The sequence below is a fragment of the Fusarium tjaetaba genome, assembly GCF_013396195.1.
Source record: "Fusarium tjaetaba strain NRRL 66243 chromosome Unknown NRRL66243_c0000130, whole genome shotgun sequence".
NCBI classification, from domain to species: domain Eukaryota; kingdom Fungi; phylum Ascomycota; class Sordariomycetes; order Hypocreales; family Nectriaceae; genus Fusarium; species Fusarium tjaetaba.
Window position 1 is genome coordinate 1 of NW_023501326.1, and position 210,845 is coordinate 210,845.

Below are 210,845 nucleotides of genomic sequence, written 5' to 3' on the forward strand. Positions count from 1 at the left end.
GAGGGTTTGGGTTTATCAAGCCCAGCCGTTGTCAAAAGCCTTGGGCTGGTACTACTCACTCTGTAGTTAGGTGTTGAGTGGCAGGTTGCAGGTGGCAGGGCAGTTAAGTTAGGTAGAGGTGGTAGGTTAGGTAGGTTGGGATGGAGGTCAAAGGTGAGAAATGTCGTCAGTGATCCAATAAATTCCTAGAGTTGGTTGGTACCTCAGGGAATCGCATCGACACTTGGTGGAGGAGGGGGTAAAATTGGCGGGGTTTTTATCGGGCGTTTTCCAAGGATTCAATGCGCGAGCAGAAGCACAGCAGAGCACAGCGCAGTAACACTGAGCTACCTAATAACTCTGGCGACTTTAGCGGTAAGCTAAAAGACCAAGGAAATTGATAGATTCAAAGATACAGGTAGGTCCTTTTTAGGAGACACAAGGAGGAGACCAGCGCAAAAAAGAATTTGACAAACACGAAAAAAGAGAGGGTCGAAAGACAAAGCACAGCCCAATACCTTTCCCTAGGTACCTAGTGCTGGGTGATGAATGCCCAAGGCAAGGCCTCAGGGTACGGATAACACCTAGGCACAGGCCAGGCAGAAGCAGACCAAGACCAAGACCACCACGAGGAGCTAAGACCACCGCCCGCTCTGCTGTTGGTGGGGGAGATCCAGGGTTTGGCTGGCGGGGAGCTTCCAATTTGTAGCGGCGTAGGTGTAGCTCTCTGTCCGGTTAATAAGTAAGTCGAGTTGGGTTGGGTTGTGTTTATGGTGGGTGACGACGTGCACTGTTTGCAGCAGAATCGTTCAACAGATCCTTGTTTGTTCAGTTCTTCAGGGAAAGACACAATATGATCTACTGGGTATACGTAGTAGTATATCCTTTTGTCAAGAGGTAACTTCGGTAGGACTAGAATGATGATATGATAACGTGGACAAAGAGGCTGAGCTCCAATGAGACAACCATACCTGAGACTAAGAGAGAGTCTCCAAAGTTACTTGAAAGGAATGGATGGATGTCTGTTTGGCACTTTTGTATATCATATTCACAAGCATGTGTCCTACTCGAATTGCGTTTCAGGACCCATCACCAGATAGTTTCGCATGAATATGGAAACTTGGTTTGATGCTTGTGAAACCATTCTCTGAAACGACAAACTCTTGAGCCTTTCTTATCATGCATAAGGTAAGGTAAGTAATAATACCACAAAGTTCCAAACCCGTCCGTCAACAACAATCAGGAGATAACAAACTCTAATATGTGCATTTCCCTTATTCCCACCGTGTAGCTGCAGTTACACTGGAAAAGCATCTGCATCTGCTGTAAGTCACCCTTCATAGTCCTACGAGTCCTAGACTACCTTAGAGCCCCACCATCAAATCACCTCTGTCCTCCGATTAAAACCGCATATCGGAAAGCGGTCAATGTCTGCAACGTCGAGACCCTTAACAATTAGTTGCCGTTAATCTCAGTGTCTGGCAAATCATGTTGCTGATGTGCACCTTCAAGCTCAAATTAATGGTCAGGGTCACCCTTGAGGGTGGAATGACAAGGGGTCTGTCTAGGGGCCGTTAAAGGTTGAAGTGTCATGATGAACTTGTTCTTGGCGGACACAGTTCATGTTATGATGATATATCAACAAGTCAGCAAACAGTCTCGGATTTCACGCATATTTATATCAAAATATGACATGTTGGAAATATTAACTTCATTAAGCTCCGAAGGTTTAGTCCCACTCCATCTTTCTTCGGTATTGCCTTTCTGGCTACCAGCCCTACCGGTCATGCAAAACACCAACATCCGATTGGCTCGCCAACGGCGTGAAGCATCGTGAATCAACATCACGCAACAAACTCTATAACGAGAAATCGTACGTACAATATTCTTCCTCGACGAGAATGTACAGTTTTATTATAGTAGTATACAATGATAAGCTTTATATCTATGTTACATCTTGTCATGATCTTCGAACCAAAAGCAGCGCAATACTTCCTGTAAACACAGCGCCTGCTAATGCGCCCTCCAGTACCAATAATGAAACGTCCCGCATGCGAAGATCTATCCGTCGCTCGCTGTACATGTCTTGTGATTTGGCTTTCCACCATTCTGGATCCATAAGAGCTTCTTGCCACGTCCGCGTGGGCAGAGGTTCTGAGAAAGGCACTTCAGCCACTGATTCAAAGGCGGCAATTGGTTCCTGACTGGATTTTGTTTCCTCCACCATGAGGCTCTCACCCGGCAACACGTTCTCTGACGCCACGGCTTCAGCAATTGCCTCAGCCTCAGCCTCTGGGGTTTCCTCAACCGTTGACAGGGTCTTTTGGTTCTCGATGGCCAGCTTGACCTGTTCAAGCTCACCGCGAACCTCCTCCAGAACAGCCTTCTCCTCAGCCACAACGCCCCTGACCAGTCTCCTTCTCTTCCAGGGCTCTGCCACGAATTGTAGAATAACAAACAAAAGGAAGTTCATGCCCATCAGGCCCCAGGTACCCCAGGTACTCGCCCGTCGGATACGATCACTCCAAATTTGTTCTTCGTGGTAACGTTTCAGGATTCCGGCATTTAGTTGCTGGCTAAGGCGCTGCTCTTCCATCTCAGCCTCCGTTAGGGCCTCTTGGGACGATGCGACCTTGCCCTCCAAAGTATGATCGGCTCGGTATAACTCAGTAAAGCGCTCAAGATCGATAGGGGACCAGCTATCCTTCCGCGCCAATAGTGTTGTGACCTCACGTTGTGTCGTCGCACGACTGGCGTTCGATGTCTTGTATTCCTGACGAGCCTCGCGGACTCGCTCATGGGCTGCTGCAAGGTCTGCTTCTAGCTTGGCATTTTGATGCTTGATGGCCTCGATGTCTGTGTATCCGGTAATATCGTTCAGCGTTTGTGAGGCATTCATTGCTCGGGATTGCAGTCTATCCATAGCACCGCTAAACCTCTCCTTCAATTCATTCATATGGTTCAGGGTAAGGTGTCGCAGGTTTTGAAGACCTGATGGTGCTTGCGATTGAGAGGTTTCATCGCTAGGCTTTGTATCTGTCTCGGCCTTGGGTGGCTCGGGTTCTGGGTCTTTAGGGGCAGCGCTTTCGGAGGTGGCATTGGTAGATTTGACATCTTCTAACTTGGGTATATCGGCAGGCGGTTGAAGCTCTTTGAAAACGTTTGGCCGAGGTTTAAGTATAGATTCAAGCTCATCCTCGACATCTTTATTCGTCCTCGAACTCTTCTCGGAATCTCTAGGTGGCCGCTCCGTCGAATAGAGTCTTGCTCGGAGACCAATGGCTTGAAAATTGCATCGCACACATATTGTTGAGCTCTGCACTATCGAGGGGCCCCAGCAAGACCTCCCGGGCCTCGCGGACCGATCAAGCCCAAATCGCGCATGGTTCCAGACAAGCCGAACCGCAGGACGAGCAAGCGGCTGCATTGCGACCAAAGGAAGCGTGTATCGCAGCGGCGACGTCGAGGGTGAACGATTGGACTTGAAGCTCGGCAACAATTGTTGAGATGATGGGATGAACGCATGGGCCGAGCCGATAAAGCTACAGCCGGCTCCGTAGCCGGGGTATTTTCTGCCACCGGAGCAAGGCCGAATATAGTCACCGCCCTGCTCACCTTGGCCAGGGTCCTTCACCGGGAGCGCTATTGAGTGCGACTCAGGCCAGTCAGGGCCCTTAGGGGCTTTATTCCAGTGCAATTGCAGGGAGAAGAGGGTGTTGAGGGGCACTATTCAATGTCCTGCAGTTCCTGAGAGTCATGACAATGACGACAGTCGAACCTTGGCCAAGGCGGAACAACTGATAACGAAATATGCGGTGTTTTCTGTTATGTACAGTACATGATTTATATTGCTACTCATTTTACTAGTAAGGATCCTTCAGTATCAACCTCCAATCAGCTCAGCCAGTTTATAGCAGGTGTTTCTAATTTCCTGTCGATCACTATTGTCGCGATTATTTGTTTGTCTCTCATGAAAACTTGTGCCCCTCCCCCGCCATTTTCTTTGCTCGGTCATATCTTCTCTCAACAACATCGTCACTTGTAGACTACAGTTCTAGAGACATCCAATTCACTCACTCTTTTCATTGAACTCGAATAGACTTCAATAAGGATCTCACTGAATCATAAAAACACGCAATAATACACTGCAGACCGTCATCATGGCTTCCTCCGATACCCCAGCTCTCAAGAACGATCCCAAGTTCATCTTCTTTACCGACTTTGACGGAACAGTCACCACCGCCGATTCTAATGACTACATGACCGACAACCTTGGTTTCGGTGTTGAGCGCCGTCGCCAGCTTAACAAGGACGTTCTTTATGGAAACATGCATTTCCGTGACAGCTTCGTTGAGATGCTGGACAGCGTCAAGACTCCTTTTGATGAGTGTATCCAGATTCTCCTCAAGAACATTAAGCTCGACCCTGGCTTCAAGGAGTTCTATGACTGGGCTCAGGAGAACAATATTCCCATTGTCATTCTCAGTGGCGGCATGACCCCTGTCATTCGAGCTCTTCTAGACACTCTTCTGGGTCCTGGTTGGGATATTCAGATTGTCAGCAACGATGTCAAGGCACGAGAGGGCAAGACTCTTAAGGATGAGGGAGGCTGGCAAATTGAGTTCCATGATGACAGGTAAACCTGAATTATGCGTTGATGTGGTGAGGAAATGCTGACTTTTCTAGTATTCATGGTCATGACAAGTCTATCGAGATCCGAAAGTACTCTTCGCTTCCTAACCGACCTACCATGTTCTATGCTGGCGATGGTGTCTCTGATCTCTCAGCCGCTAAGGAGACCGATCTTCTGTTTGCCAAGGCCGACAAGGGTGAGTAAATATCGATTCACAGTATTGTTCGCAATTAACAACACTTCATAGACCTTGTTACCTGGTGTGAGAACGAGAACGTTCCCTTCGTCACATTCCGTGACTGGTCTAGCATCACTCAGACTGTCAAGGACATTGCGGCTGGTACCGTCTCTGTCAAGGATGCTGCCCGTGGCCGTGTCTAATCTGGTATGAATTAATGACATGAAAATGGAGGATAGGAAATGGTATACTTGGTCATTTAAAATATAAAGGATAGACTAGGTGGGAGCCATCTACGGAGATCACATAGATTCATTATAGATTTGTGAATAGACTTGGTCAGCCTGGATCGAATCGATTTCCTATATAATTTTCGACCTTGATGTCACTTCATCTGTTCATACATTATTCAATTCCCTATTCCCTCCCTCTTTTGATACTGCCATATCACTCTGTTCTCTTTTCCTCAGCTGGAATAAAATACCAGCACAGCAACATGACAGCAAACAAGAAAATCACTATCGGATGAAGGACAAAGGTGCCAAACGCCTGGGCCAGAAGACCCGTGACGAAGGGCGCAATAGCTCCGCCTGCGCTATCGCAAGCATTAATCATGCCAATACCGGTCAAAGCCTCCCGTCTAGTCATGCTTCGAAGGAAAACAGCTGAAGCGCATGGGTAGATAGGACCAAGGAGAAGACCGACGACAGATACGGCGATAGTGTTACCCACAATGTTAGGAATGAGCCAGACGAGAAGCTGAAAAGCAACGGCTCCTATTATGAGACCATACACAAGTGTCTTCTCGCCGATTCGCTGCGCAGGAGCAGAAAGGAGGAATCGACCGATAGTGATACCGGCCCAGAAACCTGCTGTTGCATAACCAACTGAAGAAGGGTCACCATCGCGGTCGTTGATGAGGAAAGAAATGACCCAGCCAGAGATAGAGACCTCGGCTCCCTGGTAGGCAAAGATAAAGAGTGAGCCAAGAAACACAATTCGCAGATTCATAGCAAGAAAGATGCTGTTCGACATGGAGTCTCCAACTCGAGCTGTCTCTCTCTCTTGCGCCGCAGGACTCAACTCTTGCTCGTATCTCCAGAACGACCATATTCCTAATGCGACAGTTAAAGCTCCGAGCACACAGGTTATTATATAGTATCTATTCCATAGGGTGTTTGCAGCGGTAACGAGCGCGGTTGCTACGACAGGGCCGATAGTTGCCCCTATTCCGTAAGTCCCATGCTGTACACCCAGCATGAACGTTCCGTTCTGCAGACCACCACAGAAGAGATTTCCGATGGCCACATTTATCGAGATACTGAAGCCGATAAAGAGGAATGATATAACAACAACGATGAAAGGGGCCCCGCAGATGATGGGGATGTATGCCAGAGTGACAAGGGCTTGGCCAAAGCCAAGAAGTTTGGCTCGACCGAGTTTGGCTCTAAGCATATCGATGAATACGGCGGCGGCAATGAACCCAACGGCTTTACCCACGAATATAAGAGATACAGTGGCATAGCCAATGCCATAGTACCTATAAATATTAGCTCATGTCCTTGAGGGGAAAGATTATCAACATACTTCTCCATATAGGGGATCAAAGCACCAGTAGCACCATCGCTTAGAGCATTATTTATCTGGGATAGACAGGTCGAGAGGAGTCTGAAGCGGTTCATGAAAGGGTCCCAGATAGTTGGTGCAACTTCGACAGTCTCTGTATTCGAATCTGGACGATCCGGTTGACTCATTTCTAAGTCATCGGCAGGTTCGGAAGATGTATTTTCTGGTTTTGGATCATCTCGGACTGGTAGTATCTCGAGGCCAATAGATTCTCCGTGGCCTGAACCAATATGGGTTCTCGAGGTAGTTGTTGGCAGGGCTGTCAATGGACGAGATATATGTTGCTTTGCCGGAGTTGTAGGTACTGGCTGAACTACTGAGAGACCTGAAAGAATCGATGACTCCATGGTGTATGAGCACTGGGTCACCAAGAACTAATGACTAGATATATAGTAATAGATCTTCAGGAGAATATTCGATGTCATTGTGTAAGAGAGAAGTGTGCTTGAACCAGGCTGTCTATGGCGACAAGTATGTAGTCTTAGTTAATCGATTCAGTATCAAATTATCATGAATCTCTGCAAGGTCAACTTGAGTCACCCGGCCAGTGAGATCTTGATATCCCCACGGGACATCCTAGCGAGTGGAATGCCTCTATTTGGTAGTTTTTGGAACCCTGCCATGCCAGGAGGGACAGCCAAGAGGGTAATCAAGCCGAGTCCACTTATACAATACTATACTCTGTGATTTCTTAAGCACGGACTAGTACTGAATTGCACCGAATAATTTATCCAGGTGTCACGGGGAGTATACGATAGCGTACTTGTATGATCATGTTGTAACTCAAGGTATTCTCTGAATAAAGATGAGACATCGGTAGACGTAGTTCTCAAGCAGTATACATAAGCTTTCATATTGGGGCACTCACAACATGGATATCATATTGACTGCTATGTTACTGGTCACTCAACTTCATGATAATGAGGTTGGCTCTAATACCACTTTTGGTAACACCCCCAGCGTCCCACCACTAGCAGCCGAGCAGTATCCTACTTAATGTGCAATCACGATATGAGTGTATCGCCCGATATGGTAATTTCACGAGATCATGGTGGGAACAAACGAGGTGAGGCAAGCTTGGGACTATCTTGACCCCACGTGACGAAAATAAACAAGTCATCAAGCCCGAAATTATGAGGACTCTTAGCCATGTTGATTTTGTCATCTTGTTCTAATCTTTTCAGTTTTCTTACTCCTCGAGGATAGCTAGGACCGGACGATCCGAATCGAGTAAGTCCGCTCTCACTTAAAAATGATTATGGATAGAGTAATACATAGAGCTATTCTGTCTATCAAGGTATATCGCTCTATCGGTATCTGCCCCTCCAAACACCCCCTCCATATTCTTCATGTCTAGAAAATTCCAAGACAGACTTTTATATAATAGCAATCGACATAAAACTTCACGATGGGACGTCCGAAGCGAAACGTTCTGGCGGCCGCAGAGGCTGCCCTGACACCCCCCGACACTCTCGAGCCCAACCAATCTCTCGTCCGCGTTGTCAAGCCTGAAGGAAATAACCTGTACACCTGTGAGCTTCCAAACGGCAAAACCCTTGTGCTGGAACTGGCCCAGCGATTCCGAAACACCATTTGGATCAAGCGTGGCGGGTTTGTCTTGGCTGAACGATACGAAGATGGCAAGGAGGATACTCGAGCAGAGGGAGAAATCGTCAACGTTGTCCGTGATGAGAAGGCCTGGCGTAAACAGTCTTATTGGTTAGTTCTGTGGTATCTATTCGTCTGAAATGAACTAGGCTAATCAAGTCTATCGCAGGCCCAAAGAATTCGTCAAAAACACATACGAAATGAGTGACTCCGAGGACGAATCCAATGTCGGGAAAATGCCCCCCAGTGACTCCGAAGATGAGTGAAAAGGAAAATGCACTTCTAGATCCAGATCTATTTGTTCTTATCATCAACATTCCCGACTCTGGCAGCGGGAGCAGGAACGGCAAGTCTGGCTGTTCCCAGATACACCAACACAACTGTCGCCAGCATTGTGTTGACAGCGATGGTTGAGCTGAGGTCGGTGCTTGGATACACGTTCCAAGCCCATTCCTGCGCGGCCCAGATAATTGTCACGATGACGGGGTCTTCGGTGGCTCGCCAGAGGAGATAGGGAGTCGCCCAGGCGAGATAGGCATAGAATTGGTAGTGCAGTGACCGAGCGAACAGCAGACCAATGAGGTTGGCGGTGAGCATGGTAGTCATGACGTACTCAGGGGTGACGTAGTGAGAGATACGAGGCTGTTCCTGCATGGTAAATGGGGACTTGAGTCTCAAAAATGAGGGAATCAGGTCGTAGAGCGATCGTCCAGTCGGTTGGATCCATCTCTTGGAGATGAAGATAAGGAGCACCAGAGCGTGGCAGGCCAGAAGAGAGATAGCAAAATACTTGCTGAGGAAAACTTCCTCGCCCAACATGCGCCAATTGACCGTCCACTTGAATTGGAACTGTCGTGACAGCTCAAAGGCCCGAGCCGTATACCCACGAGGGTTCTTGGTGATAAACGGAATTCCAATGGCGAACTGAACCTGTGCCATGAGCCATGCGAGACGAAGGCTAGGCCATAATCCTCTACCTAGGAAAAGGATAACGCCAATGGCAGGTAAAGGCAGCAGTAATGACATTTTGATTCCAAGCCCCCAGGAATACACCAGACTTCCAACGGTCCATTGTCGGCGTTGGAAAAGGAAGATAGTGAGCCATAGGAAGAAAACGGCGAAGCAGTCGTTGAAGCATCGTAGGACGAAGAGGCTATGCAGTCGTTTAGATGCGATCAGGAAGATGAACATGTACGGAGGGACCTAGAATTATCAGCAAACTGACTCAACTACTTGGGGATATTACTAACTTTGGCTTTCCAATAGCAGAGCATCACCAATGCCAACGTAGCCATATACAACACGGCAAATATTTGTTGCGCCAGAAGAATGTTCGTTCCCTTGTCCGTGATATAGTAAAGTCCCGTGTAAGTGTAGACATGCGCCGCTGGATATACCAAGGGTCCAGTATCGCCCACCATCTTGGTATAGTCTCTCTCGCCCGATACAAACTGCGAAATCTGCTGCATGTACGCAACCCAGTCGATTTCGGTATCTGTTCCACAAGATTAGTCTCATCATGAGGCTTTGGGAACTGGACGCCACGCACATGGGATCTTCCATATGATCAAGCCACAACCAAGCGCGTCGACCAGCCAGAGCGCGACGGGGATGAGCTTGGAGAGTGCATGGCGGCCATTGAGGACGTTACTTAGGAAGCGAACGCCCTGGCTCAGGGAGCCAGATGCAGATTCTGGCATTTTGATAATGGAGAATGCGCTGGCTTGTGAAAGGAGGAAAGAAAAGCTTCATCCAGTTAAAACAGGGGTTCAAGAGCTTGGAGAGAGCTACGTGTGGGAAATGCGGGGCCCCGCGATATGCATATTCTCATATGCTTCACATCAACTTCAATTCATATTAAGCTGAGGACAATCATAAGAATGAAAGAATCAAATATTCATTGATTAATGTCAATTTATAAACGTGGTCAATCTACAGCTTAGACTTGGCAGCTTTTCCAACCTTGTCCACAATCTCAACTACACCCTCAGCACAACCATATGAGCCTTGATATCCCCAGCCAGAGTGGCCATAGTTGTGCACGATCCACGTCTCATTGTCCAACTTCTCCTCCTCAAGTCGAAGTCCATCTCGTCTCCAAGGGCGCAGTCCCACAGCGTGTCGAATCACACTCAGTCCCTTAACGCCCTTACCACCAGCGACCTCAGGACGTGCTTCAACGATGCGTTGCATGATACGTTGGGCGATGTTGGGGTCTGGCTGAGACTCCCAGTTGCCGATATCGTAAGTTCCACCCAAGATTGTGCCACCACCAGCTGCTCGCTGCATGAGATACATGACATCGGCACCGCCATCCTCAACTCCAGATGTGATAAGCATTGGTGTGCTCTCGTTGCGCACCAGCACAATCTGTCCGCGTGCAGGCGCCATAGTCTCATCCTTGACACCACCCAGCTTCAAGGATCCTAGGCCTGTGGCGTTGACGATGATGTTGGGAACATTGCCCGTGTGGCTCAGTTTCTTGGCCTCGCTGATATCGGTCAGGACGCCTCTCTTGAAAACCACGCCGTTTTTCAGACATTGACCGACAAGCCAGGGAAGGTAGATAGCGGTGTTGATGCAGACAGATGTGAATTCGCAGCCTGAGTCGTAACCACGAGTGACTTCATCAGGGTTCTGTTCTCGGAAATCCTCAAAGATCTCCTTATACCAGGGCTCCTCCATGAAGAGTGCATCGGGAAATGTTTGGTTCTTTGCTGCTTCTGCGTCCTTCTTTCGTCTTTGAATGTGGCACTCTGCTAGATATTAGCCTGTCATTTTTCATGAGAGAAAATATGGTGACGCACTTTGGAAGTGAATGCCTGCTTCGGGGACTTGTTCGCACAGTTTCTTGAACTCTACCCAAGTTCGACGTTCCCATCTGCTGCTCTCTCGTGTGGCCATACTGGAAATCGTGAGTAGGATGATACAAAATGGACCGGGTCACATACGGGCAGACGTTGGCACCAGCAAATGGCGAGGCATATTCAATATCATAGTCACCGGGCATATGCTTGCCCACAACAGTGATCTTGTTCCCCTTGTTCTTGGAAAGAAGATAGGCGGACGTCAAGCCAGAAACACCAGCACTTTCACAGGATCAGCTTCGTTCAGAATAGATAACCTCTCCATCGAGACTCACCCAACGACGACGATTGTGTTTGCCATTTTGATATGTCACGTTTTGCTTTATAATTGGGTATTTAGTATAAATCTTCTCGAAATGGAAAAGCACTTGATTGAACTCAAGACTGACTAGACTACCTTAACAGAGTAGAGGTTGTCACATTAACTTATACGCCCTCTCATCGGTTCCCAGTTGAAGCCCCGATCTCTAAGCCGGGGGATTGACTCTTGTGATTGGCTTATCAACGCGGGGCCGCCGAAACCGGGATCGGCTCTATCATGATAGTAGTGTAAGAAGCAACGTTCAAGATAAGCCTGTCACAATGCAATGGCTCGAAATTGCATATTCATCAGCCAATCGATTTGTTTTGGAAGCTATTGCCGACCTGTCAAACGCTTCTTGGGCGTGAATGACACTCGCCGAATGGTCATATGCAATACGACGGCCTTCCACCTCCGTGACAGCCCATACTGGAAATAGAAGGCCGCGAGAGAACTTGACTAAGTAGCCTATGGCATTTGAACCATTTCTAGCCGAAATCATAGAGGTGTGGTGTAACTGCCAATCAGTATAGACACAAGAACTCAGACAGCTCTCCAGAGTGATATAGGATAAGATATCATAAACAGACATCAATGACCCATTGTACAAGTCTAACTATGCTAATACTACACAGCTGTTTTTACTTTCTTCGGTAATATAAACAGATTGAGTCTATTGCCATGACCTTCCTTCACAGTCCAACCAAGTGATATGAGATGTTACAATATTTACACAATTTATGCAGCATGCTTCGCCAGCATCGACTGGAGGGCTTCAGGGTTAGCACCGACCAACTGATCAACCTTGCTTCCATTCTTGAAGACAAAGAAAGTTGGCATAGCGCGGACGCCGAGCTCAGCGGTCAGGTCCGGGAGCTCATCGACATCAAACTTGACGAATTGGATGCTGTCTGACAGAGCCTTCTCTTCCGAGAGCCTGAGTTTCTATTGTTAGTTGCCCATTTGAAGTGATAATGTATATTTGGAGCCACTTACTTATTGAGGATGGGAGAGATGGCCTTGCAAGGACCGCACCATGTAGCGAAGCAGTCAATAAGAACAGCCTTGTCGGTTGTAGAAACAAGGTCCTTAAACTCTTTTGTTCTATCAAATCAAGCTAGTAAAACTATGGCCATAGCCTTTATAATTGCGCTTAAACTCACGTCTTGATATCCTGCACAGCAAATCGAGCAGCCGTGCTATGGAATGGCCGAGCGGTGAAAGTCACAGCGCCAAGTCGAACAGCCTGGGCGACAGGCCGCATAAGACGGAAGGGAGAAGACATTGTGCAAGTGTTATAAAATGTGTCGTTTATATGAGTCGTAAACTTGGTTTAGTATGAGAGGTCTGGGTTTCTAATTGTTAGCTCTGATGGCTCTTCATTGGGTGGAGTATGATGACTTGATCATTTGGCCAATCATATTCTGATGACACAAAGTTCATGACTGGTCTTGGACGTTTCATGATAGAAACACAAAAGTTTCATGATAATGTTTTAGGGCCGATATCACGCTTTGACGATGTATAATATGTTGATAGAGGGTGACTGCGTATATGCCATTGACCTGATGGAATCATAACAAAACATGAAACAACTACCTCAGCTCTAAAGGCTCTCAAGAGCCATGTTCAACGATGCCTCATTCTAATCAAGTTACAGATTAAACAACAAACAAATAATCTACATGCTTTACACGGACTTCAATAACTCACACTCTCTTATCCAGTCTTCACCTACTTGAACCACGACCATATCATCTCATACTTGTGGATATGCCACACCCAAATGCACGCATAGCATGCAAGGGGGTGCAATAAAACTTAGGACCTCCAAGGTAGGTGACAAAAAGCTTTAGGTAAACTTAGGTAAGTTTAGTAAAGTTTTAGAGGATCTTAGATTAAGTATTTTTAGTACCTCAGTTTAATGTCAGAAGTCTTCTTACACCCCGAGGGCATGATAATTTCCACATACACAGCAACTACGCTAGTTCCCGAGATCTACGACGATCATCTCATAATTAATTACTGCTTCAACTGCCGAGACCACGGACATAACTTATTTCATGCGCCTACGGCTGTGGATCAGACCTAATCTTAATATAACCATCACTTGACGTATGGTGAAACAGCTTTTAATCTCAAGATATTGTTCGATCTGGTCAATTAACCTATCAGCTTACAAACATTTACATCTTCCTCCTCTGAGGTGGACAGACACACGTCCATCGTCTTGTGATCTTGTCCACCCTCATTTCCCAGCCGATGTCCATTGCGATATCGCATCGCAAGATCTATTGTTTCATGCAGCCAACCACTCTCGCGCCAAGCTCGATCTCAGGCTTCCAGTTTATGTTTCTGGACGCCCAAGTGCAAAAGCAAATCCCAGTTGCTCAAATCAAACCCGTTTTTCCCGCCTCCCATAAACCCCGGCTAGTAGAAATCAAAATGCTCCCCTCATCTCACAGACAAGATAAGGAAAACCACACCGGCTTCCCAAGGAATGACAGCGCCCAAGGGGCAGGAAGAGGGACCGGCCAAGGAGACTAGCTCCCTCACCAATAGTTGGTAAATCAAACGCGTCGAGTCTCCCAGTACTCTGTAATTGGCGGTCGACGCGGGGTATCAAAAGGTGCGGTATATGTAGTCGAGAAAAGAAATCCTAGCAGTGAACTTGGAATGCGCCGTAGTCATCAAGGTCGTGTCATACATCAGGAGCAAGTCACTTCCTAGTACCATCCATGTGATAAGCCTATTTGAGTCTTGAGTCGTCATAAGAAGAGTCTTCGCTGATTTTGTTGTTTTCCTCTTTTTTTTTGGTTGATTTTCCATTGTTGATAAGATAGTGATAAGGAAATGTGAAATGAGTGACTTAGGTTAGTTGAGACGGCAAGGAAATAAAAGGAGTGGCAGGTGTCGTTTGGTCGACATTCGTTAAGTTGCGAGACTCTTCTTCTGAACGATCAAGATTACTTTAGCTTTTCACATGGCTGGTTGGACGTGACTTCGTCGCCTCTCTGAGTTCCCTGTGGCATCAACGGATGGTCGGGGAGTGAGATCGAGTAGTTTAGCACTTCCAGCGCTAAAATTGCGAACGTGACCTTTGCCCAGGTTGACGCTTCTAGCGCTCTGAACATTGGCAAGCTCTTGCGATGGAGATACGGGTGATGTCGGGCTCTCTTCATCCTCAGATTCAAGCTCCAAGAGTCCCTCGTGGCTCTTCATGGTGAATCTGTGCACAACTTGGGGCTGAGAACCAACAGCGCCCCATTTCATCTCTCCATCATTAGCAAACTCTTCCTCATCGCTGCTGGGACGTCCTTCACCGGAACGACGACCCATGAACTCAGAATTCGAGTTTCTTCGGGGAGTGAGCTTCGTTAAATATTCGTCCTCAACGATCTCCAAGTTTTCTTCCGTGCTGTTCGTTGGGGAATCCGTGTGCGCGTCGTTTTGCTCACGCTGATTAGCCCTTCGAATGCTATCTCGTATGGCGGCTCGACGGCCACTGGCATTACCGGAAAGCCAGGAACCTTCGGAGTCAATCGAGGCGAGTGACATGGACATGCCAGCTTCTGGTGACGGTGAAACATATGCACGTTCTACTGTCGAAGGCGTACGGCGAATGGCCTCAGCGGATCGGTGTCCCGATGTTGGTGTGTCATAACGCACGCCCAAGGACCTCAATTCCTCCATTTCACGGATCTTTTGTTCGGTGAGAATGGGCATGGGGGGCTCCGCTTCGGGCGACTGAACGCGTGAAGCTGGCGGTGAGAGAGGCAACTCAGGTAAGTCTTCCCGGAACCGAGAGCGCGTCCTCTTCGGGGCGCCAGTGCTTGGTTTACGGGATAGATAGTTACCGCTTGAAGAGTTGGGCGAGTCCTCACCCTCGAGCTTAGCGAGGGCGTAGGCTTGCGCCTGTGCTCTTGACTGAGCTGCGGCTGCCTGCATTTCCTCCCGAGAGGTATTGGCAAAGGACGATGGTCCTTCACGTCGTTGCCGTTTGCTTCCAATTCGCAGGAATGCTTTGATAGAAGCAAACCCATTCTTACTACCGTCAGAATCATGAGAGTTTTGTCTGGGCATGTGAACATCCTCCTCGTTGATGGTCTCAGGTGGCGGAGAAACCATCCTATCTCGATCCGATCGAATCGTCGACCTAGATCGCGACTTAGCCGATCTTAATAGATCAGAAAACCTTGTTCCAGGAGAAACGCTTCCCATATCTTCAGAGGGCTGACGCATCGATGAGGTATCCTTTGTAATGACCTCTTCCATAGGTGTTGGCTGCTCAGAGGCGGCTGTGTCTGTGCGATGAATGACCTCCTCGGCCTTCTTTGGAGACTCGATTTGCCTTTCGTCTTCAGTAATGTCCATGGGCTCTGGATCTTCAGGTTTGGTTTCAGTGACCACAGTGGAAGCAGGGTCGATCCCCAGCCCTACAAGTTCACGGCCCATGACACCTCTCTCAAGATTCTCTGGCGGAGGGGTGCCTGTGTTCCTGGCCTGTATTTGTTCCGCTTGTTGCTTCTCTGCCCTTTGTGTGATCCGTCTCTCCATTCTTTGTCTCTCCTTCTGCTTTTTCAGTTCTCGTCGTCGATTATCTAATTCCATGAGTTCCCTAAGATCGCGGGCGTCGAGGTCGTCAGCAAGGGAATCGATGCGCCTGTGCGATCTCATCGTCTCTTCCGGAATCGGCTCCTGCTCAAGAAGCTTCCTCCTTAGTGATCCAGACCGATGAGGTGTAGGCACATGGGGAGTCGTCCATCGGGCGTTCGGGGTATAGCGAAGTGTAGGTCGAGGTGCAAGAGCTGCAAGGGCAGAGACTCTATATGAGCCAAACTCCGAGTCGGACGAAAGACTAGAGTGTATTGATCCGGGTACTGGAAGTGAGACATCCGAATTGCGACCAGCTCGATGCCTTCCAAATCCCCCAGTTTTTGATCTTTTGGAATCTTTCTTCATGGGCCGGCCTGAATTCCATTGTTCCGTAGCAGGCCGAACGGGAGCAAAGCTACTCATTGCTTTAATTTCGGCTTCTCTGTTGCGTTCTTCTTTCCTCCTCTTACTTCTCTGCTTTCTTGTTGCTTGGTGGGTCGGACGAAGCGTGGGTGTGCGATCCCAGAGTTCGGGACGTTCTTCAAGAGTGCCAGTAGTTCTTGTTCGGCCTGTTCGTTCACGGACTGGCGAGCCAGCGCGGTCTCGATCGGTACGAATGTCATCTTGGCGTCCCGGAGAGAAACTGTAGGTTCGACCGGCTCGCTGAAGTCTGGGCGGTTCGGTACGTCGTTTCTTCAAACCAAGTTTGGGTTCCTCGTTGTGAGGCAGCGGCGCGCCCTCTGCATCTGAGAAAGCAGCGCCGCTGCGGGAGCGCTTGCGGCTACTCCGGCGCCGGAATGGCCAAAGGGCCATGGTTCCTAATTCGTCGCCAAATGCTGGAGCTAATAATGAGCAACCAATATCGTCGCCGATGTACAGTCGAAATCGTCTAGATTATATCGGGTATGCGAGGGCATCGTGGAGTCGTCAAAACGTTCGTACCAAGCTGGTCATCAGGAGAAGCGAGTGAGAGCTGCAGGGTCGTGTCGAACAACTCGCTGCGCTGGTGGGCTTGATGGCCGCAACAAAACGATGTAGGATCAAAGAGGGCGCGTAGGTTGTAAGTACTAATGTATTGCAAGACAAGTACAGCTACTGCGGTGACAGTAAAAATAAGCGGTGATTGTGTATGTATGTCTGTGGATGTAAAAGAATGCAAGTACGCGAGCGAGGTCGTGGTTGTCGTAGGTGTTTGGTGCGTGGCGAAACGTGTGTGGTGGTAAAGAGTATTGAGGAAGCAGCAGGTGCTAGGTAATTAAGGTAAGTGCAAGGAACGGCAGGTGCTGGGTGTGTGGACTCCGGGGGGGGATCATGGGTGTTGGAAAGAAAGACCAATTTTTCAGGGCACCGGGGGCCGGCAGGACAGGGAAGGAAGGGAAGGAATGGGTCAATGGAACAAGCCAATGGCTGGGAGGTAGCTTCCCAGTTGCGGCCAACGAGATGCTGCAGGTTGAGTGGGAAAATCGACGTCAGGCTTCGGCGGAAGCAGAGACAGACAGGGAAGGGCGGGAAAGGCCCACAATCACTGAATTGTGCTTTGCTTTTGGTCTGGTCCCTTGCGACTTGGAAAGTGCTAACGGGAGTTAAGGGCTTCAGTGTGTACCAGGTACGTACCTCCTTTTTTTTTTAGACCTTAGCGCATCAGAAGGACATCAAAGGCCCCCAGATACCCCCTGGTCGACGTGGCAAGGGTCCCGTCTCTCTGGTCTCTGGAGCCCTTTTCAACGGGGTCCTTTTTAGAGCAAATGGAAGTGGATCACTGTAAAAAAGGTCTCACGAGGTAGCGGTACGAGAATCGTTAGTGGATGTAGGCACTCAATAAGCGATGCCCAGTACCAGTACTTGCTGGCGTCGAGGGGCAGGCACCTCACACTTAGGCTGCTGATGAGGTGGCGCTCAACCCGCTGGAGGGGCCGCTGAGTTTGCTGCTGTTGGCGTTGGCTAAGTGCTGGGAGTTAGGCGGCGGGGCAGCCTCGTAATTGAACGGGTAGAGCAAAAAGCATCCGACAAGACTAGACGGTCAACAACGCAATACTCGGTGAAACTAGAACTGGAGCAAGGGAACTCGGATAGAGCAAGCGAGAGGAAAGGTGAAGAGGTACATAAGATAGTGTACGATAAGATAAGTACAGTATGGACATCAATCCAATGGTTAAGCAAGCAATCCGCTCCAAGTCCTCGTGATCTAGGTAGTGGATAGCCCGGATCAAATGAATCGTGTTTAGTTATATGCAAGTCAAAGTGTTTTGAGCAGATGGTGGTCATCGATTGAACAAGAGGGCAGCAATGAGAGGTCAAGCTGACTCGTCTAAACTGAGAGGGGCAGAAGATCTAGCGAGGAAAGCTCCGTAAGGTATTGGTGATTGATCAGGTTGGTTTGTTTTCATGTGGCAGGACCTCACTAAGCTAAGCAAACCATCACCAGAGTGAATTGCCAATTGGCATGAAGATGATGTAAAAGGCGGGGAGTACAAGTAATGGTAGGCACGATTCGTGGCAAGAGGGAGCCAACTTTAGGACTTACCTATCTCTCTAAACCATCTACAGATACCACAGCAGCTGATGATAACGACTGATTCATGGCAAATGCTTAGGCGGTCCGAATTGTGCTCTCGCATTCCTACAATCATGCTCTGAATTCTTCTCACCACCGCCCCTGTCGGTACTTGTGTTCCAAGCAGAGGCTGGGCGGTCTTGGCCCTCGACTAACACTCAGCAGCTGCTAGGTTTTAACTCTGAAAGGCGTAGCGGATGCTATTTTGGCCGCTTTTGAAGGAATTGCATGAAACAAACAGCATGGAAGATGTTGTCTTTGTGTCACGAGCTCAGTATATGCTATTCGTGTCTACGTCAAGGATTACAAGATACTGACAAAAGAACACAACTCCATTTGAGCTTTGATACTTGGCAGTCATCACAGCTGAAGATGGAGCAAAGACGGGCCCTCCGGATCTTCACTCCGCTACGAGCCGTCGATGATCGTCGGTATAGCTCCGTGTATGTCCTCTCCTCGCATTGGCGTTGGCATTGGCTTGGACATTAGATGTCGAATCTCATCTTACCTCAGGGCACCTCAACCAATGCATGAGGTCAAGTTCGTGCCCTTCTGCAATGGCCACTTCCTTAGATTGGCCAATCTCAGTAACGAGAGGGTGTGTATAACCACGAGTTGATGGCTTTGCCGTCACTCCTACTCTATAATTCAGTATGCCACGGGGACACTTTCTCGGTGCTCAGCTCCTCTTTCGTCTGTGATCTTCTACAACGCAACTGTTCGCCACACTTGTCGTCGCCGTTGCAGCCACAAATTAGCTTGGCTCAACTTTGGAAAGTTCCCTGCCATCGACAAGATCGAGTCAAACGCCTTTTCCGTCTCCTCGCGGGACATCATTGAATAGTAGCCATGGATCAAGCAGCCATGTGCACATGTCAGAAAATGTTGTTCTCGTCGCTTATTCTCGTCGGCTTCTCTCTCCACCCGTGGCCGTGAATCGCGATAGCTGGTCTCGTGGTTCACGACACCCGCCACACGATTGAGTGCAGTATGTACTATCAACAGACATTGGGTTGGACGCTACCAGTAGTTCGACACAGGCCACAGGGGACATCGTTTCGCCCTGTCCGAAGATCTCGTTCGCCGCCATGCGATCGAGGCTGTCACGCCAAAATCCCCCGCCCCTTGCTATTAGGTGACTACTGCAGCTGTTCAGTCATGTCTCACAACCGTCCGGCGCATGCAGAGACTACAGAGAGTGTGTCGAGAGACCACAGTGCTTGCTCCCTCCCTCTTCCGCCTCCTTTAGCTTGAGCACTTGACTTGGACAAAGCAATGTTTCGAAACTACCTTATAGCGCAGTGCTACAGCTGCGAATTGATTTGCTAGCACGTTGCAGAGGTTAGGTTGGGTTGGCAGACGACATCAGGTATCTTGTACCTGAGCCTTTTTGCCAAGCCTCTCTCGTCCGTTTTCCAGGTACCGATACCTATGTACCTCGCATCAGGACCCATGCGACTTGCGCCTGTCTACGCCGTCCCTGCGTGTTTCTTCGTATTTACTTTGGAGAGTACGAAGTCACTTCTTTTGAACCCCGACGCTTGATTTCTCGTTGCCTTCGGGGCCTTCGTATCCGCCAGCCGATGCTTAGAAAGTGCTGACTGAATCTTAGCATCTTGTTTGTTGTTAGCCGTTGGATCTTGTACGGGCTTTTGGAATGTGATGATCGATCCATCCCCTGTCTATCACCAGAAGCTTAACGAAGCCACAATGCTATCAACTACTGTAGTTAGGATAGCCGCAAAGGCCGGCTTTTTAGATATGACAGGGTAACAAATACGGCCAGTTACCGTATTCTGATCCCTGGGATCTTTCTGCTTCTTTCTTTCAATCTTGAAGTCCCCAGAAGCACTGTTTACATACAACAATCCTTGACTTCATCAAGAACATGGCATGCATGGGTAGGGTTATTTCCGAACCAAGTTTTCGTCTCCTCCTACCGTCGATCCAACCTCGACATGGAAATGAGCGTCATGATTACACGAGCAGTTCAGGTCAACAATTACCAAATTGAAGCTCCATGTCGATCAATTGCATTTCAGGATTTCTTTCCATCACACAAGCAGACAGGTCAGGCCGGCTCAGCTTAGCCTTGATGAGAGTTGAAGTTACATATTCGACGTCACACAATGAACTTGTCATACATCCCCGTGGCATGGTCGGCAAGTTTGCCCAGTCCATCGCGGAACATGCCTTGGTACGTACACTGTACTATAGCACTCCCGCAGCACGACCGTTGCAACGTGGAGCTTGGGCCTGATGAACGTTGCGAATCAGGGACCAGAGGGTTCTTTTTGACTTCACCCGAACTTCAGATTGGCCAATGACTTTACAGTTGGGTCAGTGACCCTGAATCGTGTGGCATCTCTACATCCTAACGGCTGAGAAACCACACGATGATCACCGAGAGATCGTCTTTCGAGCTTGCGACACCCCAATAGTCCCATCTTGCAATGTCAACGACACTCTCACTCATGCAGTAGAGGATGGGATCCTTGTCTAACAGTGGTGATTCTTAGCGCTCCCGGCGCCCGCCACGGAAACAAAGGGCGGCCCATCCCTCCGTAACCTTAGCAAGTTCCTCGGGGTTTCCTTGCCCAAGAAAGGTTTCCGCAAGGCACCATGCATGTCAAGTCATGCATGAAGAGGATTTCTGAAGGCTTCTTTTCTGGTTGTCGCCAATAGCCAGAGGATGATTGTGTCGCACAATAAGATATATGTCGCTTCCCGTTGCCTATTCCAATCGGTTCCTGACCAATTTCCGAGCCAAGGACTATTTGCGGTCAATACCAGCGAGTCAATCAGTTCCTGAATCAGTACGCAGCAAATGGGCTTGATCTCTTCGGCAAAAGCGAAGATTAGGTTTGCTCCTTTGTCAGAGTCGATCGGAGCAGATTTGTCCCAGCGTTTCGATGCCCCTGAGCCCATGTTTCATTGGGGAGCATTGGTTCTGGGGACTAGGCTTTGAGCCAACCGATCTCATGTCTCATGTTTCAATGTCGAAGAGCTTTTGCTTTTTTACTCAGACTTCGGGCTTTCCTACCCCCTGGACAAGCAGACAGGCTAGAGTAAGAAGGATGGTGGTTTCGTTTCAGGGGCGCCACTTTGATTGATCAAAAAGTAATGAAACGTCCTGGGGCTGGCTCGGGCGTGCTGGCGTACCGCCACGTGGATGAGATACCGTACGCAGAAGTCGTGGTTGGAGCTGGCAACGTGGGACGAAGACTTTTGAGGAACTGGCTTACAAACACATTCCCTTGGAAGAGTTTTGACCAACGGCCGATAGCCCAAGTTGAGTTTCTTTCACTGAGTCGCTGTATAAGGTAGTATTAGCCATGCTTAGCGACTGTTCACTGCGTGCCGCAGAGACTAGATGTCACGGCAATTTGCTTCACTGTGCTTGCATCTGCTGCATTACCAAGCCACGCGATTGAGTGATTAATTCACAGGTTACAAATGCATAGAGACGAGTTGACGGCTGCAAGTGAGACGAACAAGTGCAGAATAGTCAAGGATCACCAGTCGATTCTCGCCAATGATATGCTGGTGACCATCTGGACTATATTTAGTGATACGAGCGAACGTCACTGATAGCAGTTATGTGGGACATGTCAGTGCTTCTTCCTGCAGCATTCTTTGGGTTTTCGAAAGTGTTATTTCGAGATCAGATGATGGTTCGAAGTTTAGAGTTATCATTCATAGTATTAGAAACTCGATATGGCATCCCTTGAGTACCTCTTGAGTTGTCAGGGTTATCATATATCGTTCGAGATCAGTCGCAGGATTTAGAGATGAAGATGCTCTCTTCTTATAACTAGGGACTAAATTAAACATGGCCAATAGTAAAGTCATCGTTTATCAAAGACATCTGTCGTATTTGTCTGAAGCCACTTTTTAAGATCTGCACAAATCTCCATTTGCTGAAACAATACTGACACAATGGAGTTGGGCGCGATATGCCGTCACGTGATGCCACTTCTCCATGTTTCCACGGCAACACGTATATGGTGTTTATGATTTTCAGTAATCGTGACAAACTAATTAAGCCAAAAGCGCAACCAAAGGAGAGAAGACGATTTTGACAAGATAAAACACAACCGCAACCATGGCGTACAATCCGCGAATGAGTATTATTCCAACCTCGCAGCAGCAATCGCGGACACGAAAAAAGGAGGACGAGGCAGATGCTTTTATGCGTCTCCCTGACCGCGAAATCGTTGGCTGCATCACTGACATCGGCATCAACTTCACCGTCGCAGATCTTCAAAAGCCAAATGCAGCACATGTTCAGCAAATCTTTGAGTGGTTCGCCGAACTCCTCCTTAATGCGACGCGTGAGACTGTTGAGCCGGCCATGCGAGCTGCCGCCGAGGATATTGTTGGAGAATACTCGGATGTCATCCCTCCCGACACTCGCAACCTGATGGGCTTTTATGTGTCGCTGCGCAGGCTGTTGTTTGAGTGTGGCATCACCGACTTCAGCTTCAACGACCTGTATAAGCCGACATATGATCGCCTCGTCAAGATCTTCAGTTACCTAATCAATTTTGTTCGATTCCGCGAGTCACAAACGGCTGTTATCGACCAGTACTATAACAAGGCAGAGTCGACAAAGACACGCATTGAGACGCTCTATGCCGAGAACCAAGAGAACGAGGGTCGTCTGGAAGATATGAAACACAACCGCAAGGCCATGGAGGCCCAAGTCCGAGAAAAGACGATGAGGAACGAGGAGCTCAAGAAGAGACTGCTAGAGCTTCGACGGAACCAAGAAAGGGTTGCTGCCCGTCTGGAAGAGGCCAAACAGAAGAAGGGCGAGCTCACTGCAGTGTTGGAACAAAAGACCCACGAAAAGGTTACCTTGAAACAGGAAAGCACAAAGCTGCGACCTTATGTGCTCCAGAGCGCCTCAGATCTTCAGGAGAACTTGGCCGAACTGCGTGAAATTCTCAACAACGATAAATCACACATCGACGCATTGGACCGAAGAGCACGAGCCCTGCAGACCTCGACAGATTCATTCTCAGTCGTCTCGACAGATGTTGCATCATGCATAAAGATCCTCGATGAGATCGCTGCGGAGCTGGCCAAGGAAGAAGAAGAACTAGCACGTAATGCAAAGCAGCGTGATGCCCTCTCAGAGCGCGGTAACAACGCGCGCGAAGTCGAGCGCACCGAGACTATGCTGAAACGTCAGCTGAGCAAGTGGACAGAGAGGACAGAGAAACTCCGCGAGCAGAGCAACCAGAAGGCGAGGGAGGCCAAGGAGAAGATGCATGAGCTTCGGGCAGTACATAAGCAGCTCACTGAGGAGCAGACTGAGAAGGGCAAGGAGATGGAGGTTCGACGTGTCAGAATCGAGCAGACTGAGAAAAAGGTAGGCTGTCCCGCAACGTTTTCTCTGAGTGGCAAATTACTAACATGTGCATAGATGCTTGACTTGAAGGAGAACATTGAGAATGAGGTTCATAGTGCACATGAAGAGTACCGCAAGATGGAGGCACATATCAAGTTGTACATTGCTGAGATGGAGCAGGCTATTGCCTAAGTCTGTCCAGGGGTAGTTTTTGTGTTTGTCATGCTTTATGTTATGGTTGGCGGTAATATTTGGGATAGATACCATGGGTTGGCGTTGAAGGCTGTAATGATGATATGTTAATGTTGACGCCTAGTATGACTATTTTTATCGTGGAAACGACGATATGATGTTCATTGAGTACTGATACATGCTCGAGTATATTGTGCACTTCATAAGATAGAAGCTTGGCTAGATTTCTCGTAGGAGCGCTCCAACCAATTCAATATTCTTGCTCACGAGTATCGAATTCAAACCATCGACTCAGGACTTGCTTAGCACTGACAGTCCGTCCACTCCATGATCCATCGTCTCTTCTTGAAGTGCCATTCAACAGAGGAATCATCTCTCCTCCAAGGTGATCCAGGGTATCGTGTCCTCCTATCCCTTTGGGCTCAATGATGGCAGCTCTAAACTCGTTTCGTGAGGCAGCATCGACTAAAAGAGCGGCTGAATTACCGATACCTTGCGCAGACCATTCACTTGCGTCCCTGTGAAGAGCTAGGAGTCCGTAAACTAGAAGCAATGGTGGTCGAGATGTAGGCGTGTAGTTTGGTGGTGCTGGTATTGGTGAATCCTTTTGTGTAAAGACGGAGAGAAAGGCGCGTAGATGTGTGACGGTTGGCACAAATAGAAATCTTATGTGGCGGGATATCGCTATTTGGTAGAGAGGTGCCTTCAGTAGATGATGAGAAGGTTGTGTTTCTGAGTTTCCTGAGTCTTCGAGTTGGAGTTGCTCCTCTTGAAGAGTTAAGTGGTGTGTTATTCCTTCAATGAGTGAGCTCTGAAACTCTTCCTTTGACGAGCCGACTATTATTGTCGAAGGATATCTATGGTAGGATATGATGTATGATAGAAGCTCGGAAGGGGTTTGTGGTGAGACGACGATGGGATGAGAGGATTCCATGGTTGTGATGTTGCCATTGAATTTATCCAGGGTAGCTCATATCAAGAAGGTTAAGCAAAGAGAGTTGAGTTTCGAGGTTTAATATTGCATGTTTAGACCCTGATGACATAGTCTGTGGAATGACTGTCATAATTTCATTTTAGAAAACTTGAGTATTGTTCTCAATCTTCAACTCAATCTGTTGATATAAAGATGAAGCTGTAATGTCCAAGGGCAGGTAGTTGAGCTCCCCACCAGGTGTCACGCCCCTCCACCTCCACAGTCCGCAGCAACCATCTCTCAACGTCATCTCAAACACCTACACTAAAACCCGCCCTCAAAAGCCCTCCCTCCTCTCAAACGCGGCGTAAGCTCGACAAAGGCTCACTCGCGCAATGGAGTCCATAGCGAGAATCTCGAGTCTCATGGAGACCGGTACGTCTCCTTATTAATAGACCGCTTCATCTGTCGCTAGAACTGACTGATGATCCAGCGAGGGAGCTCACCCTCGATGCTGCCCAGGCGACGCGCGGTGCGCGCACGAGCTCAAGACCTTTGGATCGGAACCAGATGAGGAAGTTGTTGGATAGTAGGAACGAGCGTGAGGTCCTCGAGGGTCTACGGCGTGTTATGGCGGTGCGTGGTGTTGTTCTCTTGACTACGTATCTTGACGCTAATGGTGACGAGGCAGATGATGTATCGAAACCACAAGACGCTACCGTTCTTCTCCTCTGTCGTCAAGAATGTCGCCTCGCCGAATATCGAAATCAAGAAGCTTGTCTACATATACCTCATCCATCATGCCGAACAGGAGCCCGATCTCGCACTCCTCTCCATCAACACTATCCAGAAGTCCTTATCCGATCAGAACCCCCAAGTCCGAGCTCTCGCCCTCAAGACCATGTCTGGAATTCGAGTCCCCGTCATCAGCCAGATTGTATCTCTCGCTATCAAGAAGGGTGTGGCCGACATGAGCCCCTACGTGCGGAAAGCAGCTGCCCTTGCGATTCCGAAATGTCATCGATTAGACCCGAGTCAAGCGCCGCAGTTGATCGATTACTTGACGACTTTGCTGGGTGACAAGCAATATTATGTTGCTGGAGCTGCCGTGTCAGCTTTCCTCGAGATATGCCCCGATCGGATAGACCTTATTCACAAGCATTATCGCACGCTGATCAAGCAAGTGGTGGATATGGACGAATGGAGTCAACTGGCAACACTCCGATTGATGATGTATTATGCGCGAAAGTGTTTCCCTCGAAGGACAGAGTCACCAGACGAATCAACCGAAAATTCCCAGGACCAGCGAGTGGACGACTTCTACGGTGAATCGCGACAAGGTAGTCAAAATCAGGGATCTTCAGTACTTGACCCGGATCTGGCATTGTTGCTAAATGGCATCAGACCTTTACTGCAGAGTAGGAATGCCGGTGTTGTTGTCGCTGTCACCCGGTGCTATGTCGATATCGGAACACCCGAGTACGTGAAGCAGGCTATTGGGCCCCTGATCGCCTTACTTCGTGGAGCTCAGGATATCCAGGAGACTGCTCTTTTCAACATCGTCTCCGTCTGTCTTCTTCGGCCCACTGATTTCGTCAAATATGCCAGCCATTTCCTGGTTCGGGCCACCGATACTGCCCCTGTGTGGGAATTGAAGCTGGAGATCTTGACAATCATCTTCCCTCACAGCCCCTCACACGTTAAAAGTCTTATTCTGAAGGAACTTGAACACTTCTCACAAGGAACGAACAAAGCACTAGTTCGAGAGGCGGTGCGTGCTATTGGCCGCTGCGCCCAGACTGATACCTCTGCAGCTCCTCGATGCTTGAAGTTACTCCTAGGTCAAATTACTAGCTTGGACGGCACCCTCGCTGCTGAGTCGCTGACAGTCATTCGTCACCTGATACAACAGGACGTCCAGGGACATGTTGGGACGGTTGTTCGCCTAGCAAAGAATCTCGACTCTGCAACTGACCCCCAGGCTCGTGCTACAATCATCTGGCTTGTGGGTGAATTCTCAGGTCTGAATGGAGAGGATAACATTGCGCCAGATGTTCTTCGTATCTTGCTCAAGGAGTTTTCAAATGAATCGCCAGTTGCTAAGCAACAGATTTTGCTCTTGGGGGCCAAGGTTTACCTCCACCATCTCAATCGCAGGACTGAAGCTGAAAAGGAGAGGGACGCCGAGGAGGACCCGCCTATGGATACAGATACTCATCCTATTGTGAGGCTATGGGAGTACGTCCTGCTACTTGTGAGATATGATACATCATTCGATCTCCGTGATCGCGCGAGAATGTATCGATCACTTCTTGCAGTTCCCCAGCTGGCGACGCTGATGCTCCTTGCTGAGAAGCCAGCACCACATGCCCCGAGTCCATCAGAATCTCGAAAAGGATTCCTCTTGGGTTCTTCCACATTGGTACTTGCAGGTGGTGGTGGTATTCATGGTCTTCGGGGCTACGAACCCTTGCCTGACTGGGTCGAGGAAGGAAAACAGCCTGATCGCCGACTTCGAGAACCTGAAGGCAGTCAAAGTTCTAGGTACGACGTAGAAAGAAGTACACTTCCTGCCAGTGAGAGGCTCGATGAGGCGGCCAAGACAGTCATGCCTAGCAAGTCAAACGGCACAGGGACAGGCACGGGTGAAGCAGTGGGTGCCAAGACTCTTGATGACTGGCTTGCAGAAGAAGAGCAAGAAAGCGAGGAGACGGAGGAAGAGACAGAAGAGGAATCATCGGAGGAGGAGGAAGACGACGAGGAAGAAGAAGATGACGAGGAAGAAGAGACGGATAGCGATGACGATGGAGAAGCCGATAGACTGGTCAAATCCTAATATCGATAGAAAGCATTATCAAGACACGCTCAACTTGGACTCATCTGAGTCTACAAGATCTGATCTAATATCGTCCCACTACCTGGCGCCCTAGTTCAAACAAGACCAAACAATAAGTCCCCCTTCATATATCCTATTATAATCTATTCCATATCCCTCTAAGCAGTCTGGGAGTTTTCAACTTTTCGTTCCTCGCTGGAAGATTCGGCGGGTGTCTCGGCCTCAGTCTTCTTGGTGCGCTGCATAGTGACAGCCATCTGAGGGAAGAAGATTCCAGGATGGAAGGCCGTCAGTAGGAAGCCAGTGACGAGAACAAGGGAGCTATCGAGGACGAGGAAGCTAGGCTCATCCTGCATAATATGATTACCCCAACCACCGGCCATTTCGGCAATTCTATGATCTCTCGCGTCAGCTGATGTAAGAAGATAGGATAAATGAGGATTCTGCACTAACCGGTAAATGCAACGAGTGAGAATGGCAAAATAGGCGCCCGAAACAGCAAAGCCAAACATGCGGAACTTTTTGTCCTGCCAGACTCGCAGCGACTCAGGGGCAGCCTCTGAGCTATTGAGATACTTCTTCACACGCAGGTAGTAATCAGTGCCCATGGCTCCAAAGGCGAGAAGCACGATGACCTGGAGGACGACACCGGCAATGATGGTCCTGTTACCGTTCCTAGCGAGGTCGGGCTGGTTGCGCTTTGCTGCTGCTGCGACACCACCACCGATGGCTTGGATGATGAGACATGAGAGGTCGGCGGGGAGGAAGATGCGAGGATACCATCGAGGGTGAATTCGTGAGAGATCTGGGCTGAGAGCGAGGGCGACGTGCTTGAGGGTGAGGTAGATGGCAGCGCAGATGAAGGTCGGGGCGATGATGATACAGCAGATTTGGGTCTGGAAGGCTGAAGAGTTCCAAGGGTTAGGGTCCATCTGAATACGGCCGATATATCCTGAGCTTGTTAGCATTTCATCATCCTTTCTCTTCCTTTTAGTGAGTTCCTGTCATACCAATCGTCTCTAGCAGTAAACCAGCTCCAAGAGTCGCAGCATATGTCCATGTCTTTTTCCAAACACCCAGTCCTACAGAGGATAGGAACAGAATCGCAAAACAGATGGTAAAGAAGTAACTGGATCCTTTGTTGGGAACATAACCAAGGACAGTTGCGCTGACGGGACAGAGGGCGGTGATGTCGGTACAGTCGTCGAAACTTGCCGGTCGACGAGCGTATAATTCGTACATTTTGAAGATATGTCGGTGTATTGCTAGATATGTGAAAGGTGAAGAAATGCCAAGTAAATGAAGAGAGGGCAGTGATTGTCACTGGTATTTGCCTCTTGGTCTGTGTATGATGATGATGACTTATGGACTCGTTTCAAGCGACCCGCTTGTATGAGAGGATCCTTGTTTCATGAAGAAGCAGAAACAGAAGAGAAGACGAGAAGAGAGGGAGAAGAAGAAGGGCAAAGAAAGAAAGAGAGGAAGAAGGTGTAAAGATAGGCCGAATATGATTACGGTATGTACATACAAGATCCATCGTTGCTGACTCGATCCATCCACTTCATTTTTCTCATTACGACCTGACCCAATTCCTCCGGGTTTTACGGGACCAGCACCCGGAGTTCGGGACATCAACCACTGTAAATACAGTAACAGCAACTAATTCGTAGGTTAAATTCGAGTGAACTAGCTCGTCAACAGTTGGTGATGCGAGTGCCAAGGCCCGGTTATGTCTATTCCCGGGTGCAGATCCGCTTATTTCAACGTTGGAAATGCTTGTTTGGCTCGTAAATCTCGCTTTTCTCGCGTCGGGCCTCGCATTCTGGTGCTCGCTTACAGGGCATTTCCGCTTCTGGAACGTGTCCGTGTAGCGTTTATGCAGGTGTATTACACTTGGCGGCCGCCCTCCTTTGCTGCAGTTTTTTAGTTGCTGAGGACTTCGGATCGTTTTATGCTGCCGACCCGATTCTCACGGTGTAATTCAATGTTTCATGATGAGATCTACGGATACCTAGATCTGATGATACCTTACAAGCTTTATCTCTACTGTAACACTAACATTGCCCTTTTAGTGTGACTATCACATGTCATGGATTTATTTATTCTTTCTTGGTCTATTCTTTTATTCAAGAGCGAGCATGGACGAGTTGACAACACCAACTCAACTTGTACGAGCCATGCGTCATCACCCCTTTCTTCTTCCAAGGTCACTGTTTCATGACTGCTCCTCTTTACCGCCCAAATATCGGTATACGACAGAAAAGTCCCGTCCCTTGCACTTTTCCTCCTTTTCAGCAGCTTCATAAACTGCAAACGCCGTCTTTGCCAACTCCATCCTCGCGCCAGCCTCCTCAGCAGCCACCATAGCCAGTCTCAGATCCTTCTTCATCAGAGATATCCCAAATCCTCCTCGATAATCTCTGTTGGCTGGTGCTGTCTCTACAACGCCGGCAACAGGGTTGTTGACCTCACTGGGCCAGCACCGTCCTGTGCTGACATTGATCACACCAGCTAGCTTCTTAGGATCCAGACCCCATTGCATACCCAAGTTCATGGCTTCTGCGGTAGCGATGTTGTTCAGAGCCAGGAGGTAGTTGTTGGCCAACTTGGCGGATAGACCTGCCCCTTGGTCACCACAGTGAAGTACTTTCTTTCCCATGAGGAGAAGAACGGGCTCGAGACGAGGAATGAGGTTGGGTGAAGCACCGAGCATAAAGGTGAGCGTTCCAGCAGTTGCGCCAACAACACCTCCAGACATGGGCGCATCAACGAATGTGCCTTGCCCGGCAGAAGACACAGTCTTGGCGACCTGGCGTGAAGTGGAAGGGTCAATGGTTGAACAGTCGATAAAAACGCGGTCCTTTTTGGGGAGAGATGAAGTGATGATGGATTCATATACGCCCTTGACGTGCTGAGGCTCTGGTAGTACAGTGATGATTGTGTCCTAGATGTGTCAGTGAGACAGCTACAAACACGGTGAGTGGGATCACCTACAGCATCTTTAGAGGCGTCGAATGCGCTGGCGGCCAGTTCAACTTTAGCTCCCGTTGAAGCAGCCTTCATCTCTGTTTCTAGACCCTTCATTGATTCAGGGTTGATATCAAAGATGGAGACCTTGTCCGATGGTTTCAGCTTTGACTGGAGGTTCTTTGCCATTTGATAACCCTATTCTCTGTGTAAGTATTTGACAACCATTCTTTGAAAGGAGATTATTACCATTTGTCCTAGACCGATGAAGCCGTAATTGTCTAGTCGTCGTGCCGAACTTGCAAAGCCTCGACGAAGCATCAAGCTTCCAAGCCGTGTTGAAGGTCTCATGATAGCCGAGTATAGGACGATGAACAGTTCGAGTTTACTAGACAAGATCACAACCAATGTCTGACTTGGAACAAGGTATATAAGATTAAATAAGAAGCTTGACAAGATACAAAGAAATAAATCATTACAATAACAGACAAAATGCCCTGGGTCTCACTCGAGGTTGGCGTGTGGGGGAATGGTTACCCGAATCACAGCCGGCCATTACCGTACTTAGCCAGACCTACCGAGTTTATCTACGGGGGAGTCTCTCACTATGACACGCCACGATGACCGAGTTGGAGATCAAATGGGTAAAAAGGCGGAGGGACGATGCGGGGAAGCCTGTGCAGGCACCTGAGCTGCGGGGATATTCAGGGAGCAAATACACTAAAACCTGGGGCATGCTCACCACATGTTCATCATAACTGAGGACCTGTCCAATCTTTCATACTTGTTTCACTTAGATACGATTTATCATATTAAGTTTTCATTTTATTTTACTTCAACGTCTTCATACATAATCCTATAGAGTCAACACAGTCAACTCTACCATCCCCTCTCATATGGACATCCCTCATCATGCCCATCTCCATCTCTGTCGTTCCGAAATCTCCAGTTAAGCAAACAGAACCAATCAAGCAAAAGACCAAGTCTCTACCAACTCTTCTAGTATTGGTATCTCCCAGGTCAAAGGGGTATGTGCAAAGGGGGGGTGGAAGTAAGTTTTTGGTAATAAAAGTTGATAAAGAAAAAAAGAGGAAAGGTCAAAGTTGGTATGGTATGATAAGGTATGGTATAGTGATGTGGTATGGTATGGTAAGTAATAGCAGCAGTAAAGACATCGAAAGGGTGTCGTCTCAACGAGATGCCACTCTCGACATCTCATTACAGCAGCAGGGTGAGTGAGTATTGGGTAGTGATTCCGTTAAAACGAGACACAACGACAGAAGACGAAAATGAAGAAAAACAACCAAGAAATACAATTGCCGCGCCGATCCAATCCAGTCCGCCCGTCCCATATCTCAGCCATGGTCGTGGTGGGTTTTATTCAGGTCCCTGCTAAAAGACCGGGTTTATTTTCCGAAGACATGACATACAATTCATTGCTTAGATAAAGTTCATAAGCCAAGGAACAATCGCGCTGTCAAACGTTAGCATTGACTCTCCAGCAGAAGATAGATCTGTACTCACCCAACTGCAACCGTGGCACCCAGGCCAAGTAACGCCCGGTTCTTCACCTTCTCTTTCCTTAGTTCCGTCTCGGTCTTCACCTTTTTCGACCGAGGCGCCTCCTCTAAAGTCTTTTCTGTCTCCTTGTCACCAACAGAAATATCTGCAGCCTTTCGCTTGCTCTTCTTGGCTGAACCTGGGGCCTCATCGACCTCGTCGGCCTTGATTTCGACCTCCTTGGTCTTCTGGACCATCTCCTTGGCTGCTTCCATCATCTGGGCAATCTCTTCGGCAGTTGGAGGCTCGCCCGCTGTGGGCAGAGGAAGCTCCACTTCTGTGATAGTGCGCTTCATTTCCACGCCGTCCTCATCTTTCACGATATCCTCCTCAACGTGCACTTTGACCTTGGGGTCCTCTTCCCTAGGCTCCAGAACGATAGCTGGTTCGGACTCTGTCGATTGAAGGACAATGTCCTCCCGCTTGGTCTCCTCGAGCTTGGCCTCGGTCTCGGCCACACCATTTACGAGATCGGTCTTCTCAGTGATCGTCTCGATGGTCTCGGCCTTGGCGCGGGTGCTTCGCTTTCGAGGCGAGGCAGGGGCGCGCCTTGTGCTCTTTGTGGGGCTAGCAGAACGACGAGATCGAGTGCTTCGAGGAATAATCGAAGGGGTGGGGGGTGCCAGCACAGGATGCGAAGCCTTGGCAAGATCAAACTTGGGAGGGGCGGTAATGCTCTTCTTGGGCGAAGAAGAGTCTGGAGTTGTGGTCACGGTGATCTTGGCGGGATCGAGAAGCGCGCGAATCCAAGGAGCAATCTTGTACTCCTCGGCGAGGACAAGAGCCTGCTCCGGAGGGATCCAAATGTTGCCGGCAGTCTCTTCGGGGCTCGTAGTAGGAAGAGACTTGATGTACCTTCGCTCTGCCTCCTCATGGGATGCCTCAGCGTAAGGGAAGCTCGCTTTAAACATGCCGGTCGCCGAGACGTAACCGTCGAAGCTGCGTCGCATCAAGAAGTAGCTACTCGGGCTCGACTTGAAGATGCCCGAGACGATACCCTTGGGAAGGGGGGCTCGGAGATGCGCATAATCGAAAACGCCAAGAGCCGCCTGCTCAGTTTCACCAGTGCCGGCCATCTTAGGTGTCAGCTTGGTTTGTCCGAGACGTCTACGCGCGACCAAATCCGTGTCTAGAAACAATTGTAAGCTTGCGATCTCGCGACACTGAAATAGCTTGGGAGTGCTTACAATCCGGGACATCCTCTGTCATGAGAGGATTGTGCTTAGAAGGCAGGGTGCGCTCCTGATGAGAGGCCATTTTGTATGATGCTTATGCGCAAAACGACCAATTTGGAGATCGACAAATCGAACCGTAATCGCGACGGGCGTCTGTGTTTGCGCTCGTATACCGGGGCGCAAAAGATGATAAATTAGATAGTAGAGCCTGTGTAAGGATAAAAAGTCGCGTCAGTGATCGATTGCGATGAAAGGTGGTCGTTTCCAGACGCGGGCTCGACTTGGGCGGAAACGGGCCGTAGTAGATTTGGCTTTGGACGTACCGTCAATTGCAGGGCTTAATTCAATCAGCAGAATAAAGGAGCCGTGAAGAACGTCAATGGCGCTTCAGGCAGTAAAAATTGATAAGAGGTAGACAAATCTAACGGTGCCTATGCCGTAGAGATAAGGGGGGGGGGAGAAGAAAAGCAAGATGAGGTATGTGAGGGTGGAAAAAGGATCGCGACAAAGTCGACGAGCGAGACGAGGGAAGAGCTGAGACGAGACGGGAAACCAGTCGCGCAAATTAGATGCTCGATAGCGTCGAGGATTTGGCAGACGGCCCTGTTGGGCTAAAAGGAGATTAGCGTGATGTAAGAAAGTGGAGAGCTGCGAGATAGATTGGTACTGATATTTGGGTGGTGGAGCTAGGTAAGTTAGGAGTAGCCCGTTAATATTTGATCAAATTACCCCCATTTTACCGTGCACCTGACTTAGCGCTATTACCCGAAGAGTTCCTCCTGCCAGCGAAGCAACAAGTACGTACCAACGAAATAGGTTCCCTTCTTCACGTCCCTCTTTTATTTTTCTACCGGCAGATCTAGTCGCCGATGCTCGTTTAATTTGATTATTTCTTTATTTGTTGAGCCAAGTGACGGCGTCGAGAACTACGAGATTTGCAGTCTAGCTTATCAGTCGCGTATCATCGCTTCCACAGTCCATGATGTCGTCTTCAACTTCAACTTCTGCTACTAACTTAGCCAGGAGTGCACGTGGGGAAACTCTGTTCTAGAGCCAGCCAGCAATTCTTCTGCCGCCCCTAGCAACCAGCCCAACAGGTCCAGCGCCAACCAAAGTCGTCGATCTTCAGGGTGAACCACACCCCCAACAAGTCCCTAGGGTCCCCCTGGACCTCGCTGTGCCCGGCGCGCGCGAACAGGCGACTTTGTTCTTTTTCAGAACGCGGGGAAATGCGCATGGGTTCGGGTTGTGGTTTTCAGATTTGCGATTGCGGTTGCGCCATGAGACGGGATTCAGATGGAAGCGAGACACGACATGCATGGGGCTGGATGAGCTAACCTGCTGAGGTCACGGAGAAGACAATGTCTAATGGATGGGTGTGACCTCAGTTGGTACAGTAGTCTCACTCGTCTCTGCTGGGTTCGGTGACAGATGGGCTGCTAACATCTGCGACTCTGACGAATGGCGACGCACCATGTCACTTATCGCGCGTCAACAAGCACAGTAACGCTGTGCTCTGTGAACCAGTGTTTTTCTCGGCTGATCGCCCAGATCTGACAGCTAAAACAGACCTCAGAACGTTCAATAGAGTTTGACTGGGAATAAGGGATTCATCCAAAAGCAATTCAAGCTAATCAATGGCTCAGCTCAGGTAGTTCCGGTCACTGCTTCAGAGTCTCAACCCCAGGTTTGGCTTGCCAGGCTTGCTCATGTACTGTAGTGACAAGCGAGACTTACATGGAGTGCCCTGTGAGACTGGCTATAACTGAGTTACGTTATCATGTATTGCCACTCATGTCTCAAATCTGTCGACGTGCATTCACTTGCATGACAGCAACGCGGAGGTTTGTGGATTTATGGGTCCATTGCCGACTGGTCCACGCGTTCAGAGTTGGGTGACTTGCAGGTTATAAATCACTGTCTTATCTCGACTCTGAGCAAGTAGAGATCAATCTACCCTGGAGGAGGCTCAGATCATTAGGTACCATGATCTGGCCAGGAGGAGCTTCGTAAATCGGAATGAGCTATTGGAAGGTTTATCATTGTAGCAGAGATGGTAGTATGAATGTCGATATCTTTGTCACCCAATGTCAAGACGAATTCTATGCTTCTTCATCTGATGAACATCAAACTGTTGAAAACCTTGACCATGAAATCAAGTGACAAAAAACGCTAAATTTATAGTCGAAAGTTATATGTAATAACAAATTTAGGAGATTGTATAAAGGCCGCGTCAACAAGTAACATACTTCTTAACAGGAGGAGGGTGGTGGTCCAACAGAATACGAGCCTCATCTATTCACAGCCCAAATCGCGATGCCCTCGATCGATTTTGATCTGATATGATCACGAACCAAAGCCCAGTCACCACCGCCCATTCCTCAAGCTACATTAAGCAATGGATACGGCAACAGGCAATCTCATTTTATTTAATGTATCATTACTCGCCTTCTCAAACATTCCATTGAAGACTCCAGACACTCAGAGCCACAGCCGCCATTAACTATCACAAAATAAGCCTCATCTTCGGGTCCAGTCTCACATTGAACCCCTGAACGAAGCATTCTCCATAAGAATCGGCAACGTCCATTGGCGTTGTTCTCCGTATTTCTGACCTGAGATCCGTGATGAGCCAATCAGAGACCCCCATAAAGTGTCCCGACCCACCATAGCAACCTCGCTCAGTGACCGCCCTCCCCCTAGCCTAGCCCAAACCCAGCCCAGCTCTTGCGACCTGTTGCAACACCGCCTGCGGGAACGGGAAGCCCCTCTATCGTCACCGCCATAAGCCCCTCCAAAGCCCGCCCAGACCCAACCTAAGGACCAAGTCCAAGCCCAAGCAAGCCCGGGACAAAGCTCACCTCGACTCGACCTTGGCTGGGATTAACGAGTAAGCTTCCTTCTTTTTCCTCTTCCCTTCCTCTCCTCTTCCTCCCTTTTTTCTTACCTCCAACTTTCTTACCTAACCTGATATCTTCTTAGGTATCGAACCCTCGCTATAGCATCCTCCGTTTCTTCAGCACCCCGCCTCTTGCACATCAGCTTCGCCCCGCTCATCCACCATGGCTTCTCACGACGACGATACTATGCCTGAGGAGACTCAGGGCTACAAGCTCTCTCAGCCTAAGCAGAGTCTGGCCGAGTACCAGCAGATGGGTAGGTACAATCGCTTCCCTGGACGACCTGTACAGTAGGCTCGTTAGTGAGGCTCTGCGATATGCACAACACACGGCCCCTGAGCATGTGGCACCGTCTCGCAGCATGGCACCGACATGGCATGATCTTGAGATACTGCCCTGTCCTCTGCTGTGTGATGTGGTCGAAGCTATACTGTAGCTGCAGTTATTGCTATAGGACAATTCTGCCTATTCTATTTGAGCCAACACTTAGAATTGACTGTCTCCGCCTTGCCCACTTACCGCACCAGCCACTGCAATTGCTCTTCCTACTCAAAAGCTAACATGGATTTTTTTTCAGATGCCGGCGATGAGTCTCTCCAGCGATACAAGGAGTCACTCGGTCTCGGTGGTGGTACTGACATCTCCGACCCCAACGACCCCCGAGTCTGCATCATTCTCTCCCTGACCATGGACTCTCCTGGCCGTCCTCCCGTCACCATCGATCTCTCTACCCCCGGAAGCGAGACCACCCTCAAGGACAAGCCTTTCAACATCAAGGAGGGTGCCAAGTTCACCATGAGCGCCAAGTTCAAGGTGCAGCACGAGATTCTCAGCGGTCTTCACTACGTCCAGGTCGTCAAGCGAAAGGGTATCCGAGTCTCCAAGGACTCTGAGATGATTGGCAGCTATGCTCCCAACACTGATAAGCAGCCCACCTACGTCAAGAAGTGTAAGTTTCATGTTTAAAGTTTGGTCAAGATTTAGCTGCTGATTCGCCCCAGTCCAAGAGGAGGAGGCACCTAGTGGCATGCTTGCTCGTGGTCACTACAACGCCATCTCTAGCTTCGTGGACGACGATAAGAAGAAGCATCTCGAGTTTGAGTGGAGTTTCGACATCGCCAAGGACTGGTAGACACCAACACCTTGATAGCGCAACCCGACGACATAACTAACTCAAAAATACATATCACACACGTCATGAGATAATGAGATACCTGAACATTGGAGAAGAATTTTCACACAAAAAAAAAAAACTCACATAAAGCAAAAGAAACCCCCAATTTGGGCCGGAGAAAGGTGGTTGCTCTGTTTCGTATCATCTACTCGTCACTGACGAGACAGTACTTGAGCTCGGTTTGGAGCTTCAATGCTGAAGGAGAATAAAAATCCTTATATACATCAAAGTCTATGCTATGCAATGCAGGTCTATTGTCTGTTGCAATGCGTGAATGCTTGCTTTCAAGACATGGTATCATTGATGCGGAATATCGTGAAGCCCGAGCTTTGAAGCTCCAGGGCACTGTATGTGTGTATTCGTGACAAAATTCGTCTATAAGAAGTAGTCTGGCAATGCATTACCGTCGGCAGACTTTTCGTTTCCGGGTTGGAGGTCCTTGTGAACATCGTTCTCGGGCGCGGCCGCAAAAACGTTGAAGAAACGCTCGCCCGTGTCACTCACTTCAAGAACACTGGCCATGTTTCCGCAACGGTAGCAGTAGTTGGGCGCGCTCCAGACAGTGCTGAGACGGTCGTCGTAAAGCACCTGGAAGCCCTCCTGGCAGAGCTGGTGGGCGCGGAGGATATGCGACATATTGTTGACAGCCAGGAATTTCTTAACAACCTGTGCTCCAAAAGTGTACCCCGCGCCGCGGGGTGAAAGGGAGAACTCGTCGCGCTCAGGGTCAGGATCAGACCAGACGAGATCAGCCATGGGGCCTTCATGAGGGATCTCACGGAAACGGTCTATGATTTTGATCTGGTCGATTGAATGGATAGAAGGGGAAAGGCCTGATTTATCGCGTTAGTTTAGCCACGTTTGTAAGCTTAAAATCTGCCAACCTCCGTGGACGCAAAATATTTGGTCGTTGATCACAACGCTCAAAGTTAAGAAGTCGAACATGTCTGTAAAGTAGTGCCACACATTGGCATTGCCATACTTGCGCGAGCACTCTGTATAGAAGCCATACGACTGTGTCACACCGCGCGACTCATGATTTCCTCGAATAAGATGTACGCGATTAGGGTACCGTAGTTTCAAGCAAACGAGTAGCGATATCGTTTCGACACTGAACATACCACGATCAACGTAGTCTCCTATTGTACCCCGCCGAGGTCAGCAAATATTCCCATGGTCGATATCTGACTTGGCGAGCAATTACCAAGGAACAAATAGTTTGTGTCGGGGCAGTAGCCGCCGATGCGGAAAATCTCGATTAGGTCGAAGAACTGGCCGTGAATATCGCCTACGACGGTAATGGGCGCTTTAACATGGACGACGTTGGACTCGCGCATAAGAAGTTCTTTCGTCTTGGCGCAGACTGCTTCAATGACAGACTCGGCTAGCAACTCCTTGTTGTACAAGCGCGAGATGCACTCGTCGAGATCGACGGATGCTGGGGAGGATAGGTCAGACTGGGAAGCCTTTCGTTTCGGCGCGGCGCTTACAAGGTAGCCCAGGCATATTGGGATGTGGTCGTTGCTGCAGATGCCGACGGGACGGGGTGATGTGGCTGGTGGGTGGGTCACTGAATGTGTATTATCGTGGAAATTCGAGAATCGTAGGTGATCGTCGGTATCATTAAGGGTGAAGGTGTTGGGTTCGGCTCCTGTCAAGGATGGTGTCTGGAGGTGAACTCGGTGGTTGTACCAACATGATCGGGATCAAGGTGGTTCAGTTCAGTTCACATGGGCGCAGGGCGAAGACGTTGGTGATTAAGGGTGCGTGAGCGGTGAAAAGTTGAGGGCTCGCTATGCAATGAAACAGGACAAATTGCGTGTAGCACCGTGGCCGTGATTACATATACAGCGGGAGGATGGTGATGTTGAAGTGGTGGTGGGTGGTATGTGCTTTTTGGGCGGTGGGATGTTTTAGCTGTGCATCAGTAGTTGGTGGTGGTAAACGGTTTGCTTAGTCGTCGCTGATGACGGTGCGTCGGCGGGAAGAAAGCCCGGTCATCTCCCCACACTTTGACTACCTACTACAAAGATGGAGATACTCGACATTTGGACAATGCGTTTGTATAGAACGAGCCATGATGCTCTGATTGACTAGATATAATAAAGCTCATTAATATACAATATATGCTTTGTGAGGCTGGGCTGGACGACGGGTATAGTCAGCAAGGTTTGAGGATAGCAGTTTGCAGCGATCATCAATGATTATAGAAATCTATGGCTACTGATATTGGCAATGAAGCATTGTGCTTTGAGAAGATCAGTGGTTCTTACGAGCTAGGTATTGTATGTAATGTACCTAGCTTATAGTTCTCGCAGTAGCCATTCTTTTGACCATGGTATGAGAAATGCCTGAGAACTGGTTACTGTGTGCACACGAGTCTAGACAATTATTGAGATTGTAGTTTCATGAAACAATAAGCTTATAATATGATCCTGGGTAAGCGAAGCGAATGCAGTAACTACTAGTTTGGGTGAATAGGTCGTAAGTGGTCAACAATTAGGACAGACACAGTGAAGCTTGGTGGAAGAATGTACTAAATTGACCATAACGAGACAATACAACACTGCCATCCATTCCTTGATAGGGCTCTTCTCTAATAATGCATGCCAAGAAGGAGCCCTGATTCCATTTGTAGCGGCCGGGAATGCCCCCCAAAGTCTATTTCAGTTTCAACCTTCCTCTACTCAAAAGTGGCCCGTGCGCACGCGACATCACTTTCAGCATCGCCCATCCACCAATGGATCACTATCGTCGCCATTAATATCCTGTTACTTGAGCTTCAGCTCTCAACGTCAAGTCAATTTCGACTCCGTCATCAATCAACCGACTCGACATCGCCAGCCTCTCTCTCTAGGTCCTTCACACCAAATATTCTCTGGATGAAGCCCCTCTGACATTTTACCTGAGAAGGTCCAGGGAGGGGGCTTTCTTTTCGCTTTCGCATGTCGCGACCGCGCGCGGGCACTTGCACCAACGAGCTTGGGCTGTAACAGTAACATCCCCAAGCCATATTTTCAGTCTCACCAACACAGACTCTGTCGCCTCGCTCGCTTCGCCTCTCAGTCGCGCCGAGGCCCCTGCTGTGAGACGTATCACAGTGTTACTCAACCCAGCCTCAGGCCGCTTCATCAAACTTGTTTCCTTCCCTCGGGTCGTGTCCGCGCCTGAACTCGTTCACTTTCTGCTGATCAAGTCACTGTCGCTTTTCTTTAACTAGCATCACAAGTATTATATACACCACAGCGGTATTTGGTCTGTGTTTTTCTTGCCGTTGTTTGCCAACAGGATAGTGTCCTGTGCTGGTCAAAGCCATCTTTCACAAACTACGCTTTCCTACACCAGTCATGTCTAATACGGCTCCTGGCCAGTCGCGGCCAGACGACGCCAGATGCTACAACTGTGGTGATGCTGGCCATTGGACTGTTGCATGTCCAGAACCAACCAGGGAGACTCCTGCGTAAGTATCAAGCTCACTCAGTTTGCCTCCATAGTTTATGCTTTCACGTATTAACTCGACAATAGTGGTCTCGCAGCTTGGAGAAACGCCAACGCTCCTGGGCACGGAGGTAATAGAGACCATGGTGGTTCCAAAAAGTCCAAAGGTCCCATCATTACCAAATACGCACCTGCGCCTGTGCCAGCGTCAACACCAAGCGTGGCTCGATACGGTCCTCCTCCAGGATATGGTCCTCCTCCACCTACACACTACCCAGGAGGACCTCCCTCCTATCCTCCGCAGTACCCTCCTTACGGGTCCTCAGCATCCAACTACGCACCACCTGGCTACTCACCTCCAGGCTACTCTAACCCGTATCCTCCACCTTCTTATGGTGGTCCTCCACCAGGTCTTCCGGCACCACCTCCCAGGCCTCCTAGCACATATGCTTCTCCTCCGCCTCCTCCTCAACCCCCAGCGCATCCACCTCCATATCCACCACGCGCATATGGTCCTCCGCCTCGCCAAGACCACGTACCCTACCCTCCGCAGCCTCATTATCCCCATTATCCACCGCCAGCTTCAGCACCATATGCTCAGCATCCACCGCCACCATCATACCCGCCCCCTTATCCCTCTCACAGCGCGCCTCCGTCATACGGGCACCCTCCACCTTCGCGGCCCCCTATCCCGTCACCAGCACCGCCTTCTGCATCACGTCCACATCGACCAGCTTCGTCCTCAGTACCACGCCAGAATTCTGCATCGACATTACCCTTGCCAGCTTCTTTGCCCCCTAAACCCTCTCTACCCCCTAAACCACCACAGCCCAATCAGCCCAATCAGCATGGTCAACCTGGTAGGGGACGACGGGACTTTCCTGACCATTCTCGAGACCATCGTAACAAGCGGAAGAACGACCGACACTCTCGTAATCACGATAATCGACAAAAGAAGAACCAGCCTCATTCTCGGCCGGATCAGAGGCCACAAGACAACAACAACAACAACAACAGACGCCCTGATCCCAAGACGCCCAACCATCCTAAACCTGCGCCGTCTCCTAAACAGGGGGATCAAAAAGGCTCAACAACTGCCGTTAAATTAAAGTCAAGTCCACCTGCTGCTTCTCCTGAAACTAAAAAGGTTCAAGTTGAAACTCCTAAACCTGATTCATCACAGAGACCGGATACAGCACCCGAAAAGGCTGTCGACGATGAATTTGAATGGGACAAGAAAGCCATATTCGCAGAGCCAGAGCCACGTCATCCACCAGATGAGGTTGGTAAGCCATTGCCTGCAGAATATAATGATGAGGTGCTTCTTCCTAGAAAATGGGATGCAAAATGCATCGTGTCGGACTATGTTCAAGCTGACAATATTGAGGAATACGTGAAGCCGCTACACGAAACTCCGTATTGGTCAAAGATCGAACACGACCCCGCGTTCGTGCGATACGGCAAGCTCCCTAGCGGACATCCCATTGCCAGTCTCCCGCCAAGACCACCAACAAAACTTGAGGAGATCGTTCGGAGCGAAAGCTCCGAAAGTGGCGAGGTCAATGAGCGACTCGCAAAACGAGGTCACCCAGATGACGATACCCCTGGTGAGCGTCCAGTGAAGAGACAAAGATCCCGAAGCTCCTTCGACGCCGGCCGCAGAGGATCACGGGGCCGGCATTCGCGCTCGCGTGATTCGTACGTTCCGCAAGGACGCAGGTCACGTCCAGGTAGTCCCGAACGTCGACCTGCAGAATTCCGTAACGTCGACGACCAGCGACGATCGATAGACCGGTACCAACCCGATCGGGATCGAGATCATAGCCGTGGTCGTGGACGTCGCCGGAGTCGTACTCGAAGTCGCAGTCGAGACCGCAGTCGGAGCCGGAGTCGAAGTCGGAGTCGAAATCGCAGCCGCAGTCCTAGTCGCAGCCGTCGCCGCAATCGAACCCCAACGTCACGCGACTCATCAGTAGTATCTGCTGCATCTTCAGGATTGGATTCCTTGGAAGCCGAGTTGCTGGGAATAGATACTAAAGCAAAGACTCCCGAAGGATCTCCACGGCCGAAGTCGTCCATGTCAGGGCTCAAGCCAAAACGGCGACAAGCGAAGCTCGATTCAGCGTATAGGTATGTACTTGTGATGCCCCGTGTATGTATGTGTAGGCAGTCAAAGCTAATATCAGAATAGTCGTCGTTGGTAGGCTACACAGCGACAAATGGCTGTGTATTACAGCTTCTCAACGTTACTGGTACATCATGTTTTCTTTCTCTCGTTCTCCAACTTGGAACCGCAACTCACGTTGCAATGATTCCATGTATCTAGGCCAGGCACTATTCCCTCACTTCACTTCTCTTCCCTTCGCTCGTTTAAGCACCCTCCCTACCCATGGGCTGTGCTTGTGCTTCTCTTCATCTTAGACTTTATTAGAATGGCGCTGTGGTTTCGGAGTATTTTTAACGATCATCATGAACAAGCTACATGACTGGCTTATATTTCACGAGGTATGCGTGGGATCATTCTTAATCTTACAGCCTTTATACTCTATTTCACTATTCCCGCTTTTGCCACTTAGCTGGCTGTTCATGGTATCAACCATGACCTGTTGGTGCGCCATCGACCAACACTGTGTGCCTGGCCGTTTCTCTACACATTCCTCTACTACTCTATCCTTAAGTGAATGCTCTGATGTCCAGGTCCCTACGATCGAAGGTCAGTATCTTATCACCACTGCCAGTGAGCGGTAAGGTAGACGTCTGCATAGATATACTCATGGCTTTTACGAACAAAATCATGTCCAATTTTGATGGCATTGAAGAGAAATGAGTAGAATAGACTCGACAAGGTATTGATAGCTAGCAGACCACTATCGTGTATCAGTCTCTACTACGGCGGTATCAGGATCAGTAGGCCTGAGCCTGTTTTGCCCAGCCCCTGTCATTGGTAGCGAGGTTGATTTCACAACCGCTATCGGGTTTACAACCACGCGTTATCTGGTTTTAACGATTCGAGTTGTGAGTCTGTTTGGATTCAGCAAGCTCATATTGTTACATACTAGTTCACTGGTTCATATCAGGGAACGGCTGTCTACTGTCTTCTCAAGTGAGAAGCACCCAATCCGTTACATTACTTGGATAGAGTTACCTTGTCAGTGCCAACGAAAGTAAGCAATGCTCCTGGACCTGCCTTCATGCCGTATCATCACACATTACTATTAAAAGAGGATTCTCTACATGGGAAACATGCATTGTTAGTCTGTCTCAATGCTGGCTACCTACATACGGAGTATAGGATCCGCCAATGGGAACAGTTCTATTTGAGATCTTGTCCTCGCTCTTATCCATCCCCTTTGTACCTATTCATTATATGCAGAGTGAAAGTGAAGAAACGTGGTTGCACAACTTCTGGTTCCACTTTTACTATGTGATTCCGTTATCGCTGCTCAATGCTCATGCAAGTTCCAACATCTCTCCCCTGTATAAGCGGAAACTTTATACCTACCTACCAACCAACTTATACCTACAGCCAACAGAGTATACAATGCACACCCCTCATCCAATCTCAGCTTTAGGTTCGGTTCAGATCTGAGGGGTAAGGAGAGAAGAGGAATCTGACATGACAACTATGCCGTGTCACCCACGTTACGTTTTGCTTTGTAACACGAGAGTTCAAGAGTCGAGAGCCCATATCCTTCTACACGTGCGTTGTGTAGGTGTAACCGACGCCGTTATTTCGCTCAACGATGACCAGGACCAGGCTAGAATAGGCGACTCTCGCAGGCGCCAAAAAGAAGTCAGGTGTTCCGGCCGAGATTTCATGCTCAACCTACTTTGGACAAGCTGCATGCTTCTAGTTCTTCTACTCAGTGGGGACTGACTCTATAGGACCCTGACCCTGACCCTTAACCACGATGGACTTGCTTGTCAGATCCATCTGAGCGTTGGTCAAATCACAGTTGCAGGCTCGACTTACGCCGTAGACGAGAGAACGGGGCCGCCTCTGTAATCGAGACTCGAAACATAATGAGGACAAGCAACAAAGAATAATGAATGTGAAGTGACATCTTACGAAACCTACCATCATCCAACTCAGTGTCGTATGAATGGTGGGTCTGCTGTTAAATCCCGTGTCTTGAGGTAAGGTAGGTAGCTAGGCTAGCAAAGTACCTGGTAGAAATCGGTGAAGCCATCGTGAGATTCGATCAGTCTAGAACCGGCAATTGCGAAATGACCCTTCCCGACGCCCAAAAAACGCCCTCTATTCTCTCTCTAGCACTGCACCATGGACAGCTGGCCAAAAAGGACACGCGGCATTCCTCTAACCTATTAGCTACAACTTTAACTCCGAGCTTGCAACTGAACTGAAATGAACCCTAGAATCAAGCACAAGTCTCAACTCGACACAACTTTTCGCTCGACGCTAAATAAAACACACCACAGCAGTGACAGGCAGTATAGTACGTATGGACTGGATCCAGTAGACACACACTGTAGCCAAAAGCACAACAACATCATATCATATCAGACCAAATCAAATCAAATCAAACAATCAAGTTCTCAAATCCCATCCCCCGCAGATCATGTAGCCAGTTGACATTATCTGAGCCGCGCGAATCCTGCATCGCCCATGTCGCTTTGAGCATTTCAATTGCCGTGAAGAGATACCCCCATGGACATATTTGCCAAATCGACAACAGCCGTGCCAGGGTCCAAGTGCGTTTTTCAGGGTCTCGTGTCTCGGCCCCTGCAACAAAAGTCGGCCACGACGATGCCTTGAAGTATGGGTCATTTTCATCGATGGCGGCTAAATTTCTCAAAACGTCCTCCAGCAGGAAATCCGTATCGATGGACCGTACAGATCGAACTAGCGGTAGTGCTTGGAGGATGTACAGGCAAGCTGCTGACCGGTGTGCCGCAGCTAGACACACTCGACTCTCAAGATCCTGAACAAGGTTGTGTTGTCGTAAATAGTCTGCCCAAGCTGGAATGTCCACAGCAAGAGCTTCATCAATTAGAGCAATTGCCTTGTCTGCCGCACCTAGAGACTGGTCTGTCCAGGGCACTTCGTGGGACAGCTCGGATGCAGAAAGAATAATGTTCAGAATCTCCGGAGGGCAAGACAAGTAGCTTGTCAGTTCCACACGTTTCATAACGGGTAAGAACTGGAAAGCTTGCCGTGCAACACGAGCTGCAAGGCCACCAGATGTCAACGTCGAGCCCAGAATGTTGTAGCTTTCATAAGTCAGTATCCACAGCGAGTACACCAGTAGCTAGGACAGACTTACATGAAGCTGTCAGTAATGACGCGGTCCCGCAGCATTCTACTAGATGCGTCGGGATTACTGTCCGGGTTGAGCAATGCCATGATGCTTGTGGCGCCTTCCAAGTGGGCCCTCCAGCTCTGGTTGTCTGACTTATCCAGATCAATCAGATCAAACTTGATAAAAAAGTGCATAGCAGCTAATGCCACCTCACTGCCTGCCGGGTCAAGGGTATCGAGCACCTCCCTCATGTGGCTCATGGCCTTTTGCTTCGCCGTCAAGGCATCGATGAGAGCCTGTCGTGTCACAAGATCTTTTGAACGTAGGAGGGAAAGATAGCCCGCGGGATTGGTGAGGCCTGCCGGTATTTCGGTAACACGACGAAATATGTTGGACCAATGGATCGCTGAAGTGGCAACAAGAATCTGCAAGAGGAGCGGGTGCTTCCGCGTCAAGGGTATCAGCTCACGGAACGGGTTTTCAGGCGTGTCTCGGACCACAAGATCTTTGCAGACCCTCTCGCTGACTGGGGCATACATTAGCATCGGCCAAAGAAAAAAAAAAGAACCACAACTGGAGCCGCCAAGACTTACAATGCGCTAGGTAGTATCGTGATGTGCGGTCAAGGTCCTGGAACAACGGATCTGTAAGTGCAGCAGGAGAAGGCCAGGGTATACTAGGATCGTGCGAAGGGGAGTCCTCAGAATCTGGCGGGGTTGGCTGCTGCTGCTGGCTTTGCTGCTGTTGCTGCTGCTGCTGTTGATTCATCTCTTCTGCCTCTTGTGCGGCCTGCTGGGCCTGTTGAACCAGACGCGCCAGCGGGTGTTGGTCGCTATAGTCGGGTTGAGGCTGAGGTCGAGCGCGATCATGCTGACCCTGGCCCTGCTGGTGGCCAGTGGGTGATACAGAGGTGGAAGCATCAGATTCGTCGGGTAGTCGCCGGCCGGGAGGGGGGTTGACATTGCCGTGGGAGTCAATTCCTTGGGTCCAAACGAAGACCTTGCCATACCCGAGGCATTCCTGCCCTGAGACCGCACATTTGTGGCATGTCGGCCATGAGCGGTCGCAGCGCAGGCGTCGACGACGGCAGTTGTGACACGGTTTGGTGTTGCTTGGCGGCATGCGCCGGGTGCTGACAGAGCAGCTTGACAGCTACAGAGGGTGTCTTGTGTGCTGCGCTGGACTGGACTGGACTGGAAGATCAGTCGAGTCCTATGATTTCACAGGTAGGTCCAGGTCCAGGTCCAGGTCGTGCTCGAGCTCTTTGTGGCGGGCGAGACAGCGGTTTGGATGTAACGAGCGAGTCGTTACAGAAGGTTCATGGTGGACTCTTAATACAAAGAGAGGATATCGTTGCCGCGGGTGTAAGTGAGGGGTAGAGAGGAGTTTAAGTTTTGGTGACAGTGACAGCAGTAATAGTGATGAGGATGATGATGAGGATGATGAATAGAAAAAGATTGTGACGGAAAAGAAATGTAATGGAGTTATTATTATGGGAAACTACCTAGTACGGACGGAGTATTGTAGAAATGGAGGTAGGTGCTAACTGCCTTAATAACTAACTCGGCACCAGGAAGGCACGACGACGACCTAACGTTAGGATGGAATGGCACAATTGGATGGAACATGGAGGGGTAAATGGAGGGAAGGAAGGAAGGGTGCGGGTTGAGATGGAAATAAGAGCAGGAGGAAGGAACATTGATTGAGTCAATACGTCAGACTACTTTGGGAAAGACCATGTCAGGCTGCTCTTTCTTCGGTACCTTTTTTAGAAATTGGAGAAGAACATCCATGCCGTCCATACCTACCCAGATCAAAGATCAGCAGCTCGAGCCACCCACGTTATGGAACTTTCTTAGACGAACTAATTGAGAGAGAGTCTGTCTGTCATGATAATCACACGGCACGGAGTATGGATACTGTGCAAACATAGAGTCCGGTGTGCAAATCTACATAGTATCGGCAGGCATCCTATAGACCAACCCAGCTTTACATACTGTCCAACCGACATGAATAAAAACTGACAGGCCATCGACTAACTAACATATATAATCTAGTACTGATTCGACTAGTCTATGCTAAGAGCAGATCTCATGACTCGGCTCCAATAAGAGCTGACAATACTTAGCATCAAGCATCTGGGAATAGTTAGTATGAATTGTATAGCTGTCCCTCCCTCTACGATCCATATCATGATCCCCAATGGATACAATGCCCGCCTCACCTCGCTCTCCCTCTGGAAGGCAAAAAAAAAAAAAAAGAGAAGCCCCACGTTCGCTGTCAGATCTCCCGACTATGGCCGATGCTATTTCTCCCCAAAAAGGCAACCAAAATACATACCGTGCAGCCGAGCTCCGGGACCTGCATTACAAAGCTTCCACAAGAGTCCGCAGAAAGCTTGTCGTTGTGGATTCAGCGCAATCACGTCCAGCCAGAGGTGACAATGTTGCCCAATCTGGAAATCAGCTGCCCTTCGAAGCCTTGTTCCTTTTGTCTTCTTTTCTCTCTTTTCTCTCTCCCTTTCCTTTGTGAGGGGTAGACTAATCCTGGTGTGTCTGTTCTTTGTATGATGCGTTGGAGATCGTGATGTAGCCCCTGCTACGGAGCATATGAACCGCCCGTGGCACACTACCTTGCCTATGATCCGCATCCTACCTCGCTTTGCCTTGCCTTGCCTTAACATAAACTCCCTAATGCTCTGTAACAACGGCATGGATCTCTTTCGTGGCTTCTGACTAACGTAACTTCGATAATTCTATTCTCTCACAGCATTACATTAGTCAAGGACCTTAGTCAATACGAAATTTGGCTTCTCCGATTGAAACCCTCTCCAACCATCTGCAACCATAGTATAACTAACAAGGCCACTAAATAAAACAACTAACTAGCGATTACTCCCCTCCTCAGCCAAGCAAAACAGCACTGAATGCCAGCAAGGTTTTAGCAGCAGGGAAATCCTCTGACATGGGTCTATTTTGATGGAGAAACCTTGACTGTCTCCTCATGAGGCTCCTCCCACCTTTGCAACAACTCCACCAAAAATGCCAACTGACCTTCACGATACTTGGATTTCTTCACTTTGCTCACCGTACTTGTTCCACTGGGTTTACATCTTATGGGTCTGAGTTGCAAAATTGGTGATGATGGGTACAGTGGAGTGATTCAGCTCTAGACTCTCGTGACCCCGGAACAGGAAACCAGATAACACATTATGCGTTGTTCTGTTCCCTCTAGTTTCACCCATACCGAAGATATCCATTCCAATCCACTCGAGGTGAATACAGTCCCTTCGATTGCCGAAGTTTAGGAGTCGAGTTCACAATATGGGGGTGATTAGATGTCTATCAACAAATCACCCTCTTCGATATAGCAACAATTGGTCAAGCAATAGTTCGAGCAACGCTCATAAATTCAGCTTTTCGTAATCTCGTACCCATCTAGGCCTCGCGGCATCTCTAGTATGCTCATGCCTCGCAGGGCTGTCAGCCAAGACTGTGACTCTATGACCGTACTCTTGCCAACAGCTGGCTGGCAGCCCTGCCGGCTGTATTATTTTTCGTGGCATTATAGATCAAAGTCTGACACGCCATTCTATTTTTCGTCTTTAAATTCCAATTCCAAGCCCGTACTGAAACTCATTCGTCTTATCCAGCGCAATGCTCTGCTCCAAGGCGAGTATGATTCCATTATTCAAATACTCTTGTGCCTCATCCCCAGTACCTATGAGGTTGTGATTTGTTCACTCGCCATGTTGTGAAGACTGTAAAACGTATCAGCAGACGTTACTCACTAAGCCCTTCGTAGAGACTGACCTGATATCTTCACGCTCGTCAGCCTCGGGCCCATTTGTAGGCCCAGAGCTGACAACCACGTTTCCGCCCTCATCGCCACCAGCCTTGGTGTTCGTCAAGGTGGTCTTCGCCTTCCGCTTGCCGCTACGGAGATCACTGAGATGTTCGAAGTATCCTTCCGGCACTTCTGTGACATAACAGCCACTGAAGACACCGGTTTCAAAACTTGTGACCTTACTTGTGTCCTCAGCAGCCTCCATACACGCGGCCTTCAGTCCATCAGGTCCATCAAGATCTTGGAAGATGACCTGGTCGGCACCTATGTAGTCGGCAATTTGTTGGTTTGTTCGGCCATGAGCAACCAAATCTTCACAAAGGTTAGTAACAAGACAGCTAAGAACAGCACCGAATATCTTCATACCATCAGGGTCCGCAAGATCAATGCCATACTTGAATTATTATTAGTAATATGTTCAATATTTGATGCCGGGGGGAAAACTTACAATATGGGGATATATGCACTCTGGAGAGGCTGAAACAAAGATGACCTTGGCAGCACCAGCTTCTCTAGCCATTTGGACCTACATTCGCCCATTAGTTCTATCTCATAGACAAATTCATCATCATTTTACTCACGATTTGTCCAGATGTAGCTGATTTACAAATTAGTATTGATCCTCATATGTAAGGGGCTCAGTCTACTTACTGCCACGCACGACACTGTCGTCCACTAGGATGAGGTTCTTTCCTCGGAATTCTGAGTCGATGGGTGAAAGCTTGCGGCGAACACTCTTCATTCGAAGAGCTTGGTTGGGGAGAATAAAGGTTCGTTGAACATATCGGTTCTTAATTAGAGCTGTGACGTATGGCTTGCCAAGCTTCTCAGCAAGAGTAGCAGCGGCGATGTTACTTGTCTGTTGATAGTGAGTCAGCTTTCACGTTTTCACCAACATCATTACTCCTAAACTGGGCATACCTCTGGAACAGGGATGACTGGAAAACAATTAGTACCGCTCAAAGGCAGGAGACATATGGATATCTCATACCTGCATCAATCTCTTGAACTCCCTTCTCTCCGAGAACCGCGCGGACCTTCTTGGCCAGCTTCTCTCCCATGTTTTGTCGGCTGCGGTACACCGAGATTCCGTCCATGGTTGAGTCAGGACGAGCAACGTATACGAATTCAAAGCAATCGGGTGTGTAAGGTCGGTCGTTAACAATCTGACGGAACTTGGGACCACATCCCTTCTGCAAGAAACAGGCCTGACCAGGGAGGATGTCGACAATGTTTGAGAAGCCGAGCTGCTTCAGAACAACGGATTCGGAGGCAACGAGGTAGTCTTCAGTACCGGGGAGTGTGGCGGAAGGTCGAGAACCAATGCAGAGAGGTCGGATACCGTTGGCGTCACTGAATACTGTCAGTTTTTGATAAGAGGTCATTCAAAAGTTGCGACAACTCACCGGAAGGCAAGAATGCCGAAACCAGCGATCATGGCAGTGCATGCGAAAGCGCCCTGGCACTTGGCGTAGACATCGCCGAGAGCAGTGAAGATATCCTCTGAGTTGGCGCGAGTCTTGCCGAGCTGCTGGAGGCCGTGGGCGAAGATGTTGAGGCTATTGGTACAAATCAGTCATCGTGGTTCGAATAAGCGCGAGCTTCGATTACGCACAGGAGCTCCGAGTCGGAATCGGAGTTGACGTGTCGGTGGGCTTCCTCGTCGAGGAACTTGCGGAGGTATTCGGTATTGACGAGGTTACCGTTGACGCCCATGGAGATACCGAAAGGGGCGTTGACGTAGAAAGGTTGAGCTTCGGAGCTGTAGTCGTATTTTTGGTCAGTGGTGTACGAGATGGTGTGCCTAGTAACACATACGCAGAAGCAGTTCCCATGGTAGGGTAACGAACATGGCCCAGGCCTATGGAGAGTCAGCCTCCGTGTAATCTGTGCGTCGCATTGCCATACCCATGTAACCGGGGAGATGCTCAAGTCGTCGGCCATCAGAAAAGACCTTGCTGGCCATACCGAGACCCTTGCATTGAGAAACTCGTCCGCCCTGGCAAACAGCGATACCTGCAGCATCTTGTCCACGCTATAGCTGGTTAACATCTGAAGATATCGAATTTTCGGGATTCGGGATATTCGCGATGGGGGACTAACATGTTGGAGATAATACAATGTCTCGTGGAGGTCAATGGCGGCGGAGGTAGCCTCCTGGTCACCTAGCTATCGAAGAATGTCAGTACGTGATATGTGATATTATGTTGTGTTCTATTTCTTCAACTCTTTGGTAGCACTTCGGGCAAGGGTCTCTTTTTTTCTATGAGCGCGGGGGAGGGGCAATAAGAGAGAAGAGCAGAAGAGTGAAGACTCACCAAAATGGCCGAAACACCACACATGTTGAATATCGTGTCACGGAAATAGTTCGTGGAGAGGTTGAAGAGGAATCGAGTGTTCTTACACCCAAACAAGAGTTAGACTTGTATCAGTTTGTTTGTGAAACCTACGGGAAAATTTTTCTCTTCTGGTCACGACGATCTCGGTCATTTTTTTTGGGCGACCACAAATCTTTTGGCGGGGTATCGTATTGGCTGAGGCGGGCCGGTCAATGATCCGCAGTAGTGGGGTCCCCCAAAATATGCCGTTTCTCTACTCCGTGTTAGTGGCAGTTGAACTCAATATCAAATCACGATGTCAAGATATCTCTTCATTTCTTCGTCATTTTGTCGTTATTGAAGAAGATTAGACATAGTTCGTTGTGACACATAATCTGAAACACATAATAACGACTAAAGGATCGATAATCGGTTCAAGCTGCAATCTGACTTGATCCATCAAACATGCCCAAACCGTGTAAGTGGAAGCCAAGATACCGATAGCAACAGATAACAGACCATCGAAACTTCATGTGGAACATTAATCCCGCATTTCGAATTTCTCGTGTCAACTGACCACTTGAATGTAACATTGGCTCGTTTTACAACTAATAAGCTTCACCGCGGTTGGGTCTATTCATTGAGCATGTGGGGTATCTTTCTGAATACGATCAGTCTATGAGATCTGTGGTGCAATTCTGAAGCTCCCACCTCTGGAATATCTCCTTATTCCAGTTCTATGCAAAGCACAGTTTCAGCACGAAAGGTTCTCTAAGTGAATAAAGAACTCTAGTGCAAACAACTTTGATTTCTTTATACGCAATATGGAGACGGTGCAGAAACGAGAGGAGCCACATGACACGGGACTCTCGGAAGACGGCAACAAATACCAGTTTGGTCACCGGCTACAAGGAGTCATTTTCTGCAAACTGTCTGATTAATTTATATGCAATACTCTCAATTAATTTTCGTTAATTGATGAGCCAGTTTCCTCTACATTTCCACAATTAGGCACAAGTAACATCGGCACTTTGAATGATTACAAGACTAGACATGTGTATGCATATAAGTAGTACTTAGTATACATAACCCCAAGGTTTTGAGTATTAACAGCTCTTGATCTACCACGAGTAGTACTAAATGAACCAAGCATCTCAGTCGCCAGATAAATAGTCTAAGCTTTTAATATTTTTTGTTCTCCTTATTGCCGCCTGTCTTGCAATTTCTAAGTCATGGCGCATCTGTGACAAGTCAAGGTGAAAGCCATCCATGTCGATTTCATGTAATCAAGCTTATGTACACTGGACAAGGATTGATCTGTTTGTATGACGCAATCACCCAGCCAGTTTACCAATCATCCACAAACGATAAAGTTTTCCAGTTGTACAAAATATAAGCCCTGTTGCCTTAGGCCCCTAATGTAGTGTAGGGACCTTACATTTTATGGGTTTTTTGGCACAGTGGTTTAGTTTAACATTTCCACTTTACCAATCTTCTTCATATATTTTCGCAGTACCCCATCTTCTGGTCGCTCTAAACCCAAAACGAGAGTCTCCTAGTTATGTTCTTTTGATGGAATTGTCAGAAATATAAACTCCATCTCGGCCGCCATCTTCAACAAGCGAGGAATCACCTCACAAGCCCCGTTGGCTCAGTGGTAAAGCGTATCACTAGTAATGATAAGATCACTGGTTCGATTCCAGTACGGGGCACGTGATTCAACCAGTCTCATCTTTTGTCGATCTGATAAGTATCCTTTTTCGTGGTCGCGATGGCTTCTGTGGTGTCGAGGCAGCGGCTTCCATTTTTGGTAGTGGCCTTGCTTACTTACATGCACGTGGCACATCGGGAGCACCTGTCTTAGTGCTTCCTGAGTTTTGCATAGTTTTATAGTATTTCTTTTGCCGACAGGATCTTATCGACAGGGAATGCACTCTAAAGCGACAGCGAATAGAAAATCATTGCATGATACTAATTGAAAATGTAGACAGAGCCCCATGTCTGCGTACATTAATACTATTTCTGCAGGAGATTGCATAAGGTGCTTCTGCTGGAAATTGCCTTAATCTTAGAAGTACCACTCCTGTCAGGCGACAACATGTTGAAGCGCAAACGCTTTTGAATTATCTTCTGCGTCAAGTCGTTGGATTATATTCTGCAATCAGATCGATATACTGAGTAACAAGTGCTTGCATATGTGACATCATCCCGCATAAACCTTAAATCAAATAAGCACGCGTGCCGTCCCGCTGTTATCACACAACGCCAAAAAGTCGAAGTACCTCAGTCAAGCTCCCAAGATCAACTAAGCAACAAGATTGAAGAAAAATTGAGGCGCATGAACGCGCCTGGTGATTGTTTGTTGCCCCGTACTGGAATCGAACCAGTGATCTTATCATTACTAGTGATACGCTTTACCACTGAGCCAACGGGGCTTGTGTAACGAGCTCTAGAGTGAAGTCTAAGAAGCTCCCCGGCGAACAGGATCGGGGAATACTCATAGGTGCTTAAGTCCACTGAACTCCGCATAGTACGGAGTAGTCTTTAAGTTATTGAACCAGGTAGAAGACTCTGGCCTGGCAGTCCCTGCGGAGTTCAGTATGCTATAACAAAACCATTTTAGTAAATCCAGAGGGTAGGAAAGCCAATTAGCTCGAAACCATATATTCATTCGTCACATAGCTGGTGCTGCTATGTTTCAAATATCTCGGAATCAACAATCGGTATAATAAATCTATCCCCATAAATAAACCCACAATTTTATATGCCCAAATCAAAAATGTTTCGTCTCGTCTGCTGCCTTTGGTGCTTCGCTCCTTGCAATCTCTTCGTCATATGATGGAGTTCTCGAGTTATAAGCGACTCGGATATCATCGATCTCATCACCAACCTCCATCCATCGATCGCTAGTTGCTGGCACTGGTGAGATCTTGCATAGGGCCCAGTACATCGTCGATGCGACGATGAAACCACAGAAGTAGTTGAGCTGATAGATATAGATCGCGCCCTGTGGAACGTTCTTGGCACCAACGGCATCGGCGAAACCAACTACGTTGATGACAATTCCGGCGATGTAAGCAACGTAGCCACGCCAGTTGAAACCACCTGTGAAGTAGTACGGTCCTTCTTTGCGAGCATCGTAGAGTTCCTTCGTATCAACGTAACCCTTACGCACGATGTAGTAATCGGAAACCATAACACCAGCAATTGAGCTCAGGAACACGCTGTAGGCTGAAAGGTAGGTCGTAAACTGGTTGCTGTCCTTGAGAAGCTGCCAGGGACAGATACACAGGCCAACGATGGCGCAAAAGTAGCTTCCACGACGAATATTGAGCCAGCGAGGAAGAAGAGCAGTCAAATCAGTGCCAGCTGAAACACTATTCGCTGAGATGTTCGTTCCAAGCTGAGCTAGGGCAAAGGATGTAGCAAGGAAGAAGACACCAAAGCGCTCGGCCGAGCTTCCATCGTCAATAAATCTATCCAGAAGATCAAGGGGGTTCCAGATGGCCTCCTCGTACAGGACGGAAGAAGCTGAAGAGACCATGATGCCGATAAATGAAGTGATGGCGAAACCGAAGGGGATCGTGATCATCTGGGGCCAGAGGGCGTCTTTGGGCTTCTGCGCAAATCGAGAAAAGTCACTGGCATTGACAATGAGTGTCGCAAAGTTGGAGATAGAAGACATGATGCCCTTGACCATTTCCCAGGCCAAGTCGCTGCCGTGGACCTTGTTACCAGCCTTTACAATGGGGCCAATACCACCTGCGCGCGAGATGGTCCAGGCTAAGAAGGTAATTCCAGCCACGGGAACAACGTATGCCTTAACAGTGAAGAGATGTCGGACCTTGTGGACAGGGAACCAGAGTGCTGGAAGCGATACAAGCCAAAAGATGAAGAAGGAAGCGAAGTGTGCGGTATCGGTGCCCGAGTCGTCGCTGAAAGTGTTGGGAACATTGGCCCATGACTTCCAGATGGCGCGGATCATGAGATAGATACAGTCACCACCAATGTAAGCCTGCACTCCGTACCATACACAGGCTGTCATGCGTTAGTAATGAATCCTGATTGTGTTTGGAAGGATAGAGCATACCCATAGCAGCACGGTTCAGTACAGGCCACAAGCTACCCCAGATACCGAAGGAGGTTCTGTTGGCAACAGGGAAACCAATGTGATACATAGCACCGAAACGAGCATTGATTGCGACAAAGATACCAGTGATACTGTATCCGATCCAGACACAGAGCCAGGCTTGCCACCATGACAGACCATTGACAATCATGGATGATGAAATCATCCAAGTGTTGATGTTGAAAGAATCGGCGATCCAGAAACCAACAAAGTTCCATGGGCCCCATTGTCGGCGCTCCGACTCGACAGGTTTGAGATCATGGTTCGTAAGCTGCATAAAAGTTCAGTACAACTCGGTCTCATTCATCGCACTGCATAATGCACTCCAATGATGAAAAGCTAAAGCTTGCGAGGGCTTCATACCATAAGCTGGGTCTTGGTCAAGCCAGGTTCAGACTCAACGGCGAGTTTGTCAGCCCAGACCTTAAATCGTGATCTGGTCTCCATGGCTGAGGTGTATGACGAGGTGAAAGGTGGAAGTGTAAGCCAGGAACGAGTATCAAAAAGGCCTCGAATGCTTGATCTAGAAGAAACTCAAAAAGCAAGATAGACTTTCTGTATTGTGATAGGTAGACCTTGTCCGAGGTGCTTATGACGTGTAGGTGGCACCAAGTAGGGCTGGCAGACTGGGGTTAAATCCAACGACACAAGAAATGATGGAAGAACGTGAGATGGTAGTCTTGCCGAAGGATGAGAGGGGACCAATTGGAACTTCTCCACCGTCTTCTTGTCTTGGAAGGTCTCGTCGTATGTAGTGGGTGGCAGGCAGTATTTATATTTTGTGGTTTGAGACGGACATGCCGCGTTGGTTGCGTTAAGGTTGCGTTGACAAGAGGAACTAGATCGACCCCATCTTGGCTCGAGGTTATCAGCGCTCAGCAGCCACTCCCACTATCAGTCTGATCGTCATCCCCAGACCCAGCCGTTGCAGATAACTAGCCGACAAGGAACATACCACGCAAGGACCCTCGCCGGCGGCCACTTTTGCCGTAGAAGGTCAAGCTGAGAAAGGTTATTCTTCCCCGTGCTGGCACCGAGAGGACTTTGCATCTCCGGTCGGTAGTTGCTTGTTGTTTCATGGAGCACACGAGCAATTTGTGACGGTTTGTAGATCCAGATGTCCAGACCTCGAAAAGCAGAAGGATCTGCATGGTTAGACCATCACGCAACGACAAAATCGAAGCGTTCATAGGTATCCATTCGAATATGATCAAAGTACAATGGTACGTATGTTATTCGGCATAGAATAGAACGATGTGGAGAGATGATTCGAGTGACATGGATACGAAAATGGGGCCCGAGAAGCCAAGTCGTGTTTTAGTGGGTGCCCCCACAGAAGACCCTAAATCCATGGAGCAACACTTGTATGAGTGGTTGTTGAATGTGGTTTCCGGATAATGTTGACGTATGTAGCTACACGTTGGGAGGATTCCGTTATCGGTTTATGTAGGAGAGATGTACGGGGTACTAAGGTTGACCTTGAATGTTGGTTTGTTGCGAGAGAGAAAGAAAACAAACCGTGGAAACAGAGGTTTGCAGTGCAGACGGACGGTACGTACTCCTCTTGAAATTCTGGGCCTACCTTAAGAAGATGCTCTGCAGAAAAATGCAACTGCAGGCCAGGGCCGCCGCCGCTATCAGCACCATGTGAGCAGGAGCCAACCCATCAGAGGGTAGGTAGTTTACCCCAGGCGGCGGATATAAACGAAGAAATATCATTGGTCAACTCGGTTTCCTTATCACCGCAAAGATGCGTCTAAGATACGGGTGCCGTACCGCCTTTCCCAAACCGAGTTAGTCCGGAACTGCAGAACAATTCTGTTACTCGATCTCATCGAGTCAACCATCTCTTTTATAGTAAAATTGCCCAGGCCTGCAGTTATCTGCCCTATCAGGACTATCTTGAACTTCATCAATGTAGTAGTCACTGAAATGCGATCTTGTTGTCAACAGCTTAGGTCATTTCGGGTTTCAACCGAAACTCTCGCCTGATCTCTCTCTCTCTCTCTCCCTCTCTGTCCAACCCCTCTTAATCTGGAGTTCGACGTGCTGGTCCTCCATCTGGTTGATATCGGCATAAGAACCCTTGTTCCCGTTTCTGGCAGCATCTCGCGATGTCCCTTTCCAACTTCATATTGCCCCGAAAGTTCGCCGTTTCCACTTCGCATGGTTAGATTCATAACGACCTCGTCACAGATAACACGCCACCTTGCAAGTGAAATTATGTACTTTGAGACTGCTTTCAGTTCTCCTGTATGGTATGGTTGATCTATTTTGGTATATTATGGCCGAATCGATGGCAGAGTCATGCCGGTACCTCTAGAACCCAAGTAACACCGAGGCAAAGGAGCAATAAGACTAACTTGAATAAGTCTTCGGCCCATGCATATGTAGTATGATTCAACTCCTCAGGAGCTGCCTTCTCCAAAAAGTAAGCCAGTGGTTGCATTTCTTCGGTTTTGGATCGGCATTCTTGTGTCAAGGAACATTGACAGTCAATGCGTCTGATATGCAAAGTATTACTTGATGGAAATCACAGACGCGACTTCAACTCCGTCAGCGCCTCGGAATCACATCAGAGAGAACGAAACCGGCATTAGTTACTTGTACAGGTCTGGTCATCGGCCCGCAAACTTTGTAAACTCGCTCATTTGATGGGGCAGAGTAAACGAACTCAACTCATACGATCTGATGGGGTTTCTTTTTCCCTCTCAAATAATGGAAATAAACACCAGAAAATGATATGTTTTATTGGCCAAGTTTGGCTGTTTTGCAATTATAGAAGAGACCAACATAGAACTTGCACAAAGCATCTCGAGATCTGTCAAGTGTATAGGCCCAGTGTCCGTAGTGTAACGTTGATCAGACATTTCCAGTAATATAACTCATAGACAACTGTAAATATTTTAAAGCCTGGTTGTCGAAATCTAGGCCAGCCACTATGCTATCAGGAGTGTCTAGATCTTATGATAAATACTTAAAAACCGACAATCTTTATTATGGAGCTCCTGCTATAGGGTAAGTCTTCTTAAGCACAATTGGATTTTGGTATAACATTCCGGGCATTCGTATCCTAAAGGACATCGTGAAGGTCGCTAGTGGATTCTTCAGATTATGAGTATCTTCATAAGATCGTAGAAAATATAGACTATGATTGGACTCGACTTATGCTGCGTCACCATCCACAACAGGAGCAAGCTTCAGGGGCACTATATCCCAGCAAACAGGATACCCTACATCAAAGAGAAGTTATACATATGAGGAATTGATATCTACCTATTTAGACTATAGAGCTAAGGTAGCTCGCTGCCCTTCAACAATGACGACTGCCGATATCCCGAGACTCTGCTAGTGCCTTGATCCAGCAGCCAAGGCTACAGTTCAGACATGACAGGGTCCATACACGTGAATGGACGGACCAATAGCTTCTGCCCCGCGATTTGAGTAGTATTGACATGAGAGTGCCGAAGAGTTGCGAGAATTCATTCCTGTATCACAAGTGAGGTAGGTAAGGTAGGTAATCTGTTAGATATAAACTTAGTTTAGGTACAGAAAGAAGATGGCGCCGAGAATGCTTGAAGTAAACCGATGGCTATGAATTTAATAATAGGTACTTCCTTCCGAGAAGCACGAGCTGGGCTCTTTCTGCCTCAAGCTCTAGACCCACACTTTGTTTCTCCCCCACCATCGTCGTCAATTCCGCTTCTTTTCTCCCCGCCAACCTCAGCTTTTTTTTTCTTTACCCATTTCATCCAAACCTCTTTAGGTAGTATTTACCAAAGTCCTTGATATACAATCATGGAGGACCAGTTGGTACAGCTTCTTTCCAGCACTCAGCTGTCTGAACAGGGTCCCAGAGTACAGGCCGAACTCGAGTTGAAGCGCGCCCGAACGAATCCCGCCTTTCCCCTGTCTCTCGCCAATATCGCCGCCCACTCCTCGATTGATACCAACATCCGTCAGGCCGCGCTGAGCAACCTGCGGCTTTTTATCGAGAACAACTGGAGCAACGACGAGCCTGATGATGGACCTGTAATTCCTATCTCTGATGAGGCGAGAGGCCAGCTCAAGCAGGTCTTGCTCGACCTTGTGTTGAGCCCGGAGGACGATCGGAAAGTCAAGATCTCAGCCAGTTACGCTGTTGGTAAAATCGCTGTGCACGACTTCCCGGAGCAATGGCCAAACCTCCTTCCCACAGTTATCTCCGTCGTCCCGGCCGGCACCGATTCACAGCTTCACGGTGCCCTGCGATTACTCAATGACATAATCGAAGAGAGTTTGAGCGAGGACCAGTTCTTTTCAATGGCCCAAGATATCGCCAAGGCCCTTGCTGAAGTCGCCCTCAATGAAAACCGAAAGCCCATGCACCGAGCGCTCGCTATTTCCATCTTTCGAGGATGCTTCGATCTCCTCAATATGATCAAGGAGGACCACGCTAAGGAGGTTCGCGCTTTTGCGGACGGTCTTCTTCAACAATGGAACCCCTTCTTCATTACCGTTCTACAGAGCCCTCTTCCAGAGACTAACCTAGAGAGCGGATCTCAGCCTGACTCTTGGAGCCATATTATTGCGCTCAAACTTCAGGTTGTCAAGACACTCCTCCGAATTCGACGCGTCTTCCCTAATCTGCTCCTTCCCCAAAGTACCATCTTCTTCAGTGCAGTCTGGAAAGAGCTCTCTACTCTGCAGGGACCGCACGAGCAGCTCTATATCAAAGCCGATGCTCAAGGACGCCTTGAGGACTCGGACAACCTCCCATATACCTTGGACTTTCTCATTCTCGAGGAATTGGACTTTCTTAATCAATGTTTTAGAGCCCCTCCTGTGCAAGCCGAGCTGGACGGTCACCTCAATGCTCATGCCTCAGCTTCAGAAGTTCCCTGGATGAAGGAGATTATGAACATGCTTATTGGTTATTCGCGAGTGACTCGGGAAGAAGAGGACTTGTGGGATATCGACTGCTCCCTGTATCTTGCTGAGGAGACCTCCGTGACTGCCAACTATACCGCCCGAACTGCTGCAGGGGACCTGTTAATCAAGATGGGTGAGTGGTTCAACCAGAAGACGATCGACGGTCTGTTTGGTCAAACACAATCCCTATTTGGCGGCGAGGTTTCCGACTGGCGAAGCCAAGAGGCAGCGCTCTATCTTTTTGTCATGCTGGTCAGTGACTTCCAAGACATGCACAAGGAAATCCCCGAAGCAGTGGCCCGCGCCTATCTTTCCCTGGTTGACTACGCCATTAACCGGCGCGGAGAGCCTCTTCTCCGCGCCAGAGGTTATCTCGTTGCTGGTATGCTTTGCCGTTCTTTCCAGACCCCGGTTGAGCTGTTGGACCGAATTATCACTTCCATCACTCAAGAGGAGTCTGAGGTTGTGCAGGTCGCCTGTGTCAAGGCTGTCGAGGGGCTGATTAACGCTGGCCAGGTGTCGGCCGACAGACAGGTCCCTATTATCAACGCCATTCAAAACTACATGAACAACAAGGACCCTAGTGATATGGAAGATGCAGACGAACTTCTCGTTACGCTTGCTGAATCCCTCCGCGCTGCCATTACTCTCGACAAACGCATCGCCCTGTCTAACGATGTTAAGTCGGTTGATCTGCTTTTCACGCTAGCCAAGCTAGGCGCAAGCAACTTCCAAGTCACTATGCTGGTTTCCGAGGCATTTGACGATATCGTTGAAGATCTCTCTGACCCTGAATCTTACACTGCTCTCTGTGCAAAGATTCTGCCTACGCTTACCGGCGCCTTTGACGTCGCCAACCTCACTGAGGACAACCCTCTGGTCACTGTAAGTTTCAATGAACCAGTTTCCGTGCTTCACTGACAATAACTAGGTTGCCACCGAGCTGCTGGCCGTCTTGGCCGAGCACGGACCTGAGCCTCTCCCTGCAGGTTTTGTCGCAGCTACTTTCCCTAAGCTAAACCGTCTCCTTATGGAGTCTACCGAGGGAGAGGTCCTCCGACCTGGATCTGAAGTTGTCAAGTATATGCTTCAGCATGATCATCAGCAAGTTCTTGCTTGGCAAGATGCCAACGGTCGTTCTGGTCTGGAGGTCTGCTTGCACATCATCGACCGACTTCTGGGCCCTTCTATTGAGGACAACTCAGCCTCCGAGGTTGGCGGTTTGGCGGCCGAGCTCGTCGAGAAGGCTGGCCAGGAGCGCCTTGGTCCTTTCTTACCTCAGCTTCTGCAAGCTGTTGCTAACCGACTTGCTACTGCTCAAGCTGCAGCTTTCATACAGTCTCTTATTCTTGTCTTCGCCCGACTTACCCTCTCTGGCGCTCAAGATGTCGTTGAGTTCCTCAGCCAGGTGCAGATCAACGGCGAAAGTGGTCTGCAGGTTGTCATGGCCAAGTGGCTAGAAAACTCTGTCAACTTTGCTGGATACGATGAAATCCGACAAAAGTATGAAATCCAACTGCATCGGATGACTCCATCTGCTAACTGAATCACTAGCGTCATTGCTCTCTCGAAGCTCTACTCTCTAAATGATCCTCGACTGGCCCAGACACAAGTCAAGGGCGACCTGATCGTCAACAATGATGATGGGCTTATTAAGACACGCTCACGCGCAAAGCAGAGTATGTATCCAACCATCCACGACTTTTCAACTACCACCTCCACCCTAGACTCGATCTACGCCCTATACGCTGAAAGTCAGCAAGCTAATAAAACCAACCAACAATCAGACCCAGACCAATACATGATCGTCCCTGCTTCCCTCAAGATCATCAAGGTCCTCATCGAGGAGCTCCTATCAGCATCTGGGCAACGGGCTGCTGCGAACGCCGCCTCTGCTGCCGTGGCCTCTGCTAGCTTTGACGACGAGAACGACGAGGAGGGCTGGGAGGATGAAGACGATACTCTTGACCTCAGCCTAGGCACCACGAAAGCTGACCTGATGTCGTTCATGGAGTCAGGTGGCCAGCGGCAGCGAGATGATGAGACTCAAGCGTATCTGACCGACTTTTTCATCCGATGTGGCCGCGAGAACATTGCTAATTTCCAGGAGTGGTACAACATGCTTACAGAAGAAGAGAAGTCGAAGCTCAATGAGGTCGCCGCTAGCTCAGCAGGACAATAGACTGGAATTGCATACGCTTACGACGAGTCTTGGATGTTGAGGAAGAAGGAGCGCTCCTCTCGAAAGTTTGAGAGGAAGAGTGCTCTCAGAATGCAGGAAACAATCGCGGCTATTGAAGATCTGAATAGACGCATAAAGGAGGAGAATGGGCCACTGAAGCAGGATTAATGTATATCAGAAAGCCTAGGTATCGTATTAATGACCCGACATGAATTGCAGATAGAATTAGAGAAAAATGGACAAAGAAAAGAAAGGAAACCTTTGGACATTGATCATAAGTGAAGAAAAGACTTAGGTAACTTGAGATAACTTAAGGAAGCTTGATAGAAGTTTAACAATTTAGTATACCTAAGCTTATGCGACTTGATATAAATTAGATTAACTTAGCATAAGTTTAGGATTGATACTTAGTATAAGCTTAGGCAACTGAGCGTCAGTTAGGTACATACCTTCGATAACATGGCATACGTTTAGGATACTTTTGCTCAAGTACAATTTTGGCACACCATATCAAGGTAGGTATGGATTAATGAGATGAAACACATCACAGTGAAAAAAATCAAAATATGAAGTAGTTGAGTAGAAGGAAATTGATCATTAATCATTCTGCCAAAGCAAGCGTATGCAGTCAATAGTATTGCTTCTCTCCTGTCTAGATGATATCTCCGCCAAAGCCTCCTCCTCCAAATCCGCCACCGTAACCTCCACCAAAGGGATTGTTTCCCCTTCCGGTGCCAGGACCAGGGAATCTCGGGTTGCCACCAGGGCCGGTGGGATCCCATCGGGCTCCTGGGGGTGCTTGAGGATCGAAACCAGCGGAACCGTCACCTCCTTGCCCCCCGAATAAAGGATCATCGAAAGTAGGATGCATCCCTGAGCCACCACCAGCACGAGGTAGTCCTCCGCCAATGAACGAACCACGAAGAGGATCGTGCGGACCGAGACCAGGAGGATTCAAGTCATCGTGACCAATGTTGTAGGGTGATCTTCCTGGCATTTGAAGTCCGCCTCGTGGAGGCCGGTTCATCTCGTACTCATCCTCGAAGCCGGGAGGAGGAAAGTCGCCCACTGGTGCAGGCCGTGGACGAGGCATCTCAGGGAGTGGATTCACTGGGGGTTGAAGCGGGTGTGGGTGCGGTACAGGATCGCCACGGAACGGACGGTCTGGGTTCTGAGCTTCTTGAGCACGACGCTCGGAGCGTGCATTAGCTTCGGCTTCAGCCGTCTCGACATAGCCTTCGCTTTGGAGTTTTGGGATGAGCTTCTGAACGATGTTGACCTTGAGGTCATGTAAGATATCTGACCAGTGGATTAGTGTGTGCTACCTATCAAAGGGAAGCGTAAGTACATACCAGCAATAGCTTGCTCAGAGGCAAAGACACCGCGGAGCTTCTCGGGAAGATCACTTCGATCTTCCTGGCCGTCCTTGATAGTGATGCGAAGAGGGAGTTTCTTAGAATCCACAACGTCGCTGATCGACCTCTCAAACCGACGGATGTTGTCATCTCCAACAGCTACTCCTCGAACCTCTACCTTTTTACCCATGCGGTCAATACGGATGCTGAAGGTCATGGCCGACTGCTTGTGCTTATAGACAAAACTATAAGAACCGAAGCCCGAGTTCCATTGTGGCGGTAGACGAGGGGCGAGTGATTCGCATTCGGCTGTTTCATGTGAGCTAAGTAATGATGTTGATGGATGGTAAACTTACGTATGTTCTTGTCCTCCTCAAAGCCTAGCAGCTTGAAGCCTAGAGCAGCGAGATATGAGTGGATGAGGAGAGCGATGACTTCGTACGATGAAGCGAGGTCAGATGAATCGTCATTGGGGGGATGCGTTGGTAGAGCATCTGCCATGCCATTTAGAATGGCGGCAACACTGAGAGGTTCTGACATGATGAAGGGCGATGATTCTGATTTCTTTGGATGATGTAGTTGAAGAGTGGAGTCTTGTTAGATGTAGGTAGTGAGTAGTTATAGAAGGTAGGTCGCTAAAGATAGATACCAGATAGTGGAGAAGATGGAGAGTCAACGTCGAGGAAGTTTGGGAAGCGGCGTCATGAAATAGTTGCCTCTTCAGCCCTATATGTGGATCCTGTACTTTTGGGTATCGCGGGGCAGTGTCAATGATTCAAATGTCAAAAGCCAGGAATACTATTGGTGTAGAATTGGTTTCCTAGATAAGGCATTAATTAGGCATTAGAGATTAATAATCTCAGGTTTGAAACGTGTAACATTGAGTGACCTCATGTTGTAATCACCTACCTCACTGAGCATTCAGTACCTTTGGGAGACGTTCTCATGACGACACCCACGTGATATCGCGTTCCACTCAACGCGTCCCATCAAGTACCCTCTTCCAAACCACGAATTTCTATCCGTACCATCACCACTTCTCTTCTTTATGACCCTCACCTCACAATGGAAACGGGCCCTTTAATCCCCGCCTCTCACGCATCCCATCTCCTCTCATCGTTCGCAACCTTCCTAACACTAACCCTCCACACTCTCCTCTACCATCGCGCTCTCTACCCCAAGACAACCTTTCTAACGGCTCGAGCCCTGAACCTCCCCGTCCATCAATCTCGTCATCCCGGCCTCTGCACATGGATAAACGACGCAGTAGCTTCAGTAGCAGCACAGCTACGCAAAGGAACTGTCCGTCGTATAGCTATTGCGATGCACGCTGCAAAGACCTTTGATGTGCTGGAGAGATGGGTCTTTGATGTCGATCTGTTTCCTGCTGGGTGGGGTGATAGAGAAGAGGCGACTTACAATCCTGCGTTGGTAGAGGGTGATGATGATGATGATGGTGTGGTGAACTGGACCGATGTCAATGAGGCGCTGAGAGGTGCCCTGACGAGAATAGCACAAAAGGCTGAGATGATGCCTGATTTACCTCAAGGGAGCACTTTTACTGTTGCCGTTGAGCTCCGTGATGACGCAAATGCACCCATAGGTGTAAGTATATCTATCAGTAATAAGATCGACTTCGACTGACCGATCTAGCATCCTCAACATTGGATACCATCTCAGCCAAATCTTCAACCACCAAACGACACCTCATTAAAGCAAGGCTCCTCGCTTGGTGGCCAAAGTACAACAGCAATTCGGTCTGTCCAAGCCGGTCCTTTATTCTTCAATTGCTGGATCGAACAAAGCGAACTCATAACCTCATAAAATTCACATACATGATACCCAGCTCTTGAACAGATAGATTATCGTCATCATGACTCTTCATAACCTCTAATTCATATTGTATAAACATGACATCAATCCATTATTGATTATCCCGGTCACCCATTTCCAGACCTGTACCAGTCCGTGCCATGCGACCCTGATCCTACCCCCTATTCCGACAAAGCCCAGAACCCGCCGCGTTATGTACAGCCCGGCCGTGGAAACATGACAAATACCTTGACTCATTACCATCAAAATCATTTTCAAACGCCCAAACAGCCTCCCTGCCAGCCTCCCAGAGGACAGCAGCGCCTACTCCGTCGTCCCCTTCAGCGCCGCGCGGAGACTCACCATCTCGCGCTTCAGTCGCGCGTTCTCCTTCTTCATCCGCGCTGTCTCGTCGCTTTGGTCGCGGAGTCTCATCATGAGCTCTTCCTTTTCGTCCTTGCCTTTGCCCTTGAGAGCCTTGACTATCTTGCCAAGCTCTCCGTTGAACTTCTCATATAGTAACTCGTTCTCTGCCACTGCCTCCTTGTATAGCTGGTCAATCGCTCGCACCTTGGCCTCGGCTGCCTTGACCGTGGTTTCCATATCGCGCTGGATCGCATTTTGCTTGTCTTGCAGTTCCTGGATAGCAGTCGGAATGCGGTCTTCCAACTCCCGAACAGCAGCACTGACTCGTCTCATATCGACAGACTGGGAGCCCGGAGGTCGTGTATTGTTGACACGTGCCATTTCCTCACCGATTTTGGATAGCTCAGATCTGAGAGAAGCGTCCACCTCGTCGACAGCCTGCTTCTCAGTGTTGAGCCGCTCTCGAAGCTTTTGCGGTGACTGTAAGCGGAGTCTCTGCGTTCCTCGCCTGGTTGGACTTGAGCTTGGACGGGGCGGTGATTCAGATCCTGGGGGCGCTGAGCGGTAGGGGCGCAGTGTCGGGATATTAGTTGATGACAGGGTCCTTGAGTGCCTGTGGCCTTTGGCTGGTGACGTGCGTCGTGTTGGCTCTTCCGAAAGTTCCATGGGACTGGGCGCCAAAGTATTCGGCGACGTAATTTGCTGGAACGGATCTGGAACGTTCTCCTTCTGCTTGGAACCTCTCAACGTCGCCACACCGGGACTAACAGGTATTCTAGACGGAGATGTCGCCTTGGGGCTCGCGTTGACCTTTTCCGATGTTTCTTTTGCGTCTTGAAGTGGTTGCGGTGATTCAGCGTCGTCATCGAGTGTAGTCGCTGCCATGAGACTCTTGAGGTCTGATAATGAACTACGCCGCTTCCTCCTAGGCGATCGTGGGAGTGGCTTCTCCGTCTCCGGCTCACCAATTGTCTCCAATAGTCTATGGGAGCTGCCAGGTCTTTGCATTTCGTCAAACGCCCCTGCTATGGGCGGACGATCCTTGGAACCTGGGCGTCTCGACAGCTTTTTGGGCAGTGTGTTGTCATCGATAGACCTCGAGCGGCCTAATGATGCTTTAGATAAGCTGTTTACCTCGCCTGTGGCGGGATTTCTGTGCTTACTGAGTTGTCGCCATACTGAAGGTCTCTCGTCTCTGCTATTTTGCCGTAACAGATTGTCGAACCCAAATTTGCGGCGCAGCGATGAAGTGTTCGAGGCCAATGAGGGAGTGTACCCCTTGCCACGGATCGCCGAGTTGATCGACTCATATGTCGAGTTATCGAGATTGAAACTGTGATTTAAACCAGGTTCTTCGAAGATTCGATCGCAGTCCTCCACCAGACGATCGAGAAGATTGATATAATTAGGAGCTGTTCCATCGTAGACAAGCAGCTCTGCAAAAGCAAGTGTTAACGCTCCCCTGTCACCATCGTTGCCACACCCGTCCAGCAGATTGGCCAAAAGCTTGATGAGGGCAGTGAACGCGCGACGATTCTGTGGTGCCATGTCTCCAAACAAAAAGTTGACAAAGTCCGCAAAGTCTCCGGGCACTCTCTTATTCACCCGCGCCTGGAGAGTATCAAGGGAATGCATTGACATGACAGGGCCGATCTGATCAGTCCAAGCAATGCGCAGGAACTTTTCGAAAGCCACAAATATGACCTCGGTGCCTAGATCGGCGGCGGCATCGACGTCAAACGGGCTCTCAATCAGTCTGTTATATAGTTCGTTCACAGACAGCTCATCAACCACAGAACGTTGAAGCAATGTCCGACCAATAATAAGACCCTTGCGAGACTGGAGAGCAGCAACATATCCAGTAAACGTCTGCTCTAGGCGCACTAATGGGTTTTCGGTCCTTGTTTCCTCTTGAGTAACACTGTCCTTGCCTCCCCTTATTGAGCTGACGACAGATGCTTGGCTGTTGTTTCGGTGTATTGAAGGCACCTGCTTGTGTTTTGAGCCTAGACTTGCTGTATCGGAGATGTGAACTGAGCTGCCTCCCCAGAAACTAGAGAGAAGCTTGACAGGAGATGAAGCCAAGAACGATTTGGTCTTTTCTGCTCTTGTGTTGAGTAAGAGACCATGTAGTGTCTTGGAGTAATATGAAACGAGTGGTGCCGTCAACTGCATATTTGAGATACTATGTTGTGTGCTTAATAGTTGAATAACTGTTGCTGGTTAGCTTAGGGCTCTAGGGATTATCGGGCTGCTTCTCACCTCGTCTCGACATCGTGGGGAGGAAGTCTTCCAGAGCAACTTCGTCCTGGAACTGCCTCCCATTCAGCCCAACTGTGAGCATCGATACCTTCTTCATGTCGTTCGTGGCCACATTCACGACAATCTCGACGCCGTAGTGGCCTACAGGCGCTCCTTTAGTGCCCCTGTCATGATCGACAACCACTCGAATCGGGGCAGGCTCCTTGCGGCCCTCGATGAGTTGGTCGGCGCCCTCCTGGAAGATGGCAGCGTGAAGTCCCAGATTACTATCTGGCATTCGTGCTGATCGTAGAGTCCAGGTTGGGTCTTCTCGCTCTTTCTCCGAGAATCGAGCTTCGACTCTCGCTTTGACCACATCCTCTCCCCACTTGGAAGCTCTGGCTTCATACATCTCTTGTAAAAGGAAACATCGTGATGTCACGGCCTTGCTGATGCGGTGCTCGCCTGGATGAGCTCCCCTCATTTCTGACGTCGAAGTCATCCAGAATAATGTGCCATCTACCGCCTCAGTAAATCGCACGTCAGCCACGTCATGCCATCCTGTGAACACGAATTCATATGCCGCTGGACCTCCTGCTGCGTTGGTCATAGAAATAAGTAGACCGGCTGCTGAGGGTTTCTCGATCTCACGCAGAAGCTCTCGCCCTGTCATATTCCCGCTCATCTTCTTGAGGATAACCACACAATCTGAAAAGAGTAGGAAGATGCCAGATCTATCCGACTGGTTGAGCAATGGCTGGAAAGGTGGTGCCAACTCAGTGAAGTCGGCGGCTGCAATGAGACGTCCTTGTGGTTCAAGATTCAAAGGCCAGGCTTCAACCATATTTCGAAGTCTATTGGCGACGTGAGGCTTGTCGGGTAAGGGATCGTCCATCGAGCAGATATTTGTAATGATATCTCGCGCCTTCAACATGGGCTGTAAGGCGGGATGTGTCATAGGAATACAGCCAACGATCTGATCTATAAGTAAGCTATAGCGTGGAAGTCTCTGGACGGGCTCAATAAGAATAGAGCGTATCGTCTGCTCGCCAGCCTGAGCCACCCTCTGTTTGAAACTCGATTGCTGGTCGAGAAAAGAGTTGAGTAACGTGGGGAAATGTTGGCTGGCTTTGATATAATCCTGATAGCACTCTGTGAACTTTGGAAACCACTCCAGGAATAATCTGGCGATCTGTAGGGCACCACTTGGGTCTCTTGTTCTGCCCAGTTTGGATCCCATGAAACCCATCGTCGGTGTTTCCATGTCTTTCAAAGCTTCTTCCTCGGTGTCGTCTATGATCCTCCGCATCTCCTCCATAAAGGCAGAGTTGACCTCAAGGATGCCATCTGCAGAACTGGGGAATAGCTTCTCCAACTCTTCCTCGGAAGGGCTCAGACTACCGGGAGCTCGCGCTTGAGCGCTCTCTCGAAAATCGGCTGCGACGTGCTTCACCAGCTCCCTCACTTTACCCACATACCGCTCCTCGGTCTCCACCAATTCTGTCAGCTTCATGCGCAATTCGACCTTTTGATCTTTTAGAAACGACTTGCTTCGATTTAAGGCGGTCGGCTTGGAGGGCGCTCGTCGTAAGCGACTGGTCGGCAGGAAGACTGGCTCTCCGAATAGTTTTATCAGCGGTGTGTACCCTCCATACTGGCGCAAAGTTGGATCGAGGATATCGTCTTCGTCGTCGGGCACGTCCTCGAGGTCGGCGGCTTGGAGGGGCACGATAGCGCCTGGCGGGAGAACAAAGTCGAGGTCGACATTGCTGATATGTTGTGTCTGCAGAGCATCTTGTAATGTCTCGATGATGTCGGCTGTGTGGTCGCTCTGGACCATGTCCTTAACAATCTCGGCAGCATGTTGCTCGCTGAACAGAGTAGGTGCACTGCCTGGACGTCGACCTCGCGTAGGGTACAGGTTCTTGAGGTATGTTTTTACGCCGTCGGGCAGCTCTGTGAAGTACTTGAAGAGGGCGAAGGCGAGAGCGCGGTAGACCTCATCACCCTGAAACTCGCGGGGTAGATGGTGGACGACGCCGTAAAATGGAGAATTGGGCGAGATTGTGATTCGAGGGAAGCTCTGGAAGCCGGCGGGGGTGAAGACGTGGACTTGGACTCGAGAACTGTTGAGGGTGTAGTTTGCTGTAGTCGAGGGCCCATGGAAGAGTAGCAGAGGAAGATGGCCTAGCAACGGATCTGCGGCGTGGTATAGAGTGACATTGTCAGACGACAGCGCCAACTCCTCGGTAACGCGAACCATGGCGCAGAGTCAGGATTAAAATCCGTTGGTCAAGAAGGGACTCGATGTGTGTGTTGACGTCGATATTGACCTGATCTGACTTGACTTGACGGGCGGTGGTCTCCAAGTTGGGCCGCAGAAGGAGAGCGATTCGACGAGAAGCGATGAATCAATGGCCCAGCCCAAGATAGACTCTAGCCTAACTAAAGTACAGAGAGGAGAGAGACCTTTGGATATGAACGAGTCGCCTCCTCCCTCGTCACGGACACAGAGATTCGCGCATGCGGGCAAAGTCGATCTAGATTCCGTTGGGGGGGGGGGGGGTTCGTTGAGAGAAAAAATTAAAAAATTGGCTAGGATTAGAAAATGTGACAAGGCAAGGCAAGACAACTTAAGCAGAGACAAAGACGAGGGTTTGGTTTTGGAGGTTTGAGCTTTGGCCGTAGTCGGGAGTCAACAAAGGCCCAGGCCAGAATCGGGAGCGGGAACACAACCTAGCGAACAAGTGGGCCCCATCGGTTTCGAAAGTAAACACACTAACAAGTTACTAGGTAAGGTTAGCACACCAACTGCGCTGGGCCCGAACCCACTAAATTTTACAGGACAGGTCCCTACCTACAGCGGGCACGATACGATACGATCGTGCGTCACACAGATTCACTTTTGATGCGGGTAGCATTCAACCAACAGTTGATCAACAACAACACGTGATAAGGAACAACAAACAATTGCTACTCTGAATCAGATTATTGTTGTTGTTGTTGTTGTTGTTGTTCACAGCTGCAGCCAGCATGACACTAACAAGTGCCCAAGTTAGTAGTCTTTTACTGTTCTTACATGTTGTGTCCCAAATAAACTCGGTGGCCTGGACAACAAAAAACCTAATCTCGACAACAGCGGTCAAACACAAATTCAATGCTGACCATGCCCTGGGGGGGATCAGCGGGAGCTCCCTTGCTAAATTCCAAGGCATTGACCGCTAAACTTAGACAGACAGAGAGAGGACCCCGCCGATATAGAGTCTCCATAGACTGCGTCTGACGCGTTCAGCTATCTCCGACGACAGATAAGACCCTATATATGATTGCCAAGGAATATGAGTTCACTATAAATGAATTATAATAAACGAATATAGAATGCCATGTCTGGTTCTGCTTCTGAAACAAGAAACAGCTAATCTTTGGGTGCAGGCTGGATGGAGGTGGCTATTCTGCTGACTCTCCCTTAAAAGCCCGAATAACCTCTTCGGCTCCCCGTATCCCACTCCTCACCGCACCGTCCATATACCCCTTCCAGACCAACGAAGTCTCAGTACCTACAAAATGCAGTCTCCCAACCACCTCACGCAATGCCTTCCCACTATCACTCGTCAATGTTCCCGGCATCATCACCGGTGACGGACAACCCCAGATCCAGGGCTGCTTGATCCACTCCTGCAAGATGATATTGACAGGTTCAGGTGCCTTTACACCGACACCACTGAAGACTCCGTTGAACTGCTCATGTACGATTCTTCGTTTCTCTGTATATGACCATTTGGACCAGTCTCTGCCTCTGTCACCCACGACAAAGCAGGTGATGCTGTACTGTCGATCTTCTGGTGAGCATGTATCTCGTGAGAAGTGAATTGGACCTGTCTCGCATTCTATGATGCCGCTGAAACCAGCGTCGCGCCACCATGGCTTGTCAAAGACAAAGATGGCTTTAGACGTACAGCCTAGTGCCGTGCTCTCGCCTAGTGTCTTTTTACTCTCTGGTAGCGGCGGCTCGAAATTGATAGAAGGGTATAGACACGTGGGAACTGAGACAATGACCCTTTCGGCTCGCAAGTTCTGCTTTGGGTTGGCTGTTTCGATCAAGACACCGTCAGAGCCTTGTTTGATTGTCTTGACGGGGCTGCGAAGTCTCACAGCCGCCTCTGGGAGCTTCGCTGCTAGACGGACCGAAAAGGTCTGGTTGCCTGTTTCTTGTCAGCCAAAGGCTCACTCCATGGTAGACTTGAGGTACTGACCTTGTCTGTTGCGCAAATACTGCCCTCCATCCTTCTTGTCAGAAGCCATGTTATCCAAGCCCGTACCACTGCGGATGTAATCGACCATGAACAAGGCGCTGACTTCATCTGGCCCAACACCCAAGAGAGGACTCGTGGCCGAATCAGCAACAGCAGGACCGAGTTCAGGACCCAGAAACTTTACGCTGAGCTCATTGAACGTCATAGAGTCCAGCATCTCGGCTTCGGGATGAGCTGAAGGGTTCTCTGGGTAGATTTCGTCAACCCACTTGTTCAGCTTCTCAAGGAGTTTCTGAACAATATCAGCTGCATCTGGCGGCACAGGCATTCCAGAACCATGTTTTATCTTGGTAACGCCGCCATTTACATCCTGATGCAGATTGTCCCCAGTGGCTCGCTGCTCGATCAGGTCAAATCCAAACTCTTTCGCAAGCTTGTAAATCTCGCTTTGGTTCGTATCATTGAGCCAAGCGGCGCCGAGATCGACTTTACCCCCCAAGTGAGAGGCATCGACGCTCAGAGTCTTGCCGCCAACTCTGTCACCGGCTTCGAGAACGATAACAGAATGGCCAGCTTCATAGACATCGACAGCTGCGCGGAGACCAGAAAGGCCCGCGCCGACGACAACAACGTCGACTTTCTCAGGCTTGTGTGAATTAGTAATGGTCATTTTTAAGATGAGGAGAAGAGCAGGGAGGAAAAGACAAAGCTGCTACTCTTGACATATTTATATAAACGCTCACTACACAGCAAGGGTGGCTAAATCCTTCTTGAGGCTATAATCTGACATCCAATGACTGAAACAGATTGGCAGTTATACGCATTCCTTGTAAGTTGGGTCTGAGCATCTTACTCATTGTCGTACTGTTTGTGGGTGAGATTTGCTCATTGATCGACCATGATGAGGGGAAGAGGTCAGCAAAGGCATTTTAAGCTTCTTTATCTTTTGCTTGAAGCGATGGACCTGCGCTTTTGCAATATGTATTCCTAATTAGATTCATGATCAATTATATATTTTGATTCGTAGAAATCCTCTCAAATAGCGCTCAATTCCGTCTTTCGTCTGTCATGATAGACAGCTCAGCTAAGATGCTCTCACAGATTATCCTTCAATATGTAGGCAAGGTATGTAAGCCATGTCTGTACCTGGCAATCTGCTATATCCTGACTCATAATTATTCTGAGTCGTCATAAAATCAATTATTTATCGATATGCCAATCATTTCTATCAAGATTGTCTGTCCATCAGTATAACTCATTTCCTCTCAGCTCCAAACTCCAACGGGAGATCTTCACGTGGACCCAAATGCAATGCCCACTTCACTTTTAGCGCGTCATGATACGTCCCTCCTCTCTCTCCTACACCAAACACTCTCCCTTTCAACCTCCACAACCACCAGAAACAAACCATCATCACAATGTCAAGCCAGTCAGGCGGTATCACAGTCCAATACAACCCCTCCTCAACAAGCTATCGTCTCATCGAACTCCCTCCCGACCTATTATCTCTTCTAGAATCCGAAGATGCACCCGTGTAAGTCAATCTTTCTTTCACACCTCGCACCCCTCACAAGTACTATACTGATATTAGTCAGATTGACCATGGAGTCCTCTGATTCATCGGCTGTTATCAAAACGCCTACAAAGACATATGCTCTTCGTCAAAAGAACACTTCAAATGCTCTCATGCTCCTCTCACCTACGCCTCTGCCTACATCATCATCAGATGGACCCGTTGAGCAGGGCATCTCTATTATTTCGACCATCAAGGAAACTGTCGAGCTAGATACTGTTCCTGATGTGTCTTCTGGTGCTGCGAAAGGACTTGGTGGCGGCAAAGGGAAGTGGCATGAACGATTCGGTAGAAACAGGTAGTGCACTGGCTGTATATGAAAATTATGACACACTCTGATTGCTTGTTGAAAGAAATTAACGCCGTCTAATGACATGACGAATACGAATACCCCAGTCTCGCAGTTCATGAAGTCAATGAGACTATCCCACAAAATACATGTAATGCCCTCCTGGATCCATAACCTTTCTCCCATTTCCCTGGCCTTTACGCTTCTTGCACCACTTGCCAGAGAGTACAGAGTACGTGTCGTCAAGTTTCCACGTAGGCACCTCTCCGTGACCTGTCCTCTCAACCAAAGCCTTTCGCTCATCAAGGTCGCTCGCTACCCTGGGCCACGCCAGTTACCCATATGGTCAAAATAATCCATCCTAAACGGATGAAAATGATTGAAATTTACCGCGCCTTGAAGGTTCAACGGTAGCCCTGGGATCGCTTGACCCAGGTCTCCTGGTGCCACTGGGAACAGTCCGACCTGGGGTTGGGGTTGGGGTTGTTGTGCTTGGATCGGTATTCCCGCCATTTGGTTTGCTTGCGGTACTGGCGCAGGCGGTGCTAATCTATTACCAAGGCGATCAAATGCATTCTTAAGGTGATATCGGATTCCTCTATGTGCCTGCCCACGGGCTTCCCTCAGCAGATGATTTTCTTGACGAAGATGGTTTGCGCCGTGTGCCAGTGCCTGCAGTTCTGGTCGCATCTGATGGCGATGGTGATGGTGATGGTGCGGCTGTGGTTGAGCTTGAGGTTGAGCTTGCGGTTGAGCTTGCGGTTGAGCTTGCGGTTGAGCTTGCGGTTGAGCTTGCGGTTGAGCTTGCGGTTGAGCTTGCGGTTGAGCTTGCGGTTGTGGTTGTGGTTGAGCCTGAGCTTGTGGTTGTGCTTGAGGTTGTGCTTGAGGTTGCGCTTGCAGTTGAGCTCGCATTTGAGCTTGCATTTGAGCTTGTTGAGCTTGTAGTTGAGCTTGTAGTTGAGCTTGAGGTGGCAGCTCCAGCTGCGGAAGATCGAGAAATGCCCTTTGCCCTCCAACTGGCGGCATCGGCGGAACAGGTACGAAATTGACTCTATTCCTATTTCTGTGTCCGAACCTGCTTCTCCGCTTCATATCGTCAGTCTTAACCCTTTCAGACATATGGAAATTCAGGAGTTCGGGCGCTGCTGCAAGCTCTGGATTCTCCTCCAAGAGCTTCTGCTTAGCTGCCTTTTCAGCAGCATTGACTTCGTTTTCGTGGCGCTCTTCAGAACTCTCGAACAAGGGGCAGTTGCCTTGCTTGCCACCTCGACTCTCATCGTTGAAATGATTGTAGTCACAAGACTTGGAGCAGACGTAGCACTGAACGTTACCACAACCTTTGCGGGTGCAAGTCATCTTGTTGCAGCCTTCTTCTTTGATAAAGGGGGTACTGCACTTGTTGCATTTACGGATGAGTGCTTTCGACATAGCCTCTTCTACCTCCCGACGCAGGTCGACACCTCGCTCGATGGCCGCCTCCCGGCAGGTATTCGGTATGTGTGTTTTGTATTTACAAAGCCGGCAACTCGTGATTTGGCACTCGTCGTTTCGGCACCGGAATTCCCTGTCGACGTCGACTGGCGGGTAAACCTCTGCATAATGGCAAAAGGGGCAGTTGGCGAGGTCGGGCAGTTTGGCCATGCGCAGATTGGCCTCTTGTTCAATTCGATCGATTGCCGCAGTCAGTTTCTTATTCAAAAACTTCTGGCGCTCGCTATGAGAGAACCCAGCCGTACACCCAATCATGGACATGCATTCAAGTTCGTACTTTGAAAGGCCAATTTGTGTCTCTGCGTGTCGGCGGGCGCAGTTGATACAGAAAGCGTGACGATCATCGCCTTTACAATAGACGAGTCTGTTCCATGGTGTATCGGCAAAGCAACAACCGCACTCAGTCACTTCTCCTCTTGCATCGGCCTCCTCAAGGTTCATCCTTTCGGCCTCCTCGGCCAATGCTTCTGCTTGACGCTTTTCAGCTACGTCAGACTGGAGCAATCGAGCAGCCTCGAGTTCCTTCATCAATTCCTTCTCCCAGTCGTGAGGGCAGGTTTGTATGGACGCCTCGATCCGCTCTTTTTTGTATCGCGGTACAGGCACTGAGGGCGTCTTCTTCAATTTCCAAGGCAACGGGCGATGATCGCTTGCCTCATTGATGGCAGTACTGATGATATTGAATGTAGGGAAAAGACGATTTCCGTTTTCAGAGAGGGTTTGTTGAATGACCTTGACTGGCACCAGTGGGAATTCCCCTGCGATCATTTGCTTCCTGTGTAAAGGTTAACTGGACAGCCCTCAGCCCTAATCTCGCTCTTGCTGGTAGGAAGCTCTAACACCAAAAGCCACACACCTGATAACGGAATATCTGCGGTCGGCGGGGAGATAGACTTACATAGTGGACATTTGGGAACTCTTGGGGGCAATGACTTGTGGTTCGAGATTACTGTATTTGCGCTTTGCTTCGGAGAGTCTGTTCTGTAGTTTCCCGGCTTCGTCTTCGTCTTCGTCATCTTGTCCCTCGGAAGTGCGCTTCCTCTTGCCGATGGCCTGTTTTGGTCGCTGAGCCTTTTGATATACTTGACCAGACTCTTGGAGGTCGAGGAGATGATTGATCACATCATGGGGGACGAATGAGAGAGGCCCAGCAATCGTCTTGACATACTCAAGGCAGATATCAGGAAATAAGGCAGTTACCTCTTGTATGCAAGTGTCTTGTAGAGGCGGAGATGATTCTTCTGTCTCGCTTTCGGGATCCTCCATCCTCGTGATGGTCAAGTTCTTTGACTTCTTGCTTATGCTCAAAAGTTGAGGCCTAGACTTGATGACAACGGTTAGAAATGAGAAAAAGACAAGAGTTCATAGTATCGAAGAGCCCTGAGTTTTTTGTTTATGATCTGGAGGTGGATCGATCTGTATCACTTCCATCCCGAGAGCTTGTGGATAATGTGTTGCCGCCAGCTGACACTGCTTGAGCAGCCGCCCTTCACAATTGAATTCTCCGGTAGGCCAAAGCATATGTAATGAAGGTAAGATGTGGTGATAGGTAGTGGGGAACAGAAGGAGTTAATTGCGACAGTGATTCAGCCCATGCAACGACTGTCGCATAGGTATGGCTAGTAACCAAGATGTTGGCGTCGTACTTTCACACCAACCCTTGACTTTCACTTTCACTCCGAGACGATGACCTCTTCTACTTTCCGCGGCCCACCAGAAACAACTTGGTACGCAAAGCAAGTGAGAATCAAGGGCGGTGTCTGTGGTGGTGATAATGACGCCACGGCTAAACACGAAAGCTTATGTCCATGGCTGCAAGTGGCATTCTTCTCTGGCACGAAGCAAGGTATACGAGAAGCCAGCCCGCGACTTTGCGGCGTGAAGAGAGCTTTGACTTGTCGTTTATTTGTTCGTTTGTTCAAGAACGCGGGATGAGATAGGAGAACCTTGGTATTCTTACCTGCGACAAAGATGATGGTTCTGTAAGTATTTCGGTGATAACCCAGCACAGTGAAAGCTGTGCGCAAGTAATCGCTTGTGTCTCGTTTCGCTATGGGTGAATGATCGAGGCCGTATCGTGATGTTGAGGTTGATTAATTCGTCGTCGGGTGAAGATGGATGGATTTGGAGAATAGATGGAAGACGTGACGATGCAGAGAGAGGAGAAAAGAGAAGGTTGAAAGGCGTCTAGGTTCTCGCTCATAATAGATGGGAAGAGAGAGAGAGAGAGAATGAATGACCAGCTCCTTCTATCCCTTCTTTGTGCTCTGTTCAAGACTCCATCGGGAAATGGATAAATAAATAGCGATTGATTGATCAATTGTTCAGTGATCGCACTATCGCAGTTCGAAGCAGCCTCGTTTCAAACCCCCGCTCGCTTCAATAGAGAAGAGGTTCGCAAACAATGAAATGGAAGTTGGCAATACAAAAGAGAAGACTATGTTAGGGGAGAGACGAAGTGTAAGAATGGAGAGCCAGAGGGAGGTGCAATATGCCAGAGGTCGTGATATGTTTCGATAATTAATTCATCGACCATGGGGTCCAAGATTCATAATGTTGGTATAACTTCATGTGAAAGTAAAGTAGGTAGACGCTCACGAGATGCGGAGTAAAAGAGTCAGACGAGATGGGAGCTGAGTGAGTGAGTGAGCGAGCGAGTGACGACAAAAGCCAAGATATGTATAGAAATAGAATAGAGGCTGCAACACTCTTGAACTGGAGTTTATTACGAATTTCGACAGAGATATGCAGGAGAAGCAAGAGTCAGTCAGTCTTGGTGATGGAGTAAGTAATTCAAGGGATGAAGAAGCTCAAGTTCAAAAAAAGAGATGACGGAAGAAACCTTGGGTCTCGTGATGGATGGAGGGATGCAATGTGTTGGTTTGTAACTTGGGTAAGATTGGTAGATAAATAAGCTGTCGCACTTGGGTATGATACGATGCGACATGCAATTTGAATGAATGGTAGCATTAGGTGGTCGTCTAGTCTAGGTAGGTAGGTAGCCTGTACCTAAGGTATAGCTTGCTTTGCCTTGCCTTAGTACAACAGAGCAAAAGCTACGACCGACGGTGTTTGTGGCGTATAAGGTTTCTTCGGAAGGGGATCAAAGAGTCAGTCAATCAATCAATCAAATGAGACGGCTTCCTCGAAATGCATGTATGTATGTATGTGGATGAATGTGGATGGCCAGACCAGATGAGAGAGGGTGAGGGGTTGTCAGTTGGTCATTCATCAGCTGAATATACAACCCAACAACTCCTTGCCTGGTCGAATATCTGCCTATCATTTTAGCCTAGAAGGTCTATTCGCATAATCGATACACTCTAGGAGTAGATGCATAACACGATAATACTGAGGAAAGCATATGAACATGATATTGTATGAGATCCCTTCAACTGCCTGTCCTCTCCTAGCTAAGGCAAGATAGTTGAAACAAATCAGTTTCCAGTTACACAAAATTCATATCCCATCAAACCGCCAATGCACAGATCCGTGGTTTGTCGGCCCAAGAGCCAATACTCATCTCGTTAGCTTATAATCTTCGCAAACGGATACCTCCCGTCTCTGCAAACTGACAACTGATAGGTATTATCATTATTCGTACTATCACATTACTATCATCTATTATTACACTGAGCCGAGCCGCTCAGGGGCTGAGCCTAATCATCATCCTCAGATTCAGCATATGAATCTCAGACCTCATCTTCCTCTTCCATCGCATCTTCATCATATGAGACAACTTTCCTTCCGCTCCGTGTTGACCGTCTCGTTGCACGCCCAGCTGGAGGCTTTTCCTTGACCACTTTCGCTGGGCCTCGCCTCCTTTTCCTTGCACTCGTTTGTGGCGGCTCAGATTCTGCCTCGGATTGCGTATCCAGTTTTGGTTCCTCTTCCTCTTCATGCTTCAGCCCTGCATCAAACTTTGTGTTCACCGGCCCAGACTCCGGCCCTGCTTCGACCTGCGATCCCGGGGCCGGTTCTTGCTTGCTGTCGACCTCCATCTGCATTCTTTCACTTTGCTCATCTGCACCGTCGTGCTCCATCACTAATCCGTCATCGCCGTCGTCGTCCTCATCAACAGCAGGGAAGAAGCTCGAAGTGTGATGGGCCCGGGGTTCTTCTTCCTCCTCTTCTTCTACATACCCCTCTGGAAGAAATCCTCCCGCCATCTCTTCATCCTCAGCCTGTGGTTGCTTCTTGGTCTGGACCGAGTCTCTAGCATGCCCAAACACTGATATTTCATCAGTAATCTCACCATATTCTTGTCGAATGCGTTCTGCAATGCGCATGCCCATGAGGAAGCGGCGCCATTGAGCTAACGCCTTCTTTCGTCGCTTCTCATCTTCTTTTCGTGCACGTTCTGCCTCATCCTTCTCGAGCTCTACCATGACCATGTCGTGGTTCTCTTCAGCAATCACAACTCCCTGGATAACAGGTACAGCCATTCGGTGACCAAATTCAAAGTCCACAACTGCTTCCGCATAGTCGATTTGTAACTTTTTACAAACACGCATAGCCCCTCGGAAGGGTACATGCACAGCACCCTCAGGGCACATATGCTCAGCAAACAAATCGATATTCCTGCGGTTCGGTTAGTGGATTCGAGTTTGAAAAAGGAATCGCCCACATACCCGTATTCGTTCTTGGGGATAACGCCGTCCTTGATCGGTGGTGGAATGATCCAATCGGTTTGTTCCCAGCTGTAGAGCCCTTGCAGGACCTTTTGCCCCGTGGCAGCTTCTGCTTCCATAATTTCTCGCCGGCGATTTATCGTAGCCGCGCGGTAGGGTACCTTCTTCAATGGCTGCTCTCCTGCCAGTGGTGCGCGTCCTTGTTTATGCCAGGTCTCGGCACTCTTGACGTTCAGAACATCGCTGCGAAGGAACACATCCTCTTCCTCGACCTTGCCACCTTTGCCCTTGTTTTTGAACACTTTGACACCCTTGGCTCCAGGCCTGAGTGCCTCTTCACGCTTCAAGTGTCGCTCGAGGACAAACTCCTTGGACTGCTTGTAGTATTGTAATGTCTCCTGGCCCTCCTTGACCTCCTTCTTTTCGGGCTTGGCAGGCTTCAGATCTGTAGCTTCTTCCATCTCATCGACTTCGGTCACAGGGTGATCCTTGCTGCCTCTCAAATATCCAGATATTGCGGTTTTGAACCAGTCAAACTGGTCATATCTCTTAACCTTCCCATGACGGTTATAGACGGGGACTTTCTCTGGTGTCATCCTTAGTCCTTTGGTACGGCCAGGAAGCATATTCCGTTTCAAATATCTGACTGTGACATCTTTGCCGGTTCCATCTTGTGAATGAGCCACAATGTATGCCATGATTTGACGTGCTTTGTCGGCCTTGGCTCCACGGGGTTCCAACGATTCGATGAGATCTCGGTTTGTTCCAACTACGTTTTTGACAATAGCATCAATGGGCAAGTATTTGTTAGTGACTGGTGATAGGACTTCTGTCCAATAGTGCGGGAACTCCATGTCGGCGTCATATTTTTTGGTTGGTGTCTTGGCCGTTGTCTTCCGTGGCGTCACATCCATCTCAACGACAGATTCATCATCAGTGTCCTTGTACTCAAGCTCCAGATCATCTGGGTCGCTTTCAGCCTCAGTTTTAGGTCTTGTTTTCCGAGTCGAATTTCTCGTGGGCTCCTTTGTTTTCTTCGTTGACTTCTTGTTTGCGGTGGCCGCGCTCTTTGTCGCTGTTTTCGCCTTCTTCTCAGGCGTCTCGTTTCTCTGATCCTCGCTTCCACTCTTTTCAGGCTCGGCCTCCTCAAGTTTATTCCATCCAAAGCCTAGACAAGGCAAGTTTGCAACCATTCGTGCTTCGAGGCCCAGTCCACGAAGCAAAGCTGTAAATAACTGGGCACCTACATCTCTGCTCCCCTCACATACTCGCGCATGATGTCTGAAATCCTCCAGATTTGAGATCTTCTCACCAAATTGCTCTGGATCATGAGGTTCGGCTTTTTGCGCTTTCGTAAGACGGTCTAATCGCTCAAGAGACATATATCCCCATTTCCTCAGCCCTGGCGCTGTGACTCGAAAACGCTGTTTCCACCAAGCTGACAACGTTTGCATAAGTCGAAATAGGGGGTCTCCATGACTCATATCAACAGCGCCTTCTTCCAGTCTCTCAGCCTCTGCACCCCAGTCGCGCGACTTTCGATCTTGGGCCTTTTTGCCTTTGCCTTTCAGTTTTGCGTTTTCCTTCACTGGCTTCTTAGGTGTCGGCTTCTTTTCTAGACCACTGTTGCGCCTCCATCGATCCACCTCATCCCAGAGTCTTGGAGGAAGATGAGAGATCATGGTCGCCTGGACTTCGGGATCGCAAAGCCATGCATTTCGGATAGCATTGTGCCACAAAAGTAACATGACGTGAACGCAATGTGTGGCATGCCGGACTTTCCTCTCACGTTTTGAGGGCCCTTTTCTGTCAAATGTATTTGTGAGCGAGATTCTCGTGTCCCTTGTGAGTGTCAATTCCAAGTCCCCGGATGTTACCGGGGCGTCCGGTAGTGGTGCGACTGGTGCTTGGACATCCTCAAACTCAATATCATCATCATCCTCAGAGTCAACTTCATTGGCTTTCGGTTGATTTGGTGGCACAACATCCTCGAATTCATCTTCTGACAACGATGTCAAAGAGCTTTCATCATCGTCATCGTCTCCAAAGCCGTGGAGAATCGAGTTTGAGTTAGGTGTCGCAGATGCGTCCAAATCATCGTACAGTGTTGCTTTGCGCCGTGATGAATCGGGCTTCTCTTTGACTGCTTTTGATGATCTGCCTTCTCCAGGTGGTGGCGACTCACGCAAGCGTTTGCGTGGCACTAGAGGAGGCATCTTGGTATCGTAAACAAGATTGTCGCATCCTGCGAAGTAGGATGAATTAAAGCTTGATGAACGGCTTAGACTGGAGCGTGGTGGGTACTTCGTCATAGAAGACGGGAGCACGGGAGGGAGACGCGCGATCACGTGATTCGATTATGGAGGTAGCAACATGAACTTGGGCTTGAAGTCAATCGCAATGGTAAGCAAAATGTTAATTTGTTAAAAATCAAGTAATTCAATTAAGAGTTTATGCTCATCAACTAGAGTCTGCTGTGTTATTTTATTTATTTTACTTGAAGTCTTGGGATGTAGATTTACAAATCAACGTGATAATAGGCTTGAGGCATGATAGGCAAGACAATATTCTTCTATTGAAACACAGATGAAGCAATGGAAACCTCAAATATGCTAGGACACTATTTTCTCAGTAAACAAAAATATTGATATCATTCCTCCTGGTATCAAAATTGCCCAACGCCAGGCCATGCATCTCTATAGGGTAGTCTATCCATAAAACAGCGCTCACGCCTCAATCAGGTCTGGGGTAGCTGGTCCAACGCCACGCAACAAAACCACAGTATTTCCACTCTGCAACGCCGTTCCAACCTTTTCGTTATACTCCAAAATTCTGCCTCCTTCAACGTGGAAGACTCGAAGCTTGTCCTTTTCATCCGAGCTTTGGTTATTGATGTTTTGTACCTGCAGACTCCTTGCTGCAGCATCCAGAACTCGGCCTACAACCCAATCCTTGTTGTAGAAGAACTCCCCCTTGGGAAACTTGGCTTTTGCTGTTTCTGCCTCGGCCTCCACATAAATGTACACTCTCTTCTCAACAGGTGTCTTGTCATCGCCTTTGGCTGTCTTCTTCAGGTTGTTCACAGCAACGATACGTGCCGATGCAGAGCTTGGCTTTGGTTTGGGCAAAGCTCTGCCAGCCTGCTCTTTCTTTGCTGAACCCCATGCGCGCAGTTTGTCGAATGCCGTCTTTGTCTTCTGACCAACATCGAATTGCATAGGCCGAGCCCCTATTGGTACCAAGTTACTGCAATTGTGGTCCTCCTTTAGACGATGCTTCAGGCAGTAATCTCGGTTACACGTTTGACAGTGTACACCGGGCGTCAAAGATGTACCAATTGTGGTCTTGCATTCGGGGGATGCGCAAGGCTTCTGGGACACCTTGTCCCTTAGAATCTTTCCTTGCCCAATGCTTGGATGCGCAAGCTCTCTCTGGCGCTTTCGCTCCGCCCACGCACCGGGATTTGTACATTTATGTGACCCTTCGCTTCGGTGATCGAGACAAAACGTCTTTCGGCATGACTGACAGAAGAAAGGGAGAAAGTCGAGTTGGTTGCAGTAGTCATATTCGCAGTGCTTGCCGATCAGCGCGGCTTCGTTTTTGTCGTGCATTTCGACGTAGCTGGTATCTTGAGCTTCTTGTGTGTTTGATGACGCCATGGTGAAGATGTTTCGTATTTAAAAATGTTAAAGAGGCGGTGTTACCCGTAGGCAGAGCTGTTGTCGCAAGTGCTCGTGTGAAGATGACAGATCCAAAAGGCGGCGGCTAGGAAACGTCTGGAAGGGTCCGCGTATGACCAAGCGAACGAGGGTGCCACAAGCTTTGCCACGTAAAAAGACAAAATAAATGAGACGCGATTGCAGAGAGAAGAACAAGTAGACAAGGCAAGGATCCGTCGGGCTTTTGTGAATCATGCACATAAATCACGAGCAAGAATCACAGGCTTGTTAATAACTTATAAGCACCCCCAGCGCACAGCCACTTCCAAGGACCAGGTTGATCGCGGGGTCTCCCCACCACGGAGTTCATTGTTGCATAATTGGATTGGTATAAGTCAGTGACCGACTCTGTCGCAAACAATATTCCTATACATTGATCGAACATTAAAACATGAGTTGAGCGCCTTCCACCTGCCAGAACGCCAAGATTGTGGTTCAAAGCATTGGATTTACAGTTCCTTCTCCTTTGGCCTCTTGGCCAGCATATCCTCGCGACCCGTCGTGGGCGCATTGCCGACTGCGGCCTTACCTCCGAATGTCTCGAATCCTTTGTGGAATGCCCACTCGACAGCGTTCTCGACAGGCTCGTCGAACATAGCTGGGAGGAAGGGAACCACTGCGAGGCCCAGACCAATTGGAGCCCAAGTCCTGATGACCTGGTTCTCCATGTTCTTCATGGCGCGGCCAGAATACCTCACAACACTATGAATAGTGAAAGCAGGCAGTCCCATACTGGCGACACTCTGGAAGATTGCGCGCTGGACCATGACAGTGCGATAGTCTTCAAGCGGTGGCACCGTACCCGGCTCGATCAGGCGTGTCTCGGTGGCAGGAAGGCCAGTAACCTTCTCTTGTCGAGGAGAGAGTTGCACTTTGGGGTTCAACACACGCTGATTGTGCCAGTATGCTTTGTAACCTTCATACGAGACATCGCCAATAAGATACAGCCAAGATACACCGTAGGCGGCGCGAACGAGATTCGGGTGAGCTACGGGACGGAACGACTCTCCAATGTCCGAAGTGTAGGCGACATATCGATGCGCAGATAAAAGAATTGTCCTAATTCGCGTGGCATAGGCAGCATATCGAAAATTGGTGTCGGTTGAGTCGGGGCCACTATATTCGATTAGCTGGCGTTACACATTTTCAAAGACACACATACTAGCCATCGGTTATGTCGACGAAGACATTTCCGTCTCTTCCTGTCTTGTTGACGGCTTTCTGAACACTCTCTGGTAGCTGTTCCTTTGAGGGAAGCTTCTCAACAATAGTGTCTTTGATCTGAGTTGCTTCGTTCTTCTTCTCCTCCGGCTTGGGGTCTTTAGATTTACCCCACCAAGACATTTCAAGAATTGAACAGAGAATGAAAGGCAAATTAGTTAGGTTGTTTGGAGAAAAGAAAGATGCGATAGCAAGCTTTCAGAGCAGTAGAAGCTTCCATTTTGATGGCCCGCCGCTACCCTACCTTTACCCACTGAGATGGCTGCAGGCTTCTGCAAGAAAGTTGATAACCCTGGGTCAGTGACGTTGCTTCCGTAGATCCGATTGATCCCGATCAACGATATGATCCGGAGAATAACCGCACACGCTGGGGCAGCTCATCCACTTTAGGCCTGTAATTCCAGGCACAAGCTCCAAGTTGAATTTGAGAGCTCGGCAAACTATCTCAACCGCGACATTCGATCATCCACCCATTGCCCTTCGTCATCACCCAATTCGTCCTTTTCGGTCTTGTCTAATTATTCACAATGGCTGGTATCGCTTATTACACCATTGCTGGCAAGCAGGTCGCCGGTCACCACGTTCGTTCAACCTCAATTGCAGTCGACGCAGACTAGAGATCTCTAAAACTAACATGAATAACAGCTCGCCATCGCCTGGTTGGGAACTCTCGTCGTCGGTACCAAGCTGGCCCTCTCTGGCGGCTCTTCCAAGCCCACTGCTACCGCTACTCCTCCCATCAACGCCTCCAGCTCCGACGAGGCCGACTTCATCAAGTGCGCGAATTCACCCGACGATGCGGAGCTTTCATGGACTAACCCATTACCAGGAACTTCCTTGATCAGCAGGACAAGAAGAACTAGACGGTTGAATCGAGGACGATGGTTGTATGGTTGTTTGGATGCGGTGTACGTTTATAAGTCATGCAGACATGAGCTGTCCATCGAGCCGGACAGCCGAATTCAGATACCAACAAAAGCCGGTTTCGCCAATTGTGGCATAACGAAGTACTATCCACCATGTGATGCATCCGAGAATACCTTGCCGGTTTAAAGTGCGACTGTGATTGATGCGGAGGTGGCTGAACTCGATAAAGAACTCTGATCCAGAAAATGCCCTCCATATTTCTATGAACTGAGAATTCCTGGGGTTGCATAGCTGTCATGATATGAAGGAATGCTTACTGTCATATTGCCACGATTATTCGCAGCGAGTGCGATCCTGTTACTTGGAGACTTTGGCCTCACCTTTCACTTTCATCTACACCTGACGCACTGAACCTGGGTATCTATGGAATACCAACGGGAGGCTTAAACCAGTTCGAACTGATTCTCTTGGCAAGAGCATTGCGTTTCTCATTCAGCGCCCTATTGTCTATCATGTTCGTGTGCCGTATTTTAACCTGGGCCTCATCGATTGGTGCCAATCAACTGGATCTGTTGAGACTTCAGCATCGCTACATGAATGCTATTGGACCCGTATGACGACTTGGACATGAAAATCGTGTTGATACTATTTGGTGAACTGAATGGCAGACGGAAACCTAGCTGATTCTCTCCTATGAATCACATGTGGATTTAGACCTGAAAAAGAATATCCAGTTCGCCTTAGATTGATGATGTGAGTTTCTTTCCCTTTATTCGCCCTTTCCATAAATGGCAATGTCCTCGAAGCAAGGATATATGTAATAAAGCGTAAGTGTAAGACAATCTTATCGCTGTGTTCACAACCTTGCGCTACATGTGGTCATCATTAAATCTATATAATCTCTATTACGCACTTATGTGCGGTTCTCCTTTTGGTAAATACAACAACGCTAAGATACAAAGTAAAATGAGCAGTATCCAATTAGTTCGATACATACTCCAAAGATGCTTGTCCTGTTCGACCGAGCTGCCACATTCTCAAGGCAGACATCACCACCATTAGAGACCACCGATCTCCAAAGTTCTGCTGCATTGCTTTGTCAGAGAACTCAATCTTGCATGTCTTCCATGCTGCCTCCTTCCACGAGGCCATGGCGAGGTATTCCAATGGCGCCTTCATATCTCCAGTTCGGTAAAGCTTGAATTCGTGGCAGTATTTAGGATCCTTGGCCGCTTGGAGCGGTGTCATGGACCACTCGAATTCTTCCCGAACAAAGCTGCAGTCTTGGACTGTCTCTGCTTGCTTTGTTTCTATTGCCCAACGGAACACCACGCACTGCTCGGTTTCATCGTATAGTGCCTGTACGATTTCAGTGGCAACCCTAGTATCGATGTCTGACCCAGGGGCTGCGGATACATTGACAATACTCTCTACAACTCCTGGGTCAGATAACCCATCCCGCAGCGTCTCGCCAGCCGCTGCTAGTATTTCGTCCTTTCCGGTTGGTCCGTTGTGGAGGAGAAGACAAGGCGAACCTGAGTTTCGGCCAAAAAGTCCAGAGTGTTCTGATACAGCAAACATCTTTGAGCAGCCATCATTGCCGAGAAAGAAAGTTCGCAGTTTGTTCCATTGCCAAGATATCTTCAAGGTTTTTGGTATTTGACGATATGGTGTATCTACACACTCGCTGACCAGGGCTGTACTGGATGGAGTGAGGGAGTTGAAGAGGGCAATTCTGGTGGAGGAAGATGTCGTCGAAGCAGCCGTTGAAGATCTAGCGGTTCCTGGAACTCTATAATGTGGCATGGAGCCATCGTGGTCTCCCAATGTGCTGGCCATGATGGAGGATTCTTCTGGTTGCTCTGGAACAAGTCGACGACAAGGGTAGGGGAATGGTGTATAGTGGGTAGCGGTGGCAATGTTTGCGTGTTGACGACTCCCTACAGTACATATAAGTCGTTATCTCAATCAATGTCTGGCATGTTAAAAAGCAAGAAAGGGGACTGAAACGGCTGGAAAGGAACAGAAATATCACACAGTCAGCCAGTCAGGTACATATCGACTTATTAGTGTATCGGCAGATCGCCATGCAGACGAAACTAGTGCGCACATGTTCAAAGTTCTCGAACTCTCAGCCAAGTGGCGACATGGTTCATGCTCAGAGCGGGTATACCTGATCAGGAAGTTGACGGACATATCGAGAGCCGCTAGTCATGTAATCAAGTCTCTAGTTTGCTTTATCACAGTCTGACGAGTTCTTCTGGGGATAGCTTAAACGAGTCTTTATGATAGTCTGAGGTTAATGCTTGTAAGGAGTAGGCGAACGAGGAAACTATTAGAGCAACATCTCTGTTTTTCTTCATCCTGATGATCCGTTATCCGTTGCACTGCCTAATAAAGAGTCAGTGCGAGACCGGCCCGGAGGTTGTGTTCCTGTCAATCCCGTTTCTACCCACTCTCAACAGTTGGCCGAGTTATCCAACTGACACATGAGCTCCTGATTTATACCAAATTGGCATGAATCTCTGGTGACAGCTCACAAGGAGTTTGGATATGACTGTAACCATACGCCTTGGCGAATCGTCGTAGCGAGGAGTTTATCTTCTCATGAGGACCGATCATGACATGCATGCGGTTTTCTAATTAGGTAACATGGAAATTTGTGCCGAAACGGAGGAAACCCCATGTCCAATTATCCTGGCATGCTTAGGTATGGCCATGACCCTTGTGGACATCCATGCTTCTATCAAAGTTGCTGAAACAATCAGGACTAGCGATTCAGTCTAGTACGTTATCGAGGAGGCATATATCGAGGTCATTAAAGAGCATTCAATATCATGAATATTCCCGAGACAAGAATACAAGAGCACAGGCAAAGGTGATATAAAGACCAAAACAAAGGTCGTGGCTCAATTACAAGGGTATTGTGATCTCAATAATGCCATGATCATGAGTATTTTTGATATCGAATACGATTACCTAATCCTCCGTTTGACGCACCTGCCCTCTAATTCATTGACATGGCATCACGTGACGTCCATACAGAGCTTTCTCCTCCCCCGCCATCGACATTCTCTCGCCAAACTGCCATCAAACTATCTCCCTAATCGAAACATCCCACCTCCCCCAAGCGCACGTCCTTCGGTTACAACGATAGCCTCACCATCTCCAATTCAATACCCCCAAAATCGAGAACCCACACCTTAAGGAGATAGCCGTCCTGGGCATGTCGGCTGCTACCACCGACCCGGCCCTTGTCGCCGCTCCCGCCCCGGACCTCTCTCCTGTTGATGCCGTCGCTCAGGTAGGCCACGATGTCACCTCCGTTGACCATGTCGGCGATCACGTCGGCGCATCGCCAAAGGAGAGACATTCCCTGACACTCGACCAACGCCGTGCTCTGCGTCGATGGGCTAATAGCCAGCCTATCCGTCCCTCGCACAAGGCTTGTATCGAATGGTTCTTTTCCCAGTATGGCCAGCAGATAAGCCAGTCTACTGTGTCACACTCACTGTCACCCAAGTACTCGCGTCTAGATAGTGACAATCCTCAACTTTCGGGTTCCCGTCTGCGCTACGGAAACTGGCCTGATGTTGAGAAGCTCGTCCTTATATGGTATCAACAGGTCCAAGCATCTGGTCGCCAACCCACCAATGAAGAACTTGGTGACAAGGCAAAATCAATATTCGGACAGTTGCCTCGATATAAGGATGAAAACCCTCCCGAGTTTTCTCCAGGTTGGATCCATCGATTCAAGAAACGGTATGGACTTTTGATCAGACGACAACGCCGTCATGGGGATGGAGGGATCAATGCCGCCGAAGATATAGGATACCTGGCAGATTGTGTCCCTCGTTACATGAGCGTCGCCCCTGACACAAGTCCAGCTGCGGTCAAAGAAGAAATCATACGCGCTGTTGGTATCGAGCCCACCCTCAACACATGTGCCTTGGTGCGCGATGAAGTGGTCCGTAGAATGACAGGCCCTCCTCAACAGGTGCCTCCACCACCTCTCATGATGACGCATGATCCCCCCTCAATCCCGCCTCCTCAGCCTGACCAGCCCATCTACGCCGATGATGATCCTGAGGTCGTCTTACAGAATGCTTTGCGCCAGCTTCAGCAAGAAGAACAAGCTGCCGAAGAACAGGCAGCGGCTGTACGAGAAGAGCGTGAACGCGCTGAAAGAGCAGGACTTCAGCCCAACAGCATTCTGACCACACCGACCGTGCGTGCTACTTCCGTTCAGCGCTACACGACCACACCAGCGCACGAAATGACTACTAACCTCACCCTCACCCCTATCACTTCGGAACAGCCTATAGCCCAGGATGACCGGCCCGTGCGATGCCCATTCTGTGTTAATCAGCGAATGCTGCGATCCATCAAAGAGGCCGTGGAACATCTTTCTACTCACGTTGTTGTTTGAGAGTTTGTTGGAGTATCTAGAACCGCCAGGCTTGTGAGGGAGTACTGGTTGACGACTTGGTTTTTGGAGTTTCGGTAGACGAATAATGTGGAGTTCGGGTTATAAATGTTTGTCAAAACGCACCTCAGTTATCTTTATAGGAAGGCAATGCCAAATGGATCCTTACAATTTGCTCTTGTTTCGTTGATTTTCCGTGAATGGCTCACAAATATCTATGCTGTATAATCCACATGGTCGTTGCCTCGTTTATAGTAGTCCGCTTGCTTTCAATGCTTTCATAACCTCATCACTATCCTTCTGAGCTTGAGACTTGTGCTTCTTGTGCTCGCCCGGATCAATATAGTTCACCCAGAACTTAAGACCCTCCAATCCCTCCTCGCGACACAGCTCTCCTCGCTCTTCCGCCATCAACAACTCTTCCTCTGCAACACCAAGACTCCAGCCGAAGCGTTCTGCAGCTTCTTGGGCTGTAACTCCTCTGCCAAACTCTTGCCAGTCCCAAGGCACTTCGCGCTCAGGAGGAAACTCGTGAAGATCGCGGAGCCACGCAAGTATGGCCCTGACTGTGGTGCCGTCGGTACGATCACGAGCCTGGACAACCATGACGCCACTGCGGAAGGTGCGCAGACGAACGGGCAGTTTAAGCTTGCTCCAGAGCCTGGCAGCTTTCTCGAAGTCTGCTGGGCTGACGAGCTCGACACCGCCTCGAGCTCTGTTGAACATGGCCCATAGATCGACGAGCGTTATGATACCGCCTGCCTTCTTGAGGACTCCTCTTGAGTCATCAGTGAGAAACTCAGCCAAGTTCCTGGCGAGCTCTGACAAATACAGTGATTCGGAACTCCCGCCACCAACAATATCCTTTGTCGTGACCAGGCCAAGTTGGCTCGCCGATTCCGCCAGAATGGCGTTCTCTTCAGCTGATGCGTTGCCTTGCCCGTTATTTGTTTGCCGTGCGAATCGCTCTGCAAGTGCGATGACCTCCTTAGCAGATGACATAAGAGCCTCCAGATCCTCGAAAGCACTGCCTATTAGCAACTCATTGTTCTTGCGCATGTTCAAGCCAAGTTGCTCCAGGCCAGCGATACCGACCCCCTTCTGTCGTCCGGGAGTACCGGCTGGTGTGTCTTTGGACCCTTCATCTACAGCTCGGCTATTTGGAACAGGAGGTGCATCTTGGAGCAGCCATTTGCGTTGCGTCATAGAGCCCTTGAGTCGTTCATAGAATATCTTCTCACCACCTCTTCGGAAAGAAATTTTGACACTCTCAGGGGCATCGCCTCCATTCTTATTGATCTTGGAGGGGTCCAGTACAGGCCCCGGGGAGTCAGTCCTTATGGTATCAGCTGTGGAGCTTTGCTGGATAGATGATGGGACATTCTGTGAAATCAGAGGCCCACCGCACATCTCGCAGATCATCAAGGAAGGATGATTTGAGAAGGTACAACGAGGACATTGGAAAGATGCAGCCGAGTTTGAACCATTGGTAGCATCAGGTAAGCTTGAAGCTGGCTTTTGGTCCAGATTCTCGGATAGAGGTCTAGTGCCAGAGTGAGATGGTCGTAATGGGAGAGGTGCATTCAGAGCTGGCGAGGCTGCTGAGCGATTGCTCGCGCCGGAGATTGCAGCCTTGAGAACGTGAGATAAGGTAGGCTTGATCCCACAGGCTAAACAGGGCGGCAGAGGCGTATGAGCGTTTGCTGAAGTAGGATCAAAATTTGAGGGGACCGGATTTGAGAAACTGCATATAGTGCAGACCCATGTTGCGCTTGTCACAGCCGGAGGCTCAGGGGGTGCCCTATAAGCCGATTCAGAAATTCCTGGTGATCCAGATAGATTTCTTTGTGAGCTTGAGGCGTTCGACAGAGCACGGCTGTGATAGGATGATCGTTTTGGAGGCTTCGGTATCAAAGTCACCTTGGCCGATGACTTCAGAAAGCCAGCATAGAATTCGTAACGTTCTACATCTTTCAGATCCAGAGCAACGGAGTGGGTACGGGGCTCCTGCTTATCAACATAGCAAACTCGATGAGAGGTTAAGTAAACCTGACCATTTTGTTGATTGGGCAGCTTGAATTTACTAACATCGTGTTAATATCAGAGCCTCAACTTGAGTTGCCAAGAACAACCTACCCCTCATACAAGCCTACGTTGTCCTGAACAAATAGGAGCACCTCATCTGGAAGATACGAGGGCCGTAGTGCTGTAGTAAGGTCTATGTGTTTCAGAAACATCCGTCATGAGGGTGAGACTGAAGCAGAGAGAAGATATTGCTGTGGCTGTTGATGAATGGATGAGCAATGATGCAAATAGACGATGACTTGCAGCAAACAGAAGCAAGCTAGAAGACAAACGCTCGATGAATCTTCCAATCAGAGAACAGTAACCAAGAGTCGGTATAGCAAGGTATTTGTTTCGACTCCAAGTAGATTCAAAGGTTACAGTGAAGTACTTCAGTATCAAGTGAGTCTTCCAAGGCACGCGAGACGGGACTTGATCGGCCACTCCAGTTGACGGCCCCACTGTTGACGATAAGCTTCCACTCGGCGGATCCCAACCTAAACGTACACCACCCATACTCACTGAGATTCAGGCATCACTTCCACCGGAGCACGGTTTTTCCGTGAATAAGCAGGGACCACACCGCCACCGCCAGTCTCCTGCCTCTGACCACGAAAATACCTCCCAAAGAAACCTAACCTAACCTAACCTCCACTCCCACTCCAAACCCAGGAACCCATCATCATCTCGCCTTTCTGCCATTATCCGCCCGGCATCATCTTTTTTCTCCCCAACCCGTTTGTGAAACTAACCACTCGCACTGCTAGCATTCCCACGCCATGATGCCAACCTGGCCAGCGCAGCAAGCGCCGAGCGTAACTCAGCAAACCGTCCCGACATCTTACGCCTACCCAGCGAGTAAGTCTTCTCCCGGACTGCCCGCAGACGACATCTCTTTTTCTCGCCCGACAGCCCTGACACGAAATGCAGATCCAGCCTTCATTCCCGTAACCGTTCGTCAAGGATTCAGTCAGTACGCAGCGCCAGCTGCTCCTTATGCCGGCTACGTGCCTCCACAGCCCCCGGTGCAACATCAAATGTCTCCCGCTTCTCCCGTGAATGGTGTAACCCCGACACCTGAGCAAGCCAAGTCCAAAGTGGACTGGCCCGAATCTGTTCGGAGCTATGTTCAAAGATCTTTCCTTCCCCAAAATGACGAACCCACCGTGTCTCGCGCGGAAATCGAGGCTAAACTTAAGAGCACCATCGGTACCGCAAAGGAAAACGGCACGTTATACACGCTCGATTGGGATAACATGCCCCTCCCACAGGCTATAGTCAAAGCCGAACGTGATGCGGATACCAAGCAAAGTTTTAATGTCCCCATCAACTCCAAGAAGAGGAAATCTACCGATTTTGCCAGTAATGACAACTCCCAGCCTCCGTGGCGTACTAACTCGCGTTCTTCACTTGAGGACCGTATCTCCTATCCTTCCCCTGATAAGCGTGCTTCTATGGACGAGCCCCTGCCGAAATCAAGTAAGTTCCAGAAGGAAGCCAACAAGCGCAAGCGACGGTTCGAAAACGAATACAAGTCGCTCAGATCGCCTAGTCCGCCTCCGCCTTCATCTGGACCTATTATTGGCACATGCGAGGTACTTGAGAAGAAGTATCTTCGTCTTACCGCTCCTCCAGTTCCGTCCAAGGTTCGACCTGAGCACATTCTGCGTCAAACTCTAGAACTCTTGAAGAAGAAGTGGAAGCGGGAAAGCAACTATTCGTACATCTGTGATCAGTTCAAGTCTATGAGGCAAGATCTGACTGTGCAACATATCAAGAACGACTTTACTGTTTCCGTTTATGAAATTCATGCCCGAATTGCCTTGGAGAAAGGGGATATTGGTGAGTATAATCAGTGCCAGACCCAACTACGGTCATTGTATGGCATGGGCCTAAAAGGCAACCCCATTGAATTCAAGGCATATCGCATTCTGTATTTCATCCACACGGCCAACCGAACCGGATTGAACGACACTTTGGCAGATCTAACCACAGCAGAGAAAGGAGAGAAGCCGATTAAGCATGCTTTAGAAGTGCGATCATCATTGGCGTTGGGCAACTATCATAAGTTCTTCCAGCTTTACCTTGACACCCCTAACATGGGTGCATACCTGATGGACATGTTTGTTGTTCGAGAACGGCTTGCTGCGTTGTGCAATATTTGCAAAGCGTAAGTTGTATCCATTCCTCGTTGATTTTCTTGAACACGATTTGCTAACTATTTTACAGATACAAGCCAGATGTGAAACTTCGTTTCATCACTGAGGAACTCGGCTTCGAGTCTGATGCTGATGCAGCCCAGTTCATCATCGATCATCAAGGTCGACATTTGTTGGAAGACCGAACAGACTACATCGCGTTTATGACTGGGAAAGCCGGTCCCCTCTTTGAGGGCGCGCGCAGCACTGCGTTCCAAAAGGTTGATATCAAGGGCCAGATCTAAACCTTTACTGCTTCTTTCTCGGATTCTTTTCTTTTTTCCCTTTTGCGTTGCGACTTCTATCGACGTCTCGCGGCTTGAGACTTGACCGTCGTTATGTTTATCGACGAGACATGATGATGCTTTCACATTTGTGTTGCGTTTTCATTCATGTGGACGACTCGGCGTTTTATACCCCCATTTCTGCTTAAGTGGCAACGAAATGACTTCCATTCTACTACGCACCACCCGGGGCTAAGTCCATGCATAACATAAGTCTCTTATGCTGCTTTGCCTTGGGCTTTGATCAATTAACCGTAGCCTCGATACCAGCTTTCCATTCTATCGACCGAGGCGACACTATTTTTGTACGACAAATAAAAACATTGGATGTTGGGTGGGAACTTAGATGCAGTGGGTTTGATGGGAAAACTCGGACAGGAACTCAACGTCATCTCGTTCCTGGTACTGTTGGGGTCGGTAATTGGCTTGTGGAGCGTTGTTGGTCGGTCTTGTAACCGCCAGCTTTATCATTGCAAAGTGAATGGCGTACTGGCCTCAACAGGAATCAGGACGAGGTTGATGGAACGAGTTTTGGCGTTTCTGGGAGTTGTGGGTTAGTAATTTTTAACAAGTAAGAATTGATCGTATTCTAGTTTTTTTTTTTTTTTTGCACGAATGAACGAAGAAATGAAAAATCAATGTTCTTTATATCATTTTGACGCTGAGCTGTTACGTCGTTTTGAGGGTGAATGGCTTTGAAAGCTAGTGCCTATATAAGACAAATATTTAAAGACCCCTGTTGGGAATGTCCGGCTGGACTCGGGGCGCAGTTGGCAACTCTTTCAGAAGGGGGCCGTCCATGTGTCGGCTACACTGATCGATCGTTCGAATCCCAGGCATAACTACCGCTTCTGGCGTCGTCCCGACGTCAACTACCGTGTTTAAAAATTATAGTGTTTAAATTACTGAGATTCCCTTGTGCTGTCTGTGACAGTTACAGCTGATTGCGGCTATCCCTTCGGGTTGAATGCCGATCCGCCTATTGCAGGGCGTAAAACTCGCAATACAGTGTTAAGGCCTTTGGTAGTGCCTTCCAAGTACTGTGGAGATAAGAATGACTTGTGTTGCCCGCGTATGAGAGGCTGGCTTGGATGTTCCCCTTTTCTTTTTGGATTTTATATCGAACACCCAAGTTGTCTTTTCTTTTATAATAAAAGTTATTGTATGTATTTGTATATTTATTATTCAATTGCTGTCTTTTTTTCTGTCCCGAACCCATCTAGCGGGACAGTAATTGATGTTCAAAATGCCAGTATCTGTCGCGTTTACTTGAGGCCAAGTGAGTGGCATCAGCTACTGCATGGTGGTTGGGATGTCAATAGCGAAAATGACCTGCTGTGCTCCGAGACTCGGGAACAATGACGAACCCCCTGCTGAAAGAGAAACACTGGCCCAAGAGAAAATTTGACATAGAAGCAGGGAGTCCCGAAGTGTCGGGATGGACAGGATTTAGTTATAAGCATGTCTTGGCTCAAGGGAGGGAATAGTGCTTCCTTCTTACGGAGTACATATCCTGTTTTCCAAGACAAATACACTTAGATCCATATCTACATATATTTTGATAAGGGAGAAGGGTTTTCGTCAAATCCGTTGCAGCTGATCTTCACGAGTCATATTTCCCGGGTGATGCACAGAAACCGTCGTTTTTGAAGCGAACGGGAGATTGACACACGAGATTAGACCCAGGGCAACGGTATCCGCAGACGAGACAGCGGCGCCATGATCCATCATGGTTTTTCTGGCGGGGGACGCTTCCGGTGGATTCTCTGCTAAAAAGTGAGCAGGGGAGGGAGGGGTCAGTTGTTGGACTGGATCAAGGAATGAGTTAAAGGAATGAGGATGACTTGAAGACTGGAGATCAACATGTCGCGTAAAGAGCGAGAGCAAGAGAGTTTGGAGACACACGATGGTTGCGTGTATATTCACTTACATACATGCTGATACCTGTATAGTGGAGTGGTTCAGTATGATATCATGAGATCAGCCATCAATAACAAAGGTCTATAGACTGGAACGTAGTATATCACTGACTGGCATAGACAACTAACAAGGAGGGAGCATTATCCAGCCATGTTCCAACATTCTGGAAATGTGTGCGCGCGGCAGTTGTTTGCATAAACACAAGACAATGGGCTACCAACATCCGGCGTCAGGTGGATGTGTCTTTATGCGTAGTGAGGTATGTCACCGGTGGTTCTTTGTCTTGAATAGAGACTGGCATTAATGTTAAGATGTGGTATTATGCCGAATCTTGACCAGGGATATCTGAAAGTCAATGTCAGAAAGATGGACGAGATGCTGCACCAACATGGCATGCATAAACTGGCTCTGCTTCTCTCAAATCATTTCATCGCGATTTCTAGAATCGAGGTCGCAGTCCTAGTCTTTGATGCAATGCGATCGCTGCGTGGCCCCCCTGTTTGTTCCATCCATGGATGGATGGGACTGTGTGATGCATCCCTGCCACGCGACGATTTCCCCGTTTTCTCGAGTCACTTACTGACTGAAGCCTGTAGGTAAATCACTACGGAAATTTCCCTTGTATTAGCGTCACCGACGACGTGATGTGCCAACGCCAGAGCTAACGTCTGTGTCTGTGTCTGTGCTGTCTGTATGTGTATCGGGCATCACGAACGAACAAGAGAGGGGACTTTTCAGTTGGTACGCAAACCCACCCATGATCCCTGACCAATTTATCATTTGTCCGCACACCCATGCCCATGACCGTGGCCCGGGGATGAGCGAGAGAGGAATGAGACCAGACATGGGCATGGTTGAGCGGTTGGTCCGAGTCAACAGGCCAGGCCAAAAGTTGATGCCCTCTTTGCTGATTGTATGTATGTAACTATGAGGGGTAGGTAGGGTAGAGTACGATAGGGATTGGTCGTGTAAGCGTTTGCCTGTGGTTGTTTGCAGGTGGTAAATTGAATGGTAAAAAGTTATTTTGAGCGTGCAGGAGGATGTGTTTGTGTGGCAGATCTCATGCACAATTTTACCCACTGAGAATGCTGTCGTGTGCAGTTTGTGGTGTCTCGTAAGCGCTGGACTGACAGTTGACGCCGTTGACAGGGATTGGGGATGCTTTGATTGTCGAGTTGAGGGCTTCGAGATGAGCTTGGCAGCTTCTAATGGCTTTGGAGGGAGAGAGGTTACAGCTAAAGAAGAATAGCTCAGCTTTTAGGATTCATTTAGTTCAAACATGTCAGCTCCCACAAGTGATGCTCTAACTGTACTGTAGTAGCTGGGCTGGTACATGTACATAGCTGAAGCTCAGTCAAAGCTTGAAGCCTTTAATTGTTTGGGATTGGATATCAGTGTTGACCATTCATCACTGACCACCAACCAGAGCCATTCAGGTACTCGACTGTCATTGAGGTAATTTGCGATTTATCCTTTCGCATTTTGCTCATCTCTCTCTCCCTTCTCTCGACTCCATCTCCATTTTATGACATCTCTTGGTCAGATCCATCCACTAAAACCACTTACAAGACGTCTTCGGGTCGCTGGCAGGCGCCTATAGTTAGTTAGTTGTCAGAGGCGACCCCTCCATCCATCAATCACCCCACCTTGAGAGCCTGAGCCCAAGCCCAAGGGTAATTAATTTCACCCTCCATCTTTTCTTGTCTCGCTGAGGACCGCAGCCTTAGCCACTTTACGCTTTATCGTTGAAACTCAAAGGCGCCCACAGCTCGCGTCAATATCACGTTAAAGGGAACCCAAAGCGAAGGCCCTCTACTTCGTCTTGGATCACTGATTATCGTACGCGTCGAGGGTCACAGATCCACGGACGTTGGATTTCCGAGTATCTGATCAGTCACAGTTATACGGCCCTACCAACCAAAGTCATCAGGCCATCAATAAGAAGCAAAAGAGGCAAAGCAAAGCAAATCAAGCAAGCAAACACCAAAGTTTGTCCCTTATTATTTCCAGCCGCCAACTGCTATTTTTTCTCCCATCTCATCAGCCTCTCTCACAAACCAAAACTTACACAAATCGCTTCCACAACGTTCGATCCACTCGAGGGAACATTGTCCAAGCCCACTCTCAGGCTACTTACTGTACTTCGCCCCCCTGGCGTGTACTCCGTTCCTCACATTCGCGCTCGCTCGTTCGTTCGTTCTCTCGCTCGCTCGCAGCCCAATCTTTGTGTGTGTGCGTGTGCGTGTGTAACCCCAGGCATTCGCTGTAAGGTACCCTACCTTTGTCTCGGAGGGTCCAGGTCCAGCCAGGTTCAGGCCCCTCCCTACGGAGTACCTCTCTCTCCCTCTCTCCCTCTAGCCCCTCCACTTCAACGGCGCTGCTTCTGCAACCGCTACAACTTGACTTGGGGTCTGTCCATCCTGCACCTCGCTGCCTTGCCCGTGCCCGGTCTAGCGGTTAATAGAGGTACTGCCACTGCAAGGTGCTGGTAGCGTACTGTCTGTACCTGGCCTTGCCTTGCCTTACACCAAACATCGGATTGGATCGAAATAAGGTAGCCCAGCCCGCCGCTGTGTCCCGCCGGGTCGTGTCGTCGTCCCTCGTCTCGTACATACATACATACTTTTAGTACCGTACCTTGCTCAGGTCGTCTCGTCTTGCGATCCTTTTCCTAACAACCTCCACCTTCGAGCGATTCACAACTTCCCAACTTGCAACTGCCCAGGAGGCATTCAATTACACAAAAATGAAGGTTCGTCATCGCCCCTTTCCCTCCCGTCGCTCATGCCTCTCCATGCAGCTGCCTGAGGTGCCATCCCATCTCTCTATTGTATTGTATCATGCCGTGCTTTGCCTCCAACTTCTCGTGCCTCACAAGGCGTTATTCCCATCTTCTCAGCTGCCTGAGCCAAACCCCCTCCCCCGCCGCATTCAGCTCGTCTTGCTCATTACTTGCGCCGGCTTCGCTGGCTGCCCGAGAAATACTCGAGTCAAAAGCTAACAGTTATGCGCTTCGTGCAGGCTCTTCGACGTTCGATCAAAGGTGACAAGGACAAAGGATCCGTCGCTCCCAAATCGGCTGTCGCCATTGTTCCTCCAAAGAAGGTTGGTGGCCTCCCACTCCCAAGCCTCAAATCCTATTCAATTATGGTCTGCCACATTCGGTACAGCCATGGTTCCACGACAAACTTGACTTTAATCACTGAGAGCCCAGATGCTGATGCCCAATCTAATTTGCAGGTCATTCGAGCTCTTTACGATTACGAGGCACGATCGAGCCAAGAACTGAGCTTTTCGAGAGGCGACTTTTTCCACGTTATAGGCCGCGAAAACGATCAAGACTGGTACGAAGCATGTAATCCAGCTCTCCCTGACGCCCGGGGTCTCGTCCCTGTCACCTTCTTCCAAGCGCTTGGCCGAACCGAGAGAGATAGCGCACAGTCCGACGGCGGCCAACTCCCCACTCCGACAAAGAACCCCGACCACGATTCTGGTTACAGCGAATCTCCAGCAATGCAAACTGCGCCAGCCGTCATGTCACCCACTACAGCCGTGCCTCAGCAAGGCCACCAGCGTAATTCGAAGTCGGTTGGAAAGTCAGGCGCCATGGTCTACGGAATTGTCATGTACGACTTTGCCGCGGAGAGAGCCGACGAGTTGGAGGCCAAAGCTGGCGAGGCTATTATCGTCATCGCGCAATCGAACCCCGAGTGGTTCGTGGCCAAGCCCATCGGTCGATTGGGTGGCCCAGGGCTCATCCCCGTTTCCTTTGTCGAGATTCGTGATATGGCAAGCGATAAGGCGATTGCAAACCCGGGTGACGCCATAAAGCGTGCCGGTGTTCCAAAGGTGGAAGAATGGAAGAAGATGGCGGCGGAATACAAGAACAGCAGCATCACACTGGGCAAGTTTGAGGGAGGCGGTCCTCAGCAACCTGGGCAGGGTATCGAACAAGGCATGGAACGAATGAGCATTCAGCAACAGCAGCATTCACGACAACCTTCTCAGAATGGAGCGCAGGCCGGATACGCGTCTCAACCTCGAACGTCGCAACAACCTCAGCAAAATCATGTACAGAAACCGGCCTCACAACTCAACGCACCGCTACAAGCACGCATACCACGATACTGCTTTGCAGAGGATAAGTACTGGTTCGTGATCGAAGCATTGCTAGAAGACGGACGACAATGGGAGCTGTCCCGCTATTACGAGGACTTTTACGACTTCCAGATCGCTCTTCTGACCGAATTTCCAGCTGAGGCCGGTAACACAGGGACACAGAAGCGCACACTGCCATACATGCCTGGACCGGTCAACTATGTCACAGATGCAATCACCGAAGGACGCCTCCATAACTTGGACGCGTACGTGAAGAACATGCTGAACCAGCCCCATTACATTTCGAGGTGCAACCTGGTGAGACAGTTCTTTGCACCCCGTGAAGGAGATTACGAGATCGATCCGAACGACAACGAAGAGGAGTACCGCCTATCACAAGCATCACAGCTGTCGTCGGCCGAGTCCCCAGCTGGTGGATCACAGAACAATTCGAACGGCAGTGCATACGGCCTCTCAGCTGCACCAGCGCATCAGATGGGCCCAGGTTCCCCTGACATCCAAAGACAGCCATCTTCTTTGTCACAGCCCTCACAAACATCTCTGGGTAACGGTATGCAACCCCAGGCTCAGCCGGCATCAGCAATGAAGATCAAGATGTATTTCAACGGAGATCTCATTGCCATCCGAGTACCAACGGACATCTCATTCCAAGCACTCTACGAAAAGATTTGTGATCGTCTGAAGGTGCCGGCGGGCCAGGAGGTCCAACTGTTTTACAAGGACGAGCCCACTGGAGATAAGCCAAGTATGCTTAGTGACAACGACTTGGACTATGCTCTGCAGCGGAACGAGAAGCTTCTGCTCTATGTGGAGGCCGTGTGAACAGCCCTGCCCGCTCACTGGAGATGACGACTGCGGCGTTTCAGCTTGATTGTAACGCTGCATGGACGGAATTGGGTTGACAGCCAAAACCGAAAAGTCCACCAAAGACCGTTGGGTGTGCACTAACGTCGTATATTCTCGTTCCCGAACCCTTGCCTGTATAGTACAGTACAATACATACAGACTCTGGCCCTCCACTTCGAAAACGTGCGTTCTTCTCTTCCTTGATGGATCTACAATTTCTCATGAGTCCCCAATGGACGACACGCATACTCTCGACACTTCTTTTTTTCTTTACTTTTTCTTTGTCCCCCCTTTTTCTTGTCCATTTTATTCTACGCGGATTTTATGACGACACGTCGGCGAGGAACTTGATGCTTCTTTGATACCATTTTATTAGCTGGATGACGCATAAGTTTCATGACCAGTGTACCTGACGCTCGTTGTCTCTTCTTTGGGCATTTGTCATGCCCCCCTATTTGCTCCTCTTTTGAAAACTTTCTTCTTCACATCCATGTGTATTCAGGCGGGTATATGGCCTTTTGAATGCTCTTTTGATATCACACGACTGAGCTTAGTGCTTTTCTTCCCTTGACTTTTTATCTTCTTCTGTACTTCCTCACCGAAAGTGACAGGGCCTGGAGGGGTCATTCGGCATATGGGGTTGATAGTTGGTGGACGTGATATGCGTTGCAGTATAGGGGAAGGGGACGGTTGGGGAAGTTCAGTCAGGTGCCTCCAGTAAGCCGCATTAGAAGCCTATAGGTTCCAAATAGCGGACGTCACTGGTGTCGCGAAAGGCTTGCATTGCAAGGATCTCGAGGGTCAGAGGAGGCAAGATGCATATATCTTGGCCTCGGTGGTGGTGGAGGTGGAAAGCAAAGATGAGCGCTCATGAGCGTGATGAATGAAAGCGACAATTGTGTTATTTTGTGTAAGCGATGCATGTGAATATCAATGTCAATGTCAATGTCAATGTCAATGGTGTTTGTCTGTAATTAACAAATTGCATTTCTCTCACTTGCAGGTAAAGGTCGAATACCTTGGATCAGATCAGTTTCTCATTTTATCGAGTTGGCCGTATCAGTCTTGACTCTTCCCTTCGCTACCTAGTATCCTGTCTATCGTGTTCTAGAAGTCTATTATGAGTGATGGATCGTCATCGTATGCTCTTTTGTATTCCACCATCCGTAGAAAAACCATGAGATGTAACATTAACTCCCGATGCCGTGGATCTTAACAAGACCAAACAAGTAAATGCAACCATAGTTACGTAGCCTCGTAACTGTAAACGCCTGAAATCAAAAGAACCTGAAAAGAAAACCATCTCTTGCGGTATGAGATGATGTGTTGGATATGACTTCGTCTACTCCAGCTTGGTCATGAGGTTCTTGCGAACTTTCATGTTGACTACACCGCCGACTCCAAAAGCAGGGACAATTCGACATATTCTCGCGACAGAGCTGATGAACCAGTTGCGCCGCACAAGATCTAATCGATCACGCATCGTCACGACAGCTCCTCCAGGTCCAGTCGCTTGACGATTGTATAAGTCTAGACCGAACAAATGCATAGGCGTAGAAATGAACTGCACCATAGCAGGGGCCATGAACTGCGCTGCATAGAGTCCAGAGACTCTCTTCTTCATCTCCTCGGAAAACCGCTTATCCAGATACGGTCCCAGCAAAGGCGGCACATTGAACGAGGCAAAGATGGTCAAGCAATCGCGCAGCGCAAAGAGAGTGTATGAAGCGAGGGGGACAGGTCTAGGGACAACACCAGGCGGGCCAAACATGCGCACAAAGACCTGGTCCTTGTAGATACAGACTCCGATGTTTGTGGCGCTGGACGCAGCGAACTTTGTGGTTCCGGCTGTGACGCTCGAGGCGGGCTTGTTGTTGACTGTCGAGAACGAAGTGTCGACGGCGTTGGCGGTGAGATATGTCCCGCCGTAGAGGCAGAAGATGAGCGCTGTAGGCTTGGAGAAGAGGATTGTGTGAGGGCGGGTGAAGAGGGTTCGGAGGGAGGATTTGACAGAGTTTGCGAGGGTGTTTGCGCCGGAAGCGTTTTCCATGATGGAGCTGTCATGATGTCAGTTTTTTTGGAGTTTGGAGTTTGGCGATGTCGGCGTGTCTCAGAAATATGGCATAGCATATGAATGGTGGTGATTGTGTAGGTAATTAAATTACTGACCGGTCGATAATGGCAATGATGGGCGCTACCATTGAAGCAGCGCTCGCAGCAGAAAGAAAGTCAGTGCCGAGTCGTGATATCAAGTTCTTGGTATTCCATGTGTTTTTGGTGGTGATCTGCTCGGGCGTAGTTGTCCCGGCGAGAACCAGCGCCGGCGCATCAGAGTCTTTCATGATGATCCAAGATCTGATCTCTTCTTCTCTCTACTCTCGTAGCGATATCAGACTCGTCTGGTACGAAGAATGAGATGACGGAAACGAGGTATGACGAAAAGAAAACAGGTTCCGGTTCCTGGGGGAATAAAAGGAAACTAGAATAGAAAAAAAAACCACTAGATAAGTCAATGGGAGGTTGTAGACTAACTAGACCCCGAAGCAACCCTTTCGGTGGATAAACGTTGAAACTGCAAGAACTAGCGGTAGCAGTAGCTGCTAATTCCCATGCGCTGGTTGGGCACCGTCTGAGCTTTTGCTTCAACTTTGGGGGTTTTATTTAGCTTTAGGTACTAAACTTAGCTGAACCGAAGCTCTTCTGACTGACTTGAGTCCGGGGGTGCGCCGATCTCGGCGGGGACTTCGGAGCCGGTGCCGAGTTTATAAGGGACTTGAGATAGATATCAGCGGCTTGTCGCGGATACGAACGATTGATACCGGAAAACAGATAGATATTGTATGAGTATAAGGAATTTGAGATTGGCAAAAGTACATAGTTCATGAGATGTGTTCAAATTGCATGGTTGATTACTGTTTGCGCATTGTGTAACTAACAGCCAACAAAACTCACGCTCAAGCCCACGTTCAACACCTAGATCAATGCTCTTCCATCACGCATTAAACACCAAAAGTTATCTATAACGATATGCCTCCATAACCAAGGCGTTGATAACTTTACCGCCATATGATCAAAGCAGTCTCAGACTAACTAGACCATTCATCCCCCGCAATGCCCTCCATTCTCCTTGACTTACACGCAGGCCATCTTCCCCACGCCGACGTTTGCCGCTCACCGGGAGCTCTGTCTAGGCGTTCCTCGCCCAGTCTCATCGTACGTATGTCGGGTTTATCTTTGACAAAATCAAAGACTCTGTAGGTCACCCCGGTGAACTGATTCAGCCCATATATAAGCACCGCACTACAGGGTGATCACCGCTTGCCAGCTTCTCCAACGGCATAGGCCGGCTTTAACTTATACCCAAATTCTATAGCACCACAAACATACTGTTCAAGCAGTAGGGAAACCATGCATACCTTTCCCGATATTTGCATAGTTTCATCCATTGCCAATCGTAAAAACATTCTATTCATAGGGAATGTAAGAGTTCTCGATCTAATGCTACTCATAACTCCTGATAATCTCATAAACAATGCAACCTTGACGAATCCAATACAAGCTTCTTCGAGGGCTTCGAGCTGTGGGGTCGTTGCCGACTCGTATCCTATCCCATTCTTAAACGGCCTGATCCACAGGCACAGCACATGTCCAGAGCCGCTTCTCTCCGTCTCCCCACTACTACTCCCAACATCATGCCAATTCTTCTGGAACGCTTCGCTGCCGGCCCCTCTGCTGGAATACCCACTCTTGACCTCGACCGATGAGACCCGATCAGAGAAGAACCCGAACCCAGATATTCCAATGTTCAAAAGCTGTCAAGGACCGGCCCGATCACCAAAAGCCCGTAGCTAGGCGGGAGTGGTACCTGTACTTGAGCTTCCACTGCCGTTTCCACCTGCTTGCTTCTCCTGCATAATCGTTATAACTGCAGTGAGTTGGTCGATCTTCCGGTTCAGCTCGGTGAGCTGCACCTCCATGGCCGTTGGCGCATCCACATCATCCTCACGCACCTCGATGCTCCTACCGTTGGCTCGTCCCCTAGGAGAAAGCGTCTGGCCACCGACATTGGACTCGGATCGCTTCTGAGCAATTGCGTGCCTACCGTTGCGTCGAGAAGAGCGCGATGGACCCTTGAATCCAGCAAATTCATCTTCCAAGGCTCCTGGCTTTCGGTACATCTCGTACAGCTTGATGATGCCAACAATGGGCCAATGAGTCGCCTTGAGGAGCATGATACGCCCAGCACGGAACTTCTCATCGGCCGTAAAGAATAGACGCCAAGGTCGGAAGAGTACCAGGGCCAGGAGATTGAAAGGAGGATAGAAATGGGTGAGCCGGTTACTAGTCGACGCTTCCAAGACGTAGACGCTGTACACATACAGGTACTCCTCCTTAGCGTGGGTGATAACCCGCGAGAAGCTGTTGGACAGCATACCTGTCAGGGAGCCCATCAACAGGAAGCTAGAAAGTGTAATGAAGATGATCATCAGAGGAGGTCCAAAGAAGGGATCGATTTGGTTCATTATCTCGAATCCGATGGGCGCCGAGCCGTAAAAGATCTTTGTCAAGATCCAGGCCATGGACTTGAATGCAAAGACGTTACGACCCACGAGCGAAAATGTGGTCAGGAAACCACAATACACGACAACAACAAGTACCATGTATTTGAAGAAGTCCTTGCCCATTTCCTTCAAGCATGGAATAAGCGTACCCCAGGCAGGGCTGAGACTGAGAATCGAGAAGATACGGGGAATCATGAAGAGTGCCTCAAGTGCCAGGATATCAAATGCAAGGTCGTTCAGCTCGGGTTTGTCCTGAACAATGCCAATAATACCTGATTGTGTCAGCACATCACCTTGTCTAAAGGACCATAGTTCTTACGCAGAATTGCAAAGGTAAACCCGATGGCGATCATGATCATGTCGAATAGGTTCCATATGTCGGTAGCATAAAAGATAGAGCCCGCATCAAGCCACTCACTAAGCTCATCGTAGAAGAAAGCCGCGATCCACAAGAAAAGTATCACTTCAGGGATTGTAATACGGGACTCGTCTCGCACAATGAGCACAGCGTAGTACAGGGCGAGGAAAATGCAGAAGAACAGCACCTCCCAGCTCTTGAGATACTTGGGGACGCGCAGGCGAGAAAAGGGGTCTGCAGTCCTAGGGTTATAGAACCGGACCTTCTTTGTAGAGTGCACAGACAAGCTATCCCAAAAGACTATGTCACCACTCCAAATAGCAGTGATGATCTTTTGGACAATGTGCTGGCTGAGGAAGCGTTTGGCATCGGCAATGGCAGCAATCTCGAGAGCATTCAGATTCTTAAATGATGAAGTGGGATCACCCTCGTTCTCACTGTCATCATCATCCGAGGTCATAGTCAAGCGGGAGAGAGAACTCAGTAGTTGGTTACGCTTGAAGCTGCTACCGGCAGGGCCTGGTCCACGTCGGCGATTGTCAATGGAGCGGAGATGAGAAAGCAGAGGGGCGGTTTCGCCGGCTTCCTCGTCGCCCGTGTGACCATTACCAGCCGCTTGAGCCTGAGCTTGAGCTTCATCGTCATCGTTCACATCGGGGATCTCGTAAAGGCAGTAATTGACTGCCTCGCGTTCAGAAAGCCTAGTCAGGAATCGCCAAGCAACGATTTCACATGCATCTGCCCGAGATTCTCCCAGAGAGCGGTGTTCTGACGAAGATGCATAATGCCATTTGAGAGCTCTGTATGGATTGGATCAGTCAGCAAAGGTCCATCAGCAATGAGGATTGTGTTCCGAATCATCGTTGCACCGCATATGCTGTCAGATTGAGGATGGGCTGAGCAGATATGTGATTGGCTCCCCTGACAGCATGTCATCTGCAGGCACAGACATATGCCACAAAAGGGTGACAATTCAGTGACTGAGAGTGATGTTGATAGAGAACATATCACCGTAAATTATTTTTCGGTTTAGTACGTACAGAAGAGCATTGACGATTGCCGGGTTGGTGCAGGTTGCAGCGAGGTGATCCACCAAGATGCGTAGCGGAGCCCCCGCAGCTGTGGTCCTCAGCTGTTCAAACGTGCTCGGCAGTTCAACGACATCGACAAAGTATCTATAGAGCGTCAGTGAGCGTCAATTGATACAAACACACGGTCACTTGCAGCGAGAGCTTCTTGACGACATCTCTGAAGTTATCGTGAGCGCCAATGCTGGGAAGATCGCGCTCGTATTCGTCTGGATGGCGCATGGAGATAGGACTACCCTCGCGAGGGGCAGGAAGCTTCTTGGATTTGACCTTGATAGGCATGACGAGGATCTAATTCAGATAAAATATGATCGATCAATGGAGCACATCCCCCGTACGAGTCCTAGGTTTGTTGGAGTTGTCAGGAGCTGTCCCTCGGCCACGAGGTGGTTTTGAAGACGAGCGGCAAGGTTATTCCGTCTCCTTCCTCTGTTTTGACTTTATCACGATGGTACGTGAGGGGAGGAGATGCGGAGATGGATTGGATTGAGAAGGAGGGATGGATCTGGGGAAAGAAGCGCTCAAGCGGTCAACCAATTGCGGGCCTGTGCATCCTTAAAAGACGAGTCAAGATGCGCTATAGATCGGCTCCCGACCAGCAACAAATGGATGCCAATGGAACTGATGGTATCACGAGAATGAGTGGAAGGCGGGAGAAGGTGACTTTTTGGGGGCGTTTCAGGAGAAGGTCACCGCTGCCCAAATTAAACCGTCATTGCATCACGGCATCCAGACCAAAAGCTGTATGGTCTTTTTTGATCAACTACTGTCCTCCGAGCTTAGCGCGGACTGATGATCCTCTAACTACTTCGAATAGGCATCTTTCCTGGTGACAGCTGCAAAAAAGAGCTCCAACCAGAGGCTGGTGACAGTCTCAAGGGTTCATGGCAGAGTGGAGAAGAAGGGTCCCTGGACGGAGCTTGGCACCACTAAGAGATGCTTGTCAGTCTTTAGCAACTGGGGATTGGACGATCTAGACTCGAGAAATCAAGATTTCGTGGTTCAAGGTCAGGTTTGATGATACGAGGGATCTGGAAAATCCGAATGGCCTCATATAATAATAAGTATGGGAATTATTAACTGCAAGTACAGCAATTGGTGTCTGATATGTACTGGGAAGCGATTTGATGATATTGAAACTTGACTTTTGTAGACACTACATAACGTTGGTCCTGTAGAATCTGTTGAAGATCGTATATAAAATGATCTGTCGGGACTCACCATTGTGTAGGCTTGAGATAGGTTATCTTCGTAAGACCCACCGCAAGCTTCAAGGCCTTATGATAACTTGAGGATACCTACCTGTATTTTGATGAGTTTGGTGTTTCACCAAAGGATATTTTGAGTGCTGAGTTTGACACGGTGAGGGATCTGTTATTAGTGCCTATTCCGAGGACAACTTGACATCTGAAAGACTGGCAGAAAGCATTGCTATGATGTTAATGCCACATACAGCAGCTAGGAAATCTTCACACTGTTTGCTTGTCTGGATTGAAATCCTGTCTCGTCCTTGGTATTGTTGAACAAAGAGTTGTTGTTAGCAGAGGCTGAGCTGAAGAACGCGTCAACCAGCATCAAAAGTGCGTGCTTGGTGACGACTACAACAAAAACAAACGAACCAGCTAATGAAATATCGGCAATGGGAATGAGGTTGTATATCGAAGAATCAGGTCAAAGTAAGCAACGGACTATCTTTAAGAATCGCATCAACAAACTTCCCCACATCAGCTTCTCAATAGACGAACCAGCCAATAGCGACACATCTCAAAAATAAGCTGAGCCTTGAAGGAAGATGAAGCTTCCCAAAGCCACGCCGCTTTTCGAACGACAAAGTGGACCTCAACTTCAGCTTGAACAACTCTGACTGGCCCAGTCGTCAATTACAGATTTGACAGTCTCTTGAAACGTGGGAATGCAGAATGTGCTTGGGACTCACAGCCTCGAAATGGTCGCACCTCGTTGGCTGAGCAGTCGTTAGCTTTGGCGAGCCAGCGTGTCCCCGCCAGAGAGACCCCTGTAGCGGATCAAATCTGACATGGAGAGCTTCTAGGACTGGATCTGAGCCTCAGACATGAAGTGAGGCTCGCCAAATGCAGTAATTACGCCAAAACGATGTGATGGAGTTGTATATAAGGAATACATGAGAATGACCAGAATATCGTTTATCGGACAAGCTCAACAGCTCAATAGCCATTCTCACCTCTAGACTCACATTCAAATCCCTTCTCTACTGGACCTGGCTTACACGACTTACACCATGTCTACCACAACTTTTACCTCAACAGCCACAACGGCTTCTTCAGCAACGGCGACTTGTACAACTGCTGTGCCTGGGAAATATGGCCGTGTTCCTGTAGATGCGTGCAACGCCAACTATTTCTTCGATCCTAGCTTTGCTGCCAATCTTGCGTTTTGTGTGCTCTTTGGTATGACGACCATGGTCCATCTCATACAAGCAATTCTCTTCAAGAAGGTGAGTACTCCCTAGTAACAGTATCCTTCTAGTATCTAACAGTTAAAGAAATTCTGCTGGGTAGCCATCATGGGTGCAGCTTGGGAAACCATTGGATTTGCTTTCAAGACCCTCGGAAGCAGGGATCAGCAGAACACGACATATGTTATCTTGGGTCAACTGTTCTTTCTTCTTGCTCCTCTCTGTAAGTGCTTGAAGTACTCCGTATAAGGTGATCATTTGGGCCCAAAGGCTAACTGACTCAGGGGTCAATGCTTTCGTCTACATGGCCGTCGCACGCATGGTGTATTTCCGCATGCCTGACCGAAAGCTCCTAGGTATCAAGGCCATCCGCATGACACTCCTCTTCGTCTGGCTCGATATCATTCTTTTCCTGGTCCAGGGAGCTGGTGGAAGCATGCTCTCGAATAACGAAGATATGAACGTGATTCGCATTGGACAGAAGGTTTACATGGCTGGTGTTGGCCTGCAGCTTGCTGTCATTTTGATCTTCATTGGTATCACTGCCTTCTTCTACTTCAAGCTTCGACAGCTCGAGGGCCGTAGTATGGGACGCATGAAGTGGCTCATCTTGACTATGCTTGCTGTTCTCATTCTCATTGTGGTAAGTACTTTGTCTTTCTTGATTCGAATTGTCCAGCTGACAACTTCAAGATCCGAATCATATATCGTCTGATCGAATTTGGCCCTGGTGTCAATGAGCATAACCAACTTTTGATTCACGAAGAGTATCCACTGGGTCTCGATGCAACTCCGATCATGATCGCCCTCGTATTGCTCAACATCATGCATCCTGGCTTCGTTCTTCGGGGACCCGATAGTGAATTCCCCAAGCTCTCTCGCAAGGAGAAGAAGGCGATCAAGCAACAGAAGAAGATGGAGAAGAAGCAGGCTAAAGAGGCCAAGAAAGCCCGCAAGACGGGTACCCAGGAACTAAAGAATTTGCGTTATGAGGGGCAGTCTAACAGTAGTCGTGAGCTCGTCTAGGAAGACACGAGTATCTTTGTGCGCATTGTGGTGTTATTGGTTACATCATGGTTACTCGTGTTGGTTTTGTTTGAAAAGGATTAGTTATGTACGCTCGTGGCACAGAATGGCTTGGATCTTGAGGAGTTATGGCATGGTATAGGGTCTTGTCTTTCGCGGAATGGACGGATAGGAAGGAAATGTGCTGGCAGCAATAGAGTGGAGGAATAAATGATGTTCTATGCATATTCTTTTGTACCCTGGCCAAAATCATGCTAGATATGCATCTCGATACGAGTTCATAGTGCAGGATTCGTATGAGATCTGCGGTGAAGATGTGCAGTCTCCCGATTTAGAAGCAGAAATGGATGGTGAAACACCGCCACAGTTACCAAACGATGATGTGTGTCAGCTGATGCACTGACAGACAATTTAGGCGGCTAGAACACTTGTGGCAGGTGAGTTCAATATGAGATATAACAGAACAATTAAGACGATGGAGAATATTGGCGTTGGTGGACTGTAATATTGAAAACGGAACAAAAGGTCAAGAAGAAGGGATGTGGTCGCAAACAAAAGAAGAGACACTAGCGATCACTAATGCACAATGATCGACGCAAATTGAGGGCGTGAGATGAGACATTCTTTCGAAGCCGCATGCCAACGTGGCAGATATGGCCCCTCTAGGCCCCTTCAGGCCCCTTCTGAGGGTGTGCAACTGTCCAAGTGTCGTAGGAGGCTCTGGGCTCTGAAGATGAGATTGGTTGCTAGAATCCTTCCAAGCATTCCAGACATCGACAAATTGTTTCCGGTTGCTATGTAGTTACTCTATGTCGTCAGTTGTTTACTCAAATTCTCGTTTCTTCTTACTTCTTTTCATTTTCATTTTCATCCAACTTAATTGAACAAATCCGTCAAACTTTGCTTCTTCAAAGGCTTCCTTGGTTTTCCAACGACCGCCCCAGCCTCTCCCAAAGCCCACACCAGCCTCTCATAAAACGGCCTGTTTGCCATCCCTGATTGGATCCCGAGTTGCCGTGGGATACAGGGTTGCAGTATCGGAAGACGCCCCCCGGCTGCCAGCACTTTAAACGGCTCTATTCTGGTTCCTGGTTCGCTCATCGACGGGCTATAACTTACAGATCCTGGAGTCTTATCTGGCGAGAAAGTCGTAATCGAGAGAAATCAAAAAGGCTTGGTCAGAGGTGCCTTGACTACGAAATAGAGTGGCAGGGTAGCAAGGAAGCCCACACGCGACTCAGGCAGAGAGGATACATAGAAGCAGCAAAACCGTCTCGATTTTGAAACGTTCAGGGTCTTCCCTAGTTCATGTCCTCTATTTTCAACAGTTTGGAGACTCTACTTTACGCCGGCCAGCCACTTCTTAACTGTATAATTCGCTCCACTTGGCTTACAAGTCAGGCCAAGTCTTGGATAAGTTGGTTGACGAGGCACAGACTGAGTTCAGTGTCACAGGCCCCCCTTCTACTCAAGGGCTTTTCGAGTTCTTCCTCCTTTGACCTTTTCTAACCCCTTTGTTACATCATTAGTTTGGTTACTCATCGTATCATTTTTGCATCCTTTGTCCTTTTTACCCGTGCGCTGAGTTTCCTCTCTTCCGTTCCGTTCAAAGGGTGTCTGTCCTCTTTCCAAAGTCGTCTCTCTATCTTCTCTTAATACCGACGACTTGACCAAAAAGAAAACCCGCCCACGATCTTAATTACACTACAGATTTAACCGATCGACTATACCATGTTTGCTTGAGATTAGATTCACGAGATCGCAAATCATGACCCCGGCCCTTCTAATGGCGCGTCTGCCGCCGTTTCTCGTCATCTCTGGCGTTCTCAATCTCGCTACCGGCCACGTTCTGCCACAACCGACAAAGACCATTGACTTTTATGAACTCAATGTTTTGCCGTATCCTCTCGCCGCGACGCCTGCGCCCGACGATTCATTATTGCTGCGAAGGCAATTCAACACCGTCTGTGGTTACCTAGGGGGAGATCCTGGACTACCAGCAACTTGCTCTGCTGGGTCGCATTGTGTGGTAGATGTCGATCACGGCGCTGTGGGATGTTGTCCCGATGGCGGATCTTGTACATCGGGTGTATTTACAGGCTGTGTGGATGCAGACAGTGGACCACAAACAGAGGTGAATCCATATGTGTTCACCTGCAGAGGGAGCGACTCGTGCTACAGGAATAGCTATGAGGGTGGTTTCTTTCAATTTGGATGCGGTTCAACATCTGGTTTGGCGACAAAAGTTGTGGCCACGGCTTCAGGAAAGAGTGCGATCGACCTCACAAGCATAAATGTTCCTCTTACACAGCCAGTGAGTTCACTCTCTGAACCCACAACACTAGGGACAAGGAGAAGGACAACAACGACGGATACTTCCGCCACAAAATCATCAACGACAAGGAGCGCATCTACAAAATCCACAGAAACCTCCTCAGGTTCAACAACAGAGTCAACAGCATCGACAACAACTAATTCAGAAACTTCCTCAACGGAGTCGGAAACTTCAACAGCCTCGGAGACCGAATCCGACACCTCCACAGAGACCACAGCTTCAGAGACAGCAGACCCATCGTCCACAGAATCTGGCGACTCTGATGCCCCTGACACCGACAGCAACGACAATGGCTCCAAGAATACGGGCGCCATCATCGGCGGCACCATCAGCGGCGTAGCAGCCCTCGCAGCTCTCATAGTTCTCGGCATTTGGCTATGGAAGCGCAAGAAGGGAAATACGCGCCAGGGGCCAGGCGTGAAACACCAGGTGCAACACATTGGGTAAGCGTCCCCATGAAAGACCTCTTTTATACTTTTCGCGCAAAAAGCTAACTGATGAATTTTTTCTAGTCCGCCATTAGACAATAATCATAATTTTGCTCCGGTGCCCCTTATGCATGAGACCGACAAAATGGCACCGCCCCCACCAGTTCCAGTGAGGAACCAGCAGCGCACTATGAACTCGGCTGCTGGGCACGAGGAGCCATATTCCGAGCCGTGGGACCCTTCCTCTAATTATGGCTATGGAAACTCAGCGGGTGCTGTGGGTGGATCTTCGCACATGGAGCATGATGAGGTGCCTTTGACACGAGACGATGACTTCGACCACAGTTACAACTCTGGCTTAGGACGAATCAGCGAGGAACACCCACGACCTGGAACAGCGATCAGCACGCCTGGCCAAATGAGCCAAGTATATCCTGGACCCCGCGGCGGTGGTGGAGGACCATTGTGGCAGCAGAATCGTGGGCCTGGGTGGTTCTAATTGTACATGAGAATCTGATGAAAAGGGGAGACGGCACATAAACAGGCGGCGGGTGACACCACAGCTCGAGAATTGCTTTGGCGTTTGCTTTTGGGTCAGCATATGGAGTTGGTATCCAGAGTTGCATTACTATAAAGGAGGAGTTGCAAGTCGTGATGAAGCGGTTCCCAACAGTGCTGGAGTAGAAGAGCTTCAGCTTGGGTTAATCATGAGATATGATGGCCACACGGTCATGGGTATGGGTTTTCGGTAGATAGCTATGATATAAAGAAATTAACCAACATTAACTCAAAGCAATTTTCATCATTTTAGTTTATCGTGGCCTTATTCTTTGTGTCTTTATATCAAATGGGAATGTGGGTTAGACACTGAACTGAAGCCGATACTTACTCGTCTTGATATGCTTGACTGTGGGTTTCTCAGAGTGACATCTTACCAACCTGCATGATTATGTTCAGCCTACCGTGTTTTTCAACCCCCTATAGTCCAGATCTTGACACTAGACTCGTCGAACACTGTCTTCGTTTCTGACGAATTTTTAAACCCCCATCCTCCTGAGCACGTTGCGACTACAGAACCGCTCGAATGCAAAGCAGTGCTTCCTACCGGCGCATCATGGGGCTTCCATGTCCATGATGGGTCTACCACGCCAGTTTGAGAGCCAACGCCTTCCCACACTGCAACACCACCATCTTGCGTCCCTGCCCAGACCTCGAAAGATGGGAACTCAGCATAGGGATCGCCAGCAAAGACATCCACCATCATCTTCTGTTGTGTAGGTGCACTCCGACCTCGAAGGGTGCAGAGGAGTTCACCTGTTCCGCGGACGTCATACACAATCAGACCAGAGGCATGGCGCTCGTTGAGGATCATGTATCGGCCGCATGGACTCCAGCGGACTTGAACAATTCCCTGACCTCCTATTCCTCCTGGGATGTCCTCAGAGCGAGGGAGAGACCAATTTGCAATAACCTTGTCTGAGCGGTGCACATCATACAAGCCCATCCACCGTGTCCATGTCCCTGCAGCAATGATAGAGCTCCCATTACCATCCACTGGCGAGGAAGCGAGAGCAGCGACAGTGCCCTTCATACCAACTCCATTTCCCTTCCGTATATGACGTCTAGAAGGGATAGTGGGTATAGTAAGTATCGGACCATCTGATCCTGGTCGAGTCATGTCAAAGTAATCAAGCCGGTTCGTTGAGCCGACGAGGAAATGCGTCCCGGGTGCATCCCAGAGGATAGACGAGGGCGTGATATACTCTTCTGTTTCAAAACGTATTAATTTATACGAAGCAAGTGGGGCAGAACGCGACGCGAGGCCATCATCATCTGGAGGGAAGAGATGGTAGAGCTGAATAGGGTGGTCGCGACATCCTACGAGGACTGTTTGCGAGGTTGGCTCAGCTAGAGAGTAGAAGGGCGCCGGGATGATCGTTTGAGAGGGCTCAGGGAGTGATATTGAGGATTGACACTCGAGATGTCGCGGGCGTGAAGCTGATGGGTCGAGAAGATCTTCAGGGAGGACAAAGGTGGATATTGAGTTGATGGCAGATGACACGATGAGTGATGTTCCATCGGCAGTCCATTGTGCAGATGTGTAGTAATTTTGGTTGGTGGTGGAAGAGTCTTGGTTGTTTATGTCATTATCAGGCTGAATGATTTGATTTTCAGCGATGAGGTTTAATGATGGTGCTTTCTGCTGCTGATCACAGTCCCTGTCCTGATCCTGCAGATCATTCGGCTGCAACTCTGAGTGTGAGGGTGCTGATTCAATTGCCGATTCAGGATCATCCATGTCCATGGTGTAAGTTGAGTTGAAAGTTGCGAGATGGTAATGGACGAGAAAATGAGGTACATGAGTGGAGACCTTCACTTTGTTTGACTGTCACTTACACGCTTATCATGATCCTGGCCAATCTCTAATCTCGAGATATGTAACATCCAAGGGTTCCTTTTCAGTTGGACAATTCAAGGGTCCTGTGGCATTCACTCTATTGAAACAGATTCCGAAGGACCTCTCACTGTAGATCAAACAGCTGAGGCCATCGTTGACTGTCTCATATATCCTCATAGCAACGTCATATGGATTGGCGCCAAGCGCCCGGTAGACAAAGGATCTCCTCAGCGGCCTCCGACAAATCCAATGGCCGTACTGTACGACTCCGTGCGTTGGCCTAGTTAGTTCTCTTCTGCAGGGTCCAGCGGGTGACTTCACAAAAAGGGCAGCTCGAGATCGCCGTTTTCCGTCTTGGCAGTTATTGCGAGGAGTTGAAAAGAGGCGCTGATTACAGGTATATTCCAGGAGATATACCTATCGCTGCGTCCCAGTTTCCGGGTCACTATAATTTTAGGCTTTCAGCCCTGGCCAGGTCAGGTACTGCCGAAGTAGGGAAACACGCGAGGTGTGAATATCAGGCGGAAGTGTATTTCCTCTATTCGTTGCTGTAGTTGGACAAGCTTAGTACAAAGTTACAGTGGGAGATGGATCACCACTTGAAAACTTGGATGTTGCACCCCTAGTGAGGTACCTCTACTGTTGGAACACGGAATTCAGGGCAGGTGCTCGAAGGTTAGGTTTCCTTTTAGAGCCACCCGCTTTTCCTTTAACTTTTAGGTAAGGAAGACAGCAGGAACAGTCTCATATTCAGCTTGAGGTGGTCGTCATTTTGATTACATTAATTAATTCTCCGACTTCCTTCCTTTCTTCCCTCCCTCTCTTTTCTTCTTCCTCCATCTTATCTCATCCCAATCCATAAAAGACTTCTCCCTTTTTGACTTCCAACATAAGGTACCAAAAGATAAACATCGTCTTTGAAACTTTCTCTTCTCTTCTGTCTCACCAATCATGATCTCCTAGTTCAGCTGGCCAAAACAGGCAATTCATACCCTCGTATCGTCGACTATCGGTCAATGCCGACTCGCTCTCAGTTTTCCACTCCAGATCCAGCTCCAGCTGCGCTACGCTCTCTTGAGTCTCTTCTACAACGCTGCCCCTCCCCGCGAAACACAGACAGCCTCGCCCAGACAAGACACCGACTAAAATAACCCATCATACGTCACTCCCCAGCAACGCACGGCGCCCGACCTTCTATCATTTCTCTCCACACGAGCCCGTGCCCAAAACCAGTCCAAAGCTAAGCTGGGCAAACCTCTTTGACGAGAGACGACTGGACCCTGGGCGTTCCTTCGTCTGATCTCGTGATTACTTGTGATCATTTTCTCTTTTGTGCCTGCCAGGCTTCTCGCGAGCTTCTCTCTCACCCTCTCGCGACACCTGCTGGGACGAATCCTCAATCGTCTTCTCCCGAAGTTGCGCGGCCGTGTTGTTATACCTTCGCGCACTTCACCTTATATCCGCCATGGACGTTTTTGCCCCAAACGACGACCAATGCGACCGGCTCAAGACGCCCTCGTATCTTGAGCTTGTCGTTTCTATGTATGGCTGCGCAACCCCTCTCTAAATTTGATGGCGTGTGTCCTTGTTATTAACCTTGATGTTGTAGCGTCCTCTTACTCGGCATTCTCGTGTCCTACCTTCCTCAGCATTATCGCATTATCTCCAGAGGCACCTCCGAAGGCATCTCGCCTTACTTTGTATTGCTTGGAACCACTTCCGCTACTGCCGGTTTCGCCAATATCCTTACTGTCCCACCGTCTCGTGCTGCCATAGGATGCTGCAAAGAGCTCGGTAGATTCGAGTGCGTCGCCGGTCTGCTCGGCGTTGCCCAGCTAGGCGCTCAATGGGTCTGCTTCAGCCTCATGTTAGCCTCCGCACCCAGCTCGATCTGTTTTCTCCACTAACATTTTACCAGTCTTGTCCTTTTCCTCATCTTCTTTAGATATAGAGAAGCCAATGTTCCACCGGAGGATCTTCGTGGCGATGCACCCAGATGGCAGACCGCTGTCATGGTTGGACTACTCTGTGTCCTTCACGGCCTCATTGTGGTTATCTTGACGGGTGTCTTTTTCATTGCTCTGCCCGATCATCTCGTTTTCTGGGCCAACTTCTTGGGAATCATGGCCACAGTCCTGGCCGCTATTCAATACGTGCCTCAGATCTGGATGACATACCATTTGAAACATGTTGGCAGTCTGAGCATCCCCATGATGTGCATCCAGACGCCCGGTGGCTTCTTATTCGCAGGAAGCCTTTTTGCCCGTCTGGGCTGGGAAGGATGGAGCACATGGTTCATCTACTTGATCACTGCATCTATGCAGGGATCAGTCCTGTTCATGGGTGTTTATTACGAATACATGGCGCGGCAGCATGGCGGTCATGCCAACGGCCATATCGACAGCGCACCACACTCACCTGTGCAGTACTCGAGCGCGCCCCGAAGGCCTCCGCCAGGCAGCAGGACCTATTCTGAGGGTTGGGAGCGTGGTCTTCCAGGACCTTTCACCGGTCACCCGGAGAGATACGCGGAAACGGAGGAGGACCTGCACGACATCCAAGAGAGAGAAGAGCGTGCTATCGAGCGGGAGAGCCAACCGTTGTTAAAACCTGGCGGTATTGGCAACCCTCACAGGACATACGACGCCACCGCCGAACACTGAGGAATTCACCTCTCTTACCTTGCCTTAAAGTTACAAGACGAGTTCAGGGTTAACAGCGAGCATGTGATATACCATAATTGTTTGAGGTATTTTATTGGTATTTAGTGATTACCTAGGATTGCATACTTTTTTTAGAAATGTACATTTTCTTCTTCTTCTCCCGAGCCCTCCGAGTTTGACTCATTGAAGATATTGCGGCGCAGGGTATGTGTGGGGGCCTTGATGACTCGAAGTCAGCCCGGCCGAGATAAAGAGTAATATCAGATACCGAACCAGGTGATTCGAGAGAAATTGTGTTGCTCCAAGTCAATGCTGAGATATTGCATTCTACCAATGAAGCCTTGAGTAGCCGTTATTCACAGCATCATCAGCTTCTCATGACAGAATAGAAGAAGCCTGGTGCCTGGGCCCTATCATGGCCCTAAACGACCCCCCGCTTCCGCGGGCGACGGGTGACTCTCATCGCCTGCAAATGCGGAATTGGGTGTCGCTGGCTTGCCCCCTGTGGGATGCGGTCGAGATGTGATTGGTTGGTTTTGTCTAATCAAGTTGAATGAATCACCGCATGTCATTCATGGTTCATCCGTCGATCAATTAAACCACCATCTAAAACCATCATTTCTGTCCTTTCTCCATTGCCGGAGCCATCTCTCCTCCTTTCTTCCATCTCAAGACCTAGAACCTAGGGATTCTTTCTTTCTCCCTACCAAACCTAGAGTCTTTGTCTTAAGACACTGTCGAGAGTTTCAATCACTCACCTTTAATCTTATCTTTATCGTACTCCGTCGTCAGCGACCACCCCGCGAGTCTTATTATCATGGCTATCTACAGTTCCGTACCGCCACCCGAACAACAGTCGGCCTCGAATACTCCTACTCCCACGGCGACAAATCCTCCGTTGGAGGCTTTGCAAGTCCATTCGCCTCCTACGCCAGTCAAGAATGGCAGCATTGATATCGATGCTTGGACTGTTTCGGCTCTTCAATCTCTCAGCGTTTCTCCGATCGCGCGTGGAACCGGCACTCCTCTTGCGATTCCTCTTGATGAGGCTGTCAAAGCCGACTCCAATTCTCCCGGGCGTAATGTCAATTTCAACGAAGATGAGGCCCCGATATCCAGCCTGAGACGACCACCTTCTAGGAGGGATAGCCAGCGAAAGCGGGATATGGTTCTGAAGGGCAAGGAGGGTAGTCGCCAGCGTCGTCGCTGGGAGAATGGTATGGCTTTATCATTGATAAGGAAGCACTCCGAACTCGGATCTGCTTCCTTTTGCGCAGCAGCATACTGATCGTTGGCCTCAATGTGTTAGACCGCTTGATGGGCGTTCCAAACGCTCAACCGCCTCTGCCTTCCGATTACGAAGTCCATCCTACTCATCCGATCCACCGAGTGCCTTACCAGCTTGCCCAGTTCTGGGACCGTGGCGTGCGCAAACAGGTTGAGGATAAGACGGCCCGTCTCCTTGCTGAACGCAAGAAACAGCAACTCAAGGCAGGCAGCGCCACGGGTCTCGGAGCTGGCGAGGTTCCTCGCGATCTGCGCGAAGCCACCAAGCGCAGTCCCGTTGTGCGCACCTGGGTGCGGTCTCTGGAAGAGCCTGTGCGACAATACCTCGCTAATCAGCAGGCTACGGCCACAACGCCAGCTGTCACTGCTGATGAAGATGCTGATAGTGCAGCTGAGCAGATGGACTCCGATGATGAAGAGATTGTGTTCGTCGGTAGGAACGGCGCCATGAGGGAGCTCAGAGAGAAGCAGGCAACATGGAAGCATGCGCATCGTGAAGTGTCACAGGAGACGGTCGACTCGGGTATGCTATTTGACTCGTTCGGCACCGATGAAAGCGCCGCCTTCAAGTGAGTATCGATATCGAGGGTACAGTGCAACTACTAACAACTCGCAGGCGTTGGCTCACACATACCATCTCGGACTATTACGGCATCCAATCTCGCTCCGTCAATCTCTCAAATCCTACGCGCCGAGTCGTCTATGTTGGTCTCAAGACCTCACAGGGCGCCTTGCCTTTACGAACGTTACCGCGGCCAATGTGGGAGGTCTGTTGAACGATTTTGAACATTTGGGGGTATCTGACCCAACCTGAATAGTGTTTGAGATGCATGAATAGACGTACAAGCGTAGACGGTAAGCATGGGTACACATGTAGGGCAATAGAAGCGATCTCACTGAGCTCGGTGGGCATAAGTCTGTTGTGCTGCGATGTGATATTGCTTGAAGCTGCTCATTGTGATCTGTAACACGCCCTTCCCTGCGTACTCGAGGGCATCTCTAGTTACCTGGTCATAGATCCACAAGTCGGGGACTTATAGCCTTCACAGGTAGGTCTAAATGTAGGTAATCCATCGTAAAGTACAGAAACATTGTGCTCCAGTTACTCCGTACATTTTATGTGGTGGCTGACTACACCCACTCTCGGTCCAAGATCCTCGAAACATTGTTTAATATTCTCCTGCCTCCCATGATTTGACCATATTTGGAAACTCGTTCTTCTGCCCTCATACTCAAAAAGTTCGCAAGTCCGCCTTGACCGTATTCAGATACTAGCAGACCTGCTATTATTTGCGCTGCACTGATATTGAGACCAGCACGGCGCAGGAATAACTCCCATGCACCATCACGAAAGTCAAGAAAAGACCCAAACTGATGAGCTGATGAAGAATAGCGGGACATTATTGACAAAGCCCATTTAGAAAGTGTTTCATCGCAGCCAGAAACCAGATGTGTTGATATGCCTGCTCGAAGACTCGTTGTGAAACGTACGAAGTCAGCATACCCGGAGATATCAGAGGGTGTTGGTGACCCGACATATTCTCCCAGCGGATTCGATTCTGATACTAATATAAATAAAGATTCGTATTTCTCACTTATTTGTCTGACTCTTTCACGAAATGGTGTGAGAGCACTGGATCCAGGAAGAGGTTTCTGTTTCACTTTCAGTATCGTAGTTAATATGAGGCCGGCACCAGGGCTTATGGATATATCAGCCTCAAACGCCAAAGGCGAAATGATTTCCCTTCTTTGAGCCGATCCAGGAGACCAGGCAACTGTGTTGTACTGTGAGAAGTCTCGGTCGATGAGCTCAGCTTGTGGCCAGACTTTCTCCAGGTAGGAGAGAGTGCTGCGACTCAAGTCCAACGAGACTATGTAACGACAAGTCTCATGAGGAATGTCGAGATTTGGAACCGGGGCGTCTTGCAGCTCGCTCTGGGCCTCTTCTTGGATAACGGGAAGTATTGTAGGATCGGTCATGGAGGGCATGGCCCTTGGGGCTGCCGAAGTTTGAGAGGAGCTGCTGCTTTTCTTCGGCCTTTTCGGTTGTCGAAGCTGCATGAAACCAGACAATAAGCTGCTGGACGCACTTGAGTCAGTGGCCTCCAGCAACAGATTCTCCCTCTCGCAGACATTCTTATTTCTTGTACCTTGTCGTAACGAACCTATTAATTCCTTCAAAGACTGTGCAACATGAGGCTTCTGAGACTTCGAAGTAGCCGTCGAGCCGTCCTGATTCTGGTGACCGATTGATGGCGACGACACCACAACTGAGGCAACTTCTTGTTCAATCTCTTCATCGGTCAGAATTTGGAGCACCATTGGTAAGTTTCGAGAAACGATGTAGTTGTGACTGCATAGTCGGGGAGGCCTTAGGGTAAGCAACTCTCTCGCAACAGGTCCCAACTGAATTGATGCCTCGGTCAATGAAACTTTGCCACTCTTCTGAGGGATTGGTGTCCATTTAAGTGATGATTCGAGACGACTTAGGTCCTTGTAGCAGGTCAGATGAAAGGCCTTGGGGGAAAATTGTTGTAGCCATTCAAAATGATCCTGCAAAACGGACAAGTGTAACATCCATTCAGGATCAGGTATTTGAAAATCAACTGCTGGTACCCGCAACCGTAATAAAGCGCCTTCTGGGTTCAATCGTTCTTGTTCCAATCGTAGATTTGCCTGGTGGTGTTTCTCATCTAATATAGACTGCAATGCTTCTTCGAAATATGCCCCATCCTCAGCTGAAGACTGGGGTGCTTCCTCAGAACGCAGGAGATGAGGTGCCAAAGTTTCTGCAAGATTATCCCGAGCTGGACTGGTAGCAGTGCTAGATGGCAACATCGGCACGTCTAATTTGAGAGCTGAATGTTTCTTTGCTGTATTAGACAAGAAAGCCGCCTTACCTGTCGGAGGAGAGCTGGGCATAGTTGAAGGGGCAGGAGGCTCGGAGTCCACAAAGCCATGTTGCATATTCCAATCCAAGTCCTCAACTGCAGGATTGGATGGAGTGCTTGGTTCTGAGGTCAGATCGATCACCATATGTCCTGTGCTTGGAAGAAATGGTTCGTCCAAGTCAGAGGCAGGGGAAAGCGGAGCTGACACCGGCTCCAAGTTTGAACGGTAATGCTAACGAAATCAGAACAAATCCTGAACTTGCACACCCTGACTCACTCTATCTAGAGAGAATATTTGTCTGATTTGGTCTGGCGTGCAAGCCTGATTTGGTGCCTGCTGTGTATAGAACGAAGCGTGGTCAGATTCCGTAAATGTAGGCTCATCACCCTCCAATTCACGCAAGGCTAATGTTTGCCATCGTGAGATGGTGGATGGAAAGCCAAGGCCTTCATCTTTCTCAGTACTGACATACGTCAATGGGAGCCATTGGGTCAGGATGTTGCAAGAGCTTGCAATCCGGATATCTTGTAGATATTGTGACAGTTCTTTTTGCAGATTATGCCCTGTATCTATGCTTTCCGAAGGGAGTCGAAGGCTTTTTGTTTGGCCTAGAAATCTAAATACTGAAGAATCAGGGACCTTAGGGTCTATAGGGATGTCGTAGCTTTCATCTTCGAGAAACGGCTCTAATGCGACCTTCGTGCGAGGCAAAGGTGCTGCAGTTAGTCCAGGCTGATCAACTAGCCCATTCTCTTTTGCCGGTTCCGCAGTTTCTCGTAGCTGTCTGACAATATCTCGAAATCGATATGGGGCACCTTGGTGATTATGGAAACATTGGTTCTCAATAGCGTAATCGACGACTCGCTGACTTCTGGTAGTTGAGGCTGTAGTCGAACTCATGCTGAGAAGTAAGACACCTCAGGTAGATAACTTAGTAGTAAGGACTTAGGATGTCATAAAGAGAGACCTCAAGTTGGATTTTACATGATGAATCGACCCTGAGCATCAGATCTTATACGAGTTCGTAGATTCCCTTGACTCCTTCCTCCAAAGGCTGATGTTCATGTTTATTTTGGACAGGCAAGGGCTGGGTGCGGAAGGTGCGATGGAAGACGAGAAGGGCTGCTTCAGTGGCAGCGCACGCTTCATCACTGACTGATCCTCAGACTATGCCGCAATGATATAGTAAGAGTTCTTGAGCATGACTTTTATGATATGAACCATTTCTTTTAGATAAAGCTGTTAAGCTTATAATTAGAGGGCTGATATAGTGTCTCTGACCCAAGGCAGCAAGAAAGCTTCAGAGCTTGAATTAGTTAGGTTGTCGAAAACCCTCATTCTAGAGACCTTTCAAGTCTATACTTAGCTTACCTTACTCAAGTCTTTGTGTCATGGAGTTGGGATCATGTTTCTTGTATCCCCTCACCTCCAGCTGCGTCTTACATGGGGTGTAAGTGTTTATGCCCCACTAAACGGCATACATGCATCTCAAGTCCATTTTAAAAGCCTAGGAACTTAACGAACCCCACTGGACCGCTGTAATCCGCACTAACTCCGGGGGCTAGTGACGCACCTGGTCCCGGAGACAAGCAGTTAGTTGCATTGGTGAGCTTTTGAACCTCGACAGTTCTCGTCGAGGGGCAAACACAACGCGTTACCTTGCTTCTCCGCTACATCCAACGCTTGCGAGCCCCTTAACGAGCAAGAAAATATGGCATATGTCGCACCTATCCATCGCGCTACGAGCATACGCCATGCCCTACGGGCGAACGTGCTTTCTCCTGATATAGATGACTTGGTTGTGGCGTAAGAGCTCCAACGCCTTCGATGACGCCTCGAGCAGATGCTGATTGAGGCTTCACAGGAAGGCGAACCGACTCGAAATATGGCGCCTCACAGAAGAGGGCCTCGTGTGCCTACAGACGAAACTGATCCACGGATCAATAGCGATGCTGCAATGTTTACGACCCAAAGGTTCAGAGACCGATTTATTGTTTATCGGCACCGATAGACTGCATTACTTCAACCTGGTGTGGAACCCGTTAACAAAGCAACTGGACACCATCGAGCGTGTTATCGAAGACCTTGCAGAGCCATATATGCGACATTCGTCAAGTCAGAATAAATGCGTTGTCGATCCGACCGGGCGATTCCTAGCCATGCATCTTTGGGAGGGAGTGCTGAATGTTTTCAAACTCCCCATACGCAAGGGCTCTACCAACAAGCTGGAACGACTCGACCAGGTTAGGCTCACAGAACTCTTCATGAAAGCAAGCACTTTCATCCACAGCCGAACCGGTCACCCGACCATTGCCTTTTTATACAAGACACAGCTAGAACAGGAAGAAGCTCGATTGGTTATATATAGGTTGACTCACGATGACAAAGGGAACACCGTTTCCAAGTTCGACCCCCATAAAGACAGAGAGCTCGACGTTGTCATTCCTGACCCGTACGCCTCAATGCTCATTCCTGTTCCGTTAGACGAGGAAAAGCGTTACCATGTGCGCAACACCGAAGGAGCAAAGGCACATTTAGGTGGCATCTTAGTCATTGGAGAAACTCTTCTTACATATTTTGATGGCCTGACACACAGAAGTGTATCTTCGGTTCTTCAGGATCCAAGAATATTTGTGTCTTGGGCCGAGTACGACGGTACACATTACTTGTTGGCTGATGACTATGGACGACTGGATCTGTTGACGATTGACACAAACCTTGAAACCACCGGTGTTGTTGTGACCGGCATGACACTCGAGCCTCTCAAGATCGGCCGCTCACCAGCCATCACATCCAGAGCGTCCAATCTGGTTTATCTTGGGGATAACACCTTATTTGTGGCTTCACACCACGGTGACTCGCAGCTTTATCAGATCGACGTGGAAAGCGCCACTGTCACATTGGTCCAATCCTTCTCAAACAATGCGCCCATTCTTGACTTTTCCATCATGGATATGGGCAACCGAGAAGGCGATGCTCAAGCTGGCAATGCCTTTTCGTCTGGTCAGTCAAGAATAGTGGCAGGCTGTGGTGCCTACCGCGATGGGAGCCTTCGAAGTATTCGAAGCGGTGTCGGTCTCGAAGACAGAGGTGTTCTGGACGAGCTAGAGGGAACCAGAGGTCTATTCACTCTTCGTTCATACGGGTCTGACCTGGTAGATACCCTGGTCGTCTCAGCGATCACCGAGACAAGGGTTCTCAGCTTTGACCGTGAAGGCGGAATTGAAGAGATATACTCTTTCCAGGGCATGTCACTCGATACCGAGACCCTTTTGGCTTCAAATCTTCCCAACGGACAGTTGCTCCAGATCACTCCTCGCTCAGTCGTCTTACTTGATCCCGAAAGTGGCACGGCAACCAGTAAATGGGACGTTCCAAGCGGCAAGTCGATCACAAGAGCGTCAGCAAACAGCAAGTGGGCATTGCTTTCGGTTGATGGAACATCCCTTGTCTCATTGAATCTCTTGCAGAACCTGGCTGTCAACGTTCAACAAAGCCAAAACACCTCAGACTCACAAGCTGATCAAATATCATGCATACATGCTGCCCGGGATCCACCAGATCTCGGTGTAGTCGGCTGGTGGTCTTCTGGACAGATATCATTGATAGATATGGCTTCCTTGAAGCCACTCCATGGAGAGTCCATGAGGCAAACCGAGGATAGTGCGACAGTCCCAAGAGATATTGCACTTGTCCAACTGCATCCGCCTGAGATATCGGGGCCTACACTTTTGGTCGCAATGGAAGACGGCAATGTGGTTACGTTCAATGTATCTACCAAGGGCTTCGCTGTCTCTGGTCGGAAAAGCGTGACTCTGGGCAGTAACCCAGCTCGACTACACATACTCCCGCAACAGGATGGTACATCGAACGTCTTTGTGACGACTGAGCATGCCAGTCTCATCTATGGCGCCGAAGGACGAATCATATTCTCTGCCACAACCGCCGATGATGCCACCTTTGTTGCACCATTTGATTCCCACGCTTTCCCAGATTCCGTGATCCTGTCTACAGACCAGCATATTCGAATCTGTCATGTTGATAAGGAGAGACTTACACACGTGAAGTCTCTGCCTGTCAACGAAACTGTCAGACGGGTAGCCTACTCCCCAGGGCTGAAAGCCTTCGGTCTAGGCTCCATCAAGAAGGAGTTAGTCGGCAACGAAGAGGTTGTGTCGAGTTCATTTAGGCTTGTTGATGAGATTGTATTCAAGGAGCTCGGTTCACCTTTCCCATTGAATGCTTCAAGCAGCCTCGAGATTGTCGAATGTGTCATTAGGACTGAGCTCCCCGATGTTGGCGGCAACCATGTGGAGAGATTTATTGTTGGCACAAGCTTCATCAGTGATGGGGTGGAAGACCCAAACGGTACTGGCGGCCGTATCCTGGTCCTCGGAGTTGACTCAAACCGTCAGGTGTACCAGATTGTCTCTCACAATTTGAAAGGCCCTTGCCGCTGTTTAGGCATGGTTGGTGACAACATCATTGCTGGACTGTCCAAGACAGTTGTGGCCTATAGTTTCCTGCAAGAGACAAGCAGTTCCGGTTTACTCCAGAAGCTCGCTGTTTATCGCCCGGCGGCCTTGCCTCTGGATCTCGACGTATCCGGCAACATGATTGGCGTGGTTGATCTGATGCAGTCACTATCTTTAGTTGAGTTCATTCCTGCACAAGATGGTAACAAGGCCAGGTTAGAGGAACGTGCACGTCACTTCGAGCCCCTGTGGGCCACCTCGGTCTGTCATATTGAAGGAGAAAGGTGGCTGGAGGCTGATTCAAAGGGCAATCTCGTTGTCCTGCAACGAAACGTGGATGCACCGACAGAGCAAGACCGAATGCGCCTTGAGATTACGAGCGAAATGAATATTGGCGAACAGATCAACCGGATCCGAAAACTCAATGTCCCAATGGCGGAGAACGGAATTGTCCATCCACGAGCCTTCCTCGCCTCGGTAAGCACAAACTGTAGTAAAACATGAGACATAAGCTAATAGGGAATAGGCCGAGGGCTCGTTGTATCTTTATGGTGATATTGCACCACAGTACCAGGACCTGCTTATGACGTTCCAGTTAAAGATGGAAGAGTACATTCATGTACCAGGAAGCGTCGAATTTAAGCTATGGCGTTCCTTTCGTAATGAAAACCGGGAGAGCGAGGGACCTTTCCGATTTATAGACGGGGAGATGGTTGAGAGATTCTTGGATATGGATGAAGGAAAGCAAGAGCTTGTTTGCGAGGGTCTTGGACCAAGTGTCGAGGATATGCGCAACTTGATTGAGGAGTTGAGGAGAATGCATTGAGATGTTTCTCATAGATTAATGAGTTATGTTGTTCTGGCTCTCACTGGGGTTGTCTTTACATGGATGTTATGTAGTTGGTTGCTAGATGTTCAGGACGAATGGGACAAAGATGATTGGTCAGAAGCCATGAAGTCATAGAGATATTGATATGAGTCCATTGAGCCGTGACTGGTGTGTATGATGTACCTGGGGAGACTGGTTTGAGTATATATCGGACTTTTTCTCTATTCGAAAGCATTTTTGCGTCACAATGACTGATTCTCCATCTTGGTAGTCATTATCAAGGTGAAAGCTGTAGAGGCAAGAAAGGAACTCAGATGCCCGGGATAGACCGGAAACCCCACCCGAAAGTGACCGGACCAATGGCGAGGCTTCAATTTCCGAGCTCAACTCGATCTGGCAGCCTGAGGCCACATTTTGCAGCCAAAACTTTCGGCAAAGCATCATCAGCCGATTACCACCAAGGAAAAGACCTCAAACCTTCCCTTCGACGACCTCACCCTCGCAACCGCCACACCCCACGATCCCTCACGATGGCGACCCTCGCGACCGCTTCTCGTCTCTGCTTGCGCACGGCTGCAAAGCCCGCCGTCCCTGCTGTGCGCGCCCTCAGCACCACCGCCGTTCGAACCGACAGCGCGTCCGCCTCCGCATACTCCAGCCCTTTCAAGTTCAAGGGTGAGAGCAAGGGTGCTCAGATTCCCGACTTTGGAAAATACGTCTCCTCTGGCGGCGAGACAAAGAACAAGCTCTACTCGTACTTTATGGTTGGTGCTCTCGGTGCCGTCAGTGCTGCTGGAGCCAAGAGCACAGTTCAGGGTGGGTTGAATTCCGGTTCTAGGTCCGGTGTCTTGCCATTGGGTTGCAATTGGTGTTGTACCTAGTTGGCATGATGTCCGGGATGGTCAATTGATGGTTACTGACGATGGAATGACAGAGTTCCTGGTCAACATGTCTGCTTCCGCCGATGTTCTGGCCATGGCCAAGGTTGAGGTTGATCTGAGCTCTATCCCCGAGGGCAAGAACGTGAGTCGGGATATGGTCTAGCACATACGAGGCAACGTTGCTGAACGGTTTTTCAGGTTATCATCAAGTGGCGAGGCAAGCCCGTCTTCATCCGACACCGAACCCAAGACGAGATCGACCAGGCAAACAAGGTCAACATCTCTGCTCTCCGAGATCCCGAGGAGGACAGCGCCCGTGTCAAGAACCCCGAGTGGCTTATCATGTTGGGTATGTGATTTGGTGAATTGGTCAGCATTCGAATATACATACTAACGAATCCTTAGGTGTCTGCACCCACTTGGGTTGTGTCCCCATTGGCGAGGCCGGTGACTACGGCGGTTGGTTCTGCCCTTGCCACGGTTCTCACTACGATATCTCCGGCCGAATAAGGAAGGGTCCTGCCCCTCTCAACCTCGAGATCCCCGAGTACGATTTCCCCGAGGAAGGCAAGCTGGTCGTCGGTTAAGCGGACCATGTAAGAGTATATCTTTTATAACGGAGAAACGAAGGAAAGGAGAGATGGGAGTGAGAGCGCATTAGACTGGCGGGCGGACCACAACACACAACACTTGACGCATGCCCATACCGAGGCCCCTGGGTGGGCGCAAGTTTGCTGTTTCTTAGACGTGGCCTTTCTGTCCATTTGTATAAAAATAAAACGTCCTAGGAAAAATCTCAGTCAACAGGCTCAAAGAGAGGGGTGGGGGAGAAGACAAGAGCGGGAGAATGAGTGCAAGATGCATCTCGTGTACGAGATGTTGTACTAATTGATTTTCATTGCCTTTATTCGGAGGTGATATGATTATGTGAAGTGTGAGAGCATTACTTATATTCGACGTGAAATTGTGATATCTGAAACGCATCTATAGACTTCAAGGAACGTCCAGATACGTAGTTGAAGAGGCTCATCAGCCCTCTCAAATCGAGAATTATAGCTGATGACTAACTTAACTTTATTTGTATATCGTAGCATACTAGTACAAAGTCGATAAATTTAAATCAAGAATGGAGTTGTATAGTCAAACAAAGTTTCCAATACTTGTCAAACTTGAATCACTTTTATCTAGTTGAATCTACATACCAGTGCATTATGTGCACCCTGTACTATAACGAGGCCTGATATCACACAACATATGAGTATAAAACATTCAGTCATGAACGGACACCCAAGCTTTTGATTCTATACCTGACAATCCGAACTCATTACATTTCATCTTAATGACCATGTCCATCATCCTCCCTCTGCTCAGGGTCCAACTTGATCAGGGTATCGATACGCATGATGCTGATGCAGGCTTCAACGGCACTCTTGAGTTGTCGGACCTTGCTGAGACTGGGCTCAAGCACACCCATCTTAATCTCATCAACAACCTTGCCCTTGGCGAGGTCAAGACCGTAGTTCTTGTAGCCCTTCTTCTTGGCAATGGTCTTCTCATCCTCGCTGCCGTCGCCCTCAGCGATGCGCTGTGACAGAGCGTGCCTTGATCGAAGCTGGGCAGTGAGCTCTGCAGCATCCTTGGCAGCGTTAACAGCCAGGGTCTTGGGAATAACAAGAAGAGATTGAGCAAACTCGCCAATGGCGAGTTGTTCTCGGGAGCCGACGGTGCCGGCGAACTCCTCGAGGTAGATGTGGAGAGCGGTCTCAACGGCACCACCGCCGGGAACGATGCTGCCACTCTCAAGAGTTCGCTTAACAGCGCACAGTGAGTCGTGGACTGATCGCTCCATCTCGTCGAGGGTAAAGTCGTTAGGGCCACGGAGAATGCAAGAAGCTGAGGAGTGGGCCTTGGTTCCCTTGACCAGAATGCACTCATCATCGGAGATGCGCTCCTGGACGACCTCCTCGGCATAACCTAGATAAGAGGGCTCGAACTTCTCGTCACCGTTAAGGTCAGAGAGTGTGCTGAGCATGGTGGCACCGGTTGCTCGGGCAATTCGTCGAAGATCCTCCTTCTTACATCTTCGCACACCCATGGCACCCTTCTCAACAAAAGTCTTAAGCACCAGATCGTCAATACCCTTTGTTGTGAGAATGACGTTGGCACCAGCCTTAAGGATCATTTCCACTCGGTCGAGGATCATGCCGGACTCACGGGCTCGGATCTGCTCGAGCTGTTGAGGGTCGTCGACGGTGATCTGAACACCAAGCTTCATGCGCTCCTTTTGCAAGTTCATGTCCAAAACAGCAATCTTGGCATCCTGGATCCGTGTAGGCATGGCTTGCGAGGCGACAGTGCAGTTCAAGGCATATCCCTTTACCAGGACAGACTCGAGTGTGCTCTTTCCGTGGGCCTTGAGGATGTTGACAGCCTTGACAGGGTACTTTGTCTCATTTCGGTTGTTTGTAGACTTAACAGCTTGCATGGCATCTACAACCATGTCGGCGAAGAAATCCGAGTCGGCTCCAATGATCTTGCTGGACATGGAGGTCTTGGCAATGCTAAGGAGGGAATCACGACCGAGGTCGTCAACCTTGATACTGACATTCTCGTTGAGGTACTTGATAGCCTCTCGCAGGGCAAGCCGGTATCCTGTAATGATAGTGGTAGGGTGTATCCGGTTCTTCATGAGTTCGTTTCCGCGACGTAGCAACTCGGCAGCGATCAGAACAACAGAGGTGGTACCGTCACCGACTTCCTTATCTTGTTGTTGCGCAAGGTCAACGAGAATCTTGCCGGCAGGGTGCTCGACGTCGAGGAGGCTGAGAATGGTGGCACCGTCGTTGGTAACAGTAACATCCTAGTATAAAGTGTGAGATATAGTCGAGCGCGGAGCTAGGAGGAGGGCTAAGTTGCATACACCGATATCGTCCACCATCATCTTGTCGAGGCCGCTGGGACCGAAAGAACTCTTGACAACATTTGCGATTGCCTGTGTAGCGAGAACTGAAGGTCCGTTAGCATGTTTTCCGTATTTGAAATCCAATATCAAAGGCTCATGTCTCCCCCCACTTCCCCCTAACATGTAGCAAAAGGCGGGACAAGATATAGACAGACAGACATACCATTCTGGTCTCTAATATCAGAACCTGAGATCTTCTGGCCCCCCAAGAAAAGGGTGCCGTTTCGGGGCTGCTCGAACATGGAAGCCATAGTTGCAGCTATTAGTAGCGTTGACGGTGAAAGGCGGCTTCGTCAACGTGGGGATGGAGTCAGGAAATTCTACCAGCAGGCTACCGTACACAGACAGAACCTGCCCGAGCTGTGAAGCTCCAGTGCCCCTCGACTGGACTTTTTTGTCGGAGGCTGGCGTTATTCCGGCGCCGACTGAAATAGGTGCCAGCTGCCCTGGGCTGTCGCTGTGTGCTGGTTACAGGGCGTAAATCGGATACCCACCCGAAGCCCAGGGCACTTGACAGAAGGTGCACGGACCCCAGAAACCCCAAAACTAACCCCTGCCGCGTTATCGGACTTCCCTGCAGCTGAACGGCCGCTGTTTCAATTGGCTGATAGGGCATTGGGCCTGAATTTTGGGCTAGATTTCCAGCGGTGCCGCCGTGAGTGAGAGTCGAGAGTCAAAGCCCGGGCGGGAAGGAGGGGCAACCGCACAGCACCAACTGCACCTCGACTGCGGGGCACAAAGTCACGTCCGACGTTTACTTCGACTCACACCCCGAAGCCTTTCTTCTCCTCCTCCCCCCTTCAACAGATAACGTCGCTCCTCTGCTTCTCGATTCTTTAAAGGCGCGCAAGCCACTGTTCGGTTGCCTTGAATCTACTTATCATCCTCTGTTACTTTTCTGTCAATTACCTTTCGACCAACACACGAATCTCACCAAAATGGAGGGCGCCGCCGAACAGTCCAAGAGCGCCTTGAAGAAGGCCGAGAAGCAGGCTCGTCTTGCTGCTGAGAAGGCTGCCAAGGCTGCTAAGCAGACCAACCTTCCCGTCGTCGGTGGAAAGAAGGCGGACGACATCATCGGGATTACAGTGTCCAAGGCCGAGAACTTCCCCCAATGGTACCAGGAGGTCGTCCTCAAGGCCGAGATGGTCGAGTACTACACCGAGATTTCGGGTTTCTTCGTTCTCCGACCTCTTGCCATGCACATCTGGAACGAGATCCGAAAGTGGTTCCAGGCTCATATTGAAGAGATGGGTGTTGACGAGACCAACTTCCCCATGTTCCTGTCTTCCAAGTCTCTCGAGAAGGAGAAGGATCACGTCGAGGGCTTCGCCCCCGAGCTTGCTTGGGTCACCAAGGCGTAAGGATGCCCATACAAACCAATTTACTTTTATGAACCTCAATTGACAATCCTCCAGTGGTGACAAGGACCTCGAGGTTCCTGTTGCGGTCCGTCCTACATCCGAAGCCGTCATGTACCCCTACTATTCCAAGTGGATTCGCAGCCACCGAGATCTCCCCTTGCGCCTCAACCAATGGAACTCTGTCGTTCGCTGGGAGGCCAAGCAAACAACTCCTTTCCTCCGAACTCGTGAGTTCCTCTGGCAGGAGGGCCACACTGCTCACTTGACTGAGGAGCTTGCCGGTGCCGAGGTGCTCGAGATTCTTGAGCTTTACGCTGGTGTTTACGAGAAGCTTCTGGCTGTCCCCGTCGTTCGAGGCCGAAAGACCGAGAATGAGAAGTTCGCCGGTGGTTATTACACCACCACTGTCGAGGGCTACATCCCTTCCAACGGTCGTGGTATCCAGGGCGCCACCTCTCACGCCCTTGGCCAGAACTTCAGTAAGATGTTCGACATCACTGTTGAGGACCCTGCCAACAAGGGCTCTCACATCCACGTCTGGCAGAACTCTTGGGGCCTCTCAACCCGTGTCATTGGTGTCATGGTCATGATCCACGGTGACGATAAGGGTCTGGTTCTTCCTCCCCGCGTTGCCAAGACTCAGGTTGTCATCGTCCCTGTTGGCATCACCAAGAAGACTACCCCTGAGGAGCGACAGAAGCACGAGGAGCAGGTTGAGGACATCCGAGCCAACCTGAAGAAGGCTGGTGTTCGTGTCACCTCTGATTGGCGAGAGGGTTACACTCCTGCCTGGAAGTTCAACGACTGGGAGCTCAAGGGTGTTCCTCTGCGTATCGAGTTCGGTCCCAAGGATGCTGCCAAGGGCGTTGTCAGCACCGCGCGACGTGACACCGGTGAGAAGGGAGAAATTGCCATCACCGATGTCGCTACCAAGGTCCCTGAGCTTCTCGAGACCATCCAAGCCGACATGTACAGCAAGGCTGAGAAGTCTTTCCGAGAGCACCGACTCACTATCACCAAGTGGGAGGATGTTCTTCCCGCTCTTGACGACAAGAACGTTGTGCTCATCCCCTTCTGTGGCGCCCCCAAGTGTGAGGACCGCATCAAGGAGCTCACCACTCGCGAGGACCAGCCTGATGTCCCCGAGAACCAGAAGCTTGCCACTATGGGCATGAAGAGTCTGTGTGTTCCCTTTGAGCAGCCCGAGGGTATTATCCCTGGGGAGACCAAGTGTCTCAACCCTGAGTGCCAGAGTAACGCCGACAAGTGGACCATGTTCGGACGAAGCTATTAAGGAGTTGAATGAAATTTTATAGTCAGGGAGCGGGAAGGCGTTGACCTGGCATGTTTATGATACACCAGTGCGATTGTTTATGACTTGATGTGATTGTGATTATATCATGAAAATGGGATGGGGGCTGGTCACGGAATCAAAACAGTTAGAAAAGAAGATAGATCGTAGCGAAGATATTTCATCGACATCTCGTTGGTCTAAATACGGCTTTCTATCGAGTTACTACTTGCTTTTGTGCTGTTCGAGCCGGGATATATGAGTGTTTAACACCAGGCAAACCTCTCGTTAGCAATCCAGTCAACTTCCTGATCAGAACCATTGAACCAGTTTAGACTGGCAATGTTGCTGTTTTCTCGGACGATGAATTTGGCACCAAGGAATTGGATGCCTTCTGTGACCCTTCGCATCCGATCCTCAGGGTTCCAAACTTCAACCTTGGAGCATTTCCATTCCTTGGCCTCCTTCTGGACGAAACTTGCAATGGCCTGGATGCCTTTGGCAAGTGTCTCATCTGAGATACTCTCGTCTTCGATGACCAATCGCAATACACGAATGACATTCTTCTCGGGTTGGTCAAGCATGCCGTAGAAGCTGCAAGTCCAGAGAGCCCAGATCCTTGAGTTGGGGGCGTCAGGTGGAGTGTATACGGCACCGTGGACTGTTGGTGTGCGGGAGAAGATGTGTTTGCACATAAAGTTCTCCCGGTGAATATGCCATTTTATAGTGGTGATATCAGGAATGACTGCGGCGCTGACTTGAGAGGCTTTTGAGATCCTGTCTCGAAGAAGTTGTTCATCTCGAGCTGCCAGGTCTGGAATATCATCAATGGTGATAGGCTTCAGGGATGAATCGGCAGTTGGCTCAGTCTCAGTAACAGGAAACTCGAGATATGTGCTCTTGAAAGGCTCCCATCCCACGGTCTGGTAGAATTTGGGTCCGACATCTGACCAAAGGACCGAGAAATCAGCAGCGCCTTCATTCTTTTGCTGTCTGCTTTTCAGCTCATCAGCAATTAGGGACAGCATCTTTCTGGCATATCCCTTTCCTCGATATTCAGGGAAGGTGAAGACACTGGCCACACCGTGAGCAGTTCCATCTCTTGCTTTTCCATCTTTGGTTCGGACAAAGGCTCTTTTGTTGTAGGTCTCACACGATGAGAGGAGGGGTCTTTCACCGGGCTTTTTATCTCCATCGGTGAGGATCCAGCTTGTTACGCCGCCATCTCGAGCTAGAGGAGCCTCGAGATTATCATACTCTCTAGCGATATAGTCCTCCATGGATAAGGCGGCCCCCCAATGGGGTTGAGTACCCTTCCATAGGAGCTCTCGTTCAGAGTCGGTGGGGTTTGTAAGTATAAGAGAAGGGGATGTGACGGGAGGGAGAGCTTCAGTTGACGCCATTGTAAATTGTTACTGTGTTTGTGTATAAGATATGCTTGTGTTGATTGTAGCTTTGTTCTGCGTGTTCACAAATTTGAATATTGTCTCATCTTGAGGCGTCTTATACTTCTTGAATGAGAGAGGATATTCAGATCTACGCCCTTCTGGAGGCGGCCCCGCATCGGCTGTGGAGCTGAACATTTACCCTGAACACGCCAACACGCCGGATGAGTCTTAAATTCCACGCTGCCAAGTATTCGTGACTAGAATGATATCATTCGATTTCGTAAAATCATGTATTTTGACTTGTTGTGAGAAGTTGTATTAGTCTTTCTTGATCTATTCAGGTCTGGGAGTGACTTCTTTTGGCTTCCACAAAAGTACCTGTATGCTTAGATGCTTGTGGGGTGTTATTATCCAGCATTTGAGTGAATACATGGTGAGGAATTGGAGAGCCAAAGTGCGAGTGTCTTTCACTGATCTAACCGAACCTTTGATATCATGACAACTTGCAAGCCTAGAGGAGATTGGCGGAAACAAGTTGTTAACTGTCAGCGTAGTGGGCAACCTTGTACACTACCTTTCTCGAATTAAGTTAATTGCGAGATCATCATCAGTAGTACGTTGAAAAGGTTTGAACATAAGAGAATCCAATATCATAAACGGTGATAATTATATCAGTGCTAATCTTTATTAATGAAGGGAGCTCTAGTGGTGGGGTTGACATGACACGCCGAACAGCTCCCTGGTAGTGAGGGGCATTCTATGAAAACCTCTAATTTATATCCTACAACTCGAGATACCGAACCTCCATTGGACCACACGAAATGGCGTTACCACTTCCTTCAGGGCTCACTCCCTCAGAAGTTGCATTTCTATGTGAAATGGAACTCGTCACTGTCGTTCCTCGCCAACGCCTTGAAAGCATTGATCTTCTATCGGTGAGCGCGTCCCTGTCGCGTTTATACAAGCTCGTCGCTGACCTGATCCGTTACACAGGGAACGACACCGACTCTCCGGCCGCCGCACAGAAGTAACTTACCTTTATGGCTTGCGATACTGTTAAAGAAACAACGGCGCGCGAACATTGTTCCTCCTCCTTGGCTTCATCCCGATTCGTTACGCGATATTGTACACCACGAAACAAAGGTCGATCCTAAAGGATGGGCGCCACCACCTCCTCCTCCGGTGCGGGCAGATAGTCGAGGAAACGCGAGACGGCTAGATCCCTTTGTAGACGATGAGGTAGTACTGTCACCGCCGTTTCTTCCATCCTGTACATCAGATGCGCCTTCGGGTGCCCTGCCATATCACTGGTTCGAAGTCGCAGAAATGCTCCTCGCCCACGCCTCAGACGATGTCGCCTCCTCTTCAGAAGTACGTTCGCTACTCCGAGATCTACAAGAAGTGAGGGCAGCAAAGATGCGATCCAGTACCGCCCAACTCGAGGGTGGAGTCGACGGTGTCATGAGTCTACGGGGAGTTGGAGCTATGGAGCTTGCAGAGAGCAGAGGATTTGTCGTCGGTGTAGTGGAAGGTGTGAGGAAACTCGGCGCAAGCACAGAAGCAACGCGGAGAGAGGAGGAGGAACAAGGTGGTGGTGATGAGTCGGATGAGGCGAGCGACGAGGATATGGGACTATGACACTCCATCTAGGCTATGAGCGAAGAATTACGATTTCACGAAAAGGGGTGAAGCATACATGGCGCAATTAAAGGAGAACGACTTGTAAGTCGATTACTACTCTATACCAATTCTTTCCAGAGTTCCTGTCTAACCTCTAAAATCAAAATATAGCCCATTATTTTAAACTCCATGGAATGCCTAACATCGCTATTAACTCGTACCTGCCTGCGCTGCCGCCTGAGCAAGGGCCAGCCTATGTTTAGCAAGTCGCGCAGGATGAATTCGAACCCTCCCGCCAGCAGGAGGCTGAAGATGAGGTGCCAGCACCTCCCAACTTGCGCCCTGCAACAAGGCTCCCGCAAACTCCTCGTGCATATCCAGTCCTGTCTCCCTCAAATATCTCTCAGGGTCAGCAGCAGCTCCTTGCAGAAGTTCCTCAGCCTTGAAGAACCGTGCCCAATCCTTGTGCCATTCATTATGACACTCGTGGCATCCTCTTCCTGGGTTGTGAAGACAGGGATGAACCTCGTAGCACTCAAATCCTACAGAGTGAAATTGCTCGTACCAGTCATAATGGCGACGAGCTCTCATTCCGGAGCCGTGCATACCTGGGATTTCACTAGAATTGTTGGTTAGTTCGTGTTCTGAGAATGAACGGAGGTCTTGACTCACGGATCGAAAGATGGCCAGGCCAGTGGGCTGAGTTCACCTGGCGATGACTCGTCCACAGGAGTGGCCATCATCGCGTATGCGACCGGCTCGTTCCCCAAAGGACTAGGCTCATCGGAGACAGGGGAACCAGAGGTCCAGGCCATAGGTTGCAAAGGCTCAGAGGCAAAGCGTGTGGTTGTGATTGTGGTTGCTGAAGGCTCGACAACAATGCACGGTGACAAAGAGCGGGCTCTTTTTATTCCTGCTGCGGAAGCATCCTCATCGCCATCACAAGATCGCTTACGCTTTCCCACGACACTTTCTGAGTGGTCAGGAGGAGTGTCCAATCGTCCGATAGACTGAGCAGAGGCAGGGAATGAGCTTCTCAGTGGTCCGATAAACTCGGCGCAGTCTGGGCCGTCATTTTCCCTACCGCCGATTCGAGCATCATATCCGCTATAGTCGATGTACGGAACCTTGATATCTGTAGGACGGCTTGGTCGTCTGGAACGGCCATCGAGCCTGGGCGAGTCGAATCCAGCAATCCATGTAGAACGGTTCCTGGCCCCGGACATGTTACTCACCATTGCCCACGCGCTTGTATCATCGCGTGAAATGGCAGAATCCCCAGCGGCCGGCCCTGAGTTGTACTCATCGTCCGCCTCATATCCGCTTGGATACTCCTGGGCGGAAGAAGAACCAGCAGCAATCAGAACACCTGAAGACCCAGGAGGGCCGGAGTAGCCAGAGGAGCCAGAAGGCCCAGAGGATGGACCTCCTGGCGCATCATCATCGTTCCCATCGTCTCCCTCCGAATCTGATGAGCTTTCAGAGCCGGTAAATACCGTGTTGTCAGAGCTTTCCACAGAGGGTTCATAACCACTGCTGCCCCCGCTTCCACTTGACTCATCCTTAGATCCATCGCTTGGGGGGTCGCCAGAGCAGCCGTCGCCATTGCTTTCATACTCGTCGCTACTCGGCTGTTCGTGACCTGTAGCGATAAGTACGTCTATCTTTATCGAATCAGGACTTGGATGGTAGGAAGGTGGAGATGTTCGAGTAGGTGAACTCGGCGAAGAGAATTCCGTGTCCGAGTTCGAGCCTGACCCAGTGCTCGAGGATGGAATCATATTGGATGGCCCAGCTGCCGAAGGCATTGGTGTTCCAGGGGCTTGATTTCCCACTGAGGGCGAAGGAGATGGTGTTGAGGGTCCTGAGCTCGAGCTTGAGCTGGAGTGCTCATCCTGATCAGAAGGAAAGGCTGGAGGAGGGGAAGGAGATGTAGATGGTAGTGATGAAAGCTCCGAGCTGGAGCTCGAGCTTGCAGGCTGGTTATGGCCTGAAGCTTGGGCATTTTGGTAAGCTGTACCATTGCGGGTGTTAAGCTTGATTAATCCCCTTCTTGGAGCTGCAGGCTCATTCTGGTCGGGGGATGAATGCCCTGAACCTGAACTAGGATTCGGATTCGGGCCTGAGGTTGCGCTAGGGCTTGGAGACGGAGTGACAATTGCTGCAGCAGGAGTTGCAGCGGATGAAGATGGACTCGATGGTGCTGCTGTTACTGCTGTATTCGAACTTGAAGCCTGCCCCTGGTTTGAAGGGCCAGCAGCCGAAGGGCGTGCAGCATAGTTAAGTTTTATCCTGACTCTCCTTTCTCTGTTAGCCATGTTAGCAGTGCCGCCGAGCCTCTGAACAACATCATTGAATGGCAAGGGCTCAGGGTCCTCGACTAGGGAACGCCCCTGGCAATCTCTATCAGATTCAAGGCTCGTCATCAGAGGAGGGGCATTGTTAAGCCTGGAGCGGGCTCGGGTCAGTCGCATAGCCCTTGGTTCAGGAGCAGGAGCAGGAGCAGGTCTGGGGTTCTGGGGTCTTGGAGCAGCCTTGGCTTTGCCCTTCCCCTTCGGATTCTTGTTCGGCATTATGATTATAGTTGTGAATAGTTTCGATAATGGATTGGATGTTCGACAAAACTCTGCTTTGCTAGTAACGTAATGGGTTGTGATACTAAATGGTTGAACATGTTTGGAACTGAGAAGACACAATGCCTGTTATGTATTTTCCTCATCATGGTGATTGTGAATGCAACGATATGTTCCTGTTGTGAACAACGATCTATTGCTTTATGAAGGTCTTTTCCCAAGAAACAAAGGCTATGTATTTCATGAACACTATAGACATCAAAGACAAAGTAGACGCTTAGTCTAAAGATGCTATAGTCGCTTGAAGAATTTCACGTTCGTTAATGAACAAATATGTGCCAAACAAAGAAGCCGGGTTTCTTTATTCCCCAGAACTCACAAAGAGGCTCAAACACCTGCATTCAGAGCCTGCAATAGCCAAGTCGTGTCACATTCACTGGAACACTCACATGACTAAAAGGCTTCATCAGTTGCAAATATCTTATATCTGTTGTATGTGTAACTCCATATGAGTGGTGGAATATGTCCATATCACGATTTGGCTACCTAGGTAGGTATAGAGGTTCTCCGCGCAGCCAATAGCGAATGAGAGGAAAGCAAACCTCTTTGGATGTTGTTAGCAAACCATCATTTATCTTGTTTGAATTATGGGACGTGATATCGCTTTTGTACCCCCAGCTTCTCCGATGATTGCACCGCTTGTCTAAGATTCATTAATCATGATGCTCGGTTCATCAATGCGAGTCAATGAGACTCTGGATTTGACTTGATGTTTTCTTTCCTAAACGAATCGCGATGTCTGGTGATCTCCTATCGTTGGATTGATGAGCACAACTACCGAAAGCTAGAGAATTGCCGAAAAAATGTCTTGGTTTGAGTTCATCATTATGGCCGAAGCTACCACCTAGAAGCTCTCATGACAACCATGTTGCAGCTTTCTAAGCTAACGGCGATGTACCTGGGCAACCGAGAGTGTATAAATGGAATTAGCATAAGGACCTCTACACAGGCTTCAGGACGAGGTAGCCTTCTCAGAAAAGTGAATATTCCACAATGATAAGTAAATGTTGATACATTTATATGAGAGAAGTTATCAATTAGGGAATCATACTCATCATATCTTGGCTTGGATGCATATCGCCTGACAAGAAGCAGGTACAGTTGGGGTAGCCCCTCCTCATGGCAACCGGGTCTCCACACCGCACCTTCCGGGGCAATCACACGACCAAGCCATGACCGCTATCGCCTGAAACGGCAAGTATCTCCCTTACGTGATCGTCATGGTACCTGCCTTGGATCTTATCTCTCCAGGCAGTTCCGCGCGGCTTTGCCTTCTTCATAACCTCTTACAAACATCATCTTGTTGCCATTCATCGCTTCAATTATCGCATTTACAGACACAATGAAGTTTTCACAGGCTTCTCTCTTAGCGGCTTGTCTGCCTGCTGTCTCCGCTCGCTTTATCGAAACTGCCGAGGCCGACAACGTCATTCTCCAGCCAGACGAGCTGTTCCTGGTCGAGACCGCCCCTGGCAAGACGCAATGGGTGACTGAGGAAGAGAAGTGGGAGATGCGCCGTGTAAGTCTCATATTATGCTCTCAGCTCCAGCTGGATCACTAATACTCTCTAGAACGGCCAAAACTTTATGGACATCACCGAGACGCCTTCGCTCGGCTCCAAGCGCATCAACGCTGAGACCACGGTCACGTTCCCTAAGAAGTGTGTTAACCAGGACGATGTCAAGAAGCTCTCCAAGAACCTCGAGAAGAAAAACATGCAGGCCAACCTCGAGAAGTTGACCAGCTTCCACACCCGATACTTCAAGTCCGACTATGGCCTTCAGTCCTCCGACTGGGTTCTTGAGAAGGTCAACCAGATCATCAAGGACGCCGGTGCTGAGGATACTGTTTTCGCCGAGAGCTTTCCTCACACATGGAAGCAACACTCCGTCATTGCGACCATCCCTGGCCAGTCTAACAGCACTGTCGTGATCGGTGCCCACCAGGATTCCATCAACCTCTTCCTCCCTTCCATTCTCGCCGCTCCAGGCGCTGATGACGATGGCAGTGGTACAGTCACTATCATGGAGGTGTTCCGCGCCCTTCTCAACTCCAAGGACGTTGTCAAGGGCAAGGCCCCCAACACCATCGAGTTCCACTGGTACTCTGCTGAGGAGGGTGGTCTGCTTGGAAGCCAGGCTATCTTCAAGTCGTACGAGGAGAATGGCCGCGACGTAAAGGCTATGCTTCAGCAGGACATGACAGGTTATGTCCAGAAGACTCTTGATGCCGGTCAGCCCGAGAGCGTTGGTGTCATTACTGACTTTGTTGACCCTGGTCTGACCAAGTTCATCAAGACAGTCGTTGAGGAGGTACGTTTGTCCAGTTTCTTTGCACGTTCTTTTTACTAACTCTCATTTCCAGTACTGCAGCATTCCTTGGGTCGAGACCAAGTGCGGCTATGCCTGCTCCGACCACGCTTCTGCTTCCAAGGCTGGCTATCCCTCAGCTTTTGTTATTGAGTCCGCCTTCGAGTACTCTGACCCTCATATTCACGGTACCGATGACAGCATTAAGTATCTCTCTTTCGACCACATGCTCGAGCATGCTCGCATGACCCTTGGTCTCGTTTATGAGCTTGGCTTCTACGACTTCTCTGATAAGACAGAGGAGAAGTGGAGTGATCTGTAAATGCCCGATTTTGTGGAATTGTATTTAGAGAGCAGCTATCTCGTTTTGGATGGGTTGCCTCGATTCAGGTATTATGAGGAACGGATTGCATATGAGGATACACGCATAGTTAGCATTGAATAAGAAGACAATCTGTTTGAAACTCTTGAAACTCGTTAATAACAGCGGAATGATCACCAATAAGCCCAGAAGATTTGTGTGGAAGGTTGTAATAATATCATGAATTTCTTACATATAAGTTACTTTACCCTTTTGTCTATAACCCCTTATAAAGAAAGATCCTGAGCGCCACTAATGACCTACCAACACCCGTTATTAACAGCTCGTTTACTGACCCTGCCCATTTCCATTGTTAGGAGGCTGCTGCTGCTGCCCCCAGTGCGACTGGCCGTTCTGCTGCGCTTGCATAGACATCAACGCAGCGAAGAATGCCGGGCTAACGAAAGATCCGCCATTAGCAGCCTGTTGTTGACCCTGTGCAGCTGGCCATCCGGGAGGTGGTGGAACAGCCGCGGCATTGCCCTGAACAGGTGATTGAGGCCAACCGGGAATATGGAAGCCAAAGTTGGGCATCGCTGGCGCTGCGCCTTGAGCTGGAGATGGAGCGCCCGCCCATGGGGATGGAGGAGCAGCTTGTTGGGCAGGCTGAGGAGATGCCTGAGGAGGTAGCGAGTAGCCGTCTCTAGGCTGGTTGAAGCCTCCTCTTCCACCACGTCCAGAACCTCGTCCACGGCCCCCACGCCCTCGAGAATCGCCACGGCGTCCTCCTCGTTGGTGAAAGTTTCTGCTTGATGGAGGCTCGTAGGTCTCTGTTGTGGAGGGGCCGGAACCATAACCGGGTGGTCGTGCTAGAGGCTTATAGGGGCCGTCATCCTCATCGTCGTAGTTGAGACCTCCGTCTGGTCGCGACTCTTGTCGCAGAGGATGAGGCTCCTTGCCTCCCCTGGCGGGGTCCTTCTTCCACTTATCCTTCTTCTTCTGCTTGATCGCTCGCTTATACTCCGCCTCCTTCTCATCGTCTGAGAACTCCATCTCGTCATCGCCGACTTCCTCATCGTGAAGGTTACTAGCGTCTGAGCCCTTCATGTTCTTCAATGGCTCGGTAAAGACATACGCAGCGTGGTCGGTAGGGTAGTAGACTGTTTGGCCGACCTCGAGTCCTAGACTTTTGATGTCCTCGTCTGATGTGAAGCGCACGGTATACATAGGCTGCAGAACCTTTCCGATTGTATCCGCAATCGCACCGATGACTACTCGCTCAGCCGTGCAGAGTACAGATCCGGAATCGAGAACCTGATACTCGCCAGGTGTGAATGCCTTGATCAACATCATGTTCTCCACAATGTGCTCGATAGCTCCCAGCTCTTCAACCTTCATCTCAGGTGTAATGGTAACGTCGGGTTTCGGAATTACTCCTTCAGGAATCTCATTCTTTGTTCGGACCTGGGTGGTTCTTGTACCAGAAGCTCCTCGATCGCCCTCATCATCGGAACCTCCCTCAGCCTGCATGAGCAGGCGCGCGGTCTCTTCAACGCCCAAAAGTTCGTAACCTTCGTTGTCGTCGGAGTCTTCGTCAGAGGAATCAGAGCTGCTTGATTCTGAGGATGATTGGTATGGAGAAGAGTCGACTTCCCATTCGGGGTTATCGCCCTGGTCGTTCTGAAGTGGTGCGGTCTCGGTGGTGTTCTCTGTAGGAGCTGGTTGCGCAGCTGGAGTTGGGTTTAGACCGCCGATGGCGGCCTCGAGGGCACTTGTGAGAGAAGGAGGGCTTCCGGGTTGATCAACTGCCATGGCATCTGAATCTGCGACTGGTGTGGGCTCAGCTTGAGAGGGCTTGGCCTCGGTAGCAGCAGGTGCTGAAGGCTGGCCTTTGGGGTTATTGGGGGCAGCATCTGTAATCTCGGTATTTTGAACGCTTGCGGCAGCAGCAAGGACATCGGCGGGCATGGGCGGAAGAGTCTCGTTGGGTTTGGCCTGGCCGAGGCCGGGGATTTGAAAACCGGACATGTTGTATTGCGGTCGCTTTATTATATGGTGTATGGAATAAAATGGTAGATGTAATATTACTCTTGGCTCATTGGAGATAGATGAGAGGGTAAAGACCAGAAGACAGGTTTGAATGCGACAAGCGCAAAAGTTAAGATGAAGAAAAGCAGAAAGTTTCAGAGCGCCTCTTGCTCATGGGTAAAAGACCCTTCCATGCTAGCGCTAGCAAGAAAAAATCAAGGTGAACGATAAAGTGGACCTGGTCTCCCGGCGCTAGTACCCCACAACACATGCTTCACCGTCGGTGAGCCACGCGCCTCGGTTAAGCCTTAAAAGGCACTCCTGCTATAAAATGTTAGTGCTAACTAGTGTTAAGTGGTTAGTGTTGTAACAGGCCCCTTCCCCAACTGTTGAAGGAAGCTCCAAATTCCATACCCACCCACATCTTGTCTACCAACTCACTATGACATGACGACAACATTCCTTTCCTTGTAAACCATCATCAACTCACGTCGAAATCGAGGTCGACAGCGACGATGGCTCCAGGTACAGCTCAACAGTCGCAACAGCGGCAGTTTGTGCATCCAACTGCCAGTCATGCCAAGAAAAAGTATGTAGAAACCCTATTTCATCCCACTTTGAGAGCTCTTCTGACCATGTCTCTCTCAATTTAGAGCTCCAAGCGCATATTCTATGCAACCAATTTCCGCCTTCTACTGGTTCTTCGGCGCCGCTCTCGTATCCGCCTGGTTCGCCCCGATTCAAGATTGCGATGAGACGTTCAATTACTGGGAACCGACTCACTACTTGTCCCATGGTTACGGTCTTCAGACGTGGGAATATTCCCCAGACTATGCTATCCGCAGCTGGCTCTACATCGCCTTCCACGCCATTGTCGGCAATGTGCGCCGGATATTTCCTCACTCGAATAAGGTGAGTTGCATACGATGAAATAGACAAGAGAGGTCCATTGACGCCGGATCTTCAGGTTGCCGAATTCTACTTCGTGCGGTTTGGGCTAGCTTTTGTGTGCGCCATCACTCAGACGATCCTTTTCATGGTCACCAGCACAACACTCAACAGCCGAATTGGCCTTTTCTTCCTCATCGCGACTGTTGCCAGCCCCGGAAACTTCCATGCAAGCACTGCTTACCTTCCATCGAGCTTTGCAATGTACCTGGTCACTGTGGGAGCTGCAGCTTTTATGAACTGGCGAGGTGGTCTCAAGACTTCTCAGGGGATGTTTTGGTTTGCTGCTGCTGGGATTCTGGGGTGGCCCTTTGCTGCTGCGCTTTGCGCGCCCTTCATGCTCGAAGAGCTCATCCTGCTTGCATTTGGTGACAAGACAGCGTTGTGGGAAGCCTTTGTTCGCATTGGCCGTGGTCTAGTTTCTGCAGTCTTGCTTCTTGTAAGTCTCGTGTTTCCCCGTTACATGATTGATCTAACATATCTAGGCTGGCGACTACTTTGTCAACCTCTTTTTCTATAAGAAGGCGGTTTCTGTGACATGGAACATTGTCAAGTATAACATCTTCTCATCAAACCACGGCCCAGAGCTATATGGAACAGAACCTTGGACATTCTATTTCAAGAATCTGGCATTGAACTTCAACCTCTGGTTTGTTCTGGCTCTTGCTGCTCTGCCTCTATTCATACTCCAGAAGATCATTTCACCATCTGGCCAAGGGTTTCAGACCGGGTTGAGGACCATTGTGTTTCTCTCCCCCTTCTACATGTGGCTGGCTATCTTCAGCGCACAGCCTCACAAGGAGGAAAGGTTCATGTATCCGACCTATCCCTTCCTTGCGCTCAACGCAGCCATTTCTCTTCATATGATTTTGACTGCCTTAGGCAACTCGGACCCCAAGTCCCTCGTTGGAAAGATTCCTGCCAAGCTGAAGCTCCTGGTTGTTACTCTCACCATGATTCTGTCTATCGATGTCGCTCTTTTCCGTGTCTATGGTATCTGGTCCGCTTACTCTGGACCTATGAAGATTTACTCTCCCCTGTGGGAGGGAACAGATGACAAAGAGCCCATTGGTCGCGAGGAGGATACCGTCTGCTTTGGAAAAGAGTGGTATCGTTTCCCCTCATCTTACTTTCTGCCCAGGGATATGCATGCCAAGTTTGTCCGCTCCGAGTTCAGAGGTCTTCTGCCTGGTGAATTCGCTGAAGCTGAGACTGGCTTCGGCTTCTGGAGCGGTACTTGGCTCCCAACAGCGGGTATGAATGATCACAACGAGGAGGACTTGGGTAAATACACTGAGCTCCCAGCGTGCACATTCCTGGTCGACACTCAATACCCAGAGAGGAACGACCCTCTGCCACCAAATGAACCCGACTACATTGCAGACGAGAAGAACTGGGAAATTGTCAAGTGCGAGCCTTTCCTTGACGCTGCCAAGACACACATGCTCGCGAGGACTCTTTGGGTTCCGGATGCGTCATTCATCCCGGACAAGTTCAAGAGAAAATGGGGTAGGCACTGTCTGTTGCAGCGAAAGAATGCTGCTGAGCCTGCTGCTGCCAAATAGAAAGCTTCAGGATTTTGCGAGCGAGCGACTGCGTTGATAGCAAAAAGATAGAAAGTACTTATCTGCCAGATAGATAGACCAGGTCCAATAAAATTGGATAGTACTCAAACAGTAATCTTGATCCATGCAGTGTGCGTCGCATCACTTCAAGTCTTATTCCTACCGCCTGCTGTGGTACTCCTTTCCAAACAATCAAGGCGAGTGAGGGCCTCGAAATTCTTGATTTCATCACATCCAGGCTATTTTCAGAGGGTTGTGGTTACACATAACGGCAGAGCCCTGCTTTGTAAAAGTGTCTGGTACCACGAAAGGCATGTATCTTTCCGAAGAGCCTCAGGTACCAGTCCGTCGGTTGTATTCATTTACTGATGATGGGCCATGCTATTCTTTTGTGCGGTGCTCCTAGATCCACGGTCGTTGGTTGGATGTATGAAGTCGAGTACTTGCGCGAAGGATATCTTGGTGCTGAGCTGGGTAGGTATCTTGTCAATACGGCCAACCCTCCACATCCTCGAAGTTCCGGACACGCCTCTTACCTGAGCAATAATCTTGGCATCAGATCAGTGCTTCAACCTTGGTTAGACCAACCTCCTCAGGTGACAACATCTCGTATTTCGTTTGTATGGTGACCAGTCCTGTCCATGATGCAAACGCTTCACAGCTGCAGCCTTGACAATTAGGAAACTGACAAGTAAGTAAAAATCCAGACAGTTTTGGTACAAAGGACCCAAAGAATCTAATGCTGAACAAGAGTCGCACAGCTGCTGCAGGATTGATGAAGTCCAAGACTATTCTCGCCTCTTGAGGTCAGTTGAGTAACTCGCACTTGTATCATGATCTCAGCGGCACACTTGGGATCGAAAAAACAAGATTGAAAGGCTTTGATGCAGTTGAGGTCATTCGAAAGGCGACAGCCAAAGCGAAACGCAACTTTGACTATAGTAATAACAGATGTCGATGTCAGTTTGTGATACGATTTAGCGTAATATAAATAGCGTACAGCAGTGTGCATATGCAAAGGGTGTGTTTGCTGTTTGCAGAGAATGTCAGATATAGCGCATTTGTATCAGAATATGCATCGTGAGGAGAGCTAGAACCTCACATGGCTATGTCTCCCAGGAACCTTTCATACTCAAGTGGACATGCCACATACTGAAGCAACCGAGTGATCTCTTCAAAGTGGGAAGTTTGATATAGATAGATCACCGAATTATCATCGCTATCAAATAAGCACCGACTGCCACTCCAAGTAGTGCATTGTACACTTTCGTATATATTCTACTAAAACCCTGGTTCAAGAACAAGGGGAAGGAGAGTCAAGTCCGATATATTGCCCTAAATAGCAGAGAAACCAATAGAGCCCCCTAAACAGAAACAGAGATTGAGTAAACGGCTAATCTTCCATATCGAAAACCGAAATATCCGCTCCTGTGTTTAAAAAATCGAACGCAAATAAAGAGTCATCTTCAGTTCGTGAACCAGGATCATGATACACTGCAGGAATATCCAGGTATTCTTCTTGGCAGGACATCCTTGGTCTCTTGGTCAGATGGTCCGCTTCCTCAGACTGTCGCTTATGTTGAACAGGCCAGGACATTAAGACTGGGGTGTTGTTCAGTCCGATGCTTTGACCCACGTTTGTAAACCACGGTGAGCCGCTGGCCGGGTCCTCTATTGGCTGAGTAAATGGCAAGAGAAGAGAAGAATTTGATACGGCTTCACTGATAGAACTAACTGTTGAAACGTTCTCGGGACCTGGTGGTGTGTCTCTAAAAGAGCTCACCACACTTTCCTGTAAAGAGCTGGATGATCTTGTTGAATGCAGGCTTGGCAGGTCGTTGAAGGCTAAAGAAGGGGTGTTGTTTGCTTCAGGCGATCGTTTCTGGCGCACAACTCTAATCAATAGACCCAGTATCCTACTGAAACCTAATGCGAGGTTGTCAACATGGGCTTGCTCGGCAGCCGTTGCAAATCGATCCCGAAGAGCTTCCAAAATTGTTATTTCCTCTTCTGGCCGACCGGGGGTGCCATCCACTTCTCCTATTGGCTGCAACAAGGTATCTTTAGCAACGATGAAAGCCGCCGCTAGTGGGAAAGTTGCAGCCAACCGAGGAAGGGATGAGGCCGCAGACTCATCATTTTCAGACAAAGCAGGTTGATTTCGAGAATTTCTTTTCGTCTTTCTGGAGCTAGGTTGGTCGATAGATTTGTGCTGGCCTAGTATCTCTTTCAAAGTCTCCAAAAGGCGCACATCTGGCTTTGCAGCTGTGGCCAGTAAGAAGATAAGACAGCATGCTTTGGCATCCTTGAACGGCTGGGTAGATCTCATGTCACCATTATCTTTGCTCAAACAGATTCTCGTTGCGAAGAAAGATAACATGAGAGAAAACGTTTCAGTGGACGTCAAAGCCCTCTGCATGATGCTATGAGTCGAAGACCACTGTTCCAGTCTTTGTTGTAACTGTGCCGGTACCTGGTGGTGTCTCGAATGATGTAAGTTGGGTGCACCGGCCGCATGGAAGGCCTGATAAACTTCATCCTGAAGTTTCGCAAGCTCTAGGCGGGCTAATAAATCGGGTGTTCCTGTTCCGGCTTCGTCAAAGGAAGGGGGGATGCCGGAATCATAACCTGGTAGCCAGGTTGTGGACCCACGGAATATTGCGATATTTTTATCTCTGATATATAATGATCTAAAAACCTTGTGCCGTTCCAATATGTCCTCGGGTGGGAGGCCATCGAAAGATGCATTGCTTTGATGAAGGCCCATGGTGCGAGCCAGCAGACAGGCTTGGGCGAAGACGAGTTCTGCAAGCGAAGTCGTGCTGTACTGCTCGGCCACGTAACTCTGCCGCAACAGTCAGTTCAGTTTCGCAATAAAAGCCAAGATATATCTTACCAAAAGAGCAAGTGCTTGGACGTTAACGAGCCTTGGCGTTAAGAATACTCGAGGGTTATTAACAGCCATTTTCAATGTCTGTAGAAGTGTTTGGACAAAGTGACTGTTGCCCTGAATCGTGGGTTCTTTCTTGATGCCGAGAAGAACAATCACATTGAAACAGACAGCCCAGCCTTCATCTGCAGGCCCAATAGGTTGTGAATAGATTCGGTCGACGTGGGGTTGGAAATTAGATCGCACAAAGACATCAGTTGCATAATCGACATTCTTGAAGAAAGGGCCGATGACAAGGTTGAGAAACTGTCGAGGTGGGAGACATATACCGACAGGATGAGACAGCATGTCTAAGTGAGGCTCGTTACTTGCTTCATTGAGCATCTCTTGCAACATCATATGCTCAGAAACTGCATTTTCCCCAGAGGTATTGTTCTCCGAAACAGAAAATAATGAGTGGTCGCTAAATTCCTTGCAAAGGGCATAAAGGGAGCATGGTCCATGATAACGATCAAGTGATTGTGATGTGTTTCTGACAATATGACGGTTTGTGTGAGGGGTTGACGTCGAATCCGTCCCAGAATGGTTCTCGGGGATCCATTCCTCAGCAGGAAGGGATAAGGATCTTACACTACTCCCACCTTTGACAAGTGATGTCAAGTCTGAGAGATCATTTTGGATGCTGTGCAGTTGGCCTTCGAGCGTCTCAAAGTTTTGACATCTGAAACACAAATAGTTTTGTAAGCCTTTGTGCACCAGCCATGGGGGAAACAAATGGCGCTTCCAGACTCACAAGAGTTTGACATGATTGACGCGCTTGCCGGGAGACGAGTATCGACATTCAACACCGTCTCGCTTGCAACTTTCACACTGCGGCCGTTCTCTTCCACATCTAATTTTCCGTGCTCGGCAGTGCGCACAAGCCAAGTCGTGTGTAGACCACATCTGCGGCTGTTTCCTTTCTCGTCAGTCAATGCTAGCAAGTTCATTGATGGTTTCAAACAAACCTCTTTACCCTGGTTATTCCACATTTTGTTCTTGGTTGCAGTTTCAAAAGAGTCAAAGGTTCCGGGATTTGATCTGTTTTCAATGAAGGATACAAGGATATAGATGAGTGGCCAAGCACTGGATGCATACAGTCATTTGACAGGTCTGAAAGAGGGGGAGCAGGTTCGTTAGGAGGACAAGAATCGCGGTACGACAACCGATATCATTACGTGAGAAATTATCTTAAGAAACAGGTCAGCGATAGGTTCAACGAGACAGTTAACTTCGAGGAAGATGTGGAGGTCTTGTCTCCCCCACGGCAAGACAGTGGCTTGCTCACTGGCACAATGATGATCAAGGCCGCGATACCGTCAGCTCCATCGGTACAAGCATACAAACCCGTGTACATCCATGGGAGCTTAGTCGATGGATTCGAGGTTACACACTTCGTCATATCGTAGGTAACCCCGTACGTCTTTGCCTAGTTATTGGTATCGCTACATCTTGCGTATGGGCGCCGGACTCGGGGGGGGCGTTCTGATGGTAACACAGAAATGTCTTGCAGAAAATTGACGCTAGAGGCTTAACAAGGGGGGTATTAGAGGGCTCGTGTTTGTAAGAAAACAAAGGATTACAAAGATGAATTCTTCACTTGTCTTTGATGGAGATTGAGATGTAAGGTACTAAGGTATGAGCCAAGTTCAGCAGTCAGCTTTACCCTGATGAAAGGAAGGTACGGATGTACTTCCTACTTACCCGTAATTTCCATTGAGTTAGGTAGTACTGACCAAAGCTAAGGGTACTCCTTCCAGCATTGTAACTCGACGTGGAAGTAGCGGGCCAAGCACCTTCCTTTCAGATATCAACCTTAAGGTAGGTACGACTTACACAGTGGAGGCCCCCACAATTACTTAAGATTTTGCGTCACATCAAACTCAGGCTTGATGATCTTGGCACTTTTGTCCTTCTTCATTTTCCATCAACAAGGCTCGAACAACTCATTGGAGACTTGACAATTGTCGACTTTACAAGGATCCTCCGTTTTTGCATACACGAAGCAAACGACAGCCTATGATAATTCGTGGTGCTCATCCTTGCCGCGGCGGGCTAGAAAAGCTGAAAATTGCACTGCCAGCAGATGTTTCACACACATGCTACAGGACCAAATATGGCGCTATGCATCCTTTGACAGGCATCCTGCATTCACAATACCTGGTTTACTCTGCACACGCCTCCATTTCACAGTCAGAGAAATGGCCGAGGAGATCGCCCGAGAGCAATGGAATACGCAATCGATCAACTCATGCTTGTCCCGATTTCGAGTTTCGAGATCCCAAAGATCTGGGCCATTGAACATCGTGTATCACCATAGTAGCTCAACTTCTTCTCCGTGTCCTGTGCGACATTCTCGAGGGTCTGTCTTGAACTACTCAATAGCTTAATCTGATTCTTGACTACGACCCTATTTATGTAATTGGGTGAGAACGATACGAGCATTACAATTGGGTGGACCTTTGCGACACGGCAAGGCTGAGCTGCTGTTTGTCATCCCGAAATATTCTTCAGGTCGAACCAGTCGGAACTGCAGGCAGCTTAGTATGGTAGAGCCGCGCACCGGGGCGGAATGTTGGAATGATGTAACACTGAACATGCTTAAAAAAACGATAAGCATGAGCACAAAGATACCGAAGCCAGCTCACCGAAGACTTCAGATGGTGAAACCAAGCGTCTGACAATGGCCGCAGTCTCTTATCATAAGCAAAGAATTGCTTTTCAAGAATGTTTTAAAAGAAGAATACAGTCAAGGACAAGCTTTCTGTGTAATGGAACGACTAAGACCTCGTTCAGAGGCAGTTTTTTTTTCAACGTCCCATGCCAGATCAGCCTAGCGAGTTTCACGGGGAGACGTATTGAGTGAGCATTGTATCCATGACCGTTTGACGACGAAACGAGACGGAGATAGAAGAGACAAAAGGGAATTTTCGTCAGATAACCAGAAAAGCCCCCCATTTCCTCCTCATGGAATTGTTGGAGTGCCACACGGGGATCTGCTGGCGGGATCCTTGCATGCTGATCGACAGCCATTACAACTCGCATCGACAATGATCCGGAGGCTGCTTTTGATATCCCCAACGAGGATAGTTGAACTTCTCGAAACTTCTAAGGGCAAACGGGATCTTGAAATTCCGGTGAGGGCAAGCTGGTTCGAATGACTTCGCCAGTATCAAACCAGCACCGGCTGAATAAATAAGCTTTTGGTTCGGGGTATTTCAGACACGCCAAGACTGCCTGTTCCGTATCGAAGATATGAGTCCTCATTTTGCATATACGGCATGCTGCTCACTGAATGGACTGATGAGGATAATCACCGATATCTTTAATGCTGCCGCAATGGGAATGGGAACATCCACCACGTGGAAACGAGGCCGAAGTCTATCGGGCACGCCTACACACATTGGACTCAGGTACTGAGAGCTGCCACCAGTAAGCCAAGGATTAATCCTGCGTTAGGGGGAGCTGATGAAATTGAGGGTGTGGTGGCTGACAATTTACAACATCACGACAACAACTAAGTGAATACAGACAACATCATCAAAAGAAACATACGGACTGGGAGAAAATGAACAAAGTTTCATCAGTCTTACTCCCATAACCCATGGGCTCCGTTCCCAAACATCAGCATAAGTGGGGATCAAATATCCAGTCATACCGAAATGCCGGCCGCCGGCTTACACGGCCTTCCTGATACATTGGTACGGATTGCCTACATTACAATGGCGGAGCAAATACCTCCGCGCTACAACGGATGAGGCTTACGCGGGAACGGGCCGGTCTGACGCAACATGCGGGTTTTCTCTGCCAGCCTTGGAAGTGTTTCCGAGTGGTATAAACACGCCGACGGGTAACTAGTCAGGTTGGAAGAACTAGCCGGGCACAACCTGGGGCTGTAACCAGTCGGAGATATGCTTACTCCTATGCAACGCGACGACTAGTAAGAAAGCAGCAGGAACAGGGTCTAAGCCGCGAGGCCAGATCACGGCTTACTCGCTCAGCCCTACGAACTGATCAATCAACACCAACGGCATCGATGCCATTGCTGACATGAGGCCTTGATCATTCTACAGTTACTCGACTAGGCAGGTAACGACTCTGGGTATCGAAGCACAACACAACGTCTGAAACGGCATTGTTTCTCACCTCTTCAGAGGATCTCCTTTGGAGAATGATAATCTACAAGGGCAATCATTGCGGACGCCACCTTCAACTCCTTTCATGACGATCGTTGGCTAGGTTTGAGCATGTTTATATCAGACGGACTTTGGGCCTCGGTATCGCGCTCTCGCGCTTTCTTCCAAGTCCGAAGGTTGTTTGACGCATATCAGCTGATGTGGCGTGTATCCCGGTTGCCTTTGAAGACGCTTTATTGTCAAATGATATCTAGGCGGTGATAAGCATCTTGCACTTCTGACCTATAGAATTACATGCCGCTCAATTCTTACACATATTATTTCTTATCTTGGAAAATCTGACTGAAAAATGAGACCCCGTTTGATGGGTTCTTTTGTTTTTTCAAGTCAGATTAGTCAAGAATGGAAAGTATGATGAGTTACATGGGCTACATCGAGAGAAGCATGAAACCCAAGTCACACTCGGCTACAGTTCTAGTGGTCAGTCATCTGTGAGGCAATCTGTGGACATATATTTGTTACTGACGTTCTATGCTTTCAAACTCTCAATGTAACCCAGCGGCTGGTATTGGTATTCTTTGCTTTCTATAGTCTAACCAACTTCAGGGGAATTAGATAGTTTCCATTGTCCATTGTTGGCAGCAACCTTGGAAGCATTACAACGGATCTAGTCACCCGGAGAGAGAACGCAACAAGCATAAATCGGTCCTGACTCAATCTTATGTCCGCGAACTACTTGCGGATATAAACAAAAATCGGCCCCAGATCTCGACGTCAATCTGACAATACCAACAGTGAGCGTCGGCTATATGCTATCCATGAAAGATTACAACCCACCATCTCCAACGAATCGGCCGACTACCACACACCATCTACTTCGTAAGTCTCGAACTCATCTCTGCATAGATAATGCAACATTTGCTGTCAATAGTTGCTTCATGAACCCCATGTCTATCTCTCCAAGCAATGTCGCACAAGATTGCGCGCGACACGGCAAACTTGTTCTCGCCGATCCCGATTCTCTGTGCAACTCGCCCCAGAGCCCACCCGCCTTTCGGTCATTGCTGGCTATGGTATCAGTAATCCTAAGCGGGCAAAGAGGAGACCAGACCTTCCGGGTTGACGAGATGTGCCCCCACGAGTATTTGAGTGGTAGGGAGACTGACGTGCATATCATTGACGGGTTACTACGTTGTGATGTCACGACACAACTGCAAGAGTTGGCAGGGAGATGCTAAGTGATGCATGTTTCTCTGGTTATATGGATGCTGTGGAGTGTGTTCATGCAGTATCACCAAAGAAGTTGTCGACAGGTCGACGATAATCGGACATAGAAGATCCCCTGATCTCATATGCCAAAGCACCTTTAGTTGGTCTCAGTAGGTGAGATAAACATATGGATTCAGTCAACTGCTAAACCCTGATAAAATTCAGAATAACCCACAGAGCCAAGTGGTATGCGAACTTGGGTGCAAATGTCTCTACCATGGCAGCGGAAGCGATCCCAGTCATGACAGTCCAAGCGCACAGCAGAATGCAACGCGGTGATCTTGCTGCAACCTGTGTATCTTTCCGTATGTCTGGAAGACTCATGTTGGCAATGATCGTAGCTCTTCTCCCCGGTCTCCCAAAACTGTCAAAGCCCCGTTCGGGGAGGTAACAATGAGGCGTTGTTTAAGCTACGCACTGAGACATACAGACGGCATTATATCGGCATATGTTGCAGCTCCGATATTATACGGATATCACATATCGAGTTTTGCTTCAACTGAAACATCAGAATTCCGCCAGTCTATTGTTTCGTTGATTCTTGTTAGCATCTACCCCTGAGCAGGCAAAATTCATATGCTCCCTATTCGTTATCTGAAGTCAAATGGCATCCTTTGGACGAGCCTGTCTTTGTACTTCTTTATCGGAGATTATATGACACGACATATTCTCTCCTCCAATTCAGGGTCCACGCAGCATAACGCTGCATAACCAAACCCCTGTCTCTTCCCTCGCCATCAGTTGCCTTTATAGCGTCTCACAACTTAGCGGCGATCTCGAGATACTCTCTCCTCTCCTTCAATCGGCGGGTAAACGATGGGGCTCTGTTTGCGATCTGCCCAAGGTGCCGAGTTACACAATCTGCTTTGTGAGAGGATAACCCCATATCCTGGATGAATGACACTTTGATAAAATGATGTGCTTGTCACTTGCAAATGTTTCATATGTCAGATCGACGATCATATGCTTGTTTTCTGGTAACATGTCTCGGTCAAGTCAATGGGGTAATTGATTATGCTGAGGAACAATGTTGATCACTTGGCTCATGTAATGGTCATACTCAACCAAACTGGTAGCCAAACACATGTATATTGCTTCACAAAATCAAGCGTAACTATGAAAGATCCTATTCGTATGGAAAGGTTTTGAGCTATCTGTAACAGAAGATCACCCAAGCTCGGAGTATGCTTGTTCGATATTAACCACACCTAAGTCCTTTGAGACCCCTCCATTATGATACCAGACCTTCAAATACAGAGGAAGCATTATTCAGCCATCTCATACTTCACAGTTACATCTTAGAAAGAAAGACCCCTCATAAATCAGAAATGGACTCTTTTATAGGCCTGATCGAATAATCTAAGCACCGGTTGTGGTTGTGGTAGCGGCGTCAACAGTAGTAGTTGCAGTCGTAGTGCCCGCGGGGCTAGCCGATGAAGTCGTAGGAGTGTCATCGACGGGGGCACCATCGACAACAGATGAAGATGATGTGGTAGCTGCTCCAGTGGCAGAAGCAGTAGGGTCAGTAGTAGCGCTTGTAGTACCTGCTGCTACCACGGTTGTGGTAGTGGCAGCTTCAGTAGCTGCTGCAGAGGTAGAATCAGAAGAGGCCAGTGCTGGTGAAGACGTTGAGGCCGAAGCAGTATCCTCGCTTGTAGCGCTCGTAGTTCCCGCTGCTACCACGGTTGTGGTAGTGGCAGCTCCAGCAGCTGCGGATGTAGTGTCAGAGGAAGCTGCTGCGGGAGATGAAGTCGCCGCCGAAGCAGCAGTCTCGCTAGTAGCGCTCGTAGTTCCTGCTGCTACGACGGTTGTAGTAGTTGCTGCTCCGGAAGCACTGGTTGTGTCCGAAGAAGCAGGGGCTGCTGAAGCGGCGGGAGCAGATGAAGGAGTCACGCTGGCGCCATCAACAGTGGATGTCACAGTGGCAGTAACAACTACTGTAGAAGTTGAGTCAACAGTGTCAGTCACTACAGAAGTCGCATCGACAGTCGCAGTCGCAGTGCTGGTCTCTGTAGATGTCACATCGGTGGGGGTTACTGTAGCTGTTACAAAGACAGTCTCGGTTGTTGTTACAGTGTTTGTGCTTGTCGCAGTAGAATTGACAGTTGCAGTAGTGAAAACAGTGTCCGTCTGGAATGCTGTTGCCGTCATGTTAACTGTGGCAGTACTGTTGACAGTTGAGGTCACGGTATCAGTCTCAAATGCGGTGGCTGTAGTGTTGACAGTCGAGGTCACAGTATCAGTCTGGAAGGCAGTGGCTGTGGTGTTGACAGTTGAAGTGACAAAGTCTGTTGCAGTCGTGTTGACTGTTGCGGTAGTGAAAGCCGTATCTGTTTCGAAAGCAGTGGCTGTAGTGTTGACGGTAGAAGTGACGAAATCCGTCGCTGTAGTGTTTACGGTAGCAGTGGTGAGAACCGTATCAGTTTCGAAAGCAGTGGCTGTGGTGTTGACAGTTGAAGTGACAAATTCTGTTGCAGTAGTATTCGCCGTTGCAGTTGTGAAAACTGTATCAGTCTCGAATGAAGTTGCAGTGGTGTTGACAGTGGCAGTAGTGAAAGCTGTATCAGTCTCGAAAGCAGTGGCTGTAGTGTTGACGGTAGAAGTGACGAAATCCGTGGCCGTGGTATTTACAGTTGCAGTGGTATCAACAGTTGAAGTAACGAAAGCCGTGTTGGTCTCAACTGTTGTAGACGTGGCATTGACAGTTGAGGTAGCGTTCACCGTAGCAGTGGTGAGAACCGTGTCAGTCTCAAAGGCTGTCTCTGTAGCATTGACAGTGGAAGTCTGAGTGACGGTGGTTGAGTTTGTGACAAAGACAACAGTTGTGGCAGTAGCCGCTTCTGTGGTGAAGTCAGTCTCTGTGGACGTGAATAGCACCGTGGAGTTGACTGTAGCAGTCTCGGTGCTGGTCTCGACATCAACCTCGGTGGTTGTGAACACAGCTGTGTTGTTGACAGTGTCAGTCTCCGTGCTGGTGACCTCCTCTGTCTCTGTAATGGTGAAGACAGCAGTAGAGTTGACAGTAGCAGTTGTGGTGGCAACGTCCACATCAGTCTCTGTAGACGTGAAGACGACCGTTGAGTTGATAGTAGTAAACTCAGTCTCTGTGGCGTTGACAGTTGCGGTACTAGTCGTAGCAATAACATCCACCTCTGTAGAGGTCACCACGGCCGTTGAGTTAACGGTATTGGTCTCAAACACAGTGTCTGTAACGGTGTCCGTCGCCGCATCAGTGACATTCAGCGTCGCGGTAGTAGTCACATCGAGGGTTGCGGTTGTGATGCTTGCTAAGGTGTTCTGTAAGTAGATGCTCTGTATCTTTGACGACTCTTTTGCTACTTACCCGGTGGGCAGGGGACTGCAAGGGCAGACTCGACTGCCAGAAGGCCGAAGCCCACCAGAGTATTGAAACGCATTGCTTCGGGAGAGCTGTGTCGTGTAACAGAGGTTCAAAGGAGGTTGATAGAGAAGCAAGGACCTCAAAGGGTTCATGAGACTTTATAGAAACATGGTCACTTGATCCTGCGAATGGGACGCCTTGTCCGATTGTGTTGTGAGTTGAGGGCCATGGCGTCTACTTCCCCTCAATAATCGGACCATATAGAAAGTTATTTTCCTTTTGTTTTGAGCCTGAGATCTTTTCCCGCCAATTCTTGGCTCTCCATTCCTGTTTGTTGTTGAAAAGATGTTTACGGCGTTCGCATATTGAGTTGGTTTTGGCCGAGAATATATTCCATACGGGAAAGAGGCTGATAATAAGATTATTTGAATAATAGCAATCGATTGCACCTTGCGTTGAGGCTGAACCTTGAGGAATACTCTATGCGGAGATGTCGAGTATTTGAGGTTCTCGAGGATGTGATATGCCTGGGTGAGATTGGAGACTACCTACTTATGATAATGATATTTCGATACAGGTGTGCAGTTTCCCAACCTGGAATATACTTAGAGCTTCTAGACTTTAGAGTGTTCCTTCCTATGTTGTTTGAGTTCTTTGTGATCATTGAGTTGAAGGTGGAGGGAAGGTTGAGGTTAACCAGATTAAAGTGGGACGCCTTCCGTCGTTCACAAACTGAGTTCTCCGTCCGTTAGGCCCCACCCCGCTCCGGGGCCCGGGTCCGATATTGACAAGTACCACCAACCTGAATGGTGCTTTAACCTACCTAAACAAAGCACAATTACTTAGTCCATTGGGAAATTGAGTTCATAATGCAGCTTATAATTGGGTGCGCTCTCGTATAAAAGTCATCTCTTATGCTTTTATGTTGGCTTTAAACATTCAACGCCGAAAGTCAACAGCCGCGCGGTAGATTTCAACAGACTTATGGCCACATGCCGTTCTGTTGAGAGAATATCAAGCCATGAAGAGGCCAATCAAGGGGCGGATAACGTCTGTAGAGTTCGTGCCTCCAGATATACACGAAGCAGTTAATGTCAAGACTACCTATAGAGTGGATATTAACCTATACCCGTCACGTTTTGGAGCATCATTGGCGGGGAGAATAGAATCTATCCGCATTGTCTGTTTAATAGTAGGAGAAATCTCGATTGGGACAAGACTCGATAATGCTATCAACTTATCAAAGACGCAGAGATAGTATTTCGTCATTCGGACTTGCAGATGCTGACTAAATGAATTAGCCTGCCCCTCCCCCGCGTTTTAGGACATTTAATGAAGCTGTCACCTCATCTTGAAGCTACTGGACCAAGCTACATTCAACATAACATAACACGGTCAAGAACTCACAATCCCTTGTATCAACGCCCAAATCTTCTCTCCACTGGCTTTTAATACGCCCGTCACGAATATTTATTATTTTATTACTGTGTTTTCTGTTGTTAGTGGGTGACATACCCGTTGTCTATCGTATCGCCACCTCTATCTTATGCAACCTGAGCTCAGAGAGCCAGAGTCTATGATGACGACTCACGATAGCTTCATCGATGTTCTACCAAATGAAGTGAATTTTCACCAGAAAACATGAGGCATTTTGAGAATTGACTTTCTTTTAGACTCTCACCTCAATCTTGGCCCCCTTCTCAACTCAAGATTTACTCTCCTTCGCCCCGATTAACCGCCGCATCTGCTCTCTTGTCACTCGTCTCCTTCACCAACGCCTGCTTCAAGCTGCGCCTCTTCCGGACAATAAGCTTATTTTAGAGTGCTACCACCCAAGCGATCAGCTTTACACACCTTATTTGGCATGTCGCTATCAAGGTATTGTTGGGCAAGACGGCCAGCCCATCAGTGAAGATAAGTCCGAGCTGTCTGACCTGAGAGCGTTGTATGCCTCTTATAAGCCCGTATTCGCTCCCGAGAACCGAAGTATCAAAAGGAGCCGAAGACGTCCCACAGAGGCGCAGCCCTCTGATGATGTTGAAGATGATACCGCCACTCAAGATGTGAACCTTGATGATGGGGAAATGTTCTCTCAGCTTTGTGCTGTTACGAACCTTGTCAAGGAGGGTCCAAGGAGTGGACTGTTCATAAGCCATGTTAACATTGTCGATGGGGTCATCCGCGTCTTCCGAAAGTGGCTCGCCAAGATGGCCAGCAGACAGAACAAGTCTCAGTCCGACTCTGAGAATATTATCTGGATTGATACGCACAATAAAGTTGGGATACGATTCAGCGTTGCACCGGCAGCATCTGAAACGATACCACTGATTTCGGGTCCAGATGATGATCCGCCAGTTCACTACAAGCTTGTATATGAAGGTATGATTCTAGTTCATGATTGCGTGGCATATGCTGATTACTGATAGAATTGCTCGTAAGAACGAGCAGTCTTCTCCTGGCTGTGGAGCAGTCTGCAGTGCAGGAAATTGGAAACTCTGGAAAGACTCTTGTGATTCACGGCGCAGCCATGTAACCGAGTTGACTGCATAAAGACACTTGTAAATGACTGTTTCTCTTTGAGAGTTCAAAGATATGATTTCAGTTGACGTTTCGTGCCACTTGCTACTTATGGATGCCCAGTTATCGTCAAGTCTAGTATTCTAGTCTACCTAGATTGCGACACACACATCGCCACTCATCACAAGCCATAAATCTTATCATCGTACATATAGACCACACATAAGAAAAGGGTCCCTTCTAAAAATATCCCCCTTCAAAGACTCGCCGATCTCTTGCCCGGCGCCTCTCCCATTCTTCGCAGCTCAACGTCACTACCGGAGTCTGTGTCGTCCAGGAAACTATCGCCGCTTCTACCAACATGCTCATCATGCTCAACTCGCGTCTCGATCATCTCTCTATCCAGGGCCTGAGGGTGGCGTAGGTTTCTGTACCACTCTCGAAGAGGTTTCCCACTCGTCACAAAGAAGATAACCGCGTTCCAGAGTCCTTGGAGGGGAAGGACAGCGGCCGTGGCGACGTGGTACTCGTAGGGAGAGGTACCGACGAGCCAGCTGTGGATGCGGTTCAGACTGCTCGGGATCCAAGTCACCAACACACTAAGGGCGAAAAGGAAGCTCGTGCGCAAGTACGCCCGCTTGATGGGATCGTCGATGACGAATTTGTTGACGGTTCGGTTTGTCGCTGATGCTATGCGACGGAGAGGGGATATGCTAGTTCGCTCTCGCTCTCTGCTGTCAATACCAGGAGATATAGAGGTCGAAAAGTAGTGACTATGAGATCCCTGCACGACCTGTGGGTTCTCGTCAAAGGAGACTTGAGGTGACGATGGACCAGCAGTGTAAGCAGGCTTGGGTTCACTGGGGAGATGGTTCGCTGAGGGTGTTGAGTGAACGACCTGGACTTCGGTGACGATAGTGCCGTAGAAACAGTCTTGAGGAACCGAAAGGAACTCTACTTGACGTTGCTGCCAAGTGTTAGCTAGATAGTTTATGTTATGTTAATGTCAGGCAGACTTACAGCTTGGGGCTGGGGTGGCTCAACAGGAGCTGGCTCTCTGCTCCTTGAAGCAGTCAAACTCCTGAGTTGGTTCCGAGTATGGAAGACATGATATCCAACCATGAAGTAGAAGATGATCGAACCAGCGATGCAGACCCAGACGAGCATATAGTAGGTATATATACGGATGCCTTCCCAATCCTGGTTAACCCAGCACCAGATCTGTCATCGAGTCAACAAACAATGCCCCCTTTGTTCTGATACCGAGGGCAGACTTACAGTGGCCTCACCAAACACAAGGCCGCGGTTGGGGGTTCTAACCACAAGCAACGCCATGGCAATAGCAAAAGGGCCACCGTAACAAATGAGACAATATATCCACCACCATCTTCGGAATGAGTCGGGTTTGGCGCGGAAGAAGAAGACGAGGAAGACGTTGAATGCCATGGCCAGAGACCACCAAGGATCAGACTGCATGAACCTATATGAGGTCAGTGATAACAGAATGAGAATGAGATTATGAGAGGCAACTCACATATGAAACATGAAACTCTGTGCCTGACAAAGAGGTGAAGCGACGCCTAGTTCCAAGCCATCCAAGGCGATGATACTCGCAACACTGGCACCAACATTGGCGACACTCGCAAACACGATGAAGGTGTTTTGAACATTTCGAACTTTGGGTACAAGCGCATACGCGACGAAGATACAGAGGACAGCGACCAAGCTGACAGAGCCTCCTATGCGCTCAAACAGCACCAGTGTCGTCCTCTGAGTCGGTTCGAGTTCAACAGGCATGCCTCTCTTCGTGAAGAACTGGTGACTCATTTTTTATAGGTGGTGTTTTCTCGTTTCCCGAGTCCCCGAGTAAGGGAGTGGGGGAGCGAGTGCAAGAAGCAAAAGAAATGATTGGTATGAAGCAAATAAAAGGTAAAGGGTTGAGGATAAGGAGAGCGGAAGAGAAGAGAGGGAGAGGGAGAAGAGGAGGAGTGTAGTGAAGTGAGGTGAGGTGAAGGAGTGTCAAGTGATGCCCTTTTTTGCGTAACTTGTTGTTTAAATGTACAAGACGAGAAGAGAAATGGACGATAGCACAAGAGAGTGTGAGAGGGAAAAGAGAAGAGAACAGAAGAGGGATAACAATCAATGGTTTGAGAGAGTCGTCCAAAGAGGGCCAAGGTCGAAGCGTCGTGTTACATTAACGCGATGCAAGCACCCGCGTCTGCCGTTGCCGTTAGACGAGGGATCTTTTGCCTCTTTATGTTTTTGTACGGTGAGAGGATGATTGTGATTTCTCGACAAGCGAACACTTGGCAGAGAGAGAGAGAGAGACAGATGCAGACTACAATAGCCAGCCTGCTTGTTAGAACGTGTTAGTTTGACCAAACATGCCATATACACATTCTCTTTCTTGGCTCTGCGACTTGCCTTTTTCTCATCTGCCAATCCTTTCGAGTTGTCGCCCTCCAGAAGAAAGAAATATCAGAGAGTGAGTAAATGTGTGTTGTGTTGTCTCTTTTGAATTCCCACCAACGCTTGAATTATAATGTTGGCTAAAGTGCCTAAGGCTTTGCAGTGTCAGTGACACTGACACTGACACTGATGGCCAAAGCACCCTCTCTCTCTCTCTCTCTCTCTCTCTCTCTCTCTCTCTTTAGAAGACACAACTTAACTCGAGATAACCCATATCTTGATAATAAAAACGTCACCAGCTGTTAATCACTGTCAGTCACTGTCACGCTCACATCGGCCAACACTAACATTACACTATCCACCAACACCCATTTCCCCCAGATTCTCATCCCCAGATCTGTCCCATGCCCCTTTGATAGTCTCAAGTTTCAACAAAAACGGTCAGTCCATACTAAAAGCGGTGATTCAATAGGGCGAATACTCGACTCCTTCTATGCAGTGTTGGTCCTCTCTACGATCCAAACACACAAACAAAGGCGCCCCTCGAACGAGTCTCGACGTTGCATCTTCCACCCCGCGATCTGAGGCTTAGTCTTGGCATCGCCTGTGCGTTTCGTTAGTCTCGATCTACAAATATGGAGGTATGTAGATGAGATGGCATGGTCCCAACTCTCAGCCTCCCCGGACTCGGAGAGACCTAGCTTCTCCTAACTAAATCGAAATGAAGAGTCCTACTCCGCATCTGAGCTAACATTGATTTTTAACCGAGCTTCAGTCCCATTCAATTGCGGTGAGAGAGGGAAAAGAGAAACATGGGCTTCAATTTCAAGGCTAGAGCTGTAAGCTCCCGTGGGCTGAATCAGAGTGTGACATCACCAACACCTTTCTCGGCGCAGACTCGAGCTCGATCAGCCCTTTACCCGCTGACGAGGCTCGGATCTCTATCGTTTGGAGCTGAGCTAATTATGAAACGTGGCGGGTGGCTGCTGCGACAAACAATAGCCTTGATCCAATTACTCTCCTCTCCTTGGCACATCCAATGTATGTCTAGGCAATATCTATGTCTGCATCGCATAGGCTATTCTATTTCAGGTGCCGGGGCCGACTTGGTATAGGTCAGCAGATCGATCTGCATATCTGCCCTGTTTGTTTGTGTGCTTGCTTGCTTCTTTTCTCTGGCTGGCTGAATCTCAAATCAGGCTCTGGAATGCTATGCTCACCTACTTTTCTAGAACATACAAAACTCATTCAATTGGCTATCTCAAGGACAAACCCACATCACAGTTTCTCATCTGCAACTCTCGCATGAGAGAATTATGCACACAGCCGTCACAAAATTGAAGAGAAAGAGAGACAAGTCAGCCAAGTTAATAAGTTAATGGATCGATTGAGCTCAGCGCCACTTTACAATCTAGCTAACAAAAGAGCTCAAAAACTATAAACCCTGTATAATACCATCCACTACTAACAATCCTCCTATTTCTGACGTATCGTAAAAATCATTACAGTGTGTAAAGGAAATCGGGTCGCTTATCTCCCATCTCATGGATCTCCGCCTCAGACTTGCCCTCCACAAGGTGATCCCGCTCACCAGCCAACCGCGCCTTGTTCTCACGCGAGAGCAAAACATACATCAACAGACTTCCACAAAAGATACCACCAAACATGTAGGCAAGAACAGTTCCGTGTCCTGGGTAGAATCGTGGACCGTTGATGAAGACGTTGCTGCTCACAACACCGTTGAGGTTGCCCCATCCTATGACAAACCCAAGAGTGATGCCTCGCTTGTAAACACCCTCAACATTGTTGGCGACCCAACTGATTGTGATTGGAATGACAGGGTAGATACCCAGGGCACCCAGGAAGCACCCAGTGTACTGAACAGCAGGGTTGGTAGAGGCGATAAGCATGATGAAGCCAGCCATACCGACAGGGGCAGCGCACAGGTTGAAGATACCTCGCTTGTTGAGTCTGTCGGAGTACATACCAACGCAAATAGTAACAACTGCGGCCAAAGCGTAGGGTGGTACGCTGAGAAGCTGGTTCTTGACAACGGCCTTCTTGTCGGTGAAGGCCATGTTCTGGATGATGGTAGGCAGGAAAACGCTGAAAGAGTACAGGGGCATCAGGGGTCCCATGTAGATGAGCATCCCGCAGTAGGTCTTCCAGTCAGTGATGGACTGCCAGAAGTACTTCATCTTGAATTGTTCGTCCTGGGCAGAAGATTGCTTGTCGGCGGTGAGTCGATAGATGACACGAGCTCGTTCCTCTTCGGTGATAAACTTGGCATCGGTAGGGAAATCGTGGACCATCCAGAACGAGATAATGCCAACAATGATGGTCATGAGACCTTCAAGGATGAAAATCCATGCCCAGCCGGCAATACCGGCGACACCATCCATTTTCTGGATAGCAGCAGCCAAGAGACCACCGAAAGAACCGGCAAGTGCTGCAGCTGAGAAGAACCACGCGGCACGAGCACCGAATTCGGATCGCTTATACCAGCAGGAAAGGTAGTAGTTAATTCCGGGGAAGAGGCCGGCTTCTGTGACACCAAGGAACCATCGAGCAGCCATGAGGCCGTCCCAGGTCTTGACGAAGCCCATTCCCAGCATTGAAGCACCCAAGAGAACCCTGAATACGAATTAGTTGTGTTCTAGTGTTTTACTGAGGGTTTGAACTCACATGATTGCAGGAATGAAGATGGATGGCTTGGACCACTTGAGAAGGACATTGGCAAGAGGCTCAAAGACAGCGTATGAGATGTAGAAAATGGTCAAAGTCAGGTTAAAATGATGACTGTCCATATGTATGTCATCCATTAAACCAGCGATCTTTGCATTTCCGATATTGGTTCGGTCGAGGAAGCAGATGAGGTAAAGTAGACAGAGCTGGATTGTGGTTAGTAGGTTATATTTTATATAGTGCAGAGTTGTCATACCCAAGGAACGAGTTTCATATCAATCTTTCGAAGCAACTTCTTCTCCTGAAACCTTGTTAGTGCAGATCATCAAACATTTGTTTCAATGCCACTTACAGCTTCTCTCGCCTCTTCCTCAGTAAGTCCAGCATAAGGGTCATTAACGCCAGCAAGATCAACCTCCGAGGTAGAGGCCTTCTCCTCCAAAGTTTCCTTTCGATCGTAGTCGCTCATGATGAAGGAATCCAAAACACAATCGAAGGATCTGATAGACAAGGGTCGTAGGTAAGGTAATCTATCGTAGGATCACACGAGAAGGTGATGGGTAGAAGTAGGGCCGGCTTCTAAAAAAACGTGGTGGGAAGGAACTGATGGAGGACAAAGGATGCAGAGAAGCAACCAGCCGAGACAGAAGGGGAGGAAGGAACCTAAGAATGGGAGGCTCAAAAGAGGAGCAAGGTGGTATCTGAGCAACAGAGCCTCGTCAATATGAGAGACAAGACAGAAGGAGCTGTAGGGCCAAATCAAGTCAAGTCAAGTATGGAAGGCAATGCCCGAACCCCAAACGCGGGAGTGACGGTGCAGGTGCAACAAGGGGGAAGGAAGGAAACCCTCTTATTTGCGTGGGTAGTATCAACGAGGCGAGATGGAAACGGGAGAAACGAAACAAGCAAAAGAAGAAGCAAGTTTCCAATTCTGACTCTGTTTCTGTTCTTGATGATCGTTGTAGATGCTTGTCTTGTCAGGTAGGATATCTCTTACGGAAAACCTGGGGAAAGTGGCCCTTTTAATAGTCAATTATTCTAACCTCCCCCAGGCTTGAGTCTAGGTATATCCTAGGAAAGCCTCACTTCTCAACGTACTAGTTAGACCCCTAACTCGGCGTGTGGAGAAGTTGGGCGCCCACGTTTCTCGTCTTGAGCCAACGATGGAGGGATGATAGTCTCGTTAGTGCGGAGAGGAAGGAATTGGAGTAGTAGGCAACCATAACATCAACCCTTGGATTCCCTCGTCCCCTCCGTTTGTCCGTCCGTTTACTGCAGCCGACTATACTAACCGACGAACCACATGTCAGAATCTGATCCTTCTCGATGTATCTCTCCTCCACATCTACAGGGTATTGAAAATCTCTTATGTCTCAGAGGGGGGAGGGGGTGCAGAGAAATACTCGCCGCATGAGAATCTTGAGAATCTTGCTTTTCTTTTCCCTCTTGCGGGGGGCTTGGGGTCACCTTTTGCAGGGAATACAATCCTTGCACTTGCACGTCTCCATCAACTTACATACATCCATTGTCCTTGACTTGATATGACTTGACTTGAATTAGTTGAAAATCATTATGGAGCCCGGCAGATGGGCCATGTAACGCCAAACGTGACGCTGTTTTTTGTCTTTTTCTTTCCTTGTGTTTCCGAGGGGCGGCCACGCGAGATGGCGCTCTGAGCGTGTTGGGCCATGTAACTCATGTGCGAGGTGTGAGCGGTGATGAAGGGAAAGGTGAGAGGTGAGAGAGGGATAGAGAGAGTCGGGTCAGACTAGCGAACATGATCACTAATTGGTTTACAGGGCAGTAGATCATCAGGTTCTTTGGTGTAGGTAGTTTCGTTACTGTCAATCATTGGGAATCTCCAATGCCAAGTAGTTGAAGTTTATTTTCCCCAACTTTCTTGGTGATCAGCGCCGTGTCTTCCGAGGACTAAGTTTCTGAGATAGAATTGATCGGTGTACATGTACCATTATTTCGAAGCCTGCTGAAATCGAATCGTGCATGGCATCTCATCTCATGTAGTGTAGTGTCATGTAATGTCATGTTACTGTGTCCCCAGATGAAAGACCTTGTGTTCAGAGATGACGGGGGACGGGCCATGTCATGTCATCCCATTCTTGACACAGACGCAAACATGTCCCTAAAGAGATTCAGATTCAGATTCAGAGTCAGAGTCAGCACGGATTCTAATTCTGGGGCTCACTGATGATCGACTAAACTGTTTGTTCACATCCCTATCCGTATCCCTCCCTCCCTACATTGCCATTGCCTATTATCTTGCATCGGATCCGCTGTTTGTCACTATGCATTAGGTCCAACTATTGGAAGCACGTCTTTCAAAACTATCCTTGTATCCCCTCATCAGTCCCCGTTTTCTCTCCTATATTCGCTGCTCTAAATACAGCCAAGACTTTGTATCTCCATTCTCAACGGCACTTTGAGTTTCCCCTCTTCTCACGGATAAACCAATCAACATACTCTGATATGATCACTCCTTAAGCCAAGATCTTCAGCCAGGGACAAGGAAGAGAGGTCATGGCTTCATTCTAGGCCTGTATTCTCATGCTAACTAACTAGTAAATCGCATCAAACACTTTTGAGTAAGGCCAACGAATCAGAGGCTTTCAAATATGTTTCGTGATACAAACCAACCTTCAAAAGGCTATTCGTTCCCTCCTTTGGTCTCCCCTCCCACGGTATAGCACGGTCCAGTCCCGGTGTTTGCTCCGCACGCTACGGCCTTCCCGCCGGCCCCCGCCACGTTTTTGGGAGTGACATCGCCTGGAACATCAGCCCGCTAAAAACATTTTGGAGACGGTTTAGCGCTAGGGAACCTGCATATGACGCTTCATTTCTGGAACGTGCTCTGAAGCGAGGGAAGAGACTCTGTCCAGTAGTGCTCTTTTGATTCTTCAGCCACGCCGTGGATGCCGTTATTACAGCATGCGAGAGCAGGTAAAGACGGTGAATAGAGATTTCAGCTCGGATACGTACATGTCGAAATGAAGATGTGCAAGGTGCAGTAGTATAATAGTTGACGGAATATACATCAGTGGCTGCTTGGTAATGAGACAAGCAGTAGGCTATCGCTCACCGGTCAAATAGTCCAAATACCTATCATATTTCCACTTATTCTAGGCAGCAATAAACTACAATGCATTATCAGGTATCGAGTATCAGATAATAATCAATTGTATTTTGATATGATAACAGCATCTCATCGTTTACAACGCCCTCAGCATTACCCCATCTTCCCCGCAATCTTCAACTTAGACTACCCGTTCCCCCACTCAAGCCATCCATACCAAAACTTCAAACCCATCTCCAGCTTCTCCGCAGATCCCCTTCAAACTCAAACTCAAACTCAAACTCAAACTCTCAAGATACAATATAACACAAACCGCGCCATTCTCTTCTGTTCTCCTCCGCCTCTCCTTTCAAATCCTCAATTCCTACTGGCTCTTCAATCTCTTCCCCTCAGGGATCCTTGGAGTGGTCTGATGAAAGGGAACCGGCGGCGCGGAGGCCAAAGCCCGTTCAACGCCGTAGCGCCCGGCTTAGTCCCCGGTAGTTGAACATTCTGGATGCCTTCTCCAGGCAAAGTGAGTTGATGAAGCCATCGCGGCGGCCGCGGGAGCCAGCCACGCGGAGATCAAGCGCCGTTTTCTCACCTCCACGCGGCTCCGGATCTCCCCGTTGATGATGTTTCCCCAGAATGGCTTCATGACAGACCAGGTATTCCCCAGGATCTGAGCATCTCAGTGTGAATTCGGGACGGTGATGCCTCCGCATTATGAATCTCACTTCCCCACGATTCTTGACAACGTGTTCCTTGTTATTCAAGGTCCTGGGGATGATGCCACAATGTAGTGAACTAGGCCGTTAAAGGCCATTGTAAGCCCTTGACTCAAGATACCATGAGTAGGTATCGCGGATGAGCAAACCTAGACGACACCATCCAACTTACAAGGTGCCAGGTCAAAGGTGAGGAAGTTGTCCGAAACTCCGGTACCTTATCCTAGAAAACAGCCCATTATTTCGATACACTATTGACTGAATGTAACCACAATCCTTCCAGTCAGATTTTTCTTACCGACTCCTTGGCATTGGATTTCTCGACATCAGTCCTCGGCAAGCGTTTGTTCTTGTTCTGTATTTCCAGCCAGCAATTTCGAGTCTGTGCTTCTTAATCTTGAATGCCTCTCCCTCTATCCATGTTTACGGTTAACATAGTACTTTATTAGGCCACTCCCTTTGCTTCCAATCAGCTCTTTCAAATCGATTTTAACATGTTAAGCTTAAATAAGCGCTCCTATCACACTCCGAAATCCTGACCGAAAGGCAGCCTGCAGGCCACGATATACTCCAAGAGTCTTTCCCAGTAACGGCTGATTGCATTTGATAAACGCAGCTGAGTTCTCATCTTGCATTCTTACGAGGATCGCATTTGTAATTTCATATCATTAGTCCTCGACTTGGCGAAAACGCTGAGTTACACAACACTAATACCGTACAACACCACTATCCATGCAGCCAACCTTGCATCTACAGCCCGTCCAGTAACAACCTTATAGTGTGGTCATTGCATGGCCAATCTCCAGGCACAGCACCAAGGTACCAAGATCTACAGCGCGGGTGGCCGCAAGATACGAGATTCTGTTCTCGTATATCACTGCATCCCCTGAAAACCAAGAACTTGGTACTATTCTCGTGCAACACTTCCACGTGGGTCATCCAAAAAACATTCCGAGCTGCGATACTTTCACGGCATCATTTCTTTTATCTGACCAATCGCTGATGGTTTATTCTCTTCTGCTTCGCTGACTTTGATAAGATAAAATATTGTCTACGCGGCTTTTTCCTTCATTCGTGACTTTCTTCTCTTCAAGGCCATCTACGGGGATGAAGAGAGTCCAAGCTCCTTATAGAACGCTTCCGAACTAGGCTCTCGGCCCAAGAACTCCCTCAAGAATTCCAACTCTGGAATACTTCCACCTCTCTCGAGAACGGTATGGCGATATCGGCGACCTTCCTTGCCGTCCATTGGGTTCTTGGCGAAGAACGAGTGGAACATGTCGAGCGAGAACACCTCTGAGTAGAGGTAGCCGTAGTAACCAGCATCGTACCCGCCGATGAAGTGGCCAATACCGGCATGCCTGTTACCCCATTCACTACATGCAAGTTAGTTTAACAGTAAAAGTTCATCTCCAGTAGGTACTTACAGTCCTTCGCCCAGATCCTCAGGGCCCTTGGTGCCAGATATCTCATGCCTAAGGGTGTTCCAAACTCGGCCAGCATTGAGCTTCTTGACAGCCTCATGGGACTCGGGCGTGTGCACAGTCATGTCAAAGAGTCCAATAACGAGCTGTCCCAGTGCACCTATAGCGGAGTTGAGGCGCTTGGTAGAGACAAGTTTCTCGATAAGCTCGTCGGGAATTTGCTCCTGAGTCTCCCAATGCTTGGAAAGCGATTTAAGAACGCTAGGTGTCCAGCACCAGTTCTCCAACATTTGAGATGGGGCTTCAACAAAGTCAAGCACCGTAGAAGTTCCGTGGAAGTAGCTGTAGCGGGTGCGGCCAGCCAAGTCGTGAATGCCATGGCCCAGCTCGTGGAACAGGGTCACAACCTCGTGATGCTTGAGCAGAGAAGGTTTCTTTGGTGTAGGCTTGCTGAAGTTGCAAACAAGGGCAGTGACGGGGTAATGCTTCTTGCCATCCTCAGTGACATAACCAGGCTCAAGGTTGAAGTTGGCGTTGTGGCCATACTTGTTGTCTCGGGGGTGAAGATCCAGGTACAGATAACCATTGAAGCCTGAGCCCGAGGCCTCATCGTCCCACACGCTGTAGATCAGAACATCCTCATGCCACACAATGTCTTCCGCCTTGCCAGTGGGGCTGAGCCTCGCTCGCTCCTCAGGCTTGAGCTCGACAAACACGAAGCCGAAAATCTCCTCGAAAATCTTGAGCATACCGGCAAATGTCGACTCAACAGGGAAGTACTGCGAGATTGCGGCTTCGTCAACACTATACTCCTTCTCCTTTTGTATTCTGGAGTAGAACGATGTGTCCCACATGTAGAAGCTGTCGTCAAATGAAAGGCCGCGCTCCTCGTAGTCTTTCTTCTTGTACTCCTTCAGTGCGTTGATCTCCTTCGCACCACCTTCGGCCAATCTGTTTCGAAGATCGTCTAGGAAAGTGCGAACAGCAGCAGGAGTCTTGGCCATCTTTTCTTCGATGCGCAGAGCGGCATGGTTGTCGTAACCGAGAAGGCGAGCGGCCTCATCTCGGAGGGTGATGATCTCTTGGAAGATAGGAACATTGACATTCGCCTAAAGGTTCAATTAGCAGAGATTTTGGAGTTTCGTCACTCCTCTCACCTTGTTGGATTCCGCAATGGTGTACTTGCGGCGAGTATCGGCATCGATAGCGTACTTGATGAGAGGGAAGTAATGGTTATACTTGAAGGACAGCTTGACCTTGCCCTCATTTTCACCAGTGCCCTTCTCCAGTGAATCAATGTCAATGTCGTCAGAAGGAACTCCCTTGAGTTCCTCGGGGGTGAACCAGATGGCACCCTTCTCTTCGTTGAGGTTTTTCTGAGCCTTTATCTCAAGCTCGCTCAGACGCTTCTGGACCTCTTTGAAGCGGTCTCGCTTAGGACCAGCGGGCAGGCGAAGGCCGTTGCGAATGTACTTCTGTCGCTCTTTCTCAAGGACGTGCGCCTGCTCCTTGGTAAGATCCTGAGATGCTCGGTTGGCGTAGGCAGCATCGACGGCGTTGAAGACATCCTCCCGCATGTTACACTCTATGCCGAAGTCATTGAAGGCACTCTCGGCCTCAGTAGAGGCATCACGAAGCTCCTTGTTGGTGGAAACATGGTGGTAGAAGGTCAGAATGCGTCTCTGCGTGGCAGCCAAGTTCTCGTCAATGAGGATGGGCTCAAGCACATTGGCAAAAGAGGCCTTGTCGGCAGTAACATTGGCAGTTACAGAGTCCAGCACATTCTTGGTAGCATCGCAAAGCTTCTTGGTATCGGCAGCGATCGATTCGGGGGTGGCGGTGAACAGAGGCGGTGCCTGAGGAGGGTTACGATACTTGTCGGGAGCCATTGTGCTAGTAACAAGCTGTCTTCGTGATAGAATAGTTCGTGGGGCTTCGAATCTGAAGTGATTCACTAAAGAGCCGAGACGAGAGAAGGCTCGTGAGGAAGCCAGAGTGACGGCGACGAGAAGGATGAAGAGAGAGAGTAGGAGGAGGAGGGGTCTGCGGGAACCACGCTTTTCCAGCTTGGATATAAATATGATGGACGGGTTCGGGATATTTCTTGGGATGTTAGCCGATTGGCTTGATAATGGATGATTTGAGGCAACCTACAGTTGAAAGAGGGGCTTATGCTCTGAGACTAAGTCGACTGATCCGTTTCTAGGCGTCAAGGGCGTTGAGAAGGCGTTACTGAAGATGCAGCAAGATGGGGCGATACCTTAAGTGAAGGTGCCGCTAAAGGTAGAGCTCCTTCGTGGACCCGCTTATGGGTGGAAAACGCGGGGCAATCCATCGGATGCGGTGTCATGATCAGGGCGGCTAATGAGATTATCATGTGCTATAATTATGGCATAATTTAGGATTGAGGCCATAATCGTCTAATAGATATGTGAAACCGTTTATGGAAACAGAAGCGAGTTAATTGGGGTTGTTTACCTGTCGTCATGAGCTTAGGACTTGCATGATCTTCACCAAAAGACACCGTCAAAGTCAAGGCACATAGAGCTTCATTACTAGACTCCTGTCCCCCTAAGTATCTACGATAATCCAACATGCTAGTGCGTCGCAAATGCGCAGCAATAATTCATCATTTCAGCGTTCCCATAGCCGATTTCCGTCCATATCCATAATCAATCAATCAAGCAAACGCCGGTCCGTCAACGCATATGCATAACCTAACCCGCCCATATCTGTACATTGTCTAGTTGGCGAGGATGGTTCGCACGAGGTCTGTAATTGTATTGCATTAGTGGCTGCCATATTGGATATCGTGTACTGTAGAGCTTACCGGTGTAGTTGACCTGGCCTGAGCTGGTGTCAACGGCCTTGAGGAGCTCATCGACCTCCTCATCAGTCATCTTCTCGCCCAGGTTTGTCAGAATGTACTTGAGCTGGCCGACGCCGATGAAACCCGTCATATCCTTATCAAACACTTGGAAACCGCGGCAGTATTCCTCAGGCTCGCCGGGATCGCGGAAGCCGCCGGGGCGGTTCAAAACACGCTGGAATGTCTCAAAGTCGACTGTATCTCCAAGGTCAGTTATGCGCTTTTAAATCGCATCGCAGGGAGTAAACTCACATTCACCACCGACATTCTTCTCGAGGTCCTGGATCTCAGCGAGGGTAGGGTTCTGACCGCAGGCGCGCAGCAGATCACCGAGGCTGTCAACAGTGACACGGCCGTTTCCGCGCTTGTCGAACAGAGCGAAAGCCTCCTTGTAGTTGGTAGAAGCCTGAGAATCAAACTTGTTAGAAGACATGATTGCTTATTTGATTGATTTCGAGGCTCGAGTGTATGTGGGAAATGCGTTCTGAAGAATGCGATTGAAAGTGTTGCTGCTCGGTAGTTGTAGAAGTATGCGAGATGCAGGTAGAAAAACCAAGGCTTGTTGTGCCGGGCGAGCTGAAGCAAAACCAAATTCCAACTTTTCGGGCGACCAGACCAAACTGTCGAATCAGAGGGCGGGGTGCATTGTTTACGTGGGCGAAGAAAGGGGTGTCCGGGGCAACTGAGCTCACTCACCATTTTTGGTTTGTTTTATTAGAGGGGTCAACGTTGACGTTAGTGGGTGTGGGTGTGTGTGTGTGGCTGGTTGGTTTGGTTTGGTTTGGTGACACAACAAACAGTGCTACAACGGTCGAGAGATGTCTTTGAGATGGCTTTCGAGAGCAGAAGATGGTGTTGAGAGGTTGAAAGATGAAGAAAGAGGAAAAGAGGGCCAAGATTGCATCCCGTTTGCATTTCCTTTCCACGCTCTGGCCTCCCTGGGCTCTTTTCCCATACACTGACGGGGCAACGGGGTCATCCTATGGGCCAAAGTCAGCCAGGCCTGTAGGTCCAGAAAAGGTCTGACCATCCCTATACTAGCCCAGCCACCAAAGCTGTCTGCTTAATTATGTCCTTTATCTGCTAATGCCGTTTGGCGGTGAAACTATTGAAACCGGAGTAAATAATGCAAGGCCCCTTTTGGATGAATCAAAGTTATGTCAAGAATCGGCCTAAGAGGTCTCTCGACATAAAAATCAACTGCCGAAGTCGCAGTTCTCACTTAGATTTCAATGTCTTGGCAGAAGCTCTTCCTGGTGAGGCTATCGTGACATTGGATGGAATTCATCCCTCCAAATGGTGCAGAGCCTCACAAAGACTCCTTAGTATTAAGTAGGTAGTCAATTAAGGCTGCCGATACTTGGCTACACTCTGCAATGATCCGATAACTTGGTTTCATGTTTCACATTATGCGAGCTAATGTAGATCAAATCCCCAAACTACTATTATTTATCATATTCTTGGATCCATTTCCCTATATTCGTCGAGGCTTCATCTCGTCTTTCTACGCGGGCGGACAAACCTCTTTGGTTGACACCTCAGAGCCTTTTTGTTTTGAAAGACACATGTTTGTGAGTGGCCCTTCTGCGCCAATTCACTGAATCAAAACTCTATAGACTATGCGTTCTGGCGACTCTATGTCGGGATAGCCTCGATCCTCTGTGTATATACTGAGGTCTGCTTAACTTATGCATATCTTTTCCATGATGAGTTGAAGCCAACTCTGATAAGATACCCTAAGCTTCCCAGACCCTGAGATTACTGCTACCTTTCATGTGACATTGAAATTTACAAAACGACGTCATTGTAATCGCTTAATCTCTTTTTGAATCCATCATGGGGGTTTCATTTCATCCCGCGATCCCGGAAATTATCTCTTGGCTGAGTCTTCCCAGCTTTGGCTAGCATCATTCTGAAGTCCTGGCTAATAATGAAGCTTATCGTAGATCTTGTTCGCTTGCTAACTACCGATCATGATCTGTCCCGTTGTATTTTATGATTCAAGGTCATTGTTGGCTACCCTGAACATTGAAGTCTCGTGGACTTGCAACGGACCAAAATCGCACTTCTACTACAAGGGTAAACTCGATGAGGTCTTTAGTAGATTGAGTTAGCCTACTCTAACTCCTGACGACATCCTTTATTTCGCGTTATTGTATGTTCTGTCTTTGAAATGTTAAATAATTGGAGCTGGTGTTTAAGTAACATAATTTCCATCTGCCCATCCACCCAAAAACATGAGACTTAGTTTGACAAGAACCCAATCACCACCTTAGAGTTCATAAAATAAGGCAAAAGATATTCAGCCCAAAGTTTTATCAAAATCCCTCTTGATAGATGGGCCAAATCTCTGACCCAGCCGATACCTACAAGGCTACATGTGACGCAGTAAACAGCTTTCCAACGGCGGAGTCAATCCAATATCTCCTAGGAGATACATTTCTTGTACGAGGGAACTTGCCCGAATGTGGAATTGAGCCAGTGACAATGGCGTTTCACATGGAAAGTGCCTCGTGATTCGTCTATAGAATTCGAACACTGCAATGATTTATAATGTCCAGTTTAATGGTCAATCAGTTGTAAGTGTGAGTGTGAGTGCGGTATTGCGTCTTAAGTAGAGCCCCGCAATGACCTTTTATCCTCGGCACAAACTCACTTACAGCATCATCAAGCACTTGTTTCTTCAACATTGAGCAAACATACATTATCTTGAAAATGGCGACTGAGGCTACTGTTCGCAAATTCTTTGCATCATCCGCTTATGCCGTGGCTGGTGCCAGCTCCAACCCTGCCAAGTTCGGACACCGCGGTAATGCTACTTGTTCATTGTATGTGATGGTATCTCGCTAATCAAGGAACTTGTAGTCTTTGTCTGGTATCTCCATCATGACTTACCAGTAACTCCCATCAACCCGGGCTCAGAGACCATCAACGCTTTGAACAAGGACCACCCTACTGTCCCCAGTGTGACCGCTCTTTCAAACCCTACGCAGACATCTCTGTCAGTCATTACTCCACCAGCAGCGACCCTAAAGGTGCTTCAGGAGGCAAAGGAGAAGGGCATTCCGTCGGTGTGGCTGCAGCCTGGCAGTTTTGATGATGCTGTCCTCAAGTTTGCCAATGCTCCTGGGACGTTTGAAGCTGTTGTTGCTGGTGATGGTGGCCGAGGCCATGAGGGATGGTGTATCTTGGTTGATGGTGAGCGAGGACTGAAGGCTGCTGGCAAGCTGTGATAGATCAATGTACAGGGTGTCAAGTCATAATTGACGAGTCAGATTATTACGAATTACTTGTGAGGTTTGCTTCTTCTCATGTGATTGATGGTAATGCTCAGAGTATATGGAGTACAGAGTAGCCATTGGGCCAATTGATAATAATAGATATATGTCCACTTAGGAATATCTCGGAATAGACAGTCGTCTAACTAACCCCAACAACATTGAAATATTTCCACCTGATACTCACCGTATCAAAGTGCTGTATTTCCCAGGCCTCTATTGGTGACCTAGGGCCCTAAAGCCCATGGATGGATGTTTAGATCTCTGGGGTTGAGTTGCTGGCAGGGATCCACCAAAGTAAACAAACGCGCCAGGACCCACCCCGACACTTTGCGTTGCTTGACTTGGATGGTAGGTAGACTAGATCCTCGCTCGCTACGATCACCTCTAATTCAATTCCTTCCACCAACAACCGTCTTTCACCGTCATTCAGTTCTATTGTGTTGACGCAGCGCGCGCCCTTGTTTTCGAGTTGAACATATCCTCTCATGAGCGCGATTATCTATTCTATTTTCTCTTTTTCTACGTTTTCGACCGCTTGCTAGCTGCTGACTTCGTAGACCAAGCTCTCTCTCCAATTTGTTTGCCCACAATCGAAGCATCGCGTCTTGTTTTAAATACCCTTGACTGACCGCGCTTTCACGCGCAACACTACAACAACCATGTCTTTTGACGACGTCACAGACCAATTCATCACATACGAGAGCCGTTTGGCCTCCTTTCACAAGAACTCCAAAAAGCGAGGTTCTACAACGAGCGGAAGGGGCACAAAAGCTCTGAATTGGCCACACAAGAGCATCACACCCGCGAGCGTACGATGACCACGATATTTGCACCATAATAATCCGCTGACAATGTTGTAGCTCGCCCGCGCTGGACTTTTCTTCAACCCTACACCAGAAAACCCCGACAATGCCACATGTTTTCTATGCCACAAGGGCCTCGACGGCTGGGAAGCAAATGACGACCCTCTCCTCGAGCACCTGAAGCATGCTCCCGAATGTGGATGGGCGGTTGTCGCAGCGATTGAAGCCGAGGTCGGAGATTATGCGCAACAAGATCCTGATCAACCATACATGAAGGATGCTCGAAAGGCCACATTTGCTGGAAGGTGGCCCCATGATTCTAAGAAGGGATGGAAGTGCAAAACCAAGCAGCTGGTCGACGCAGGATGGAAGTACACACCGACAGAAGACTCGGACGATATGGCTACGTGCACCTACTGCCAGCTGGCCCTCGACGGCTGGGAGCCTGGCGACAAGCCTCTGTGAGTATTGCTCCTCCGTTTCCCATATCGCGTGGACTGACCGGGTGTCTACAGAGATGAGCATTATAACCGATCACCTGGCTGCCCGTTCTTTATTCTTCTCGAAGAGAAGCAATCTACTAAGAAGTCTGGCCGAAGCAAGGCTGGACGCGCATCCAAGGCCTCGCGGTTGTCTGCGCAATCAGTCGCTACAGTCGCATCGGAGGTGACCTCGATCAACGAGTCTACAGCTGCCATCGAGGATAGCGTCTTGACAACAACTTCGACTACACAGGGCGGAAAGAAGACGAAGGCTCGCAAAGCGACTTCGAAAGGACGAAAGACAAAAGCCAAGAAGGAAGCACCCGTCGAGGACGTTGAGGCATCCATTGAGGAAGAAGAGGTACCAGTAACAAAGCCTGCTCGAGGGCAGAAGCGAGACAGTGCAGCAGTGGAAGACGCCAGTAGCATGGCCATGTCTCCACCAGGTAAGAAGCGTGCCACACGGAAAGGCGCTAACGCTTCTGTAAATGAGTCGACATTGCAACACGACGAGTCGGTTGATATTACCGAAGTCTCTGTCTCTAAGAAGGGCGGCAAGAAGAAGACGACACGTAAGGCGTCAGCTAAATCTTCTCGCACCGTATCCTCAGGCTCTGCGACTTCGGAAGTGGTGACGACTGGTTACGAGGCAACTCCTGGAACATTCCCTGATGATGATGAGATTGAGCGCCAACTCGAAGCAGACCTTGAGAGACAGCTTACTGAAGACGAGGAGATAACTGCTGACTCTGATTCTGAAAGACGTCAGAGCAAGAAAGAGAAGGGAGAGAAGGCAGCAAAGGCTGAGAAGCACGAGTATTCCCGAGACTATGCCATGCTCAATCCTGAGCCAGTGGAGCCGAATGAAGACGATGTTGATGACGAACTTCGAGCTTTACAGGCTGAGATGGAGGTTGATGAGGAGTCAGCACCTCAGCATGAACCTCAACCAGAGCCAGAAGTCGAACCTGAGCAGATGCCTGAGCCTGAGCCTGAACACCAAGAATTACGTATCCCCAAGAAGGGTCGAAAGGCTGGAACTAGAAAGGCTTCCAAGCAGAGCAAGTCTAAGAAGGCCAAGGCGGCACCTGAGCCTGTTGAGGAAGATGAAGTTGAGCCTGAGAAAGCACAGCTACAGGAACACGAAATGCCAGAGGAAGAGGTCACACAACCAGAAGCAGAGACGCAGGTCGATGAGACAGCCCACGACGATAGTCTTGTTAGCACTGACACTGTTGTCAAGAAGTCTAATAATTCTCGCCTGAGTACAGGCAGCCGAGGGCGTGGACGACCATCCAAGGCATCCCTCGCCTCGAGGGCTTCCGCCAATGATCTAGAACTAGTTGAAGCGCCAGAAGAAGCTACTCCAGAGCCTCCTGAGGAGCAACCCACAAAACGGCCCCGGGGACGTCCTTCCAAGGCTTCATTGGCATCTCGTCCATCTGCTGGACCTGACGAGAGCCAAGTGAGTGAAGCGGCCCCTAAACGTGGTCGTGGACGTCCTTCAAAGAAGTCACTGGAAGCTCGGAAGTCGATGGAAGCAGCGGCGAGCCAGGAATCCACACAGCCCTTCACACAACCGGTTGAAGAGCGCATGCAAGAGGACGTCGAAGTCTACGCGTCCGAGGAACAAAAGGACGAGAGGCCACCTTCTTCCCGTGTTGTATCGTTTGAATCGGCGCAGGCATCTCCCGCACAACAGCCTATGCCATCATCACCACCCGCAAGCGCGGCTCACCTTGCGAACCCGCCATCTACTCCTGGGAGAATCATTTCTCCCGCACCCTCGGCTCGACAAGCAGCCATCTCGCCATCTCAATCACCCCAATCCTCTGACGCTGAGAACCAACCGCCCTCTTCCAGACTTACCACGAGTTCCAATCCTAAGAGAGTAGCACTTGCACCAGTGAACTCTACACCAACGCGCTCGTCACCATCCAGGCGCAACGTGATTGCGGGACTCCGCAGCACGGCACCATGGACAGAGCTGGATCTCGACGCTGTCTTCGGAACACCACGTGTCAACACAGACAAGGAGAATGGCGTAGAACGATACCTTAAGCAGGGACAGACTTTGACGTCACCCGAGAAGCAGATGACAGTGCAAGAGTGGATCTACTACAATGCTTCAGAGGCCGAGAAGAAGCTGAAGTATGAGTGCGAGTCGATTGTTAACCGATTTGAGAGTGAAGGATCAAAAGCAATGCGCGTGCTTGAAGGACTGCTTGTGGAATGAGACATGACTTTCTAGACAGATGAATGACGGATGGGAGGCAAAAGCTGGATACGATACATACAGACACAGACACAGACTCTGACTATTGCTCTTTGATGTAACTTAGTTAATGTGCATGACAAACAAGGTCAGGAATGACGGCGTTGGTTGGGATGAACATGATGAATTTTCTCAGATACTGGATTTTTGTTAATGAATCAAAGAACAAGACTCTTCGTTTCCTATTCAATTGTTTGAATTCAGCCTCTCATGTGGTCACATTTCTAGAGATCGACGCCGTTCTTTCAGGAACCATCTGCAGATCCCTACGTCAAAGCCTCTACGAGATTGACTCTACACTACAGCCGCAACTATGAGCTTCAGCATTCCACACAGAAGCTATGCCGAAGAAACTAGGACGTGCTATCTTTTTCTCCTCAGAGGCTGACCAGCGTAGATAGCCGCCACTAGACGTTCGGTGCCCCTTGCATTCCAGGCTAAAAGCCCAGAACCCTTAAGGGTTCAACCTTTGCCTTTTCCATCCGAGATCGCGGACATGCCGATAGGGCTTTGGGATCATTTGGAGATGGAGGCGTTTACAAGAATTCAAATTGAGAGGGGATATGAGATACATAAGAGGTAGCGGGACTGCTTCTCTCAAAGGTCTGGGACAGTTTCTGAATACCTTCACTCACAACAATTATACTCATATCTCTCTCTTCAAGAGCAACACTGGTTGTTAGCCATACCCAAAAACAAATTGTCAATATGCTTGGCCTATACTTTCCTTCCTTTTGGGTCTTCCCTCTTCGCAGGTCGACAGTCGATGCTGAGGTCGCATATCTTGAGAGCCTTGAAGCCGGCAACTTTGACGAGCCTCTTTATGTCAGACGCAAGGAACTTGGACTAAGCGACTGGTAAACAAGGAAGAGAAGAAGAAAAACAAAAACAAAAAATAAAAACAGTAAGTTGAGGGCTTCAGAATATGTCACTATTTACTTACAACCCACAAGACATGTCTTTTCGGTGCGCCTGGTAGCGGAGCCGGATGTTGCACGACTCGAGACGACTTCACGATTATCTCATCAATATTTCTTTTGTCAGATTGTCCTCTGTATGATAGGACGAGCGATTGTACTCTATATTTGTACTATATCACATCACATCACACCAACTCACACAAAACAGCACAGACAACAAAGATTGTTAAATTCAGCCTGCCAAATCGGCGGCGACAATATGATCAATTTTGAACCTCATGCCATGCATCTCATCTGCTCTCCTTGCTATTAAACCTGGCCGAGTTATGGCCACCCTCCTCCTGCTAAAACAATTTCATCTCCTCGCTCATGCCCGTGGTATATATATAAGGAGTGTCTGGTATCTCAATGCTGATTCTATATGCTTCCCACCATGCGCCAAATGAGTGTCGTGGCAAAAGCCAAATATCCAAATATATAAAGTCATCTCTTCCAAAATCCTGTATGTGCATTGAGTATCCATGAAGCGTAAGCATAAACGTGTAGTCATATTCGAATAGACATTAATGTAAGGAGTGTCGTGAAAAAATATGTTCAAAAAGTGGTTGTTGTTTGAAGATTAGATGAGCACCATCAGCATCGAGAAAAGAGCGATGATAGTGGCAAAGCTAGCTGTCAATCGTGACGCAGCAGCCTCAACCGTTGAAGGTGCGGCAGTTTCGTCTGAGGTAGACGATGAAGTGCGTGTCTCGAGGCGCGATCTGCTCTCAGTAGCGGCTCCAGAAGCACCAGATTCAGTCTCTGATCCCGACTCTGTCTCTGTTGCGGTAGCTCCAGATTCTGTTTCAGTTTCAGTAGCATCTGCGTTGCCAGATCGTGTAGCTTTGACAGTCGTCTCGGTAGCAGCTCCAGAAGCATCAGTTTCTGAACCTGTCTCGGCAGAATCCGTCTCGGTGCCCTTGGTCTGGGCTGTTCTCGATCCTGTTTCTGTAAAGGTAGAAACTAAATCAGTCTCAGAGTCACCAAGTGACGATGTGACAGTTACGACAACACTATTGGCTGTAATAGACAAAGTGGTAGACTCACCAGCTTCAGAGTTTTCAGACCCGTTGGTTGATGTCTCCTCAGCCGCTGTCTCAGTCTCGGTCGCCTCGGCCTTTTCAGTTGTCTCAGCCGGAACCGAACTCTCTTCAGCAGCTTCTCCAGATGTGCTTGGCTGTGATGCACCAGAAGTCGATCCATCTGCATCTGTGGTCGCCTGGGCCTGCTCAGAAACTTGTGTAGAAGCATCTTCTGTAGAAACAGGTTCTGCGATGTCGGTGCTCTCATCCCCAGCACTAGTCGCCTCAGCGGCATCCGAGGTAACAACAGCTTCTGTAGTAGGCTCGGGAGTATCAGTAGTGGTAGGCTGGGGCTCGGCTTCAGCACTAGTAGACTCGGGCTCAGACTCTTCAGTTGTCGCTGGAAGGGCACTGAAATCGCCAGAGGTGGCCTCGACCTGCCCTGTCGTCTCAACATCCGCAGATCCAGTAACTTGGGACTCAGGACCAGATGCAGCTGTGGTGACAGTCGTGGTATCCTTTCCATCACAGTAATCGATGAATTGGTTAAACTCAGGCTCAACATAATCGCGAATGGTGTTCTTGCTCTTGGAGGTGTTATCACTAATACAGTCGCGGCACATGTCGTAGCTGCCACGGAATGAAGAACCTGCTCTGCAGAGTCTGTCTGATTTTCCAGTTGAGAGTGCGATCTTGTATGCGCCATCACAGTCATCGTAGCAAATGGCTGGAGTGACATCTCGCCTGTCGTTCATGTGGAGTCCACGTCGTTGGTTGTTGCTGGGGATATTGTCATAGGACTCTGCTACCGAAGTAGTGGCGTCTGGCCAGTCGCTCAAGGTTGTCTGTGAAGCCCAGTTTCCAGTCGAGAATGTCTTCAGCTCACCACTCACGATCTTCTCATAGACTTGCTTCTCAAAGATATCATAAGAAAGACCGAAAGCCTCTGGGTTCAGGTTGAAGTAACCAGGAGAACGAGGGTAGAAGCCAGTCTTGTTCTTGCGCCATTTCGCCTTCTTGACCTTGGGAGCCTTGATACAGTATTGAGGTTCACAAAGATAGTCCTCATCAGGTGGCTCCGCCCAGAAGTTGCACCATGCTGGCTTCGGCGGGTTGCAGACGTAGCCTGGCTCGCAACCAAATGTGAGATCGGACTTGCGGTCGAGTGGCGCAGATCGACCTGTAGGCTTGGGGCACAAGGTGATGCGTCCAGGAGTAGCCGTGACTGTGGTAGGAGGGAGCTGTACTGTTTGGCTAATGGTCAAGGTAGTAGTGTAGACAGTTGTAGGGCCTGGAACCACTGTGACAACCGTCTCACCGTCCTTAGTAAGGGTAACAGTCTCTGCAGGCAGTCTCTCTGTGACGACAGATTCAATGGTGATAGTAGCCTGCTCTCCAGGGACAGTAACAACAGTACGCTCTCCGGGAACTGTGACTGTCCTTTCCTCGCCAGACACTGTGACAACAGTTTCCTGACCAGGTAGAGTCACAGTCCTTACCACAGTTCTATCTTCGCCAGGCTGGACAATAGTTCTGGGGATCGTCACTGTCTCGTCTTCTCCAGCCTCGGTGATAGTAACCCTGCTTCCTGGAATAGTAACGACGTCGGTAATTGTCAAAGCAGGTTCAGTAACCGTAGTTCCAGCCTCGGTGACAGTGCTTCCGGGCTCAGTGACAGTTTCCTCAGGGAGAGTAATAGTTGTACCAGCCTCAGTCACGGTACTGCCAGGCTCTGTTATAGTAACTTCAGGGTGCGTCACAGTAGTGCCTGGCTCGGTGACAGTCGTTCCAGCCTCGGTAACTGTTGGTCCTGGCACAGTAACAGTACCCCCGTCTTCTGTGATTGTTACTCCAGGCTCCGTGATTGTGACGGGGGGGAGAGTCTCAACAATAGTCTCCCCTGGAAGCGTTTCCACGAAAGTTGGTCCGGGCACAGTTTCTATCACTGTGACCGGCTGTGTCTCAACATATGTCGGCCCAGGTCGAGTCTCAACCACAGTAGTTCCCTCGTGAACTGTTTCTGTGATTGTGGATGCAGCTTGAGTCTCGGTTATCGTCACCTTCTCCGTGACCTTTTCCGTCACCTTCTCAGTCTCAGTAACGGTGACCTTTTCGGTGACCTTTTCGGTGACCTTTTCTGTAATCTTTTCGGTGACAGTGCTGGTGCCGCCAGGAGCGCTTCAAGCATGTTAGTGAAAGCTATTTGAGTAATCAACAGCAACTTACCAAGATTGAGTTGTCTCAGGGGGCGTAGTCGTGGTGGGAGGCTCAGGAGACTCAGTGGTAGTAGTTGGAGGCTCATACGGCCCAGTCGTTGTAGTGGGAGGTACATACGACTCGGTCGTAGTCGTTGGAGGCTCAGGAGCTTCAGTCGTTGTAGTAGGAGGTACGTAAGGCTCGGTTGTGGTGGTAGGGGGCAATGGGGCTTCACTCGTTGTTGTTGGAGGCGCAGGAGGCTCCTCGCTGGTGGTTGAGGGCCCATAGGTTGGAGGCGGGACTACGGTGTAGGAATCTGTGATAACCGGAGGCGGTGGAAGCGGCTCGGTGGTAGTTTCAGGCGGAGGATCTACTGTAGTTGGATCGTTGGCAGGATAGCTGTCTGTGATAACAGGGGGGGGAGGAACCACCACAGTCGTCGTTACGGGTACAGGACAACCGCACTTAGCATCCCAAACCACCATTGTGCCGTCCTCTATGTATGGGGTTCCTGTATCAGCCCCGTCAACACTGGTATCGCCTTGCTCAACTGGCGTGGCAGAGGTGACTTGAGGTGCCGGAGCCGCTGTTGTTTCTGCCTCGACCTCGGCTGCAGAAGTCTGAACTTCGGGAGCGCTGGCGAAGTATCCATCTTGAGCGGGCGCCTGCGTATTGGCAGCAGCAGGTTGGAGGCTTGCTGATTCACTCCTTCGATAGAGACCTTCTCCCACGTTCTGAGCTGGAATCTCAACAGCTGCAGCGCCCAGGGCACTGAGTAATAGTGAGAAGCGCATGACAGGCAACCGCCTTCAATGCAATGAGTGAGTGATACCAGCGTCAGAGCCGTCTGGACCTAGTAGCGAGTGTGGTTGAAACGAACGTCAAAGTCCAACTCTTCTTGGTTGCGATGTTAGAAAAGGTCAAACAAAGAGATCAATACATTGGGCTTGAAGAAGTATCACAAATATATGATAGAGGAGCTGGGACAGGGTTGGGGGCTGAGCAACAGAGGAAGCCTTACCAGAAACCGGCAATGCGGATTTTCAAGCCCACATACATCGACATCCACAAGGAGAGTTAATTACTCTGGTAAGCCACTCCGGAGTATAGATACGGCAGGGGAGCAGCTGAGAGAGCCGAGTTGCGGGTCGATGTAAGAGCAGAGCCGATTCACCAGAGTGAAAAGTTTGTATGTATTCAAACTCAACAGCCAAGAGTCAGCAAAATTAAAGAGATCCTAGTCTGGTCACCGAAGAAAAGATGACTTATTAAGACAAAGAGCAAGGAACATCACAAAAGATCCATTAAGAAGGAGTACAACACTGTAGCTAAAATGTGCTAGAAGAGTTTGTGGGTACCTCGCCTGAGCTTGCTGACCTTGAGCGATCCGTAGCATGAGCAACAATGCATTTACATGCATAGAGCATGGATGAGAACAAGGGTCTGACAGGGGTATACACATTAAGATATGCCCCAATTGAGGAAGCAGGGTGACCTTTGAAGGTCCACTTGGACAAGGGCCTTGTTCTGATGCCTCTGAGAGACTCCAATATCACGCACGTACGCTCTTGGATCCAGAGCTGCGGGCCGTGAAGGGGCGGAGAAGTGACAATATCACATCACAACCCACGAGGGTTGTGCTGACAACAAGGCCACCACATGACAGACAAGATGGAATATCTGACATGGTTTGGGATTAGATAGAATTGACCGAAAACTCATCGAACGGTACTCCGTTCTCCGTTCCTTTCTCTTCAGCCTGAAAGCCAAGGCCTGACGCGCAAGACTGTGACGTTGGCACGGGAGAGGAAGTTCGCGGAGTGGTCTGTAATAATAATAGACAATGCAGCAGAAGTGTCACCGACTCGATGTGTAAGGTACGCCAATGATGCTGTGGCTCATAGAAAGCCGGATCTCACAGGATGTCGGCAGCATTTTGGGTGTAGAGGGGTTCAGAATTTCCCGTATTAAAAGTGCAAAACTAGCCAGTCACATTGTGATTCGAAGAGTCATTGGCTGTAGAATTATGTTGCGTAAACAGCAAAACAGAACAAGTGCGGCACACACAAAGACATGCGTGCTTTGAAGTTGGATGTCAAAAGTTGAATGTGGAGAGGCCTCAATAGAAGTTGACTCGTCGAGCGAGTGAAGTTGAGACGGGAAGTTCGAGGCTCACTCACTCCTTCCTTCCATCCATCGGAACCAAGAAAGCCAAGTAGAGTTAGTGGGTGGCTTATAGTGAAACGGGCGGGCAGGTAGACGCCACAGCCTGACTCTCAGGGCATCTCGTGATGTGATTGGTGGGAGTCTAAACAACGCAACCCAATCCAGGGCGGAAGTTTTTGCTTCGGTCCAGCCCTGTGAGAGCGGGAGAGAGTGGAGACTCCCCGATTTCGTCACTTGTCACTGATTTACGATCCGTTCCAACACGGGTGATCATTGCATGAGTTTTGTCTCTGAAAATACTGGAATATCACAGTAGAAACCTGTTTTTTCTATGAGACGGAGAAAAAACAATGCAGATTCTGTACTAGGCTCTTGCGTACCTGACTAGGTACAGAAGGGATGTTTGTCTGTCTGTCGGTCAATCCAAGGTTGGATACCAGGATAATTAAGCTAAAAGCTGACTGCCCGTTCCACTGCGATCCCCACTGGGTCGACCCTGAGCCCCGCTATAGCCCCCGCCACATGCCGAGCCTTATTCAACTGGAGGTCTCTCTCTGTCTCTCTGAGGATACCTACCACAACAACAAAACATCCATCCATCGCAATCACGGGTCAACGGTGCTCGGATCAGACATTGCCCTTCGCCGACTTGACGCGTTGGCAGATGAATCATCATCTGAACCTTTTCTTTGTTCTCTCAAGTCCACACTCATTTAAAACTGCCCACCTCAATAACCGAACATTACCAAAGCCGGATGCTGTGTTGCCTACAGTTCATCATCTCCTCCCTCCCCCACGCCTGGTCACAACCTCGCATTCAGTCTGACATCTGCGCGACTTTTGATTCATCGTGGTCGTGGCTGCGGGGGCCTCGATGAGTTGCGTCCGATATGCAGCGGACCAAGAGACGTGGATGGTTAGGTTGCCAGCACAGCACAGCGCATAAGTTGATGGAGAGATCATCCTTGCAGTGCAAAAATAACACCCTTTTCCGTACGGGCGGAGGCTCTCCTCTCCTTGGCTTCACGGAGAGAGGGTCCGATGGGTGAGATGTGGTCTTGTTACATTGTCTCCCCCCGACAAGTCCCAGTGCTTATTTTTGGCAGGGATGTGGATGGTAAGATCGGCCATGTCAGTCCAATCCTGGACAAGCCCAGCCTCCAAAGTCTCTTTACGCGTCCTTCGACGGATGGCACTTTTGGATTTGCACTTTCTTCTTGCGACTCTGACATCTCTGTCAGAAAGAGCCAGTTGTTCCGTTCGGTCATGTCCGTGTCCGCGTTCCGTCGCAATAGGGAAATCTGGTGCTGACGAGAAAAACCCACAAGAGGAACAGGGCAATAGTCTTTGCTCAGAGCCTTGTCCTCATCCAACCCGATCAACTGGTCCAATCAACTTGAAACCTCATGCGAGATCGCCGTGATTCCAACTGCCTGGGCCACTTAGCGGTTGTGGCTGTTGATAGTCTGTGAAACAAAACACCACCAACGAGCTCCTGTTGGTTCGTCTGTTTCTCAGCCATAGCCACTGGTTCTTTGTTCAAGAAAACTTGACAGCCTGCATCTTGACTCGGCTGGTCATCTATTCCCTCTACCGCCATCGGCTACCGTCCGTTCCATCAGGTGCATAAGCTGAAAGGGCCTGTTCGGAGCAGTGCCTACACCCTGGTCCAGTCCTCGGTCGATCCCAGATCAAAAACTCCTCGAGGTCAGCCCTTAGCAACAGGATATCCACCTGTTTACCGCTCTGAAAATTTCCACACTTGAAGTGGATGAACCATTCTCAACGGTCAGCCTAGCTTTTCATCATTTAGCGGCAGAATCAGGCTTCAGAGGATTGAGGCTGAGTAGAGCGATATGGAGATCCTGGTCGAAAGTAATGTCCTTACAGAACGGTGTCAGCTCGGAAGCATAACCCTGACCGTAGTCAACGCATGCAGAGCATGCTGCACCGCAGTAAGATGGTGTCCATATTCGCATGGGCAGCCACCGAAGAGCATGGATGTAGCTCAATGGCTGTTTAAACCTCTAACCGACGAATCTGCTGTCTGGGCATGAGGAACAGCTGATCCCTCAGCCCTATCCTTTCCCCATCCCCCTCCGATCTCAACTGGTCTCAGTGGCGAACGTTGGCTCTACAGAGAATACTGTACACTTGCCTTCCATCTTGGTATTCTGTCTTACAGACCGTTTTGGATCCTCTCTAAACCGTTTGCTTTTTCATCTCACAATCATTTTGTCTTGGCGTCTAATTCCTTGATCCTTGCCCAGTCATTCTACTTGCATATTGCACGAACCCTCCAAGCATCGAGCTGCTCGGGCACTTTAGCGATCTTTGATTCTAGACCGAGGCTTTTTCTTTGTTCAATAGGGATTGCTTACCTTCCCGAACTAGCCTTGTTACCTGTGTACACTTTGCCTCCCAGCGGATATTTCGGTCTCTTTGCCGGCCATTGGGAGCGTCTCTAGGACAGAATAAGCAATGGTCCACTAGCATCTTCTTGCAGTTAATTTCTTTCAAACGCCTGCTCTGTGCGACGCCCTCTGAATAACTCATGATTGCAGTCATGATGTTTAGAAACGCTGCACCGTGGGCATTCCTGGCCGCGGCCATAGGTCCAGCGGTCGCACAGTTTGATGCCTGGCAAGATGGGCAAATCAGCACTGAAATATGTATTTGGAAGCAGCCAAGAGGTGAGAACATGGTCTGATTATCTCGTCAAAGCTGTGTCTAATGTCTACTTAGCAATAATGATTCGGGATATGGTGTATCTAGATGGCGGTGATATCAAATGGATTGCAAATATGAACGATGGCCAAGCGATCACAGGACTTGACACAGGTTGGTTATTTCCCTCTATTTATATCGGCCAAACTGACAATCAAAGGTAACAATGAGGGTATCATCCTCAATTTCAACCTAAGCACTCCATTTAATACGACGACAAATGTGACGCAGATTCTTCTCGACAAACCAGCCATGTCAAAAGCACGAGGCGGCTCAGGAAACAGTAACGGTGCTGCGCCTAACTTTATCGACGGCGCTCTTCTTGGTAATGATGCTGAATTCTTCCTTTACGGTGGCGATCTGTTGCGAAACGACGACTTATATCAAGCACCCGATAAGGATGAAGTCTTGGGCTACCAGGCATACCAGTATGGACCGGACAAGCCGACATGGAAGCCAGGTTTTGTTGATGACAAGCTGGACAAAGACGTCACTCGATACGTCGCATACGGGGGGGCAGCAAATGTACCATCTGAAAACCTTGCCTTCTATTTCTCTGGCCTGAGATCCCCGACATATGGAGCTTTCTTCACGAACGATGCCAAGAACAAGGCCACGAATGTTTCCAACACATTGATTACCTTGAACATGGAGGAGCAGCTCTACGAAACTTGGACCAACACGACGTTGAAAGGGCCCAAGGGACGTGCCAATGCAGAGGTTGTTTGGGTGCCTGTGGGCAAGAAAGGTATTCTTGTTGTCCTGGGAGGTGTTGTTTACCCTGAATGGGCAGGACGAAGTGGCAAATCTGCAAATGAGGCAGAGAGTGTAAGTCATATCCAATCTTGCATCAATATGGAAATGATATTGACACTGCACGATGATAGGAAAAGCAAAGCCCTGAGTTTATGCAGACAATCGACATCTACGACATAGACAACAAGAAATGGTACAAGCAGGACACCAAGGACGGTCCAGGCGCACGAACTCGAGGATGTGCTGTTGTTGCCACGGCTTCAGATCGTTCGAGTTTCAACATATTCTATTATGGCGGCTTCGATGGCATTCATCCAGTGGACGCTTACAGTGATGATGTCTGGGTACTCTCGTTGCCATCCTTCACATGGATCAAGATCAACGAAGGGAAGTCTCTTCATGCTCGCGCCGGACACAAGTGCTTCATGCCATACCCTGACCAAATGCTTGTCTTTGGTGGTTACACGTCTCAAGCTGGAAATTCGATTACTTGTCTTGACCAAGGCCCAATTGTGAACTTCAACGTCACCAGTGGACAGTGGTTGGAAGGATATGATCCTGACGAGTACAGTGATTACGGCGTTCACGAAAAGATTCATTCTGAAATCGGAGGTAATGCCAAAGGTGGTGCAACCGCAACTGCCCCTGCAGATGGCTGGTCGACGTCTGCCCTTGAAGACATATTTGGCACTAAATACGACACCAAGAAGATTAAGGAATACTGGCCTTATACTAAGGCAGTCTCAACGGGCAGACCTCGACTAGACAGCGGCGACAACAATGACGACGACAACAAGAGCGGTGGCTCTGGTCTTCCAAACTGGGTTGCGCCAGTTCTCGGAGTCGTTCTTGGACTGATGTTTGTGACCGGCATCCTTGTTGTATTCTGCCTCTGGCGCCGTCGCAAAATCTTCAAGAACAGATCAAGCGACGATGGCACTGAAGATCCAGGCTCGCGTATCCGTTCATGGATCAGGGGCCAGCACAACGAGAAGGCCCCTACAGTCACAACAGACGAGACCCCGACAAGTCCTGGAACCGAGGTTGCCTCAACTGCGAGATTCGTTGGTCTATCACCGTCACCGTCTGATACTCCTGCCTATCCTGTCTCTCCCGCTGAGGTGGCTGATACCCAAATCCATGAGATGCCTGGTAAGTTGCAATTGCTTTCCCAAGTGGTGATGAAAGTTACTGACAGTTTTAGACACCTCAAGACCTCCTGAGCTCCATGACACGGGTCTCTCACCCATCGATATTATCCAAAAGTACTCCCACTTTGCCAAAGACGGCAAATCCCGCTCCATGTCAAATCCTTCCAGCAACTCTTACTCTATAGGAGGGGAACATGCAAGCACCGTTTCGAGATCGACAGGACCTCAAGTATCGCAGCCTGACTCTCCCACAGCTGGCCATAATCGCATGACATCAGATGTATCCGGAGTAACTGAAAGCGACGGGAAACCCACTCGCGTAACATCTGATGTCTCTGGCGTCTCTGAGGGCGATGCCCTGGCACTCAGGCATACGGCCGTTCCCATAAGTCCAAGGAGTGAAAATTCAAGCTTGCCTTCGCCGCCACTTCCCTCTCCTCCCGCGGACCTAACTCCCAATTCACCTATCGGTGAAGGACCAGTATCCCCTGCACCAGTGTCTCCTCCCAGTGCCAGCGAGGCTCCTGGTCGAGACTACATCACAGCCAAGGCCTCAGCAAGCCCTATCCGGAAGAGTATGTTTAAGGAAAGTGATGAGGATATGGGTCATTCTAAATAGATGTTTTAATGTGGGATAAAATCGGAGGATGGCGTTTGAAACGTGGTTTATGATGGAACTTACGGGCATACATATCAATATTGCGCGGCAGGACATTCTTTCACAGGCTCAGCATTCTAGGAGTACGATACCTTGGTTTAGGTTCATGGCGAACTACACTCGTTTTGTTGCAAAATATTCAATGTCTATATACGTTACTTTTGAGTACCTATATTCATAATATCCAATTCATATAAAAAAGCTGTTTGGTCTCTGCTCTGTGTTTAACCTCGCCCTGTGGTGCGTTTCGAGAATCAAGGAATTTTGTCCTTTTCCATGCATGAACAACACAGGCCGTTCGTTTTATTTGAACAATCCGTTTAAACTTCAACGAGTTGGTCATCTTCGTCCTCGACCTCTTCCACCCGTCCATTGGTAGCCTCGGGCTTATCCTCAATCGCCTTAACATCATTCTCTGTCTTGCCCTCGTCTTCCTCGTCTCGTGCCAATACCTGCACCAAGCGCTCGCAAGCTTCTTGAACACCTTCATCGTTTACTCGCGAATGTGTCTCACGAATAACAGGATAGACTTTGACTCGACGCATAAGGTCTCGTCCTTCTCGTGTTGTCGTCAATAATGTGAGTGTCTCAACATGTGTCTGCACATTCTGATTATCTGAGTCTCGCTTCTTATCAGGCGGTAGTAGTTGGAGATCAGGCAGCATATCCATTGTCTCATCAACGTCGTACTCCTCGTTACCCATGATAGGGAGCAGGATATAAGGTAGGATATCGATCTCATCCTCAGATAAGAATGAAGCGTGAGATGAAACCTCAAAAGCGACGTTCTTGATAGTACTAGCGACACCTTTTCGTCGAATATCGGATTTGTGCTCAGTGAAAACCTTGAGCTTGGTAATGGGAATAACCTTGTCATAAGATTGCTCTTCAAGGAAGTGCTTTCGAATATCGGCGTGCTTGGAGAGATCAGCGAAGACGTAGGCTAGATAGTCAAAGTCTGCGTGCTTGTTGTATGTGCCGTCTTGTCCCTTGACGAACAAATCTAGTAGTTGGTTGAGAACAACCTGGTCTGAGCCGAGTTCCTTGGGAGGTTCTTGCTTTCGCTTGAGGAAATCTTTCAAGCCATCCCACTTGGAAAGGTTGGCCACAAGCATGGCTAACAAGTTGGCATTAGGCTCTTCGGGGTTCTAGGTGCCGTGTTAGCGACTGATAATGAGTCTCTTCAGCCTTCAATCATACCACTATTAGATCGAACACAATACCGAGGAACTTCTCGTCTTTTGCAAGGAATTCGAGAACCTCTTGGTCACTCGATAAGTTGACCAGCATTGTGATGGCATGTTCAGCAATTTTCTGAGATATCATTAGTCTCAGGAAGACCCTTTTCATTCTTACAGGCCCGACTTACAGGATGGTCCCGGACCAGGAAACTGAGATGCTTGACTGGTTGAAGTTTCTCGGCTTTGAAGATACTGGGTTCTGACAATGAGTAGGGGACGAGGTTCTCAGCAGCGAGCAGACGAATCTGAGCGTTGGGGTTGGCGATGAAGCCGACGAGCTGTGGTTGATACATGTTAGCCGATGACTCTTCTGGTGTACGGAGAGTTACCTGCCTCTTCTAGTTCAGTTGGCATCTTGTCTCTGTCTTATTATCTTCACTATATGTTGCTGAAGTGAATTTTTAGAGTTGGTGATGATTTTGGAGGGGCATGAGAGTAGTGGGGGTAGAGGCCTGAAGTCATCGCTGCTTCAGTAGGACTGGGCATCATTTTTAGTGGTCAACAAGTGAATTTTCAGTTGGACCCACATCCATGCTGAAGAAGTTTCCAAGGGTCTCTTTTTGTGTCATCATGGTGGCGGGGCAGAATCAGCCTGGTCTATCATATTTTTTCAAGAACAAGACGAGGAAGGCTGTTGGAGGTTTTGGCCTGTCTCGTGGCGAGGCATTAGCGATATCATGCATCATATATTCCCAGTTGCATTATTGCACAGTTAGGAAATACATGGTTTCTTTTTATACTATTTTATAGTGAATAATTAGAGGACTTATGGAAGACGAGAGACAACAGGGGCAAGAATACGTAGAAGCTCTGGTATAGGTTTCAATGAAAAAATAGAGCATAGATCGATACATGAATAGTGTTTCTGCCCTCTCAAGTTGAATTACTCTGATATAAGTGATCCAATTCATAGACAACTTCTCAACCAAAAGCGGTGAACCACCTTTGTGAGCTGATACAGCGCACTAGGCGAATTCGAGCAAGAGGGGTCCTTATCGATAAGGCAAAAATTTTGAAATTCTACCCAAACCGTATACGACTCCAAGCCCACATTGTGTGCCATCTCCAAGTCATTACGCCCAAAATGCCTAAAGCCACTACTCCTTCTGCCTCGCGGCAGACACGACGACACAACCCTCTCGAGGATGACATCACAGCCACTGGTATTCTCAAGAACAAGCCCTCAAAGAGGAGATCAAAGGGCGGCGATGATGAGGAGGAAAACTTTGTCGACGACCGCGCTTCCAGAACCATTCTGCGCATAGGTCGTGAGCTTGCCGAGGAGGAAAATGCTGGCAAGGCTGTCGCTAAACCTACCATCGACACTTTTGGCTACGATTCGCGATTTGACGATGAGGCTGAGGAGGAAAACAAGGTCTATGACGACGACGAGGCTTGGGGCGAGGATGAAGAAGTTGTGGAAGAAATCGAGGTTGACCCCAATGATCTTGACATGTACCGAAAATTCATGCCCGACGAGGAGGATGATTTATTGAAGCATGGCTGGGATCTCAAGCCTACAGGAGAGGAGCAGGGAGAGAGCGTCAACCTTGCAGATCTTATCTTGGAAAAGATTGCTGCTCACGAGGCGGCGCAAGAGAGGCGAGAGAACAACCTGGGACCTCCCGATGAGGAGGACTACGAGCTTCCTCCCAAGGTCATCGAGGTCTACACCAAGTGAGCTCCCAATCGGAACCTGAAATGAAGGCATAAGCTAACAATCCTAGGGTCGGCCAAATTCTCTCTCGATACAAGTCCGGACCTCTGCCAAAGCCCTTCAAGATTCTCCCCACAATCCCTCACTGGGAAGACATTATTGCTATCACCGAGCCCGACAAGTGGTCTACCAATGCTTGCTACCAGGCGACAAGAATCTTCGTCTCCAGCAAGCCCCATATTGTTCAGCGATTCCTGGAAATGGTCATCCTCGACCGCGTTCGCGAAGATATCTACGAAACCAAGAAGCTCAACGTCCATCTCTTCAACTCGCTCAAGAAGGCTCTTTACAAGCCTGCTGCTTTTTTCAAGGGCTTCCTGTTCCCCCTTGTTGGCAGTGGAACATGCACCCTCCGCGAGGCTCATATCATTTCCGCCGTCTTGACTAGAATTTCTATCCCCGTACTTCACTCTGCCGCGGCCCTGAAGGGTCTATGCGATATTGCCGCCCAGGAGGCGTCTCATGGAACCGAGGGCGGAGGTGCCACCAATATCTTCATCAAGGCCCTTCTTGAGAAGAAGTATGCTCTCCCTTTCCAGGTGATCGATGCCCTGGTTTTCCACTTTCTGCGATTCCGCAGTGTCGACCCTGCCTCTGTCCAGGTTGGCGACGCCATGTCGGGCCTGAATGAGGGCGATGCTCGAACAAAGCTGCCCGTTATCTGGCACCAGAGTCTGCTGGCATTTGCTCAGCGATACAAGGGCGATGTCACAGAAGATCAACGTGAGGCCCTTCTGGATCTCCTCCTTACACACGGTCACGCAGCTATTGGACCTGAGGTGAGGAGAGAGTTGTTGGCCGGACGAGGACGTGGTGTGCCGCTGGAGCCCCAGGGCCCAGCATTGGATGGCGATGACACTATGCTCATTGACTAATGGTAATGAGACTGATGTTATCTATCAACGGCATTTCTAATGAAGCAAGACAAACTTGGCGTATGGCGTATTAAAATGGTTTCAAGCTGGTTCGACTTGAGTGGAGATAGAATTGAGTCTGTTGGAGACAACAAGCCCATATCGATACCAATCCAATTACATATGATTCTTTTGTTCCATTTATGTTTCTTTTACAAATATCATCGTGCACTGTCCGTCACCTGCGTGCCTTCCACACCAGTGAGAGTCCTTGTTACCCAATTGGGATGCCATGAGCCCATCATTCACAGCATGTGGAAGGAGCAGTGACAACAGCTGCCATGCACCTCTAGAAGGCATCGGAACTCACTCTCCGAGCGAATCCGATACTCCCACCATTCATCCTCCTGAGTTTCTACCTATGGAACAGCTCTTCTCACTGGCATCTGACGCTATACGTGCTATATTCTCTATCCCAGCCTCCTAGTTTGCTGCTTGAAGCCAATATATAATTCTTTTCCAACATCGTTCCACTTCATCACAATCTTGTCGCCCCGAAGTTGAGTATATCGTCTTGACCGAAGGGCGGCCTCGCCCGAACATTGGTACTCCAGGTTTAAGATGCCGGCGCAGTCTCGTTCAGATCCATCATTGCCAACAATTCGTCATAATATGAACGAGCCCAAGTACGATACCACACTCCGAAACACGTAGAAGCTATACTGATAGCTCTAGTTACTTCAATGTTCCTCATGGAACGGCTGCGTCTCCCTCCTTCGCCGCCGCGGCGTTCACGGCATCCAAACCAAAATATGAAAACCTAATGAAACACCATCCGAGCCTTCCTTCAATGCCGGAGAATATTTTCTCGTCTCCTCTAACTTCGAATGTTGCTACGCCTCGACCAACCTATCGACAATCTTTATCATCCTCTAGTTTCGGCGTTGACCCTCCACGGCCTCCTCATGACGGGTTCGAGTAGGTCTGGTTCCCTCAAGGATACTGGGCAGAGCGCCAAATTATGGTACCACGGAAGAGCACTTCTGGGAAAAGCTTCTTCAAGTGGAGGAACCGCTCGACAAAGTCCGCCAGTGAATCAGACGTTCGAGGCCATTCATTCGCATCTCCTTTAACATCCCTTTCAGCGCCACTCAACTTCCAAGGGTTCGAACCAACACAGCCAAGACCACCTTCCAGTCCCTTTGTGTCGGAATCGGCGCACGTTCTCTCTCTGCAGCATCCTTCCGTCACGCGCTTCTCAGATCAATTTCCAGATTCAAGTGATATATCCCCCAGCCTGAACAGCACAGACTCGATCTCCCCGATGAACAATTCTGGGATAAACGGGCAGACGAATACTCCTCCCTCTTCACCGCCGAGTTCCGTAGGCTTTTACGTCAAAGCGAAGAAGAGTCTCGAATCAAAGCTGAAATTTAAGACTCGCAAAGAGGTAAGTTTGTTTCGTAGGTAGACAAATAGATTGACACTAATCTCGACTAGGAGCCGATGTGTTCAGCTATCCCACAACATGTCCTTCAATGTGCAGCAATGGATGGCACAAGAAATTACTCCAGCATGCTCCAAATCACTAAAACAGGTTCCTGGTTCAAAGACGACGCGGCGAAGCCCAAGCTTCGAAGAAGGCTCTTTGGCAGGGCACCGTGGGCTCGCAAGGAATCAGCAGATTCTTTCAGCAGCGTAACCAGCTCTGTGAGGGAGATACTCAAAGGTGAGACTCCTCCTCCCTCGGCAGCCTCAAGCTATACTTCTTGTATGTTAAAGAACATATACGGTATCTGGGAAGCCGATGCTGACATCCTAGCAGTGCATCTCAACTGTGTTAATGGCCAGTTTCCGGGAGGGGTATGTTCTTGTAAAGCGATCTCGGGTCGCCACATACTAATAGCTTTTTTTTCGTAGGAGGCAAGACGAATAAAGACACCGCCTCTGGCCGAAGACACTGCGAGCGGTCGGCCACGTTCATTTTTCACTGAGACAGTTCCTCCTACAGAAGACGATGAAATGGGGTCTCCGTCGAGAAGGAATTCTCTCCAAACAGTTCGTCGCCAGAGCATTGTTGCCGACACTTACGAGTGGTGGGAAAAGATGCCCAAGAAGCCCGTTCGCAGGAGTCCTTTTCAAGACCGACCTCCTTTTGAGTTTCAGCTACCGGAACATCTTCCCAGCAGCCCAATGTGCCCGACCAACGAAAAACATGTCAGCGGTGGGACTGGTGTCTGTGTCTACCATGGGCGCAGGAAGGGTGCATCAAGAATGGCGCCAGTGTGATTCGAATTACCATTTGAAGCAAGCCGGAAGACAGAGCGGCCATGCCTTGGGTATTAAATGGCTGTTGGTTTGGAGTACCATAGACCTCAACCCCTATGACTTTGATTTGCGTATTCTGCTTTGTTCTTGTAGTAGGATACTGATGAATCAAGTAATAACATCAATAGCAAGAGGGGTCACAAAATAGGTGATAGAGTTGGCAGCACGCTCTTGTTCAGTGCTTTCGTATTCGATTTTTGCATTGATTGATGGTGTTGAGTGATGATAGTCTACTCTATAGCATTCTTCTGTGTATTCCGATTCCCTTGGTTTATATGATCGCCTATTCACCCTACTCTCGTCCCACTTCGACTTGCTTGACTCAAATATGTTCTCAAAACGCCAATCTTATGCTCCAAGAATTAAGAAGTAATCTAGACGGAAGACCTAACTTGGGTACTCGGTGCTCCTTTATAAACCGTCTGGCCCTCTGTAGGCATGACATAGTCATAAGTTTGCTGATTATTCTTCTTTCTGCTCCAGAAGGACTTGCTACCCTTGAAGAACAAAGGCGGCGGGTTGCGAATGTGAGTCAGTACAAGAATAACGAGCCAGACAATGGTGATAGTAGGGATCATCCAAGGACTCTGTTGATATTCGGCGGATCGTGTTGCACTGTATCTTATCAATGCGACGAGACTTGTGCCGAGGCCGAGGAGCGTGAAGAGGACGTGACGGGTAATGGCCCATTTACTCCATGGTTTCGTTCGTGAGATGACGGCCAGAGAGACCATGAGGATCAGGGAGATACCAGCTGCAATGTAGGTATAGTTAAACTGCGTCATGATTAGAACCGAAGTAGATACGACGATATTGCGTGAGATTGACTTACGATAAGTTGAAAACGAACCCACATCTTCTCATTGAGTTCAGATTCAAAACCAGAATCAGTTTGCTGTATGCCTTTGCTCTTGTTCTCGTCGTCAACTTCCTTCGCAAGGTTGATCTTGAAGGTCTCAAGCAGAGCGTTCTCCATGGCACTCATGAGTCCAACCATGGCGTCGACAAAAGTCTGGTAGTCTTTCTCATCAGGGTAATCCTTATCCAGATTTGTATCAGAGTACTTGACGACCTGTGGCCAGAAGGTGTCGTTGATAGTAGAGATATTCTTGAGCGCAGCGTCGGCCGTGTTCAAAGTCGTGATATACTGAGGTGTGTAGGTCTCAAAGAACTTGGTAACCACTTTCTGGAGCTCGTCGACGATCATCTTGGTTGTTGCCTTGGCCATGAGACTTGTGTTGTCTAGGAGTACTGAGCTCGAGTTCAGGTGCTTGAAAACATCAAAGATCTTGGTCCAGATGACGAGCTGTGTGAAACCCTGGATGAAAAGGCAGAGGGCGAGATGTAGAGGATAGTGGAGAAGAGTCCAGAGTTGTTGTCGGAACTTGGGCAGATAAGGATTCTTCATCCAGTCGAAATAGATGAGGAAGACGGCATAGATTGTTGTCGCTGCGGCAGTTACAATGCCAATCGTTGAAGCATCTGTTAGTCGTTAGAAGACACCCTTGCCTAAGGGCATACAAATAGAAGACTTACTCCATGCATCAGGGCTTTCCACGATAGTGACAACGCTCTTTGAAATAGTAATGATTCCATCGCCAACGATAATGACAGTCAACAGACCAATACGCTTCATCAAATGTGTACCCTGGAAGCTCAAGACCGGGAAGATATAGGCAATGGCGAAAGTGAGGATTACCTCTACACCGGCAAGGACATACCAAGTCATGAAGACGTTGCTATTGTGGTTAGTAAAGCGGAATGTGATGCCGAGATAGATCATGGCAAGGGCAAAGTTCAAGCCAATTTGGAGCATCATCGGCAAGACCTGCTTCTTGTACTTTCGGACGTGCCAGAGGATGCTTCCATATTCGACAGCCAAGCACAGGCGAGAGACCATGAGGATGATGGCTAGAGAGTGTCAGATATGAAATTCAGGGGTAGGATGGGGTTGAAAAACATACACATTGTTCTCATGGTCTTCATGTTTTGATCGTGAGGCGTGAACTTGGGTGCAACGACGGCGAATCCAACCATGACTCCGAGATGGACACCTCGAGCCGCACGTTCTGTCTCTGTTAGTATCGTACAACAAGTAATTCTAAACTGACCTACCGAAGAGACTGTCTGTTACAAATCGGACATCATATAGACTAGTAGTGAGCCATGTGATCCACAGAATACTTTCTATCTGTTAGCCTCTTCATCGCAATCATGCTCTCTCTATTCCTACCTGAAGTATCCGACATAGGCTTTGAAACGCTCGTGGCTGTTGACACCTTGTGTTTCGCAAAAGACAGTGTAGTTGGCGGCGAAGAAGAGATCATAGAAAAGCTCGAGTAGACTGGCATCTTCGTGCTGTTTCCGTGTCAGTACAGATTCTCTTAGTGACGTCTTGTGGTGTAGACCTTTTGGAACTGTGGACAGTCATCGTCGTATCTGTTGCCAAAGAGGCTCAGATCAGGAGCAGTAGGGGTCCTTGTGGGAAGACCATCGATGCTAGAGTCGAAAGATATAAGAGGACTCTTGATGAGAGCGAGCTTTTCAGCTGCTGTAGCGCTCTCGTTATGATCTTCTCTAGCCATTCTTTAAAGAAACAATCTCCCTTATCAAAGGTAAGCTTCGTCGTTGCAGGGTATAATAGCATCACGTAGATGCAACAACACTTCACATCTGATAGGATCTCTACACATACCTTGAAGCAGACTACTCAGGCCAGGATGACAATCCAGTCTACAATGATTTTCAAGACTGGATGGAAGCCTAGTTATGTAGACTGGACCGAATATTCGGCTCTGAATGGCTGACAGGGATTACAGGCCTTAATGATAACTTCAAACGCTGATCAGAGCCACGAATGCATGGATTCATCCAGCCAAGTACAGTAGCTGCAATGCACCCTGATATTAACAAGGACCTTGACCGTTGCGAATACAACATTGAAATGGCTTGATAAGAGAATTTTAACCTGGAACTACTGACTAGTGCAGACACAAACATCGAACCGGACCCGGTTAGTTCGTCCTTGTGATGTCTCTGATTGAACAATTCCCACTGTAGAGTAGTATCAGAATCTTACGTGAGAGGGCCAATCTTAGCCCCCAACAATATTAAGTGGTAGCGAGCTGAAGACACTCGGCACATACAAACGGCTCACTAATACGACTTGAACTCTCTGATTCGCCAGGTGATCTGTTTTTAGAGACACCGATAAAGCTTGGCAAAGTGTGGTGATCCACAAGGCTGGGAGAGCGTTGGAGTCTTTAGTGGAGACTGTTGCTATTAAATGCAACGGCTGAGCCAAAGTTCCCAGGATGTTTCGTTTTGTCTTTGCTCTTTTGGGTTGTATTTTTCGTGGCGCTGACTGGTTGTAACGCTGGCGATGGATCCTTCGCTGGTTTTTGCTTACCATTCGCATGCAGAGACCTTCTGCGTCCAGCCGCTCTATATACCCTGTATTCTGTGGTCTGATAGACATGCAATCATGGGTTTGAACAAGTTTGGATCTACCTTAATTGAAATGAACTATGTTGATAGAGGACGTTCGGGAAATAAAGTTCAACGTGCAATCTAAATATCCACTGTAGCATGGCAGAGATGATAGTTGAGTACATAGATATATGGTCTGATACTTGAGATGACGATGCTGGTGCCCTCGCGGTCAGATGCAACCAAGTTGAGTCATTAGCGGCTAAAACATGTAAATAGACCGAGTCACTGCATGCAAATGCAAGCACAACAACCCCTGGACTCGAATTACAGACCAACATCCATTGTCTTTAAAGAATGCAACCCAGTTAGGAAACTCAAAAACCAACAGCATCTCATAAGGCTGGTAAAGTGGGCCATTGTGCATATTCCCCATGTCTCGTGACTTGGCTCCATTCAAGCGCTTAATTCTCATTTCGACGCGTCAAACGCGTCTCCCCCTTGACTTGACTTGGCCTGGTAACTCAGCGCAACCAACCCATAATGTCGATGGGCAACAAAAACAAACTTCGAGATGATGCAGTGTTAGTTTTCGGTCCGGAAACCATTTGACGATATTTTCTGTCATCCACGCAACCACAATGGACTCTCCTAGCCAGGACGCAAGCGCTCGAAAGAGAAATCATTTTCAAGACGATCCTGTACCTACTCCTCCAACATTAAAGAAACGAAGAGTCGACGGACTCGCACAGGGATCACCCTCGACCCCGAAAGCTCTCGATGCTATCAACTCAGCATACTCTTCTACTATATCCAGTCAAAACGCCTGGCCACCAGTGAACAACAACCTTGAAGCGCCCAACTCCAACACACAACCTGCAGCTCAACCATCACAACCACCACCACCAGCTTCTGCAGCGCCCAAATTTCGACCAGCCATCAAACTATCTGCTTTGAAAGGCACAATATGGGACACTCAAGATGCTCCCCGTCCCGTGCCTCTACCCAAAAAAGTAGGCCCTGGGCGACCGAGAACCACAACAGCCAAAAAACCACCCGGACCCAGGGGCAGACCACGAAAGAAGAAGGTACAAGAAGGGGATGAAGAAAACCAGCAAGGCACTCAAACGCAAGAATCAGCCGACGAGTTGGCCACAGCAAATGGAAATCTATCGGTATCGAAACCTACACCAAAGGGAATTCTGACTCCCAAGAAAGGCAGACCACGAGGACGACCACCGAAAAATGTTAGTTTTGGGGCAGGCCAAGATCGAAATGGAGAGGTCTACTTTGAGGACCTGCCGAAGAACGCCAAGACACCTCGTAAGGCGGCCAACTCTGAGGCGGACGAACTTGTATGCGCAATCTGCATCAAACCGCACTCCCAACCTCCGAACCAAATTATTCTATGCGACATGTGTGATTTTGCCGTTCATCAAGAATGTTACGGAGTGCCTGATATCCCTGAAGGCGACTGGCTTTGCAAGTCATGTACTCAAGAGGACATACTTAAGACGCCGAAAAAGACTGCAGGCGTCGAAGTTCCGGCCATCAAGATCGCAGCGGATGTACCTGATATTGCTAATTTGGGACAACATGTGCGATCATTACAGCGAGTTCTTCTGGACCGATGTACAGGGAGAAGACGCTTACAGTTGCCTGGCCAGCTGGAGGCTGAGGAGAAGGTTTACCAACTTGTGGAACAAACGGTTGTTGCTGGTGAAGGAAACTCAATGCTTGTCATTGGAGGGAGAGGCTGCGGAAAGACCACTGTAAGTTTTACTGTTCCCGGGATGAACCGAAAGCTAATTCCACATCTCAGTTGTTAGAAAAGGTCATCTCGGATGTATCTCAGGAGCATAAGAACGACTTCCATGTCGTGAGGCTCAATGGTTTCATCCACACAGACGACAAGCTTGCGCTGAAGGAAATCTGGCGACAGCTGGGCAAGGAGATGCAGGTCGAGGATGACTTGGTGACCAGAGTGAGTAACCTCAATACCTAGCCCTTGGCTAGACTCACTGACAATGTAGACAAACTATGCCGACACCATGGCGTCGTTACTGGCTCTCTTGTCACATCCCTCTGAAATTATCGGTACAGACGAAGGTGTCACGTCACAGTCGATTGTGTTTGTGATTGACGAATTCGACATGTTTGCATCCCACCCTCGACAAACACTATTGTACAACTTGTTTGATATTGCACAATCACGAAAGGCGCCCATCGCCGTAATTGGCTGTACGACTCGGTTAGATGTTGTTGAGATGCTGGAGAAGCGAGTCAAGAGTCGGTTCAGTCATCGCTACGTCTACCTCTCTCTGCCCCGGAACCTTCAAGCCTACTGGCAAGTGTGCAGACAGGGATTGATTGTCGATAGTGATGAGGCTGAAAAGGAGGGTATCAACACCTATCTTGAAGGACATGCTGAGTTCCAGCAGTATTGGAGCCAAAAGATAGAGGTAAGTCAAAGCAAAGCATATCTATGACTTTGCTGGATACTAACACCCAGGCTAGGGCCTCTACAGAGAACGATCCTTCCAGGACTTGCTTCAGTATCACTATTACACGACCAAGTCGACTTCGGCATTCCTTACCGAATGGATTTTGCCCCTGTCGGCTCTCTCAGCTAACGATGTCACACTCAAGATACCTTCTGTGCAAGGAGAGATTGAATCCTTGACAGCCCCTGACTCCAGACTTCACCTGCTGTCTACACTGTCAGAGCTGGACCTGGGTCTCCTTATTGCTGCAGCACGATTGGACATTGTTGCACACACGGACACGGTCAACCTGGCGATGGCGTATGATGAGTACAGCTCCCTGATGGGCAAACAGCGAGTGCACTCGGCGGCGGCAGGCATGCTTGCTGTAGGTGGAGGTGTGCGAGTCTGGAGCCGGGGCGTGGCTGGTATAGCATGGGAACGGCTGATCTCCCTTGGATTGCTTGTGCCAGCCGGTATTGGTGGTGCCCGTAACCTAGGGCATGGTGGATTGGAGGGCAAGATGTGGAAAGTCGATGTCGCACTGGAGGAGATCCCGGCAGCGGTGAAGCTGAACGCTGTACTGGCGAGATGGTGTAGAGAGATTTAGTGGAGGAGGTGAGGCAAGGCGAGGTTGTTGTTTTACGATATGATGCCCTACTGGCGTGTTAGATACACATCTGCACTCCATTGATAGAGTCAGGATTAATGATGCCCCTGCATCTACATGTCTTTTGTAGAGACATGTAAAGAATACATCGGCGATACTTTGCTAACATCCTTGGTTTGCTGAAGAGGTTTGCAACGGGAACAAGACGGCCTTGCAAGAGGATGGTTTGCCCCTTGAAGATCGCGGTGAGTTATTCTGGGACCCGACTTTACGGCACGCGGGAAACACGGCACACTAGTGAAGAGCTGTGAGGATATTCGGTGAGGAGAAACAGTTTGAGGTTTCGAATATAGTAGATACGGGTTACGAGGAGAGGATCTTTGCAGATCAAAGTCCATCTGTAGATTTCCAGAATATTTCCAGATTTACTCCATGTTACACTGGAACTCTGCTTCGGCAATATTATGGATATTGGATGTTTGAAGATATTAGGGGGCTTTTTTAGGTCCCCTTGATGGCCATAACATGCTAAAATCTCACGGGGCAGACGAGGGTGCGTTTTAGTGAGACGTGTCAAGTGACAGCGTCAATTTGTAATTGATTTGATGATGTTTTATGTTGATATTTGAAACAAGTGAAGCTATTTTTATTCAGTAAAAGTATTTGAATTTGAATACTTGATGAATTATTCTTAAGCTGATCACGTCACTGAAGATGGCTGAGATTAGGTCAAGATGAGCTTGAGCTAGTGGCAAGCGAATACAACACTGCCCAGTTCCCGAGCGTCTTCGGTCAGGGAATAGAAGGCTCGACACGTCGAGCGGCCGGCACCTGCTGAGTTAGTTAGATTTTGTGGCTTACCGCCGTGCCTGCCTTCCATAGGTAGCTGAACTGAACTGTCCTTCACTGGGGCTGAAGGATCGCATTTTCAGCAGGAGATGGGCAAGTAACGTAGCAGTGTCGTACTTGCCCATGAGTCCCATAACATGGGTTGGATTGGATGCAATAAATTCTTGCCTTAGCAAGAGTGAATCAACTTTCGTCATCACCAATAAATCTTCAACAACAAATTAAGAGATCGCCAACGTTTTACTTATTCAAACCCATAAAAACTTGGAAACCTTGGACCCTTTTTTTCGTTCCGTACATATTCTTTGATCATCATCGCTCCTCAACCTTATTACAATTCTTATTCTTATCATCATCATCATCATCATCGAATATTCATTCATTACTCAGCATTTCATCATCTCACTGCTCTCACCCAGCAGCCGGCACTTTACCTACCTAGTTATACTGCACCAACTAGAAAAATACGTGTAATACTGTGTCCATCACATCCATCACATCCATCACCAAAGCAAAACCATGACTCGGTCAACATTCACGACTATCACACCCTTGCCCTCAGACATATCCAGAGAGCATGTAGTCGACTTTCTCCACGACCATCTCGCCATGATTGACTTGAATCCTCTCATTATAGAACGCCACCAAATCCCTCCTCCGCCACACGCCCCGGAGGATGAGAAGAAGTGTGTATGGTACTCCATGACGGACCGTATCGACTATCTCCCCGGCGGTCTTGTCTCCGGCCAGGTCTCTTACACCGCAGCCTTCTTCGACTCTCCTGATGGCCTACAGACGCACAGCTACGCTCCTATGGGGCTTGATCTCCGTGGGCGTTGGTCTGTAGGTGGCACGATGCCAGGAGAACGCCCGCAGCCTGTTGAGCTTGGTCTCGGGGCGCCTACTACGGGTCTCTATCTCCGTGAGGATGTCGATATGCGCTGTAACATGCTCATGGTGGGGTTTGTCAAGAAGACTATCAAGAAGTCGCACGGGACACTGGTCGAGAAGCTATCTCAGAAGACCTCCATGAAGATGGCAAGGCACTCTATGCAAAACTTTGGGTCCAGCTCCCCAGGAAGTCTTCAAACGCCAACCCCTACAGGGTCTGAATCCTCAGCAGTACCGCCTATGGGGCCGCTTCTCCCACCTGCCGTGAGCAATGACCAGCGCGAGTTTGCCCCGGACCTATCTTCACCACCTACCTATGGCCACGGCACACCCTCTTCCTCTTTAAATTTGGGCAACATATCCGTACATCCGCAGAGAAGCGGCGGTCTAGTACACCCTGGACAACCTCAGCGGCTAGATTCGAATCAGTCGGGGCTTGGTCATGCAGGAACTGTCTATCGTGGCAACAGCAGGCCTGATCATTACACCGAGTTCTCTGGTCAGAACCCCTATGCTAACTCACGGACCCCATACGATGAGCGGGAGAACTTTGCGGAACTAGACGATGGCACCCATAACCATCCTCGCCACTACGAAGAAAAGTCAGGGCCCGCAGAGCTAGCTTGAGGCTTGCATGCGGCAGCATAACATGGCTGATCTATGGTTGTTTCTTTTTTGTTTGGAGCAGGGGCGTCATTTCTAGCCAGGACTGTTATGTCTATCTTTTGAATACCACATCATATCATATCAGGTACGAGGGAAGCACATTGACAATATACAGGATATCGGACGCAGGTTTAATGAGCATAATGATAAAATTACGTTGAGTACTATACGTATTCATATTATACCAACGATAAAGATCATCTCCTAGCAATGCAAATGCCATCCGAAGCTCCCCTTCTATCAAAAAGTCCCAAAAGAACAAAAGAAATCCCCTTCAGTGTGGTTTATCCAAACCCGGGAAACCCTTTTAGTGGGGAATGGGGTTCACAAAGAAGATCACCAGCTCTAAGCCCCTGAACAGATGGTGTCTCTTCCTCATCCTTCCTTTGATCAAGCCACACCCAGCTTCTAGTGTCTGAGACATGAGTGTGGTGTTTGAAGGGAGATGGGAGTAACAAGAGTCCCACTCTTCAACGGTCTAAACGCGAGTGCATGATGGCCCAAAGAAGTCAAAAAAGGTTGTCATTAATACGTTGGTGATGAGAAGCGAAGCGAAGTTTTCATTGATTGCTCGTAGGGAATCATAGCGTTGTGAGCCGTAAAGATCTGACAGTCTCAGACGAAAGTGGGCAAGCTGACGAGCAGATGCTGTGTGCCTGATCGTGTTCTGAGACTGAAGATACTCGTG

General features: G+C 49.0%; 72 protein-coding genes across 72 annotated transcripts; 32 read left to right on the forward strand and 40 right to left on the reverse strand.

Annotated features, from left to right (window-relative positions):
- Positions 1–1,939: 1,939 nt before the first annotated feature.
- Positions 1,940–3,819, reverse strand: FTJAE_6650 (mitochondrion biogenesis (She9); the record flags this gene model as incomplete). Its single annotated transcript, XM_037353284.1, has 2 exons — positions 1,940–3,705; positions 3,813–3,819. 2 exons carry the CDS (start codon positions 3,817–3,819, stop codon positions 1,940–1,942), a joined length of 1,773 nt encoding a protein of 590 aa, XP_037206193.1.
- A 320-nt stretch (positions 3,820–4,139) lies between these two features.
- Positions 4,140–4,993, forward strand: FTJAE_6651 (phosphoserine phosphatase; the record flags this gene model as incomplete). The annotated part of the gene is made up of 3 exons (XM_037353285.1): positions 4,140–4,615; positions 4,666–4,808; positions 4,860–4,993. 3 exons carry the CDS (start codon positions 4,140–4,142, stop codon positions 4,991–4,993), a joined length of 753 nt encoding a protein of 250 aa, XP_037206194.1.
- Positions 4,994–5,237: 244 nt separating this feature from the next.
- FTJAE_6652 (tetracycline resistance) lies at positions 5,238–6,763 on the reverse strand (the record flags this gene model as incomplete). Its single annotated transcript, XM_037353286.1, has 2 exons — positions 5,238–6,330; positions 6,378–6,763. The coding sequence occupies 2 exons, from the start codon at positions 6,761–6,763 to the stop codon at positions 5,238–5,240; spliced, it is 1,479 nt and encodes a 492-aa protein (XP_037206195.1).
- Positions 6,764–7,824: 1,061 nt separating this feature from the next.
- On the forward strand, positions 7,825–8,290 carry FTJAE_6653 (eukaryotic translation initiation factor eIF1a; the record flags this gene model as incomplete). Its single annotated transcript, XM_037353287.1, has 2 exons — positions 7,825–8,135; positions 8,194–8,290. The coding sequence occupies 2 exons, from the start codon at positions 7,825–7,827 to the stop codon at positions 8,288–8,290; spliced, it is 408 nt and encodes a 135-aa protein (XP_037206196.1).
- Positions 8,291–8,318: 28 nt separating this feature from the next.
- On the reverse strand, positions 8,319–9,724 carry FTJAE_6654 (dolichyl-P-Man:Man(5) c(2)-PP-dolichyl mannosyltransferase; the record flags this gene model as incomplete). Its single annotated transcript, XM_037353288.1, has 3 exons — positions 8,319–9,227; positions 9,275–9,519; positions 9,574–9,724. 3 exons carry the CDS (start codon positions 9,722–9,724, stop codon positions 8,319–8,321), a joined length of 1,305 nt encoding a protein of 434 aa, XP_037206197.1.
- A 232-nt stretch (positions 9,725–9,956) lies between these two features.
- Positions 9,957–11,192, reverse strand: FTJAE_6655 (d-amino-acid oxidase; the record flags this gene model as incomplete). Its single annotated transcript, XM_037353289.1, has 4 exons — positions 9,957–10,780; positions 10,832–10,929; positions 10,976–11,113; positions 11,167–11,192. The coding sequence occupies 4 exons, from the start codon at positions 11,190–11,192 to the stop codon at positions 9,957–9,959; spliced, it is 1,086 nt and encodes a 361-aa protein (XP_037206198.1).
- Positions 11,193–11,930: 738 nt separating this feature from the next.
- On the reverse strand, positions 11,931–12,477 carry FTJAE_6656 (thioredoxin 1; the record flags this gene model as incomplete). The annotated part of the gene is made up of 3 exons (XM_037353290.1): positions 11,931–12,129; positions 12,189–12,296; positions 12,356–12,477. 3 exons carry the CDS (start codon positions 12,475–12,477, stop codon positions 11,931–11,933), a joined length of 429 nt encoding a protein of 142 aa, XP_037206199.1.
- A 1,694-nt stretch (positions 12,478–14,171) lies between these two features.
- FTJAE_6657 (uncharacterized protein) lies at positions 14,172–16,601 on the reverse strand (the record flags this gene model as incomplete). The annotated part of the gene is made up of 1 exon (XM_037353291.1): positions 14,172–16,601. One exon carries the CDS (start codon positions 16,599–16,601, stop codon positions 14,172–14,174), a length of 2,430 nt encoding a protein of 809 aa, XP_037206200.1.
- Positions 16,602–18,714: 2,113 nt separating this feature from the next.
- Positions 18,715–19,186, forward strand: FTJAE_6658 (uncharacterized protein; the record flags this gene model as incomplete). Its single annotated transcript, XM_037353292.1, has 3 exons — positions 18,715–18,785; positions 18,856–18,940; positions 18,995–19,186. The coding sequence occupies 3 exons, from the start codon at positions 18,715–18,717 to the stop codon at positions 19,184–19,186; spliced, it is 348 nt and encodes a 115-aa protein (XP_037206201.1).
- Positions 19,187–22,447: 3,261 nt separating this feature from the next.
- FTJAE_6659 (kinetochore NUF2) lies at positions 22,448–23,890 on the forward strand (the record flags this gene model as incomplete). The annotated part of the gene is made up of 2 exons (XM_037353293.1): positions 22,448–23,719; positions 23,774–23,890. The coding sequence occupies 2 exons, from the start codon at positions 22,448–22,450 to the stop codon at positions 23,888–23,890; spliced, it is 1,389 nt and encodes a 462-aa protein (XP_037206202.1).
- A 250-nt stretch (positions 23,891–24,140) lies between these two features.
- FTJAE_6660 (uncharacterized protein) lies at positions 24,141–24,824 on the reverse strand (the record flags this gene model as incomplete). Its single annotated transcript, XM_037353295.1, has 1 exon — positions 24,141–24,824. The coding sequence occupies one exon, from the start codon at positions 24,822–24,824 to the stop codon at positions 24,141–24,143; it is 684 nt and encodes a 227-aa protein (XP_037206203.1).
- Positions 24,825–25,198: 374 nt separating this feature from the next.
- On the forward strand, positions 25,199–27,639 carry FTJAE_6661 (AP-3 complex subunit beta-2; the record flags this gene model as incomplete). The annotated part of the gene is made up of 3 exons (XM_037353296.1): positions 25,199–25,238; positions 25,297–25,439; positions 25,495–27,639. The coding sequence occupies 3 exons, from the start codon at positions 25,199–25,201 to the stop codon at positions 27,637–27,639; spliced, it is 2,328 nt and encodes a 775-aa protein (XP_037206204.1).
- A 158-nt stretch (positions 27,640–27,797) lies between these two features.
- On the reverse strand, positions 27,798–28,881 carry FTJAE_6662 (phospholipid-translocating ATPase; the record flags this gene model as incomplete). Its single annotated transcript, XM_037353297.1, has 3 exons — positions 27,798–28,032; positions 28,093–28,591; positions 28,650–28,881. 3 exons carry the CDS (start codon positions 28,879–28,881, stop codon positions 27,798–27,800), a joined length of 966 nt encoding a protein of 321 aa, XP_037206205.1.
- A 973-nt stretch (positions 28,882–29,854) lies between these two features.
- On the reverse strand, positions 29,855–30,957 carry FTJAE_6663 (3-hydroxyisobutyrate dehydrogenase; the record flags this gene model as incomplete). The annotated part of the gene is made up of 3 exons (XM_037353298.1): positions 29,855–30,583; positions 30,634–30,804; positions 30,856–30,957. 3 exons carry the CDS (start codon positions 30,955–30,957, stop codon positions 29,855–29,857), a joined length of 1,002 nt encoding a protein of 333 aa, XP_037206206.1.
- A 1,089-nt stretch (positions 30,958–32,046) lies between these two features.
- Positions 32,047–33,423, reverse strand: FTJAE_6664 (transcription factor; the record flags this gene model as incomplete). Its single annotated transcript, XM_037353299.1, has 3 exons — positions 32,047–32,080; positions 32,131–33,295; positions 33,354–33,423. The coding sequence occupies 3 exons, from the start codon at positions 33,421–33,423 to the stop codon at positions 32,047–32,049; spliced, it is 1,269 nt and encodes a 422-aa protein (XP_037206207.1).
- A 2,980-nt stretch (positions 33,424–36,403) lies between these two features.
- FTJAE_6665 (rho GDP dissociation inhibitor) lies at positions 36,404–37,373 on the forward strand (the record flags this gene model as incomplete). The annotated part of the gene is made up of 3 exons (XM_037353300.1): positions 36,404–36,497; positions 36,819–37,190; positions 37,243–37,373. The coding sequence occupies 3 exons, from the start codon at positions 36,404–36,406 to the stop codon at positions 37,371–37,373; spliced, it is 597 nt and encodes a 198-aa protein (XP_037206208.1).
- Positions 37,374–37,790: 417 nt separating this feature from the next.
- Positions 37,791–38,921, reverse strand: FTJAE_6666 (ser thr phosphatase; the record flags this gene model as incomplete). The annotated part of the gene is made up of 4 exons (XM_037353301.1): positions 37,791–38,248; positions 38,300–38,554; positions 38,620–38,853; positions 38,906–38,921. The coding sequence occupies 4 exons, from the start codon at positions 38,919–38,921 to the stop codon at positions 37,791–37,793; spliced, it is 963 nt and encodes a 320-aa protein (XP_037206209.1).
- Positions 38,922–40,762: 1,841 nt separating this feature from the next.
- On the forward strand, positions 40,763–43,601 carry FTJAE_6667 (uncharacterized protein; the record flags this gene model as incomplete). Its single annotated transcript, XM_037353302.1, has 3 exons — positions 40,763–40,875; positions 40,941–42,983; positions 43,532–43,601. 3 exons carry the CDS (start codon positions 40,763–40,765, stop codon positions 43,599–43,601), a joined length of 2,226 nt encoding a protein of 741 aa, XP_037206210.1.
- A 1,793-nt stretch (positions 43,602–45,394) lies between these two features.
- Positions 45,395–47,436, reverse strand: FTJAE_6668 (fungal transcriptional regulatory; the record flags this gene model as incomplete). Its single annotated transcript, XM_037353303.1, has 5 exons — positions 45,395–46,085; positions 46,139–46,640; positions 46,708–47,134; positions 47,200–47,326; positions 47,426–47,436. The coding sequence occupies 5 exons, from the start codon at positions 47,434–47,436 to the stop codon at positions 45,395–45,397; spliced, it is 1,758 nt and encodes a 585-aa protein (XP_037206211.1).
- Positions 47,437–49,834: 2,398 nt separating this feature from the next.
- On the reverse strand, positions 49,835–52,302 carry FTJAE_6669 (amidophosphoribosyltransferase; the record flags this gene model as incomplete). The annotated part of the gene is made up of 13 exons (XM_037353304.1): positions 49,835–49,874; positions 49,927–50,354; positions 50,409–50,486; positions 50,542–50,558; positions 50,612–50,819; positions 50,882–50,898; positions 50,952–51,313; positions 51,367–51,519; positions 51,576–51,722; positions 51,779–51,821; positions 51,869–51,995; positions 52,064–52,129; positions 52,279–52,302. 13 exons carry the CDS (start codon positions 52,300–52,302, stop codon positions 49,835–49,837), a joined length of 1,710 nt encoding a protein of 569 aa, XP_037206212.1.
- A 2,749-nt stretch (positions 52,303–55,051) lies between these two features.
- FTJAE_6670 (NCS1 family nucleobase:cation symporter-1) lies at positions 55,052–56,854 on the reverse strand (the record flags this gene model as incomplete). Its single annotated transcript, XM_037353306.1, has 3 exons — positions 55,052–56,316; positions 56,369–56,678; positions 56,771–56,854. 3 exons carry the CDS (start codon positions 56,852–56,854, stop codon positions 55,052–55,054), a joined length of 1,659 nt encoding a protein of 552 aa, XP_037206213.1.
- A 3,351-nt stretch (positions 56,855–60,205) lies between these two features.
- On the forward strand, positions 60,206–63,500 carry FTJAE_6671 (importin9; the record flags this gene model as incomplete). The annotated part of the gene is made up of 3 exons (XM_037353307.1): positions 60,206–62,203; positions 62,250–62,821; positions 62,873–63,500. 3 exons carry the CDS (start codon positions 60,206–60,208, stop codon positions 63,498–63,500), a joined length of 3,198 nt encoding a protein of 1,065 aa, XP_037206214.1.
- Positions 63,501–64,152: 652 nt separating this feature from the next.
- On the reverse strand, positions 64,153–65,395 carry FTJAE_6672 (uncharacterized protein; the record flags this gene model as incomplete). Its single annotated transcript, XM_037353308.1, has 3 exons — positions 64,153–64,799; positions 64,853–65,164; positions 65,212–65,395. 3 exons carry the CDS (start codon positions 65,393–65,395, stop codon positions 64,153–64,155), a joined length of 1,143 nt encoding a protein of 380 aa, XP_037206215.1.
- A 525-nt stretch (positions 65,396–65,920) lies between these two features.
- Positions 65,921–66,679, forward strand: FTJAE_6673 (mitotic spindle assembly checkpoint MAD2; the record flags this gene model as incomplete). The annotated part of the gene is made up of 2 exons (XM_037353309.1): positions 65,921–66,460; positions 66,509–66,679. The coding sequence occupies 2 exons, from the start codon at positions 65,921–65,923 to the stop codon at positions 66,677–66,679; spliced, it is 711 nt and encodes a 236-aa protein (XP_037206216.1).
- A 312-nt stretch (positions 66,680–66,991) lies between these two features.
- Positions 66,992–71,537, reverse strand: FTJAE_6674 (Rho guanyl nucleotide exchange factor; the record flags this gene model as incomplete). The annotated part of the gene is made up of 3 exons (XM_037353310.1): positions 66,992–68,139; positions 68,197–69,246; positions 69,296–71,537. The coding sequence occupies 3 exons, from the start codon at positions 71,535–71,537 to the stop codon at positions 66,992–66,994; spliced, it is 4,440 nt and encodes a 1,479-aa protein (XP_037206217.1).
- A 1,184-nt stretch (positions 71,538–72,721) lies between these two features.
- Positions 72,722–74,197, reverse strand: FTJAE_6675 (flavin-containing protein; the record flags this gene model as incomplete). Its single annotated transcript, XM_037353311.1, has 2 exons — positions 72,722–73,476; positions 73,528–74,197. 2 exons carry the CDS (start codon positions 74,195–74,197, stop codon positions 72,722–72,724), a joined length of 1,425 nt encoding a protein of 474 aa, XP_037206218.1.
- Positions 74,198–74,945: 748 nt separating this feature from the next.
- Positions 74,946–75,402, forward strand: FTJAE_6676 (Sister chromatid cohesion DCC1; the record flags this gene model as incomplete). Its single annotated transcript, XM_037353312.1, has 2 exons — positions 74,946–75,061; positions 75,123–75,402. The coding sequence occupies 2 exons, from the start codon at positions 74,946–74,948 to the stop codon at positions 75,400–75,402; spliced, it is 396 nt and encodes a 131-aa protein (XP_037206219.1).
- Positions 75,403–76,012: 610 nt separating this feature from the next.
- On the reverse strand, positions 76,013–78,146 carry FTJAE_6677 (RING finger (TRIAD); the record flags this gene model as incomplete). The annotated part of the gene is made up of 3 exons (XM_037353313.1): positions 76,013–76,370; positions 76,465–77,655; positions 77,779–78,146. 3 exons carry the CDS (start codon positions 78,144–78,146, stop codon positions 76,013–76,015), a joined length of 1,917 nt encoding a protein of 638 aa, XP_037206220.1.
- A 2,426-nt stretch (positions 78,147–80,572) lies between these two features.
- On the reverse strand, positions 80,573–83,727 carry FTJAE_6678 (xeroderma pigmentosum group C-complementing; the record flags this gene model as incomplete). Its single annotated transcript, XM_037353314.1, has 2 exons — positions 80,573–81,461; positions 81,512–83,727. The coding sequence occupies 2 exons, from the start codon at positions 83,725–83,727 to the stop codon at positions 80,573–80,575; spliced, it is 3,105 nt and encodes a 1,034-aa protein (XP_037206221.1).
- A 510-nt stretch (positions 83,728–84,237) lies between these two features.
- On the reverse strand, positions 84,238–85,170 carry FTJAE_6679 (Zn-finger; the record flags this gene model as incomplete). Its single annotated transcript, XM_037353315.1, has 1 exon — positions 84,238–85,170. The coding sequence occupies one exon, from the start codon at positions 85,168–85,170 to the stop codon at positions 84,238–84,240; it is 933 nt and encodes a 310-aa protein (XP_037206222.1).
- A 509-nt stretch (positions 85,171–85,679) lies between these two features.
- FTJAE_6680 (uncharacterized protein) lies at positions 85,680–86,574 on the reverse strand (the record flags this gene model as incomplete). The annotated part of the gene is made up of 2 exons (XM_037353317.1): positions 85,680–86,346; positions 86,393–86,574. 2 exons carry the CDS (start codon positions 86,572–86,574, stop codon positions 85,680–85,682), a joined length of 849 nt encoding a protein of 282 aa, XP_037206223.1.
- A 404-nt stretch (positions 86,575–86,978) lies between these two features.
- Positions 86,979–87,314, forward strand: FTJAE_6681 (uncharacterized protein; the record flags this gene model as incomplete). Its single annotated transcript, XM_037353318.1, has 3 exons — positions 86,979–87,032; positions 87,097–87,227; positions 87,281–87,314. The coding sequence occupies 3 exons, from the start codon at positions 86,979–86,981 to the stop codon at positions 87,312–87,314; spliced, it is 219 nt and encodes a 72-aa protein (XP_037206224.1).
- A 985-nt stretch (positions 87,315–88,299) lies between these two features.
- On the reverse strand, positions 88,300–89,157 carry FTJAE_6682 (uncharacterized protein; the record flags this gene model as incomplete). The annotated part of the gene is made up of 1 exon (XM_037353319.1): positions 88,300–89,157. The coding sequence occupies one exon, from the start codon at positions 89,155–89,157 to the stop codon at positions 88,300–88,302; it is 858 nt and encodes a 285-aa protein (XP_037206225.1).
- A 1,387-nt stretch (positions 89,158–90,544) lies between these two features.
- Positions 90,545–91,747, forward strand: FTJAE_6683 (CENP-B 1; the record flags this gene model as incomplete). Its single annotated transcript, XM_037353320.1, has 1 exon — positions 90,545–91,747. One exon carries the CDS (start codon positions 90,545–90,547, stop codon positions 91,745–91,747), a length of 1,203 nt encoding a protein of 400 aa, XP_037206226.1.
- Positions 91,748–91,993: 246 nt separating this feature from the next.
- Positions 91,994–93,801, reverse strand: FTJAE_6684 (VPS36-like protein; the record flags this gene model as incomplete). Its single annotated transcript, XM_037353321.1, has 2 exons — positions 91,994–93,751; positions 93,799–93,801. The coding sequence occupies 2 exons, from the start codon at positions 93,799–93,801 to the stop codon at positions 91,994–91,996; spliced, it is 1,761 nt and encodes a 586-aa protein (XP_037206227.1).
- Positions 93,802–94,587: 786 nt separating this feature from the next.
- Positions 94,588–96,251, forward strand: FTJAE_6685 (leucine permease transcriptional regulator; the record flags this gene model as incomplete). Its single annotated transcript, XM_037353322.1, has 3 exons — positions 94,588–94,666; positions 94,739–95,978; positions 96,038–96,251. The coding sequence occupies 3 exons, from the start codon at positions 94,588–94,590 to the stop codon at positions 96,249–96,251; spliced, it is 1,533 nt and encodes a 510-aa protein (XP_037206228.1).
- Positions 96,252–101,216: 4,965 nt separating this feature from the next.
- On the forward strand, positions 101,217–103,151 carry FTJAE_6686 (bud emergence 1; the record flags this gene model as incomplete). Its single annotated transcript, XM_037353323.1, has 1 exon — positions 101,217–103,151. The coding sequence occupies one exon, from the start codon at positions 101,217–101,219 to the stop codon at positions 103,149–103,151; it is 1,935 nt and encodes a 644-aa protein (XP_037206229.1).
- Positions 103,152–104,517: 1,366 nt separating this feature from the next.
- On the reverse strand, positions 104,518–105,517 carry FTJAE_6687 (uncharacterized protein; the record flags this gene model as incomplete). Its single annotated transcript, XM_037353324.1, has 2 exons — positions 104,518–105,232; positions 105,345–105,517. 2 exons carry the CDS (start codon positions 105,515–105,517, stop codon positions 104,518–104,520), a joined length of 888 nt encoding a protein of 295 aa, XP_037206230.1.
- Positions 105,518–107,023: 1,506 nt separating this feature from the next.
- On the reverse strand, positions 107,024–109,465 carry FTJAE_6688 (calcium channel YVC1; the record flags this gene model as incomplete). Its single annotated transcript, XM_037353325.1, has 4 exons — positions 107,024–108,009; positions 108,057–108,895; positions 109,136–109,270; positions 109,308–109,465. The coding sequence occupies 4 exons, from the start codon at positions 109,463–109,465 to the stop codon at positions 107,024–107,026; spliced, it is 2,118 nt and encodes a 705-aa protein (XP_037206231.1).
- A 1,975-nt stretch (positions 109,466–111,440) lies between these two features.
- On the forward strand, positions 111,441–112,643 carry FTJAE_6689 (phospholipid-translocating ATPase; the record flags this gene model as incomplete). The annotated part of the gene is made up of 4 exons (XM_037353326.1): positions 111,441–111,656; positions 111,699–111,840; positions 111,902–112,260; positions 112,311–112,643. 4 exons carry the CDS (start codon positions 111,441–111,443, stop codon positions 112,641–112,643), a joined length of 1,050 nt encoding a protein of 349 aa, XP_037206232.1.
- A 1,768-nt stretch (positions 112,644–114,411) lies between these two features.
- On the forward strand, positions 114,412–115,905 carry FTJAE_6690 (uncharacterized protein; the record flags this gene model as incomplete). Its single annotated transcript, XM_037353328.1, has 2 exons — positions 114,412–115,421; positions 115,491–115,905. The coding sequence occupies 2 exons, from the start codon at positions 114,412–114,414 to the stop codon at positions 115,903–115,905; spliced, it is 1,425 nt and encodes a 474-aa protein (XP_037206233.1).
- Positions 115,906–116,376: 471 nt separating this feature from the next.
- Positions 116,377–117,711, reverse strand: FTJAE_6691 (guanine nucleotide-binding negative regulator 1; the record flags this gene model as incomplete). Its single annotated transcript, XM_037353329.1, has 1 exon — positions 116,377–117,711. One exon carries the CDS (start codon positions 117,709–117,711, stop codon positions 116,377–116,379), a length of 1,335 nt encoding a protein of 444 aa, XP_037206234.1.
- Positions 117,712–119,269: 1,558 nt separating this feature from the next.
- Positions 119,270–120,467, forward strand: FTJAE_6692 (PQ loop repeat; the record flags this gene model as incomplete). The annotated part of the gene is made up of 3 exons (XM_037353330.1): positions 119,270–119,346; positions 119,414–119,671; positions 119,723–120,467. 3 exons carry the CDS (start codon positions 119,270–119,272, stop codon positions 120,465–120,467), a joined length of 1,080 nt encoding a protein of 359 aa, XP_037206235.1.
- Positions 120,468–121,284: 817 nt separating this feature from the next.
- Positions 121,285–122,530, forward strand: FTJAE_6693 (uncharacterized protein; the record flags this gene model as incomplete). The annotated part of the gene is made up of 3 exons (XM_037353331.1): positions 121,285–121,684; positions 121,777–122,323; positions 122,371–122,530. 3 exons carry the CDS (start codon positions 121,285–121,287, stop codon positions 122,528–122,530), a joined length of 1,107 nt encoding a protein of 368 aa, XP_037206236.1.
- Positions 122,531–123,642: 1,112 nt separating this feature from the next.
- On the reverse strand, positions 123,643–125,546 carry FTJAE_6694 (uncharacterized protein; the record flags this gene model as incomplete). Its single annotated transcript, XM_037353332.1, has 3 exons — positions 123,643–123,809; positions 123,920–124,877; positions 124,923–125,546. 3 exons carry the CDS (start codon positions 125,544–125,546, stop codon positions 123,643–123,645), a joined length of 1,749 nt encoding a protein of 582 aa, XP_037206237.1.
- An 811-nt stretch (positions 125,547–126,357) lies between these two features.
- FTJAE_6695 (DNA damage-binding 1) lies at positions 126,358–129,947 on the forward strand (the record flags this gene model as incomplete). The annotated part of the gene is made up of 3 exons (XM_037353333.1): positions 126,358–126,452; positions 126,511–129,598; positions 129,648–129,947. The coding sequence occupies 3 exons, from the start codon at positions 126,358–126,360 to the stop codon at positions 129,945–129,947; spliced, it is 3,483 nt and encodes a 1,160-aa protein (XP_037206238.1).
- Positions 129,948–130,480: 533 nt separating this feature from the next.
- Positions 130,481–131,418, forward strand: FTJAE_6696 (cytochrome b-c1 complex subunit rieske mitochondrial; the record flags this gene model as incomplete). The annotated part of the gene is made up of 4 exons (XM_037353334.1): positions 130,481–130,766; positions 130,885–130,973; positions 131,030–131,180; positions 131,237–131,418. 4 exons carry the CDS (start codon positions 130,481–130,483, stop codon positions 131,416–131,418), a joined length of 708 nt encoding a protein of 235 aa, XP_037206239.1.
- Positions 131,419–132,167: 749 nt separating this feature from the next.
- Positions 132,168–134,044, reverse strand: FTJAE_6697 (t-complex 1 subunit alpha; the record flags this gene model as incomplete). The annotated part of the gene is made up of 3 exons (XM_037353335.1): positions 132,168–133,691; positions 133,752–133,837; positions 133,957–134,044. The coding sequence occupies 3 exons, from the start codon at positions 134,042–134,044 to the stop codon at positions 132,168–132,170; spliced, it is 1,698 nt and encodes a 565-aa protein (XP_037206240.1).
- A 687-nt stretch (positions 134,045–134,731) lies between these two features.
- Positions 134,732–136,451, forward strand: FTJAE_6698 (proline-tRNA ligase; the record flags this gene model as incomplete). The annotated part of the gene is made up of 2 exons (XM_037353336.1): positions 134,732–135,153; positions 135,212–136,451. 2 exons carry the CDS (start codon positions 134,732–134,734, stop codon positions 136,449–136,451), a joined length of 1,662 nt encoding a protein of 553 aa, XP_037206241.1.
- A 263-nt stretch (positions 136,452–136,714) lies between these two features.
- On the reverse strand, positions 136,715–137,851 carry FTJAE_6699 (lysine acetyltransferase; the record flags this gene model as incomplete). The annotated part of the gene is made up of 1 exon (XM_037353337.1): positions 136,715–137,851. The coding sequence occupies one exon, from the start codon at positions 137,849–137,851 to the stop codon at positions 136,715–136,717; it is 1,137 nt and encodes a 378-aa protein (XP_037206242.1).
- Positions 137,852–138,657: 806 nt separating this feature from the next.
- Positions 138,658–139,474, forward strand: FTJAE_6700 (DNA replication complex GINS PSF2; the record flags this gene model as incomplete). The annotated part of the gene is made up of 2 exons (XM_037353340.1): positions 138,658–138,771; positions 138,830–139,474. The coding sequence occupies 2 exons, from the start codon at positions 138,658–138,660 to the stop codon at positions 139,472–139,474; spliced, it is 759 nt and encodes a 252-aa protein (XP_037206243.1).
- A 192-nt stretch (positions 139,475–139,666) lies between these two features.
- On the reverse strand, positions 139,667–142,029 carry FTJAE_6701 (suppressor of mutant AC40 of RNA polymerase i and iii; the record flags this gene model as incomplete). The annotated part of the gene is made up of 2 exons (XM_037353341.1): positions 139,667–140,075; positions 140,129–142,029. 2 exons carry the CDS (start codon positions 142,027–142,029, stop codon positions 139,667–139,669), a joined length of 2,310 nt encoding a protein of 769 aa, XP_037206244.1.
- Positions 142,030–143,431: 1,402 nt separating this feature from the next.
- Positions 143,432–144,720, forward strand: FTJAE_6702 (leucyl aminopeptidase; the record flags this gene model as incomplete). The annotated part of the gene is made up of 3 exons (XM_037353342.1): positions 143,432–143,608; positions 143,661–144,401; positions 144,454–144,720. The coding sequence occupies 3 exons, from the start codon at positions 143,432–143,434 to the stop codon at positions 144,718–144,720; spliced, it is 1,185 nt and encodes a 394-aa protein (XP_037206245.1).
- A 327-nt stretch (positions 144,721–145,047) lies between these two features.
- Positions 145,048–146,727, reverse strand: FTJAE_6703 (nuclear assembly factor NAF1; the record flags this gene model as incomplete). Its single annotated transcript, XM_037353343.1, has 1 exon — positions 145,048–146,727. One exon carries the CDS (start codon positions 146,725–146,727, stop codon positions 145,048–145,050), a length of 1,680 nt encoding a protein of 559 aa, XP_037206246.1.
- Positions 146,728–147,242: 515 nt separating this feature from the next.
- On the forward strand, positions 147,243–149,240 carry FTJAE_6704 (mannosyltransferase; the record flags this gene model as incomplete). Its single annotated transcript, XM_037353344.1, has 4 exons — positions 147,243–147,316; positions 147,381–147,639; positions 147,695–148,114; positions 148,161–149,240. The coding sequence occupies 4 exons, from the start codon at positions 147,243–147,245 to the stop codon at positions 149,238–149,240; spliced, it is 1,833 nt and encodes a 610-aa protein (XP_037206247.1).
- Positions 149,241–150,633: 1,393 nt separating this feature from the next.
- FTJAE_6705 (GAL4-like transcriptional activator) lies at positions 150,634–153,161 on the reverse strand (the record flags this gene model as incomplete). The annotated part of the gene is made up of 4 exons (XM_037353345.1): positions 150,634–152,085; positions 152,137–152,851; positions 152,924–153,000; positions 153,138–153,161. The coding sequence occupies 4 exons, from the start codon at positions 153,159–153,161 to the stop codon at positions 150,634–150,636; spliced, it is 2,268 nt and encodes a 755-aa protein (XP_037206248.1).
- Positions 153,162–158,933: 5,772 nt separating this feature from the next.
- FTJAE_6706 (cysteine-rich acidic integral membrane) lies at positions 158,934–160,990 on the reverse strand (the record flags this gene model as incomplete). Its single annotated transcript, XM_037353346.1, has 2 exons — positions 158,934–160,861; positions 160,918–160,990. The coding sequence occupies 2 exons, from the start codon at positions 160,988–160,990 to the stop codon at positions 158,934–158,936; spliced, it is 2,001 nt and encodes a 666-aa protein (XP_037206249.1).
- A 1,470-nt stretch (positions 160,991–162,460) lies between these two features.
- Positions 162,461–163,447, forward strand: FTJAE_6707 (f-box containing protein; the record flags this gene model as incomplete). Its single annotated transcript, XM_037353347.1, has 3 exons — positions 162,461–162,535; positions 162,588–163,293; positions 163,341–163,447. 3 exons carry the CDS (start codon positions 162,461–162,463, stop codon positions 163,445–163,447), a joined length of 888 nt encoding a protein of 295 aa, XP_037206250.1.
- A 240-nt stretch (positions 163,448–163,687) lies between these two features.
- On the reverse strand, positions 163,688–165,258 carry FTJAE_6708 (G coupled receptor like; the record flags this gene model as incomplete). The annotated part of the gene is made up of 4 exons (XM_037353348.1): positions 163,688–164,398; positions 164,452–164,652; positions 164,710–164,911; positions 164,966–165,258. The coding sequence occupies 4 exons, from the start codon at positions 165,256–165,258 to the stop codon at positions 163,688–163,690; spliced, it is 1,407 nt and encodes a 468-aa protein (XP_037206251.1).
- Positions 165,259–167,342: 2,084 nt separating this feature from the next.
- On the reverse strand, positions 167,343–168,994 carry FTJAE_6709 (allantoate permease; the record flags this gene model as incomplete). The annotated part of the gene is made up of 4 exons (XM_037353349.1): positions 167,343–168,474; positions 168,526–168,731; positions 168,782–168,826; positions 168,878–168,994. The coding sequence occupies 4 exons, from the start codon at positions 168,992–168,994 to the stop codon at positions 167,343–167,345; spliced, it is 1,500 nt and encodes a 499-aa protein (XP_037206252.1).
- Positions 168,995–173,419: 4,425 nt separating this feature from the next.
- On the reverse strand, positions 173,420–175,633 carry FTJAE_6710 (thimet oligopeptidase; the record flags this gene model as incomplete). Its single annotated transcript, XM_037353351.1, has 3 exons — positions 173,420–173,696; positions 173,748–174,853; positions 174,902–175,633. 3 exons carry the CDS (start codon positions 175,631–175,633, stop codon positions 173,420–173,422), a joined length of 2,115 nt encoding a protein of 704 aa, XP_037206253.1.
- Positions 175,634–176,487: 854 nt separating this feature from the next.
- On the reverse strand, positions 176,488–177,046 carry FTJAE_6711 (myosin regulatory light chain cdc4; the record flags this gene model as incomplete). The annotated part of the gene is made up of 3 exons (XM_037353352.1): positions 176,488–176,516; positions 176,575–176,814; positions 176,866–177,046. The coding sequence occupies 3 exons, from the start codon at positions 177,044–177,046 to the stop codon at positions 176,488–176,490; spliced, it is 450 nt and encodes a 149-aa protein (XP_037206254.1).
- Positions 177,047–179,328: 2,282 nt separating this feature from the next.
- On the forward strand, positions 179,329–179,846 carry FTJAE_6712 (uncharacterized protein; the record flags this gene model as incomplete). Its single annotated transcript, XM_037353353.1, has 2 exons — positions 179,329–179,422; positions 179,479–179,846. The coding sequence occupies 2 exons, from the start codon at positions 179,329–179,331 to the stop codon at positions 179,844–179,846; spliced, it is 462 nt and encodes a 153-aa protein (XP_037206255.1).
- A 707-nt stretch (positions 179,847–180,553) lies between these two features.
- Positions 180,554–183,415, forward strand: FTJAE_6713 (bir1; the record flags this gene model as incomplete). Its single annotated transcript, XM_037353354.1, has 3 exons — positions 180,554–180,703; positions 180,755–181,158; positions 181,213–183,415. 3 exons carry the CDS (start codon positions 180,554–180,556, stop codon positions 183,413–183,415), a joined length of 2,757 nt encoding a protein of 918 aa, XP_037206256.1.
- A 1,578-nt stretch (positions 183,416–184,993) lies between these two features.
- Positions 184,994–188,425, reverse strand: FTJAE_6714 (uncharacterized protein; the record flags this gene model as incomplete). The annotated part of the gene is made up of 2 exons (XM_037353355.1): positions 184,994–187,613; positions 187,662–188,425. 2 exons carry the CDS (start codon positions 188,423–188,425, stop codon positions 184,994–184,996), a joined length of 3,384 nt encoding a protein of 1,127 aa, XP_037206257.1.
- Positions 188,426–192,363: 3,938 nt separating this feature from the next.
- On the forward strand, positions 192,364–195,050 carry FTJAE_6715 (uncharacterized protein; the record flags this gene model as incomplete). Its single annotated transcript, XM_037353356.1, has 5 exons — positions 192,364–192,490; positions 192,543–192,638; positions 192,685–193,352; positions 193,412–194,432; positions 194,485–195,050. 5 exons carry the CDS (start codon positions 192,364–192,366, stop codon positions 195,048–195,050), a joined length of 2,478 nt encoding a protein of 825 aa, XP_037206258.1.
- A 359-nt stretch (positions 195,051–195,409) lies between these two features.
- Positions 195,410–196,902, reverse strand: FTJAE_6716 (uncharacterized protein; the record flags this gene model as incomplete). Its single annotated transcript, XM_037353357.1, has 4 exons — positions 195,410–196,237; positions 196,290–196,403; positions 196,459–196,659; positions 196,858–196,902. The coding sequence occupies 4 exons, from the start codon at positions 196,900–196,902 to the stop codon at positions 195,410–195,412; spliced, it is 1,188 nt and encodes a 395-aa protein (XP_037206259.1).
- Positions 196,903–197,414: 512 nt separating this feature from the next.
- Positions 197,415–198,922, forward strand: FTJAE_6717 (bystin; the record flags this gene model as incomplete). Its single annotated transcript, XM_037353358.1, has 2 exons — positions 197,415–198,007; positions 198,058–198,922. The coding sequence occupies 2 exons, from the start codon at positions 197,415–197,417 to the stop codon at positions 198,920–198,922; spliced, it is 1,458 nt and encodes a 485-aa protein (XP_037206260.1).
- A 1,000-nt stretch (positions 198,923–199,922) lies between these two features.
- Positions 199,923–201,190, forward strand: FTJAE_6718 (uncharacterized protein; the record flags this gene model as incomplete). The annotated part of the gene is made up of 3 exons (XM_037353359.1): positions 199,923–200,351; positions 200,402–200,764; positions 200,822–201,190. The coding sequence occupies 3 exons, from the start codon at positions 199,923–199,925 to the stop codon at positions 201,188–201,190; spliced, it is 1,161 nt and encodes a 386-aa protein (XP_037206261.1).
- Positions 201,191–201,603: 413 nt separating this feature from the next.
- FTJAE_6719 (bacterial low temperature requirement a) lies at positions 201,604–203,814 on the reverse strand (the record flags this gene model as incomplete). Its single annotated transcript, XM_037353360.1, has 7 exons — positions 201,604–202,005; positions 202,062–202,711; positions 202,766–203,140; positions 203,194–203,298; positions 203,345–203,412; positions 203,463–203,587; positions 203,638–203,814. The coding sequence occupies 7 exons, from the start codon at positions 203,812–203,814 to the stop codon at positions 201,604–201,606; spliced, it is 1,902 nt and encodes a 633-aa protein (XP_037206262.1).
- Positions 203,815–205,299: 1,485 nt separating this feature from the next.
- On the forward strand, positions 205,300–207,751 carry FTJAE_6720 (origin recognition complex subunit 4; the record flags this gene model as incomplete). The annotated part of the gene is made up of 4 exons (XM_037353362.1): positions 205,300–206,430; positions 206,481–206,642; positions 206,692–207,120; positions 207,176–207,751. 4 exons carry the CDS (start codon positions 205,300–205,302, stop codon positions 207,749–207,751), a joined length of 2,298 nt encoding a protein of 765 aa, XP_037206263.1.
- A 1,368-nt stretch (positions 207,752–209,119) lies between these two features.
- Positions 209,120–210,118, forward strand: FTJAE_6721 (uncharacterized protein; the record flags this gene model as incomplete). Its single annotated transcript, XM_037353363.1, has 1 exon — positions 209,120–210,118. One exon carries the CDS (start codon positions 209,120–209,122, stop codon positions 210,116–210,118), a length of 999 nt encoding a protein of 332 aa, XP_037206264.1.
- Between the last annotated feature and the right edge of the window lie 727 nt (positions 210,119–210,845).